Consider the following 263,888-nt stretch of genomic DNA (forward strand, 5'->3'; position numbering starts at 1 on the left):
TTATGCTTCCACATATGTAGCTAATGGTCTTTTCTCTAATGCAGTATAGTGTGTCTGATTTACTGGAAATCGTCAACTGCATGTTTGCTAATGTGAACAGTCCTAATTGAACAACTGGAAATCCTGAATTTGCACAAAATGGCAAATCTGTATTTTTCTCTGTATAATTCACTTATATCTTAGGTTTTAATGTGTATTTTTTTGCTTTTCTTGATATTGCATGCTATAATGTTTTTTTTTTCTATTCTTATGTCCGTTTTCATCACATTTTATTGCTGCTGTGACAAGTGAATATCCCCAAGAGGAATCAATTAAGTTCTTATTTTATCTTATCTGAGCCTGACCATGCAGAGCACTGAAAGTTCAAATACTGAGGCTAAAAACTGAGAGGGTCAAAAATGAAAAGTAAAGAATATTTGACTGTGCCTAAGGATATCAGAAGTGATAGACTGAGGTTGTGCCAAATATTTTAAAGTTAGGGTGATTTGTTAGAGAATGGTACTCATGGGTGCCGTCTGCAGGTTATAAAAGAGAGTTATGTTCTTACTTCCTTTTGAGATTCTTTTTAAAATTTGACTTTCACAACTCCCTGGATTGTGTGCAATCTGTGATGGGCTTGTTTGGAATAAATCCTCCTTTATTCAAATAACACTTTCTCAGGCTCTTCACAGAAGAAGAATCCTCACATTCAAAATGCACAGCATGTGCTACCATTTTAAACCCATGTACACATTTACCATCACTGACCCAACTAGGACCTACATTGGATACCCACCCATATGGCTTTCATGTGAGAAACCCAAGTGGGTCCCATATATACTAAACAATCTTGAGCCCATGTAAAATATATGCCCATATTAATTTAACATAACCCATTTGGGGCCCACATAGACATGTTTTCAGGGTCTGACTTGCATTTGCCCATGTGTGACACATATAGTTTGACCAGGTGGGCCCCACCTATGTCATCAGTACCAAAAATATATACTGATTACCTCACTTTGCCCCACCTGGGGCACACAGCAAATGCTTTTCTTTAAATGACTGTGTTTGCCCATGTCTAACCCAGGTGAAAAACCCAAGTGGGTCCTACGTGTGTTTCCCATTTTGAAACAAGTGAAGTGTTTCCCATGTTTGACCCAGCCAGGACCTACTATATGTTTCCACTTGGTTTTGCCCATATGGCTTTAATGTGATAAACCCAAGTGGGTCCCATATATACTAAACAATCTTGAGCCCACGTAAAATATATGCCCATATTAACTTAACATAACCCATATGGGGCCCACATAGACATGTTTTCAGGGTCTGACTTGCATTTGCCCATGTGCCACCCATATAGTTTGACCAGGTGGGCCCCACGTGTGTCATCAGTGCTAAAATATATATTTGACTACCTCACATTTGCCCCACCTGGGGCCCACATAGACATGTTTTCAGGGTCTGACTTGCATTTGCCCATGTGTGACCCATATAGTTTGACCAGGTGGGCCCCACCTGTGTTATCAGTGCTAAAAACATATATTGATTACCTCACTTTGCCCCACCTGGGGCACACAAAAACAGCTTTTCTTTAAAAGACTATGTTAGCACATATCTAACCCATGTGAAAAACCCAAGTGGGTCCTACATGTGTTTCCCATTTTGGACCAAGTGAAGTGTTTCCCATGTTTGACCCAGCCAGGACCTACTATATGTTTCCACTTGGTTTTGCCCAAATGGCTTTAATGTGAGAAACCTAAGTGGGTCCCATATATAATAAACAATCTTGAGCCCACATAAAATATATGCCCATATTAACTTAACATAACCCACCTGGGGCCCACATAGACATGTTTTCAGGGTCTGACTTGCATTTGCCCATGTGTGACCCATATAGTTTGACCAGGTGGGCCCCACCTATGTCATCAGTGCTAAAAATATATATTGATTACCTCACTTTGCCCCACCTGGGGCCCACATAGACATGTTTTCAGGGTCTGACTTGCATTTGCCCATGTGCCACCTATATAGTTTGACCAGGTGGGCCCCACCTATGTCATCAGTGCTAAAAAAAAATATTGATTACCCCACTTTGCCCCACCTGGGGCCCACATAGACATGTTTTCAGGGTCTGACTTGCATTTGCCCATGTGTGACCCATATAGTTTGACCTGGTGGGCCCCACCTATGTCATCAGTGCTAAAAACATATATTGATTACCTCACTTTGCCCCACCTGGGGCACACAAAAACAGCTTTTCTTTAAAAGACTATGTTAGCACATATCTAACCCATGTGAAAAACCCAAGTGGGTCCTACATGTGTTTCCCATTTTGGACCAAGTGAAGTGTTTCCCATGTTTGACCCAGCCAGGACCTACTATATGTTTCCACTTGGTTTTGCCCAAATGGCTTTAATGTGAGAAACCTAAGTGGGTCCCATATATAATAAACAATCTTGAGCCCACATAAAATATATGCCCATATTAACTTAACATAACCCACCTGGGGCCCACATAGACATGTTTTCAGGGTCTGACTTGCATTTGCCCATGTGTGACCCATATAGTTTGACCAGGTGGGCCCCACCTATGTCATCAGTGCTAAAAATATATATTGATTACCTCACTTTGCCCCACCTGGGGCCCACATAGACATGTTTTCAGGGTCTGACTTGCATTTGCCCATGTGCCACCTATATAGTTTGACCAGGTGGGCCCCACCTATGTCATCAGTGCTAAAAAAAAATATTGATTACCCCACTTTGCCCCACCTGGGGCCCACATAGACATGTTTTCAGGGTCTGACTTGCATTTGCCCATGTGTGACCCATATAGTTTGACCAGGTGGGCCCCACCTATGTCATCAGTGCTAAAAATATATATTGATTACCTCACTTTGCCCCACCTGGGGCCCACATAGACATGTTTTCAGGGTCTGACTTGCATTTGCCCATGTGCCACCTATATAGTTTGACCAGGTGGGCCCCACCTATGTCATCAGTGCTAAAAAAAAATATTGATTACCCCACTTTGCCCCACCTGGGGCCCACATAGACATGTTTTCAGGGTCTGACTTGCATTTGCCCATGTGTGACCCATATAGTTTGACCAGGTGGGCCCCACCTATGTCATCAGTGCTAAAAATATATATTGATTACCTCACTTTGCCCCACCTGGGGCCCACATAGACATGTTTTCAGGGTCTGACTTGCATTTGCCCATGTGCCACCTATATAGTTTGACCAGGTGGGCCCCACCTATGTCATCAGTGCTAAAAAAAAATATTGATTACCCCACTTTGCCCCACCTGGGGCCCACATAGACATGTTTTCAGGGTCTGACTTGCATTTGCCCATGTGTGACCCATATAGTTTGACCTGGTGGGCCCCACCTATGTCATCAGTGCTAAAAATATATATTGATTACCTCACTTTGCCCCACCTGGGGCACACAACAACAGCTTATCCTTAAATTACTGTGTTTGCCCATGTCTATCCCAGGTGGAAAACCCAAGTGGGTCCTACATGTGTTTCCCATTTTGGACCAAGTTAAGTGTTTCCCATGTTTGACCCAGCTAGGACCTACTAAAAGTGCCCACTTGGCATTGCCCATATGGGTTCAATGTGAAGAACCCAAGTAGGCCCCATACAAAAAGCCCAGTTTGAGCCCATGCCCATATGGTACCCATCCAGCCCGAGCAAAAACCAGGTGGGGCCCATATATACATGTTGGCTGGGAATGTGCATAATAACTTGGAACGCGATGTACAGCCAGGTAGCTGCACCTCTCACTCACCTCAAGTCCACCGAGATCCCCCTTCTACAGATCCCCTTCCGTTAAGTTAAAATATCTATTCACCGAATCCCAGAAAACATTGAAGATGTTTCCCAGATGTTGGTGTGGGCCATTACCTCACGACTAGAACGTTAGCTAGGTCTGTCTTCACCTGGCCTCCTGCTAGCATGTAGCCAAGAAGTGACTGAGGGTGAATGAAACTCACATATCTCTATTTTGACACATAACCGGCATTGAAGCATGCTCTGTCTTTCTAGTCCCTGTCAGTACTCTCAAGCAGTGTTGGTCAAGTTACTTGAAAAAAGTAATCAGTAACTAATTACTGATTACTTCCCCCCAAAAGTAATTAGTTACTTAGTTACTTATTAAAAAAATTATTTACAACCTGAATAGGTAAAAAAGCAATAGATCTTTCAGCCCAATTCTATTTTTTCTGTATAATCCATCATATAAAATGTAATCAAATGAAAAAGTTTCTTTTTGAAACTAGTTTTATTAGTTTTAATCTTTTAACTTTATGCGTGAAGCAAACATTAAATGATATGCAACATTCTCTGACTGGAAGAAATTTGTTTAACATTTAAACCTTTTTTCTGCATATTCCAGCATATAAAATAAAATGGTTTTTTCAATTCAATTCAATTCAATTTTATTTATATAGCGCCAAATCACAACAAAAGTTGCCTCAAGGCGCTTCATAGATACAGAGAAAACCCAACAATCATATGACCCCCTATGAGCAAGCACTTTGGCGACATTGGGAAGGAAAAACTCCCTTTTAACAGGAAGAAACCTCCGGCAGAACCAGGCTCAGGGAGGAGCGGCCATCTGCTGCGACCGGTTGGGGTGAGAGAAGGAAGACAGGATAAAGACATGCTGTGGAAGAGAGACAGAAGTTAATAACAGATATGATTCAATGCAGAGAGGTCTATTAACACATAGTGAGTGAGAAAGGTGACTGGAAAGGAAAAACTCAATGCATCATGGGAATCCCCCGGCAGCCTACGTCTATTGCAGCATAACTAAGGGAGGATTCAGGGTCACCTGGTCCAGCCCTAACTATATGCTTTAGCAAAAAGGAAAGTTTTAAGCCTAATCTTAAAAGTAGAGATAGTGTCTGTCTCCCGAATCCAAACTGGAAGCTGGTTCCACAGAAGAGGGGCCTGAAAACTGAAGGCTCTGCCTCCCATTCTACTTTTAAATACTCTAGGAACAACAAGTAGGCCTGCAGAGCAAGAGCGAAGTGCTCTAATAGGGTGATATGGTACTACAAGGTCATTAAGATAAGATGGGGCCTGATTATTTAAGACCTTGTATGTGAGGAGCAGGATTTTGAATTCAATTCTGGACTTAACAGGAAGCCAATGAAGGGAAGCCAAAACAGGAGAAATATGCTCTCTCTTTCTAGTCCCTGTCAGGACTCTTGCTGCAGCATTTTGGATTAACTGAAGGCTTTTCAGTGAGTTTTTTGGACATCCTGATAATAATGAATTACAGTAGTCCAGCCTGGAAGTAATAAATGCATGAACTAGTTTTTCAGCGTCACTCTGAGACAGGATATTTCTAATTTTAGAGATGTTGCGCAAATGGAAGAAAGCAGTCTTACATATTTGTTTAATATGTGCGTTGAAGGACATATCCTTGTCAAAAATGACTCCAAGGTTCCTCACAGCGTTACTGGAGGCCAAGGTAATGCCGTCCAGAGTAAGTATCTGGTTAGACACCATATTTCTAAGATTTTCAGGGCCGAGTACAATAACCTCAGTTTTATCTGAATTAAGAAGCAGAAAGTTAGCGGCCATCCAGGTCTTTATGTCTTTAAGACATTCCTGCAGTTTAACTAATTGGTGTGTGTTATCTGGCTTCATGGACAGATAGAGCTGGGTGTCATCAGCATAGCAGTGAAAATGTATGCTATGTCTTCTAATGATGCTGCCTAAGGGAAGCATGTATAATGTAAACAGAATTGGTCCTAGCACTGAACCCTGTGGAACTCCATAATTAACCTCAGTGTGTGAAGAGGACTCTCCATTTACATGCACAAATTGGAGTCTATTAGATAGATATGATACAATCCACTGCAGTGCAATACCTGTAATACCTACAGCATGTTCTAATCGCTCTAATAGGATATTATGGTCAACAGTATCGAATGCTGCACTAAGGTCTAGCAGGACAAGCACAGAGATGAGTCCACTGTCAGAGGCCATAAGAAGATCATTTGTAACTAGAGCTGGGCGATATATCGAGTTTTTAAAAAATATCGATATATTTTTATACGAGATATAAGATGTGACAATATCGTTTATATCGATATAGTCTATGTTACGTTATAATTATACTTGTGGAGCCGCAAGTTTCCCTCTCTTTCGTCCACTTTCGTCTTTTCGCAACGTTACTCGGACTCGCCTCTCCTTCACTGAACACAACTCCCCCTCCTCCCCCATCGCTTCACCTGCAGGAAGCGACAAGATGGACACGGCAAATCTCCGTTAACGAGTTACTGGACGGCGTCAACGTGTTAGCTAGCTAACCACGCTAACGAGCTAACCACGCTAATGCCATGCAGCCCAGAGGTGCTGCACGGACTAAAATCCTTTCATTTTCTCAAATGTTGACAGCGCGCCTTATGTATGAATTCGGGTTGTGCTTGATGGCCGCGAACCGATTTTATGTAGAACACGGCGCTCAGCAATCTGTCAAAAAATGTTTTAGTACGACTTTGGTAAGCTACGGAGCTGCACCGCTTGATGGTTTGTCGGAGCATTACGGCTGAGCCTTGCGGAGTGATACGTACTGTGCTTCAACGTAATATTACCTTACTGTGTATAAGGACCATAAATGGCACTTGTTAAGAGACATGGTTGCGAAGCAGATTTCAAACTCCAGGCTGCCAGTCACGCAGTACAAGTTGGGAACAGAGCAGCTGTGAAATCTGTCTTTGTTATTGTGCTCAGCGTCTTTTAGTTTACATTTTGACTGCACAATTGTGAGCTTTTTGTTATGCAGAAAAACAACATTGTTTTCTTTTATTTATGGAGCGTTATTATTTAATAAATGCTCATAATTTATTTTTGAGTAAATTTTATGTACATCTATGCTCTATGTTAATAAAAGTGCCTGTGTGACATCTGGGACACAGCTTTGACTAAGAACTCTCTTTTTGTTCTTACTTTATGGCTTTAAAAAATATATCGAGATATATATCTTATATCGCCATCCAGCTAAAAAATATCGAGATATAAATTTTGGGTCATATCGCCCAGCCCTATTTGTAACCTTCACTAAAGCTGTTTCTGTGCTGTGATGAGCTCTGAAACCTGACTGAAACTCTTCAAATAAACCATTCCTCTGCACAATGTGTTGGTCCTTTTGTGTTTACACACACTTTTTCAAATAGATGCACGTAAAACACAGCAAAAAATAAATAAAATCAAAGACTCAGCGGCCCTGTTGCTCTATTTTCACCTGTATAGTAAGAGTGGGGCAGGCGGAAATTTGCCCTGGTGCAGGTGTGTCGTAGCGGTCAGTGGAAGGATCAGGCAGTTTCTCTGTGAATTTCACATTCCCGTGGCAGCTGTCGGTGCTTGCTTGGAAGTTTAGGGGGTTTTTTGCTGTAAAAAGAAGTTTTCTTCCCATGCAGTGAACAGCGGACGCTAATGTTTTTGTCACCTTTTACTGAATCAAACTCAAAGTAAGGTCAGTACTTCCACTCTTTAAAAGCTGCACGGTCATACTCTCTCCCGCACTCGATATATTATCCATTGTTGATCTGCACACAGCTGTTGCCACGAAAGTCACATTCGCTTACGTCACTGTCATGGAACACTCTCGCAAAAAAATCACGGTTTTAGTAACGCAGTAATGCAGCGTGCTTACGGGAAAGTAACAGTAATCAAATTACCTTTTTTGCAATAGTAATCCCTTACTTTACACGTTACTTGAAAAAGTAATCAGATTACAGTAACACATTACTTGTAATGCTCTCAAGGCTTTTTAGGGAGTTTTTAGGGCATCCTGATAATAACGAATTACAGTACAGTGGTCCCTCGTTTATCGCGGCAGTTACGTTCTAAAAAATAACTTGCAATAGGTGAAGTCCGCGAAGTATCCAACTTTATTTTTTACAATTATTATATATGTTTTAAGGCTGTAAAACCCCTCACTGCACACTTTATACAGTTTTCTCAGACAGGCAAGAACATTTTCACACTTTTCTCTCTTGTTTAAACACTCTCAAAGTTCAAAACTTCGTAGAAAAATAAGTCCAGTATTATAGAATGAAACCAAAGGCGCCTGCGGTTGCCTTTGACGATGCAAAATGTTTCGTCGACATTGTTGTTGTTTGTTGGGGAGAAAAATTACAAACATACAGTACAGCACTTCAGAGTCGCACTGCTAACGATCTAAGATTTATGTAAATTTGAAAAGCTGAATGCATTCTGTACTGTACAGGAGACACGCCACGAGATTGATTCACAATGGTCTACAGCCAATCAGGACGCAGAACACAGTGCGATGTACAAAAAAAAAATAAAGCATGCAAAATTGCACAAAAAAATCCGTGAAACAGCGAGAAGGGAGACCGCGTTTTAGCGAGGGACCACTGTAGTCCAGCCTAGAAATAATAAACATACGAACTAGTTTTTCAGCATCACTGAAGGATGTTTCTAATGTTAGAGATATTGTGCATAGAAGAAATGCACAAGGGAAGAAAGTCCTACAAATTTATTTAATGTGCGCACTGAAGTACATATCCTGATCACAAATGACTCCAAGAAATCTCACAGTGTTACTGTAGGCCAAGGTAATGCCATCCTGGGTAAGACTGCTCACTCAAAGCTGCAGAGAAACACAACAGAAAGAAAGAAGTCAGAGAAGGAACTTGAGTGAAAGACCGGAAATGATGGGCTTATATAAGGGAACAAACAAGGGAACGAGTAAGAAAATATCATGCTGAAAAGAAACAACAAATTCAGCTTGAACAACCTTTAACCCTAAAGCCTGGTGTAAAAAATATAACCACAGAAAAATGAGGAACAGACCAAGTAAGACATGCAATCCTAAAAGCCCAGAAGGTAAAGGCTACAATCCTGAAATCTAATGTTGAGAGTGTGAGATCAATTAAAACGCCTTTGGAAGAAAAACCTTGAAAGCTCTAGCAACAAATTTATCCAAGGGTCTTGAATGGTTTGAATGAAAAGCGTGCAGCATGTATAGGAAATTTTATTCAAATGTCTAGAAATAATGATAAAAAAAAGTAAAGCAAAAATGTATACACACACACACACACACACACACACACATACATATATATATATATATATATATATATATATATATATATATATGTAATGATCATCTCCCCACCTCTCTCCAGAGACAGAGGTGTCAGTCACGCACTCAGTGTGAGTGTGGAAAATCAGCATGTATAAGTAATGCAGGTACAAACACATGTGCACACACACACACACACACACACACACACACACACACACACACACACTATATAAATTCACCCCACCTGTCCTCTTGCACATACTGGTGTGTTGTTTCACATTTAGGCTACTAACCAACAGCAGTCAAAAGACAGAAGGGCACAAGGTCACCCAATCAGGCGCTTATGAGTGCTACTAACTCCACACCCTCTACTTCCAGTAGTGCACACCACACTAAGTTTCCTTCACACTAACACCAAGTCAGAGGAGAAAACAAGAAAGGAAGGGAAAGAATCTCTTTTTATTTCCCATCTTTTCATTTAGATCCCAGCGTATGTGGATTAGACTGACAAATAAATAACCAGACAAACAGGGCAGCTGTTAACAGAAATCAGTGGAAGCAGTTACAATGTCTGTTTATGGCCAGAATCACTTTACTTGGAATGGTACTCTGAGAGATCTGCATGGCAGCTATACAGGCTTCTGCACAGGTAGGTAAGACTAAGTGTGTTTGTGTACATGTGTATCAGTCACATGTATTTTCATTTGAAATTAAGAATACCTTTAAAAAAAAAAAAGCCATAGACAGTAAAGTTATGAGGAATAGCTTTTATTTATCAATGGACTTCATGCAAACTGCAGTAAAGAGAAAGTCTTCTGTTACTCCTCTGAGGTTGAAATCAAAACTTGTGGGGTCCATACCATTTATTGGATGTTCTTGTGTCCTTCTGGTGATTCTCTGGGGCTCTTTAAAATGCAGTAAAATGAATCTAGGATTAAATGAAACTTTCTCATGCATATGCAAACATACAGATTGCATGTCTATGCTTACTCTCCTGATGAGAACACGGACAGGGGGTGGGGGCGGGGGTGGAGTTGACTTGGCAGCCTGTGTAAGGTTGGCATGAGTGCCTGTATGCTTGTACACATCAAGACCAAGCAGAATTCTGACTTGGCATTACTTGCAAGAGCATTCAGTTGCAGTTGACACATTTAATTGTGGTGTACTGTAAGGCTTGGAATTCATTACACATCCATTTATGCATAAAATACTTTTTTTCCACAGACAAATCTCAGTTTCCTCAGTTTCCTTACTTATAAACATTTGAACCAGACCACCAGTGCATTGATATGACTTCTGCTGTGATTGGGTACTCAATAAATAAATAATTTAAATCTAATCTCTTGTTTGTTACTATCACTTATTCTGAAAGAAGTAGTCATACTAACAAACTGCAGCTGTGAGTGTCAAAATGCAAAGAATGCCAGTTATGAAAAGCAACTTTTGCTTCTGTAGTCATGGAAAGGTTGCTTGAAAATATCTAGTGCCTCCAGTGCTAGTCAGACTGGAGTGCTATCTCTGCTATGTGGCTGTTATGTGCTCAATGTTACTGTGCATGCTGTGTCAACTCTCCACAGTAATAAGATGTCAGATCAGAGGCATAACAGAGAGGAGCAAAGTAGCATCCAGTGGGCTAATGACTGTTACGTTCCCCTGAGGGGTCTAGGCGGTGAGGGGGAAGTAACAAAAGGTGTCCAGGTCAGAAAAAGGAGGTCAAGGAGGCAAAAGGGTTAAATTAAAGAGTTTTATTAAAGTAGCTCAACTAAGCTCACCATTTAAGAAAAACAAACAAAACTCAGGCGTTGGTCAATAAAGCAAAGTCAAAAGGAAAGCGCAGCTCACTAGCTGGAAACCACAAACACAGCTCACTAGCTGCAATCACCACAAAACACAGACAGCTCACTAGCTGCAATCACCACAAAACACACAGCTCACTAGCTGCAAACACCACACAAAATGGCACTCTGGCCCAGAGCTCACCTTTCCCTGGGCTTAAATACTTTTAATTACTGATGTGAGTCAGCTGTGTTACAGGGAAAGGTGGCACCTCAGGCAGAAGAAGTGGTGGGACACGCCCACACAGGCACCTTCAGGAGGAGGCCCTGCTAGGGCCGTAACACCCCCTCCCATAAATACAAACCCGTGGTTTGTCAAATTATCTCGATAACCAAAATGATTAATCAAGTCCGTAACCATTGCATCACCAAATTGCAGGTTTTCCACCTACCAAACCCCATAGCAACGGTTAGGCATTGTCAGCGGAAGCTGCCAACCCCATCTCAATGGGTTCAAAATACTTACTGAAGGTGGCCCCAGACCCTCAAAACAATGTCTCATGTGATGGCTAGGGCTTTTTTGAGCCATCACATGTGGAGAACACAGGCAGTCAGAAGACCTTTCTGCAACACTTTGCAGACGATTCCTCAAGTCACCGGTACAGGCATGTTTGTTAGCCAGGGTTGCGGGTCTTACTGGTGGTTTTATACACAGCCTGTCCCCCTGCAGGTCATTTTGGGGACCTGGGAAATTGTCAACCAGCGGCCACTCAGGGTTAATTGATCCCTTACACTGACCACAGGAGCCCCTTAAACAACTATGCCCCAAGTGTGGTCCTTTGCTGGGCCTGACAACCTTGTTAGTTTGAGAACCATGAGTGACTGTTTTCAAATCAGGCCTTCTTCCCTTTCGATACGCTTTCCGCTTAAGTGCCAGTTTCACACAATCAGCAACCACATGGCCAGGCTTGTGGCAGAAGAAACACAGTTTTGCTTTGGAACTTGAAACCACCACTTTTTCAGCCTCATTAGCTGGCTCCCTCCTAGCTCTCCAAGATGTATTGTAGTGAGAAGGGATGTCACATTCTACAGCATTTGTTTTATGAGTTAGGGTAAACTCATCTGCCAGTATGGCAGCCTGCTGTAAAGTGGAAACCCTCTGTTCACTTAAATAAAGAGCAATACACTCAGGAACAGAGTTTTTAAAATCCTCCACAAGCATGAGCTCACGTAACGACCCCAAACTTTTAACCTGGCTTGCAGAGCACCACCTACCAAAAAGCTTTGCCTTCTCCCGAGCAAAGTCAAGGTAGCACTGACCCTGTGCCAACTCCAAACCTCGAAAGTTCTGCCTATAGGCCTCAGGCACAAGTTCATAGGCTTGGAGGACAGCACTTTTAATCTTTTCATAAACTAGGCTGTCCTGCATAGACAGACCAGAGCAAACTTCCTGAGCCTTACCTGTGAATTTACACAGCAACATCACCCCCCACACGTCTTCAGGCCACTGTAATGCAGTTGCTATGCTTTCAAATACACTGAAGAAGCTCTCAACACTGGATTCACAGAAAACGGGAACCAGGTGGATGTTATTGCCCACAAACGAGCTTCTAGACACCTGTTCACCAACAGATGTAGGCCCAGTGCTCGTCAGCTCCAGCTGATTCAACTGGAACGCCATTTCAGCCTGAAGAAAACCACCACACACCTGTGCCAGTTCTCACAGGCTAGCCAACAATTAATGTAACCAAACAACTTACTCTTCTTGACCAACTTACCTTTTGCTACACACACATTAACAAATACAACCTACCCAGTTCCTAAGCACAGCAAACTTTACCTACCTATCTTCTGGAGCATGCTGGGCTCGAGGCAACTTGAAAGGCAGAACTTCAGCGACCGGAGCCCTGAATTGCCTACCCCCAACAGGGAACTAATCCCCGCCCAGGATTACTCCGAAAATAAAAAAGGCAAAACAACAAAAGAGTGCCCGAAGGAAGAACTTAAAACAAAGCTCAGCTGGACACTCACCTAACTAAACTGGGAAGTTGAATCTCCAAAGGTAAAAAACAGCCAGATAATCAAAAACCAATTCCAACTCAAAACTCCCTTTTCAACGATCCCGGACGAGCCCCCACTTGTTACGTTCCCCTGAGGGGTCTAGGCGGTGAGGGGGAAGTAACAAAAGGTGTCCAGGTCAGAAAAAGGAGGTCAAGGAGGCAAAAGGGTTAAATTAAAGAGTTTTATTAAAGTAGCTCAACTAAGCTCACCATTTAAGAAAAACAAACAAAACTCAGGCGTTGGTCAATAAAGCAAAGTCAAAAGGAAAGCGCAGCTCACTAGCTGGAAACCACAAACACAGCTCACTAGCTGCAATCACCACAAAACACAGACAGCTCACTAGCTGCAATCACCACAAAACACACACAGCTCACTAGCTGCAAACACCACACAAAATGGCACTCTGGCCCAGAGCTCACCTTTCCCTGGGCTTAAATACTTTTAATTACTGATGTGAGTCAGCTGTGTTACAGGGAAAGGTGGCACCTCAGGCAGAAGAAGTGGTGGGACACGCCCACACAGGCACCTTCAGGAGGAGGCCCTGCTAGGGCCGTAACAATGACACATAAGTGATTTGAGTATGCTATAGGGTAGTCAAGGAAACTGTCACTCTTATTTATGGTTTAATGTCTTGGTAACGATAACATACTGTTTACTTGATAACAGTCTGAATTTACTGTTTGATATTTCTTTTTATGATCTCAGATCCCTGTGTACATTATAAGTTATCTAAAATCATATGAATTATGTCAGTGACTCATACACTTCTTTCTAGTTAGCAGTTAGTGAATGCAGTTCACCAGATTTTAGAAACCAACAGTGTCAATGAGAGTCTTGTAAAACTACAACTGAAGATGAATCCACTCAGCACACATCCTTAATTCTTATAGATGCAGAACATGAGTCAATAAACATGAGTAAATGTTAACTTGCAAAATAAGGGGCTTTGAGACAATTGTTGTTGTGTTTTAGTGCTGTAGAAATAAAGTTGAATTTAACTGAATGAGTCCATTCAACTGAGGGGAGGCCTTGCAATAGTTTTTGTTCGTTTTCTGTCATGGATCACTAGTAGACTTAACAGAAGATGAAAGAAAAGTCTGGAAAGGTTTAGGGCTGAACAACTACTAACTTGTTCGGCAATTTGAACTACAATAGCTCATTTGTTGAACTGGACCACATGGACTAGCCTTCGCTCGCTAAATGTGTTGGTGAGCCTTGGCCACCAATGATCTTATCACTGGTTTGCCACTTTTCCTTCCTTGGACTACTTTTGATGGATATTATACCACAACTGTAGTTCTGGAGATGCTCTGATACAATCATTTAGTCCAGCGGTCCCCAACCTTTTTTGCACCACGGACTGGTTTATGCCCGACAATATTTTCACGGACCGGCCTTTAAGGTGTCGTGGATACATACAACAAAATAAAACTAGTACCGGTACCGAAAAAAAGAAGATTTATTCATAACACACGTGAAAAGACCCAGGAAAACCGAGTAAACGATAAAAACGATAACAAAATAACGCTGAAAACCGATAAAAACCCTGAAAACCATACATTTCACACCTGAGCCTCAACTCTCGCGGCCCGGTACCAAACGACTCACGGACCGGTACCGGTCCGAGGCCCGGGGGTTGGGGACCGCTGATCTAGTCATCACAAGTTAGCCTACTCAAAATCACTCAAATCCTTAAGCTTGTCTATTTTTCCTGCTTCTAATACGTCAACTTTGAGGACAAATTGTTTACTTGCTCCCTAATGTATCCCATCCACTCAAAGGTGCTGAAATTTTATGCCTGTATATGTATATATATGTTTCCCACTCATCCTGCAAACGGTCTTTGTTGGTCCTTTTTTTTTTTTTTTTTTCTAAATGACATCAGAAACAGCAGTATGCGACATTACGTGATGGCAGAGCTTCAGTTCATCCTTTGTCATTTTTTTTTTTTTTTTTTTTTTTTTAATAAATAGGACAGGGGGAATGAATGAGAGAAAGAGGGGGAGAGAAAGAAAGAAAACCAAAGGGGAGAAGAGACGGTGAGAAGGGGGGGAAGAGAGAGAAAAAAAAAAGAACTCCTGGGTCACCTGTATGGAGAAAAAAAAAAACAAACAAAAAAAACAAACAGAGGAGACAGCAAACAACAAAGAGCAACATAATAATAGAGAAAACAAAGCACCATCACAATAAACTAGCTAGTCATAGATATCAATATTTACTAAATAATAAACGATATTGTGCAGCACGCAAGATAGACAGCGCACAGTGTGCTTTGAGGCAGCAGCCAAGAAAGCTTTAGTCCGCGTCTGTGAATACCCATGTGTGCATACCTGTGTGGATCAGCATGCTTGCATTCCAAAGGTTTCTCCATGTAATGATCTGCTAGGGAGTGTGGGGGGGCCACAGCCCCGTCCTCCAGGGTGTGAAGCGGGTATGGAGGAGATCAAAACTCCAGACATCCAGAGGCCCCCAGAACACAAGAGACCATGGAAGACCAACAGAGGGGCAGCCGCGCCACTGTTCCAGTAAGAGCTGAGGAGAGTCCCAGATGAGGGCTCGCCCAGCAGCCGCGGAGCAGAAGTCAGGGGGAGTTGCAGTGACACGCCCGTGAGCTCCGCTGGCCCCCAGCTGGGCCTGAGTGACCGAGCCCCAGGCCGAGAGGCCGGGGGCACCCCACCTCCAAAGGGGCCCGAGCGAGCCCCAGGCCCCAGGCCCCGACAAGCGGCCGCCAAGGAGTGAGCCGGTGTGTACCCGGACGCCCACCCCCAGACACAAAGAACCACCAACACACCGACACCTGAGGGAGTCCGCCACCGGCAGGGGAAGTGGTGGTGGGTGGAGATAGGCCTCCAAACCTTGGAGGGCCTGAGGTGTCCCCAGAGAGGTGGCGTCTGATACCCAACCTGACATATAGACACAGACATACAGGCACACACAGACACAAACATCCATTCCCACCCTCATGCTCTCATATGCACTCACTCCACACTCAACCAACGTAGAGACAGACATAAAGAGACGCTGTACACACAATCACACTCCCCAAGCGTACTCTACAAACCGGGTCTAGGTACCCTTGCCCCTGGAGGGGGGAATTGCACCCAGACCCAGGTGGTGTTACCCTTTTCCCTGCGGTGGGGAGAGGCAGACCACCTCCTCTGCACCCTGGTGACATACCCCCACTCCAAGGCCCTGCATGTGTGGGTGGTTGTGGAGGAGCGGGAAGAGGGAGGCAGCTGGAGATGGGGAGGGAAGGAAGGGAGGGGCAGGTAACCCCTCCCTGGGGCCAGCTCCCCCGCTGACCCCAGTAGGCACTCCCACCCTCCGCGACCCGCCAGGGAAGGGGGGCCCAGGCCCATCAGACCGGGGCCCAGTGCAGTAGCGCCCCCCGGCTCCACAGAGCCCTGGACAGTCCACCCAACCCCACCACAGAGAAAACTGCACCCACCCCACCATCCACACATCTTCCAGACTACATAAGACGGTAAACGCCCAGGCTGAGATCTTCCTCCACCTCTCCTGTATCTCCCCCTCCTGCAGAGAGTTCCTGAAGAGAAGAAAGCTCCTGCAAGATGTGACCATCCCCCCCACCAGTTGAAGAGCCCCCCAGGCGGCTCGACGCACCGGCGGCACCCTGCTCCAGGGCCGGGCCCCCATGCACCCACCCGCCCACAACCCCGGCAACACACCAACCAGGACCCAAGCCCCCGAGGCCCGGCCCGGGCCCCAGCCCAGAGACGGAGCGCCCCCAGAACCTCACGCCCATCCCGGACCCACCCAGGGGCAGCCAGGTTGCCAGGTCAGTAACCCACGTCCGTCAGCACAGACCCTCCCCTAGCCCCGCTGCACGCAGCCGCGAGGAAACAGTCACCTGAGAGCCAACAGAGCCCCCAACCGGACGTGACCGCTACCCCGGGTTGAGCCCCCCAAGGAAGATGTTGGTCCTTTAAAGACTTGAGGTCCTCTACCAGATGCCTGGGAGCTGAGAGCATAGTATCTTTGTTGTTCATAGGACAGAGATCGATCGATAGATGTCGTTCCTGAGATCTGCTGGAGCCACTTGCCCAGTTTGGGGGTCACTGCTCTGAGTGCCACAGAAACATTGTTGTCTTCACCCTCTACATCTTCTCGAGCTCCTCTCTCAGCCCTCCTCTTTAAAAAAATTCTTTCACTGTACAACTACACCTACCACTATGGCTGTCTTCATTTTACCATGAAATTTTGAGATACTGTCCAGTAATGGACAGTGTGAATAGAAAAGTGCTATGGTAATGCAGATACACTGAAGGAGAATATTGTTTTTAAATAACATTTCATTTACTATTATGTGAAATAAGGCTGTGTAAATGCATATCTGTCCTTTTGCTTCTCCCTTGCTCTGTCTGTCAGTCTGGATCATCTAGCCCGTGTGGATAAGGGTGGTGATTTATAGGTACATTCAATCGGAAAGGGCCTCCTTTGCTTCAAGTTTCCATTGCAGTGTGATTTACATCTGGGGGGAGGGGGCAGGGGCTTTAAAACTGGCATGCTTCAGATGCCGTGGGACTGTGGAACTGTTGAATCATGAGTAAATAAATAAGTCTGACAGTCCACTATCAGCCCCTAGAGGCTGAAGGGCTCAATGCCATGTGCCAATAATGTGCCAATACAGTGCAAAGCAGCTACCTGAACTGTACTCCCAGAGAGGCTGATTATCTTGTTGATAGTTTTACATCTTTTCTGCATACAACTCTGATACTGCAGCTCCTCTGAAAAGAAAGACACACATCAGAAGTATTTCAGTCCCTGGTGTAACTCTAAAATGCACATCTTACAAAATTGTTGCTATAGTTGTTACACCATAAAAAAGCCCTCTGTAAAGCTAGAACATCTTACGATTCATCACTAATTGAAGAAAAGAACAACCGCCCTAGGTTTTTCTTCAGAGAAAAATTCAGCACTCTGTCAAGAGTCTGTGAAGGTTCTCAGTGTTCCAGGTCATCGTAGTCAAAGGAGCTCGGAAAGAAAAGTGCCTGGACTTCTTTAAGTTGCTTGAAGACGTTTCACCTCTCATCCGAGAAGCTTCTTCAGTTCTAAGGTCAAATGGTGGAGAGTCCTAGATTTAAACCCAGTGGGAGTTTCCCCCCAAAGAGGGACAAAAGGACCCCCTGATGATCCTCTAATCGCCTGAGCCAAGGTGTGAAACTGGGTGTGGGTCACAATCAGCCAGGGTTTCGGGTGAGCTCATTGAGAAACCAGGCCCCACCCTATCATGTGATTTCCTGAGGTGAGATGGCACAGGATGTGAGTGGGCGTTAAGGCGTCTGGGGAGGGAACTCAAAACTGGATTATAGATGGCAGACAGTTGGTGTCGTAAACCACCGCCTCTGTTCAAAGATGGTCGCTCACAGTGGACATAGATGGCTTCTTTCACTCCTCTTTCAAACCATCTGTCCTCTCTGTCCAAAATGTGAACATTGGCATCCTTAAAAGAGTGACCTTTGTCCTTTAGATGCAGATGGACCGCCGAGTCTTGTCCCGTGGAGGTGGCTCTTCTATGTTGTGCCATGCGCTTGTGAAGTGGCTGTTTGGTCTCTCCAGTGTAGAGGTCTAGGCATTCCTTGCTGCACTGTACAGCATACACCACGTTGTTAAGTTTGTGTGTTAAAGTGAATTGTTAAGTGTTGTCATTTTTATGCTTACCTCCTCTACACTGTTTCAAACTCTGTGATCAAGGAATTCCTTTGTCCGCCTCCCCAGCCTCTTGAGGTTCTGGGGGGAGGCTGTAGTGTTTTATCACAAGCACATCCCTTGTGAAGGTTTGTTTGATGTTTGGTAAGCTTCCTGCCCTTTTTATGGCTTCACTGTGTTGTGTATGGTGAACCAATACAGGAATTGAGCCATATATTGAGTGTGGGGGAGATTACCTTTTTATGACCAAGGATGTTGTTAGAAACAAATGTGATCAGGAAGTCACGCACATAGACACAGACACACACACACACACACACACACACACACACACACACACACACACACACACACACACACACACAGTGCCTTGTCCTTGTAACCAAGGGGAGTTTTACGAGGGGAGGTGCTTGTGTAAACTATTGTTTATTGTAACAGTTTTTTCAATAAAAGGCAGCAAGCGGAGGCTGCAGTCGGGGTCATTTGTGATATTATTCGAAGTGCGTTCCTGAGATAGCGACCAATGCCTCCCTTGCGCAAGTAAATCGATTGATTGCTGTTACCTTGTTTTTTCCTTCACGGGAATAAGTCTCTGAGTCAGCGGGGTCTGAGTTTAGACTCCACATTGTGTTTAGGAATCTAAGGAGCTTGGAAAGAAAAGCATCTGGACTTCTTTAAGTTGCTTGAAGACATTTCACCTCTCATCCGAGAAGCTTCTTCAGTTCTAAGGTCAAATGGTGTTAAGTCCCCTCTTAGGGGCTGGGGATGCTTTCCCTAGCCTGGGATGCTAATTGGGGATGGGGCTTGTGGGGTGCGTCAGGTGACCTAGGTGCTGTGCGACTCACACCTGTGTGTCATGGTGGGATCTGGCCCTTTTGGGGCTTGGGGAGGGGATGGATTGGGCTGATCATGATTGCTTCTGCCAGACATGAGGTGACCTTGATGCAATTTGCGTTTATATGTCTGGCAGGCATTGTTCCATCCCCTCCACTGTCCCACCTCCCTCCAGTTGCTTGCTTTCGCCTCACCAATTTGACTGGACCAGTTGGCAGACATATCGGTGGGACTGGTTGTCCTGTGCCTCACCAATGTGGTTGTGCTGGCTGGTGTCTTTATTATCCTTTGGGTCTGTTCGCTGTCCCTCTGTGCTGTAGGCCTCAGTGGGGGCCTGGAAACTGGTGGAGACTTTCCTGCTTGTGTCTGGCAGAGCACACAGGTATTCAGGGTTTCTTGGTCTTGGTCTTTTGATTGGAGTAATGATATCTTTACAGTATAACTCACCACAATGCTTGTTTTTGTCTTTGTGTCATTGTGGTACATTTTGCTACTGAAGTGATGGTGATAATGTGGAAGATCATAGGCATAACTTAACAAATGGAGGGAACAAAATGATACATCACAAGTATATCAGTTCACTGATGTCTCAACCTGGCATGTTTGGACCCAAAATGCAGAACTGAAGCCAAACTTAATGAACAAACTAACCTTTATTCATGTGAAGTTGGGAACCAAATGTCCAATGAGCAGAAACCAAACATCCATGAATCCAAAAAAGAGAAAACACATGGCGGAGCGGAGACCTCTGGCAGAGACGAAGTAAAACCAGCAGACGAGGAAACTAGGGGTGCAACGATACACAAAATTCACGGTTCGGTTCGATACTTTGGTGTCACGGTTCGATATTTTTTAATTTGTCATTTATTAAAATTATAAATATATATTTTAACTCAAAAGTACAGTTTTTAAATTTAATGTTGCTGAAACAACAAAGTAATAAAAAAAATAAATCTATCTGATTGAGAAATCACTCATCTTTGGAAAAGAGAGTTTATTACAGAGAAATGGCTCTTTCCAAAATAAAAGCTATACTATACGCTTCTTCTGGGCTATATTCTCAGCAGCATATTAAACATATCAGGTCCCCATAAGGAGAATCATGTGCTAACGGCTGTCTAAATGACTCGGGTAAAGTTTGTACCATGCGTGCTTGTTGTTTTTGTCTTTGCACTAGGATGATGTCGGAGTAAATGTGCAGTCATATTCATTTTGTTCCCACTAGTGCTGTCAGCGTTAATCTCGTTGAAATGACGTTAACGCCATAACACGGCAAATCTCTGTTAACGACCTACCGCGGATCACCCCGTGCGTGGGGCTGGACGGCCAACACGTTAACGAGCTAACTGCGCTAACACACTAGTTCCCACCAATGTAAATGAGCATTGCGTGGCACATCCGACATACTGTTTTACTGTAGTCCATGACGCGCTTACCTTCAGGGTCATACGTCACATGAAAACCAAAATAGTTCCAAACGCCACATCTGAACTGGGGGGGGGGTCAATTTGCCATGTTGCAATAACCGTATGACTGTTCCCACCACTAACACATGACCCTACGCTGTGTTCACTGCATCATTCCATGTTTTGGCACTGATCACCACCTGCACTCATGTATATATCTATCTATCTACTTAGCACTTTTAATTCTTATTCCCATTTTTATTTTCATGTCTATTTAAGCTTAATTTATAACAGTATGTTTGCACTGAAGCACCGCAGCAATTTCCTAATGTTGTAAACCCGCTCAACATTTGGCAATAAAACCCTTTCTGATTCTGATTCTGCAACGAGAGCTTACCTTCTGTCTCGCTAGCTTGCCCTGCGCTCAGTGAATCTGCGTTTGACTACTCCGCCTAGGCTGCACTGTCGAGGGCAGATCCACTGAGCGTTCAACACAGACAGCAACGTAAGAGGGAAAGTTGATAAAATGAATTAAAAATTTTGTATTGTTCGATACATATGCGTACCGAACCAAAAGCACTGTATCGAACGATTCAATATCGATACGAGTATCGTTGCACCCCTAGTGGAAACCTCTGGCAAAGACGAGGCACGGCCAGCAGGTTTGGAAACCTCTGGCAGCTGCTGCTGGGGCATGGGAACCTGGGAGTGGATGCATTCAGCTAGCTCCAGAGCGTGAATCCCTTCCCTGACTTCATGCAGATGTTTAATAAAATCAATAAAGCCTTACTAATTTTGGTCCTGAAGCCAGTCATTTCATCAAGTTTGGGCTGCCGACACCGGCACCCACAGTTTCTGTGTTGCTGCAACATGTTTTGCGTTTAGATGGTACTGTAAGGTTGAAGTGCTTCGGTGGTATGCAAACTCCATTTTGCACAGTTTGCACAAAATCACGCTTTTATCAAGGCTTCCGTCGAGCAGTCTTTTGCAATGAAATTCGCCTCTGATCTATGGCAAGCCATTAAAATGCCGTTTAATTATTCCGAAAACAGAGTTTTTTCTGCCACTCAGATGGGGTGTTCAAGGTGCCAGTCTGTGGCGTAAAAAAATGGTGTTCTGTTGGGACAAACTGCGGGGTTTTTCAGCGTTTTGAATAATTAAACAGCGTTTTTTACGCCATTTCTTAACCAAACGGGTTAGAAAAGTGGCGATTTTTGGCTCTAATGGCTTGCCATACTGATCAGTCCTAGCGCTTTCTTCTGATTCTTCCATTTTTGAAGCCATGTGCATCAGTGGTATACCAGGAAATCATGCATTGACAAAAGTTCCCCATTGCTTGGAATGCAAAGTGTGATTAAATGCGTTGATCTTTTTATGCTTTTTTTTTTTTTCAAATTAATTAATCACAATTAACGTATTAAATTCCCACCCCTAATAATTATATAAATGAATCAGTTTGGCACCTGTCATTTAATAGTGATTTTATTCAATTGGAAATATGTAATTTTACTATGACATTTTATTAAGTGGGCAAATAGTGTTTCTTGTTTCTGACCTGTGTGTTATCAGTAATTTATACACTGATTATAATGAGAAAATGAAATAGACTACATACTCATGAGTGTTTTGTTGCATTTTGCTGAACAAGTTTGCAGTCTTGCAGCAGTAAACACATGTTTTTCTATAATTTTAATTGAAAACTAAATTAGTAAATAAAAAATTAAATGTAATGTTTCTAAATACCATGAAACAGGCTTACTGGGAGAAAATGGAAAAAAAAAAACACCACTGGTTTTACAACAGCAGTAGTGAGTTGTGAGCAGCGTCTATGTGTGCTGCTCTGCTCAAATGAGTTATACATGGAAAGCCAAGACGTGCATATCAGTGTACCAGCCTGCTGTCTGAAGGCATCAGTGAAACTAGACAGCTGGAGCAACACTCAGGGTTCTCCCCTCATTATTGTGGAAATGGAAATGTGCGTGGGTGTGCAACATATAGCTGTGTCAAGCCCGGGGAATCCTCTCTGGGAGAGCAGTATGTCTTTGATTTCACCTGTGGATTAGGAGTTCCTGATGGGAATGTTATGGCATTTTTCAGTTGTTGATGTGATTTTCTTTTATTACCTATGTGTGTGCGCGTGTTTGTGAAATAGAGAGAGAGAGAGAGAGAGAGAGAGAGAGAGAGAGAGAGAGAGAGAGAGAGAGAGAGAGAGAGAGCAAACGAGTGAGAGACAGTAACAGAGAGACAGAATGACACAAGCTGAAGGGCACAGTGGTTGAGAATGTTCATCCTTAATCCCAACTTTCAACCAGCCAGCTCAAAGCCAGCTCTCCAGCCCATATGAACTTTAAAGCATGTTGACTCTTCTCATGAAGTCATAATGCACATATGTTTGCACACACACAGACACACACTAACAAGATAAGAAAGTAGTGACTGAAACAGAGTAATACATAATATATAGATTCCTTCAGGGTAGACGAGGACAACAGAATGAAACCAATGAAAGCACAGGTGTGGATTTTTTGGGTGGGACACAACAACTCTGACCTGTGAAGCAGTTATGGGCTGTGCTACCTAATTAGTCAGTCAGACGTTTATTCTGGTCAGCGGCTCTTTCTCCACAGTTCTTGGTATCTTCAAATGTAGTGCTGCACCAATGGTACTGCAGCCTGCTCCTCCTGGAAACTGATGTGGTTGCCTAGAAACAATGGTTACAACCCGCCATCCTTTAAAAGCAGTAAATTACTTTCCACATTGTCTTAGAATTTTATTTTTCAGAAGAGCTGTCAAAAACCAAATTGTGAACCCAAAAACCGAAAAGTGCTCTGTGTCTGTCAGTCTCCCTTACTGGCTGCCTTTCTGATTTAATTGTGTGTTTAGCATCACTTTTTTGTAAGTAGAATAAATTTAAAGGTGAATAAATTATTATATGGATCAACAGATGAGTACTTTCATCCTGGGAGTTAGTAAGACTGAGTCAGATAAGCAGCATTGAATACACTGTAGTGTTTTTTCTGGGTTAGAGTACGGTGGTACTGAATATAGTCTGTGCCCTGCAGCTGCCCTGCTGGTCTTGTCAAAGCCTTTTTATAGTGGCAGTCTTCTCAGCACCACAGCACAAATGTTTTCTGGAGCTCTTTATCCTAGAGGGGTAGGATTACACATGCAAAGTCACGTGTGCGCACTTAAACACAATAACACACACATATAATCACTTTTCTATAAAAATACTTTTCTTGTATTTTATGGTAGGAGGAATGTGTTTATTGTTATGTTTTTTGCATGTGTTTTATGATCGTGTAAAACAGACTGAGCAGAAATGACACACACTCTCAGGATGACATTAACTTTACTAATACACATGTCCAGCAATGACACACACACCAGCACGCGTGCCCCCTCCCTGGCCCTGTGAGTGTCACTCCGCTGTGTTTAGACACAGTATCGTTACAGCCTGTGCAGAGAGAAAAGCACACTGATGCTATAAGTGTGTCTGTGTGTGTTTGTTTGAAGTACTGCTTGCATGTTGCTGAGGAGACACTTCGGCTCTCAGACTGTCCAAGTCCTCATTGATGATCCCGTTTCATTTTGTCGTTTGTCTGTTTAAAAGTTTGTTCACCTTTCCTTCACTCTTTTGATTCGTCCATCTGTTGACTGGAACAGGACGAGGTCGACCAAGTATGACGGCCACCTTAAGCTCCTCCAGCGGCTTAGAGGTCCTCCTTTCCACTCTGCAGGTATGTGCTCCTGTATGTGACGTGTTGGTATAAAACACTGAAATAACAAATCAAAACAATTACTTAACTTCCATATTAGCTTTAATGTATGCTGAGCCCCTAATAGTCTGTTAGGGATATAAAAAAAAGGAGAAAAATAAAATAAAAACTAAAATATGTTTTGCTTTGCCTCAGCTGATTTACTGAGAGGAATATCTGAGGTTTGCGTGTTTGGAATATTAACAAGATATGATTTTTGTACTTTGCGTGTGGTATATTTTGCAGGCTCGCATTGGGAAATTGCTGCATCAAACATGTATCAAATATACATCAAGCTCGATCCACATTCATATGCTGTATCATGTTCACATTATTTGGTTTGTGGTTGACACTGGATCCTTAAAAAGTTGAATGACGTAAAAAAAAATGTCAATAATATTGGACATAAACTTGGGTCCTGCATCAGCATTAAACTAGGATCTTTAAATAAAAGACATGTAACTGCAACACACTCATATGGAGCAGTGATGAAAACCTATCTATCTATCTATCTATCTATCTATCTATCTATCTGTCTGTCTGTCTGTCTGTCTGTCTGTCTATCTGCTTGTTAAGGTATTGGTGAAAGGGACCGTGATGGTATGATACAAAACATCCCTGGGGTGCTACAGTTGGATACTGGGGGGTATAGGGGTGGAGAGATTGAAACAGCAGGTGGCATTACTGGCTGAACATCATTCTTTAAAAAGTGGCGGACTAACCTCACATTTTTAATGACAACACATTCTGACTACTGAGTCTGGGCAGTTCTTTCAAATAGTGTTTCATACCCACAGTCCTGAATTTACAGTTCAGTCAGTCTAAACCTAATCCCAGCATCTGAGAATGAACAGATTTCCTGAGTGTGGATGGACTGCCAGAAACCATTCTAACTGCAGATGAACCCTGAGTTGCTGAATCGGACTTAATAATACAATTCAAAGTACAGTTTTTAGTGACTGATCTTTATTAAGTGTTCCTCTGAAGGAACCTCAAAAGCCACGAAAGGTGGTCATATAGGATATCTCCTCTACAGAGAAAGTTTCTTTCAGCACTCCCCTATTAGCACAAAACAAACGAGGAAAGGAATATATTGGCTTTACATTGAACATATTCATGCAGCTCTTATCGATTTTTTGTTACTGCTAAAGGACACAAAGACAGACAATGTGAAAAATGAAGCGCACTACATGATTCAAAAGCTTGTAGAACAACCTTCAGCAGCATTATCCAGAAGCTATCATTTTCTGTAGGACTTTATCAGTCTCTGTGATCACTGAGGAGGAATTTTGTTCCATTCTTCTTTACAGTGTTGCTTCGCTCATTCAGGCTTGCAAGCAGTCATTTATACGCAGCTCTCTGAAGGTCTCAACACAGCATTTCAGCCAGTTTCAGACAAAGTTTAGCTGTCTGACTGATGGCCTCTCCTTTGACTCTAGAATATTTTGGTACACAGAGGAGTTCATGTTAGACTCGGTGACTGCGCCGTTCTTGGGTCCTGTGGCTGTAAATCCAGCTTAAATCATCCCCCCTCCACCACCGTGCTGACAGCTGGTATGAGGTGTTTGTGCTGATATATCGTATTTGGTTTTCTCCAAACGTGGTGTTGTCCATGAACACCAAGCATCTCCAGTTTGGTTTGTCCAAAGGCATTGGCCTTCATACCTCAATTTGATTTTACTTTACAAATAGATTTAGAAGTCCATTTCACACTTACAACCAAATGAAGACCTAACTGTGCTGGGAAAGTAAAGACAAATCTTTAAAATGAATACTACTATTACTACCACTACTACTACTAATAATATTAACAGTACCATAGCACTTAATTTACAAAGCACTTTTAAAAACAACAACCGGGCTGACCGAAGTGAGCAGTTTTCTAAAACATCATAGGCCACAAAATGTACAGAATTACACAAAAAAATACAAGGCATGTAAGGAAAACAAAGTGATAAAAGTAAAGACGTAGGCTTTATCCTTTTAATTTAAATATATTTAATTAATCTCACTCGTCTTAACTTAAATGGTCTTATCTTTCTTTCTTTCTTTCTTTTAAAAAATTGCAGTAAGTTTCTCATCTCAGGCTAACAGGACACTTACTTGTTCTCTTTCTTTTAGGGGAAATGACATCGAGCTTTCCTTTTTTTTTTTATCAGGTGAAGCCTTTCTTTGTTATTTACTTAATTTTAAACGGTCATCACTCTCATAGAAACACTAAGAATGTTGTCCATTTTCTGGCTGAGTAGCTTTTCTACTCAGACTTTCTCCTTCTGTTTTGCCTTAGAGACGCACACTTCTCTCTTACATCGTCACCTCCAGATGAACCTGTTTCTTTGTATAGACAAATGGGGAGGGGTGGCTTTATGCAGATTATAGGCAGTATGTAGGATTTAAAATGACTGTGATTTATTAATATACGCAGTAAGAAAAAAAACTGTGGCATAAATCTAACATGACTTTAATTGCAAACTCTTTTTTTGTAAGAAATTTCTCGTGCATTTATCAGCAAATGAGGCCCATTGTTTCAGAAGTCTTGTGGTTTGTTCAGGTTTCAGCTTTGCAAACCTATGTTACCTTCTGCAACCCTTCCTAACCTCCTTGCTCAGGGTTAACATTTATCATTGCTAATTGAGGCCTGTAAAGTTTTTTGCAGGTTCTCTTAGTATTGCATGCGCTGACCTTTGGGTGAAAATTTGCTGGGATGTCCACCTTTGGGAAAATTGTCAGCTGTCTTAAATGTTTTCCAGTTGTGAATAATAATAATAGCACTGTGGACTTCAAGTTGTTTGCAAATGAGCTCATAAAGGTTCCCAGATTATTGGGAATATTTATATTTTTTGTTACTGCCTGTTAAAGCAGCTCTTGCGGAATCAAACCTGTAGACATGATTATTCAATTTTGTGTTAGGGCAGTTTCTAAAAACTGTCAGATGAGAATCACAGTCTGAGGAACAGACATATTTAATTACTGTCACAGAATTTCCTCCCTTCTAAACATGTGAAACTTCAGAAGGGTAGAAATATTTCATGGGTAGACAGTCTGAGATACTGGCTCATTCAGTTCTCTACATCAGTGTAATGGGTCAACTTTGCTGTGAGTGCTCTTTTTTCACTGAGAGGGTGAAAAAAAATAATTAAAGCTCATTTAAAATTATGTATCTCAGTGTTAACTGAAAAGTCACACGTTTTCATATATGTCTGGACTATAAGACCTGAGCCAAGAAGCCACTGTCAGAAGCCTCATCATGGTTAGAATAGAACAGAATAATCCTTTAATTGTCCCAGAAGGGGAAATTTGGTTGTAACAGCAGCCAGAAAGAAAGGTTGAGTGCAGCACAAGCACCATTTTTATATGCAGGGTTTAAGTTACAAAAAAGTAAAGACAGTGCAAAAACAAAGCTCCCTCATCAAACATAGGGCCTTTTTTTAAAAATAGCTTTCAGGCTGTCACCCACTTCAGACTGGAACATGTGGTTGCAGTGAAAAGTGGCAAGTTGCTTCAACTGGTTAAGTTGACATAACCTGTCTATCCTATTTAAGATGTTATTACCTTTGTGTAGCAATCTTTGCTCAACACAAGCCTGTACTATTTTATTACTTTTCACACTGAATAGCTAGAACTAAAGACCAATGCAATTTGAGAAAATTCCAGTCGAGTGGCGTGTAAAGAAACACAAAGTTACGTATTTACCGACTACTACACAAGAAAAATCTCGAGTCTTTCTTGTATAGCCCAGTCTGTTCCACTGGAATACCAGATGAGATCAGTGAGTTTGCAGGAAAATAGATGAGCAGAAGCAGCAAGGCAAGATCAGACTCAAGATTATGAATTTTACAGGGTAATGTGGAGGATTAAACATGAGATGGCCTCCCACAAGACCTCAAAATATTTTTACCTTAAATTTGACCATGAGCTAAGGTTGTTCCAATGGTTCCTAGTCCCTAGGGAAAGATCCTGTTGCGGAAACAAGACTATAGTTTCTATTTGAACAGGCAGATTGCTGGCCATCTAAACAGCCTGTCTGGATGCAACACATTAAGTTATTTATATCTGGCGTCAGATATTCATCAGCGGCCTCATTTGGACATTGGAGAAGGTTTCTTCATACAACGCACATTTTAACGAGGGAGATGTTTGGCCACCTTAAAAGATTTCTGTTGAAACGGCAGAATTTAATCAGCCAGATTGGGTAGTTGATAAGACCAGCAGACCTCTGCTCAGTCGGATCGTTTTGAAAATGTGGGATTAGAATCTCTGAGAAAATCCATCTGCATGTACATGTGGAGTAAATGTGACATAAGAAACATGTATATAAACTAATATCCTAGTGTCCATTAGTTTGGAAATATTGGACACATTTTATGTATATAAGGCCACGAGTCCGTCATGATTGGCTCCAGCTCCCCTGCAACGCTGATAAGGATAAAGGGAAGAGAGGTGTGTGTATAAAAGGTTTTTTTTAAATATGGTGTCATCCACTGGAACTGTTTGTGCTCCATTACATGAAATTTAACAGGAAGTAGGAAAAAATGGAAAAGCCTAAAAATATTGCCAGTGTAATTAATATGAAGACATTTCACAGCCAGGATTTCAACAGGCTATAGAAACATTTCTTCACAGTAACATGTCAAGGTCAGTGCCACTTTCTGCCCTGTCTGCATATAAAGTCCTGAAGCAAGCTATGCTCACACTGTGTTCCAGGACGTGTCAATGCAGGATGCAGAATTTCCATGAAACACATCTACTTGTTAGGTGTGGCTGTGTGCAGGCAGGAATAGGACCCAAGGTGCAGACTCCGGAGACAGACGTGAACTCAAAAAGGCTTTAATTTGGTACTCAAAAATATAACATAACTGAAAAAACTCAAAACAAACTTAAACCAGAGGAATGACAGAACACACAGCTAAGAAAACGGTAGATCGCGACACAGACACAGAGAAACACAGGGCTTAAATACACAGAGGGAGCAATCAGGAAATGAGTAACAGGAGGGAAACACAGCTGGGGCAAATCAGAACTGACGAGACCAAAGAAGCGTAAACTGAACACACTGAGAAAAGACGGAGACCTTCAAAGTAAAACAGGAAACACATAACACAGACTGAACAAAGACACAGACTCACATGCAGGCACTACAGAGGGAACAGAGACGTGGGAACAGGGCAGACACAAACACTGACTGAACACGGGGATATAGGAACTTAAGATACACATAGACGCGAACTAGACAAGGGGATGCAGGTGATAGGGGAGACAGGGCAACTAAAGAAGACAGAGACCTAAGCCATAAGACAGAACTCAAAGAAACCAAAAACTAGACAGTATAAATAATATCATAAACTCAAAAACCCTGGGTCGATGACCCAGGCATCCTAACACTACTACACTCACCGTGTTCCATCTGGTCATAATCAGCTGACTGTGCTCAACTTTGGGATTGCAGGCCTCAGTCCTGACAGCTGATGACATGAAGACAATTATAAGAGATTCACAAAACATGAGAATTTGCAAAACAAATTGCAATCATTCCACTTTCATATAAACACAAGCAAGAAAAATCAGCTTTGTTGAGTGATAAAATCATTCAACAAAAACAAGAATAACAATATGTAGTGACAGTCACTAAAAAAGTGCAAAAACCACAACCATTAGTAGCAGCTGGGTTGTTTGGATTGTATATGGAGTCCACATTCTGATTTAGATACTGTGTGTCATGCTTCTCTGAGGTTCATCACTAACTGTAAATTTCAGACACACCACAGTTATACTCTCAGGTGGGAGGGGCTGCTTTGGCCAGTCGGAGGAACTCTCATTTATACAGTTTTATATATAAGGCAATACTCAGATTGCTGCCTTTCTATATGTGTTCCCTGCTTGCAATGAAACATGCTGATCGTTATTCTCTTCGTCCGCAAGGTTACTTGTTGCTTTCTGTTCCATTTGCCTGAACTGAACTTGGCAAAAGAGCTTTTGTCCATTTAGCACCCTTTGCTTATAACGAGCTGCAGAACGACTGGAAAATGACTGAATTCATTTCATTAAGTGCTTTTGAATCTAAACTAAGAATCCTTGTGACCAATTCCATAACATGCAACTGTTTCAATAAGATTGTTTGTCATTTTAACTGAATTTTAGAATTTTTATTTAATTTTATCTTTATTTATTTATTTAATTAATTAATTAATTTTTCATTTATTTTAGAATGTCTGTTGTTGCTGCCTGTGTTTAATTGAGTAATTTTTGTAACTGTGACACACTTGCTGCTGCCTATCTTAGGCAGGTCTCCGTTCAAAAATAGGTTTTTAATCTCAATGGGATCTTCCTGGTTAAATTAAAAAAAAGTAGGTTAGATGCATTCTAACTTTTTTATTCTTTTATTTTGTGGGTTTAAATGTCTTATATTCTCTCTCTCTCCCTCTCTCTCTCTCTCTGTGTGTGTGTGTGTGTGTGTGTGTGTGTGTGTTGTCTCTGCAGAATGTAGGGGATGTGGAGAGCACCTTAAATATCCTCAGTGTCTTGGATGAACTTCTGTCAGCTGGTAAGATCATCTTCTCACCATTTGGTTTCCATCCTTACGTAAAAAGTTGTTGTGCTATGGAAAATGCCAATAAACACACAAAGCCTTTAAAGGCACAGTCTGTTTTTTTAATTAAATATACTAAAAACTAAGTTACTAAGAACTCATAACTGTACTTAAATTCATGTGTAATTACATCTTCCAACAAGCAGATGCAATCTTTTGAACTTAGAATTCATCCGTTCACTTTTTTCCTCCATAAAGATGACATTTGACGACCTCCCCTGTACCTTTAAGATGAGTTTTGACTCCTCATTATATATATATCAATAAAAACATGACTTGATGATCATTAATAAAGTTTCCAGGTTTTTCCAAGGGTAGCTGCATAGTCAGAAACCTAGAAGCAGGTCTGAAATATGACAGAAACCTCTCAATTCAGAAAAGTTCTTCAAGCATTATTCCTACTAGCCTTTCAGGGAGTAAAGAGTTGAAAATACACAGGAGCGGGCAATGGTTTGAAGTCATCGTGCTGCCTCATCATCCTGAATAAAATAGCCGGGATGAACGTCACTGTTCCAACTAATTGCAATTTATGTACGAGGCTAGAGACCAGCTACAAATATAGTATACCAAGGGGGAAAGGAGAGGAGAACTCGTAGGCATTTGTGCTGGAGAGGCAAATTTTAATATGTGTCTGCACCTTTATGTCACAGTGTGGCAGAAGCAGACTGTGTGGATTGACAAAACGGACCCAAAACACAGATTCACAAAGTTTTAGATGAGTAAAAAAACACAAACAACCAACATATTGACAGCTGAGGTAAATAGTGGAGCCGCAACCCACACTCAGAGTGACAGTCTATGCAGATAAATATCAGCCACAGTTGTTTGTCATACAGCGGCCACTGTAGCTAGGATCACACACTTTAATTGGGAGGTGGAAGAAAACAGAGCTCATTTGACTTCAGCTGGCATCTAGGGCTGGGTGTAGCATGTGCCAAATGAATGGATGACAGTAATCCTATTTTTAGTAATGCAGTTATGTAATGCGTTACTGTACTAAATTCTGTAAATACATTAAAATTAATATTATTTTGTTACTTGCGTTACTTGTTTTTTCAGATATATGCACCAGGAAGGATAGGAAGAAAACAGCATACACATGTATGCTGGGAAGACAAAAAATATAGAGTGGTTTATAGCTTTTGAGAAGTGGCAATATGGACATTAATTTTATTTGTATTGCATGAAAGGACATAAGTGCAATGGTGAAATCCAAACAACATCCAAGACAGAAACAACTGCAGTATACTGCTAACAGAACTGTGGCTCTTAGACAGATTGCTAAGAAGCTAATCAACAACAAGTGATGTCAAAGCTGAGTGTATTCAGACCCCAGCCCAGCAGCCAGAGGCTGAACTTCTGCAGGTAACAAAGGCAATGATGTGTCTATATATAGACATATAATAGGATCAAATGTGGAAACTGGTTACAGCTGAGTACATAGATAGAAAAACAAATAAAATAGGGGAATCGCAAAAAAGGTAAATAAATAAAAGAAGGAAAAAAAAAGAGATTTTATTATCAGATAAGTAATATTTTTCAGAATTAGAAGGTGAGGGCACTTGGAAGATATCTGTGGCTGTCACACCCCTCGTATTCTGAGGATGACTAAGGTTTAAGTCTTCATTTGGAGCAGTAATGTCCTTTGCAATAAATAGAAGTACTTGATGAATGCCCATTTGAATGCGGCTTGTAGCATCCTTTATATTTTTTCAAAATAGTAAAAAAAGGCACTATTTATATTTCAGTCCCTTTCAGCCAAGCACTAACCTCTGCTCTCTGTTCAGGTACAGATCGGCGCATCCACTATATGATCAAGAAAGGTGGTAGTGAGGCTCTGCTGACTGCACTGGTTAAATATGGCCACACTTTCAGTCCCAACTACACTATACTCATACCACTCCTGCACCTGCTAGCTAAAGTTGGACACAAAGGTGGGAATGAACAAAACAACATGTATTGTGATAACTCTTTCTAACTCTTAAAGTTTGTTTAGGAAAGGTGAGATGATCTACAAAAATAGCACAGTGGTTCCTGATTCACTGACAGCTATGTTTGTGTGTGAATAATGAAAGCTTCTCACAGAGATATATCTGTGCTTATTTGTCTGACCAACAATTTAAATCATACTGAGGGTCATTGTATGTTACAATGTACATGGTATGAAGGCATATTCATAACATACCTTCATACCGTGTACATTGTAATATACCCATAATAGACCCATTTTTGTACCTTCATACCTATAACAGACCCATTTCTGTAATATATCTATATACCTATATTATTGCTAATATGTATTTTGTAATATATTTATATCATGGCTAAAGCACTTCCGGATGGATGCAAACTGCATTTCGTTGCCTTGTACTGTGACATGTGCAATGACAATAAAGTTGAATTCTATTCTAGTCTAATTCTATGTTGCAATATTAAAAAAAAAGCAAAAGGTCTATAATGGAAATACAAAGCAAACTGCTAATACATTTAGGTAGCACTTAGTTATTATTAGCAAGTGCTTAATTCATCATTTACATGTCATTACTAGTCCTTAATATGTCATTTAGAAATGCAGATATGTTTCGCCATCTGCTAATGTTACACCATGTCAAGCGATCACTGCTTGGTGTAACTATGTAGAGCTATTAATGCTACTACATCACTGCTAGTAATAATCACAATTACACTCATGGTAATTTTCCAAAGATGGAAAAAAATCATATAACTTTAATATTTGAATGCTACTATTTTAAGTACTTTTTCATTGGGGTTGCTGTTATTTTTGGATGTTTTTGACTTCTTGCATTCTTAAAATTTTCATCACTTACTTTCACAATACTTACTGTCACCATGCGTATTCATTGCAATGTATATATATATAGACCGTCGTATTGGTATGAAAGCAGAAGAGGCAGGTGCAGTGCTGCTGACTCTGAATCTGCTGAAACACAATGGCCAGCATGCCAGGAGAACTGCTGCCTGCCTCTGGGTGATCCAAGTCTTCTGTTCATCAGGTAAACAATATAGTTGTTTTTGTCACCAGCTTGGAGTTAAATTCATATCCTGGAGGCTTACCCTAAAAATAATCATAGCTGCTATTTCTCTAAATTCTAATCCAAACTTTACCCTTATCCTAAACCCTACCTTATACATTGTCATCCAGAGTACTTTATTATTGAATTCTTCATTAACAAGTAAAGCCTCCACCTTAATTTTTAAGGGGAGAGTATTTCAGAAGCTTTACCTGTTGCTGTGTTTAAACTTATATGTTGATAATCTTAGTAACAGAGTTAAAGTCAGTTGTGTTGTCTTGACAGTTTCTACAGCAAACCTCATAGGAGAAAACCATGGACTGGATGTCATCTACCGCCTCATTCCTCAATACACAACCAAGCATCTGCATGCTATTAAGTAAGTATCCTAAGGGCTTTCTGCATTTTCCACTGATCAGTTTTACCATATAGATACAGTCAGGGCCATAGGCTTTTGAACAATTTTTCATCCAGAATCCAATAATGTTTTTGACACAATTTTTTTGTAATTTTGCTTTCTGCAGTACCGCAGTGGACTCTAAATTAAACAATCAAGGTGTGATTTAAGTGCAGACTTTCAGCATTAATTCAAGTGGTTTATAGAAATAGTTGATGAATTATAGCTAGCTGTTTATAATACCAGTTTTGGAAGCTAGGGATCGGAGTGCCAGGACCTCTCGATCCACTAACACTGAAGCCCTATGTCGACTCCTGCGGGTGGTGGGCCCACAGGCGGACGGACCCATGTTGCTTTTCTGGCCCGGCCACCAGATGCTCACCAGACATTCACTCGAGACACTACCCTGGGCCTGGTGCGCTGGACCCTTGAATTGTTCTGGATGAACATTTTTGCAGCACATGATTGGCTGAAGTTCAGAATTCATGGACTCCCTTGGAACGCTCAGCTAGACTTTAACTGTAGATGCTTTCAGTTGCAGCTTGTTTGGGGATCTCTCTGACTACAGTACTGTCTTCAATACTGAAAAGCATGACTGAGATGAGGTTGCTGACATGGAAGAATATCCTATTTTTTTGCCTTGAGAAACCTTTGGGTGAGAACTGCGATAATAAATAAAGCCAATGACAACTATGATAGGCTATATTTGGATAAATAGTTCAAGTAATGGTTTTATTAAATCCTTCGAATTAAAGTCTGAACTTCAATACAATGTGACGGCATCAAGAACCAAACTTATAAAATTGTGTCACTGTCTACTGACCACTCATAGTTCTTTAAACTACAAGCCACATTTAACCATATATGAGAATATTTAACTGCCCCCCATTGATCCATCCATTTTCTTAATCGCCTGTCCAGTTAAGGGTTGCAGTGGGACCAGTAGCCTGTCCCAGCTCTCACTGGGTGACAGGCAGGGTGGTGGTCACCCATATGGAAAAGAAATAGTAAAAACTTATATGTGATTTACTCATGAAAGTGGCCACTTTCGCATTACTTTCATACATTGTTTTAGTAAGTATCCAAAACATACACGTTTCATTATATAATTTTTCAAGGGATCTTATATCTGTTTTCACACTTATATGCTTTTCATACAAGTTTCACACAAGACAGATACAAACTTTATAAGATTTATATATATCTTTTCCATATGGGCAGAGAAACTGAGATTTTGTTATAGTCCAGGTATAGTACACTGTCACGGAGAAGTGTAGGCTTTAAAGATATTATCTCCCCCCTGCTTGTAATGCAACATCTGCATGCAGTAATACAACTTCTGCATGTGTGTCTATTTCCAGTTTTAAAGCAGCAAAGCATGAAATGGACATGGTGGACAGGCCTGTCTATTACATGTTTTCCTGTTTCCTGTAATACTGGGTTGGAGATTCCTGCTGGACCCACGTACTCGGTTTAAAAATTCATGGGGATATGACTTTTTGGGCAAGGTTGTGGATTTTTCTTCCACTGCCTTTACTCTGTAAACTCCACTGATTCATTTAAAAAACAGCTGAAGGCATACTGACAACCTTTAGGTAAATTGTTGTTTTATGTTTTTTTTTTTGTTCATTCTTATGATATATTTTATTTCTGGTTTTATTGTAAAGTATATTGTGATTTTTACCTGTAAAAAGTGTTTATAAATGCATTTTACTTACTTACTTGACCTCAGTGTAGCATTTGACACCACAGACCACAAAATGTTAACACAGTGATTACAAAATGTGTTAGCCATTAAAGTTACTGCCCTGCAGTGGTTTGAATCATAGCTCGCTAATATCATTAACTCTAATTTGTTCATGTAAATGGAGAGTCAAACACTAAGCACTGTTATAGAGTACCACAGGGTTCTGTTTTTGGACCAATTCTGTTTAAATTATACAGGCATAATACATTAGGCAGTATTGGTAGAAGCCATAACATACAGTGCATTCTCATTGCTATGCAGATGATACCTAGCTTTATCGATCCATGAAGCCAGATGACATACACCGATTAGTTAAACTGCATGAATGTCTTAAAGACATACAGACCTGGATGAACTCTAATGCCTTGTTTCTAAATTCAGATTAAATTGACTTTCTTGTACCATTTTACAAACACGATTCTTACTCTAGATGGCATTACCTTGACCTCCAGTAACACTTGGAGCCATTTTTGACTAAATGTCCTTCAATGTGTATATTAAAACAACCACATCTGTGTTATTAGCACAGTTATATTTAATATCTTAGTTACCGGTATATCTAAGGCAGTATTCAGGGTCAACTAATCCAGCCCTAACTATATGCTTTATCAAAAAGAAAAGTTTTCGGGTTAATCTTAAAGAATAGAAAGTGTCTTTTTCCCAGATCCAAACTCTACTTGGTTCCACAGGCTCAGTAAGCCAGCAGTTTGAGAGCAAAGTGCTCAATTGGGACAATATGGTACTCTGAAGCCTTTAAGAAAAGACAATTCAAGACCTTGTATGTAAGAAGAAAGATATTAAATTCAGTTCTGGAATTAACAGGTAGCTAAGACAAGGCAATACAGGAGAAAAATACTCACTTTCCAGTCCTTGTCAGTACTCTCACTGCAGCATTTTCGATCAACTGAAGGCTTTTCAGGGAGCTTTAGGACATCCTGACAAAAATGAACTACAGTAGTCCAGACTGGAAGTAATAATGAAGATGAATCAATTTTTCAGCGTCACCCTGAGTCAAGATGTTTCTAATTTCAGAAGTCAAATAATTTCATGTTCACTCATACATAAAGATTTACTTTGACAATTACAAATGCAATTCGTTTTTTATTTTAATTTGGTGTTGATTCAAATGAGTCAGACGTCACTTTTCTGTTTTTTTCCTAGGGCAGCCATTAATGCCTTTTCTGCTCTGCTGTGCACAAGTAAGTTTTTTTATTACCTTGAGCATTCCTCAGCTGATGTTTCCATTTTCATCATCACCATCTTCATTACCATCATGTCACAACTGTTTCTCCGGGGACACATTGGCAATGCTTGATTTGTGAGGTCATTTTGTTTTCTTATGATTTTTGTGTCTAATTTCAAGGACCATAAAGATACCTTACACGGCATTTAGTGCAATGAAAATAGATTTAAATAGATATTGCATTTTTTTATGTACTATAGAACTTAACAGGTGGGGATCAGGCTAATATAAACTACTGCTTTCACAAAATAAAAAATAGGGCACTAACAAGAGCTGCATGCTTACTTGAGTTTAAGCTGGTTGACAAAAATGTAAGGCTTATACATTGGGGCAGTTTAGAACACAGCTCTCATATCTGTGGCTTCAAGGTGGAAGAGCCTAAGAGGAAGAGCTTTCCACATGATTCCAAGATAGTGTTTAAGTTATAACTACAGAAGGAATAAGCTAATGCATGATACTGTGCACAAGAACAGAGTCTGCAGAGAGGGATCAAGACAGGCCCATGAATGAGGGTTTAAAATGTTTGGTTAATTGTCACAAATTGACAGAACTTCCAGGAACCATTAAGCAGTTCATTTAAATGCATAAATACAGATGAACAGAACTGCAATTCAACGTTATTACATTTCAGAAGTTATTGTCATTAAAATCTTCTAATCGACAGTTTTGACATATGATCTGTTACTGACATGATCTGAATTTGTTGTTGTTGGCTTTTGGAGGTGTAATAAAAGTATATGTGCATTGCGCAGTGTCATTTTAAAAACTGGAGGTGAAGACTGAATTTACTCTCTCAGCTGTCAAGCTTTTGCTACTATAGTCAAAATTACATTACAAAAAACATTGGAAGTGCAGCTTAAAATTGAAGAAACAGTTTAATGTTTTATTTAAATTGTTTTCAATAAAATGTAGACAAAATAGATTAAAATTTGACAAGGGGTGGACCTCATCGACCCCTTTCATAAAGATGGGAACCACCACCCTGGTCGGCCAATCCAGGGGTACTGCCCCTGATCTCTATGCAACATTGTAGAAGCGTGTCAACCAAGACAGCCCTACTAGGACTCCTTCTTCAGTTTGGTGGCTCCCCTCACCTCTCCAAACATTTTTTTTTACAAATAAATAACTGAAAAGTGGGGTGTGCGTAATTATTCAGCCCCCTGAGTCAATACTTTGTAGAACCACCTTTTGCTGCAATTACAGCTGCCAGTCTTTTAGGGTCTGTCTCTACCTTTCCATTGTTGCCCTGGCTTTATGTTTAGGGTCGTTGTCCTGCTGGAAGGTGAACCTCCGCCCCAGTCTCAAGTCTTTTGCAGACTCCAAGAGGTTTTCTTCCAAGATTGCCCTGTATTTGGTTCCATCCATCCGTTTGCTGTGTCCCCCACATGGCTTGTGGCAAACTGCAAATGGGACTTCTTATGGTTTTCTGTTAACAATGGCTTTCTTCTTGCCACTCTTCCATAAAGGCCAACTTTGTGCCGTACACGACTAGTAGTTGTCCTATGGACAGATTCCCCCACCTGAGCTGTAGATCTCTGCAGCTCGTTCAGAGTCACCATGGGCCTCTTGGCTGCATTTCTGATCAGCGCTCTCCTTGTTCGGCCTGTGAGTTTAGGTGGACGGCCTTGTCTTGGTAGGTTTACAGTTGTGCCATACTCCTTCCATTTCTGAATGATTGCTTGAACAGTGCTCCGTGGGATGTTCAAGGCTTGGGAAATCTTTTTGTAGCCTAAACCTGCTTTAAATTTCTCAATAACTTTATCCCTGACCTGTCTGGTGTGTTCTTTGGACTTCATGGTGTTGTTGCTCCCAATATTCTCTTAGACAACGGTCGTGTCCAAATTCATGGGCTGCATCCTCCTGAGGACCCAGCCTTCGCGGTCTACGTGGGCCGGGTCCTCAGAAGGTCGGGTAGGCCGGAAGTAAACGGCTGTGGAATTGGACGGTCTAGCCTTCTGATTAGCGTCACCGCTGTCTCGGTGGAGTTTAATAAACTCAGCCGTCTGCTCCTTTCTATCTAAAATATAACAGGACACTGGAGTAAATTCTCGACCATCTCACACTTCTGTTTAATCAGTTTTCTGTTTGACGTTTATTCAGCTGTGTGAAAACCAAGGAGGAGGGGGATTAATAAAGTTTTATTTTATCTAATCTAATCTAATAACTTTAATCTCAGCCAAACCGATTTACTCACAAAAACAAAAAAACAAAAACAAAAAAACACTGAAAAAAGCCCAACAATAAAATTTTTAGGTTGTCTAAGTGAATTATATATCACGTTTAACCTGAGTAGCGAAAGTCTGTGGTGATCTGAAAATGATGTGCTGGGAGTTGTGCCGTTCTCAGCGGCTTCAGTAACCCTCGAGCTCTCGGCTAGCTATCGAGCTGGTGGGTAACAGACGTCTCCGAAAACGTCGAACCACTTTTGCAAATATGCAATGTCTTGATAAACCGAGCAGATATTTGAAGTTTACATACCCACATTCTCGCCTGAAAATATGTTAAAAGTTTATTTTGTGACCCAGAACGATTAATAAGAGTAATTTTAAAACTTAGTAGCGGCCGCCATTGCTGGAAACTGGAATTTGGCTGGGCCGCGCTACGAATTCTGGGATATGATAGGCCACGAAGGACACACCCGACCCATCCTTCAAATTCGGAGAAAAGGAGGACCCATTTGTCGGCTGCATTCGGAGGAGTCTACGAATTTGGACAGCCTTCGGTGCGTCGCTGTGACGTAATCGGTCTACAAATCCGTCCTCAGGAGGATGCAGCCCATGAATTTGGACACGACCAACCTCTGAGGCCATCACAGAGCAGCTGTATTTGTACTGACATTAGATTACACACAGGTGCACTCTATTTAGTCATTAGCACTCATCAGGCAATGTCTATGGGCAACTGACTGCACTCAGACCAAAGGGAGCTGAATAATTACGCACACCCCACTTTTCAGTTATTTATATGTGAAACATGTTTGGAATCATGTATGATTTTCGTTCCACTTCTCACGCGTGCACCACTTTGTGTTGGTCTTTCACGTGGAATTCCAATAAAATTGATTCATGTTTCATTCATTAATGTTTCTTTTGGCTGCGTTTCAACTAGCCCCAGATTTATTAATAATATTTATGTGACAATGCAGTTCAAACTATACTACGGAATGACATGAAAGTAATGTGACAAGTAGTTACTTTCTCCAATGAGTAATTAAGTACTCTTTTTAAGTAATGCATTGCAAAATGTAATGCATGTTCTTCAGCAAATGAAAAACCAGACAAAAATATTCAAAATAATCAGCTCAGAATTCATCACTAATTTCCTTGCACAAAAAGGAGGTTTCATGGAAATTTTTGAAGCCTGTACAACCAGCTCCAATGGACCATCACCCATGAAACTCTAATTATGAAAGCCTTTTTAAAGCCTTGGAAAAAGAGAGCAGCAGACATATAGACACATTTTATGCTTGAGCTCAAAGAATACAAGATGCCCTACCATGTGTCGCAGGGGCGACATTTGCAGACAATTCACCTTAAAAGGTAAGTGTGTTGAAGCTAACATAATGTTATGAGCTACTGATGCACTTTTGCCAAGCTATGAAGGAAAAAGCGCTAGTGGTCATCTAAAGTAAACATAACCGATCTGAGAAGTAGCATTAACTTTACATGAGATATGAAAAACTGTAACGCAGTTTTTACAAAAAAAAACCAGAACTTTATTTTTATATCTCTTATTCACGTCACAGTTAAGAAAACCTCAAATGACAGCAGCTCTTCTAAGTGATTCTAAGTAGTAACAGGAAAAAGAGGAAGCTACTGTAAAAATTGATAGGATTATGCACAGGATTATCAGTCTGTACTATTAAAGACCAGGATCATGTTCATATGATGGAAACAGAAGTTAGTAAGATGACTGTTCCATAGAAAAGCAAAGAAACCTGATAGACAAACATTATGAAGATGAAATACAAAACTTCAGAAAGAAATAACAAAAAGGTATACAAGTATGTAAACAAGAGAATATACACATGAAGACAAAATAATCCCCAAATGGAATTGACAGATTTTGACAAAATTTTCCAAAATTGTGTCAAAAACAAAATAAATCAATTTAGATTAGGGAAAAGGACAAGTATGTATGTGCTTCACTAACTGCACATTTTGTCATATTACAGTCCTATTCCAAAATGGATTAAATTCCTTTTTCACCTCAAAATTCTACACACAATACCCCGAAATTGGAAAGAGAAAAATGTTTGCTTGACATTTCTGCACACACACACACACACACACACACACACACACACACACACACACACACACACACACACACACACACATATATGTGTGTGGTTTGTGTTTGTGTTTTGTAAAACCTCTCCTCCTCCATCAGGTTGGAAGGGAAACACTAGTGCACAGCCATTTTCAGATCTCTCCAGAGATTTTCAATTGGGCTCAATCTGGCTGGGTCACTCAAAGACATTCACAGAATGGTCCCAAAGCCACTCCTTTGTTACGGTTGTGTGTTTAGGGTCATTTTCCTGTTGGAAGATGAACCTATGCCCCAGTCCGAGCTCTCAGGAGCAGGTTATCATCAAGGATGTCTCTGTACATTCCTGCATAAATTTCCCTTGACCCTGACAAGTCTCCCAGTTCTGGTTGGTGAAAAAAGACATACGCACAGCATGATGCTTCACTGTAGGGATGGTATTGGCCAGGTGACAATTGATGTCTGGTGCAGACATAATGCATGCCATTCAGGCCAAAGATTTCAATTCTTGTTTCATCAGACCAGATAATTTTGTTTCTCATGAACTGAGAACCCTTCAGCTGCCTTTTGGCTAGGCTGTTATGTGTCTTATGGCTTCTGTCTGGCCACACCATCATGGCCTGATTGGCAGAGTGCTGCAGGACAACCATTTTTATAGAGCAATGCTGGATCACTGTCAAAGTGACGATTCGGTTTTTGGTCACCTCCTTGACTAAGGCTCTTCTACTCTGATGGCTCAGATTGTTTGGATAGCCAGATCTAGGAAAAATCCTAGTGGCTCCCAACTTCTTGCATTTATGGTTGATGGAGGCCACTGGGCTCATGGAACTGTCAAAGCTGCAGACATTTTTCTGCATCCTTCCCCAGATCTGTGCTTTGCTAAAATTATTTTTAGAGCTCTACAGACATTTCCTTAAAAGTTATGGCTTACTTTGCTGTAGCTTCAGTACCTGAACAGCGATATATGCAATTTTCTCTGTAAGTGCAGCTGCCAATCAAAAATGATGTTGCGCATCAATTTAACAAATTAAAATCAAACTTATGATAAAGGAGACCCCTCAACATGATGAGAACAACTAATAATAATTGCTGAAACCATCTTTTGGAAAAATTTATCTCAGGAGAACTTTTACTTTGTCCCCGTTCCATCTTCTAATGTCGAGGTTGTGGGGTTTTTGAACAATACTGCAGCCAGACACCAGGGGGCGATAGAGACACTTTTGTGGAGTTGTTGGGTTTTCCATATTTTCTACACCAGTGGTTCTCAAACTAATGATGTGCGATACCACTGATTTCTTTTCCAATCCGATACCAAGTAAAATTCATGGTGGTATCGACAATACTGATCCGATACCGATACTTTGGAGTCACACAAACCACCTGCAACTCAACACCTCAAAGACTAAGGAACTGGTTGTGGACTTCGGGAGGTCCAGAGAAGGTCCACTGCCGGTTCAGATAGAGGGGGAGGAGGTGGAGGTGGTCAACAAGTACAAGTACCTCGGGCTGTGGGTGGACAATAAACTGGACTGGTCATGCAACACAGAGCACCTGTATAAAAAAGCCCAAAGCCGACTGTACTTCCTCAGGAGGCTGAGGTCTTTTAACATCTGCAGGAAGCTCCTGAGGATGTTTTACCAGTCGGTGGTTGCTGGAGTACTTTTCTATGCTGTGGTGTGCTGGGGGAACAGCACAGCAAAGAAGGACTCATCCAGGCTGGAGAAACTGATCAGGAAGGCTAGCTCTGTGGTCGGCATGAAGCTGGACACTCTGGTGACAGTGGCAGAAAAAAGGACATTAAAGAAACTGCTGGACATTATGAACAATGCTGGGCATCCTCTGCACACGGCCATTAACAATCAGAAGAGTCTGTTCAGTGACAGGTTGCTTCTCCCAAAGACAAGAACTAACAGACTTAAAAACTCCTTTGTCCCACACGCCATCAGACTGTTTAACTCCTCTCTGGAGGGGAGAGGGAGGGGAAACAGGAGGACAAAGGAGGGGGGAACAACTAAGCTGTAGTGCCTCTTCACCTCACTGTACAATACCTTGTGCAATACTTTTTGTAAATAGTCAACAGTGCAATAGACTCAATACTTGAAATGTGCAATTCACTTGTATTTTTATTTATTTTTTATTCCTATTTATTCTATTTATCCCCTTCGTATATTTTATTTATATTTGTCTCTGTATTTATATATATATGTGTGTGTGTGTGTGTGTGTGTGTGTGTGTGTGTGTGTGTGTGTATATATATATATATATATATATATATATATATATATATATATATATATATATAACAATTCTGTAACTGTAACTTCGGTCGTTGCTGTGCTTTTTTTTGGAAGTCGAATTTCCCAGAGGAACCCACCCGAGGGATTAATAAAGTTCTATCTTATCTTATCTTATCTTATCTTTGTACAAAAATGGATTTTATTTATTGTATCTTTTATTGTATCTCAAATGATAGCGTCATCATGATTACAGGACATCAGATTACTTATTCTTATCACTTAATAATGCAGAATTCATCATATAGAAATAAAAAAAACTGAAGTCGTGCGCTATTTGGACTCCGCGAGAGATGTCTGTCTCCCCCTAGCAGCACCTGTCCCTGTCCACTCCTCCTCTTCAGTTCGCCTCAACATACGCTCGTCATAATCTGTGATATGATTTACTCTGAGGTGTTTGAGAAGGTTAGTGGTGTTGCCACAACACCTCACTGTCTTGCCACATGTATCGCAAACTACGTCTCAGCTGTTTGTGGAGGTAAAACACGTCCACACATGACTCCATTTACGCTCAGCCATTGTTGTGAATGCGCACGCCAAGGGGCTGCGACACATTTATACAGCCGTATTTTGCACATGACTATGGAAGGCAGAAGAGAAAGTAGTTCCTTCCAACGTAGACAATCCGAATGATATAGTTTCTTTCCACTCTGTTCCTGTTAATGATAAACTACAAATTTACCCTAAATTACTAAAATATCGATATTTTAATGTGAGAATCGATTCTAGAACATAAATGACTGGTATCGAAGGAATCGATATTTCAGTATTGATCCGCACATCACTATCTCAAACCTTTCACAATGAGTACCACCTCATAAAATATGTGGATCTTGAAGTACCACCCTTATGACCAACATTAAAGTACAGTAGTAGAGGCCTATTTAACACCACATACAGTTTACATGTGGTATCACTTATATGAATATTATTTATTTTAACTGTCATAAACAGGATGTGACAAGTGATAATAATAACAGCTGTACTGCATTAAAACATTCACAGCAGGTAGATTATCCAGTCTCCAAGTGATGATGTATGAATCCTGCTTCCGGGTCCAAACTACTCTGCATTTATCAAGGCTGTTGTGTTTTTAACATGTTTTAATGCTTTATATTTTGTTCTATTTAATCTGAACAAGACCCTAAAAAAGGCAGTGATTAGATTAGATTAGATTAGATAGAACTTTATTAATCCCTCGGGTGGGTTCCTCTGGGAAATTCGATTTCCAAAAAAGCACAGCACCGACAGAAGTTACAGAGTTAAAGAATATTATATATATATATATATATACACACACACACACACACACACACACACACACACACACACACACACACACACACACACACACACACACACATATATATATAAATACAGAGACAATATAAATAAAATATACGAAGGGGATAAATAGAATAAATAGGAATAAAAAATAAAAATACAAGTGAATTGCACATTTCAAGTATTGAGGTCTATTGCACTGTTGACTATTTACAAAAGTATTGCACAAGGTATTGTACAGTGAGGTGAAGAGGCACTACAGCTTAGTTGTTCCCCCCTCCTTTGTCCTCCTGTTTCCCCTCCCTCTCCCCTCCAGAGAGGAGTTAAACAGTTTGATGGCGTGCGGGACAAAGGAGTTTTTAAGTCTGTTAGTTCTTGTCTTTGGGAGAAGCAACCTGTCACTGAACAGACTCTTCTGGTTGTTAATGGCCGTGTGCAGAGGATGCCCAGCATTGTCCATAATGTCCATCAGTTTCTTTAATGTCCTTTTCTCTGCCACTGTCACCAGAGTGTCCAGCTTCATGCCGACCACAGAGCTAGCCCTCCTGATCAGTTTCTCCAGCCTGGATGAGTCCTTCTTTGCTGTGCTGCTCCCCCAGCACACCACAGCATAGAAAAGTACTCCAGCAACCACCGACTGGTAAAACATCCTCAGGAGCTTCCTGCAGATGTTAAAAGACCTCAGCCTCCTGAGGAAGTACAGTCGGCTTTGGGCTTTTTTATACAGGTGCTCTGTGTTGCATGACCAGTCCAGTTTATTGTCCACCCACAGCCCGAGGTACTTGTACTTGTTGACCACCTCCACCTCCTCCCCCTCTATCTGAACCGGCAGTGGACCTGCTCTAGACCTCCCGAAGTCCACAACCAGTTCCTTAGTCTTTGAGGTGTTGAGTTGCAGGTGGTTTGTGTGACTCCATGCGACAAAGTTCCTCACCAGACTTCTGTACTCCTCTTCCTGATCATCCCAGATACACCCCACGATGGCTGTGTCATCTGCAAACTTCTGAATGTGGCATAATTCAGAGTTGTAGCAGAAGTCAGAGGTGTACAGGGTGAAGAGAAGAGGGGACAGCACAGTTCCCTGTGGTGCTCCTGTGCTGCTGACCACAGTGTCAGACGTGATGTCCTTCAGCCTGACGTACTGTGGTCTGTCGGTGAGGTAGTCGGAGATCCAAGCCACCAGGCAGGGGTCCACCTCCATCCTGTTCAGTTTTTCCTGAAGCATACAGGGCCGGATGGTATTAAAGGCACTGGAAAAGTCAAGAAACAGGATCCTGACCGTGCCTTTTCCCCCATCCAGGTGTGAGTGGGCTCTGTGTAGGAGGTACAGGATGGCATCCTCCACTCCGACACCCGCCTTGTATGCAAACTGTAGTGGGTCCTGGGCATGTTGTACCTGTGGTCGGAGGAGGTTGAGGAAGAGCCGCTCTAGGGTCTTCATAAGATGTGACGTCAGTGCCACCGGTCGGAAGTCATTCAGCTCATTGGGCCGGTTCTTTTTGGTGACCGGGACGATGCAGGATGTCTTCCATAGGGCGGGCACTCTCCCCAGTCGCAGACTGAGGTTGAAGACTCGTTGTAGCGGCTCCCCAAGTTCAGCAGCACACGCCTTTAGCATCCTAGGACACACCTTGTCTGGGCCTGCTGCCTTTCTGGGGCGAAGCTTCCTCAGTTGTCTCCTGACCTGATCCACTGTGACACTGGGAGATGTTTGGGAGGAGGGGAGGGGGGGAGATGTCTTGCTGCTGAGAGAGGGATTGGAGGAGGGGGGTGTCATGGTGTCAGGAAGGGGGGAAGCGAGGGAGGTAGGAGAGTGGGGAGAGGACTCTGTAGTGAAGGTGAGGGTGAGGGTGGGGGGGTTGTGGGCTGGTCAAACCTGTTGAAGAAGTTGTTGAGTTCGTTTGCCTTCTCCACAGTCCCCCCCACTGTGCTTTTCTTGGTGTTGTGGCCTGTGATGGTTTTCACACCATTCCAGACCTCCCTCATATTGTTCCTCTCCAACTTCTGCTCCACCTTCCTCCTGTAGGTGTCCTTTGCTTCCCTCAGGCAGCGTTTCACCTCCCGCTGTGCTGCTTTCATCTCCTCCTTCACTTTGCTCCTGAAAGCCTTCTTCTTCATGTTGAGGACAGCTTTGACTTCCTGTGTTACCCACGGTTTGTTATTAGGATAACACCGTACCGTCTTAGCAGGGGCGACTGTGTCCACACAACAGTTGAGATAGTCTGTAAGACAGTGTGTCGCCCCCTCTATGTCCTCACCATGTGGGCTCAGGAGCACATCCCAGTCTGTGGTGTCATAACAGTCCCTCAGAGCATCCTCCTATTAATTTTTTCTGGGGTCCATCTCCGGATGGAGCGCGTTGTGACCGGCTGCCTTTGGACGAGGGCTGTGTATTGTGGCTGTAGGTAAACCAGGTTGTGGTCTGACTTCCCTAGTGGGGGGAGGGGGGTGGCTCTGTATGCATCTCTCACATTAGCATACAGTAGGTCAATTGTCCTGTTGCTCCTTGTGGGACAATTCACAAACTGGTGAAAAGCAGCCAGAGTAGAGTCCAGTGTGGCATGGTTAAAGTCTCCAGATATAATAATGAAAGCCTCGGGGTTTTGTGTCTGAAGTCTTGCTGTGACTGTGTGTATTTTCTCACAGGCAGCTGTTGCGTCGGCCCTCGGAGGGATGTAAACACACACACAGATCACATGACTGAACTCCCGAGGTAGATAATATGGCCGCAAGCTAACAGCTAGCAGCTGTTAAGGTTCAAAATTGAGGAAGGAGAGTACAAACCACCCATGGTCCAGAAGGTCTTGGTCAAACAATGATTTTAATGAACACACGTGTGGGAAGAACACTCTGTACGCCGACAGCAAGTGATCTCCAACTTAATCAAAGCATGAACAGATATTTTATAGCATCAGGGTTTGATTTACTGACGCCCCTTCATGCGTCACAGATACATTTTATACATAGATCAGATCAACACCACAATGGCTTTTAACCCAGAAGATCATCTTCTATTTTCATGGCTGGTACTTTCCGTTCTTATCTTAAAGTAAATTGTTCCTCTTTCTTGCCGAGACAACAAGGACGGTTCCTCTTTTACCGAGACACTTTTGCAGTTACAACCAGACATGACTAATCTCTCCTCTAAATAAATTTAACTCATGTGTGTGTGTCACGACCTCACATGCTCTTTCTCAATTCACCTGTTGCACTTCTGACCTTTCACTAGACCAGAAGCTCACTGAGACTATGTGTATGTCTTCTACTAAATAAATGTTTTAATCAAGAACCCCTACTAAAAGCTTAATACAAGAATATGAACATATAAAAGATATTAAAATGAACTGTTGTGTAAGCATGTACTGCAATTCCTTCTATGTTCTAGTTTTCCCTCAGCATGGATCATCTAGACACTCTCACTAGATGAAGCTTAAGACCATTAATGAACCTGAACATCAACTCAAATAAGCACAGATATGCATTGTGTACACAATAGTTATAACTGCACCTGAAATACAAGGTCAACATAATAACTGTATGCATAACATCTTAAGGCCTTCTTAAAGCTATCTGTTACATTGTTAAAGCCTCGTCTTAGCCTGCTGCTCAAAATAACTTTCACTTCTGCAAAACTCTCCAAGCCTGTTTCCTGTCAGCCTGTGACTTTTAGCCTTTCTGAAAGACACACACTGTTCAACCCCTGAATGCAATATAAACTCCAGATTATATTATTAATGCAATGGTAATGATGACAATTATTTAACAATAGCAGTAAAATAATTTCCCTGCTCCACACTCCCTCTCTCGACCTCTGGAACACCAGAGGTCGCAATACATTGTGTCCTCGCTCAGACCCTCTCTAGCCGTCCTCTGGCTCAACCAGCTCCCATTCGAGAACACTCCATGTGTAAGCTTAGGTTTTCTCGGTCCCTCTCTGGTGGTTCAGCAGGCCTCGAGATCTCCAGGATCCTCGCCCCTCCTGTGGTCGCTGAGATCTTCTGCAAAAGAAACAAAACACCTTTTCCTGCATCTCCCTAACTTATCCTTTTTGGGACTCTGTAATCAAAAGCCTGATCCTAATTATGTTCTTAACTTATTGACTTATATTTTATGTATATTCTTCAACGTTACTCATCACTTTAAAACTCTTTAAGCCCTGCTTTTAGGTCCGGTTGCTCGCTCTATTTTTCCCTTATCTGATCATCAACATCCTGTGCACAAATTGTCGCTGCTGCAAGTTCCTCTACTCTAAAAGATCCAAAAGAAAACAACCACTTTAATCAATTAAGTTTAAGCATATAAGCAATTACTCCTGTATACATTTCATCATAGCTAAATGCTGCCTTGAAACAACTCCTATGTGTTAACACTAACTTCATTTTAAAACCTCACATTTCCTATGCTATAACCCGTTTTTGGTATAGCCTTTTTATTTCATTTGCTCCCTTTAATGTAACAATACCTTCTAATTCTAGTTTATCAGACTTAACCAAAATATATGCTTTCCTTCCTCTTTGGTCCTTCTTTAAGTTCAGTTAAAAGCTAAATGAATTTGAGGCCTTTTGCCTGGAATCAATACTGTCATGTGTGTTTCTTAACTCTGTGTCTGTAAGCGTGTGCAATCCTTCAATAACTTCAATAACTCATATCAAAAAATGCAATATGTATAAAAATCATTTCTATTTATAAGCTCTCCCCTTTATCCTAAACATACCACCTATGTAATATCTGTATGTGTAAGCCTACATTATAACCACTACTTCTAGAAATCAAAAAGAAATCAAAGCTGTTCTACTCCTTCAACCCTCACTAATTTTCCCTCTAAGATTTATTCACAGCTTTGAACCCTGGTATTGTATCTTCTAAACAGGATTCAGTTCTTTAATCCTTTAACCTTAACATAAAAATAACAGTTTCAGTTTTACCATATCCAAATGATCAAAAACCCCAAAAGTCTTAAAATGATCCTAAATTATTAAACAATTAAATTAATAAACCCTAAACCCCCCTTTATCTTGATACATTTCATGTGTCAAGATACTATACAAAACTTAAAAATGCTCAGTTTTTCCCCACTCATGTTCCAATCTATGTCATAAAAATAAACTTAAAACAGAACAATTATCAGTCATGTGTTTCTACAATTAATGGTAACTGAGTTACATCAAAATGTTTCCCCTTTAGCATTTGGCATTCTCCCAACAATATACTATAATCCCATAATCTAACCCCAGTCAATAAAACAAAACAGAAATTTTCTCTGGTAAAAGCAAATTGTTTGTACACATTTATTCATCCTCACATTCACTCACACATTCACTCCATATTTTTGCTAATAGTGGAGCTTCCCGCGTCAGATTCTCCACCCTCAGCAAAATGAGCTCAGTCATTTTTTATTTTCCATAGGAAAATATTTCTTTATGCTTTTGGACTGGATTGACTCGCATAAAATCCTTTTTACAGGGACTTACGACCTGAATAGTCCCCAGGTAGCTTTCTCCTCAGCCAATTGTAATCTGGAAAGCCCCCTTATATTTGCTCCTCCCGAGAATTTTCAGCGCCGTTATTCACTGTTGCAGGCCTGCTTAAAACAGAAATGAAAAATAGAGCTGATTATTAGCTCATAAGAACACAAAACAAAATCACCTGACAGGCTTTCTTTAAGTGCACTGTTACAAAATAATGGGCCCCTCCCAGACATGTCCATGTTTCCTAAAACTCCCTCTATTAAAAACAAAAACAACAACCCAAACCTAACTGACAAAATCAACCCATCACCACAACAACCTCAACAACCTTAAACACACAAGTCTTGCCACCACATAATTTCACCTCCTCAATACACCGAAAGTCTCATTAAAACCACACAATTTGCACACAAAAATCACCCCCTTATGCTCTGTAACATACTTACATTCAGCATAAGACCCCCTTACAACAACATATCACTAAACTATAAATTTCCTACCCAAATCTGTACTTCTCTTGTGTCTGCTATGCTTCCTCGTCTAAAAGTCACTTCCTCAGTCACACACACACACACAGGAAGTTCCTTCGTCACCACTCACTCCAACTAATTTGCATACTGAGTCATCTCTCAATGAGTTGCTGTAACAACAGAAACATATGTTTAAACATTACCAACTCATTAAATCATTTTATTTCTTTCTACAGTGATCACTAGTGTTGATCACTCAGTACGAGAGCACTCCTAAGTCACTCTTTTAAAACTACTTTAATCACTTTTTGTTTACATAACTCACTCCCTTTGTCATATGGCTTCTTCTATTCCTCAATTACAAACTCAAATGTATTTTATTAAACATTCACACCATTGTATCATTCATACAAAATAGCAAGCTGTTCTTCATTGCATATGTTTGTGTTCTTAGCCAGGTTTAATCAGTGTCTATGCATTAAACTCCATGAGCTTGTCTTGTCTTTATAAGGTTAATGCATTTTCTGTTTGTGTATGTGAATTTGCATATGTTGCTTTTGCAGTGTGTCAGACTCCTGCACAATTCTCCACTCAAGCCGTCAGTTGTCTTTCCCAAATCTGCTAACCCAAATTCTAAGTTCCCACCTCATTAACACCATTCCTGCTCCTCAGTCAGAAGTTAGGGCCCACTTGTCAGGTTTATGGAGACATGGCGCTGTGAACAATTCAACCAGAAACTTGCCTTGGCATGTCCAGTCAAGTTAACCTACAGGTTTCTTCCGACCGCTGCATGGGGAGAATTGATCCAGGTCTCTTTCGCCCCTAAAGAAACACAACTGAGACATTTTCATTATTATCATAAGTACTTAAACTACCCGTTTCCCTCTCTCTGGTCAGAAATCCCAACTTATGTCATGTATATACGTGTAAGCAGGTCTTCATTGCTTTTCCTATGTATTTTGTTAATGTTCAGTGAGTGTAAGCTGCTTTCTTCATTGCCTCTATATGTTATAGTCAGGTTTAATTCATGCATCTTTTCCCTGATTTCTTAATTCAAAACTATCTCACTTCTGATTCTTTCCAGAAATAATTTCACATGTAACACTTTGTCTATGTGTGTTTTCTATTCTTGTTTACCTCTTTGTTTGTGACGGTGGATATCTCTAAACCATCATGAGTTCAGGCTTTCATTTCAATCCAATTACACCCTGTATACTCACAGTCGAACTCGTCCGGCTTCGCCTCTCACTGGTCACTGTCCTCTTCTCTCAGTGTCCTTTTGTTGTCTTGAATTCCAGCAAACACAGTCTGTTTCGTCTCTGTTTCTCTTCAGTATTTTCCTTTTGGATCAAGTCCCAGCCTGGCAAAATACCACATTCAGTGCCTTTAAACAGTCATGTCACACTGTTCTTACCAGCCTGCTGTCCACCGTGCATGTTTCATCACGTGGTTTCTTCTTTTCTGTTGATCCTCTCAGTCATCTCTTTCAAGATTACTCCAAGCATGGCAAATCTGACAATCAATGTCCAGTGCTTTCCACAGCTCATTATCCCACTGTTCAACTGCCCCGCCTGTAATTTACAGTACATGTTGCACCGTGTGCTTTTCCATGCTGCTGCTGGTCCCGTCAGTTTGGTTTCAGTGTTAACGAGTCAGTTGCACTGTCTTTTGGCTGCTGTTAATTCTTGAAGTCCACGATGTTCTGTCGGTCTTCATCAGGAGATTAACTGTCCTTTGAGCTTCTTCTCAGGATGGGGACAAGTGCGAGGTCAAGCTGTAAAATTTTAAGCCAAAATCTGGCCTGTTTTCTCCCAATTATGCTACTCTAGTGGTTTTGGCGCCGTACTCAAAATTCCAGGTTGAGAGAAGTCCACCTTTATTTATCTGTAATCTGTGTTGACACACTAAAACATACAATTAATATCCTTTTCATTTCTTTTCTCAAAACCTCCATTCGCTTTATCTGCCTAGAGTTTAACTCATCTGTTTCTCTCTCTGGGTGCTCACTCGTCACAGTCACTTCCTTTTATGCGCATGTAACTTCCTGTCACACACACACAGCTTCTCAGAGCAGCTCAAGCTGCTTTTCTGTTTCTACAGGCTAATCAAACTTATTTTGTATTTACAATCTACAAACCCTCTGTAATTCTACTAACTTTTGATCTAAAATGTAGCATCATTCACACAATGATTTCATAATCCTCTCACACACACACCTTTTAAATAAACTAAACTCTTATAACATCACTCATGCATCTCTTAAATTAAAAACACTTTCAAACTTTAAAACATCCTACTTTACATCACCAAAGAAATACCTCTCACACCTTTATTCATCATTCAAAACCTTCTAGTCACCGCATTCACACACTTAAAGTGTGACCAGAGTTGAGGAATATAACTCAAAACACACTTTCCTAAGAGTATTTTAGACATGGTTGCCATAATCAAAAAGAGCAAGTAAAAAACAAACAAACAAAAAATTGAAACCTCCATTAATTCTCACCGCACACACAAGAAATTAAAAATAAAACACACCAGCAACTATTGCTGGAGAGAAGTTACTACTGAAAGTAATATGTTAATCTTAAGTATACACAGTGCACTCAATATATTTATATATCTACATCCAACTTCAGTCAATTACTATACATCCCCTACGGCAACTCAAAACTTTATTTATAGTCCTCTATTGAAACCAACTGTGGTTTAAACAGTTCACTACTTACTCATTTGCATTTTCACACTCACACACACACCTCTAAAAATAGCAGCAGGCAGTCAGTGCATTACTGACTCGACACACAGAGATCTCTCACACCAAATTTTCTTATTCTATATTACAACGACGTCTTATATTTACAACCACTGTCAGATCTGTCAGCTTTAGCGCCTACCCAATTTCGACAAATTTAAAATAACCGCCCAGCGGATGAACTCCCTGAGTTTTTTGCGACCAATTAACCAGTATCTGTCCAACAGTTTCTGGCCTCATCTCTAAAGTTCCTAACACAATTTAAAAGCGTCAACCAACCCAAACTTTGCCTGAAGCTCTATTTTTGGCATTTCACAGCCAAAGCTTACCCCGAAGTTTTAAGTTAAAGTTACACGCCCAAAGTCCAACTTCTGCTGACCAAAAAAGCGCAGACTACCGTTCCAAACGGTAGAGTGGTCCAACCACTAGCTTATTCCAGGATGCCCTGTACCCCACAGTTAAGCCACACTGAACTAACCCTCTTCGCCGAGAGGTCAATGTCGCGCGTCCACGACAAGGAGGGAGCGTAACCTCCGGGCTCTGCGCTTCCTAGAACCCCCACGGTTCCGTTCTAAGATAATTTATAATACTTTGGAACAACAGTAAAACACCCAACAAAGTGTAAGACTGAAGCAGGTCCAACCTTATAACCAAAAAATAACCAAATTCCCTAACATACTAAAATCATTGAGCAGTCCAACTGCTTACCACGGTCCAACCGTATTAAATCCTTTTAGCGGTCCAACCGCATTCAATCATTACCAGCAGTCCAACTGCTTTTAAATCCTCAGTACTGTCATGAGATTCTCATCAAAATCAAAGCAGACATTTACCGGCAACTTTTACTGAATAGACATTTAATTTTATCATCCAATTCAGCACACTTCGGATAAAATCAACAGGCCTGTGCCTACCTCTTTTTAAAGGCGCCTGTCCCCTCAGTTTGGTTGCCGGGTCACGCCTGCCTGTCTGACCACAACGGACCATACATCACCGTCTACACCTCCAATCCTCCCTCCTCAACCACCGGACGAAGCCCCCAAATGTTAAGGTTCAAAATTGAGGAAGGAGAGTACAAACCACCCATGGTCCAGAAGGTCTTGGTCAAACAATGATTTTAATGAACACACGTGTGGGAAGAACACTCTGTACGCCGACAGCAAGTGATCTCCAACTTAATCAAAGCATGAACAGATATTTTATAGCATCAGGGTTTGATTTACTGACGCCCCTTCATGCGTCACAGATACATTTTATACATAGATCAGATCAACACCACAATGGCTTTTAACCCAGAAGATCATCTTCTATTTTCATGGCTGGTACTTTCCGTTCTTATCTTAAAGTAAATTGTTCCTCTTTCTTGCCGAGACAACAAGGACGGTTCCTCTTTTACCGAGACACTTTTGCAGTTACAACCAGACATGACTAATCTCTCCTCTAAATAAATTTAACTCGTGTGTGTGTCACGACCTCACATGCTCTTTCTCAATTCACCTGTTGCACTTCTGACCTTTCACTAGACCAGAAGCTCACTGAGACTATGTGTATGTCTTCTACTAAATAAATGTTTTAATCAAGAACCCCTACTAAAAGCTTAATACAAGAATATGAACATATAAAAGATATTAAAATGAACTGTTGTGTAAGCATGTACTGCAATTCCTTCTATGTTCTAGTTTTCCCTCAGCATGGATCATCTAGACACTCTCACTAGATGAAGCTTAAGACCATTAATGAACCTGAACATCAACTCAAATAAGCACAGATATGCATTGTGTACACAATAGTTATAACTGCACCTGAAATACAAGGTCAACATAATAACTGTATGCATAACATCTTAAGGCCTTCTTAAAGCTATCTGTTACATTGTTAAAGCCTCGTCTTAGCCTGCTGCTCAAAATAACTTTCACTTCTGCAAAACTCTCCAAGCCTGTTTCCTGTCAGCCTGTGACTTTTAGCCTTTCTGAAAGACACACACTGTTCAACCCCTGAATGCAATATAAACTCCAGATTATATTATTAATGCAATGGTAATGATGACAATTATTTAACAATAGCAGTAAAATAATTTCCCTGCTCCACACAGCTCCAGGTCTGGACGGCATACTGAAACTTTAACGGAGACGTGTCCAGGGTTCACTGTCGGCCTCTGACGGTTTTTATTAACACTGTTTATTTTAAAGCCCAGTTTTTAAAACCTTACAATGTAACTACAGCCCAGCCCATGCAGCAGTATATTAATGACTAACCTCGTATTGTGATGAATTATCTCAGTTGTTCTCCTGACTGAAGTTTGGTCCGTTTACATCATCCCGACATGCGATTGCATTTGTCCCTAACCATCGGGAACTGTTATCGAGTGGAAAATAGTTAGTGTTCATGCTCCAGCTTCACTGTGCTAATGTGCTTATATTAAGCTAACCATAGCTGTGTAGCTAGCCACCACGCAGGACATCGTTTTATACCAGCTAGCCCAACTTCAGTAACCCTACAAACGTCACTGCTGTTTAGTTTCCATTTATGAAGTGATAACAGAGCTGTACGTTTTAATTTGTCAGAAATCCCTCAAGCAGAAAATGGTATATTATTTAATCATAAAAATTTTATTGGAGACTTCCCACGTACCACTAGAGGGAGCCCGTGTACCACAGTTTGAGAACCACTGTTCTACACGATCACATTGACATGGATATAGAATAGATCACAAATAACATGGCATGAGACAACTTGCTCACTAGTGAACAGCAAGAGCTTCTGCTGCCTTTTGCAATGGATACAGAAACTCTTCAGAATGACATTATATCTCTGGCGGTTCATTATCCTCTTTGGTCTGCTCAGCCACTTTGCCAACTTTTAAGGTCTTTATGGCAAGAACACTAGCCATCACAATTTTTCCACTCTTGTGCATAAAATGAAGGCTCCCTCTTTTTTGAACTTGAATTTGTGCTAAACACTTGTTGACATGACTGATGACACTATACAGGAACTGCTGAAACAGGAGTAAGAGTATGTGGTTCAATCCATTCAGTCACATTCACAAAGTGAGGATCAGTCTGAAGATAATGGACAAAGAATAGGAAGGAACCCTGACCCTAACCCAGTTATTAACAATTCAGATTACTACTGTAAGAAAATCCAAAACTGGTTATCTGTTACTGATGTTAAATAAATCTAATGATGTAATCTTTTGATGCCCAGTTTAATTTATGATGATGTACAATTGAGTTTTGTTAAATGTCTTACATTTCAAAGTAAGTTATGGCAAAACTATTAGCAAACTTTCATGAACCATTGAGAAGCTCCATAATCTGCTGTTTGTGGGAGGAGGCGGGGGTGTCAGTTCAATCCATTACAGTCAAATGGTTGTTGATATGAAGAAAATTAAAATAACAAAAAGCATAAAAGTGGATATTTCGCTGATTGATTTACAATTTGTAAGTAAAAAGGGCTTTTTCACATTTTTATTTAAAAGATACACACTGAAATGTTTTACAGTGAGACCAGACCCATGGCTTGGGTGACATCCATAAAAAATTCAACCTGCAGTTGACAGAGAGGGAAGACGGTAAGATTTTTAGATTAGATTCAATACAATTTACTCAACTTCTTGTTCACTGATGAGATAAAAGCTGAACTTTTTGAAAGATTTGACTGTGTTACATTGACATTAAATTATCACAGTATTTCATGAAAAGAATATCGTACCAACAGTGAAACATGGTTGTGGTAGTGTGAGGGTCTGGAGCTGCTTTGCTGCTTCAGGACCTGGATGACTTTCTGTAATTGATAAACTATGAACTCTAATCCATCAGTCCATCAGTTCATGTCCTGAAGCAAGACGTTAATCTAAAACACACCAACTAGCCCACCTCTAAATGACTCAATAATAATAATAATAATAATAATAATAATAATTTTGGACAACAACAAGTCTTCCAATTCATGCTTGAAACCCCTCCACTGTGGCTGAATTAAGAAGAGTGGGCCCAAATTCCTTCTCAGTGATGTGAAAAATTAATTGGCAGTTATGACACTTGATGGCACCTCCTGCTTTAGATCCAGTTATCAACAGTATTATTCCCTTAATTTTTAAATCCGAATGAAAATTTAGAACAGTGTTCTGGCAAAACATCTTATTAAACTTATTAATTTATTTAACTTCAGCCAGGATAAGTCACTAGAAGCTAAAGACTGCCACTTCTACGACTAAAGTCATTTGACTACTGTTGCTGACAGAACAATCTGGTGGAGAGTTTGATGTGGATGTAGCTTTAAGTACTCCACGTACTGCTAAAGTAACAGTCAGGTGCCAGCCAGCGTTCAGTGGGAAAGCAGAGTAGAGCCATATTTGTTCTTGATGGTAATGTTATGTGGCCCTCTTAAAGCTTTGCAGAAGGTAAGGTTTTATTATCTGTGAATAAAAACAGAAACCAAGACAGACAATACCTGTAACCAGGTCATTGATTTATTTCTCTATCTAATGAGTCAAGATGAAAACTAGACAGAAGAATAGTAGCAGATTGCAGGTCTATGGCATTGTCATAACAGCACTGAAGGGTGATCTTTGCTAAATACCTCCCTGAGACAATGCATCAGGGGCTGATAAAAGGGTAGGAGGCTTTGCAGCTGGTGAGTCCCACTGATTGCTGAAATTCAGACTGGAAACAAGTATTATTCTCCTAAAACTAGAGTTAACTAGAGTTAATAAAGTAAGTGTGCACTTGCTTTTCTAAAGACGATAATGGCTCTACACAATCAAAGACCCTTCGCCTAATCAGAGAAATGAACCAGTGGAGTGATATATACAGTGCCCTTGATAATGTTTGGGACAGAAAAACATGTTTTGAAGTTTTGTCTTTGTAAACCACCACAGTAGATGTAAATCAACATGATTGAAGTGCAGACTTTCAGCTTTAATTGAAAGGGTTTTACAAAATCTTTGCATGAACTAACATCCACTCACATCCTGGGCCATTTGACCTCAGTAAATTACATGATAGGATTGGGCAAGGTTTCACAATGGGTCCACCTAAAACCTTGGCTGACTGTGACCCACACCTGTTTTCACACATTGGCTTGTGCGATTAGGTAGAGGGTGAATAGGGAGTCCATGACCCTCTTGTGGACACTTCCATAGGGCTTAAAATCTGGGACTTTCCACCAATTGCACTTAGAACTGAAGAAGCTTCTTGGATGAGAGGTGAAATGTCTTCAAGAAAACTTAAAGAAATCCAGACGCTTTTCTTTCCAAGCTCCTTAGACTACAATGACCTGGATGACTGAGAACCTTTACACACAACCCAGTGAGTTTTTTATGGGCAAATGCCCTGTATATGGGGTCAATGTCAGCTGAACCAGCTCAACCTAATGAAAAGTACATTTCAATAATGATTTCTATAATACTAGTTAACAGTAGTATTATGGACAGACATTACCATTACCATTACAGACATTACCATATCAAGTCCGTGTTCCTGTGTTCTGTTACTTTGTGTTTTATTTTGATAGTCTGTCGTCTCATGTGCATTATGCTCAGATTGGCTTCCCTTGTCCCTTGGGGCGATTGTGGCTCAAGAGTTGGGAGTTTGCCTTGTAATCGGAAGGTTGCCGGTTCGAGCCCCGGCTCGGACAGTCTCGGTCGTTGTGTCCTTGGGCAAGACACTTCACCCGTTGCCTACTGGTGGTGGTCAGAGGGCCCGGTGGCGCCAGTGTCCGGCAGCCTCGCCTCTGTCAGTGCGCCCCAGGGTGGCTGTGGCTACAATGTAGCTTGCCATCACCAGTGTGTGAATGTGTGTGTGAATGGGTGGATGACTGGATATGTAAAGCGCTTTGGGGTCCTTAGGGACTAGTAAAGCGCTATATAAATACAGGCCATTTACCATTTGTCTCATTCTTTAGATTCAGTTTAGCTGAGTGTATTTTCCCCGCGTGTTTCCACTTCCCAAATTACCCTCCTATGCATATCATATATTATGTCAGTGTTTCTTTGTCAAGGCATCTGTTTTCCTTCCCCAGTGTTTCTCAGCCCTAGTGAGGTTTTTAGTTTCTGCAGCTTTCAGTTCCTAGTCTAGCCTTTATCGATCTGCGGGATCGATAAAGGGACAAAAAAAAGGAAACAAAAAAAGTAAATGGCCACAATTTAGACTTTAATTACGTTATATTTTATAAGTGGTTTAGCAGCAACAGTAATGTGACGCAAAAGCAATTTGACAAACTTAAATGTTATTAAATATATGTATTGTTTTACAGTCAATGGCCACCTAATGTCTAGAACCCATGGAAACCAAATCTCTCTTGAGATGCTTTGCTCGTGGGCCTCTGTCTTCAGTTTTATATTCAGTAACTGAAACGTATGCTCTGTTCGGTTCAAGTGACTAAATTGGCAATTGGAGAATATTCTCTTTTCTTTCCTTGTCGTAAATGCCCTTCATTTGTATTCATGATGGCATTTTTGATTGAAGACTTTTTCAGTGATATACTGTACCTGTCTCCTGAAAACTGTTCTTGGTTTTCCAACATGATGTGAAAGGTGTTCTCTTAATCAATGAAAGATTTGTAATGATCTACTTTATTTTTCAGGCCATTTTAGGCCAAAAACTCACATTTGCCTAAGAAGCAAAGGAGCAGCTGAAGGTTGCTTTCACCTTGGTTGTCTTTCAGGGATTATGTTGGTGAGCTGTTTAGTCTGTTGGCAATTCACTCTATTTCAATTTCTTGTCTTGTCTTGTTAGACTCACATTGAAAATTCCAGCCTGCTAATTCCAAGTTCAACAGTAAACGATTCCAGATATTTAATCAAAATGTTTGCAGTTAATGGACTATCTGTTAAAAATCACAGAATTAAAACTGGAAGTGTGCAGTTCAATCGCATGTTGATCTTTTTTTCAAATCCACTGTAGTGTAAACACAATGAAGCACACAAAAGAAATGACACAGAAAAAGTATTTAAAATCTATTTAATATTTCGTGCAAAAATCCCAAGACATCTCTTGTGTAGATAAACTCGTAACAAGCATTTCTCATGTGTGATTTTGGCACATTTTTCCACACAAAACAACGAGTCTTCCAATCCTGAAAGTTCTGTGGGCTCCTTCTATGAACTCCAATTCTTAGCTTTAATCCTTTGCATAGATTTTCAACTGGATTCAGGTCAGATGATTGGCTGGGCCATTCTAGCAGCTTTCTTTCCCCTTTCCCTGAGACCAATGGAGAGTTTCCTTGTGTGTTTGGGATCATTATCTTGCTGGAACGTCCACACTCGTTTCATTTTAATCATCCTGGAAGATGGCAGCAGATTTCTAATCAAGAATGTCTCCCTACATTTTTCCTTTCATCCTTCATTCAATTGTACGAAGTAAACCAGTGCTGTATGTTGAAAAATGACCCCATGATTTTCCCACCTCCAAACGTCACTGTTGGTATGGTGTTTTTGGGGTGATGTGCAGTGCCTTTTGACCTTTGAGCTACAAACATGGCGCATTTTATGGCATCCAAACAGTTCAATTTTGGTCTCATCTGACCAGACTATATTCTTCCAGTATTTCACAGGCTTGTCTAAATGTTATTCGGTTGTTCGCAGCATCCTTTTTCTTCAGCTGTGGAGTCTTGCATGGTGAGTGTATATACAGGTCATGGTGGTTGAGTGCATTACTTATTTTTTTTCCTCTGAAACAATTGTACCTGCTGCATCCAGGTCTTGCTGTAGCTCTTGGACAAGTTTTCTGAAAAGTCTTTTCACTCCTCTGTCTGACATCCTGTGGTGAACACCTGGCTGTGGCCGGTTTATGTTGAAATGATCTTTCCACTTCTGGATTTTGGCCCCAACAGTTTCTCACTGGAACCTTCAGTAGTTCAGAAATTGTTCTGTAACCAATGCAATCAATAAGGTTTTAAAGACCTTAAGAGTATTCCTCTACTTGTATTCCTTTGTAATATTTCTTTTATCCTTAATTGAACTCTATTTTTCTGTAATTCAGATTTATGTATTTCCCTTTCCTGTCTATATTTCCCACATTCTAACATGTTCAAACCTTTCCTCTTGTCCACAAAATTCACAATTCCCTGTTGTGTGACACCTTGGTAATAGGTGGCAGGATTGCTTTTTAATTACTGATAGATTTCAGCTGGTGTCATGGCTTTTCATGCCTTTTTGCACCTTTGTTTCATCATGTGTTCAATACCTTTTCCCTGTGTCATTTCTCATTATTACACATTTGAATTTACGAAATTTATGGATTAATTTTATATCATTTGGAGCAATGCTTATTTATCTGCTGTGTGTGTGGATTTGGTTTGTCAAGATGTGCACTTCAGAAAGATGCAGAGAAGGACCGAGTGACATTCTGAATGGCATCTTAAATATTCTGGATTTTCTTGTAACCTGGAGAATGATGCACTTACTAGATGACTGACCCAAAAATATGCAAGTGTGCGGTTTGTGATGACACTGACAGATAAATATTTTTTAAAAGGCTTAAAGTTTGTGTAAGTTTATTTTCCTGATTTTCAAGCAGGTTCAGTAGTCAGATTTGGGGTTCAGATTGGGACCCACAGTGTGGAGACTGAAATCAGCCAATACCTCAGTTCAGCAAGTGTCATTGTTTGCATCTGTGTAAGTCGCTGTAACTAACTGAACTTGAGCAGTGACCTTTTAGACAGTCACTGCCCTGCCAGAGACCCTGATGGCTTGCAGTTTTTTTGTGTGATTTATTTTACATAAAGAAAAATGTCCATGTTTCCACCCAATTTTATCCGCTTATCCACTTCAGGGGTGCTGTAGCTTATTCCAGCTGTCACAGGGTGAAAGGAAGGTTTCGTCAGTCGGAATCCAAACAGTTTTCCTCCAAGTCTAAATTGTTCAGACAAACTATTTAGGCTAATGTTTACAGTATTTCAGTGCTTCAGCATTTAACAGAGTATAGAAGCATTCACACCAGCAGCATTTAATATATATATATTTGAAATAGTTAAAATTGTAAGATGAAATATTTTACTTAATATTGAATCATTTGGGTCTACATGTCTACTTCTGAGGAATGCAGTCGTCTTGTTAAACAATGTAAGAACTGCAAAAAACACAGCACTACGTGAAAAGTGGATTTTCTTGTTTGTTGGTTTGTTTTGATTGCTAAAAGTGAACAAAGTTACACACTAATGAGATTAGAAATAGTTCAGACTATTCAAAGGGCATTCTCACTTTTCTAGTTTATCTGGAATACATAGATGCATTTCTGCACTGCTTCCAGTCAGTTATTACTGAAGTAATATAGTATATATTAAGAAAAAATGATCCAAAATGTTAATGTACTTATGTCCTTTCCTGCTTTTTTTTTGTCTGTTTCTCCTTCACAGAGGCAAATGTTTGTTCTGCGGTATCTAAAGGATACATCTCTGGCTTCTTGTGGCTTTATGAGGACTGGCATAGCAAAGATAACCAACATGTTGCCATAGCAATCCGTCATGCGCTCCTGTGCTGCCTCCTTAAGGCCACTGACAGCACTGCAGGCAGGCAGGCTTTTCTATCCCAGGGAGGTATCAGACTCCTATATCAAACTGCACAGGTGAGTTCAAATTGTTTCTAGGTGAAGTTAATCTGACTTCATGAGGTAGAAACCAAATGCCTGTGTGCCAGTATAGTCCTTTTTCCATTAGTACCTACTTAAATCGACTCGACTCGGCTGTATTTGATCAACCTAATCTAATTTATCATGCTAAATTGCAAAGATTTTTAAGTTTTTGTTGAAGGGTGTGTCCATGGTGCCAAAGTGAATATCGATGATGTTTAGCATCAGGAGATACAACTTTATTGGCAATAAACACAACACTTTGATTGGATCAATATGTGATCCTCATATTTAATTTGTATGTTGACTAAGTTTTTTAACCCTTGGCTGTAAAAGGGTATTGTTGACACCCTGCTAGGTAGGCAGGCAGGTGGATAATGTGGACACCCAAGTTTGTGAATGCAAGAGCAAATTAATGGATTTCTTTTTAAATTTAGTTTCATATTGATACCATAGGTGTAGCTACTAAAAATCACGGACTAGTTTGAATCTCTGTGTCCTAGACATCAAGGTCAGGGGTCAGAGGTCACCTTTCCGAAAAAAGATTTTCTGAAAATCTTGCATCTGAGGGGTACCCCTGGCCACTGCCAGTAATTTTATATTTATTTTATATATCAGAACAGCAGGGCTGAACGTGCATTCAGCCAAGTCAATGACTACAATTAAAATGTTTTTTTTACCACTCAGTGTGCTAAATCAACAGATTAACAATTTCCTGCTGCATTAATACTGTCCTTTTAAAAACCAGGTTGCATTTTACTGCTACTTGTCTTATGTTCTCTACAGTTATTATTTGATTTGCCACTTTGTATTTATTTTTTTTTGTACTATCTACCATGACATTTATTTAAGCTCTTTTGCTATACAATGGCAGCAATGATTCACTAATGCCCTGAGGAATTTGCAAGCTTGCTCATTTACTAGGAAATGAATATGCTTAAATTTTATAGTACTTTCATTTTAATAAGATAAGATAAGATAAGATAAGATAGAACTTTATTAATCCCTCGGGTGGGTTCCTCTGGGAAATTCGACTTCCAAAAAAAGCACAGCAACAACCGAAGTTACAGTTACAGAATTGTTATATATATATATATATATATATACACACACACACACACACACACACACACACACACACACACACACACACACACACACACACATAAATACAGAGACAAATATAAATAAAATATACGAAGGGGATAAATAGAATAAATAGGAATAAAAAATAAATAAAAATACAAGTGAATTGCACATTTCAAGTATTGAGTCTATTGCACTGTTGACTATTTACAAAAAGTATTGCACAAGGTATTGTACAGTGAGGTGAAGAGGCACTACAGCTTAGTTGTTGCCCCCTCCTTTGTCCTCCTGTTTCCCCTCCCTCTCCCCTCCAGAGAGGAGTTAAACAGTTTGATGGCGTGTGGGACAAAGGAGTTTTTAAGTCTGTTAGTTCTTGTCTTGGGGAGAAGCAACCTGTCACTGAACAGACTCTTCTGATTGTTTATGGCCGTGTGCAGAGGATGCCCAGCATTGTTCATAATGTCCATCAGTTTCTTTAATGTCCTTTTCTCTGCCACTGTCACCAGAGTGTCCAGCTTCATGCCGACCACAGAGCTAGCCTTCCTGATCAGTTTCTCCAGCCTGGATGAGTCCTTCTTTGCTGTGCTGCTCCCCCAGCACACCACAGCATAGAAAAGTACTCCAGCAACCACCGACTGGTAAAACATCCTCAGGAGCTTCCTGCAGATGTTAAAAGACCTCAGCCTCCTGAGGAAGTACAGTCGGCTTTGGGCTTTTTTATACAGGTGCTCTGTGTTGCATGACCAGTCCAGTTTATTGTCCACCCACAGCCCGAGGTACTTGTACTTGTTGACCACCTCCACCTCCTCCCCCTCTATCTGAACCGGCAGTGGACCTTCTCTGGACCTCCCGAAGTCCACAACCAGTTCCTTAGTCTTTGAGGTGTTGAGTTGCAGGTGGTTTGTGTGACTCCATGCGACAAAGTTCCTCACCAGACTTCTGTACTCCTCTTCCTGATCATCCCAGATACACCCCACGATGGCCGTGTCATCTGCAAACTTCTGAATGTGGCATAATTCAGAGTTGTAGCAGAAGTCAGAGGTGTACAGGGTGAAGAGAAGAGGGGACAGCACAGTTCCCTGTGGTGCTCCTGTGCTGCTGACCACTGTGTCAGACGTGATGTCCTTCAGCCTGACGTACTGTGGTCTGTCGGTGAGGTAGTCGGAGATCCAAGCCACCAGGCAGGGGTCCACCTCCATCCTGTTCAGTTTTTCCTGAAGCATACAGGGCCGGATGGTATTAAAGGCACTGGAAAAGTCAAGAAACAGGATCCTGACCGTGCCTTTTCCCCCATCCAGGTGTGAGTGGGCTCTGTGTAGGAGGTACAGGATGGCATCCTCCACTCCGACACCCGCCTTGTATGCAAACTGTAGTGGGTCCTGGGCATGTTGTACCTGTGGTCGGAGGAGGTTGAGGAAGAGCCGCTCTAGAGTCTTCATAAGATGTGACGTCAGTGCCACCGGTCGGAAGTCATTCAGCTCATTGGGCCGGTTCTTTTTGGTGACCGGGACGATGCAGGATGTCTTCCATAGGGCGGGCACTCTCCCCAGTCGCAGACTGAGGTTGAAGACTCGTTGTAGCGGCTCCCCAAGTTCAGCAGCACACGCCTTTAGCATCCTAGGACACACCTTGTCTGGGCCTGCTGCCTTTCTGGGGCGAAGCTTCCTCAGTTGCCTCCTGACCTGATCCACTGTGACACTGGGAGATGTTTGGGAGGAGGGGAGGGGGGGAGATGTCTTGCTGCTGAGAGAGGGATTGGAGGAGGGGGGTGTCATGGTGTCAGGAAGGGGGGGAAGCGAGGGAGGCAGGAGAGTGGGGAGAGGACTCTGTAGTGAAGGTGAGGGTGAGGGTGGGGGGGTTGTGGGCTGGTCAAACCTGTTGAAGAAGTTGTTGAGTTCGTTTGCCTTCTCCACAGTCCCCCCCGCTGTGCTTTTCTTGGTGTTGTGGCCTGTGATGGTTTTCACACCATTCCAGACCTCCCTCATATTGTTCCTCTCCAACTTCTGCTCCACCTTCCTCCTGTAGGTGTCCTTTGCTTCCCTCAGGCAGCGTTTCACCTCCCGCTGTGCTGCTTTCATCTCCTCCTTCACTTTGCTCCTGAAAGCCTTCTTCTTCATGTTGAGGACAGCTTTGACTTCCTGTGTTACCCACGGTTTGCTATTAGGATAACACCGTACCGTCTTAGCAGGGGCGACTGTGTCCACACAAAAGTTGAGGTAGTCTGTAAGACAGTGTGTCGCCCCCTCTATGTCCTCACCATGTGGGCTCAGGAGCACATCCCAGTCTGTGGTGTCATAACAGTCCCTCAGAGCATCCTCCTTTTCTGGGGTCCATCTCCGGATGGAGCGCGTTGTGACAGGCTGCCTTTGGACGAGGGGTGTGTATTGTGGCTGTAGAGATAAAATAAATAGAGATAAAGGAGAATATCAACCAGAAAATCCAAAGAAAATGGAGAAAAGAAAATCACATAAAAATGATAAACTGTAATATACAAAAGACAAAATGAATGAAAGACAAATGTGAGTTTGGGAGGGTAGGTTTCGGCATTCTGTTGGTACAATATAGCTCATTCATTAACATTAAACTAATCTGTTAGCTCACATTTTTCTGGAGTTTTCATGTTGTTTCAATTTTCTTGTTTGTTTCTGTGCAGACATGTTTATTAAGCAAAAATCTGGAGTGTTTGGTGGAGCCATCCGTGCAGCTGATGAGGAAGTGTCTTCCTAGAATTCCTCTACCAGTCACATCAGATCAGTCTGCATATAGCTTTCTCCTGCCTGGTACACCTGCTTTCACGGATGTTAGTGAGACACCAGGTAAAGTCCCAGGATTCATAGACCTCCAAAAACTGTTTAGACCTCAGGAGCCCCAAACAGACTAATTAAATCTTTAGTTAATCTTAAGTAGTCTGAGACTGGCCATTTTTATTCCATTAAGGGTTAATGGGGTATTTTCGTCACCCACGTTTGTAGATTTAATAACTTGAGAATGAGGCAACGTAGCACTTTGATATTTATACCATAGGTGTATCTACTGAAAATGAACAAGACTGAATCCCGGTGACCTTGACCTCAAGGCCAACGTTTAATAAAATTAAATGTAATTAGGAAATGATGAGACATAAGAGGGTTTTCGGAATTCTGTTCCATAATCAGTTTCAGATCAAATTGTGCACATCCAACCTCGCTGCACATGGAGATTACTTCTGATTGGATCAATTAGAAGCTCACTCCACCTCTTTACACAACTTGATGTGTTCTGATTGGATCTTGTCTCTTCAGAACATTTTAATCTAATTTTTATTCATCAAAGTGTCAATACATTTCAACATAGTTTTTGTCCTTTGCATTTGTTTAAGTTTAAACCTAATTGAAGTTTAAGTATAATGAAATGTGCTAAATAAATTAAATGTCCATTATGATTGTAATTTTACTTTGGAGTCAACAGTCACTCTAACTTATCGGTTTTCTGTTGTGTATATATGTGTTGTAGATGAGAGCAGTGATGAGAGCGATGCTGAAGAAGCTGAAGATAACCATGAGGCCAACAACAGAGACTATGTGAGTCTATGCAGATGGAGTGTTTAGGATTGTCACCTCACTGCAAGAAAGTTTATGGTTTGAAATCTGGTTTTTGGCCTGTGCATACCTTCTGGGTACTGCAGCTACCTTCCACCGGTAGGTAGCTGCAGTACGGTGGATTTGATATATGCTGCTGTGAGTATATATTGAAGACTCATGAGTCATTATGCATTTGTGTGCATCTTTGTCCAGGATGATGACTTGGAGACTGACCTAAACAAACTTCGTCTTCCTCCTGACCCTGACAGACCTAAAGAGCTGCTTACACAGTACAGCTGCTTTTGTCCTGAGCTGTCACATGATTTCCAGGTATGCACCTCTCTCTCGCTCTCTGTCTTGTGTTTGTGTGTGTGCATTTGTTTGTTAGATGAATAAATTGTTAAATTCCGCAAATGTGTTGTTTCTTTGGACTTCAATCATCCGATTCAATAAAGAACACTAAACAAAGTAGTAGAATAAACTGTTTGGCATTGGCAACAACGATTCAGCAAGTTTCTCAAGCACCATTTAAGGTGAAATAAACAGACTTTCCACCAGTATAATATTCATTGCCAAGAAACATTGTTACAAAGAAATAACTGACCAAAGACAAACTTCCTTTTGTGCTAAGTTTATTTTTTTAAAGGCAAAAGATGTTGGCTTCATGTTTAATTCAATAAAAGTAATACGTGTGTTGTATTTTTTTTTGTCTCAAGACACTGCCGACATTTTTCTGTATGAAGCCAAACCCTTTGTCTAGATTAACTTTAAACACAACCATAAAACTGAAATGTTACTAAGTAATTAAGTAGAAAGTAAGAAAATGGTACAGATCGATGAAAAAGATTTGATATTTTCTTAACCACTTGTCCAATTCAGGAATGCAGGGATCCTGTGCCAGCTGTCTACAGATCACCAGTCCATTACAGGGCTGTGTTATGACCTGGTTCATAAACCACAACATAAAATGGAGACTGAAACCACAACTTTATTTAAGCTGAAAAATGACAGCAAAAAGGAATCAGTTAGGAGAGCATAACAAGGTCCACCCTTTGTCAAGTACAGACAATTAGCAATTAAACCCAGTCAATTGGCAGTGCCACTTTAAAGGCAGGTAGTGCTTGCAGAGGGGTGTAACACCTCCCCCAGGAACTCAAAATGAATTTAGAGAAATCCCCCTGGAGTCTTTTCTAGTTGTTGACCTAAAAGACAAAATGGGGAAAGATGGAAAACAAGTGTGGCTCACAGCAGCCACAAACGAAGTTACTCCAATCAGTGGACACCTACAGCCAAGACACAGAGGCAGAATATCACTCCTGCCTAAGACCAATTTAAAGTCACCAATGAACCTTCTATGCATGCCTTTTGGATTGTGGTTTGAACCTGGCATACTGGAGAGATCACACAGTAAGAATATGCCAAGTCCACACAGCAATGCTTCAGGTAGCTGGCAGATTGAGACCTAGAATCTTCTTGCTGTGAGGCAACAGGGCTGACCTCTACACGACAGCTTCAAGTTGTATTTAAATTTGTAGTTAATTTCAGACATTTCTATGATATAGTGAAAAACAAACAAAACACGTGTTCGTATTGGTCATGACTGTACTGTACCGCATGAAATGGAATATGTTGTCACCTAATTAAGATTTTTCCATCTTGTAATGATACACTAAAGAGCCAACAGTAAAATCACTTATGAACTGATAACCTTTATCATCTTGTTACAATGCAGGGGTGCACCTGCATTGAAAAACAAAATCAGACAAAATATTAAAGTGACGCTGAGGTTAGCACTGTCACTTCACAGCAGGAAGAGTTCTGATTCAAGTCTTTGAGATATCACGGCCTTTCTATATGGCATTTCCTGCACTTGTGCCTGTGTGAATTTCCTCACTTGGTGTTCCTCCCACTGTCCAAAGACTGCTCATGGATGTGAGGTAGATAGTGTGCTTAAATTATATAAAATAAAGCACTGTGTGGTTATGTGTGGCTTGTAGTCTGAAAGACTTTGAGTGGCCAGTTAGACTAGAAAAGCACAATATAGATGCTGTTACTGGCAGCTGATGTCACCGTGATGTCACCACGCAATGATTTTGTAGAGTGACAACAATATTGTCTGTAATATTTAACCACTACATGTATTTTCAGGTTTTAGAGTCAGTTTACCTGTATATATGTATAGTATGATCTATGTGGACCGGAAGCAAACAATGTGATGTCTAGAAATGTCATCTCATCACCCTCGGTGTGGAAGAAGGAGGCTAATAGGTAGACTCTTGTTTAACATGGCATACTTATTACGCTGGCAATCACAATTTCAACATAATTTTTTTCACTTTTGCACACATCATCCACATAATTTTCTATATAATCAAAACTTTGTAATGCCACATAGCCAGGTAACAGTTTTTTCAAAAGGCTCTCTATTATGTATTTGCTAGTTCCACACTCACCTCACCTTGGAAATAAATGATGCAGCATTGACTCTATAACTGAACATAGCTCATGTTTCAAAAGACCAAGGTATGTTTGTACATAGGCTACTGACTGGGTTAGCTCTCAACTGCCCACGTTTACACAAAGCCTCTTCAGAAAAAATCAAGCATCTTTTGTGAGGTCTTGCAATGTACAGTTGGTGTTTTGCCAGAGTAAGACGTGACTATATCTGTGTTTTTCAGGAGCTGGATCTGAGTTCAGAGACAGGGGATAGTTCAACAGCATCATCATCATCAGATGATGAGGTAGTGCTGCTTAACAAGGACAGGACAAAGACTACTGCAAGTCGAGATTCCTCTACCTCTGATGGTTCTTACTCAGAGATGGAAATATCCAGTAGAGACATGCCAGGTCAGAGCCAGCTTAAACACACAGCAACACTGGTCCAAAAGTAGGGTCTCTACTTTACGAAAAGTTGCATTGAGATTTCTGTTGTGTTTTTGTGCTACGTAAAAAAATTGAATTGAACTGAAAAATTATGATCAATTACAAAAAGATAGCTCTGGATAATGACATCAGCCTATAGAGAAAGTGATGCATATTTCCAGCTTATGCTTATCCCTCTCACAAACAGAAGCAGAATGAGTAGCACTCTTTACCATCTACTTTTAAGAGCAAAATCATTAATATATTTGAATGTTTATAACAATGTTTTTAAACACAGCTTTATAACGGCTAAAAATGTTAACCTTTATTTAACTAGGAAAAAACTCTTGAGATTTAAAATCTCTTTTACAAGAGTGTCCTGGCCAAGGACAGCATACGATAAGTTATATAAATTTATAGCACCTAAACATGCAAAGTTACCAGTTAAGTACAGTCAAAGAGTAAAAAACACAGCAAAGAAACCTTCTAATGAGGTTTTAACAACCTCATCAGAAATATTAAAGCAGCTTATTTACATTCATTCTTTATTATTGTTAGTTGTTGACAGATTTTTAAAATCAGTTTTTAATGATTAAATTATTCACTTTAATTAAAAGTTTAAAAGTTGACATTTATGAAATACTGAGCCAATTCTAAAACTAAAACAGACTAAAAATGTCTGCTTGAGTACCTCACAGCTAGTGAATTGAGTTAGTAACCTGATTACCGTTGATTACTGACCATGCCTTAAACTAATAAATTATAAGTTTACAATTCTGCCAGCAACTAATTGCTGGTCAAATATCTGCAAAATAACACATTATTGTCTTTTTCACTCAATCGTGAATCTATTTTGTTTCTTTTGCAAGAAATATTGCACATTTCTTTTCATTCTCATTAATTCCACTGATTTTTATTTGCTCTGCTAAGTAAACAATACTCGGGACCTCTTCTAAGAATTACAAGTTAATTTCACAAAAATTCTTTCACATCACTGCATTAGCTCCTTCATTTGTTTTGTGGGAATTTAAAAACTCAATGGATTATTTTCCCTTTCTCACTCTTCAGCTGCTGCCCATTTAGAAGCGTGTGATTTCCACAGTCACAGCAGCATCCTGGGCACAAGCCCTGGGTTCAGGACCATGGTTAGAGGGGCAATGTAAGCTCAAAGTCTTCATGCTAACTGCATGTACTGCATGGACTAAGGTTCTGTCGAGCTGTTTTAACTGAAATGTAAATTATCCTGACAATGCAAAACAAACTGTCAAAAACTTAAATCTACTGCTTGTTAAACTGACAAGCGGCATGAGGCAGATTCAAGGCCAGAACTGTGGCATTTATTTACATGATGCAGAAATCCAACTTGCCTGATTCATCCATTCACACCTTCATTTTGTCTACAGAAGTGCTTTCTATTTAACATTCACATACTCGAATGGAATTGCAACTTGAGCAGCTTGGGGTTAGTATCTTGCGCGAGGATATTTGGGGTGTAGACTGGAGCAGACAGGGACCAACCTTCCAATTAGTAGAGGACATGGTCTACATTGTTATTCTTCTTCCAGCAGTACTATCACCCTAGTCCCGTCAGCCTAACTTTTATTTGGTTTTGTTTTGTTTGGTTTCTGGTGTTCGGCGACTAACTCCGTGTGCATCACTGAAAGAATTTAAATCTTTCTGACTTTGCTGTTGCTTTTGAATTCTCATCTTAGGAGTCTGACCTCATTCCTTTTTAATTCTAGGGGAGAAGCCTCCCCATGTCAGAGAGAAGATGAGCAAGATAATGAAGAAGATGGAACAGAAGAATTTTATCATCATACAATAATAGACAGGTTACTGGAGCGGCACGGAGCCGGTATTCCCCACCATGATCCCAAGCTATATTGTGCTGTAGCTTCCAAAACCAAATCCATTCCAGATTTTAGCATCCTGGCCTTTCCTGATTTCTGGGGTCATCTTCCACCACCAGGACATCAACCCATGGCCCCACGCAAACCCAACATACAGAGGTATTAGTTCATGTAACAGGTACGTAGAAAGTTAGACCTCTAAGCATTTTTATAGTGAAAAGAATGGAGAGCGTTCACTCCAGAGGGCCACATGTTTACCACCAACCGTATTCCTAATATGGTAAGAAAAGCAACAGAGGTGATGACAGGGTTTTAGTACTGGACAATAGCAAACTATTAGCATGTAATATAATGAAACCTGGTGTAATGATGTGAAACACCTATGTCCAATCACAGCAAGAGGTGGCAGCAGGGGAAATGTTTAAACCTCCTGGATTGCTTTTGTATTTGATCAGCTTTATCCATTATACCATCACAGCTGGTGACACTAACAGACTGAATAAATTGACCAAAAACTTTTGTGAGCAGAAAAGAACAGATGACTGACTGATGTTACAGCCTAAAGAGGAAGTATAGCGATCACAGCAGGAGGTATATAAGTATTTGAGCAATAAGTATTTAATAATGACTCAGATATTTACTGCTGCTGTAAATATAAAGGATAGGTTTTTTAAACATATTTCAAGGACTGTGATTCGAGTATTCGACGCTTGACTATGCTTGTGTGTTTATCAGACAGAAAGTGTTTGAAGATATTCAGCGTTTTCTGAAAACTGATGACATCATTAACCATGTTGTCTTTGACCTCGAAGATAGCAAGTAAGTTACCCTCCCCTCACCCCCTGCTCCCCATCTCCATTATTTCTTTAATTGGTTGTTTTCCCGGGACGGACTTGGACTTGACGATTTGAGCTTGAAAGATTAAAACCTTAAACCTGAAACCAACATGTAGACTTGTGTTTCTGAGCTGATTAAAAGCTGTTGTGGTCCTCACAGCACAGCCTCTGCAAAACCTATGATTTTATTGAATATGAAGGTTTTTTCGAACCATAAACATCCTCAGCAGTAATACTGATCAATGTAATGCTGATGGGGAGCATTTTTCAGGAAAATAAATACTTCTATTTTTGATACTTGTAAATGTTAAATTTGACAGTAATACAGTTTTATGTGTTGTTTTATAGTATTTGTTGCTTTTGTTCCAAAATAATTCCTTCACCACTCATAAGAGAGTGTGAGTGATGTTTGAATCTAGTACAATTTGTCTTGGGAAAGACTAAAAGAAACTTTATTTTTATCTATGCATCAAGCCATTTTCTTCTGCTTATTCAATTCAGGGTCAGGGGAAGGAGGAAGGTGGGGTACAAGCTTGGACAGCTTACCAGTCTGTGGCGGGTCTAGAAAAGGCAACCATTCATTTTAACTTAATTACATTTTTTTGGAGGGGTTGCACCCAATGTTCCCACTAAGCTGCGCGTGCGCGCAGTTGCACACTGCTGGCACGGTCTCTTTGCACAGAAAATCTGCGTTGCGCACAAAAAAAATCTAACCTGAATTGAAATTAAAATTAATACTTTAACAATTCTGTTTGGCAGTGTTAGTCAGTAAGTGTCTGGCTGCTCCCGTATAGGATTAGAACGATGCCCAGTGTTGGGAAGGTTATTTTTAAAATGTATTCCACTACAGATTACAGAATACATTTTATTCTGTTACGTTACTCAATGAGAGTAACGTATTCTGAATACTTTGGATTGCTTAATATATTATCATGCTTTTTACAACTACATGAATGTCCTATTGCTGTGTGATTTATTACTATTACGGCTCCAAACCGTAGTAAAGGGACCTCTGGCTAATACGGTGGGTTCCGTGTCGGGCTCGTAGCCGAAAAATAGCTTTACTTTGTTGCCTGGGTCAACTTTGCTAGCGAGAGAGAGACAGAGAGAGGCATTGAAAGGCTGCTCCAACGGAACTTACTGTTTCGGAGGAAAACACGAACACGGTGTACAGTCGAGTCTTAATAACTTACTTACAACTGGGCTCGGCAGGCACTCTTTTTGTCTGCAGTGATTATTATATTTACATGCTTCCAGCTCTCGTTTCTGCTCGATGTCAACTCGTACTTTTCTACCATCCTTTTTCTCCCTCCTCGCGCTCACAAACACATAACGGGTATGGCAGTCCATTCTCCCTGCAGCACGGACTACACTGCCCATGAGGCTACATTCTTTAGTGCTATGCATTCTGCCTGTTAGCTTAGCACAACAACAACAAAAAGGTGCTTTCTCACCCAGGAAACACAGTCGCAGAGAGAGCGTCACCCTGTAACCATGGCAACCGTAACGCTGCTGCCTGGAACAACAGAACAAACAAAACCCAAACAGTCCTGACCCGCGACAAAATGAAACAGGGAAGTACCGCCGTGTAATCCATTTATTTCAACAAAGTAACTGTATTCTGAATACCACCTTTTTAAACGGTAACTGTAACGGAATACAGTTACTCATATTTTGTTTTTTAAATACGTAATGGCGGTACATGTATTCCGTTACTCCCCAACACTGACGATGCCACCTTATCCCACAGTCCAGCCAATGATGCGATTCACATTCGCATCATTGGCTAATCAACGCAGCTAATCAACGTCGTTGACAGGCTATGACAGCGTCCTTATGTGCCGACACCGGTGTTTTAGCTAGCAAAGCGACGTGGCTGATGTGGAGTGAAGCAACGTTAATGACAACGTACACAACCATTGGAGATGTGAGCAGGACAGACTGAACAATTGACGGAAAAAGTGTGGACTTTATACCAGTTTTTAAATTGTGTTGATAGGCCACGTAAAACCAGAGTTACGATAAAAATATATGCAATGTTTGGTTTTCTTCCTGAATACTATGGCGTTATTTTTGTGCCACTATTCTGAGCGCACGTAAAAAAAGTTTGCAGGTGCAAGTGTTGCATTTTGAGGAGAAATTTATTTTGAGTGAAGACAAGCTGAATTTGAGTGAAGAAAATTCATTGCTGCGTGAAAAAAATTTATTTCAGTGTTTGCTATTATCCACACACACACACAATAGCAGCCCCTCTCGCTCAGTTTTTGCATTTGCGCTCGCTCGCAATGTGTTGCTCGCGCTCTCAACATTTCTTTCTCTACACTGTTGTATCTGTTGCAACGGATGCAAAAATATCTGATTGGCTGTTCTGGTCTCCAATCAGCTCGAAATGACGAAATGCAATATCCCAGAATCCATTTCGTCCAAAGCTCAAACGAGGCAGTGGCGGAGGAACACAGAGTGTTTGAATACTACTCTTTCTGGATCACAAAATAAACTTTTAAGATATTTTCATGCGAGAATGGTGCTGTGTAAACTTAAAACATTTGCTCGATTTATCAAGACATCACATATTTGCATAAGTGCTCTAACGTTTTCGGAGATGCCTGTTACCCACCAGCTGACCGGGTGGTCACTCGGGTTAAACATAATATATAAGGCTGAACTGACAAAAACCAGGTAGGCTATTATAGGAAAAACCATAAAGCCTTTGAACTAAAACAAACGCTCTTGTGACACTGATGTACACTGTCGTGTTGGTATATATGCATGATTTGTATCACCTTCAAGTTTCCAAACCGATATCATGAGCAGCAGCTTTTACAGCTGTGGCTCCAGCAAACAGCTGATACTAGAAATTAATTTTAAATAACCTAACCCTAACCCTCTTGCTTACTTTTTTGCAAAAATCACAGCAAGAGACAGACAGATAGGTGTGTGTTCATGTAGGAATAGGGTGGTGTGTGTCCTAAAGACCGTCTGTGTCTCTCTTTGTTTCTCCGTCTTTCAGTCTTCAGTGTCACTCTGATTCTTTGAGGTTTTTTTCCAAGTTTGAATCTGGGAATCTGAGAAAGGCTGTTCAGGTCCGCAGGTATGTTGTGTTGAGACACACACACACACACACACACACACACACACACACACACACACACACACACACACACACACACACACACACACAGTTTAGGAGATCTAAGCTTACATTTCATTATTACTAATTACTGAGAAAATAAATCATATTTCATTTTAAATGCAGTACAAAGCAACAATGTCCTCTCTTCTCTTCTCTTCTAGATATGAATATGACCTCATATTGAATCCAGATGTTAACTCTTCTCAGCATACCCAGTGGTTTTACTTTGAAGTTAGTAACATGGCAGCCGATGTCCCATACCGTTTTAATGTCATCAACTGTGAGAAGAGCAACAGCCAGTTCAACTATGGTGAGGTGGTTTGTGTGTGTGTGTGTGTGTTCCCTCATTTATAAACTTAATTTGTCACTATTGTCATTATTGCTTTATACATAAATCAGTGATGTCACATGGTACTTATTTACTCTCCAAATAGGCGCGCAAGTGTTTGTGAAGAAAATAAGCACTCTGTGGCATCATTTCATTTCATGTGTGACGAGAAAAAAAACTTTGCATTTAAGCATGACTGCAACTTTCCACACTGCATGATTATACAACCATGAAGCTGAAAGAATAACATGCTGGAGAGAGAGCCATTCACAATCACAACTGATTTAGTATCACCATTTTACCCAGTATGTACAGTGGGGCAAAAAAGTATTTAGTCAGCCACCGATTGTGCAAGTTCCCCCACTTAAAATGATGACAGAGGTCAGTAATTTGCACCAGAGGTACACTTCAACTGTGAGAGACAGAATGTGAAAAAAAAATCCATGAATCCACATGGTAGGATTTGTAAAGAATTTATTCGTAAATTAGGGTGGAAAATAAGTATTTGGTCACCTCAAACATGGAAAATCTCTGGCTCTCACAGACCTGTAACGTCTTCTGTAAGAAGCTTTTCTGTCCCCCACTCGTTACCTGTATGAATGGCACCTGTTTGAACTCATCATCTGTATAAAAGACACCTGTCCACAGCCTCAAACAGTCAGACTCCAAACTCCACCATGGCCAAGACCAAAGAGCTTTCGAAGGACACCAGGAAAAGTATTGTAGACCTGCACCAGACTGGGAAGAGTGAATCTACAATAGGCAAGCAGCTTGGTGTGAAAAAATCAACTGTGGGAGCAATCATCAGAAAATTGAAGACATACAAGACCACTGATAATCTCCCTCGATCTGGGGCTCCACGCAAGATCTCATCCCGTGGGGTCAAAATGATCATGAGAACGGTGAGCAAAGATCCCAGAACCACACGGGGGGACCTGGTGAATGACCTGCAGAGAGCTGGGACCAAAGTAACAAAGGTCACCATCAGTAACACACTACAACGGCAGGGAATCAAATCCCGCAGTGCCAGACGTGTTCCGCTGCTGAAGCCAGTGCATGTCCAGGCCCGTCTGAAGTTTGCCAGAGAGCACATGGATGATACAGCAGAGGATTGGGAGAATGTCATGTGGTCAGATGAAACCAAAGTAGAACTTTTTGGTATAAACTCAACTCGTCGTGTTTGGAGGAAGAAGAATACTGAGTTGCATCCCAAGAACACCATACCTACTGTGAAGCATGGGGGTGGAAACATCATGCTATGGGGCTGTTTTTCTGCCAAGGGGACAGGACGACTGATCCGTGTTAAGGACAGAATGAATGGAGCCATGTATCGTGAGATTTTGAGCCAAAACCTCCTTCCATCAGTGAGAACTTTGAAGATGAAACGAGGCTGGGTCTTCCAACATGACAATGATCCAAAACACACCGCCCGGGCAACAAAGGAGTGGCTCCGTAAGAAGCATTTGAAAGTCCTGGAGTGGCCTAGCCAGTCTCCAGACCTCAACCCCATAGAAAATCTGTGGCGGGAGTTGAAAGTCCGTGTTGCTCGGCAACAGCCCCAAAACATCACTGCTCTCGAGAAGATCTGCATGGAGGAATGGGCCAAAATACCAGCTACTGTGTGTGCAAACCTGGTAAAGACCTATAGTAAACGTTTGACCTCTGTTATTACCAACAAAGGTTATGTTACAAAGTATTGAGTTGTATTTTTGTTATTGACCAAATACTTATTTTCCACCCTGATTTACGAATAAATTCTTTACAAATCCTACCATGTGGATTCATGGATTTTTTTTTCACATTCTGTCTCTCACAGTTGAAGTGTACCTCTGGTGCAAATTACTGACCTCTGTCATCATTTTAGGTGGGGGAACTTGCACAATCGGTGGCTGACTAAATACTTTTTTGCCCCACTGTATGTTCTTAAACAGGAAGCTGGAGCACTGAGGGAGAACCCATGGGGACATCATAAAACTATACACTAAAAGTCACCCACTGACCAGTGTATTTGAACCCAGGAACTTCTTGATGTGAGCAGGCAGTGCTAACCGCTGGACCACTGTGTCACACTAGAAAGAGCCCATTAGATAAAAAACACTAATCAGAATATTCCATACGCAGCAATAACAGAATGAAACAACAGGTTTTGTTTACTAGTCTGTCTCCACAGAGACTTTCAACCTAGCTGTGTTTTTGTTTTTGTTGTTGTTTTTTTGTTTTGTTTTTTGCAATAGCTGGCTTGATAAAACCTAAAACCCCAATCAGAGAGAGTTTTTTACAGCAGTTATCAGCTTTGTCTGTTACACTGGTCTTTGTGCATCAGGTTCAGTGTGTGCTCACCTACAGACATGGACTAATTTATCAGTACCCTTACACAATATGAAAAAATGTGTGTGTGTGTGTGTGTGTGTGTGTGTGTGTGTGTGTACTGCAGGAATGCAGCCGGTCCTGTACTCAGTAAAAGAAGCCCTGGAAGGTAGACCACACTGGATCAGTACTGGAACGGAAATTTGTTATTTCAGGTATGAAAACATTTTACATATTTTTCATTAATTAGAGACATGTTGGAAATCCAAGTGTTGGAGAGTAGCTTTAGCAGGCTGCTGAAGGCAGGTCAGACCTCGAAAAACATTTAATTAGGGGCAAAAAAAACACACGGGTTTGAAACTTGTGTAAATTAGTCATAGGTCAAGCACAGAACTATGTGTGATTCTCCAATAGATACTTCAAATGAAGAAGTTCATTCATTAAAACCCCCCACTGAGACTAACTGTAACTGACAGCTGATTTCAGCTGTTCAAAACAGATGTTAGCAGTAGCAATTACCAGAGGCCTATCCATCCAAAGAGACAACCATTCACTCTCAATCTAGAAGCAGCAATTAACCTACCATGCATGTCTTTGGGAGCAAGCCAGAGTGCCCAGAGCAAAGATGCAATCTCTGCACAGAAAGGCCCAAGACTGGATTCAAACCCAGGATATTTTTGCTTTGACACAGCAGTCCCAATCGCTGCACCATTGTACAGTTTAACTTGGAAGCAGCAGTATGTGCAAAATACATTCCTCACATTTATCTTGTCATGTTAAAAATCCAAAATAAGGCCACATGTTTTATTTAAACACAGAAGAATTTCTCTCATACCTCCATCTCTGTTTTACCAGCTTCAGGCACACTGACCTCACTAGAAAAACAGTCAATAGCACCATCTGATGGACTGGGGAAAAAACCTCCCAAAACATTGTATTTTTGTACGTGTGCTATAATATTACCTACTGTTCGACTATGTTGTATCAGTTCCCCTGATTTAGATAGTCTACATATAACAAAACATTTTTTTTTCTCAATTTTCTCCAACAGAAACAACTTTTGTCCAGCACAGGGCAGAAGGAGAACTACCTTTTACACCCTGACCTTTACCATCACCTTCAAACACAGTGAGGATGTCTGCTACCTGGCCTACCATTATCCCTACACATATTCTGCTCTGATGGTATTTTTTTTTCATATAATAATCCCGTTTATTTACTTTGGTCAGAGTTTAAACTTAATGTTTTTGTAGAATGTTTATAACCCTATCACAAATAAAGCTGTGAAGCTGTGTAAAAGTGTAAACAAACTATGATGAGTTTCAAATCATACAAGTCTCAGTTAAATAATACAGTATAATTCACACTTCTATATACTAGCATATGTAAAAGTGTGACATATATAGTGTAAAAAATCAAGAATCTAATTAAGTTCATGAACATTAAATCATAAAAGTGACATATTATAGTCATTACACAAAGAAATACCTTAACACCTTTTTTGTTTGTTTGATTTTGATGATTATAGCATATTACCCACATCACTCAAAGCCTGAATATCTATAAAGTCTGTCAGCTGATGGACTCTTGTAGTGCCTTAAGATCTCCTATAATGACTTAATAAAACAGAGGACCAAAACCAGCCGATGACATGGCACCTTATATCACCTTAAACTGCAGAAACTTCACACTGGACTTCAAACGTTTTGGATCCTGTGTCTGTCCGTGCTCCCTCCAGACTCTAGGACCTTGATTTTCTAAATGAAATGCAAGTTTTACTTTCATCTGAAAAGACAACAGTTGAGTTCTTTCTCTGGCTCAAGAGTTTCTTGATATTGTGACATCTGCTGTCCCTGTCCAGAACATTTCTGTTCATGGTGGCTCTTGATACTCTGACACCAGCTTCAGTCCACTTCTCGGGAAGCTTGTTAATAGACAGTTCAAGGCTGCAGTCATCCCTGTTGCTTGTGCATCCTTTCGCAGCACACTTTCCCCCTCCAGTCAACCTTTGGCCGATAAGCTGCCAGTCTTTTCAATAGTAGCTCACCTTTCTTGTGGAATTTGTTGATAATTGTTATCTGGACTGTATGTATCTCACTCTAATCTTTGTGTACAGATATCGATACACATGTTGGGAAAAGCTGCATCAAGCCACGCAGATGACACAGTTAAATAATTTCAAATGTGAATCCATCTCTGTTATTTTAACAGCGACCATAAGCCCCATAACTATAACCTGAACATATTTTATAATATTTTATATTACAAAGACAGATAAGATGGTTACTAAGAACTCTTTTATTACCAGAAAAATCGTTATTTTTTGTTTTCTTTATATTTTAGATCATGCGCTGCCATCTGAGATGTCACAAGCAGGCTAAGTCAATATAAAATCTCTTCTTTCAGCTGCTCCCTTTAGGGGTCACCACAGCAGATCATCTGCCCCCATCTCATCCTATCATAGTATCCTCCTCTGCCAGACCAACCCCCTGCATATTCTTCACTACATCCATGAATCTTTCAGTCTGGCAGCTCCATTTTCAGCATCTTTTATCCAGTATATATATTTACTAGTTCTCCTCTGCACATGTCCTGATCATCTCAGCCTTTACTCTCTAACTTTGTCTCCACCTGAGCTGTCCCTCTGATGTAATCATTTCAAATGCTATATCTTCTTGTCATTCCCAATGAAAGTCTTAACATCTTCAGCTCTGCCTCTCTGTACATCATAGCAGGTCTCACTACCTTCTTGTAAATCTTGCCTTTCTCTCTTGCTGCTGCTTCTTTCACAAATTACCTCCGATACTCATTTCCACTTACTCCACCCTGCCTTGACTCCCTTCTTCACCTCTCATGTACTGTCCGGTACTTTGGATGATTGACCTCATTTAAATTATTCGGCGTTCACTACCTCAGCTCAGCTCCCTCTTATTCACACACATGTATTCGGTCTTCTGGCTTCTAATGTCTTTCATTCGTTCTCTCTCCAGTACATACCTCCACCTCTCCAGGTTCTCCATATGCTCCTTATAGATCCCATGTCATCTGCAAACATCAGAGTCCACTCCTGCCTGATTTCACAAGTCAACCTGTCCATCATGACTGAAAACGAGAAGGGGCTCAGACCAGATCCCTGACCAAATCCCACCCCCAACAGCTTTATCCCCTGTAGTTACTACAGTTCTGCACCACACTCTTGTTCTGGAAAAACTGATCAATATGAAGCAGAAAATGTAATTTTATAGGTTCTATGTGAAGTTGGTTTATAAAGACTATTTTGTCTCAGACGACAAACATGAATTTTGAGTTTTTTAAGCTATGAGCAGTTCAGACGTGCAATCACTGTTTTTATGTGCACCCTTGTTCACCCTCATTTGCATCCCCTCCTATGTCATCTTGTTATTCAGGCTATGGTAAATCAGCTTTTTTATATTTAAACCTTTTTTTAAAAAACTTTGTCTGCATTTGGGTCTTCCCTACTACAACTGAATTACTATTTTAGCTCTATTCTCTAAACCTCTGGGGGAAAATGTAACTCAATAAATAAGTACAATGTCTAAGTCTAATGTAAAAACAATGCAGTATAGATTTTGTACATCTTTTTATACATCATTTTCTTAAATGGCTGGCTGTGGAGTGCTTACTCTTTCTGTTGCTTTTCAACATACTGCACAACTTGCTCTGTGTTTTTCCCTCCACAGCTGCTATATAGTGAGGAAGGTTAATCACCAGATGCATGTCAGGTGTGTCATCCTCCCTAGCTGGCACCACACCTTTCCCTCCTGGAGTCACACCCCACTGGCACATAACTCCCACAGCCTGACTTTGGCTGGGAACCATCAAACCACCATCACCAGCAAATCTTCACATACCCTACCGGAAGTGTGAAGTTTTTCTCTCAAGTCCATAAGATGCTGAATTGGATATTTACTAGGACTTGGCACTTTCTCCTAGTTTTCTTTAAGTAGGTCAAAAATCCTGAACTGTAGTTCAAAGGGAGAAAATCCTGTCAAGGACCGGGGCACCCAATACAGGATCAAACCACTGGTCGCAACTGGTTTTAATGTCACTAATGAAATTTGCAATACTGTATTTTTATCCTATTCAAACCCTCAACCTGATCATCAATCTGTGGAGGAAACAAACGTGAAACATTAAATACAGTTCTTTCACCAGGCATGATATGAATGACATGCCCTGAGCCATCAAAACTGATGCAGGATATGACCAACTTGAGCTGCTGTGTTTGGAGGGAACAAAATGCAGACCCAAAGAACACAATCCCCACAGTCAATCATGGTGGAAATATTATGCTTTGGAATAGTTTTTCTGCTAAGGGTCCAAGGTCATGTATCATAAAAGTGTAGACGAGAACCTCCTTTCCTTCAGCCAGAACACTGAAGAGGAGTTGTGGATGGGTCTTTCAGCATGACATGAACCAAAACATATCACCAATCAAATATCCAATAATTATTTTCCCCCACTGTACAAAATTAGCTGTAATTCTTAAGTAGTTAAGGTAATACTCTTGTTAAACCCCTTGAATTAAATTTGAAAGTCTGAATTTCAAAAACATCTTGATTGTTTGACTTCAGCTCCGCTCTGGTGGTGTACAGAGGCAGAATTACAAGAGAAATATATCTGTTTTATAAATAATTAGAGACCTAAGTATATATTTGTTATTTTTGTCAGGCTCACTTGAAAATACTGCAGAAATCAGTGGATCCGGCCAAGGTGTTTTTCAAGCAGCAGACTCTTTGTAGCACTTTGGCTGGAAACTCCTGTCCAATAGTTACCATCACTGCCTGTCCAGTCAGCAGAAGGTGGAAAGACCTGCACCAGATGCGTAAGTAGTGCTTTGTAGTCCAGGAACTACTCATGTCAGGGGTACTTACGTGTTTACACAGCCACATTGGAATGGTAGAGAGACTGGTACTTATGAAGGACCTTTCTATTCAATTTGAGCACTCAAATAACTTTCTATTACAAGTGTCATTCACCCAGTCACACATTCATAACAGATTCTTCAATTTCATGGTGAACACATGAAATTGTCAACCTCACTCACTAACCCTATATGCGTGGAGAAATGTTTACATTTTTTCACATATAATTATCACTGGAAAATATTGTTATTTTCAGTTGTTAGACTCAGACTCTAAGATGCATATGTATACTGTCATGTTTCTCTACATGAGAACATATTGGAGCAGCTTTGGGCCCTCTGTGCAGAGTTTGAACATTCTCCCTGTATCTGTCTGGGTTCTCTCCACGTACTCCGCCTTCCTCCCAAAAACATGCAGTTAGTGGATTAATTGGTGACTCTAAATTGCCCATAGATGTGCAGAGTAGGCATTCTAACTTTTTACAGCAGAGAGTCATTGCCTCAGACTTATAAGTGATAATTCTCATTACTACTGCTTCATACTTTGCTGCAAACTGCTCCAGTGGAGGTCACCTACTGATGAAGCCAGAAGAATCACCAAATGTCTTCTTCAAATAAATTTTATTTTATTAGCGCCAAACCACAACAGTCACTTCAAGGCACTTTATCTAGTAAAGATCCTAGAATAGTACAGAGAAAGCACAAACAGTCAGACTAACTCCTATGAAAAAGCACTATGGCAACAGTGTGAAAGGAAAAATCTGTTTAAACAGTGAGAAACCTCCAGCAGAACCAGGCTCAGGAAGGGGCAGTCATCTGTCACGACCAGTTGGGAGTGAAGGGAGATGGACAGGACAAATAAAAGAAAGAAAAAGCACTGTAAAAGAGAGCCAGAGATTAATTAATCATTAAATGCAGAGTTATGTATGAAGACATGGGGAGTAAAAAGAGGTGAGTAAAGAAGAAACACTCTTACTGCAGTGTAACTAAGGGAGAATTCACACTCACCTGATCTAGACTGAACTGTAACCAAAGGAAAGTTTTAAGCCTAGTCTTGAAAGTAGAGAGGGTGTCTGAATCTAAACTGGGAGCTGATTACATAAAAAGGGGGCCCGAAACCTCAAGGCTCTGCCTCCCATTCTGCTTTGAAAGACCTTAGAAATCACATATTCCTAGGGTATTGTATCATCCAGGTCTTTATGTCTTTAAGACATTTCTGCAGTTTAATTGATGTGTCTCATCTGGCTTCATGAATAGACAAAGCTACACTACTAGCCAAAAGTTTGGACACACATTCTCAATTAATGTTTTTTCTTTATTTTACTACTTTCTACATTGTAGATACAAACTGAAGGCATCAAATATATGAAGCAAGATATATGGAATTATGTAGCAAACAAAAAAGGATAAATAGCTCTAAATATGATATGTTAGATTCCTCAAAGTATCCACCCTTTGCCTTGTTGACAGAGCTGCACACCCTTCTCTTCTCTCAATGAGCTCCATGATGTAGTCACCTGAAATGGTTTTTAATTCACCAGGTGTGTCTTGTCAGGGTTCATTTGTGGAATTTTCTTGACTTCTTAATGGGGTTGGCTCCATCAGTTGTGCTGTGCAGAAGTCAGGTTGGTACACAGCTGACAGCCCTATTTGACAACTGCTAGAATTCATATTATGGCATGAACCAGTCAGCTAAGTAAAGAGAAACAACAGTCCATCATTACTTTAAGAACTGACGGTCAGTCAGTCTGGAAAACTGCTAAGAAACTGCTACTATGGAAAAGAAACAAGCAGAAGAGATTTGTTTGGGCCAAGAAACACAAGAAATGGGCATCAGACCAGTGGGAATCTGTGCTTTGGTCTGATGAGTCCACATTTGAGATCTTTTGGTTCCATTGGCAGTGTGATGCAAAAAAAGTGAACAGATGGTCTCTACATTCATGGTTCCCCACTGTGAATCATGGAAGAGGAGGATGTGTGATGGTGTGGCAGAACCACAGCATCCTGCAGCGACTCAGGACAGTGACCCCAACACGCACCTCCAGGCTGTGTAAGAGCCTTTTGAAGAAGAAGGAGAGTGATGGAGTGCTGCACCAGATCGCCTGGCTTCCACAGACCTAAACACAATTGTGATGGTTCAGCACAGTACTTCTAATTCCCCTGGCTTCTGACCTTCTTTTCACTCTAAAAGCAAACATTGCATCTGTAGTGCCATAATGCTCCTCACTAATTGTCACCTCTTTTTAGCTTAGCTTCAACAAGTCTTTGCCATATCTTTATGGCATAGCTCATTTTTTGTAGTCAATGCAGCTCACATCATCGTTGTTCTAGCATTCTTGGTGGTGCACAGGTTGGTCAGTCTGGTGTTGCAGTCTCAGACGACTGCTCTATCTGCTGGTAGCTGGTGTTTTGCCCCTATGGTATTCCTGCCGATTCCTTGGCACATACGACCCATATCCACAATGAGTGACAGGTTAACTTAAGAAAGCACCAGCAATAAGAAAAATGCTGCAAAAGCACACAAAACACAACGGAAATAGGAAAATTGAAAACGGAAATAGGAAAGAAAAGATGTGAGGTAAGAAAAGATGAGAGGTAAGTGTGTTAGCCTAACTATTAGCCTAAAAAATCCGTCATCAGTATTATATGAATCATGAGATTAAAACACACTTACCGAGCATGTTTTGGTTCCTGCAACTGGTCCGTAGGGTTATTGTCTCCCCAGTCACTTCCCTTGTGCTTTTGGAAATCTGTTTTTTCCTATTTCCATTTTCGTTTTTCCTATTTCTGTTGTGTTTTGTGTGCTTTTGCAGCATTTTTCTTATTGCTGGTGTTTTCTTAAGTTGCAGTCAGTTTGGCCCTGAGAGGCCAAACTGACTGCAGCCATATAAATTGGATGAAAACACTATACAGCTCTCCAAATGTGTCTGTCAGGACAAATGATCTTAAGATGATCTAAGATAAGCCTATATGCTGATGATACATTACTTTCCTTGGGAACACAAACCTCTCTTCTGAAGACAATCAGACTCACTGCTAAAATCCCTCCACCACTACACTACAGTTGGGTAACATTAATTATCTTCATGAATAAAAAAAACTGTTTGTATTACTCAATGTAGAAATGTACTTCTAGATCACATTAGTTTGTAGAAAATGCATGCCTCTTTAAAAATTTAATTGGATGAATTTATTTCTCTCTGATCTCTCTGATTAATTCCAGTGCTTAGTTGGCGTTGGTCGACTGTAGTCACATCTCCCTGTGTGTCTTGCACGTGGCTGGTGGTGGACACGGGGTCAGTGGAAGTCTAACAGTCTCCTGCGGGGGTCGGTTGGTGTTTTGGGGCATTGGTGTGTCTGCCTTGATTGCTGGTGAAGGTGGGTGGCTGGGGTGGGTGCAGGTGCTGTCTTGCAGTCTTGAGATGTGGAGCAGGTCCAGGTCTGGGGACTGGGGCCCTAGTTCCCAGGAATGCCCATTCTGGTTGGTTCCTGGTTGTTCCACCACATGGGGTGGGTTGGCCCACGTCTAGATGTCCAGTCCAGGTGGACTAGCCTTTGTGGTGGTGATGATGGGTGCTGGCTTATGGTGCGGCATTGCCCTGGGTTGCAGTTGACACAGGTCTGCTCTTCATCACCCTGTAGCATGATGTAGCATAGGCCACAGTTGGTAGGGCCATTGATGTGGCTTTGCTGGGTGTGCTGTGCTGCCATCCGCTGTCTCATGTCACATATCCTCCCTCAATTTTAATAACATCTGTGAGCTGTCAGCTTTCAGCCCTGATGGTGTGTCCGTGCCGTCGGGTGAGAAAGCTGACACCTCACTGATCCTGATGCGGCGGGTCAGCGCTTTGTGTTTATGTCTTTGTGCAGAATCCGTGTACCTGCTCTCATTTACTGTTTTAGCTGTTTGGTGGTTGTCGAAATTTTGTGAGGTTTAACCTGAGATTCTGGTATTTCGGGCAAAACACATTTATATTTAAAAAGCGATTCAGGATTTTAATGAATCGATATCGCGTAATTCAAGCTAGAATAGATTTTAATCGGAAAATCAATAATCAAAACCCACCCCTACCACTACTCCATTTCTCTTCCTGTCTTCCAACCAACAGTTGGACTCCACCTTCACTCCATCATATCAGCCACCTTTCTCACTTTACCAGTTATAGCCCGTACTCTCACCTCCAGACTCCAGCACCAGTTGTACTGTTTAGTTCACAGATCTGTTTGCTTGCTCTTTGTAGATCTTTCACATTAAAGTCACAGACACTCAGCTTGTTAACTGTATGTTAATTACGACTGTTCCACAGCCGTTGTAATCGGCTTCTGGGTCTCACCATCTTTGACTAAAGCTAAAGATTTTGTTAAACTAAAAATCTGATCTGGATAACTATGTTATCCTGATAGACATTATTAGTTGGTTTTAGATGTGAGCCATTAACATGCCTTGTTACATAGCATTTTTCTAATCTGCTTTAATACGTTGTACTTTATAAAAATGCTTGAAACGAGACCCAGTAAGTGGTTACAGAAAGAGGGTGATAGATTGCCAGAAGCAGAAAGAACAAGACAATGCTAGTGGCCAGACCTCATACAGGCTACACCCAGGGGAAGATGCTTGATGTCTAGAAACTAACTTCCTTGTTCAATATGTTATATCATTAGGCAAACTGATGATTGTGTAATAATAATTTTCCTAGGTAATCGCCCCTATATTGTACTGACCAGCCGTGTGCATCCTGGTGAGTCCAATGCCAGCTGGGTGATGAAGGGCACTTTGGAGTTTCTGTGCAGCAATGACCTGGTGGCCCAGAGTCTCAGGGAGGCCTTCGTCTTTAAGATCATCCCCATGCTCAACCCAGATGGAGTCATCAATGGCACGTGAGTGAGGAGCAGGAACATTGTTGGAATGGTTAAAAAAATGATATAATATACACTTTTACTTTACTTGAAACATGTAAGGAAACAATGCCCTTGGCTGCACTTACACTAGGCTTCTTAATAATGAAATGCTGCAGGTAGCATATGCTAATGTAACTACAATACAATATTACAATAACATTCACTGTTGATATAATTTTTGTCATTTTTGTGCTTTATGAGTTACTGACAGTTTGAACATTCTCATAATTTTACCTCTGAAATCCACTGTGGTGGTGTACAAACAGTTCTGATGCAATTGGAAAGCACACACTTTCAGCTTTAATTGAAAGGATTTAAGAAAAATATGGCATTAACTGTTCAAGAAATATATCAAGTTCTATACAAAAACTTTAATTTTCAGAGACGCAAAACACATTTCAAAATGAGGACCAAAGAAATGAAGCAAGGAGTGAAGGAGGTAAAAAAAAAAAAATCTATCAGAAATAATAACGTCTTTACTTAACCTTTACTTAACCAAATCACAGTCAGGCTACGAAGTCTGCAATCAAGGGATGCATTTATGAAAGTAAATACGAAAAAAACAAAACAAAACAGAACCCCAGATGAACTTGTGCCAGAAAGTAAGGAGGAGGAGAGAAACAGTTAATAATCTAAAACATCACATCATCTGTCAAACATGGTGGAAGCAATGTTATGGGATGGGTATGTATGGCCGCCAGTCAGCCTCGGCACTGGTGTTCATTGACTGCTGATAGAAGCAGCAGGATGAAGAGTCTACGGGACTGCACTCTGCTCACATTCAGACGAATGCTGCAACACTGATGGGACAAAGCTTCACAGTGCAGATGAATAATGATCCAAAGCAAACTGCAAAGTAACCCAACAGTTTCCTGAGTTTCCCAAGAAGCCTGGCAGAGCGTCTTGATCATACAGATATATGGTTTTGCTGAACCAGAAAGACTGTCATTAGAACATTTTGTCACGGTTCAGTGAAAAAAATACTTGAAACGAGACCCAGCAAGTGGTTACAGGAAGAGGGTGATAGATTGTCTGAAGCAGTCAGAACAAGAAAATACTACTGACGGAACCTCATACCACAGGCTATACCCAAGGGAAGATACGCCAAGTCTGTATGGTTTACTAAAGATACATAAACAGGGTGTACCTTTAAGACTAATTGTCTTAAAGGTACACCCTTTAAGTTTCAGACTTATTTCTGAATTCCAAAAAGACTTTTCCAGATATTGCAAACGCTTGATTGCAGTTGTTGCTTCCAAGGGCGGCCCAACCAGCTATTACGTTTAGGGGCAATCACTTTTTACATGGGGCCATGAAGATATCTCCCCCCCCTATCATAAACATCTTCATTTAGAAACTTCATTTTGTGTTTACTTGTGTTATCTTTGTCTAATATTTAAATGAGTTAAAAATAGGAAATCAGGAAAGGGGCAAACACTTTTTCAAACAACTCTAGATAAACTCAATTATAGCACTTCATAACATCCATGTCTCTCTGTCCCACCTCTCAACAACAAACAGTACTTTGCTACTGAAGGACACTATTATTCAGCCAAACAACAAGTAACGTTACAGTATTTGGTATATATCACAGATTTACCCCTCACAAATGAATTACAGTGCAAGTATTTGTTTTTGTTGTTGTCTGTCTCCTCAGAAATCGCTGTGACCTGAACAGCAAAGATCTGAATCGTCAGTGGAGTAAACCAGACCCTCTTCTGAGTCCAACCATCTACCACACCAAAGGCTTTCTCTACTACCTCAACATTATAGGACGGACTCCAGTGGTGAGATACACATGCTGTTATGTAATGTTTTCTTTTTGAAATGTTAAGCTCTTTGGTTTTGCTAAATATCTGTCCTGCATGTTTGACACACTTTCACACATTAGTTAATCTACATACATTAGATCCAAAAATTATTCACAGCTTTATTAAAAATTCTAATCAAAAATGCGTTGTAAAATGTACCATACAAAAAAAAGATGTGCGTAAGTATTCGCAGCCTTTCAGTTCTTGTCTTGGAAATTCTGAATTTGTCGTTTAAGTATTAGGCTGTAATATCTAAACAGTGAACACTTCAGTTGAACCTGTTAAATTAAAATGACAAGTCTGTACTTTAATCACACATTAATTGTTTGATTTAAAATGCACTGTTTGGTTTCATAGGCAAAATCACAAATCAAAATATTTTATTGTCCAAATGCACAAGCTCTTTCTTTCTTCATATTTACTAGGTTTTCTGTGACTACCATGGCCACTCTCGAAAAAAGAATGTGTTCCTGTATGGCTGCAGCATTAAGGAGACTCTCTGGCAGTCTGGCTCTGCAGTTGACACTGTAGGATTGAAAGAGGATCCTGGATATAGGGTAAGAAAAGCACACACACAAAGCCAAGCAGGCCATAGGGGTTTCTGTTTTTGTTCTACTCGTTCACCAGCAGCAGTATTTCAAATTCTGAAACCAGATAAAATGTTTTGTTCCTCTCCATCTCTCTCTCTCGCTGTCTTTATCATTCTCATCGCCTTTCTAGACCATTCCAAAGACCTTGGATCGTATCGCACCGACCTTTTCTTTCAACAGCTGCAACTTTTTGGTAAAAGTTACAATACTAATAATAATTCTCATTTTGAAAATCACTGCATATAATAAATCCACAGCGTAGTTGTCAGTACAACTAAATACAACTACTAATTAATTCATATTGTTATCCTTCTCAGTATTGTAAGCAAAGTTGTACTTGTTGTCACTGTTAACTTCTTTATTATTAACACTGTCAGTTGTATAAAATAAATATCTCTGCCTGGAACAGCAGGTTAAATAAAGCATTATCTCAGCCATCTTCATGTATCATACCTCATCAACACCACTATCACTGTTATTGTCAGTAGTGTTTATATTTGTTAATGTGTGAATAGTTACATTCATTATTTTTCTTATTATATGGGCCATATTCTCTTACCTACCCTTAATTCTGATTTTAACCTGTCAGGTAGAGAAGTCTCGCTCTGCTACAGCCAGAGTGGTTGTCTGGAGGGAAATGGGAGTTCTGAGAAGTTATACTTTGGAGAATACTTACAATGGCTGCAACCAGGGAATATACAAGGTGTGTGTGTGAGAGAGAAATTGGGTGAATTAGGGTACTCTAATAGAATTACTTAATGCTACTGTGCACTTTGTAACTTTTTACCATTCATTTTGTGCCATGTGTACAGGGAGTAACTATGTGACCAGTTTAAAGCAGTTTTATACCTGTAGCTCTGTAGAGCTCCAGAGTGGCAGGGTTGGTGTTGATAAGGAGATCCTGACCATGCTGTGCCAATAATACCTCAGTGGGTAAAGTGTTTCGCTGTCAGCCTGCACAGAATACTTTGTGTCTCTGCTCAACTTGCCTGATTTATTAGACCAGACATGGTCAGAACTGCCAGCCCCTCTTTTTTTATTGTCACACCACCAAACACCATCTTCTCTACATGACACATGTTGAACAAGGGTGGTTAGCAGAAGGAAAATCTGTTGCAATGCTGAATCACTGAATCTCATCTACTTGCTAATGCTATGTGTATTTCTCTATAAAGCCCAGGTCGTAACAGATCTCAGAGCAGCCAAAGATAACCCGTGGCACTTTCCTTCGCACGCTGCTTTCCTCTCAGTTTACCAACACAGACCAGGGGTTTATTCACAATGCGTCTGTGCAAACCACTAGAAACAAGCTGCTGATCTCTCAGCTTGCCCAGCTCCAGTAATTGTTAAGGGGTAATGGACACACCCTCAGAGAGAGAGAGAGAACTAGACTTTGTTATGAGATTGAAATATGTTTTCAGGGACAATAGCTGACTGCGGCCGCAAGATAGCAAAAATGTAAAGGCTGGATGCACATATTAATTGACAGGTCTTTATGGGAGCACTGTCATTGGTTCACACTTGTATGCAACTTTGTTTTGTTCTTGATGTTTTTGTTTTTTGGAGCACAAGTTCCTTTTGAGCTGGACCACTTAGCCTATGCACTTATAAATCTAAATCAAAACAGAATGTAATGATATGCAAATTTCATAAATATGGTCATTTCCCAAAGATTGAGATGTTTAGCACCGGGTAGCATGATGTCTTCTTTTAACAACAGGCCATAAAAGTCTATAAACTGAGGTGAGCAGCTGCTGGACTTTTGGATGCCTCATTCTTGTCTGAGAGATGATTTTTTATTTTTATTATACAGGGAGTGCAGAATTATTAGGCAAATGAGTATTTTGTCCACATCATCCTCTTCATGCATGTTGTCTTACTCCAAGCTGTATAGACTCGAAAGCCTACTACCAATTAAGCATATTAGCTGATGTGCATCTCTGTAATGAGAAGGGGTGTGGTCTAATGACATCAACACCCTATATCAGGTGTGCATAATTATTAGGCAACGTCCTTTCCTTTGGCAAAATGGGTCAAAAGAAGGACTTGACAGGCTCAGAAAAGTCAAAAATAGTGAGATATCTTGCAGAGGGATGCAGCAGTCTCAAAATTGCAAAGCTTCTGAAGCGTGATCATCGAACAATCAAGCGTTTCATTCAAAATAGTCAACAGGGTCGCAAGAAGCGTGTGGAAAAACCAAGGCGCCAAATAACTGCCCATGAAGTGAGAAAAGTCAAGCGTGCAGCTGCCAAGATGCCACTTGCCACCAGTTTGGCCATATTTCAGAGCTGCAACATCACTGGAGTGCCCAAAAGCACAAGGTGTGCAATACTCAGAGACATGGCCAAGGTAAGAAAGGCTGAAAGACGACCACCACTGAACAAGACACACAAGCTGAAACGTCAAGACTGGGCCAAGAAATATCTCAAGACTGGTTTTTCTAAGGTTTTATGGACTGATGAAATGAGAGTGAGTCTTGATGGGCCAGATGGATGGGCCCGTGGCTGGATTGGTAAAGGGCAGAGAGCTCCAGTCCGACTCAGACGCCAGCAAGGTGGAGGTGGAGTACTGGTTTGGGCTGGTATCATCAAAGATGAGCTTGTGGGGCCTTTTCGGGTTGAGGATGGAGTCAAGCTCAACTCCCAGTCCTACTGCCAGTTTCTGGAAGACACCTTCTTCAAGCAGTGGTACAGGAAGAAGTCTGCATCCTTCAAGAAAAACATGATCTTCATGCAGGACAATGCTCCATCACACGCGTCCAAGTACTCCACAGCGTGGCTGGCAAGAAAGGGTATAAAAGAAGAAAAACTAATGACATGGCCACCTTGTTCACCTGATCTGAACCCCATTGAGAACCTGTGGTCCATCATCAAATGTGAGATTTACAAGGAGGGAAAACAGTACACCTCTCTGAACAGTGTCTGGGAGGCTGTGGTTGCTGCTGCACGCAATGTTGATGGTGAACAGATCAAAACACTGACAGAATCCATGGATGGCAGGCTTTTGAGTGTCCTTGCAAAGAAAGGTGGCTATATTGGTCGCTGATTTGTTTTTGTTTTGTTTTTGAATGTCAGAAATGTATATTTATGAATGTGGAGATGTTATATTGGTTTTACTGGTAAAAATAAATAATTGAAATGGGTATATATTTGTTTTTTGCTAAGTTGCCTAATAATTATGCACAGTAATAGTCACCTGCACACACAGATATCCCCCTAAAACAGCTAAAACTAAAAACAAACTAAAAACTACTTCCAAAAACATTCAGCTTTGATATTAATGAGTTTTTTGGGTTCATTGAGAACATGGTTGTTGTTCAATAATAAAATTATTCCTCAAAAATACAACTTGCCTAATAATTCTGCACTCCCTGTATGATGCTTCAAATGTTTTCAAATGGATAAAGCCAGTCTGGACTGCAGGCAGGCTAGTCCAGGTCATCTGCTGTTAGTGAGCAATGCTGTTGTCACAGTATGAGGTTTAGCATTGTCTTGCTGAGTCATGCAAGGACTTCCCCGAAAAAGCATCTGTTGCTAATCTTCTGGAGCCTTTCCAGATATGCAAGTTGTACAATTCTCTTAAACTATTTGGTGATTAGACTCAAATGACCCATCATAGCAGAACAGAATCCCACCAGTGATGGGACAGCACCCACCCCACACATCCACAGAAGAGCACTGAGATATAAAAATGTGCATAGACGAAGCTGATTTTCTTGGAAAAGGTGGGCAAAACATGACTGGGCTAGAGCAGTGATGTAAGAATTGAGTTTGGCAGCATGATAAAACGAATGTAAAGTAAAGAATAGCTAGTAGCTGCAAACCCAGGATAGCAGGGAGATGAGTGATTACAGATCTTCCTTATTGAACTTTTGCATAAGCTTTGCTTCAGAGAATCTTTTCCTGACTAAGATGCTCTTTTCATGCCCTATTATGTTACTGACATCTTGTCAGTTGTTCCAATTTGATGTAAACTGTTCCTTCTGCTGTGCCTCAGAAGGGCACTTTTGAGTCATGTTGGTCCATCAAATTAAAAAAAAAGATTAGTATTTTTAATTAAATAGTAAAATGTCTCAGTTTAAGCATTTACGATATTCTCTATGCTCTATTGTGAATAAAATATGCTTTTATGAGATTTGCAGATCTCTTTTTGTTTTCATTTGACACAGCATCGTAGCTTTTATTTGGATTGGGTTTTTAAAAAATCCAGTAGCGTGTTCCTAACAAATGTCTCTCATTGGGCAGTGTGCACAAATTTTCAGGATGTATAATATACTTAACTTGGCTCAGGAGGGGAGCGTGTCTGTGTGTGTGCCTGTGTGTTGTTACAGGGGCTGCAGACAGGAACCCAGGAGCACCAGGAAATGGGGATGAAGTTCTGCCACAGTCTGTTGTCTGTAACCAAAGACACAAGGATTCTATACAGCAGGAAACTCATCAACCATATTGACCTGGACCACAACATGCTGGACCACAAGTCTCACAAGTAAGCTACCGTTCTAGGGCGGCTTATCACATGTGGGTTTTCCATGTGGCAGCAGGGAGGACAGTGCTTAAACCAGGGCAGTTCGAGTGGAATTCAGGTATTTATGGGAAGAGGTGATGAACTCTTTCCCAGTTAAATTTAACCTTCATTCTAATTTGTGTTGTACAGTTATTTCATTTTTAACTTTAATTTTTATATTTTATTTTATTCCTTCCTAGTTAAATTTACCCTTTTTAATTTTCATATTTATTTCCTATCTTATTCATAGCCTTTTCTTTTTTTCTTTAGGTCACGAGCAGTTGTCTAAGCATTTCACTGCATATCGTACTGTGTATGACTGTGTACGTGACAAATAAAAATTTGAATTTTGAATTTGAATTTGAACAGCTGCTGATGCAAAACACACCTGATGCCACTGCTGCAAGCAAGCAAGCTGTGTGTTTACACAGTGTGTTTTACATAAAACTTAGTTTGTTGTTTTTGGTGAACAAGACTTAACATGGCAATTCTTTCTTCTTTCATGCAGCTGTTTTGAAGACGATGAGCCTCCGTGTGCTGAGGAGATCGAGTACTCTGGTGGCTGTCCCACACTTAAAGGCAGTGATTTGGATTCAGACATTGACAGCAACATGGCCCATGTTGATGATGATGACAAAGAGCACAGTGCTCAAAAACATCAGCAAGACAGCATCAGTCAGTCTCAGCAGTCAAGCATAAAGAACCACCTGTTTCCTCCACAAACCCGGCAGCCATCCGTTGATACACCTAGTGAGAGAAGAGACTTGCGTAATGGTTTGAGGATTTCAAAATGATAACTCACAAGTTTAAAGGTTTTTTTTTAATAATTTACTTTCTTAACGATAGTAAGAGAGCATCAGCTAATATGAGCTGTAGTCCTTTAAACACAGCAGACTGTTCTGGATGAAAATAATAATACTTGGGTTTGTAATTCAAAACCAGCTTAACTAGAATGTATTACTAAAGACTGAAAATACCAGGCATGTGATCAATACTTCATAACAGACTTTAACATAAACATGTATAGCCAAGTACAGCCATGACTTAAAGACTGGCTGTTTTACTTAGACCTAAATTTTCAGGAAAGGAATCTCATAACTCCACCAGTTATGAGAGGAAATGACAATAGTTTCAATGAATGATGGATTAAAACCAGTTCTTATTGAATATTTATGTATGTAAAAGGTCATCAGCATAGTCTTAATGATACTGATAACATCACCAGTGAACAAAAATGCATGCTATAATGAATGAAAAATGCAACTATAACAGTGATCTGCATTTTGTCTGTCTTTGTCATTGGGTGAAAATAATTTCGTGTTAGCCTTTTTAGTTAATATCTACAACATCAGTTTAGTGTTCCAGCATCTTATTGTGACTGGCTTTTTTCTGTCTGTACTTCTGCAGGCACTACTTTGATTATTAGTAGGTAATTAGCAAACTGAAACAAACTTGATTGTTGCTGTGTAAAACTTTTAAATCAACTTAGTTGTATTAATTACATGAAATACTGGGGACTGGTACTTATCTTTCCTCTTCTGTATCTTTGCAGAAAGAACAAAAAAAAAAAACAGGTGAATAGGTTTAACCTGCTTGGAGGAAAGAATGTTTCCCAAAATGTTCTCACCAAAATGTCAAGTTCAAATGTTATGCTGTATGTTATAGACTTAAAATGTGTAAACTGTAAGGCAAGGGGTGGTATTTGGCTTCTGAGTAAATATCAGCGATTTACTTTACAATTAATATCCTGCCAAGAACACATCCTGTACACAACTCCATGTTTTATCTTTTCAAGTTTCATTACAAACAAATCTCATAAAAGGTCAAAGAAACTCTGATGACTGATGGTGCATTTATTCAGAAGAACATTAATATTGACTGTAATATTATCACAGAACTGCAACTACGCTGCCTTTACAGCAGTTGTAGTTTGTTTTGTAATCCACAAAGGCACAATGCTGCTCTCAAGCGTCATGTATGAAATTATAAATGTTAACATTTTCCAGAAAGAATTTTTTTCCCAACATTTTTTGCTTAAACAAGCCTATGCTGATGGAATCTAAAATTTCTGAAAGTACATGAGTTTTTTTTTACCCAGTAGGTTAGCCTTTTAGCCTAAATTTGTGCAAGTGTACGATAAATGATATAGTTTATACATTTATACAGTTTGGGGATTCCATGGATGGAGGATCCGAACACAGAGCACACAGGGAACACAATAAAGCCCCAAATCCAAATCTTAAATCCAAAAGTAGACATCCAAGTAAAAGCAAACAAGCAAATAAATTCAGCAAAGCTAGGGAAAGGCAAAATCTAAAAATACTCCAAAGATTATAGATGAGAAGCTTGGAAGTCAGAACAAGGTAAAATAGAAAGAACATACAAGGTCTCTTTGTTTACATTGTACTGTATATACTGCACATGTTGTACTGCTGTGAGTACTCCTGCTATTTTTAACTCTTTTAACTCCATTTTGACTGCCTCCAGTCATTTTGCACCTTTAAATCACACTGGATCTTTTCCACTTTGAAGAAACAATTTGAACTTTAGAATTTTATTGTGAAAAGAGGATCACCCGCAGGAAGTCAAATCAGTTGATATCCATCCATTTGAGCTCAAGTTTGAAATTGCTGATGCAAAATACAAGTGGTCAAAACTGCGCTTGCAGGAGATGAATAAGCAGCAATGCCAGAAGTGGTCAAAAAGTTTACAGGGAGATTTTTAATTTAATTATTGGTTATGGGCAAAGTTAGGTGGGAGAAGTAGAAGAAGCTTTTATCACACCTAAATCCCATTCCTCCTCCCAGCTGTGAATTCTTTTTCTGCCATGAGACAGGGCATCTCATTGCCCACTGTCCCTATCTCCAGTGCAAAGAGCAAAAGTTGCCAACTTTTTTTTCAAAAGGTTCTGTATTTTTGATGGGCAAAGAGGAGGCTTGTGTTCTGATTATGGTTTTGCATGATATTGGAGCCATCAGCCCGACTCTTCTGGATAGGGGAGAAGATGTTGAGCTAATAGTAATGTGGGCGGATGTCTCTCCACTCTGCAGTGGTTGGTTGCATCAGTGGAGGTGATGAGCCAGAGTAGTGGGCTGTGGTAGACTCCTTTGTCCTGAAGACGTTTTTTTGTTTTTGAAGCCCTTCAGTCTCAGATGCCGTCTGACGGTTATGGGACTGCAGTCAGCACCAGTAACAGCCTTAATTTGGGTTGAGGATCGTCCAGTGTCTTGACAGACGGCCAATTGGATCCTCCGGCTCAGTGCTGATGAATTTTTCTGGGGTCTTCCACTTGACGTTTTTGTTCCATAACCCTCAGGAACATTTAAGAAATTCCAAATGACTGTCACACTGCGTCCCACCTCAGCAGCGATGGCGTGCTGCAAGCTTATGCAGTTCAACAACCCGACCACGTTCAAAAAGGGAACGTTTTTGTGCCTTTGCCATCAAAACGTCATGACAGTGTGACAGAAATTGACAATGTGGTTCTAAATTTTTGATCAGCTGTAAAACAGCCTGTTTCAGTTTAAGCATTATTTTCAATAAATTACATGCTCAAAAGACTGTTTTGTCTCACTCCCAAAATAGGATTTTTTGCCATTGATCGGGACTGTAGGATGTACTGATTTTTCTGACATGCTCTTACACATGTTCAAGACTCCGGCATAGTCAAGATACATCCCTGTTTGAATATATCCATCATATCTACATCCCAAGACCCTCAAAACGACTACCAGATGTGTGTTAGCACAAGTACAAACATCTGCTATTTCAATGTGACAGGCTGCAATTGTGCTATGTCCAAAGCATGTTCCTTGATTTGCAAAATACCATCAGAAATAAAGGGATTTTAATGCCCCCAAACTGGCTGGGACACTTGATTTTGTTGAACTAACAAACATTTTAGGAAGGTTTATGACTTTTGCATTGGAGATTTAAGAGAGTCCAAGAATTTTATTTGATTGTCTCTAATATAGTTAGGTATTCTGAGTTTTACCATAAATTGGTGACTCAACCATTTGGTAGAGACCTCTATCTAAAAAAAAAAAGACGGGGTTGTTTGAACAAAAGAATAAAGATTATATTTACTGTGGCCCCAAATGAGGAAAAAATACAGTGAAAAAATGTTTTCATGTTTTTTTTCTTGCCGCTGCCTTTAAAGGCTCAAGGTCACTGAAATTTGATCTCGTTCAAGATTTTTAGTAGATACACATATGGTATGAATTTGAAAATCCTGTCACTTTGTTCTCGAACTATCACGTTCACGAGATTGTCAGAAAACTTGACCTCTGACCTTAAGGCTGAGCTGAAGGTTTTTATAAGCTTAAAATTCATATGAGTTCAATTCAATTTTATCTACCGGTATTTAGCGCCAAATCACAGTGGATTAATTTGCTGATTAATTTCCCAGGTAACAGACTGATTGAAAATAATGAGAAATTCTAATGTCTAAATCTAAAAGAGCAGAAGTGTGAGAGTACAACAACAGCATGAACAAAAAGGTCTGAGGAACCACTGGAGCATAAATAAAAAGCAAGTGAACTTGGTTATCTTTCACCTCACAATGTGAACATAGAAATTTATCTTGGTCCACTTTTAGATCCATTTTGAAGAGGACTGTATGTAAAAACAAGATTTCAGGCTGCAAACAAGGTTTACAGTGTGCAACTTAAATGACAAACCCATGGACCCTATTTCAGAAAGCAGATTTTGTGAAAATTTGTGTTATTATTGCCAACAATGTTCTAACAGTGATCAATCACTGTGACAAAAAAAGACACACAAACACTGAAAATACATTTACAGGCACAATGGAGGCATACAGATGAACATACACATGAGACTGTGGTTCAGGGAATCATCTTGCACCCACAGACATCAATAATGGTGGACAGACATTTTAATTATTAATGCTCTGAATTAAGTATCTTTCTATTGCTCTACACTATGTCTGTGTGTGTGTGTGTGCGCGCGCGCACAGGCAAGGACATGGAACTCTACAATGCAGCATGCATAGTATAATACACGTTTCTATCTATCTATACACACACACACACACACACACACACACACACACACACACACACACACACACACACACTTCTACGCTTTTTGACAGAGAGAGAGATAAAGCACTAAGGTGAGCCTAACTGTAAAATAAGGGGCTATTTTTCGTACAAGGCAACAACTGTCTAACTGTGCATATTAAGTACATAACAGTAACAGATGGATAAACATGTCGTAAATTACAAACTAAGGAGAGGTAATGCCATATAAATGATGTCTTAAGCACTTGCTAATACCTTGTTAAAGCTTAATAGCGTGACATTATTATGTGCTACTGTGTGGCTTGACTGTGTGGCTACAATTACAGGAGGAGATGTGTTATCACAGAGCGTGATACGACTGTCTCTGAAACACAATAAACAATACACAGGGCTATAATAGCTCTCTTGATACAATAACAGTTAATTAGGCTGGTGAAGTGGGAGCTGTATTGATTGGCTCAGTTAATTGGTCATTTAACTCTGCAATCCCACAGGCCCATTCAACACAGCTAGTGTTACAGGTAGTGTGTGAGAGAGTGTTTGGGAGTGTGTCTGTGTTTGTAAGAGTAAGCCTATACAACAAATAGTCTCATGCCTTTAAGCTACTAATGTTCTGCCTCACTGCTCTTATTTTTGCACAGAGTTGTTGTTGATGTCTAAGTTATAATTATGAATACATGGACTGGACTGGCGAATACGATTTACTCTAACTTTGCATTAAGCACTTTTTACTGCAAGCTTTATTCATCCAAGCAACCTAAATCCAGCCTAAACTAAACCTGTTTTAACCCATTTAAAGCCTTATGGACAATGGTAATGATTTAAAGCTGTATACATAATTTATGCACTGAATATTTAGATCTCAAATCACAGCATGCATTACTTCCACCGTCCTTCCAAGTTTTCAGTAAGGGACAAGATTTTTGTTTGCCATAAAAAAATGTTTGTATCAAGAAAAAGAACTTCAACTTTAAAGCCTAAAGATCCTTTCAGTTCACAAACCAGCTTCTGACAAAGGTACAGTGCTCTGAAAAAGTATTTGGGCCTCTTTATTTTTTACATAACCTGAGTAAATACTGAATGCTTTTTAAAATAATTTTTCACAGTGCTGTAAACACGGAGCAGATAAACTGTTAACAAAGGCCATGTTTTAGTTACTTTGGGTTAATACTTCTTGGATTTTTGGATTTTGCCATTGATCAGTAAGATGGTAGAAGACAGGTCTCACTCTTGGAAAAATAAATGGATTTCTGTTAACTTGCTGAAATTTTTTAAATTATTTACACATAAATAACAAATAACTGGTATGTTCGCTGGCATTGGAAACTGTTTTTTTTTAGGCTAAATTTTATTTTATTTCATTTCAGTCCTCTGAAGTCATCGTTTCTTAAATAATGGATTATTTTTTAAAAATATAGCTCAGCATGCAGAGCCAAAAAACTTAGTTGTCGCATGCATAAACAAAATAAAACATTGCAGTAATAAAGCTAAATTTAAACATTATCACAATAAATTAGCTGATCATTTGTCTTTTAAATCAGTTATTATATAATGTGTAAAATCAGAGGACTGTCCCACAACAGCTTCACTCACTGACACGTAAACATTATACGCTGTACTGCTATTCATATATTATTATTCAGTTAGAAAATACATCTAAAATGTGTGACTGCAGGGAAAACGTGTGAGGTGGAAAAAGCGAGTCAGAAGAACAAAAGAGAGTAAGGAAAGAGATATAGGAGGCTGCTCCTCAGAGGACCATCATCTACTATATCAGGTTTTTAACATATCAAAATATGAAACTGGAGCATGGGGAGTGAAATCTGTTCTATGCTTTCTGAGTAGTAAATTATTTATCAGTCTGAAAGCCCCTCTAACTACGGTAAGACCTATTGCCAAGGGGGGTTGTGAGTCATGTATATGTAATACTGCCTAATACCAGTGACAGAGACACTGACTGAGAATTACTCTACAGGTTTATATCTGCACTATGTTCCTCTGAAACTCATGGTGATGAGAAGACTCCAGGATGTTATTGCATACAGGCAAGAAACAGGAGGACATGTCACAGCTACCTTGGGTGATTTCCATTTCCTACACTGACAGTATACTTCCTATACACTTTATACTAGACCAATACAGTTAGTATAAAGGTGGAATTCGGTGAAATAATTAAGCGTCATCAGCTTAAAATGCAAATTATTCTGTAACACTTGATGTAACCAAACACTGACCATAAGCCTCACAGCCAGTGTTCAAATGTCCAACACAACTATAAATTCACTACAGTACGATAATCTAACATGTTTATCATGCACAAGACTACAAAGTATTTTCATGCAAGATTTGAATAACACAAACTTGATATGCTTTCTTTCACGTTTCATGATATGAAAAAACATAATTTGGCAAAACTCATTATATACAGATGCAATGTGTGTGTGCAATACTTCATACCATCCCTCAAAGCTTCTTAAATTTTATTTTTGCATTTAAATTAAACACAACATGCTTATACAAAATCAACCAAGAACAATTACTGTTTTTAACATTTGTGAACTTATAAGCATGAAAGGAAAAAAGAAGAAAAAGAAGAGGAAGAAAAAAACAAAAAAAACAAAACAAAATAATTCACGCGGAGTGTGAGGCATGAATTATGATCAGTTATTTTTTTAAGAATTCTAGAAATGGTTGCCAAATCATACAAAAACTCGCCAGTTTCCCCTCTCTATCAAATCTTATCTGCTCCACCCTGGCCACAGACACCATCTCATTAAGCCACCTGTTAAAACACGGGGCCGAAGAAGACCGCCACTGTAAAAGAATAAGTTTCTTTGCAGCCAGCATACCCATTGTAATTATCTGTTTTTGTGAAAAGGAAAAAGATTCGACTGATGCAAATGATCCAAGTATAGCCAACGTACCATCACGTGGTACTTTTTTCCTAAATTGGTTTGAAAACCACATAAAAATCCGGCTGCAAAAAGCATTCAAAACCGGGCAATGCCAAAATAAATGTGCAAGGGAACCTTCACCGACTTTACATCTGTCACATAAGGGGGATACAGAATTATAGATCCGGTAGTTTAGAAAAGTGTAGTCTATGAATGACTTTAAACTGGATTAGTTTATATCTGGCATTTATTGAGCCTTTCTGAATATTGGACAAACAATTTGACCATTGGTCTTCAGACAGAGGGACCCCGAGGTCTTCAGCCCATGTTTTCTTAATTCGGTCGGAATCAACTGGGATTGTAAAGCACTTAACAAACTGAGATATCAAATGTTTAAAATCTGCTTTCCGAATTATATCAAAGTAAGTATAACTTCGTGGCTTCAGTGGAAAGTCTGAAAAGTTTTGTTGAACAAAATTCCTTATTTGAAGATAACGAAAAAAATGTGATTGAGGTAATTGAAACTTTTCTTGAAGTTGAAGGAAGGACATAAATTTGTCATCTGTATATAAGTCCTCAATGTATTTCAATCCCTTTTCCCCCCATTCTAAAAACACCCTATCCATTTTACCTGGTTTAAACAAGTAGTTATGTATTATTGGCATTCCTACTGAAAAATCAGGTAGTTTGAGAGATTTCCTAATTTGACTTAATATCTTTAAGGAGTGTTTAACAACAAAATTACGACTGAGCGAATTGTTAAAAGAACCCGTGTTAGAAAACAATAAGACTGGTAATGAGGCTTCAGATACTGTTGCTGCCTCTACCTGGAGCCAGATCGGAAGCTTGTCATGACAATAATCAATAGGCGAACCCCACTGCCAGTGCAATAGAGCTCTTGAATTTGCTGCCCAATAATAATGTCTAAACACAGGGAGACCTAACCCCCCCGCAGGAAGTGTTTTTTTTGAAGATGAGCCATGGATATCCGAGGGGGTTTTCCTGCCCAAATGAATGAGTGAATCAATGAATCAAGCTGCTTAAAAAAGTTTAAGTGGCAAGTGAATAGGAAGGTTTTGAAAAAGATATAAAAATCGTGGCAAAGACACCATTCTAACCATCCCTCAAAGCTAACTGGTAAATGTGCTGGTACTTATATAATGCTTTTCTACTTAATTTGAGCATTCACAGGGCTGTCTTACTGGAAGCCTCATTCACCCATTTCCAACGCATTTTCTTTCTATGGCTAAGTGCTTTCAACCTAACATGCACCACACTCACACTTTGATAGATGCATCTGGTGCAACTTTGAGAACAGTATCATGCCCCAGGATACTTCAGCATGCTGTTTGAATGGTTAGAATTCAATTTATTTCAATTTTATTCATATAGTGCAAAAACACAACAACAGACGCCCCAAGGGACGTAATCTTGTTAGGCAAAGACCTTCCAATATTAGACAGAAACCCCAACAATCAGATGACCCCCTATGAGCAAGCAGAGTTTTATTTATTTCTGGTTAAATAAACATTAAATAAAAAAATAAAAAAATAAAAAAATAACGTGGCAGCTGTCGCACAAACCATATACTTCTGGACATCCTCGTCTCTCTCTCTTATTTTCTTCTTTCATGAGCTTCTCAGAGTAGTCCTATCTTCTTAGCACATTTCTATTTCTACCCTTAATCACCCTAACCTGCTGCACATCCTTTCAAAATCACTCAAACTCACTATAACCCTTTGCCACATCTCTCTTTGTTGTACATCTTAACTTCAATTACTAGTGTATATTTCCTGGGTATCCCACTTTTTCTTTTCTAACCTCTTCCTTTGAATACTTTCCTGTACTTCCTCATTCCATCACCACGTCTCCTTATCGTCTTTCCTCTGTCCAGAGGATACACCAAATACCTTCTTGGCACTTTCTCTCATCACTTCAGCAGTCCTTTCCCAGTCATCTGGTAACTCTTCCCCACCCTAGAGCCAATCTTAATCCCTTCCTCTTTCCTAAATGACACAAAGTTTTCAGAAACATTATTTGGCTATTGCAAGGTTCTAACCTGTTGCAATATTATATTATCATTTCAGTGATAAAGTTTTATTTTCATTTATTTTCATTCTTAAATGCACTGGTTGTAAACTACTTTTGGTTGCTCCCTTATTCACACAAGGGTTTACTACAACAGTAGCTCTGCATAGATTTAAGAGATTTTTACACTGGACACTATTCCTTATGCAAAGCCTCCTGCTGAACTTATTATAGACTCAAACAGCACTGCCCTCATCATAAATGGAGAATGGGTGGAATCTGTCTCCAGCTTTAGGTTTCTGGGCACCCACTCTCTGCCAGTCTCAACATTGGTGTTGTGGGTCACCAACAGAGATGGGCAGTGACGCGTTACTTGTAACGCGTTACTGTAATCTGATTGCTTTTTTCGAGTAATGAGTAAAGTAAGGGATTACTATTGCAAAAACGGTAATTAGATTACTGTTACTTTCCCGTAGGAACACTGCGTTACTAAAACCGTGATTTTTTGCAAGAATGTCTCATGACAGTGACGTAAGCGAGTGCGCCGTTAGTGACAACAGCTGTGTGCAGATCAACAATGGATCATATATCGATTGTGGGAGAGAGTATGAGCGTGCAGCGTTTAAAGCGTGGAAGTACTGACCTTACTTTGAGTTTGATTCCATAAAAAGTGACAAAAACATTAGTGTCCGTTAGGGCTGCCACGATTTGTCGACTAGTCACGATTACGTCGACTATCAAAATCGTCGTCGACTGATTTAATAGTCGACGCGTCGTTTGAAGCTTTGTAAGATCACAAAAGACGCAGGAATAAGTAGTAGGATTTAAGAGTGTAATAACGGACTGAAACAGAAGATGGCAGCACTGCATGTACAAGGATGCCAACTGCCGTTAAACCCCGAAGAAGAAGAAGCTGTGTCCCAGAATTCATAGCGCAGCCCAGCTCAGTTTCCAATAATGGCGGCAGCTAGTTAGTTTTGATATTACTCTTATTATTCTTTCTGGGTCACAAAATAAACGTTTAACATATTTTCAGGCGAGAATGAAGCTGTGTAAACCTCAAATATCTGCTCAGTTTATCAAGACACCACAAGCGCTCCGACGTTTTCGGAGACGTCTGTTACCCACTAGCTCGATAGCTAGCCGGGGGCTAGGCTCGCTAGAGCCGTGAGAACACCGGACTCCTGGCAAATCGTTTTCAAACCCACCGCTGTCTTTCGCTACTCAGGTTAAACATATATAAGTCACTTAGATAACTTAAAAATTTTATTGTTTGGCTTTTGTAGTATTTTATTAGTTCCTGAGTAAATCGGTTTGGCTGAGATTAAAGTTATAGTTTTTACACAGCTGAATAAACTTCAAGCAGACAGCTGATTATCAGAAGTGTGAGATGCTCGAGAGTTTACTCCGGTGTCCTGTTATATTTTAGATAGCAAGGAGTTTATTAAATTTTAATGAAATTTGCAGATTGTTTCGGTGAAGTTTAATAAACTATCATCTTGTCTTTATTTTTAGTTAGCACAGACCTTAAACACTTAAAGCTGTAAGCTAATGATAGTTATATAAGAGCAGATGCTGCTGGTGCAATAAGCTGTACGTTTTACGTCCAATGGATGATGATCTGATTAGTCGACTAATCGCAAAAATAATCGGTGACTAGTCGACTATCAAAATAATCGTTTGTGGCAGCCCTAGTGTCCGTTGTGCGTGGGAAGAAAACTTCTTTTTACAGCGAAAAAACCCCCTAAACTTCCAAGCAAGTACCGAGTGCGCAACAACATAATGGGAAACTCACAGAGAAACTCGCGGATTCTTCCACTGACCGCAGCACACCTGCACCAGGTTAAACCTCCGCCTACCGCAGTGCTGCTTAATAGGTGAAAATAGAGCAACAGGACCGCTGAGTCTTTGACTTTATTTATGTTCTGCTGTGTTTTACTTGCATCTATTTGAAAGAGTGAGTGTAAACACAAAAAATATTTTATTTTATGTGCTGGAATGTGCAGAAAATAGGTTTCAATGTTAAACTAATTTATTCAACTCAGAGAATGTTGCATATAATTAAATTTTTGCTTGATGCATAAAGTTAAAAGATTAAATCAGAATCAGAATCAGAATACTTTATTGAAACTAATAAAACAAGTTTTGAAAAGAGACTTTTCCATTTGATTACATTTTGTATGATGGATTATGCAGAAAAAGTAGAATTGGGCTGAAAGATCTATCGCATAGGTGTCAAACTCTGGCCCGCAGCCTAATTATATTTGGCCCGCGAAGCCATACCAAATTATTGTTAGAGCTGGCCTACTGGTATTATACAGCTAATATATATATTGTTTAGTATTAAGCTTTGCTTGTTCCATATTCAGTTTTTCAGCAAAACTTGTTTGAGTCCATAAGAAAAGATTCATTCTTATATCTAGAGGAAGATTTTTTTTTCAATAAATATTAACGTTAGCCCGCGACTTTGTTCCAGTTTTGAATTTTGGCCCACTGTGTATTTGAGTTTGACACCCCTGGTCTATCGCTTTATCACCTATTCAGGGTGTAAATCGTGTTTTTAAAAAGTAACTAAGTAACTAAGTAATTAATTACTTTTGAAAATAAGTAATCAGTAAAGTAATGGGATTACTTTTTTGGGGAAGTAATCAGTAATTAGTTACTGATTACTTTTTTCAAGTAACTTGACCAACACTGGTCACCAATGCCCTGGTAAAGATGAAGTGCAGCAGAGGCTGAACAGGAAGGCTGTGAAGAGGGTAATTAACACTGCCCAAAAATTCATTGGCTCTACCAGGGGTGGCCTCCATTGCCAGCTGCTCCTGTCTCAGGAAAACTAGGGCCAACAAAAGTTACCCCTTGCACCCTGCACACCGGTCCCACCCAACCCTGGACACACACACACACACACACACACACACACACACACACACACACACACACACACACTACCCCTGGGCCACCCACCCACCAATCTGAGACAACCTTCGTAACCCTCATCACTCACACCACTCACATATGGACGCTACTCAGACTGAGTCCCTTGCACTACTTCCAAGCACTCTGCAGCCTGTTCTTTAATGTGCCTTTTCTATTGTTTGTCTTTTTCTTATTTTGTATATATTTTTCATGTTTGTTATTTATACCTGCTGTCTTTCTATATATATTTCATTCCTGCACAGCTGATATGGAGCTCCCAAAATTTCGTTGTACATGTACAATGACAATAAAGGGCATTCTGTTCTATTTACTAAGTTTAATTAGCGTTTTTGCTATTACATCACTTTTATTTTTTTTGCTATTTTTAATCTATAATAATAACAATATAGGGCTGTTTACCACACGCCTGACCCAATTATGAAGAAGTTCTGGTTAATATCAGCTCAAATAACAAAATCAAATCTGACATCTTACCAGCACCCCTCTTAGATCACAGACCCACAGACGTTTCTTGAGATAAATGTCTCGGCACAGTACAAAACAAGAAAGGCAATATGTTGGAAAGCTGGATTTGTGCGTGTGTGTGTGTGTGTGTGTGTGTGTGTGTGTGTGCGTGTGTGTGTGTGTGTGTGTGTGTGTGTGTGTGTGTGTGTGTGTGTGTGTGCAGGAGAGGTGGTCTAAGTAATGGCAGATTGTGTGTCACTTAGGCAAAGAGACTCCCGTGGGATGATGTGATAAAAGAGAGAAAATTTGATTAAAATACTGACAAGGCACTCAGAAGCACAGACACACTTACACACATGTAGAGTAGAAAGACAGAGCAGGAGATGGAGCGATAAATGCAGTAAATGGAAGGAGCATACAAATATGGGGTGAGTGTGGGAAACAAAGACAAATACTTGACTTAAGTAGAGTGAAACTAATTGAAAAGAATTTCAGTTCATGCATAACAATAGATTGAATTTTCTGAACATTCAGATCCCAGTTTTAACATTGGTCCATGAGTTTGTGAATAACAATACCCCAATAGTTCTCGTTCAGGTCACTTACTCGTTTAAAGAATTTTATTTTTATTGCATGTTACATGCATTACAGTACAGTGGCATGGTGGTTAGCACTGCTGCCTCACAGCCAGAAGGTCCAGAGTTGGACTCCACCATCTGCTCAGAGCCTTTCTGTGTGGAGTTTGCATCTTCTCGTGTTTGTGTAGGTTCTCTGTGGGTATTCCAGCTTCTTCCCAAAACCTAAAGACATGTTTGCTTAGGTTAACTGGTGATTCTAAATTGCCCATAGATGTGACTGTGAATGGTTGTGTGTCTCTCTGTGTTATCACTATGTTAGACTGCCAACCTATCCAGGGTGTACCCTGCCTGGATAGTGTATATATACATATATATATATATATATATATGCAGCTGTTTGCCGGGGTTACTTGCGTAGTAGCATTCCAACAACGCCCTGTTTTCGTCTCTTGCCCACCGATGCCTTCTTGTTCCAGTAGCCCACTTTTCATCAGGGTGCCCTGGTTCCTCAACACCTGACGTGGACCTTGTTGATCCGGGCGACGTCCGAGCCGGCATGCCTTCTTATTTATTTGTCTCGCTCATGTCTGCGGTAGGCTCGCTTAGCATAGGGGGTCTAGCCTTAGGACCCTTACTGGATACAGACGCCCCAGGCAGGAATCGAACTTGCGATCCTCTGTTCCAAAGGCGTGTAGTCTAACCACTACGCTATCCAGCTGTTAAGGAACACGAGAAGCTGGAAAAATACCAAGGGCTCAGAGAAGAGCTCGAGAGGATGTGGAGGGTGAAGGTAATGGTGGTCCCCGTGGTAATCGGAGCACTAGGTGCGGTGACTCCCAAGCTAGGCGAGTGGCTCCAGCAGATCCCGGGAATAACATCGGAGATCTCTGTCCAGAAGAGCGCAGTCCTGGGAACAGCTAAGATACTGCGCAGGACCCTCAAGCTCCCAGGCCTCTGGTAGAGGACCCGAGCTTGAAGGATAAACCGCCCGCAGGGGCGTGCTGGGTGTTTTTATATATATATATATATATATATATATATATATATATATATATATATATTTTTTTTTTTTTTTTTTTTTTTTTTTTTTTTTGAGACATTTATCTCAAGAAACGTCTGTGGGTCTGTGATCTAAGAGGGGTGCTGGTAAGATGTCAGATTTGATTTTGTTATTTGAGCTGATATACATATATTGAACGAATTTAGCAGACAGAGTAGTAACGCTTAGTAAATCTTAATGGGAGCTGATTCTTTTAATGCTGCTGTTTATTCCTAATGTGATGGCTACAAATGATAGCTTTCAACTGGATCCAATTAAACATCAAAGCTTACTGCCCCATGGCCTTAAGGAGACATGGAAATCACTGTAGTTTGGAAGCTGATCAAACATGATTTGTAAAGGTGTATTCATGTGGGTCCATGAAGAGTGTCAATGAAATGTTTATTCTGTCAACAGACACAATGTATATGTTCAGTACACTGACTGACATCTCAAACCAAATTGTTTTTCCAAAATAGTCCAAAAGAATTTTTTAAAAAGTGTCCTTGTGCAAACATCCAACCGAGGTCCAACAGCATGATGTAGTTCTGCTTTCCTGTATTGTAAAAATTATATCTAAACACAAGAATTAATATAATTTGTGATTTCTTTTAATAAAATACACACACATACAATAGCACAACCTAACCCACTACTATTATAGTAGCAAGCTGCTTTCATGAGCTGCAGTAAATATGCCTCTAAAAAAACATTAAGAAGAGAGCAGCAGTCTGTAGTATGTGGTCAGTCAGTTGTATCATGTCTCCTTTAAAAATTCATTGGCACCAAAAGACTACTCCCTTATTATTGCTGATAAATTCACTCCAGACCATGTGGAGGCTGATAGGCAAGCATTTACCATGCAACTCTATACTTAAAGGTCACAAAGAGCAGTACAAGCCTGTGTGTGGTGTGTGCTATGCAGTAAGGATTCCAACTTCAGTTAACAAATGATATGGATTTGCTGTGTCTGTGTGTGACTTGGCTCATGTCCCTTCTGAGGATCAAATTTCATGGTTGACAATCTAGATAAAAAACCTAATGAAAATTAAAATGATAATATAATGTGTCCCCCTTGTAATACATAAATCCTATCACAGTTGGCACAGCTGTCAAAAAGACCAGTGCTGAATCACGCCAAATCACAGTAATGGTCACCTCAAAGTGCTTATTGTAATGTAAAGACCCTACAGTAATAAGGTGTAAAATGTAGCTGGCAACCTCTAGTTAGATACATATAGATAAAGTTGGGCTTGTCTAAATGCACAGGTTGAGCTCTGGAACCAGGTGGTGGAGAGGGGCTGGACCAATCTGGAGTTGCTGAGATGCAGATGACAAGGTTGGGTAGAGTTGTATCTGTACCTCAATTCAACAACTGAATCTGTTTTCCCTGGTGTATTAGAGATTTGCTTCTCCACGCCCTTGGCTTGGGGAAAAGGTCAAGACTGTTGTTTATGCTTATGTGACAAATAACAGTTCAGTGTACCCAAACTTCTTGGAGTCACTAGGCAAGGTGCTTGAAGATGTTTGAAAGTTCCCTGCTTGAGACTTACTGTGATATTGAAACCTTGATTCTATCTGTTCACACTGTTAGATATTTCAAGGTTTGGACACAAGTTTGATTTAGAGCCCTGCCTGTGTTTATGTAAAATAAAAATGAGTACGTCATCAAGGTGCATTGCCAGTCAAAAGTTTGGACATAACTTGTCATTTAATGGTTTTTCTTTATTTTGACTACTTTCTACACTGTAGACCAGGGGTGGGCAACTACTGGCCTTGAGGGCCAGTGTCCTGCAGGTTTTAGATGTTTCCTTGATCCAACACAGCTGATTCAAATGGTTAAATTCAGGTGTGTTGACCCAGGGTAATAGCAAAAACCTGCAGGACACCGGCCCTCGAGGCCTGGAGTTGCCCACCCCAGCTGTAGACACATACTGAAGACATCAGATATATGAAGCAAGATATATGGAATCTTGTAGCAAAGAAAAAATTGATAAATAACTCAATAACACATGCATTGCCTTATATTTTAGATTCCTCAAAGTAGCTACCCTTTGCTTTATTGACAGCGCTTTAAACCCTTGGCCTTCTCTCAATGTGCTTCATGATGTAGTCACCTGAAATGCTTTGCTGGTAACACTGTTGGGGATTTATTGAAAATTGAAGGCACGCTGAACCAACATGGTTACCACAGCATCCTGCAGCAACATGCCATCCTATCCGGTTTGCTTTTAGTTGGACCATCATTTATTTTTCAACAGGACAATGACCCCAAGCACACCTCAAAGCTGCGTAAGGGCTATTTGACCCGGAAGGAGGGTGATGGAGTGCTGCGCCAGATGGCCACAGTCACCTGACCTAAACCCAATTGAAATGGTTTGGGATGAGATGAAGGCAAAAGGGCCAACAAGTGCTCAACATCTCTGGAAACTCCTTCAAGACTTTTGGAAAACCTTTTCAGGTGACAACCTCATGAAGCTCATCAAGAGAATGCCAAGAGTGTGCAAAGCAGCAATCAAAGCAAAGGAGGGCTAATTTGAAGAATCTAAAATATAAAACATGTTTTGAGTTATTTTGCACTTTTGGTTTACTACATAATTCCACGTGTGTTAATTCATAGTTTTGATGCCTTCAGTGAGAATCTACAATGTAAATAAAGAAAAACCATTAAATTTGAAGGTGTGTTCAAACTTTTGACTGCTGGAGTGCTTGTTAGACTGAAGGGCATAACCAGATATTCAAAGTTACATAAATGTGTTTTCTTTCATCTCCTTCCTTTATCCTAACGAAATGGTAGGTATTATGGAGGTCCAGTTTTTGTGAACATAGTAGCACCTTGGAGGAATTAGAGTAGGGAAAGTGGATATTTTACCATGACTTTATTTAGGCCATGAAAGTCAAGGATGGAGCGATTTATCTTTCTTTTCTACAAAGAACAAGTCCCAACCAAAAGACCCATAGATGGACCCAGTGCTTGGCAGTTTGGCAGTGACTTACTCCAGTAATGATGTCAAGGAAATTAGTCTGAGTTATGGCCTGAGTTCTATGTGTTGTGTCCAGCAGACAGGGAGAAAGGTTCAGGAAGCGGAACGGGAGATAAATATGAATGAGCAGCAAGAGAGTGATCAATACTATTTGACTCCGGAATCAATTAAAGCTTTGAGGAAGTACGTTTGACCGCTGACTGAGATTTTAGCTAGAAGCATGAGTCTTGGCATGTTTCCAGCAAACATGAAACACTAGAGACTTTGCCCGCCAATAACCCCATTGTTATTGGTGGGCACAACTTTTGGTATGGAAAACCCCCATGTTTCTCTAACTCACCATCTTTCTCTAACTAACTCAGGCGTAGGTAAAGGCCTTTTCAGAAAATTGGGTGGCGGCGATGGCTGCAGAACAACAGGTGGTGCGGGGCTGTGACGAACAGGTAGGTTAACCAGAAATTCAGTTACATGTGTTTGCATCATACCTTTCACTTCACCCAAGTGAAGGGTGATTGTGTTCATTTCTCCTGAGATGTGCTGCAGCATTTCTTCGTGCCAGCCCAGCTGTTCTTGTTGGTTTGCAAGGGCGCAACTCACTTGACCCGAGCCGGCTGGGTCCATCGGATCATTCTGTCAAGGTATGGACACAAATTGGATTCACGTGGAGTTCCAAGTCAAAGTTTAGTGTGCTAATTCACTAGCTGGGCCCACGTCCTCATTTTAGGTTTGACAGCGTTTTAGTAGGTAAAAGTAAATGCTTTGACATGAATTGAGCTGCTGTTTGGGGAAGGCATCGAAGGGGACTGGCAATGGCTCCCGGGCCTGGCAGATCCCCGTGCACTAAACAGAAATGAAGAAGTTAAAGAACTGAGAACAAGGAGGGAGGAAGGGAGGGTGGGGCACGTAAACTAGAATGAACAGCTTGCAGAACTGGGGGAACCTATACAGATGACAACTGGAAGGAGCGTGTTTGGAGGCGTGGTTCCGCTCCTGAAATTCCGATACATAATCTCCAATAAAAATCAGAGACTCTAGTATGGCTGTCCACAGTTTTTAAACTATTTGGCGAATGTCTTTCAATCCAAACATAGCTGACCATTCTGTAGCAGGGAATTCTCCAGTTGGAAGGCAATAATGCTTGGAGGACTTTTAAGTTACGCCTGTGAAAAGTCTCTAGCTGAGGCCTGAGGTCCTTTGTCCCCATGGTTAAGATGCAGAAGAATTGGCCTTCCTTAGCCCGTAGAGCATCTGGACAGGTAGGAAGAAGGTACAAAGAGGTAATCAGAAGCAGGTGAGTGATTAGGCCAGGAACCCCGAAAGTCCCACTTCTGCACCAAAACCAGAACACACACACAACAGAGTAAAGAGAGAAAAGGAGAGAGAAAGAAGGAGAGAGAGAGAGAGAGAGAGAGACATAAAAAATGGTGAGTTGACCAATGAGGACCGAGGGACAGTTTTCCATATGTACAGGGTATGTTCATATGTACATGTATTTATTTATAATTCTTTAAGCTTGCCTGGCTACGCCCCAAAGCACAGACTAATCAGACCTCATAGTACTGTATCACCCCAATAGATTACTTCTCTCTCAGACTGCAGGCTTACTTGTGATTTTTAGGTTATTTAAAAGTAGAATGGGAGGCAGAGCCTTCAGCTTTCAGACCTCTCTTATGTGGAACCAGCTCTCAGTTTGACACACTTCTTATCTTCCTGGATTCCTCCAGATACACACAAAACTCTTAAGGTTGAAGCTCACACACACACACACACACACACACACACACACACAAACAAAACTCAGCCATCAGAACAGTCATTTTTACTACTCAAGCTATGCTATGGTTTTGAGTGCTGCATTTTCATTTCGCAAGATGGAGAGTTTTGATGAACCAATTAACAATTAAAACAAACCAATTAACACATTTTGTGTTCAGAGCTTTGAGAAACTGAGCCACAGTTTCCAGATATGTATATAAATGTCTGGGGAATAATATAATTTTGAAGTAGGGAATTGATGTTACATAATGAGTATGAGTCACTTATTTCCCCTTTTTTCTGGTTAAAAAATAAGTGAACGCAAAGATCATTGAAGTCAGTTTTAATGAGAATTGAGAGTCAGAATGATACACAGAGCCACCTTAAAAAATCACCACGTCTAAGCTTTTCAGAAAGATGTTATACAAGTTTTATAAGTCAAATGATTCACATACATATGTGTTGAGATGGATATACAACAATTAGAAAAGACATGGATTCTTAATAGAGTAATGATGTTTCTTACATATTCAGCTTAGAAACTTTGTATGGTGAAGTGACAGTGGGAAAGGGGAAGAGAATAAATGAGAACACAATAGACGAAAAAGAAGAATACAAAGAGCAAACAGAGAGAAAGATTTCATTTAACCCAAATATCATTAGAAACAACCAAGATTGTCAGTCTGTGAAAGCTTAAGGCTTGATCATACAGGAAACATTTATCTGGTGATTTCTGTTTTGTAATACAATTTGATGTATTTTGCTAGCCAATTGTGTCCTCCAGGAAGCTTGCATGTATCAAAATAGCATGCTTGCAGCATTTAGGAAAGTCTCTTGAGAAAACAGGATAAGGTTAACCACTCATAGCTGCCCCTCCCTGAGCCTGGTTCTGCTGGAGGTTTCTTCCTGTTAAAAGATAGTTTTTTCTTCCCAGTGTTACCAAGGATGTTGTTTGATTGTAAAGGTTTTCTCCATATTATTGTAGGGTCTTTACCTTACAGTATGAAGCACCCTGAGATGAGTGTTGTTCTGATTTGGAGCTATATAAATAAAATTGAACTGAACTGAATTGAATATGGTTCTGTTCTTCAGTTTCTTCTAACATGGCTTGTTGGGTCCCTAATTTTGGCTTGAGCATAAAAATAAAATTGAGATGAATGATCTTTTGCCCATTTCTTACAAACAAAAAGTGGAACTATGTACAAAATTGTAAAAATATAAAGTTTTTGTATCATCATCATAACTCCAAGCTGCTAGGAAGAGTTCCACTGCTCTCACTCAAATCTAAATCACAGTTTTGCAAATCTCTGAACACAAACACATTTTGTTCTAGAAACATGGCCTCAAAGTACACTCTGACTATTAATTCATCTCGCTCATGCTCCTCCTTTGAACCACTCAACCGGAAGAACGATCCTGTATCAGAGGATAGCATCAGCTTCAAGTGATAGGGAGAAGATGAAGCAACCAAAACACAAAGGAAGAGGAAAGGTAAGAAAAAAGCCTAGGAGGAAGAAGGCATTCTTTTATTTTTGTCAGTTCATCTGAAAACTTTGTATTGTGGTAACAAATAAATGTTTTGTTTGTTACGTTTTTTCTAAAAATCTGTGCACTGATTTGCTTTGTTTTGTTTCTCATTTATTTCCATTACAAAGGTTATAATGCACTAGATAACTGTAAATGGTATCTAAGGACAAAATAAAAATAAACATGTATACTTTTCCAAAACAAAAAAAAGTATGTACCATGGCCAAGCCAAGCCAAGACATAGTCAAACACCTCTGATGGTAGGTTTTGAATTGATCCAATCAGTGTTTTTTATTCTCTCTTAATCGTATAATAGCTGTTTGTGTTGTTTAGTTGGAAAGAATCAGTTTTGAGGGTGCTGTGTTTCATGTTGAAAGAGTTAACTTCTTTGATTTTATGTTTAGAGTTCTGTGCAACCGACTTTTTCTAGAAATGTGTTGAAATTTCTCTAAAATCTGGATTTTCTTTTGTGTGTAGAAAACAAATGAAACAAAATTTAATTCTGTAATTCACTAAGTAATACTGACTTCCTGGAGGACTTGGAGTAAGCAAACACTCATAGTGAGAGAAAGACACAATTTAAAGCACTGACACTAATGCAAATATAATCAATTTGCTCAAATGAAATGAATAGCTTAGAAACAAGAGTTCACATTATGGATGATACTTGGTAAGCAAGTCTACTGTAAGATAACTTTGATCATGTTTTATCCTAGCATTAGGATTGCAGTTTAGAAATGCACATATCTTTAATTACACAGCTCTAATCTAAATTTAGAAAAGATACAGAATCAGATTTCTTCATACTACCCAGGCAATGCAGGTGATGCACCTGCTTAATGTTTATACAATATACCTATATATCAATGCAAATCCCAGGTATATGTTCAGTTATTTTAGATGAACTGTTTTAGAATAAATACACTTTTGGGAAACAAAATCTTATAAAAACCAACACCAACTACGTGACACTCAAACATCACGCACAGAATAGGATGACAGTGACTCACAGTATTGTAAATCTGTCTCATTTAACAATAAGGGACGGAATAAATGAAGTCTGTCTTTCACTGTAGACTGACGATACATTCAAATATCAATAAATAATTAATTAAAGGCTTTTCATTTTGCTCTTCAGATGACTCTTCTAATGGCTTAGGAGGGGTTTCATGTATCAAGCTAATGGACAGCATGCTGCTGCCCTTTGTTGATTCAAGTAAAATAAAGAAAAATACCGATTCCTGCATCTCATGATGCTCGCTGAAAACTGAGGTATAGAGTCAGTAAGGCAATGCTAAACCCAGTACTCACTCATTGACCCAAGAGCATATGAAGTTAACAACTTTATGCACTGAATTCCTTGTGAGACTAGATTTTAAATTCTTTAGGCCAGTATGGACAAAACAGTTAAAATCTCAAATACAGTGTAGAGACTAGGTGCACGACACATCATTAGACACACTGATGAAAGTGTTGTCATTTTTTGACTGTGGTCGATGAATGACAAACTATTTCTTTTAAATTAAAGAATGCATTTGATCCTTGAACAGTTCTTGAAGAGGGCAATAAAACATTGACTTTTTAGCATTTGTAACTTTGTAGTTTTAATCGGTTTTCCTGACTTATTATTTTTTATTAATTTATTTCAATTATATGAAATGCCTCACAACCCTGAATTGGATAAGAGGAAGAATATGGATGAATCGATGGATGCATAGTATAAAATGACACAAAACAAATTGACATTTCTTAAATCTAGATTTTTTTTAGCCAGTCTCTAATGAGATAAATGCAACTCGTGACAGTAAATTACAACTGGAAAGCAAATCAAAAGATCTATTAGATTTAAATTAATCATATAATAACATATTGAGAAACAAGAAAATAATCCAACATAGGAAAACAAAATAAATATCTTAAGACAGACAGATTTACAGTATATACATCCTAGTGTCTCAAGTATTATCCTTTCAGTTCACACATATATCAGTTCATTCATTTTTTTTAGCTTTGGAAAATGGCAAAAGGTTATTTGTAAACGGTCTAGTAGCACACCTTGCTAATAGTGAGTTGGGCCAGTTTCTAATTTCAAAACTGCCATAATTCTTTGCGCCATAAAATCAACAAGGTACCCCAAACATTTCTCAGAGATTCTGATCCATGCTGACACAGTTAGTACAGTTTTTTTGGTTCTACATCCACAACGTGAAGCTGTGGTCTCACCACACCCCAAAAGATGGGTATGCTGTGATCATAGTTATGGTCAACAACAATGTCTAAATATGTCTAAATATACTGGGTTGCTGTCATGTGATTGGCTGATTTAATACTTATGCTAATGACCAGTTTAACAGGTATACCTAATAAATTGACTGGTTAGTGTATATGTAATGTAATTTCAATTTCACGTTGGGTAGTTTGGCTTTTAATTTTTTTTTTTTTTGCTTTAAATTTAATTTTTTTTAATACAGTAGATACTTATGAAACTAGGTAATAAGAAAAACAAGAGTTTACAGCTAGTGGCCATTAGGCAGGTAAACAAAATGTAAAAGTGCTATTATTTTGAAAGACTACTTTCCTGGTTCCTAGTGTTCAGAAAGAAGTAGGAGGCACTTAGGTCCATTTCTATAGTGGCAGACAGTCACTCAGGCCATGCTTCCAGGCTCAGGATTGGAAGGTATGGTCAGGGTCTTGTAAAGCTAAGCAGCTCAGTGAGCTATCATGAGCTCAGGACTTAAAAGTGTTGTAACAATGATGTTTCAGATAAAAACTGTGTTGCAAGCTGCCACTGAACTAGCACTTAAGAACAGCAGTCATGTGTAGCAGCTGCTGTACATGAAATATTTGATTTATGTGCATTGTTCTATTTTTTCACCTCCTTCCTTAATTTATACATGAACAGAAAGAAAAGTCAAGAAATATAATCTGCACATGGTCACACAAACTACACATTTCCTTGACATTAAGATACAACTATCTGGTCTTTGTAAATGCTCAATAACTGTGGTCTATTCCCCAAATACCTGCGTCAGAACAACTGTGTCACAAGTCACAAGACTGTTGGTGGTTTCAGGCAGAGGCAGAGCCAAATTGTGGCCACAGTGTAACATAAACAACCAACAGCAAAACGTTTTAGGGATCCATGTGCTGATCCACGAAACTGAATTACATCTAGTGAATACTGTTTCTCTGAAAAAGGGGGGATGGAAAGGGCTCTAAAAAGAAAGTGAATTTTCTGTGCTCAACCTCAGCCTTTCAGCCTGGCCACCCCTGAAAATATTTTGGCTCTGCCATTGGTTTCTGGGGTAGCCAAAAGTTAAAAACAGAAAACAGAAATGCTAGTACTTTGAAACTTTATAGTCACCATCATTACTTTAGATTAAAGATGGCTACCATTGCAACCCAAGGTATGAGAAAGATTTTGGGAAATTGACCAGCTTGGGCACAGATAAAAATGTAAATAATTAAAAAGAGAATAAATTAATCCTTCTGACTTTTCACATTTCACAAATGAAGACCTGGCGAAGATAAGCCAAAGGAAGACTAGAAGGTTACTTAAGGTTTGTGAAACCAACTGAGATCAATGTAATCCTGGGCAGGATTACTACCAGTAAACTACCAGTCCAGGTCAGGGTTTATTAACAGTTGATTAGAACTAGTGCTGCTATGATCAAAACAGGGTGAAACCCACATTATTATGATGTGACACCTTAACTATACCACATCAGAACAATCAGCATAATCACTCCACATCGTTGCAATATATACTGTATACTTAAGTCTTTTTAGTTACAATTCCATTTGAAAAAACAAAATGGGTATAGAATTTGCAGGTTCCAGATTATTAGGTACTGATGCAATTCAGATCATTTTGGTCCAGTTAAATAAACATAATATACAATGTGTTAGTTGCAGTCCTCAAATATCTGGCAGATGAAAACAGGGTATTTTCAGCCCCTAATCCACAGAGTATGCAGACAGATCACTTCTGTTCGGGGGCAATTCAGTGCTTTGAATATATTCCATTAGTGTCTCCTTGGGGCTATTATTATCCCAGTATGTCCAGATAGACTGGTGTGGCTTTCATCAAAGTAAACAGCATCTTCTGGATGTCCTTAATGTTGAGACGTTGTTGCGGTTCCCTCTGCCAGCAGCCAAGCATAATATCGTAGATTTCCTTAGGACAGAGTCTTGGGCGCTCCAGTACTCTGCCTTGAGTAATACACTCGATTACCTGTAAAGACACAGAGACCAGTAGTTGAGCAGAGATACTTTACTGTCTTGTTTAAGAAAGGACTGCTACGCAACCAGACTTGCATCAGTTGTGCAATGCACTGGCCGGGGCTATGGCTGTATTGTGGAGTGTCATTACACTGACAGGCAACAAGTGATGCACACAGTATATAATGACTACATCATACAAATAATCCAGGTACATATTATCCTGTAGAGTACAGTTTTAGAAAACAAAACAGCCTTTTAACAATAATGTTAAAATGTTTGAACCTTAGGAAGACTTCTTTTAAATACCCTTCTTACAAATGAAACCAAGCAGTACATCTACTGAGTTTTCCTGTTAATGCCAGGAGTATGAGGAAAATCTGAACATTGTTAAAGCCAGTGATTGTACTTGTTTGTGTCATCTGCATCATAAGAAAGAAATAAGGATATGTGAAGATTTTGAAGCAAAACTGGGTCTGGGTTATTGCTTCAAACTCTGACTTAAATTCCACTGGAAACCCACGGGGTGACCTGAAGACTAAGGTCCAACAAAAATAGCCTGGGATTGCTCAGAAAACATGTATGAAACCTTACAACAAGGATACACAACCTACTTTTAGCATGATTGGGGTAATAATTTTGACCTAATTTTTAATAGGGGGGCTAATAATTGTGTCGTCATCTGTAGATCATCAACAGACTCTTCCCTTGTTACGCCAGTAATGACCTCAATGGGCACTCAAGTGTCCACTGAGGATTGGATTCCACACCAGAAAGACCCTGCAGAAAGACCTCTGTTGTTACTGTGAAAGGACCAGATATTTTCTTACTGTACTGTCATTTTGTTTTCCTGATACCACAGGGTAGGTTTTCTATAGCTGTTGCAAGTCCTGTAGTGTCACCGGCCCTAAAGGCTGCCTTGGGGGGCCTATGAACCTGTCCTGTGAGCGATGGCTTCTGGTGAGCATGGACAGTAACAGTTTTGCAGTGAGTGACATTATCAGTGCATTTTGCAATGTATGCTGCAACAGCGTCAGCGTATTCCTTAATGTCTGTTTTAGGTGGGTGCTTGTTTGATGATCAAGGTTCAAGGTTTTTTATTTGTCACATGCATAGTTAGGGCCCGGATGGCTTGGGGATAGAAGCTCCTCTTGAGTCTCTCTGTCCTTGCCCGGAAGATGCGGAACCTTCTACCAGATTGCAGAAGTTGGAACAGTTTGTTGCCAGGATGGGACGGGTCCTTCAGTATCTGCGTTGCTCTAGTCCGGCATCTCCTGGTGTAGGTGTCCTGAAGCGGGGGGAGAGCAATCCTGCAGCAGCGTTCTGCTGTACGGATCACTCTCTGGAGAGCTTTTTGGTCCTTCACACAGCTGTTCCCAAACCACGATGTCATGTTCTGTGTGAGGATGCTCTCCACAGCGCCTGTATAGAAAATCCTGAGGATCTTTGGAGAGACCCTGAACTTCCTCAGTTGTCGTAGGTGATACAGGCGCTGCCTAGCCTTTTTGGTCTGGACTTGAATGTGGGCAGACATGTCAGGTCTGAGGAGATGTGGAGACTGAGATACTTGAAGGACTGCACCCTCTCCACTGGAGCTCCATTGATGATAATGGGCTTGTAGTCTCTGTGCTGACTCCTGAAGTCCACCACCAGCTCCTTGGTCTTGCCAACGTTCAGCTGGAGGTGGTTTTCCTGGCACCACGATGCCAGATTCTTCACTTCATCCATATAGGCCGTCTCATCGTTGTTGGAGATGGCGCCCAACACCACTGTGTCGTCAGCAAACTTCACAATGGTGTTGGAGCTGTGGGTGGACACATCCCTGTGGTGCTCCTGTGTTGATGGTGATGCTGTTAGAGACACATCTGCCCACCCTCACCACCTGAGTTCTGCCAGTGGGGAAGTCTAACACCCAAGCACACAGACGGCTATTGAGTCCCAGATCCCTGAGCTTTGTGAACAGTCTGCAGGGCACTATTGTGTTAAACGCTGAACTGTAATAAACAAACAGCATTCTCACATAGTTACCCTGTTTCTTGTCCTTGTGTTCACTCTCCTCAATGCCGTTCGGACGTCGTGCTCCGCGATGCTGATCACCGGTCAGATGTACCAGTTTGTAGTGCTGAAGCAATCCTTCAGAGCAGAAGAGGCCCCCTCTGGCTACACACATCTGATTTTGTGTTGGTCTGAAGGCCCTCACTCTGGGTCTGTATGCAGGTCTCAGAATGATGGTGATGTGATCAGAGAGCCTGACTTGGTGTACTCAGCATCCAGTAGTTATCTTCCACGGTCCTAGCTGTGGCGTTAGTGGTGGGAGGGATGCAAACAGCAATAAGGTCAATCGATGTAAATTCCCTTGCTAGGTAGACTGGTTGGCACTTAATGATAACAAACTCCGACAGTGGAGAACAGTGTTTGTGCACAGCAGTAGATTTCAGTACCAAACGCTGCTGATGTAAACATCAACACTGCCCTGCCACAAGTCCTTCCTCCTTCCATTAAGACTTGGTTGGCATGATAGATTGTTACCTGATCTAGCTGAATGGAAGAGTCCAGGATGTAGTCCAGGATTCCATGAAAATAAAAGCACATCTTGCACTGTGTGTAAGATATACTGGATCAATTTTGTTGTTTAATGAGTGAACATTGGCCAGAATGGCCTCTTTAGGCTAGTGGCTAGCCTAATCTAGATACCTTCATACTTGTCCCACTTGTGCTCTCTCTCACTGCCCCAGTGTCTCCTCTCTGGGTGAGATAGAGTCCGTTGATGTGGTAATAGGGGCAGGGATAGCCATAGGGGCAGGGATAGCTCAGTATAGGGGCAGGCATAGCTCAGTAGGTAAAGTGGTCGCCCCATGATCGGAAGGTCGGCGGTTCGAATCCACTTAACGGCTACCCTGAGGTACCCCTGAGCAAGGTACCGTCCCTACACACTGCTCCCCGGGCGCCTGCTTAGTGGGCTGCCCACTGCTTCACTGAGTGAATGGGTCAAATGCAGAGAAAAACAAGTAATTTCCCCATGGGGATCAATAAAGTATCCATTATTATTATTATTAATCCAGCAGAGAAGTCTCAGTCCCCTGGAGTATCTCTGTAACTTTCTGGTCTAAGTTGAGGGTGTTTGGTTTTATTTGTTATATCCAAAAGGGAGTGGTTACAGTATCTTGTAAACTACATCAAGCACTTGACATTGTAGTAATTAAACACAGCTTAGACTCTAAACAACAACAAACAGCTTATTGTCAATTGCTGTTGACAATTCTTTTGAGCTTCTGGTACCCAAGGTACTGACAATCAGTTATCTGATTAAGGATACCTGTGAGTTTGGACCCTGCTACAGTGGTCAGTTGGTGTCTGTTCTGAACTTGCCATGTTTGACTAAATTAGCTAGGACTCGTGCCATAGGGCAACCATAAGCTGATGTTCTGCAAAACCAAGTGGCAGAAGTATCTGGAGTGAGTCCTAGTAGCATCTCTAAATTGAAGGCCCAGTTCCATATAACAGGGGATGTCAGAGACAGGGCACCAACTGAGCATTCCAAGAAAATTACACCACCAAAAGACAGATTCAGTCCAACTGAAATTTATTTATATAGCACAAAAGCACAGCAAGAATTGCTTCAAGGTGCTTTACAATGTAAGTTAAAGACCCTACAACATTATTTTGTGGAAATTCATAAGTTTTTGGAGAAGTTAGGTAAAATGAGAGTGGCTATTAGTTCTGCTCATTAAGTTACAGTGATATATGCACCTCTATTTTTTTTCACAAAGCTGGACTAATAAATTGGGTCCCTAGGGGAAAAAGCTAATTTGAGTAAAATGTTCAAATGTTTTGTTCCTGGTAATTACATCATGTCCTCAGCAAATGACAGTGTTGAAATAATAGTTTACCTCATTATTGGCGAGCTGGAACCATGGCTGTTTTCCATAAGTGAAGATCTCCCACAGAATAACGCCAAAGCTCCACACATCACTTTCTGTGGTGAATTTTCTGTACATGATGCTCTCTGGGGGCATCCAGCGGATAGGCAGCATGGTGTGACCTCCCACCTGAACATACAGATACATACACACACATTGAAATGCTTTATGGGAAAGGTATAAGCAGTATGATAACTTCAAAACGTACACAAACAAGTCAGAATCAACATGGCAAATCTGACTTATACATTTGTGATAATCATTTGAATATAAAAGTAAATACATGAATTCATGCTGGACTGAATTTTGGGCACTCATAGTCTTTTTTGCAGATAACAAAGTAACACATTCCACTTAGTTACTCAAACAAGCAAAAGACATTTTCTTGGCTTTAACACGTTATAAAATAAATGCTGACTTCACAATGCAATGGCTGTAGAAGAATGACATCACACTTAGATTACCTGTCTTCAGAAAATGTAAAAGAAAATTATGCCATACACCAAATGTAAATGTACCAGAATAGCCCATCTAAAGTTTAAAAATGTTGTCTATATTTTTAGCCTTCATGTGTGCACTGTACAGGGTGGGCCATTTATATGGATACACCATAATAAAATGGGAATGGTTGGTGATATTAAAGTCCTGTTTGTGGCACATTAGTATATGTGAGGGGGCAAACTCCTCAAGATGGGTGGTGACCATGGTGGCCATTTAGACGTCGGCCATCTTGGATACAACTTTTGTTTTTTCAATAGGCAGAGGGCCATGTGACACATCAAACTTATTATTGTCACAAGTAATGTAATGTTAAGTAATGTCACAAGAAAAACAATGGTGTGCTTGGTTTCAACGTAACTTTATTCTTTCATGAGTTATTTACAATTTTCTGACCACTTATAAAATGTGTTCAATGTGCTGCCCATTGTGTTGGATTGTCAATGCAACCCTATTCTCCCACTCTTCACACACTGATAGCAACACCGCAGGAGAAATGCCAGCACAGGCATCCAGTATCTGTAGTTTCAGGTGCTGCACATCTCGTATCTTCACACCATAGACAATTGCCTTCAGATGACCCCAAAGAGCCCACTATCGTTGTACCCCATATACCACACCAAACCATCACTTTTGTTGTTCCAACAGTCTTGGAGGGATCCATCCAATGTGGGTTAGTGTCAGACCAATAGCGGTGGTTTTGTTTGTTAACTTCACCATTCACGTTCATGAGTTATTTACAGGTTTCTCTTTGTTCACAACCATTGACATGTCGAAGAGGATGACCCAGATTGACCCAGATTGATTGACCCAGATTGACCCAGAAGTTAACAAACAAAGTTTGTTAACTTCACCATTCACATAAAAGTTTGCCTCATCACTGAACAAAATCTTCTGCATGAACTGAGGGTCCTGTTCCAATTTTTGTTTTGCCCATTCTGCAAATTCTGTGCACCGATCTGGGTCATCCTCGTTGAGATGCTGCAGTAGCTGGAGTTTGTAAGGGTGCCATTTGTGAGTAGCTAATATCTGCCGAAGGGATGTTGGACTAATGCCACTCTCCAGTGACATGCGGCTAGTGCCACGCTGTGGGCTCTTGCTGAATGAAGCTAGGACAGCCACTGATGTTTCTTCATTAGTGACAGTTTTCTTGCATCCACATTTTGGCAAATCCAACACTGAACCAGTTTCACAAAACTTAGCAAGCAGTTTGCTAACTGTAGCATGGGAGATGGGTGGTCTCGTAGGGTGTCTTGCATTGAAATCTGCTGCAATGACCCGGTTACTGCGTTCACCAGATATCAACACAATTTCGATCCGCTCCTCACGTGTTAACCTCTTCGACATGTCAATGGTTGTGAACAAAGAGAAACCTGTAAATAACTCATGAACGTGAATGGTGAAGTTAACAAACAAAACCACCGCTATTGGTCTGACACTAACCCACATTGGATGGATCCCTCCAAGACTGTTGGAACAACAAAAGTGATGGTTTGGTGTGGTATATGGGGTACAACGATAGTGGGTCCATTCTTCATCAATGGAAACCTCAAGGCCACTGGATATTTGAAATTGCTACATGATGATGTGTTTCCCTCTTTATGCACTGAAGCTGGCACGTTCCCTGAGTTTTCCCAGCAAGATGGTGCACCACCACATTATGGGTGCCAGGTCCGAGCATTCCTAGATGAACAGTTTCCTGGAAAGTGGATTGGTCGTCGTGGGCCAGTTGAATGGCCCCCAAGGTCTCCCGAACTTAGACTTTTATCTTTGGGGTCATCTGAAGGCAATTGTCTATGGTGTGAAGATACGAGATGTGCAGCACCTGAAACAATGGATGCTGGATGCCTGTGCTGGCATTTCTCCTGCGGTGTTGCTATCAGTGTGTGAAGAGTGGGAGAAGAGGGTTGCATTGACAATCCAACACAATGGGCAGCACATTGAACACATTTTATAAGTGGTCAGAAACTTGTAAATAACTCATGAAAGAATAAAGTTACGGTGAAACCAAGCACACCATTGTTTTTCTTGTGACATTACTTAACATTACTGTCAAGTGTTCTCTGTCTGTGAGGTGCCCACACTTGAAAAAGACCAGACTTTGAATTTCACTCACTTTATTTTGACCAGCTAGTTAGATAGCTGATAGGTAGATAGATGGATAGGTAGATGGATAGGTAGGTAGGTAGGTAGGTAGATGGATAGGTGAAAAACCGATAACCCATCTAGCTCAAAGTCTTCCTCACAGTGGAAAGTGGATTGTGCTTTGTTTGCTGTCCTCTCAGTATGTTGCACCCAGGTCAAATGACTGCTGCATGCATTTTAAGGTCTACTAGGCACGCCAGCCCTTGATTGCTCTAATTCAGCTCACCTGGCGGAGCAGCTCGCACCAGGCCGCGCTTAGTTGTAGATTGCACAAGGTCTAATTAGCGGCCACGCGCAAGCAGCAGCACAGAGCAGGTAGTGAGCAGGAGGAGGAAGAGAGGAGTAACAGCCACACAGACCTACTAGGTCAGCGCGACAATTACATTACTTGCGACAATAATAAGTTTGATGTGTCACATGGCCCTCTTCCTATTGAAAATACAAAAGTTGTATCCAAGATCGCCGACGTCTAAATGGCCACCATGGTCACCACCCATCTTGAGGAGTTTGCCCCCTCGAATATACTAATGTGCCACAAACAGGAATTTAATATCACCAAGCATTCCCATTTTATTACGGTGTATCCATATAAATGGCCCACCCTGTATTCAGAAAATATATAGAACATATCATATTTTTGTTTTTAATAAATTTGCAGGAATTTCACACAAAAATTTTTCACTTCATCATTATGGGCTATTATGTGTAAAATTTTGAGGTGAAAAATAAATAAATAAATGTAATCTCTTTTGGAATAAGGGTGTAACATGACACAATGTGGAACAAAAGAAGTGCTGTCAACGCTTTCTGGATGCACTTGCAAAGGTCCCTGTCATAAAACAGATGTTACAGAACAATTCCTCTGCTTTTCCAGCTCTTGAAAATTTCAGAAAAGCTGTTTTTATAAACTGGCATTAAGCGTTTACCAATATGTCTTCAGAGTAAACACATCAGTGTAACTGTAATGAAACGTGTAGAAGATATGTCAAATGCAATGGTACTCACGAAGAAACACTTTGTGTATTTCTTGCCTTTTAAAAAGGCTTTTGATACTACAGGTCTTACATTAATGATGAACAATTCAGTAGAGTTGGATGTCTCGAGACCAAGACCGGTCTCGAGACATCCAACTCTACATCCGGTCACAAGGCCACTTTATGTGGTCTTTGTCTTGTCTTAGTTTGACGGACTTTGGTCTTGGTCTTGTCTTGGTCTCGCTGTCTCGGTCTTGCAGCTTCAGATCGACATAGTGGTCGGGAGATTTGGAGTCAACAGTATCCATGACACACAACGTTACGTTTGTTAATGTGTTGTGTGCAAAAGCATCAGCTCTAAGCGCCGTGCTTAGAGAGTGCTTTGTAGTGAGTAAGAAGAGTCGACTCCCATTGAGCGAGAGCCGGCTCCTCACTCAATTTCCTTTCACTGCTCAGCTCTCACACAGTGGCTCAGCTATGCTCCAATCCCTCCATATTGTGGCCAATCACATGCGAGGATATAGGATAATATCATTATGTGAAAAACAGAGAGGGTGAGAGACGCGACAGTCAAGTGGAGCGTGCGTCTGTCCTCTCAGTAAGTGAGTGAGACAGTAGACAGCGATGAGGAGGGCTGTGCGAGTGCAACGCAAAAACACATAAATATGCCTGACACCCGTAAACGAAGCAGCATCTGGCTGCAGTTTAAAGACTTTTTTGTCTCGGTCTCGTCTTGGTCTCGATACCCTCTGGTCTTGGTATTGTTTTGGTCTTGGTTTTGGCAATCTTGACTACAAGTCTACAATTTAGCAATGTTGCCCATCTGCAAATAAAACTAATTTAGATTGTTCTGGGCAAAGCGTGTTCGCCTCAGTAATAACCACCATTTTGACTGAGCAGCCTAAATTAGTGACTCAAAAATCCACAGACCAGAGAAGGGGGTGTGAGGGGAAGAGTGGTGGCCTTATTAACCAAACTGATGCAGTATAGGCACAATGTCCATGATTTTTTTTAAAGATTTGATTATTTGACTTGATTTATAACCATGCTTTACTAATATAACTTGAAGGTAAATGTAAACATTCCACAGATTACTGCTGTAACACCTCACAGTATAAGTGTACCATATGTGAAGAGCTGCACTTAATTAAACTTACCATTTCATTGCTCATCTTTGAAAACATTTCCAGTTTTGATAAAAAAGAGGAAGACAAAAATACAAGAAGAAAAATGTCCTTACCCTGTAATAATCTGTGCTGTAAATGTCTCTGGACATGCCAAAATCTCCTATTTTGACCAGAAGACCATTCCCCACCAAGCAGTTCCTGGTTGCCAGATCACGATGCACAAAGTGTTGAGATGCCAAGTAGATCATCCCAGCTGCAATTTGGCTGGCTATATGAAGCATCTGGGACAGACCGAGTTCACCACTCGTCTGCAAAGGCTGTCCATCCACTAGGATCATGGCATCTGGCCCATGGGCTCTGATGAGAAAATCATCAGAGGGTTGCACTGTTAGAATTGCAGGACATTCAGGACAATTTTAATGCAAGACGGTTCGACTTAAAAAACGTAATCTTCTGCACAGAAAACGGAATGAGGCCTACGAAGAAAAGAACACAACACCTACCACAGACAAACATGGTGGAGGTTCTAAGGTGTTTTGGGGATGTTTTGCTGCTTCTGGCAGTGGATGTCTTGACTGTGTGCAAGGCATCACTAAATCTGAAGACTACCAAAACATTTTGGAAGTCAATGTAGGGCCCAGTGCCAGAAAGCTGGGTCTGCATTAGAGGTCATAGGTGTTCCAGCAACACAGTGACCCCAAACATCTCTCAAAGCACTCAGAAATGGTTGAAGACAAAGTGCTGGAGAGTTCTGAAGTGGCCAGCAATGAGTCCGGATCTAGATCCAATTGAACACTTATGGAGAGATCTCAAAACTGCTGTTGGGAGAAGGTGCCCTTCAAATCTGAGGGGCCTTGAGCAGTTTGCAAATGCAGAATGGTCTAAAATTCCAGTTGAGAGGTGTAAAAAGCTTGTTGATGGTCATAGGAAGTGAATGATTGCAGTACCAAAAGAGAGTGCAACCAAATATTAAGTTGAAGGTGCCAATAATTTTGTCCAGCCCAGTTTTTGCATTTTGTGGGAAAAGCTGTCAAATTCAAGTTTGTTTATGTTGATCCACTGCACACAAAGGAAATAAAGATGTGTACACCAAAACAAATGTAATTGTAACAATTTTATGGGAGAAATTGTGCATTTTTTGGAAAACTTCCAGGGGTGCCGATCATTTTGGCCATAACTGTATTTATAGATGGAAGTGTAATGGCTGCAATTATCTCCGTGAGTCTTTATTATATGGCGTGCTACTGGGAAAAGCCAGTTCTAACCTTTGAGTCCATACTCTTTTATGAGTCTTGCTTAGGTTGTGGAAGAGGTTTGTTGTGTTAATGTCTGTAGAACATGTTTGCTGCGTAATTTGTTCAATACAGTTTCCTGCTTAGTGTCAGACTTTCCATAATAAACCATGTCCATGCTACAGAGGTAGCCCCTCGTTTAGGAAGTTCTTTGGTGACCATTACTGTTATCTAAAGCAATGAAAAATGTTGACAGTAAACAGTGTGTTTTGCAACATCACGAAATAAATAATAGAGTACAATATGAAACAATAGATGTTTTAATGTGTGAATGTGCGAGTGAATGTGAGTGCGAATGGTTGTCTGTCCCTGTGTGTTGGCCCTGCGACAGACTGGCGACCTGTCCAGGGTGTACCCCGCCTCTCGCCCTATGACAGCTGGGATAGGCTCCAGCGCCCCCCGCGACCCTGAAAAGGATAAGTGGAAGCGAATGGATGGATGGATGGATAGATGTTTTAATATTGTCATCATATCTCTCACAGACACACATTAGTGAATAGCACTGTTACAAGTAGAATCTACTGGTAAAACTGTCATCAAAACCCTGTAGAAGAAGAAAGACACACCTGCTGCTTCAATGCTTGACTTACCTGAGAAACTTATTGAGATCTCCGTGCTTCATGTACTCAAAGACCATGATGAGAGGGTCTCCATCCACACACACTCCGTAGAACTTCACTATATGCTCGTGTTGAAGGTTAGTGAGGAGCTCAGCCTCACGCTGGAAATCCTTTCTGGCTGCAAGTGTGGGATCCTTCAGCGTCTGGGAGATTCAGAGAGTATTCTGTTGTCATACAATGGTATCACAGCACAAATGTTACACTCGGATAGCTCGGATAGCTATGGTAACAGTCCTCCCTCATGTGTATATCCATAAGCTTTTCAAAGCAAGGGAGTTATATGCACTCGTGAACTTTTCAACAGAAACTTCATTAATTACTTACAGTAAATGATCCTTAAATTGGGCCAGATTCTGCCAGCATCTGACCACAAATGCCAGTTATTTTCTGTACTTAACACCGGTGAGTTGTCACACAGACTTCCATTTTTTGGCACCCTGTTAAGTGGCAGCCTGTTACAGCACTTCCCATTATTGTTGTTGCTGTGCTGTTTTAAATGACTTTATCACCCGATAAGGTTGACCTTCCTTGCACAACTAAGTTGAGATAACTCATTGTTTTGCATCTCATGTCCTACAGCCTGGAGTAAGACTTGTAATTCTGAAGGAGCCACAGGGGAGACAGACCATGAAGTAAGTGGACAGCTAAGAAGAAATATAAACAGGATGTACCAGCTGTAATTGATGTAAAGTCCTTGGAAAATAGGGTGGACGAGCTAGGTAAGCTTATTAACAGAATAAAGGAAAACTGTGAATGCAGTTTGTAGTGTTTCATGGAGATGTGTTCACACTCACACTGGCTTTTTGAGTGGACAGGGATGATAACCTCAATGTTAATGAGAAATGTGCAGAGACTGCACTGTTTGTGAAGGGTTATTGCCATTGCTCTTTGAACTCAGTTTGAATCAACACAGTGCTTAGATTCCTTCACTAATATATTTTAACTTCGACCAGATGCTTTTGGTAGTCATCACCAAGCTTCTGACATAATTCTGGCTGGATATTTGACCACAGTTCTTGGCAGAATTGGTAGAGTTGATTTAAATTGGTTGATTTCCTGCCACAGACCCAGCTTTTAAGAATGGGCCAGAAATATTTTAAAGAAGTCAGGGTTTTGGGTTGGGCAACATCAGAGGTCAAGTTAAAAGACACCGAAGAGAGTGTAGTAGTCTGACTCATCTGTGTAGGTTCTCAGTCATCCAGGTCATAGTAAATGGTAAATGGACTGGTTCTTATATAGCGCTTTTCTACAAGTACACAATGTACAAGTACACAACCTGTACATTCACCCATTCACACCAGCACATTTTTCTAAGTGCTTTCTAAGTACCGTAATTGTCGGGCTACAAGCCGCTACTTTTTGCACAAGTTTTGAACCCTGTGGCTTTTAGTCAGGTGCAGCTTTTCTATGGATTGTCCATGATTTTTGTCATATCCTAAGACGATTTGTTTTGTTTGTTCCGCTGTTGTACGGCACTACGTTGCCTGGCGGAAGGGCGTGTGATCAGACACACAGTATCGGGGTTCAAGAGTGGTATGTTGGTCACATGTCCATCCGCCAGGCAACATAGTGCGAAAAACAAACTTCAAAGTAGCGCTACGCATTCAGCGGGAGTCGTGGATGACGAGCGGCGATAAACTTGCGAAAAGCAAGTTATGCTCAACTCCACCGGTGGAATCTGACAGCGTGGAAAAGTGTGCAAACATCCACGATCACCAACGGATTTTGAAGGGCTGGACTGCTGCATGATGGAGAGGAGGACACCGCCACGGCCCTTCTGAGGGTGTTCGACTCCGACACTGACAACGAGGATTTGTTTGGTTTTGAAAGTGACAACGAAGGAAAGAAGCGGAGAGTGGATGACGTAGCCATCCTGAGCCTGTTCGTTTCCGACACTGGAGAAGAGGACTTTGGTGGTTTTAGTGCGCAGGAAGATGGTGGTGAATGACTGACTTTTCTTCTTGTTAAAGCCGTGTCACTGCACCTGAGCCTAAAAGGTAGTCCGGATCTATTTTTCTGGTGTGCTGTAGGTTATTGTTATGTACTACATTTGTTACTCATTTATGAAGCACAGTACATGTTTCGTACTTGTAATTACCACTACTTGTACATATACCTAAAAAGTTATGCAAATATGTACCCATAACTTGTTTTTCAAAATATTAATAAAAGTGATGTCTCCAAACAGCCATCTTTTTCCTGACAATTCCCTTTGTGCATATTCTCTTACATATGATAAGTCAAAATTGAAACACCTGCGGCTTTTAGTCACGTGCGGCTAATGTATGTACAAAACAGGATTTTCCCCTGATTTTAGCTTGTGCGGCTAATATTCAGGTGCGCTTTGTAGTCCGGGAAATACGGTAACATTCACACACACACACTCATACTCCGATGGATGCATCAGAGAGCAATTTGGGGTTAGTGTCTTGCCCAAGGATATTTGGCATGCAGACTGGGGAAGGCAGGGATCGAACCACCAACCTTCCGATCAGTAGATGACCCGCTCTACCACCTGAGCTAAAGCCTCTTTAGACAGTAGTCTGTTTCTATAATGCTCTGAGCGCACACACACACACACACACACACACACACACACACACACACACACACACACACACACACACACACACACACACACACACACACACACACACACACACTAGTTATATCTATGTAGCTTACCTTTACAGCCACCAGCATCTTGTCCTTAGTGGGACTCAGGTTGTAACACTCGGCCAGGAACACCTTACCGAAGGCTCCCTCACCAAGCTCTCTTTTCAGAATTATGTCCCGTCGCTTAATATGCTGAACATCTGAAAAAGACAGAGATAAGGAGGAAATGAGTTTTCAGCCATTATTATTACTACAAAACAGCCACTCAAATGAAACCTCCCAAGTATTCATTCCCGCTGCTTATGTTTGATTGCCACCTGTTGGCTACAATTTACATCATGAAGTTGAATAAAACTGCAAAACTTATCAATAGATCTACTTTAAACTAATCAAACAGAAGATTACTGAAACTGTTCTCTGTGGATGATCTAAAATAGTTTTGGGTTTGTTTTTTTTACATGTGTTTTGTGGATTAAAAAAAAGAAGATTTTTTTCATTTGAACACACTGTTTTGGGATTTAGCACAAGTGGATTTTATTTACAACAGATATTTTTCCTGCCTGTAGCAGTGAATGACACATTTTCAGAGACTAAAATGGGCTTCGATTACACCTTAATATTATATCTCAAATAGCGTATATTTATGCAAGGAATTATTTTAATATAAATTTATGTGATTATATGGCTGCTTGGTAATTAGTACAGTTACTGTCATTAAGGAGGAAGTTATCTAAGACACACACACACACACACACACTGAAAACTGTTCCACCACTGGGTCACAATTAATGCCACTGTAATATACCATGGGACTCATCATCATTGAGTTTCTTACACACAGCTGCTACCACAGCTGAGGAAGGTGATGGCAGCAGAGTAAGTGCATATCATAATAATCATCGGAATAAAATGATAATAAAGATAACATTGTTACATACACAATCAATGAGTTTCATGACTGAATAACACTTTGTGGAATTATTCAAAAACATCAGCATCAAGATTTTATTTAACAGTGAACCAGTTTATTGGCATTTGACCATTTAATGTCAGGGGTATAAGGCCTTTTGTGGCGTTTCTTGTCCCTGCCTCTAATGCTCAGAAATGTGTGAAGCTCTGCTCCACCAGAACCATATCAAGTGCAAAGCACAGTTTGCCTTAGTGAATCATTGTAAGATTCATTTAAATATTCTCCTCTCAAAATTTGTGTGTGTATGTGTGTGTGAGAGAGAGAATCTGAATACCTGCATCTGAACAGTTCCCTCATTTTCAAGGGGAAGCTATTCAGAGACAAATATATCAGACTAAATCCACCTCTATTTTAAGTCCATATTGATATTTTTTTAAGAGCACAGTAATCGAACTGTTAACAATGAGTACACAGTGGCTGCTGTGATTGCAGCCATTCCCCAACTCTCTGTGAGTGGTACTCATGGCGACTAATCAATGGTCTCCGATCAATGATCAGTGGTCTGATCAATGGTTGTTGATCAATGGTCATGACAATTTGGATATTAATGATCAAAGACCTGACCTCACAGCCCATTGTTCATTCAGTGGGCTGGTTTCAGTTATTGTGCAAATGTACTGTTTATAAGGTTGGGGGAAACTGCAGTCAGCTGAGACTGAAGAAGTCACTTGGATGACTGTCAAAGCGCACTTCTCTCACTGAAAACGTTTCGTCCAGATGAACAGAATCAAGCTTCTGGCATTTACTTACCTGGTTGATTGAGCATGCATCAAGACATTAGTTATTATTAATCTCTGGTTCTATTTCACAGCATGTCTTTGTCCTCCCCTCGTCCCCAAATGGTCGCGCCAGATGGACTCACTTCCCTGAGCCTTGTTCTGCAACCAGTTCTTCCTGTTAAAAGGGACTTTTTCTATCCCCAAGTGCTTACTCATAGGGGTCGTCTGATTGTTGGGTTTCCTCTGTCTTTACCTTACAATATAAAATACTCCAAGAGTGTTGTTGTGAATCGGTGCTATATAGGTAAAACTGAAGTGAATCGAACTGAAAACTGAATACATGTTTTCACTTACAGGTGGTAGGTTTGTTGCAGTTGTGGCCATGTCTGAAGTACTGTGGGTTCTCTATAACAGGAATTCTAGTCATTCCAATCACCACTGCAGCTGGTCCAGCATCCAGTGTACAGGGGCTAATGATCCCATGGTTAACATGATGAAGGGGACTGGCAGAGTCTTCCTCACCACTTATCACTGCCACCGGACCTACAAAGACACAGATGGAGTGTTTAGATTGGATGAATATCTCTATACTGTCAGTCACTAACTGTTTCTAAGTCTAGGACACTTCCTCAAATATTTCCTGTTATTATAAGAAGAGTCTCTGAAACAAAGGGATGTGATGCAAGGGTAAAAGCAGAGTTTCTTCACTGACTTATCCTCCTGAGAACCGAGGAAAAAAGTATCTTTCAGTTCAACGGTTTTTATGCGCTACAGAGGACATAATGAATAGGCTGTGTTTTAGGACGATATAGCTAACCTTAACAATCAGTCATAACAATCAATCAACAAACTAGAATCCAAACAGCTTGTACTTCAAAGCCAGTTCAAGATATACTTTATGTCACAAACATGACAAATATAAAAACAAGGCAAACATGAATTATATTGTTGTCTTAGTGACAGTAGTTGTTTAAAGTGCTTTAATTCTCTCTGTTGACAGTAGACTGTGGGATATTTAGTAGTGAGGACATTTCATAGTTGGACTTGCACAGGTGGCATCCTATCACAGTATCATGGAAATTACTGAGCTCCTGAGAGCGACCCATTCTTTCACAAATGTTTGCAAAAGCAGTCTGGATGCCAAGGTGCTTGGTTTTATACACCTGTGGCAGTGGAAGTTATTGGAACTTCTGAATTCAATGATTCAGATGGGTGAGTGAATAATTTTGTCAGTACTACAGCTTTGTCTTATCTGCCTTATTAGCAATCCTACTAAGTTGTCAACTGTTTACTCAGTAGGTCAGTCCAGAGTTTTTATGTATCTGTGCTGCCCAGAGGACTGTACTACGAAGCAGGATTTCACCTTATCTCTGTAACGTCAGGGTTAACCCTGGGTTTTCTGTACTATGAAGGTGGTTGATTATTTATCGAAGTACAATCTCCATAGTAACATGCACTGCAGATTCGAGATCAACTGATTTGAAATCACTACCTACTGACTAGGGGTGCAACGATATTCGTATCGATATTGAACCGTTCGATACAGTGCTTTCGGTTCGGTACGCATATGTATGAACAATACAACATTTGTAATTTATTTTATCAACTTTCCTTCTGACGATGCTGTCTGTGTTGAGCGCTCAGTGAATCTGCGTTCGACTACTCCGCCTAGGCTGCACTGTCGAGCGCAGATCCACTGAGCGCTCAACACAGACAGCATAGTCAGAAGGAAGAGCGCAGGGCAAGCTAGCAAGACAGAAGTTAAGCTCTCCTTGCAACATGGACCTCCCCCACCCTCATTCAGATCTGGCGTTTGGAATTATTTTGGTTTTCATGTGACGTATGACCCTGAAGGTAAGCGAGTCATGGACTAAAGTAAAACAGTATGTTGGATGTGCCATGCAATGCTCAATTACATGGGTGGGAACTAGTGTGTTAGCGCAGTTAGCTCGTTAACGTGTTGGCCGTCCAGCCCCATGCACGGGGCGATCGGCGGTAGCTCGTTAACGGAGATTTGCCGTGTTGTGGTGTTAAGGTCATTTCAACGAGATTAACCTGAAAGCACTAGTGGGAACACAACGAATATGACTGCACATTTACGCCGACATCATCCTAGTGCAAAGACAAAAACAACAAGCATGCTACTAACTTTAGCCGAGTCATTTAGACAGCTGTTAGCACATGATTCTCCTTATGCTGCTGAGAATAAAGCCCAGAAGAAGCGGATAGTATAGCTTTTATTTTGGAAAGAGACATTTCTCTGTAATAAACTCTCTTTTCCAAAGATGCATGATTCCTCAATCAGATACAGGGCTTGCAATATCGCTAGCCCGACGTCCTGGGGATAGCGATTTTTTTACCGCGGTAAAGTGAGCCGTCATTTGTGAGCCGCGGTCAAGCCAGCCGCCTCCTATCCGCCGCATAAATTTCCTTGCGCTTTTACACCAGTCTTTACGGTAGCGCCTTTTCGCTTTATATCCTGATTGAAAGCCTAGACTCGCGCACACGTGCGCGCGCGCGAACACACAAATTACAATGGAACAGCCCAATACAGCCATCGTGACAGTCTGGTTGCATATTCAAAAATTCATTAAAAATCATTCTTAAAAGTTGATGCCAAGCTTTCAACACAATCCTCTTCTCGGACACCTACTTTACCTCTGGGCCAGGTTTTACCCAGATTTACTGTAATATTACTCAGAAATCACAGTAAACTCATATTCAGTGCAATACAGTCAATACACTATAATTATGTTTATTTCAAAAATTCATTAAAAGTCATCCTGAGTAGTTGATGTCCATATATATATTGCTCATATAGTACGTGCGCGGGTATAGGCTTTCAATCGGCACATAAAGCGAAAAGGCGCTACCGTAAAGACTGGTGTAAAAGCGCAAAGAAATTTATGCGGCGGATAAGAGGCGGCTGGCTTGACCGCGGCTCACAAATGACGGCTCACTTTACCGCGGTATTTTTTTCAGTCGGGCTACCAAAATCTATCTCTTCCCTACCCGTCGGGCTATTGTAGGAAGGAAAAATATATGTCAATGCTTTTGCATTCTTTCAGAAATGTAGCTGGGTAATTATGTCATTGGCATCGGTGAGCCACTGTCAATATGTGACATATTGAAATCGCGTTTGAATTTGCGCTTGTTTTTTTGCTTTCACTTTGCAATCGTGCGAACTGTGTATAGAGAGCGACAGCACTGATCTGTGAGTGATGATAATTTGTGCACCAATTCCTCTGACATCGTCTTATTAATTGTTAGCTTACTATGCAAACATGACAAGTGAAATCTCCCGCAGCTTAAACATGTGAGAGGTTGATTGCGCAGAGAATCGCTGAGCTTATGTGAGTGTGTGTAAAAGCAGCAGGAGAAGTTATGACAAATCAGACTATAAGGCAAAAAGAAAGTGCAGCTTTATGGTTTCATGGACAAAAGAATTTCTGTGGCTGCAATATGACGAGCTAAATAACCAGGGCTGCACATAAGTGGTCCGCAGGTGCGCATTCGCTGTCAAAATAAAAAACACGCACAAGGGTTAGGGTTAAATTTAAAAACTGTACTTTTGAGTTAAAATATATATTTATAATTTTAATAAATGACAAATTAAAAAGGCATGAACATTTTTTTTGTATCGAAAAAATATCGAACCGTGACACCAAAGTATCGAACCGAACCGAACCGTGAATTTTGTGTATCGTTGCACCCCTACTACTGACTTCAAATAATTTCAACCTCATCTTCACTCAAATATTTGGATATCTATCGCAGATATCAGTGTAAACAATTACAATATAACAAATGACGCAGCTAGACTGCTGTATCATTTTTTGTTTTTTATGATTAAGGTGTATTAATAAGGCAGCACGGTGGCACGGTGGTTAGCACTGTTGCCGCACAGCAAGAAGGTCCTGAGTTCAATTCCAACATCAGGCCGGGGTCTTTCTGTGTGGAGTTTGCATGTTCTCCCCGTGTTTGCGTGGGTTCCCTCCGGGTACTCCGGCTTCCTCCCACCTCCCTCCAAAGACATGCAGCTTGTGGGGATAGGTTAATTGGATAAACCAAATTGCCACTAGGTGTGAATGTGCGAATGAATCTGAGTGTGAATGGTTGTCCCTGTCCCTGTGTGTTAGCCCTGTGACAGACTGGCGACCTGTCCAGGTTGTACCCCGCCTTTCGCCCTATGACAGCTGGGATAGGCTCCAGCGTCCCCCGCGACCTTGAAAAGGATAAGCGGAAGCGAATGGATGGATGGATGGATGATTATGGTTTGGCTGTGAGTTCACTTCCTGACCTTTAAGAACATTTGAGTTCGAAACTGTTTATCCTTTATTAGATAATTTAGTCATAGTTGCCAAAAAAGGCTGTACGCTCACGAAAAAGTGAGTGTACAGCCACAGACGGACTATATAAAGATGGCTAAAACACTCAGAGCCTTTTCACTGGCTTGGGTGGGAAACTCAGAGAAAACACTCAGTTGTCACAGCAACAAACTCATTGTGATGCTGGTTGCTGCTTTGTGCCTTGAATGTTACAGCAGTGTTGACAAACTGCAAACATGACATTCTTTGAAGAAATGAACTGAATAAAAAAAAGAATATGTGATTAATCCACAGATGAATATAGTTTTAACATGTGCAGCTTGTTAAAGGGGGGGGGGGCTAAAATTTAATCCCTCAGACACAATGAAAAAGAACCCTCTCAATACAATAAAGTTACAATTCAGATATTTTGTAAGTTAAGAATTGTCCACCAACATGTTAAACCTAAATCTACATTTTATTATCTAAACCCTGAATTACAAATGCACCGAACTAAATAAATATACAGTATGCCTAATAGTTTTTCATAATTAATTTTCATATAGATTTTCTGCATGTAGTACAGCCTCGATTGAATTTCACTCCCAGAAGACCTATATGACTATATGCATCAGACAGACAGATGTAGAAAGACAGACCGTAGCTCAATGGGGGGAGAGCATGGTATCATTCAAGGTTTACAGTAGAATAAAACAACTAAAAAAGGGTCATACTAAAGAATGGACTGGACTGACCAAGGACCATAACACATTCAATTACAGACATTTTTTATTCTCCTAAGAACACAACAATCCTATTGGAACCAAAAGGAGAGTACAGTGACATAAAGATGCCAATGTTCTTAGAAGAAACCAGAGAGTTTCTCCCCAAAGAGTCTCTGAGGAGCAGGATTTATGAAGCCCTAATGGAATCATCCCTTTTTTATTCTTTTACAAACCATGCATTTGGAGCAATGGAAGTGAACAGTGACACAATATCAGTACACTTCATCTCACTGTAAGCTAAATGTCTTCAAAATGTGAGCGTGCATGCACGTGAACAGCCAGATGGTTCATATTGGGTTTCTGTGTGTTCATGGCCATTAAAACACAGTTTCTCTAGGGCTTCACTCAGGCCACACTGATCACACTGAGGGCCAGACATAGGTCACTGATGTATTTTAATGTAAAGTAAAATTGGCATCTCATTTATCATCTCATTCATCTCATCATATCATCTCATTTATCATCTCATTCAACCAGGCTCATTCCATGAGCCTGGTTCTGCTGGAGGTTTCTTCCTGTTAAAAGGGAGTTTTTCCTTCCCACTGTCGCCAAAGTGCTTGCTCATAGGGGGTCATATGATTGTTGGGTTTTTCTCTGTATCTATGAAGCGCCTTGAGGCGACTTTTGTTGTGATTTGGCGCTATATAAATAAAATTGAATTGAATTTACTCTCCTAACAATCTCTTTTCATAATCTATATCAATTAGATACAATTAATTATGCTTTGTAACAATTAGTTACAAAATTATTAATGATGTTTGCCATTCGCTGGCTGTAATTTTTAGCAATATTTTTTTTGTCAAATGTTGAATAATTCTTCTTTTAAATCCTTTGAGATACAGATGATGACGATTGGTTGGATTCATCCTTTCTATGTCATTTTAATCTGTAGACCATCAGGATCAGCTGTGAGTTTCTTAGTGTATTTTGGTGATTTCTTATTGTCCTCCATTAAGTTGGAAAGAATCATTCTGTTGGGGAGTTTAAATTTTCATGTTGATTACAGCTTGTGCTCCATAGCTTCTGACTTTCATAATCTTCTAGAATCTTTTCATTTTATTCAACATGTGACTCGGTAAACACATAGCTGGCCCAGCCAACCAACTATGATTCTGTCACTTGGCCTGGACATTTTTATTAGTGATTATAATGTCTTTTATTTGATGGTTTGTTTGTTTTTTAGCCTTGACAGCTTCTCTATTGCACATACCAAGTACTCTTGACACATTACTGGTGGAGAAAATTTGGAGAACTTTTTGCTAGAAATATCTTTGTGATGATATGGAAGTGTGTGCTGCTTTCACTGTGTTTAAATATACTAGCAAAGTGCCACTTTAGTCAAGCCAGCACTCCTTGGATCTCTGAATCCATCCACAGTTTTAGGGGAGTTTGCCATAAAACGCATAAGCGCAGACAATAGTCAGGACCCGTTCCCCAACCTGAAGGTGCAGGAAACAAACCTGCTCATCTACTGGGAGAAACCCAAATGTACAGGCAGGAAACTGGGTTGATACTAGGATACCCACCCCGGCTCACCACCTCTCTCCATGGGCAACTCCAGACTGAGACAGAGTCCAGCCCCTCTCCAAGAGACTGGTTTGAGAGCCCAAGCCATGTGTTGAGGTGAGCCCCACTATATCTAGCCAGTACTTCTCAACCTCAGGCACTAACTCAGACTCCTTCTCCACCTGGGAGGTAACATTCCATGTCCCATTAGTTTTGGTAGTCAGTTATCAGTCTGCCAGGGCCCCTGCTCCTGGCTGCCTCCCGACACACATTGCACCCAAACCCTACGGCTTCTGCTGTGGGTGGTGGGCCTACAGGAGGATGAGCTCATGTCACTTTTTCAGGTTGTACCTGGCTGGGCCCAATGGACTAAGGCCTGGCCGCCAGACGTTTGCCCTCCCCGGGCCTGGCTCCATGGTTGGGAGCCCTGGTAATCCTATCCCAGGCTGGGTAAACTGTTCCCTCAATGTTCTACTCATAGGGGTCTTTTGAAGACCCCTATGAGGTCTTAAAATGACTTAGAAGATATATCTGAAATATTGACCAAAATGAAACCTCAGTCCTCTGTAGTCACTCTGATATATTGCTCTTTGCGTTCAGGTTGTGTCGCCAGATGCTTTAAACGGGTTTATCCAACCACCACTGAAAAACAAACATTGACACACCACTGAAGAAAACCTACAGGCCCATTTCCAAACTTCCTTTCATTGCCAAAATATGTGCCCAAAAGTTTGAGACACAATTAAGGAATGTTGGAGAAGCACAATATTCTTGAAATTTTCAATCTCTCTGTGGAGACTACGAAACAACTGTAATCTAACTACACTGCAGTACAGCAATGTGAAGATGAAGTGATACACTCAGTATTTCTCTGTTGATGAGAAATTGTCCCAATAAGTATCACAGTTAATGGTCACCCATCACTGAGCTCTGACCTGTGTGCATACTGTCAAAGCTAATAATTATCATAATAACTGCAACTATGGGGTTTCTCATTTGTGTAAGAACATCATCACCTTAAGTAGTTCAACTCATTTTACCTCAGAGAGCACAGGGTATCTTTGCAACTCCAATATTTAACAGCCTTTAGTTTTATTAAGAATGAACCTACACACAAGTCACAAAGTGATTGTGCCTTCTGCAAGGTGAAACACCATTTTTTTTGTCAGTTTCTCTTCAGAAAAAGCTGCCTGACAGCAGTTTCAGGATAGAAAACATTCATCTAATTGGGCTTTTGTTGCCTCTTTCTTTTACACCTTTGTGAAACCCTTTAAATTAAAAATGTAAAAGCTGCACTTCAATCACATCTCAATTGTTCGATTTATGGATTGTGTTGGTGCACAGAAGAAATAAAAATTGTCTAGTAACTTTAATTCTCATCAAGACACTAAAAAGAAAATTTGGTTTGAACTGAAGCACATAAACTCTCCAACCAAACAGAGTGACAATGTGAAGCTGAGAAAAATCCAAGCTTGACTCATCATGCCTGGACCTTTTCCCACTCTAATCCCTTTCGAATCCACTGATATGAGTCAGGCTGGTAAACATGAGCATTCTGTGGACAGTTTACTTTCACTATTTCTAGATTTGATGTGTGCAAACACCCACCTCTAGATACCACCTCATGATGGCAGTGTGTGAGTTGACATGCAGTAGCTTTAAACCTCTGTTCTGCTGCAGACACTCAGCTAGGAGTGTGTACTACTGCACGGCAAAGGCCACATGCTACTCAGTGTACCCGTTCCACCCATACTGCATGCCAGTAGCATGCTTCTCTTTGTTGATTTTTTTATAGTCAAGTTTTCACCACTAGTGTCTCCCCATTTATTTTCAATGTAACATTTTGATTTCAATTCAATTCAGTTTTATTTACATAGCGCCAAATCAGAGCAACAGTTGCTTGAAGGTACTTTACATTGTTAGGTATAGACCCTACAATAATACCGAGCATGTTTCTAATTGCTTCTCAGAATAACAATAGGGAGAATAAATTATGTATGGAAACATCTGTTTCCCAATATTTCCAAGGAATTGTACTGCTTTTGTACACACTTGTGACATTTAGCAAGCTAAAAATCCCAATATCTTTGCCATCAGCAGTATAGCTAATCAAATAACATACAACACAATGTATTGCTTAGTCTTGCAATATGTTATCATAATCAGTTCATATAGATTTCAACAGAATGCTGTGCTGGTTGTTCCTTACTAGTCAGTAAATAATATAAAATAAAAGTCTTATCCAACCAAAAAAATGATTTCATCCCAGCATGCATCAAGTGACAAAGGGGGAAAAGAAAGATGCTGTAGAGGTCAAAGGTGAAAAAACGCCCAGACTGGCCAAACAGTCAAACTGTTTTTTTGGCACTTTGTTGTCTCCTATGTGTTCTTCCATTGTTCCTCCATTTGGTCTTGACTGCACTTGTATTGCTTGCATAGTATAGTACCATGTTTGCATAGTATGTCACAAATATTATCTGCAATTTTCTGCAGCCCACCACACTATATACTCATATGAGTGTGTGCACACAATGAAAAAACGAGCAAAGCAGATTTCACACTTTTAATATTTCCTTCCAAGGATTCAGTTCAATTTTATTTCTATAGTGCAGATTTAGAACGACTACAATCAGCACTGTGAGCTCCTCTTTCTGCTGCCCACCTTCATACAAGTCACACATGTGATTTTTATTCCAGATCAAAGACAGAGTAGAAAGACTAAAAATACATTCGCTCTTACCTTTCATGCCAAACTTGGATCGTCCACCATACTTGTTGATGAGAAGAAAGAGAACCACCAGCATTAAACTTAGGGCAAACCCTGCCAGGCCCACTGCTATGGATACCTGTAAATCACATGAAGTCTAAACGTCACAGTCACACAGTTTCACGGCATTGAATTGAAAGTACCTGACTTCTAAAGTATTTTCAGGAGCGAGGACTCAGTATCTTTAGACCCACAAACATCACAAAATACTGTCTTCAGCAGGCAGTAATCTTTGAACTAGTAAGATTTTTAAGTTCTAAAACCAAATGGTGAAGAATCCCAAGTATTTAATCCCTAGATATGAGGGTCGTCAGCTCACTATCAATCATGGGCCTCACCACATGCCAAGGTGTGAAAAAAGCTGTGGGTCATTATCAGCAGAGGTTTCGGGTGAAACGATTGGGAGACCTTAGCTCACCCTATTATTTGACCCACTGAAATCACCTGATGCAAGATGTGAATGGCAGTTGAGATGCCTGGGAAGGGGTCTAAAAACTGCACTGTAGGCAGCAGACAGTTTCTCTTACCCCAAAAGTATCTTCCTCCGGTATGTGAGTCTCTGCAGTTGGAATTACTGTAAGAAAAACACAAAAAATGTTAGTTTGTTTTCCCAGGCAGAGGTAAAGTACAGGTGCATCTCTTAGTTGTTGGGTGTAGCTGGTTAGTGTTTGGGGCAACATAACTGACTCGTTTTAGGCGGTGGCATCTTATTCCACTCACCTTTTTCTGTGGGTCCTTTAAGAAAAAGAAAGAAATCACACATTATTAACAAATTCTTGCAGTTTTGCTTGATATGATTTCTGCTGCTGAACAGTTTCGTTTGTTGAATGTTTTTTTTCATAATGTTAGACAAAACAACAAAAAATAATACATGCAACAATTCAACTCAATTCAGTTTTATTTGTATACTGCTAAATCACAACAGTAATTTCCTCATGGGGCTTTTTATTGTAAGATAAGGGACCCTACAATAATACAGAGAAAACAGAGGAAAACCCTATGAACCCCTATGAACAAGCACTTTGGTGACATTGGGAAGGAAAACATCCCCTTTATCAGGAAGAAACCTCAAACAGAACCAGGCTCATTGGAGGAGCAACTATCTGCCACGGCCTGCATTACTCCATATTAAACCTTGGTGTGTGAAGAGGGGTCTGTAATTACATAAACAAGCACCACTTCATCTTCAGCATATGAGTTATTTGCTCTAAGGTGTGTGTTTAAGAGTTATACCAATGATTCAAGTACTGGTAGTGTTTCCCAGAGGAACCACAGTATGGAGTCTTACACAGTGAAGATGTAAAACTATTAGTAATATAATTTACCTCTGTGGGAGTCGAGTTCAGGAAGCTGTTCTGTATTGTGTTAGCACATGACACTCAAGTTGACAGTGAGGGAATTATATCCTTAAATTTAGTTAGACCACTTTCAGAAAGACATTTACTGCAATGAAATTTATTCCCAAATAATCTGTAATCTATTATTGTAAATGTTATTAGCGTTAGTAAGGAATTAGTTAGGGCTTGACCCTGAATCCTCAGCTGCAATAGCTCTAGGCTGATGATGCCTTGAGTGTTTCAGCTTTTTCACTCACTTTGTGTTTATGCACCTCTCTGAATTCAATGATTATTATTTATTAATAATCCCTGACTCTTTTCCACAGTGTGTCTTTGTCTTCCTCCCCTCACACGGCAGATGGCTGCCAGTTCTGTAAGCCTGATTCTGCTGAAGGTTTCTTCCTGTTACAAGGGAGTTTTTCTTTCCCACCATCACTAAAGTGCTTGCTCATAGTGGGGTCAAATGATTGTTGGGCTTTTCATTGTATTGTTTTTTTGTTTTTTTTTTAAAGGAAAACAAATGAAATGGAAAACTACATAATTTCCCCTAGTGATCAATAAAGTATTCTGATTCTGATAATGTATTGATGGATAATAAAACTCACCATAATCGTAATCATCTATAAAAGAAAGAGAAGAGAAAAAGTGACGATTGGAAAAGATCCTCTGTAAGGCATACTCTACAAAGGAATCTGATCAAACAACCTACGGCATCACTTCAAAGAAAGCAGGTGTAAATGACTGAAAATGACTTAAAACTGAAAATGTGAAAAATTTGGAAATAAATAACACTACTAAGAAGCTTATCATATCCTGTATGACTTTTCTAATTTCTCCGCATCTAATTTACACTTAGGCTAAATATAAGCATTATTTCACAACTATATCCAGTACTAACACAGGGCGATGATTAGAGCATGTTTTGTTTTATAAGAAAACTGTGACACTGAGTCAAACCGAATGCTAAGTCATGACAGTGTGCTTGATCGTAATCTCTGATTAAGCACAGGGAACTAAAATGTCCCTTTAGCAGAAACTTGTTGTTTTGTTTTTTTTTTACTTTTTCCTGCAAAGGTTCTAAACAAAACTGAAAACTGAGCTTGAAAGCAGCAGAATAATGCAGTGGTTCCTTGTGGTACAAGGCTAAATTAGACAGGGAACATTTCATGTTTTGTTTGTTTGAATATTACTTTTAATGTGGCAAAGCAGTTTTTGAGTTTCATTATTGCCATTGTTTAACATTCGATCACCATGCAGACTAATAATTCAGGGTCATGTTCAAGAGTAAAGATTTTTCCTTGATTCAGACAACTGATACATTTGAAACTTCCATGTTCACTTTAACAGGGGGCACTTGCAAGAGTGGGACCCTATGGTGCTGTAGCCCAAAAAGGTTGCGTAACTTTTACAGGATAAACATTCTTCTTGTTCTAGTTTGTGAAAGATTTTGATAAAATAGAAATGGCATGGAACACATCTGCAATGATACATGTAGATTTCTCTCTGGACTGGCAGAAATGGATGACATTTAAACCTTTTAAGAAAGGGACTGGAAAATGTGCTCCAGCTACAAGAGGATCCCATTCCTCAGCCTCCCTAGGTAGATCTATGCCAGGGTATTGGACTGGATGCAATTAGTTAAACCTCGGATTCAGAAGAAACAATGCAAACTATCGGATTCCCAGACGGAGAACCGTGGTTTGACTTCCAGCCAATACTAAGATGGTTTGCAGCTCATCTGAACTGGCAGGAAAAAGAATTAGGAACTCGACATTCAAAGCCACGGCTCTCAATCAGAAAAGGATGGAGTGCCCACTCAAAATGTACTGCCCTTTCTCTGAGTCTTGTTCAAAAGTAAGGGGAAACTGGAGCAGGTGAGTGACAGATTGATGTAGTGCCGACAGCGATGCAGGTGCTGTGGTGAAGACACAGCTGGGGTGAAGGCAAAGCTTTTGATTTACTTTAGTATAACTCTAAATGATTGAACTTACCAAAAGGCTTTTCCAGGAAGTGCCCATACACAGTACTGGTGGCTATGCCCAGGTAGTTTCTGGCCTCCAGAGTATAATTGCCATTATTGTGGTGTGTTGGGTTTTTAAAGGTTAGGCATCCCTCTATGTAGTCCAGGTAAATATCCATGTCAGGCCGCACATACTCAGTGTGGGAAATTTCCTACATTGTCAAAAAATGACAAGGATTGATGTGAAAGAGATCAGCTACAGCCCTGAAAACTTATGTGCATGATACAGTATACAGAGCTCTGTAACATTTCTTCTAAGACTTTGTAGAAACCTTTACTTTAAAAGTAAGTTTAATATTTTTTTCTAAAACCCTAGTAGTTATTGTTGGTAGTTAACAAAGCAGGTTTTTTCTTAAACCAAACAGCAAATAGTAGTCCCTCAGAAATGTAATGATAAAGCTAGATAGAAGTCTAAATAAAATATATTAATAAGCTGATAACAATGGATGATATTTGATATTAATTGAAATTCATCTTCCCCTATGTTCCAAACATTGCCCTTTTGGCTGTTTTGAGGTAATGATGTGAAGAAAATGACATGGAAACAGTTATGGTAGCTTCTGTGTAACATTTGGACTGTTAAACAAACCTTTTCTCCTGCATTTCATAAAATAGAACAACATATCTAGCATTTGCTAATTCATATTGCATTATGATTCAGTGGACCCAAATTGTATTTTTATGCTTAGTGTCAGTCACCTCCTGTTTTTAAATTCTAACTGCAATGCCACATACATACTAGCACGGTTGTTTCCAGGATCTTTCAAAGGACTTGTCACTTGGGGAAACAGCAACAAGTCTGAGGGGTGCCACAGGAAATATGAATATTTAATCAGAAATAACTTTTCTTCTTCTGTCAGCTGCTCCCTTTAGAAGTCACAGCAGATCAACTGCCTCCATCTCTTCTTATTTCTAGAATCCTCCTCTGTCACACCAACCCTCTGCTTGTCCTCCTCCACTTAATCCATGAAAGTTCCCTGTACCCCTCATCTGCACATATCCAAACTATTTCAGTCTTGCCTCAAAACCTGAACTGTCCCACTCATATGCTCAGTTCTAATCCTATCTCATCCCCATTTAGGATTACAAAAAACAAATTTAGCATTTCTATGGTACATGAAACAAACCAAAAAACTAAAATCTGAAAGGACTATTTTCAACTTTATATAATCCATAGTAAGGTTATTAGAATTACCAAAATAAACCTTGGATAACTACAATTGTAAGTGGAATTGAAGCTTTACAGACAATATGTTTCTAATAAATGGTTGCTGAGTTACTTTCAACCTAAACCAGTCACAACCTCGCAGTACTTGTATTAGAGTTGATGAGTATGTCTTTTTTTATTTTATTTACCTCTTCCCAGTGGCATTTACCCAACAATTTACTGTAATGTACTGAGTAAATACTAACCAAGGGGCTGTAAATGTAACCGCTTTTTTGATGAGCACAGAAATTCTGTTTTTTCATAAATGACATTTTCTTTTACAGAGAGTAACAAGTACACAACACATTTTTATCAAACAAAAAAAAAAGTGCACAATAGATTTACGAGCATGAAATTAAAAATATACCTTATCTTGATAGAACCATCGTAAGACTGGGTGAGGTGAACCACGAACGGTAAACTCAATGCACGTGTCATGGCGGCGTTCTGGCTCCTTCAGCCTAATAATGGTGGGAGGAACTTGAGAGACAAAGAGGACAAAGAATAAAGAAAAAAATGTAAACGATCTGCACTTGTATAGCACATGTTAACAGGTACTCACCTGCCTAAGTTAAAATTAAACCAAAGAAAGAAGTAAACTATTTTTGTGTTTCCCATATAAACTTGATCGTTTTTACTGTCAAAAAACCTTAAAACACTGAAATGTGCACTTCTGAAATTGCATTGGATTTCCTTTCAGGTTTAAGGTTTTTAAGGTTTTAAAGTAGCAGTTTTAAAAAAAAAGATTGAGAAAAACTGAATGATTTTGGCTGTCTTGTAAAAAGCAACAAAATGACAGAAGTATTTCTACCCTTTCTACCACCTGATCTGCTTGTGTCAGAAATTAAATCCCACTTCACCATCAGCCTCCAGAAAGTCTCATCAAAGCAAACTACACATCAGGACAAATTTAAAGGGTATTTGCATGTGGACAAAACTTCAAGTATGAAATTATTTTTATAGGTATTTTAAATAATTTTGCCTTTAACAACACCAAGATAGCGGATAGACAGTGCAGCAAGTTCCACAGCCAGACTCGGCTCATGTTCATTACATGTTCTTTTGGTCAGTTGGCCATAGCTGGTATAATTTTTTCAATAAACTAATACTGAGTAAATTACATAAACCAGTTTACCTTTGTAACATTTTCTGTTTTAGTACCAATAATAATCCTCTATGCTCCTCCTCATGGATCCCTTTGTGTGTAACTATGCTTGTGTATGGGATGAACTTGAACTTAAACATGCTTACATCTAGTGCTGAATTTATACATCATCAGGAACACAGTGGAGATGTCTCAAGAGGTGATAATATTAGATGATGTTTTTCTAGATGTACTGAGTTTATATAGCTGTTACCTTGGACAGGTCTCCATTAAAACGGGTTTTGATGTCAGTGGGACTTCCGAGTTAAACAAAGTTTATTATAATAATAACAATAATAATGATTAAAAATAACAACAAATATCATTATACATAAATGGATGATTGTATATAGATATTTAAAGCTGTAATGAACACATTAAAAAAAAGAAAAAGAAAAAAAAAGCTTGGGTGGTAATGGTAAATGGACTGGTCATGTCCCCGGGTTTCTACCAAGTATTTTGAGTTTTTGTTTTGGGCTCATAATTTGTTGCTTTTAAATTTAGTTCTGCATTATTTAGTCTTGAGTATAGCTCTTGCTAGTGCCTCTGTGTTTTGTTTCTAGTTCCTTGTTTAACTGTGTTAATTCCCCTTTGTGTCCAGTCTGTCCTGTCCTGAAGTCAGTCTCATTTCTGTATTCCTTTTCATCTCTAGGGCGTGTCCTTGTCCTAAAGCTTTTCTTCTCTACCTGAGTAATCGAAGTGTTTTATAGAAGGTACCCCATTCACCGATTCATACAAGCACTTCTTTTTATTCATTCACACAGATTAATACACATATTAACACATTAATGGATGCATTGGAGAGCAACTTGGGGTTAGTATCTTGCCCAAGGACACTTTTGCATGCAGACTAGACTAGATTATAGCTACCCCAGTAAATAGGTGAAATATAGTGGGTAATCCCTAAATACCTGAAAATACCTGGAAATTGGAGCAATACAATAATTAATTTAAAAAATGAATACATACAAAATAAAAACTATATGGTCAGAGGTCCCGGGCAGCTCAGCAGAGTGAGCCCAAGCAAGTCAGGAAATTTGATAAATATATAGATCTCTGTATAATGGAGACCTTCCTCACTTTTAATGGTTACTAAGAATAGCATTACACAGATGTTTAGACTGGAATCACACAGCTGTCTTAATCAAAGGGAGGATGACCCAGTGCATGACCCCTGCCAAAAAAGCCCCCACACTATGCTGGGAGACAGCTTATTGGTTTCTTTGCATTTGCTGCCCCCTCATGGGGTTATTCAGACTGGTCCAGATCAATATACTACAATAACCTGCTGTTGATACAGATGAGGGAAAAAATCTACTGCAGCTTAAAAAAATAATTATGCAGCTTATTTCCAGGTGACTCATCCCCCTGTATTACTGCATTGTTAACCCTGAACTCGGTTTCTCCACCTGCCAGATCCCACTTTAAACACTGCTAAATAATAATAGAAATAAAAAATAACCAAAATAGTTATAGTATACATCACAAAAACAAAGTGGTCTTTCGGCAGTTGAACACAGCCTCTACAACACTTAGTGTGAGACTAGGTACCAAGAATAGAATAGAATAGAATTCAACTTTATTGTCATTGCACATGTCACAAGTACAAGGCAACGAAATGCAGTTTGCATCCATCCAGAAGTGCCACTTCTGGACTGGCAGAAAACAAAACCACACTGTAAGAAAATGAAGTCAACATGTAGTGATCATGAGCTGGCCGTGATGTTTCCAAACAAGAAATGTAAGAAACTGAGATTCCGTTCCATCCAATTCTGAGGAGAAGCAGCAGCAGGGAGACTGGTTTGATCCAGGAGTTAAAGCTGTATAATGGCTTTTATACATATTTCAGGATGTCAGTGGGACAGTTTGAGCTCTTGCTGGCAGAGTTGGGACCACATCTAAGGAGGCAGTGAAATCCTTTTAGAGTGCCCACTGACCCAGAGCAGCATCTACTGTAGCTGTGGGTCTGAGATTAAATAGGATTACTCTACTATTTCCCAAATCTTTTTTTTTTTTATCAGTACTGGTTCTGAAAATTTAAAAAGAATCGAGCTTGGTTTGAAAACATAAATTCCGCCAGTTACATGGTTGGTGTAAACAGCTGCATTAAGAATAGTTGAGTCTGAAAACTAGTTTTAACACATAAAATATGTCCACTGATTTTACATGTCTGTTGTGCATAGGCCTTTATTGCTATAATATTCTTGCAGCCGCTTCAGTCCTTTACAATCCAAGGCCTACCCTACAATCTCAAACACAGCTGCAACATATTAGTCACTGTGTGACATTATTTAGCCCTCTGCATATACAGTACCCTTGGCTGCAATAAACCTTAAATACCACTAGTATGCACTCAAAGAAGACAACTGATACCACAGTAATTTCTCCCTGCAATATTCTAAGATTTGCACAAACATTAACCTAAGTACAAAGAAGCCGCTATCTAATAACGCTAATATATTATATACTACTATATACTAATACTTATAAATATTGATTCAAGACAATTACAAAATTTGGCAGCTAAAATAGAACTAAAACAAAAATAGATGTAAAGTCAAAATTTTAACAATGAATTTGTCAGCTCCCATCTTTAACTAGTTATTACTATTATTAATCTCTTCCACAGTATTTCAGTCACTTAACTGCCTCATAGAAATCTCAAAGACAATCTCGTAAAGTAAAGCTAGAGTTTTAATTTATGAGTGCATCTTACTAAGATTTATATATTTAAAAGAAGAGAGCTTAAAATGGATACAGTAGCCAACTCACATTTCCACAACTATTTATAATGCTACTTTTCACAGTTTTTATGGAGTGCAGTTTTGTGTATAACGTTGTGTCTGTGGTGTATCTACTTACAGTGAACAGTTAGCTGAACTGAAGCGTTGGTCATGCCCACTATGTTGGTGGCAGTGCATACTAATAGGAAGTTGTTGTCATCTCTGCTTACATTGACCAAGGTTATGTTGATGGAGTGAATAGTATTGTCGTAGACTCTAGCCTGGAGGGACAACAAGATAAAATAAACAAGCATAAGCAACAAAAATATGGTCCAATAGAAACATTGATTGTTTAGAGGATGTCATGGTCCTGGGCCATGTTGGCCCAGCATTCTCAGTTTTCATGCGTCTTGTATTTTTCTTTATTTATGCCTTGGTTCCCAGGTTGTCCTGTTAAAATGTTCCTTATTTGATTACCCCCTGTGTGCCCCTCTGTGTATCTGTGAGCCCTCATTTCCCCTCCTTGTGTTTCATTCAATGTTTTCCCCAGCCCGTTATGTCTGTTCTCTCTCTCCCCTCCTGTCTGCACCTCTGTGCACTTCCTGTTTCACTTTGTCAGTCTCCCATCAGTGTTGTTTACTCCTGCCGTGTCTTGTTATAATTATCAGTGTCACCTGTGTTCCCCGTGTGCTCCTACTTCCCTCGTTAACCCTCTGAGTATTTATGTCCGCGTCTCCCTCAGTTCAGTGTCGCGTTCTCCCTCATGACTGTGTGCCCCTCCGTGTGTTTCCTCGTGAGTCAGTTCCTTTATGACTCCCCAGTTTAGTTTCATATTATTTTGTATCGCCTTAACTTCCATCAGCAATAAAGCTGTACTTTGAGTTCAGTCCTGTTCTCCCGTGAGTTTGCGCTTGGGTCCTCATCCTGCCTGCACACAGCCTAAATATGACAGAGGAAACAATTAATGAACTATACTCAGCAAGACCAATCGAAGAGAAACAGTCTCAGCGGTTAGTTATACTTTTATTTATGAAGAAATTCATCGCTAGTTTAAAAACACACAGCTCAACAGAGTTCTTAATCTGAAGAAAGAAACTTGGTCTTGTTCCAGTTTTCCTCTATCAGTGACGAGTAGTAAGATGTCTTTTCTTTACTAAGGTTTTTTTTTTTTTTTTTTTTTTTTTTTTATTAAACTTAGAGTAACAAAACATTTTTAATAAATATCTACTAAATTACGGAAACACTTTCGAGCTACTGGGTTATCTGTTTTAAGGAGTGCGTTTGAGAATTATACTACAACTCAAACCAAGAGCACAAGTTTTGGAGTGTAGCTGCACTAAATAAATGGAAAAATTGCAATACTAAGCTGAGCACCAGATGCAATGTCCTGGAGACGCTGCTCCTACCTGAGATGCCACCTTTCCCTCCGGCGCAGCTGACTCCCATCAGCAATTAAGGGTATTTAAGCCCAGAGCAGGGTGAGCTCTGGGCCAGAGTGCCATTTTGTGTGGGTACAGCTAGTGAGCTGAGTGTTTGCGGTGGTTTCCAGCTAGTGAGCTGTGTAGTGTGTTGTCCAGCTAGTGAGCTGCGCAGGGACAGTCCTATCTTGACTTCGCCAGGGAGAAGGCGAGGCTCTTTGATAGGTGGTGTGCGGAAAGCCAGGTTAATGATGTGGGGTCCATACGTGAGCTTATGCTGGTGGAGGATTTTAAAAACTCTGTTCCTAAGTCTGTGGCCCTTTAAGTGAACAGAGGGTTACAACTCTACAGCAAGCTGCCACCCTGGCAGATGAGTTTAAGCTGATTCATACAGCAAGTGCGGTAGGACAGGATATCCCTCTGCACTATAGCGCAGCCTGGACAGGTAAAAGTGGGCCAGCTAAGAAGGAAAATGCAGTTATGGTGTTAAGACCTAGGCCCAAACTGTGTTTTTTCTGTCACAAGCCTGGCCATGTGGTTGCCAATTGTGTCAAACTGGCACTCAAACAGAAAGCCCACTCAACACAAAAGGGGCCTGTTTTGAGAAAAGTCAGTCGTGGCTCTCAAACTGACAAGCTTGCCAGGCCTACAGAAAGGCTAAACCTGGAGCACAATTGCTCGGTAGCACCCCGTAATCGGTGTACGAGGCCAACTAACCCTGAGCTGCCGCTGGTTGATCCTTTCTCCGGTTCATGTTCAAAACCACCCTTCAGATCTGCACCCCTTGCTAACATAAATTTGACAAACCATGGGTTTGCATTTATGGGAGGGGGTGTTACGGCCCTAGCAGGGCCTCTCTCTCTCCTGAGGGTGCCTGTGTGGGCGTGTCCCACTACCTCCTACCTGAGATGCCACCTTTCCCTCCGGCGCAGCTGACTCCCATCAGCAATTAAGGGTATTTAAGCCCAGAGCAGGGTGAGCTCTGGGCCAGAGTGCCATTTTGTGTGGGTACAGCTAGTGAGCTGAGTGTTTGCGGTGTTGTCCAGCTAGTGAGCTGTGTAGTGTGTTGTCCAGCTAGTGAGCTGCGCTTTCCTTTTGACTTTTTGCTTTATTTGACCAACGCCTGAGTTTTGTTTGTGTTTTGTTGGTGTTTTATGGTGATAACGGCTTGTCCGTCTCTTTTAGTTGACTGACTTCAATAAAACTGTTTAGTTTAAACTGTTTCGCCTCCTTGACTCCTTTTTCTGACCCGGTCACTTTTGTTACTTCCCCCTCACCGCCTAGACCCCCCCCCCCCCCGGGGAACGTAACAGTGGTCTACAAAAAATTTGTTCAGTGCCTTCTTGGAGAGACTGCACAGTAGGTCTGCTGCCATCGACCAGCGAGCCAACACACATGTATATTAAAATCTCTAACAATGAGAACACAATCATAGTTGGGCATAATCCCAGCTACAGTGGGGCAAAAAAGTATTTAGTCAGCCACCGATTGTGCAAGTTCCCCCACTTAAAATGATGACAGAGGTCAGTAATTTGCACCAGAGGTACACTTCAACTGTGAGAGACAGAATGTGAAAAGAAAATCCATGAATCCACATGGTAGGATTTGTAAAGAATTTATTCATAAATTAGGGTGGAAAATAAGTATTTGGTCACCCCAAACAAGGAAAATCTCTGGCTCTCACAGACCTGTAAAGTCTTCTGTAAGAAGCTTTTCTGTCCCCCACTCGTTACCTGTATGAATGGCACCTGTTTGAACTCATCATCTGTATAAAAGACACCTGTCCACAGCCTCAAACAGTCAGACTCCAAACTCCGCCATGGCCAAGACCAAAGAGCTTTCGAAGGACACCAGGAAAAGTATTGTAGACCTGCACCAGACTGGGAAGAGTGAATCTACAATAGGCAAGCAGCTTGGTGTGAAAAAATCAACTGTGGGAGCAATCATCAGAAAATGGAAGACATACAAGACCACTGATAATCTCCCTCGATCTGGGGCTCCACGCAAGATCTCATCCCGTGGGGTCTAAATGATCATGAGAACGGTGAGCAAAGATCCCAGAACCACACGGGGGGACCTGGTGAATGACCTGCAGAGAGCTGGGACCAAAGTAACAAAGGTCACCATCAGTAACACACTACAACGGCAGGGAATCAAATCCCGCAGTGCCAGACGTGTTCCGCTGCTGAAGCCAGTGCATGTCCAGGCCCGTCTGAAGTTTGCCAGAGAGCACATGGATGATACAGCAGAGGATTGGGAGAATGTCATGTGGTCAGATGAAACCAAAGTAGAACTTTTTGGTATAAACTCAACTCGTCGTGTTTGGAGGAAGAAGAATACTGAGTTGCATCCCAAGAACACCATACCTACTGTGAAGCATGGGGGTGGAAACATCATGCTATGGGGCTGTTTTTCTGCCAAGGGGACAGGACGACTGATCAGTGTTAAGGACAGAATGAATGGGGCCATGTATCGTGAGATTTTGAGCCAAAACCTCCTTCCATCAGTGAAAACTTTGAAGATGAAACGAGGCTGGGTCTTCCAACATGACAATGATCCAAAACACACCGCCCGGGCAACAAAGGAGTGGCTCCGTAAGAAGCATTTGAAAGTCCTGGAGTGGCCTAGACAGTCTCCAGACCTCAACCCCATAGAAAATCTGTGGCGGGAGTTGAAAGTCCGTGTTGCTCGGCGACAGCCCCAAAACATCACTGCTCTCGAGAAGATCTGCATGGAGGAATGGGCCAAAATACCAGCTACTGTGTGTGCAAACCTGGTAAAGACCTATAGTAAACGTTTGACCTCTGTTATTGCCAACAAAGGTTATGTTACAAAGTACTGAGTTGTATTTTATTGACCAAATACTTATTTTCCACCCTGATTTACGAATAAATTCTTTACAAATCCTACCATGTGGATTCATGGATTTTTTTTTTTCACATTCTGTCTCTCACAGTTGAAGTGTACCTCTGGTGCAAATTACTGACCTCTGTCATCATTTTAGGTGGGGGAACTTGCACAATCGGTGGCTGACTAAATACTTTTTTGCCCCACTGTACAAAAAAAAAAAAAATCAGGGAAGTTGTTTATGAAGTTCTTATTGTATTTCAGGCAGCTGCAGATGACAGCACAGAAAACTGGGTTAGTGCGACTTATTTGAAATGAGGTAAAGTCGAAGCTGGAGAATGAAGATTGTAGAAACCATTGCTTCCATTTGTAATCCTTTTTGTATTAATATACAGTATAGTCGCCAGAATTACTGAGCATAAAATCTGCTCGGACCAGGGTCTACCACCCTCGGCTGACAGGTTGGTAGAACAGCTGAAGACTAACAAAGAGGTGAGGCAGTTTTTGGGGGCTTGCTGGCTATGACGGCGGGTTCGTTCTCAACTTCACAGAGCTGACCAGCCCCCCAAAAGGGTGCCCCGAGTCTGGTTCGGTAGACGGGGCAGTGTTAGGTGGCATATGTGTTGGTGAAGAAGGCTCTCTGTGGGGAACCCTTGCTCTAAACCCCTGATTCTATTGATTATGGTAAATTTAAAAGTTGTCAAAAATGGTCATTAAAAAAGGAGGGTTTTTTTGGTATATGATCAGTTTTTATGTCCTATCCCAGGACAAGATCAGAATGCGATTAAACTCGTGAGTAAGCTTATTTTAATTTTGAGGACAGCCTGTTGACTCAAATATTAAATTAAAAGTAGTCTTGAGGCAGTTATTTCAAGCTTCTACGTGATTGTTAAAATCAACTCCCATAAAAAACAGGCAAGTGATTGAGCTACAACAATTAGTTGTTGCAGCTTTGTTAATTAACCCCTTCATATCAGTAGCTAAAGCTAACTTTTAAAATAAATCCAAAGAGTACAGTGGTCTCTTTCTAGTAATAATTATGTCAATAAATGATACCAAGAAGACATAGAAAAGCTATTTATGAAGGAACGTCCTGCTGCCATTTGGTATCAATTTACGGAATGCCGTCATTTCAAGCCTAGGATTAGTCCGTTCTCTGTGAAGTTGTGAATTTGTGCATGCCCTCCCTACCTCTTGTGCATTGATGGAGTGCAAGCCAGTGACAGGCCAATCCACTTCAGGTAATGGTGAACCAGAGCCATTACAGATTGCCGTTACTTGATCACCTTCGACAACTGTGAGGTTGCTGTGGCTGACGCTGATATCTGGTAGGTCTGAGAAGGGAATACAGAGAAGGAGAAAGAGAAAAATATGTTATCCTATGTTCCTCCTTCTTAAAGTATGTATTCACCAAAGTTGTTTCCATCCTTTTCACAAAACCCACCATCATCTGAACAATCTCTCCGTAACACCATACCTACCTAATACCTCCTCATCACCTCTGTTCCCTTCAGCTACAGGTCTATTAAAGTCTGCTCTAATCACTGCTCTCTCCACCCTGGGTATGCTCTACCACTGAGATTCAAACTGAAACTGATCTGATACCACCCCAAAGAGATTTTTTTTTTTTTTAAATGTTTGAAAATGGCTAAAATTTCCAACTGTGTTAGGTTTCAAGTTCACCAAGTTGTCACTGTGGATGTCCAGGTACTTGCCCCACCATATCAGCACCTTGTCCCAGCACAGACACAGGCCATGCAGCCATCCTCTTCCTGCTGAAATGACCACTAGATCACTAGGTTGTCTAGCGCTGTTCACATTCAGAAGCAGATGATTACTCCAAGAACACTTCACAAAATCGTTCACATGTGCTTGATCCACCTCCTACTGTACTGCTCATCACTAATACACTGTTCAAAAAACTTTGTAAAAACATCAGATATTAATGAGGAAAAAACCCTGCTGGATATCTACAGTAATATCGACTGATAATGTGTTAGGAACAAAAGGATGTCACATCATTGGTTGGAAATGAAAATGATCAACCTACATTGGGCTGAATTCAAGTACGCAACAAATTCCTTCTGACTCTCTCTCCTGACTTCGAGAAAGAAATTCATGCCTTAATTCCATCCAGGTTTGATTACTGCAACAGCCTTTATTTTGGAATCAGTCAGGTCTTCTTTTCTTTGCAACTAATTTTGAAGGGGGCTCCTCCTGACATGTGCATGCAAATAGAGTAAGACCATATTTCCGATTTTTTGACTTCTTTAGACTGACCTCCAGTACATTTTAGAATTTTTTGTCATTTTAAGTCTTTAAATAGATTAGCACGCCCTCACCTTTCCAAAATTTTAACAATGCACGTGGGCCTGATCTCTGATAACAACGAGACGGCCTACCTGAAGGAGATTAGGAATCTGGAGAACTGGTGCCAGAGGAACAACCTCCTTCTAAACGTCAGTAAGACAAAGGAGCTGATAGTGGACTTCAGCACTAAGCAGGAGAGGAACTACCAGACCCCCGTCATCAACGAGTGCCCAGTGGAGAGAGTGGACAGCTTCAAATACCTCGGAGTTCACATCACGCAGGACCTGTCATGGTCCTGTCACATCAACACTGTGGTGAAAAAGGCCCGACAGCGTCTCTACCACCTCAGACGCTTGAGAGACTTCCAACTGCCCTCCAAGGTGCTCAGGAACTTTTACTCGTGCACCATAGAGAGCATCCTGGCGGGAAACATCTTAACCTGGTTCGGGAACAGCACCATGCAGGACAGACGAGCTCTAGAGAGGGTTGTGCGGTCAGCTGAGCGCACCATCCGCTCCGAGCTCCCTGACCTGCACTCAATCTACAGCAGGCGGTGCTGGACCAAGGCCAGGAAGATCGTGAAGGACCTCAGCCATCCCAACAACAGACTGTTCTCTCTGTTGAGGTCAGGAAAGCGATTCCGCTCCCTGAAGACCAACACAGAGAGACTGAGGAGGAGCTTCTTCCCGCAGGCGATACGGTCTCTCAATCACACCACCACACAGTACTGACCCACACATACAGTTCTTACACACACACTGGACTTTCTGGACTTTGGTTTTGCACAACACTGGTCACTATATTCTTCATTTCCGGTTAATACTTGTACAGCTGCTGTTATTGTGTATATATTTATTTATATTTAGATTTCTTCATACATTCTTATATAGTTCTATATTGTGTATTTTGTTGTACAGTTATTTTATTTTCAACTTTAATTTATATATTTTATCTTATTCTTCCCAGTTAAATTTACCCTTCATTCTAATTTGTGTTGTACAGTTATTTCATTTTTAACCTTAATTTATATTTTATTCCTTCCTAGTTAAATTTACCCTTTTTAATTTTTCATATTTATTTCCTATCTTATTCATAGCCTTTTCCTTTTTTGTTTTCTTTAGGTCACGAGCAGTTGTCCAAGCATTTCACTACATATCGTACTGTGTATGACTGTGTACGTGACAAATAAAAATTTGAATTTGAATTTGAATTTAATAGAACTTTAGGGTCAGCTGATCAGATTCTTCTGGTTTTCCAAAAGCAGACTAAAGCATAGAAAAGATCAGGCCATTGCTGTAGCTGCACCTAAAATTTGCAACAGTCTGCTTCTTTAAATTAGGAACTCACCAACACTTAATACCTTTAAACACTTGAAGACCTATCTTTACACCCATATCTTTACGCCCTTGTGTTTAAATGTGACACTATGTTTTTTTTCTTGTCTGTCTTAAGTTTTTTTCTGCATTTTCCTGCTCTGTTTTATTCCTTTTATTTATACAACACTTTTGTTAACCCTTTTTGTTTTTAAATTTTGATTATAAATAAATTGACCTAGCTCAGTGTGGACCAGGGCATCACTAAGATCCAGGACAGATGGAACCTGGTGGGATTGGATGGACTGAAACATAATGTCCCAAAGGGGTTCTATTGGATTTATGTCAGGCAAGCGTGGGCCCAGTCAATGGTATCAATTCCTTCATCCTTGAGCAATTTCCAGCATATTCTCATCTCACACCTAATGGCAGTGAGGATGCCGTTGCCAAGCATGTAGAGGTCTGTGTGTCCCTCCTATTCCTACCATCACTGACCCACCATCAAACCAGTCATGCTGAACAACATTACCGTCAGCATAATGCTCTCCACAGCTTCTCCAGACCCTTTCACATCTGTCACATGTGCTCAGGGTTCAACTGCTCTCATCTGCACACAATGCCAGAGGTGAAGCTGCCAATTCTGGTACTGGGTGACTGTGGCTCAGGGGGTTGGGAATTGCATCTGTAACCGGAAGGTCGCCGGTTCGATCCCTGGGCTCTCTGTCCTGGTCGTTTTGTCCTTGGGCAAGACACTTTACCCTACCGCCTACTGATGTTGGCCAGAGGGGCCGATGGCGCGATATGGCAGCCTCGCTTCTGTCAGTCTGCCCCAGGGCAGCTGTGGCTACAACTGTAGCTGCCTCCACCAGTGTATGAATGTGAGAGTGAACATGGCGGCGCGTGCACACGCAGCGGCTTCTCTCTCTCCCGAACAAACTACTTTTTCGTGTTTTTCGTCCTGTAAGTTGCAGTGTTTTTGTAAGTCTTTGTCGCGTCTATCTGTGTGCAAGCGAGGATATGCCCGAACACTTCTTCTCGACATCGGCAGAAACAAACTTTTTAAGTTAAACTCTGTGGACACCGAGAAGCTGAAAGATCTGGGTCTGCTCCGAAGGCCTACTCAATCACCGACCCCCACTCCCGCACTTCGCCCACAATGGATGCGCCTCAAGCGGTGTGAGAGGAAGCAGAAGAGGGGTAAGCGCGGTGGCATCCGAGCTAGGCTAGCGGCTAGCCCACACAAACCCGCCATCCCCTCTATCGTTCTGGCCAACGTACGCTCGCTAGAAAATAAACTGGACGACATCCGACTGCTACGTTCATCTCAAAGGAATGTAAAGGACTGCTGTGCTTTTGTGTTCACGGAAACATGGCTCAGCGACAGTGTCCCGGACCGCGCCATTCAGCTCGACCAGCTAACATGCTACCGTGCTGACAGAGTCATCGTCGCGGGAGGTAAGACCCGCGGGGGAGGACTTTGTGTTTACATCAACGATGCCTGGTGTCGCGATGCTGTTGCGGTCTGCAAACACTGCTCACCAGTGCTGGAGTTAATGGTTATTAAGTGCCGGCCATTCTATCTACCGAGGGAATATACAGCCATACTCCTGTGCGCTGTGTACATCCCTCCCTCCTCCAATGTCAACAACAGGAATGAGGCACTGAATGAACTGTACCAGCACATCAGTGAGCAGCAGACAGCCCATCCTGATGCTTTTCTCATCCTGGCTGGGGATTTCAATCATGCAGACTTAAAGTGCGTGTTTCCAAAAATACAACAACACATAGACTTTCCAACAAGGGGAAATAACACACTGGACTTTGTTTACACCACCCAGAGAGGAGCTTACAAAGCTTTTCCCCTCCCCCACCTCGGCGCCTCAGACCATATCACTGTCATGCTAATGCCTGCTTACAGACCGCTCGTTAAAGTGACCAAACCGGTTCGTAAGCGGATACAAGTGTGGCCAGAGGGGTCTTCAGAGGCTCTACAGGACTGCTTCAATACTACAGACTGGAACATGTTTAAGCAGGCTGCCACCTATAACAACACCACTGACCTCCAGGAGTACGCAGAGACTGTTACTGCCTACATCAACAAGTGTATTGAGGATGTAACAGTCACGAAAACCATAACTGTCCGGGCCAATCAAAAACCATGGATGACAGGAGAGGTCTACAGGCTGCTGAAAGCTCGGAATGTTGCCTTCAGAGTTGGAGACGAGGCAAGCCTGAGGACAGCTAGGGCCAACCTTTCCCGTGGCATCAGAGAGGCTAAGAGACAGTACTCCAGGAAAATATCTCATCACTTCAAAGACAGCAGAGACTCACGGAGCCTGTGGCGGGGCATTCAGACCATCACAGATTACAAGCCCCCACCACAGACTTGTGACAGTACTATCCCCCTGCTGAACGAGCTGAACACTTTCTTTGCTCGCTTTGAAGTCCGTAACAGCACCACTGCACAGAAGACCCCACCCCCTCCTGGTGACCAGGTGATGACTCTGTCACCGGACAGCGTGAGGAGATCCCTCAGCAGGATCAATGCACATAAAGCTCCGGGTCCTGACAACATTCCTGGTTGTGCACTGAGAGACTGTGCAGTGGAACTCACTGATGTCTTCACAGACATCTTCAACATATCACTCATCCAGGCTGTCGTCCCCACATGTTTTAAAGCCACCACAATCATTCCGGTTCCAAAAAAGTCATCTCCCTCCTGCTTTAATGACTACCGTCCTGTTGCACTTACTCCCATCCTGATGAAGTGCTTCGAACGACTAGTCATGCAACACATCAAGACTGTCCTGCCCCCCTCCCTGGATCCCTTCCAGTTTGCCTATCGGCCCAACCGCTCAACCGATGATGCCATCTCCACTGCACTCCACTCGGCACTCACACACCTGGACAAAAATGACTCATATGTTCGAATGCTGTTCATAGATTTCAGTTCAGCATTCAACACCATAATCCCCCAACAGCTCATTCAAAAACTGGTCCAGCTGGGGCTCAACACCTCACTGTGCAACTGGCTGTTGGATTTCCTCACCGGAAGACCTCAAGCAGTACGGGTTGGCAGTAATACATCCAGCACCATCATTTTAAACACGGGGGCCCCGCAGGGATGTGTGCTGAGCCCCCTCCTCTTCACTCTGCTGACCCATGACTGCACCCCATCATACAGCTCCAACCTCTTCATCAAGTTTGCGGACGACACAACGGTGGTGGGTCTCATTAGCAACAGGGATGAGACCGACTACAGAAGTGAGGTGAGACGCCTGGCCACATGGTGTGCTGACAACAATCTCTCTCTGAATGTGGAGAAGACGAAGGAGATTGTTGTGGACTTCAGGAGAATGCACACCCAACATGCTCCTCTGACCATTGACGGAGCGTCTGTGGAGAGAGTGAGCAGCACCAAGTTCTTGGGTGTGCACATCACAGAGGATCTCTCCTGGACGTACAACACCACAGCACTGGCCAAGAAATCACAGCAGCGTCTCTTCTTTCTCCGCAAACTAAGAAGAGCAGGAACACCAGCCCCCATCATGTACACTTTCTACAGAGGCACCATCGAGAGCATCCTGTCGAGCTGCATCACTGTGTGGTTTGGAGCCTGCAATGCGTCCTGTCATAGAACCCTCCAACGCATAGTGAGAGCTGCAGAGAGGATCATTGGTGTCTCTCTCCCCTCCCTCCAGGACATTTACAGCACCCGTCTCACTAAAAAAGCCCTTTGCATAGCGGCTGATCCCACACACCCAATGCAAAGCTTCTTCAAGCTGCTGCCGTCGGGGAGGAGACTGCGGAGTCTCCAGGCCAGGACCAGCAGGCTGAAGGACAGCTTCATCCATCAGGCTGTCAGGAAGCTTAACTCCCTCCCGATTCTGCCCCCTCTCCCCTCTCTCCTCCACGGTCTCACTGAACTCTGTCACACACACACAAACACACACACTCTCTGACTCACTCACTGGCCTGCACCAGTTACCAGTCACTTTGTGGAGCATTGGACTGCCATTACCTCATAAGACTTTGTTGTTACACTTTCTCTTACCATACATTACCAAATCTCCATTTGCACTATTTGCCTATTTGCACTACTCTGCCTGGTTTACACTCAATGTCACTTACCCATTATATTGTATATTATATAGCTTTCTTGTTATATGTAAAATTGTATTTATTTAAATTTTTACTTTTTAATTATTTTACTTGCATTTTTTAATCACTTTTATATTTAAATATATTTAAATGTTCATTTGCTATTTATCTAGGGAGTGAAGAGTAACGCAATTTCTATTCTCCGTATGTCCTGTACATGTGGCAGAATCGACAAATAAAGTTGACTTTGACTTTGACTTTGACTTGATAGTGGTATTGTAAAGCGCTTTGGGTGCCTTGAAAAGCGCTATATAAATCCAATCCATTATTATTATTATTATTATTATTATTACTCAATGGCAAACGCTCATTGGGCTTCATGGTGCCAGGCAGTCAGGACAGGGCCCACTAGGGGATGTTGGGCCCTGAGGCCACCCTCCTAATTCTGTTTCTGATAGTTTGGTCAAAGATATTCACATCAGTTGCTTGATGGAGGTAATTTTGTAGCTCTGGCAGTGCTCATCCTGTTCCTCCTTGCACAAAGCAGCAGGTATTGGTCCTACTGATTGGTTAAGGGCCTTCTACGTCCTTGTCCAGCTCTCCTAGGGTCCTAGCATTTCCTTTGCCTCACCCTTTGGTCATGCTGCATTCTCCTCAGTTCTTCTCTGTGCCCGAACCTGAAGATGTTGGATTTAACCCTTTAATTAAGTAGTTCCTTTTGGTCACTAGCAATGCAAGGCTTATTGTTCATTTTGTTAGTCTGTGATGCAGCAAGGGAAACTGTTAATGTCTCCTCCATGCAGATTATAAAGTACTTTCCAGGCTCCAGACTCAAAGCAGACCTGCAGTGTCTTCACAGCCTCATGAACAACTCTTGTAGATACAATGTGTTGTTAAGCAAGAGGAACATACCTTGGTGTCAGCAGGACTACATTGTGGTCAGATGGTCAGAAGAGGGATTGCAGTGACAACAATAAAAACCCCAGAATTCAGGGCTGGCAGGCATTTTACCGAGGAAAGAGTGATGTTACATGCTGCATCTTCATCAGCTGATGGTTCAATGTAAACAACACCAACAATAACCGATAAGAAGTACTATGAATGCAGTCTAACACCGTCCAGATCAATATCTGGCCCACATAGTAACATGTCCAGGATTGTACCATTTTTCAGTCACTAATGCTGTCATCTGGGATGTGTGAGTTCAGCCATGTTTAGATGATGCACAACATACTAAACTCACAGTAGTCCCTCTGTGTCATAATCAGCCCTCTTTAATCTATCCTATGCTCAAGGAACTCACATTCCCCATGATGTTAGCTGGAATGGACAGGTTACATCTCTTATTTTCGAATCACTTAGCTTTACCCATGCAAGCCCATTGTCTCCTCCGGAAGAGACAGATTATTCTCCTTAGAATACCAGGTCTTGCTCACCAGTGTTAAAAAAAAACCTAAATTAAAGAAAAAAAGCCCAATGAGAAAAAAAATGTGTTTAAGTAGCAAAGTCATAAACACAAGGGCTACTGCAACAGCTTGCATCTCAACACAGCACCATGGTAATATGAATACAGAGAGACGGAACAAAGAAGAACAAAGAGATACACATTCTTAGACGATTGTGTTTTGCTTGATTACTTTAGTAAGAGTGTGCCTGTGTGTGTACAAAGGGGGGGGGGGAAAGAACAGCTATCTGCTGGAGCTGCAGGTCCAGTCAGTGGCAGGTGCCTTCTTCTTTGATCTTTGAACCAACAGGTAACTGATAACTGAACATATAAGAATAATTTAACCAACTAGCATTTCTAGTATACAGTATATGGTGTATGTTTGTGTGTGTGTAAAAAACATTTCTGCCAACATTTCTATTATTATTATTACTATTATTATTATTATTATTATTATTATTATCTTTTAATAACAATAAAAACAACAACAATCATCATCATCATCATCATCATCCTCAAGCTAGTGACTTTTATCCATTTTTGTTTAAAGGTGCTGTGTTCAGTTTTTCTCTCTGCTGATTTTATGAGGTTGACAGGGATACCTCAGTAGCATCGACAGACTTAAGCTGTGCAAACACTGTGCGATTTTTTCAGTCGCGTTATTCAGCTCCTGCTCAAACTGTATGATTGACTTGCAGGGGTTAGAAGTTCGTAGGTCACGATGCAGAGTCTCACACTATAAAGCCCGAGGCTCTGATGCGACCTGAGTGCTCACACTGTGCGTCCATAACATGAAGGTTATAGCAGAAAATCTGTCGCTCGCTCTCCCTCTCTCTTCCTCTCTGTCTTTCACTCACACAGACACGCACACCACCACCATCAACCTTGCTAAATTGCTAATAAAAAACTATGAACAGGCAGCTGTGATTGAGCAGCAATGTCCATCCAATTATTTTCACGGTTGTTGTAGTCGTGATAATTTTGTGAGGCCGACAAGATTTCAAACAGGTTTGATTTTCTTATGACCAAACGATTGATGATCGGGAGCTGGACGTGAGGTGTTAATCGCTTCTCGTTACTCATGTATACTACATGATGCACGACACACGATGAAGTCGGTCGCACGACTGAAAAATCGGCTCAAAATGGGCCAAAAATCACATAGCGTATGCCCAGCATTACTGAAAGAAAGACAAATGCTCTGACCATCATTTTACTGGCTGCATCTTGATGGATGCTCAATCATCCAGGTAAGTAAATCTCCAATAGCTGATTCTGTTCATATCACATCAAATTCACCAGGGAGGATATGAAAAGTGGCAGGTTAGCCTTCTTAGACTGTGAGATTTCCATCAGCAATGGGGGACATCTAAAAGCTGATGTGTACCGTAAACCTACGCATACGGATCTGTATTTAAGGTTTGACTCTCATCATCCACTGGAGCATAAACTGGGTGTCATCAGGACGCTACAACACAGAGCGAACACCATCACCACAGACACAGCGGCCAGGGAAGCAGAAGAACAGCACCTCAAGAAGGCCCTGAGTAAATGTGGTTATTCCAGCTGGACTTTTGTCAAAGCTGGGAAGGCGCCAAAAGCAAGCTCCAGCCGATCCAGGAGAAAAGGACAACCACTGCTTAAGCGAAAACCTGTAGTGATTCCGTACGTGTCAGAGCAGTTGAGACACATTTTTTTCTAAACACCAGGTCTCTGTGGCTTTTAAACACCAATACACGCTGCGCCAAAAATGGGTCCACCCCAAGGATCGGGTCCCCCGACACAAACAGAGTAACATAGTGTACGCTGTTAAATGCCAGGAGGATTGTCAGGATTTATACATCGGGGAAACAAAACAACCTCTGGCAAAGTGGATGGCACAACACAGAAGAGCCACCTCGTCAGGCCAGGACTCTGCAGTCTATTCACACCTACAGGCCCGTGGACACTCTTTCAATGATGAGGATGTACACAGCTTGGACAGGGAGGAACGCTGGTTTGAGTGCGGAGTCAAGGAGGCCATTTACATGAAAAGGGAAAGACCATCTCTGAATCGAGGAGAGCGCCTAAGGGTACATCTTTCGCCATCTTACAATGCTGTGATTGCAGCCATTCCCCAACTCTTGGTGAATGGTACTCATACCCATTGATCAATGGTCTTTGATCAGTGGGTTTTAGTCAGTGGTTGTTGATCAACGGTCATGAGAATTTGCATAATTAAGATTAAGGAACTGACCTCCCAGCCCATTGTTCCTTCAGTGGGCTGGTTTCAGTCATTGTGCAAATGTACTGTTTATAAGATGAAACCTGCAGTCAGCTGGGACTGAAGAAGTCACTTGGATGAGTGACGAAACATTTCTCCTACAAAACGCTACATCCAGATGAACAGAATCAACTACTGGAGATTTACTGGCTGCAATTAAATGGAATCAGCAGTCAGAATACCATGGTTAATGTGTATATTTAGAGTATAAATATAACCACACAAGCTTACCACAACTGCTGATGTTCATATCTTGAAGCAATATTCTCCTGTAGCTGTCAGCACAGTATAACTGCTGGCTGCTAAGACCTGCCTCTCCTCTCTGTTGCCATAGCTGCAGCCAGCGAATCTCACAGCCACAGGTGAACACCACATCCTCCAAATGCCTGAAAAGAGAAGAGCACTGACAGAATTAGCAATGCTCTAAATCTCATACTCACCTTTAGACTCACTGCCAGCGGAACAAGAACGTTTGTCATTTTCAAAACTTTTTAAGAAGGTTCTGATTAGATGTTAGTTCTATAGAACCAGCATCTAATCAAGAAGTGCAATGTTCCATGAGGTGACTTGCTCCCCAGCGGGCCTAAGCCGAACACACTCCAGTTTGGAAGTCCTGGAATCCATGGCAACAAAGACTGGTGTAACAGTGAACATTAATGGGTCTATTTGGGTCTATTTCCTTTGAACTGTGCATTTTCAGGCTGGTGAAATGAATCAGCCAAGTAATTATATTAAAATAAATTAATCAGCTCGTATTTAAGATATTTTTAGAAACTTCTGGCATAAATTTAGAGAAAGACAACCATACTGGAATCTTACCAACATCAGCACAAATCAGCTAGCTGGTATATAATGATGTGCTACGTGATCGCTAGCGACACAACTATGTTAGCACAACTTTTTTCTACTCGATGAAAGTTAATGTGAAGTAGGGCTGCACGATTTTGCATAAAATGAGAATCACGATTTTTTGGCTTAGAATTGAGATCACGATTCTCTCACGATTTTCTTTTCCAGTATAAATATTTATTGCACTTATTAACTGCACATCAACTTCGTAACAGTTGAGACTGAACATAAAAACAATAAATAAACATAAAAACAACAAATGTCTCACGTTTTGTTGTTGCCGCAAAATGTTGTACTGCTTGAAATTCCAGCTCTTTATCCTCTCCAGGATACTTGAGGGTGCATGGGAGTTTGCCCAACCAGTCTACATGTGTTTTGTGGACTTGGAGAAGGCATTCGACCGTGTCCCTAGGGGTGTCCTGTGGGAGGTGTTGCGGGAGTATGGGGTGTCTGGCCCATTGCTACGGGCCATTCGATCCCTATACAACCGTTGCAAGAGCTTGGTCCGCATTGCCGGCAATAAGTCGGACTCGTTCCCGGTGGGTTGATGGGCTCCGCCAGGGCTGCCCTTTGTCTCCGGTTCTGTTCATAATTTTTATGGACAGGATTTCTAGGCGCAGCCAAGTGGCGGACGGCTTTCGCTTTGGTGGCCTCAGAATCTCATCTCTGATTTTTGCAGATGATGTGGTTCTGTTGGCTTCATCGGGTGAGGGCCTCCAGCTCGCACTGGAACGGTTCGCAGCCGAGTGTGAAGCAGCGGGAATGAGGATCAGCACCTCCAAATCTGAGGCCATGGTTCTCAGCCGGAAAAGGGTGGAGTGCCCACTCCGGGTCGGGGATGAGTTCCTGCCCCAAGTGGAGGAGTTCAAGTATCTCGGGGTCTTGTTCGCGAGTAATGCGAGAAGGGAGCCGGAGATCGACAGACGGATTGGGGCTGCAGCTGCAGTAATGCAGACGCTGCACCGGTCCGTCGTGGTGAAGAGGGAGCTGAGTGTAAAAGCGAAGCTCTCAATTTACCGGTCGATCTACGTCCCTACCCTCACCTATGGCCACGAGCTGTGGGTAGTGACCGAAAGAACGAGATCGCGGATACAAGCGGCAGAAATGAGCTTCCTCCGAAGGGTGGCTGGCCTCTCCCTTAGAGATAGGGTGAGAAGTTCGGCCATCCGGGAGGGGCTCAGAGTAGAGCAGCTGCTGCTCCACATCGAAAGGAGCCAGCTGAGGTGGTTTGGGCATCTGACAAGGATGCCCCCTGGGCGCCTCCTGGGTGAGGTGTTCCAGGCATGTCCCACCGGAAGGAGGCCCCGGGGCAGACCCAGGACACGCTGGAGAGATTATATCTCTCGGCTGGCCTGGGAACGCCTTGGTATTCCCCCGGATAAGCTGGAGGAGGTGGCTGGGGAGAGGGAGGTCTGGGCCTCTTTGCTTAGGCTGCTGCCCCCGCGACCCGGCCCCGGATAAAGCGGATGAAGATGGATGGATGGATGAATCAATGGTACGGAAGTGGAGGAAGCAAGAAGAATGAGTTGAGTAAAGTTTGACTTATCTGATTGTTTTGTTTTGCTTAATGCGCCTTATAATCCTGTGTGCCTTATGGTCCGAAAAATACGGTATTTAAAAACCTTTTGTTACCCAATCTTTCCTCCATTCATTGGCATAGGACACAGGTGTCGAACTCCAGGCCTTGAGGGCCGGTGTCCTTCAGGTTTTAGATGTGTTCTTGATCCTACACAGCCGATTTAAATGGCTACATTGCCTCCTCAACATATCTTAAAGTTCTTGAGAGGCCTGGTAATGAACTCGTCATTTGATTCAGGTGTGTTGACCCAGGGGGATATCTAAAACCTGCAGGACACCGGCCCTCGAGGTCTGGAGTTCGACACCCCTGGCATAGGATACATTTTCATTGCTCTACAGATGATACCCAACTTTATTAGAAACCAGATACTTACTCTGGATGGCATTACCTTGGCCCAGTAACACTGTGAGGAATCTTGGAATACTTTTTGACCAGGATATGTCCTTCAATGCACATATTAAAGAAATTTGTAGGACTACTTTCTTCTATTTGCGTAATATCTCTAAAATTAGAAATATCATGTTTCAAAAGGATGCTGAAAAACTAGAATTAGAATTAGAATTCAACTTTATTGTCATTGCACATGTCACAGGTACAAGGCAACGAAATGCAGTTTGCATTCATCCAGAAGTGCTTTAGCCATGATATAGATATATTACAGTATATATTAGCAATAATATAGATATGTGAGTATATTACAGAAATGGGTCTATTATGGTATGTTATAATGTACACGGTATGAAGTATGTTATGAATATGCTATAACTATAAGTATGTACAGGCTGTATTGAGTACAAGCTATGTACCGGCTATAAACAGGATATAAATATGAAAAACTATACAGAAATATGAGCTATACAGCTATACAGAAATGTGAACTATGCAAGTTATAAACAGTTCTAGATTTAAAATTTATCGTATGTACAGAATGATTATTTACACAGAATTATACAGTAGTGCAGTTAAGATAAGTGAGATATGTGGATAATGTCTACAGAGGCTATATAAAGTGCAAGTGGTTGTGAGTGGTGGTTCAGTCCATGTTATTATTGTGTGTATGAGGGTACAGTTGTCCATTGTGTGTGTAGGTGGTTGTGGGTGTGTGTATGTCCAGTCCATGTGATAACATGGGTCAGATGTCAGGAGGCAAAGTTCAGGAGTCTGACAGCTGTGGGGAAAACTAGTTCATGCATTTATTACTTCTAGGCTGGGCTACTGTAATTCATTATTATCAGGTTTTTCTTGAAGCTCCTTCACTTGAAATCACTTGAAAAATTTGTATTCAAAATGCTTGGAAATATTTTGCCCTTCAGTTTTCAGGCTCTTCTTTTGTGGATCCAGCTCCCAGTTTAGACGTGGGAGGGAGACACATTCTCAACTTTTAAGATTAGGTTTAAATCGTTCCTTTTTCCTAAACCATATAGTTAGGGCTGGATCAGGTGACTCTGAATCCTCCCAGGCTTCTTGGGGTTTCTCATAATGCACTGGGCGCTTCTTCTTTACTTGCCTCTTTCTACTCTTAGTTATTATTAATTTCTGTCTTTTGCATCAGATGTCTGCACCTTCTGCCAGAGGTTTTTTTTTCATCTGACAGGGAATTTTTTCCTTCCCACTTTTGCCAAGTGCTTGATTGTTTTGGTTTTCTATTATTGTAGGGTTTTTATCTTAAAAAGCACCTTCAGGCAACGGTTGTTGTGGTTTTGCGCTATATAAAATTGAATTAAATGTGCTATTAAATAATAAATACACGGCTGCATTTTTTACAAGCACTACAAAACAGATGGGGAGATGTGTCCGGTTTGATGCTCAAAAGCTACTTATTTGGTGCCAGTTCTTTACAAAATGGTATATTTATATCAATAATTGTGCATCATTGTCAAATCTTTTGATCACTAGTTATCATTATTGTCTGAAAACATTTCTATATTACACTTAAAAGAAATGGAGAATGTTAAAAAGGAAACTATCAATACATTATTTGTTTATGGGAATAAACATTTAATACATTTGTATTAACCTCTGCTTTAAACCAACATCACCAATGATGATCCTCTACACTAGAGCAGGGCGATATGGCCAAAAATATTTATCACGATATATATATATATGAAAATTTGCGATAACGATATAACTGACGATATAATTGATGCGAGACAAAATACAACTCCACAACATTACTAGCGCAAAAAGACAACCTTCCATTTATTTTCACTTAAACAAGAAGCTGTTTTTTATGTACATTAAAGCTTTATAAAAACGTAACAGTGCAAATGCAAATTCCTTGCTGAAAGTTTAACCAAAAGGCATTTCCAGTAGAAATGGGCTGACATATCCTGAGCATAACCATGTATAATATCCACTGAAGTTAAAAAGAGGTGCTTTGCAACATTAAACTGCAGTGTGCAGTACGTATTTTTCGGACCATAAGGTGCGCGGGATTATAAGGCACATTAATCGAAACAAAGCAGTCAGATAAATCAAACTTTATTAAACTCATTCTTCTTGCTTCCTCCACTTCTGTACCTTTGATTCATTAATGTTGAATTCTCTGGCAGCGGCTCTATTCCCATGTTGTTGCAGTATATTAATGACTAACCTCGTATTGTGGATGGATTATCTCAGTTGTTCTCCTGACTGAAGTTTGGTCCGTTTACAGTATCCTGCCATGCGATTGCATTTGTCTCTAACCATGAGGAGCCTTCATGTTAACTTTTATAAGTGGAAAAGTGTTAGTGTTCGTCCTCCAGCTTCACTGTGTATGTTATGCTAACATAGCTGTGTCGCTAGCGATCACGTAGCACATCATTGTATACCAGCTAGCCCAACTTCAGTAACCCTACAAACGTCACTGCTGTTTAGTTTCCTGTCTTCATTTATGTTGGAAGTGATAGCAGAGCTGTACGTTTGAATTTTTTCAGAAATCTCTCAGTCAGAACATGCAATATCATGCTTAGGTAACTAGCGAAACTAGCGAGCTAACGTCCGCTAGCTTCCTGCTAACTTCTAACTCTGTTAAATGTAATAAATTTTGTTTTCATGGATGCCTGGAAGTTAAACTTCATAGATACACCTGGTAAAGCAGCAATTCTGATCGTTTTATTAAAGATGAAAGAATTTAGACAGTTTTTAAACTCTCAGTGATGCTGCAGTGTTCTTTTGACCTGAACGATACGGAGTTTAGGACCCAGATTACTCCCAGATTTAAGAGCATCTTAGTCCGACAAATACGACAATTGTTGTGTATCTGACGGACAAACACCAAACCAGTTCCACATCACTGAAGTTGCACCATTTTTACAAACCAAATCTGGTTCATCTGTTTCACTCAACAATCGGCCATGTGCATATGAAAACAAAGGCTCTGCGCATGCTCGTTTTACTCATATTCTATCGCGATATTTCATTTTCCTATCGTTGCCTAACATTATACCGGTATTACCGTGAACGGTATAATATGGCCCAGCCCTACTCTACACCATATTTGGGTCAGTTTCTTTTTTAAAATCTTTTGGGTTTTTTCAACATTGGGTTGTGCAGCATGACCTTATCCCCCAGAGTGAGAATGTCAGTGTTCTCTTCTAATGTCATGTTCTAAGGTGTCTGAGGGAGAACCTTCAGAGGAAATGATGTATGGCATCATCTCATGCCTATCTCAGAGCACACTGTAAAAAACACTGTACAAAAACTATTTTTTGTTCATCGCTTACCAAATTTGCCATGCTGAAACTTTATAGATAAGAATACAGATAAGAGAGAAGCAAATAGGGAGAGATAATATATTGGGTTATTCTCACAAAGCCTCAAACATAAGATTGGCCAAATCAGCAAAAGCTTGTAATCTGTTCTTTAAACTTTTTGATCTTCTATATTCCTATTATTATAATGTAATATTTATTTTACTGGATGCAGTCTTGCACCATCTAGAGATTTTTCTTTAGATGCACTTGTGGTATCAATTTGAAGCTCCTACATTGCATTCTCCAGTTATCATATTCAGAATTTAGGTGTCTACGCCACTGATGGGGTGATGACACCATCGGTCTTTTATGACGGAGGGGTAAAAAGTTGGCAGTATTGAAAATACTGCTTGCCATGGCTATCTGTGGTAAGCAGACAAAATGCATGATATGTATCAATTCTCTCCTAAACAAATAAACCTTCTGAAAATATTGCAGACAAGTTCTGGATACACTACTATAAACTTAAACGCAAAAAGAAAAACACAAAAAAACTTCAAAAACTGAAAATGATTTGGATAATAAAATGAGAGAGTCAAAAATCAAAAGGAGGATCAACCACTGAGAAGAGTGAAAATGTAATAAAACATGGCCTTTGTATCATCTGCAAACTTAAAGTCTAAGTTGCTGGTGTCTCAGGATCAGACAAAGGCTACGTTCACACTGCAGGCAAAAGCGCAACAAATCCGCCATTTTTGATCCTATGCGACCCATTTCCGGTCATGGTATGACAGTTTGAACAGCACAAATCCAATATTTTCAAATCCGACCTGGGTCACTTTCGTATGTGGTACTGAATAGGGCTGGGTATCGTCACTGATTTCTAGAATCGATTCAATTCCGATTCACAAGGTCCCGAATCGATTCGATCCACGATTCGATTTAATTCGATTTAATTCGATTTGATTCGATTCTGGGAAATTTTGACAGTCAGAAATATTATAATTCGACTGGTGCGTAACAAGCAAGCGAATAATACAGAAAGAGAGAGAGAGAGAGAGAGAGAGAGAGAGAGCTGTGCATGAAGTGTGATTTTTATCCTGAAAAGTCAGCAAAAGTCAGAGGGAATTCATGACGATGTTTATGTGAAGCGTGGTTTGGATCTTCTTTTGCTGCTGGTTCGGTCAATATTGTTTGGAGAGAGATGAAACTAACAGCCATATGATCAGCGCAAAAAGGCAAGGCAAGGCAAGGCAAATTTATTTGTATAGCACAATTCAACAACAAGGTGATTCAAAGTGCTTTACAGAGACATTAGAAATAAAAAAAAAATAAAAAGCATGATTTAAAATTGATTAAAACAAGCAAACAAACAAACTAAACACACACATTTCACATCTGTTCGCGCGATCTGAACCCTTATCGTAAGGGGAGCTACCAGTCCTTCTGTGGACGAGCTACTTTCTATTTTAAATTCCCTGAATTTAAAATACTCTCTAGACCCAGTCTAGACCCAGTTGGGGAGCTACCCAGAGCTCTAATCCCACACCTGTTCGCGCAATCTGAACCCTTATCGAAAGGGGAGCTACCAGTCCTTCTGTGGACGAGCTACTTTCTATTTTAAATTCCCTGAATTTAAAATACTCTCTAGACCAAGTTGGGGAGCTAAAAAAAGGGCGTAAACACACAGCGCGGACCCGCGGATCAGAATCAGCGAGCTGTCGGCTTTCAGCCCCGACTGTCAGCTGAGAAAGGCGACATCTCACTGATTCTGATCCGTCGGCGCTGTGTGTTTACGTCTTTGTGCAGAAGCCGTGTACCTGCTCTCATTTACTGTCTTAGCTGTTTGGTGGTTGTTGAACTTTTGTGATCTTTCACCTGAGATTCTGGCATTTCGGGCAAAATAAATTAATATTAAAAAATCGATTCAGGATTTTAATGAATCGATTTTACGTTATCCAAGCCAGAATAGATTTTAATCGATAAATCGATTATAAAAACCCACCCCTAGTACTGAATCCGATACATATCTGATGTTTTAGAAAGCAACTGCTGTTTGAATGGTCATGTCGCATTAAATCCGTCCTTTATGTTACTGACACAAGACAGAAGCCAATTATCAGCGCCGGAGAAGACAAATGAGAAAGCATGGCGGCGGAAACTGGAGACGGAGCAAGTCAATGGACAGAAACTGAGGTTTTGGACTTGATTAACATATGGGGGGAAAAAAAAACATATGGGGAGACAATTCTATTCAAGCTAAATGACTCCGTGTCCATATAAACCTCTGAGGTAGCAGCCACTGCTCCAAACAAGGCTATTGTTAAAGCACGGACTTTTTTCTCAGTGTCCTTCTTTCTCTAATTCATTTGTCAAAATTCTGTCGGTTACAACACCTACTAGCTCTGTAGCCACCATTTTTACTTCTGTAAACAGAGCGGGTTGTGTGTGACGTCTTCTTTTCCTCATGTGGGCCGCTTTGAGGGCCGTGAACCGCGTTTGCTGTCACATTTTATTTGTAGTGTGAACAACCAGACAAAAAAAAAATCGGATTTGATCAAAAAACCGAAATAGACCTTTTAGTGGGTCTTGGATGAGTTTTGAACCACTAATTTGTATTCTTTCTGCAGAATGCTGGTTTTACTGAAGTGAACTCCCTGCATCTTTGTATACACAGTAAATTATAGTGCATTGTTAGTATATCACCCTGTGATTGGGACATCACAACAATTTGCCTCATTAAGTAAATCTGACTATCATATAAAACTTAAATTCCTCTTATTTTCCTTTATTAATCTGCCGTGTAACTCATTTCCTTCTCTATGTTCAGCATTTCTATGACTGCAGAAAAATTTCCTCCATCCATCAGTTATCCCAGCTAACCTGAAGTAAAAATTATGGTTATCCTAAAGACTGCAATACAACAAAGTACATTACTAATGAAAACTGATTATACAGAAACTTAAGCACATTTTTATCAGTTAATATAGATCATAATCTCGAGGTCATATAGCATTCTGTCCTTCATCCAGCAACTACTCAAGAAGTAGTTTTTATTCCAGCATTACAATGTTCAGAGTTCAGCGGGTCATTTAACAAAAAACAAACAAACACAAAGAAAACCTCTAAATTTATCACCAGGTTATGGCATGAAATGGAAAATGCAGCTATAACGAACATGATCGACTCCACTTTGTTTATTATGCTGATGGTTTTAATGAATGTTTGGATAGCCAGTTAAAAGGAAGAATTCTTACTTTGAGTTATCGATTATGTCACTAGTTAGCGAACAAACTAATGTAAGTCTATTAGCCACAACCAACCAACCGCATGACGTCATGTTGTGGCGTTGTACTGACAGAAGATGGCGCTATGCATGTTTTTCAAACTTTATCTTCGGGCACTGATTTCTTAAATCCAGCGTCACAGACACTGTTCATTTTTGAGAGCAGAGCTTAAGGGTGTATATTAGCCTGTATGTGTGGAGCATTTCATGTTCCCTTTAAGGTTGGTAGTTCGATCTCTAGCTGCTCCAGTCTCCATTCTGCATGCCAAATATCCTTGGGCAATGTTTGAATGCATGAATGTTAGCTAGAAAGCACTTAGGTGTAGATAAAATTGCTTGTATGAATGTTTGTAAATGGGTGAATGAAGTGTGTTGTTTAAAGTGCTTTGAGTCTAGAGTAGAAAAGGTGCCACTGAGGTGCCATTTCAGGACATAACACAATTCACTGATCATATTAACTCGGTTGAAAAAGACATCAACCCATTTCCTTGCAGATGTATTCAGGTCTACTGTGTGTCAGCAGCAATGAACTAAGAAAAAGACATGGGTCTACTTACAGCTCCAAAAGCGGCAGATGTTCAAAGATCTGCCAGGACAACGTGGTCAACATGGGGTTCTTGGACAGGTTTCTAAGAAAGAGAACAAGAAAGTAACAGAGAGTGTCAGAAACCTCACTTCAACGTGACAATAAAAGCTCATGGATGTTAGGTTTTCTACATGATGTTTTGTAATGAGTGCAAAACACGAGGGAAAAGTGAAATTCATAAAAGAGCAGAATTCCACTTAGGGTGTTTAGTCAGTTTAAATCGACTCTGGTTCATTTTCCCACTTAATGAAAGTTGTTTGAGCAGATGTGAACAGTAATAGTGTTTCTGACCACTGGTATACCACAACTGTACCCTTTCAACAGCTACCAAACGTTAAAGGACCTAGCTTGTATGAGCCTTATGGGATATTTATATAAAGATCCTCCAGCCTCAAACGGTATTACCCTTCAAGGACCTGCAGTTCAGAAAAGCGCCCCTCAGACAGCCAAACCCATCTGTTCTCTGATTCGATAGTTAAATTTGTGATTGACATGACATTGACCAATCAGCTGAAAGGAAGAAAAATCGGGTCAAAATCCATACTTGTAAGTTGAAACCTGAGTGCAGCGTTTCACACGTATTTTTTGGCTATGTCCACACACAAATCTTTTTTACGCACACACAAATTCTTTTTACACATATAAATCCTGATTTACAAGTACAAAATATTTATGACCACAATTTGAGCCCATAGCACTCCCTCACAACTATAGGAATAAGCCCAGGTTTCTCTTCAGTGCTGCAAAGAGGCTGACAAGGAATCAGAGCTCTGTTTAGCCGAGTATTCCTTTAACTTGAAATAGGCAAGGCAAGGCAAGGCAAATTTATTTGTATAGCACAATTCAACAACAAGGTGATTCAAAGTGCTTTACAGAGACATTAGAAACAAAAACAAATAAAAAGCATGATTTAAAATTGATTAAAACAAGCAAACAAACAAACTAACTAAACACACACATTTCACACCTGTTCGCGCGATCTGAACCCTTATCGCAAGGGGAGCTACCAGTCCTTCTGTGGACGAGCTACTTTCTATTTTAAATTCCCTGAATTTAAAGTACTCTCTAGACCCAGTCTAGACCCAGTTGGGGAGCTACCCAGAGCAATAGTGAGGACTTCACAAATTTCTTCATAATTAACCATAAAGAACCAACCATTCCTCAGATACATCATTAGGTACAACCACTTTTAAAATAAAGAACTGCTGATATTTACTTGTATTGTCTTTCCTCAGTGATTTTTCAGTCACTTCAATTACTTCCTCCAAACCATTAACATATCTACTTGACTCCAGATCCTACCATTAATTCATTCTTTAATCTGAAATATGATCAATCTTTATAGAGATCTGTATCACATGCTTTTAAGGTTGCAATAATTACACCACTTTTTTAAAAAGCAAAGGCTTTTTAAATTAACTGATCATCTACAAAAGAGCAGTTTATTCAAAGAGTTACATTCAGCATTTAGAGTTTACCACAGCTGCATGTTCTCCTTAAATTGCTGGCTGCCTTCTTATGGCTTCTTATCTTCTTATGGCTCAGTGTGTGAAGAGGACTCTCCATGTACGTGAACAAACCAAGGATAATTATGGAGTTCCACAGGGTTCTGTGCTAGGACTAGTTCTGTTTACATTATACATGCTTCCCTTACGCAGTATCATTAAAAGTTATAGCATAACATTTTCACTGCTGTGCAGATGACACATAACTTTATCTATCCATGAAGCCAGATAACACACACCAATTAGTTAAACTGCAGGAATGTCTTCTTGAAGACATAAAGACACAGATGACCTCTAATTTTCTGCTTCTGGCTGTCCCTCCCCAACCCTGGTTCTACAGGAGGTTTTTTCTTGTTAAAATGTACTTTTTCCTTCCCTCTGTCACCAAAGCACTTGCTCAAAGGGGGTATATGACTTTTGGGGTTCTGTCTGTTTTCTTTGTATTATTGTAGTGTCTTAACCTTCAAATATAAAGTGCCTTGAAGCAACTGTTGTTGTGACTCGCTGCTATATAAATAAAATTGAACTCAGTTGAAAACAAATACTAGTGAGCTTATGGTCAATGTACTAATTGATTACTTGTCCTGACCTCCTTTGATAGAACACAGAACAGGTATTTAAATAATCACCCTGCAGTGGTTTGAATCTCATTTATCTGCTTCCATAAGAAAACTGTGAAAACAGCAACACACACACACACACACACACACACACACACACACACACACACACACACACACACACACACACACACACATCAGATGTTCTGCAGTATGTTCTTGCTTTCATCTGAACTTTTGTATAGTGATAGGATTAAAGCAGCTGATAGTGCTTTGTCCTTTTCAGCTGAGAAATTAGAGGGTGGAAGAAAACACAGAGAAGGAAAAAAACAGAAAGAGGAACAAAAAAATTTGGAGGAGAGGAAGAAAAATTTATTAGAAAAGCGAAGCTGACTGTTTGAAGAAGAGACTACCACTCACACCACAAGCAGTGATGAAGAATATGTAGCCCACTGAATGCACACTACTGGTCAAAAGTTTTAGAACACCCCAATTGTTCCAGTTTTTAATTGAAATTTAGACAGTTTAAGATTTCATTACACTCTGAAATGAAAGCATAGTACAAATAAGCAATTTGAGTTAAAAAGAGAAATTGTGGAATAAATTTATAGACCAAAATGTATTCTAAACCACCTTTGGCAGATTTAACAGCTGCACACACCCGTGGCATTCTTTCTACAATAGAAATAAATTTTCAATATTAACATTAATGAAACTATTAGTAATAACAAATATTATTAAGAAATTTCTTCCCATATCTTTTGCAGAAATTCCCATAATTGTGTGGCACTTGTAGGTTGCTTTGCTTTCACTCTTCTGTCCAGTTCATCCCAAACCAGTTTGATGGGGTTTAAGTCTGGAGACTGTGCTGGTCACTCCATGTTTTCAACTGACTGTCTTGTTCTTTTTTTCCCTAAGGTAGTTCTGGCATAGACTTATGTTTTGGGTCATTATCTTGCTGTAGGATGACCCCTGATCAATTAGGCGCATATCAGAGGGTATTGCATGGCGCTGCAGAATGCTGTGGTAGCTGTTTTGGTTCAGTGATCCTCTCACTCTGTACAAGTCAACGACCCTGGATCCAGCAAAACAGCCCCAGACCGTCACACTTCCTCCTCCATGTTGGACAGTTGATGCCACACACTGTGGAACCATCCTTTCGTCTACTCTACGGCGTACAAAGATCCTGAGTGATGAACCAAAGATTTCAGATTTTGATTCATCAGTCCGTAATACCTTCTTCCAGACTTGAGTAGTCCAATGATGGTGTTTAATGGCCCAGAAAAGCCTCTTTGTCTTATTCTGACATCTTAGCAATGGCTTTCTTGCTGCAACTCATCCTGTCAAACCTGCAGCTCAAAGTCTTCTCTTGACAGTTGACAATGAAACTTGCTCACTACGACCTCTATTAAGCTGTGCTTGAAGCTGTTGTGCTTTGAGCCACCTGTTAACTCTCAAAAACTCACCCTCTGATTCAGTTTCTTTTCCTTTTTATGGTGAAGGAAACTGGAATCACTGACACCTTGACTTTCTTTGCAATTTCTCTGTAGGAAAGACCTGCATTTATAAGTGTTATGATGGTCTGTCTCTCTTTCATTGTTAATTGCCTTTTTCTTGTCATTTTTGTAGCAACACAGAGAACTATTGTTCTGCAGTACAATAATGTTCCATTGATACTAATGAGGGTATGCTGCAACAGTGTGTTCCAACATAAACCCTTATGCAGACAGAGGGGGTGGTAAGTAATCCTGAAAAGTTGGAACACCTGTAGGAATTAGTAGCACCAGCTTTCAAGACTTGATAAACCTTCATAGCTGCAGAACAGCTTTACATTGTTGACCCATTTTGTGTTCGTTGAAAAAAGCTTTTTTGTATAATTCTGAAATGTAGATTATTTTTCAGTTTTAGGTAACCTTAGCTTATCTTTTTCAATCTCTGGCAGTTCACCACTTACATTTGTACCATTTCAAGCTATCCATTGGACAAACCTGCTGTTGAGGACTGCGCTTGAATATTCCCAGTACATTTATCTGACAGCTGTAGCTTTTAGCTAATTCTAATCACCAAAAGAAATATAATTCTCCATCTTCTCCAGCAAAGTTCTAGGTGCAGCAAAACTTTTCATTTCAGATTCTGTGAGAGTAAATGAAGTGCACATGACAATTAGCTTTCTTAAATGGGATTCAGTTTTAAGTGTCATCAACTTGTCCATTTCCTGCTACAACAAACCAAAATGCCCACTGCTCACAAACAATAAACTCTGTTTTTCTCTTCTGTGGTCACAAATTCTTTGATTTTGTTCTATTTGTTCCTCTCCTCTTCTTTCAGCTGGTGATGTAAGAGTGTTTATTATTCATAGCTGCTGAGATCCAATACCTCATCAGTATTCCACTCAGGATTGGGAGAGAAAAAGCATGCAAGAAATATAAAATACATATTTTTTTATGTAATTTCTGATGAGTCTTTAATGCTGTTTGACAAACACCATTAAAGAGTCGAAATGTGATCTTTGGATGTATTTTGCTGTACCCAGTGATTCACAATAGAGGTAAAAATAGAAAATATAGTGATGATAAAAATCCAGGTCTCATTTTATAAAACCCTCCTTATTCCTGTCAGCCTTTCTCTATACAAACCAGTAATCACAGATCTTACTGGCAGCATTTCCTGCTTTAAAATAATTTAGAGCATAAAAATTACATGAAATTAGAAAAAAAAAAGTATTTCACTCACAGTACTGCACACACTACCACAGTGTCATAATCACTACAACTGATCATATAAGACTAATATTCTACCATTCTCAAATTTCTGTTTGTACTAACGACCATTGTGTTGCATGTCATGCACTCTGAGGATGGTGGGACTACAGATTTATCTTCAACCTTCTTAACACACACACACACACACACACACACACACACACACACACACTAATTTATATTGCTCAAGAACATAAGTGTGTGATGGTAAAGTGCAAACTGCATCCAGCTAGCCAAGAACCCAGACTGATATTAAAGCCGAGTGAATGCTGACCTCAGCCCAGCAGTCTGACCCTGACCTTTAACAAATAACAAGGGGTTAAACAGTCTGTATTTCTAACTGTTCATGTTTCTAAAGTAGAATCGCTGTGGCTGTCAGCTTTGTGTTCATGCGTAAATACTAAGAGAAAGAGTATGTGTCTTCATAGTATAGGGATTTGTGTTGGTATGTGGGACGATAGTCTGTAGGTTTATATTATAAAATGGTAAATATGTTTCAGGTCATTTTACAAAGGAACAAGAAAGTAATGTAATATGTAACAAATTACTTTCTTTGGAGAGTAATAATTACTGTAACGAGTAATGTGCAATAGATTACTTTTTTGAGTAATGACCTTAACACTGATCACAACAAAAATGGGAAATGCCTCCGACATGCACAAACATTTGTCCACACAGCATGCAATTCCTTGGCGAAACCAAACAGCCACTCCTTAAACCATTTGATTTTAGAACTGAAGCAGCCTCTTGGATGAGAGGTGAAACATCTTCACAAAACTTTAAAAAGTCCAGTTGCTTTCTTTCCAAGCTCCTGAGACATAAATAAGGACAGCTGTAATATTAATGCATCTACATGTGATCTACATCTGAATCTGTGATGGGAGTTTATGGGTAGTGGAATCAGTGCAACACTCCCTATACTCATGGATCCATGGATGACTGCATATATTACAGTAATGCATATCTGTAGTGACTGTAGTGAAATCTTATCTGAGTACAATACTAAACACAAGCACTGGTGATTAGTATGTGCTATTTTCAGAAGTGACAGATGTGAAATGACAGGTGTTGTTGCGGTCAGTCATTCACTCTGTCTGTGACACAATACTGAGTGTGTGGTTGTTTCATGTGTCAGTCTAAGTTCTGTCTGTTCTGCTCACCAAACCACTAATTGTGCTTCAGTTTTAATAGAGTTCCCTGCTTGTAAACACTAAAAAAACTTTAAAGGGACACAATGTTTATTTCCATTAATACACTCTGCTACTAGTTTATTAGGTTTTTTTATCAGTCCAATTCAAAAGTGTCCTGTGTTACTGTGTTAAAGAGACAGTCGATATGTGCAGGGTGCAGCATGGACAGGACAAAGGGTTTGTATGTGCCCAAAAACGGTAAGTGTTTCAGTATCAGTATTATCAATCAAGTTTTTGTGTGTGTGTGTGTGTGTGTGTGTGTGTGTGTGTGTGTGTGTGTGTGTGTGTGTATACTCACATGTAGCGCAGGTGTGGGTTCTTGGAGAAAACGCGAGCCTGGATCGTATGTAGGTTGCTCCTCATAATGGTTCTACCACACACACACACAGACAAAGAAGAGAGAAAGCACTTTGAATAACTTTCAGCTCTGTTACTCTGACAAACAGACAATTAAAAATGAATGAACGAATGAGCAGATAACAACTTAACAACTCGAGACGATTTATAGTTGGATCAAAATCAGGTCAACTACACAACAAATGTGAAAATCAGTGAAAGTATATTATTATTAGAACTTATTATCCCACTTCTGACAGTGAGTTTCTTGCTTGAAACAGCGCCAATGAATGGATTATTTTCCATTTTTGCTCGTAGTACATCTGTATATTTGCTCTCTGCTTAACTTATATACAGTGGCTTGCAAAAGTATTCGGCCCCCTTGAACTTTTCTGCATTTTGTCACATTACAGCCACAAACATGAATCAATTTTATTGGAATTACATGTGAAAGACCAACACAAAGTGGTGTACAAGTGAGAAGTGGAATGAAAATCATACATGATTCCAAACATTTTTTACAAATAAATAACTGAAAAGTGGGGTGTGCGTAATTCCAATAACATTGATTCATGTTTGTGGCTGTAATGTGACAAAATATGGGAAAGTTCAAGGGGGCCAAATACTTTTGCAAGCCACTGTATATGTCATGTGAAAGTGTATGAAGAGAGCTGCACAACAACCAACATTTAGCATATACCTGTAGAAGCAAAAGATTTCAGCCAATTCTGGTCCACTTTAAATCCGGAGGGGAAAGTAGGCTGTGCGAGTTAATAAGCAGCACTGCCCAACCGTTGAGGCAGCAGTAAATCTGACAATTTTTAAAGGTCAATGGCCAACAACTAGCACATTTTGCTACTCACTCTTTCACCTGTACTGTAACAAATGTTATTTACAACATTTAAAGAAATAAGTTTGGTCTCAAGAAAAGTGAGGCCAAAATTAAGAAAGGTGTTGTTGCTGGTTCTAAAAATCCATGATCTGATATTTAATGATGAGTTAAAAAGGAAACTCAAGTCAACTGAATGAGTGGCATGGGAAGGATTCATACAGGTTGTCAATCAGAGCACACAATTACAAAGAGCTTTGGATAACATGAAAGCACATCAGCTAATGAGTGACAGAATGTCAGTGAAGATGCACTTTTTGAAATCACACTTTGACTTTCTTCCACCAAATCTGGGCGATGTCAGTGATGAGCTAAGGCAAAGATTTCATCAAGATACGAAGGTGATCGAAAGTAAGTGATTTTGGTTTTTTTGGAGATCTTTGCTATTCCACAGTGTTAAGCGCACTAATTAATAAACTAAACAGATTTACAACAATTTGCTCACCTAGAACATGCTGAAAATCATTTAATAGGAAATTATATATCAGCACAGTATTATGTATGTCTGTGAAATAAAGCTATAATAGAGGCTATTTAGTGTTTTCTATGAGAAACATTAATGGAAATGGTTGTAGAGTAATAGCCTCCAGAGAACCAGCCTATTCATTGATGTCCTCTGTGATGGACATTTGTTTTCGTTCTCTATCGTTTGACTTATTTGAGCTACTCTACTAAGTCTTGATGTACTAAAAAGAGTACAACCTGGGCTTTCCATTGATTTCTCATGTGTTTGTGTGGCCTCTATTAGATCCAAAGAGAAAGGAAATCACAACAAAAGTTCAATGGAAAGATTCTTTTTTCCACGGTTCTGAGGAGGAAAGTCCAAACGATAGTGAGCCTTTCTAATATTTCCCTAGAAGTGCCTCTTAGTCCTTAACCAAACTCTTAATACATGTTAAGATACACACTGATTTTAGACAGCAGTATGTCATTTTGAACTCAAAAGCATACAGGAGTTATGGCAGCTGGGATGAAACAAATCTCATCTATAACTTGCATCTTGTTGTGGAGACAACAAATGTTTAGCATAACAAGAAGAGAAAAGAAAGAAATGGAGGATGATAAAAGAAAAAAATTGACTGGTCAGAGATGCACAGAAAGAACAGAGCAGCTGTGTCTCTTGTTTGGAAGTTTTATGGTTCATTAAAAAACAAGTATGATTTGAGTACCAGTATACCCCAGTGGGTTGAGCAGCCGACCCAAATGCTGAACGGCTACTGCAGATCTGATTCCCCATGCCAGGACATTCCCTGCGGATCATTTCACTTGCTCCCTGTCCATCCTTTCCTGTCTGCACTATTGTCCTGCCAAAAAAATAAATGAAAATTTAAGGCCAAAATTGAATCTTAAAAAAAGCTGTAACTATAGTAACCTATTGCTAGTAAATCATAATGATTTAACAAAGTGAAGAAAAATTCGATGTGGAGGCCAGTGAAAAGCTGCTCTGTTGTTTGTTTTAAGGCACAGTAAAGCCACATTTTAGGTGTGGCCAAGTGACAAAGGGTTTTTGGTTTGGTGGCCTCAGGATCACCTCTATTTTGGGCGGATGATGTAGCTCTTCCGGCTTCATCAGGTGCTTGCAATGGTATTGGTTGAAACCAAAAGTGAAGCAAAATGACTGTACAAAAGATGGACGACCTGGCTCCACTTCCTCCCACTATGCAAAATTGAAGCCAATATGTATTGCTCCAGGGGACTGTCATCTTATATAAGCTCAAAGATATAAAATGATCACTTTTTAATCCTAGTACAGCATCGAGTCAGTCAAACTTCTGGGATGTTGATCTGGTAAGTTAATTGGCAGAGGGGGGTGTTGATTGGTTTCAGCTTCGTTGGTATAAATTAAATTAAAGATGCACTAGAGAAGAAACAATAAGAGAACCGTGGAGCCTGACTGGCATTTGCCATAGAGTACCAGAATTGGCGGGTCCACTACTGGCACCCTGTGCTTTTCACAGATGAGAACAGGTTCACCCTGAGCACATCTGCGGTTAACATTATGCTGCCTGTAACATTGTTCAGCATGACCGGTTTGGTGGTGGGTCAGCAACGGTCTGGGAAGACATGTCCATGGAGGGACACACAGACCTCTACAGGCACCCTGACTGCCATTAGGTATGAGGATGAAATCCCTGGACCCTCTGTCAGAACCGACACTGCTGCAGCGTCGCAGTGCAGTGAGTCAAAATCACTCAAATGCTCATGCTTTCCCATTTTTTTCTGTTCTTAACACATCAACTTTGAGCACAAAATCTTCATTTGCTCTCTCATAGGATGTCAACAGTTCTACAAAAATTTGGATTTGGTTCATTCTTCATGTATTGGATCAAAACACTAAGCAGTTCTCAAAATGCACGTGTTAGGACAAATGACCTTACTTTCCAAAGCTTCAATCTAAAGAGGGACACCAGACAGCGCTGTCTGCTTTCAACCTCAGTTTTAGTCATTTTCATCAAACTACTGTTATGGAAAAATTCTAGTTTATCCTCACATTTAGATTTATATGTTTAGAATCTTACTGTATGATTTTTGTATAAACCTTTGCCTGCTTAAGATGAAGCAAGTGTGTGTCAGTATGACCTCACAAAGAACTGCTTAGCTACGCCTAACGATATTGTGGAAGGACGAAACTCCCAAGATGACCGATGTCAGGAGCTTCCTGGGAAAAGATAGTGGCAGTTGCTCTCTGCCCAGCAACAGCCCGTGGGACAGAAACCTGTTGTAACTAAAAAGATGCAGAGAGTTGTGTGTGGAGGGGTATAAAAGAGGAGCTGAGACATCCCAAGGGCAGAGCTGGCATGACTGTGAACTGTGATGGTTGATGTGTGTGTTGGCTCTCCTGCGCAGTAATAAATAGCTTGATCACAGCTCTTTCCATGTTGCAGACTTTATTTACAAAATTCCATGACACTACTAGCAGCAGCAATCCGACAAAATGTAGATATAAATAGATACAGACCACAAGATAAGCCTGTATGCTGATGATGCATTACTGTTCCTTGGGAACTCACAAACCTCTCTTCTGAAGACAATCACACTCATAGATAAGTTCTCATCCATGTCAGACTACTCCATTAACTCAACAGTTCTGCCTCTGAACTGTAAATTTCAGAATACCTCCATCACTACACTACAGTCGGGCAACATTAGGTATTTAGGTATAATTTTTTCCACCAGCCTCTCGGTATGATTGAACCATATCCCTCTAGTAGAAATGGTAGAAGATAATCTCACGTTTTGGAAAACTTTACCTATAGCACTCAATGATCAGTCGTCACAATTAAAATCTGCCTAAAATAAACTACTTGTTCTCACTGATCCCTAACAAACCATTTACTGCCTGGTTTAAGACACTGGACTCAAACATCTCAAGTTTGAAAACTCTACAAAAGCCAAAACACAATGGTGGTTTAAAACTACCAAATTCTTATTATTATTTCTTATCCAATAGATTGCTTATATGCTTCAAAATGCATCAAATCAAGCTCGCTAGGTAGCCCATGGCTGGACCTAGGACAAGCACTCTGTGGAAAAGTAAAAATCTCTAATCTGCTTTTCATAAGGCATAAACCTTTCACCATGGAACGAGAAAGGGATAAAACACGTAGGAAATGTTATTCAAGGGGAAAACTTTAATGCCATTTCATTTAATTTCAGGAACTCTCATCAAGACATGGAATCAGCAACACTAAGTTTCTTGATTATCAGCAACTGAAATGTATCACACAGGAAAGATTTAATCCCGATCAACTGAACTTAGAAATACCTACTTTGGTAACAGAATTTTTACATTTCTGTATATCAAAATTTGTAATAAAAGCTTACTGTATATAGTAAGTTTTTATTAAAAAATGATGATTCAATCTTCCGACTACAAAGTGAGAGTGATATCTTTCCGTCAATCCAAATCACAACTTCTGAACACAAATACGCTTAAATACATTCAAAATGACTAAAAGCCCTTCTTACAACTTATACAATGTACTTGTACAAATATGCAATATACAAAGATGACCACTGCTGGGACTGGTGTCACACCTGTCTCCTCTATTTTAATAGCATTCTAGTTTTTCACACAGTCATGCTCACTATTTACAACTCATACACTCACTCAGTATAGAGCGAATGAGCTAAACAATTTCTTTAGCAGGCTTAGTTCACAGAGATGGTCCTGTACCACAATGCTGTAAAATACTCAGTTTAGCATCAACTACCAGGCTGCAGTCCATGAAAAATTCTCACTTCACATTACCCTATTTTGTAGTCAACTGCCTATCAGATGTAATTACTCAGTTGAATTTAACCAATGACTACACCCTGTAATACAATAACTTGTGGAGCTGGTGGACTTTCAGCATGTCACATCGCAAAGGAATTTTGCTCACTCTTTTTTTAATATGTAGCTCCTTGTTGTTTTCCTTTCTATTTTAAAAATTAAGGATTTTGCTTTAATTTATTTTGAAAAACTTTAGCTATTTCTGATACCAACAGAACAATTGCACGTAGAGGAAACACATCTATTACCTATTGTTGGAAGAAAAATAACTATAAAGCTATGCAGGTTACTTTAAGTTTGTTTTCCTATTGAAATTCTAATACCATGATAGTGAAAGAATGTTTATGTCATTAGTCTACCTGTATTTATGGAAGTAAATCTAATTACAATTAAATATCTAATTGAATGGAATCAGTGAAATAAAGTCCTAATAGCTTTGACAATAGTAAAAGTAAAAAACAAAGAAAAGCTGGTTTAAGTAAGTCACCAGCAATTGGGGTGAAAGCAAACCAACCTATTCATGCACTGTTAAATGCTGTTTTCCTCGACGCCCTCTCTTACCTAGATTTGAAATAAATGACAAAGGCAACTCCAGACTAGCCATTTGTGTGCATGCATGCATTGAATTCTGCACGTAATCTGCACCACAAATTATTTTGCTACCACAATAAAACAGGAAGTGAGGGAAACAGACATAGAACTAAACATGGGGGAATTAACACAGAAGGGAAAGGCTGGAAAACACTAAGGGACTCCATAAAGATTAAAACAAACTGAAGATATTTAATAAGAAACAGGATTTGAAATTCAACACACAACTATGTATCAAAGCACTGCTAACAGCCTTACTGGACAATATTGTTTACTTCCCAAGTGGTCCAGCTCCAAAGTATGCTGAGGTGCTTCCTTTCATCTGCTGTAGACTAAACTGTGAATTGTGAACAGATTCTTTCCTGAGATTGGGATATCTCTGGGTCTAAATATTATTAGAACCCCATGCTTGGGTCAGTGGGTCTTTGAAGTGTGCAGGGCTGCTTGAACCTCTTTAGAGGAAACATTTGCTTTTGCGCATGTGTTTTTAAAGCACTGGTCTGATCCCCAAGAATAAAGTTAAATTTCACTGGCCAGACATTTCAGTGATAACATGTTGTAGAAAATGCCTTACTACTTACAGCCTCTGTAAGCCGGTGTAGAGCTCCATATCGAAATCCCTCAAGGTCTGCAGACCAGTCCAATTCTCGATGTGTCTGTAAAGGAATACAGGCAAGACACTGTAGTAGGGTGTATAATGTATCAAGTTACAAGTAACAAATTAATAATCTAACAATTTATTTCATGGATCAGATTTGTTGGGCTGTTTATTCTAGGGTGACCAACCGTCTCTTTTCCTATATTCTGACAGAGGACCCGTGTGTGTGACATCACCCCCAAACTGCTGCTTGTTCTGCGCTCACAGACAGGACAGACAGCGCGTAGCAACGCACCTAATGATGTTTAAAAGATCCCAAAGCGCAAGTCCATCTTTCAGACGAACTGCAAAAGAAATTTCCCTCGTACCGACCATAGCTGGATGGTGATTTTTCGTTTTTATGGGCCGATGGGGTTTTTTTTGTAACGGTATAAACAATGAAAGGTGGTGGATTGGCCAGATGCTGGCCGATGTGTAAAAATAACTCAGTTGTTTGGTGGTGGCTGTGGCGGAGCTTCCACAGAGGTCAGCAGGTGGATGAGGGAAAGGGGAGGCAGGAGGAGGAGAGACCCGAGGCGGTTGCAGGTGAAATGAACTTCAGGTAAGAAGTTATGACCTGCAGTCTGAGTCAGATATAAACCAAATTTAGGTGGAGTTTATTTTCATTATTGTTAGGTATTTTAGTACCATGGGAGCATTTACTGGATATTGTTTTATAGTGACATTATACAGGAAAACTCTGTCATTCAATAAGGCCCCATTGTTTTAGTTATTTTTCTCTTTGACCCAAGAATTGATGTGTGAGAATCACAGGCTGGTACAAGGTTGAAATACCACAGAGATCACTCCCTCAGCTACATTAGTTTCTTAATCTTTTAGACGCCTGTTGAAGGCCAAATGGTTTGTTTCAGATTTCACTAATGAAAGAACTCTTCGTTTTGTGCCTTGAAAATATGTCGCTGAGATAATCACAATTGTAGCTGAACTGATACACTACACAAAGGATGCTTCTTCACCCAAGGGCAGGAAGACGCTGCCTTATCTTGGTCTGTACTGGTTTAAACTGATAAATCTGCTGTCTCATGAATTTTACCCTCTATATAAACTGTTGTACTTGTGAATAAAGTTGAGTCACTTTGGGAAGACAATCTGAAGCAGTCTCTGTTTTCTTGTTCTCCCAAGCTGCTCCCGAGCTCGTACTAACACGCTGAATGGCATGCTTGAATATTACTTGAGAATATATTTGACTGTGTTACAGACTAAGGGACATTCTCTGCTGATAGGTGAAGGTACATTCTCTGCTGATAGACGTCCACGCCTCGAAGGAAGTCGATCCACGGATTAGGCCCTGGAAACCGTTTCCTTCAATTTTGGTGTCAGAAGTGGGATCCTGACGAAGGTAGGCACTCGTCTTTTATTTTATAAGACTGTGTTATGCCTTTCTCAGTGATCCACATAGAAACGGGATACGCTGACGAGGCCTTCTTCAGTGGCCCACATAGTAACAAGTGGGATACGCTGAGGAGCCTTCGTTAGTGGCCCACATAGAAACACAGGAAGTTGCCTGTTGTTTTGTAAATAAAAGCAGAAAGGACACAGGAAGTTGCCTGCTGTCATAAACTAAGAAGTTGCTCACCAGCAGAAAGGACACAGGAAGTTGCCTGGGGTCATAAAACGAGAAGTTGCTCGTTAAAAAGTGAGAAGTTGCTCACTAAAAAGATAAAATTGCTAGCAAAAAATCAAGTAACCTCAGGTGTGCCACAGCAAAAATAAAAACTAACTTAAATCCTTCAAAGCGTCCAAACCCCTCTGGAAATCACTGACCATGGGTCAGAATAATTCAAAGACCTTAGACGGGTCCGATAAAAAATCAAAATTAACTGTAAAACCGAAAAAAAATAAAATATAAAATCACAAATAGCGGCTCAGTACGACTCCCACTTCCGGTTACGTTTAACCCACGCTCGTGAATCAATGAAGACTTCCATGATTACGTATCCAGAACATGCGGAAGTGCTTACGTGACTGATTTCGTCTCGAACTTAAGAACTGTAAGTTTAATGCATCCTAATGTATTTCCGGAGCCCTATCCCAAACGATTATCGCCAGAAAACAGGTCAGTAGAAATGTTAAATACTATTTGTGATAAGGAAAGTAGGCTGATTAAAAAGTCCTGTAAAAAATATATGATAGAATGTCGTGATGTGACCAATCGCATGCTACCACTATGGAAAAAAGGACCCGAGCCAGATGTAAATGCTTTAAATCAAGCCAGTGTAGGCTCTAGTAAATCCACTGCAGAAAAAACTAGCCTTATATGCCCATCCGTTCAACCTACGGCTCCGCCGCCTTATGATGAAAAAACAGAATTAATAGCCGCTGCGGCGGCTGCACGTCATCAGCGCGTATATCCTGATATAACAGCGGAATCACAAAAGAGTGAGGAAGGCACTGAAATTACACCTAAATCAGAAGAAGATGACTGGTTTAACCTAGATCGAAGACAGGAACGAGAATACACTGAACGAGAAAGAGAGTTACAGGAACATAAAAAGCAAACAAAACAGTTAATGGCAGAGTGTGAGGAAATCATGAAAGATCCTTTAACTGAACGTACGGAAGCTGAACTGCAGCAAGCCGTTTCCGTCATAGATAATCATGTTCAGCGCCACACTAGAGTAGCGAATGGTTTAACTGTGCCAAAAGCAATAACTAACACCAGAAATTTAATAAGGAACTACTTAAAGCAGAAAAAAGAGGAAAAAACTCAAGAGGGCCCCCACAAAAACACCCGTTATAAAGAAAAGCAGGGATCACAATTTAATGACGTCAGCACCTCCCTTCCGTTCATGATAATAGGGGACATGTGTTGCATTCAACCCCCTAAAATTTCAGAGTTAGCAGCAACCATTAAAGAACTTCCCGATCCTCTACAAAATCCTACAGCCTTTGTTTCTGCATTACAGAGAAGTACCAGATACCACCACTTGGGTGGGCCTGACTATAGATATATATTATGTCAACGAATTCCAGGTGTGACTGAATCTCAGCTTATTGAAGAAGTAGAGGAACTAGACCCTAAAAATGACCAAGCAGCCAACACCACCTCGTTTTTGTGGATAAACGATGACAAAATCACAGCCTTTTTTCAAAATCTAAAGAAATTTCTGCTCACAATGTCTAGAGATAAAATTGATTTAAATGCAGTAACCATGTGTAAGCAAAAGCCAGATGAATCCATTCTAGTTTTTATGAAACGTTTCACGCACTGCTGGACTAATGAGGCATGCATGCCTGAAGGAGGAAATGATCAGATTTTCATAACAACATTCTTAAACAATATTCATCCAGAATGTTCACAACTATTGAAGCTGACTGCCACTGATAATCTCTATGACATGAAAATAAAGAACTTTATCACACTTGTCAAAACAAAAGCTGGTGCAGATCTTTTCCCCAACAGCACGAAGGCTAAAAGTGTTAAGATGATGTTGAATTTTGATGTTGAAGGCTCAGAGGAAAGTGAAAAAATGATGTATGCAGGGGCCCCGCCCCCTCAACAAGCGCAGCAGGGAGATTTCAGAAGGAGAGATAGGAGTGGAGACGTATGTTTTTTACTGTGGAAAAATAGGACACTGGAGGAGGGAATGCAAATCAGCAGCACGTAGGTCTCAACCACAAAACACAGGACCAGCTCCTGCCACTAGGCGTCAGCAGAGCTCTTACAGACAAGGTAACTGGCAACGCAGACAGGAATCACATCAAAGAAACGGCCCCTTTGCACTTAGGCAGCAACCTTATAATCCACATTTTAATCCCCATCCATATGATAACGAAAGACTGGACCAACCATAGGGAGGCCCAGGTGATGATGAGGGACAGTGTGAAGCACTACACACGATGCTGCATTTGCAATTGTCCCGTAACACAGAAAGCTTGCCCAGGTTAGATATAGAGATAGGTGAAAAGACTTATTCTTTTTTAGTTGACAGTGGAGCCACTAAAAGTTCACTGTCTGGAAAATTCTATAGTGGGCCTGTTTCCTCTGTGTGCATCAACACCATGGGAATAAACGGAACTCTAGTGCAATGCCCCAAAACTCATTCTCTAAAAACACGCTGGGGCCCAAAACCAGACGAAATTACATATCATCCATTCATAATTATTCCAAACTCGCCTGTGAATTTATTAGGCAGAGATTTAATGGCAAAAATGAACTTGTGTATTTCATTTAACACAAAGGGTGAAATGTTTGCAGATACTGATAACAGCTATGTTTTCTAATGCTCTTGCAGACGTAACCGCGAAAGCAGCTGCTGCCTCACAGCAACCACCCAGAAAGGAAGTATTATCTTTGCCTTTACAGCTGCCACTTGTCACACTCCCAGACTATTTAGAAACAAATGTTGACCTAAAATTCATACAAGAGCAAGCCTCTGCCTTAGATTACACTTACTGGGAAAATAATGATTGTACCTTAGATAACAGAGACGGCTTATACAAAAACCTTGAGGGTTTGATTGCCCTCCCATCTTCACTACTGCCAATCCTTGTCCGCCATTTTCACGGTGTGAGTCATGTCGGACAAAGAGGGGTAATAGGAGCAATAAAATCAAGATTTGTAATCGAGAAAACATCACACGCAGTAAAACGCATATTAGCAACCTGTCTAACATGTGCACGAACTAATGTAGGAAAACCAAAAGCAAAACATCAGCATTTACCACAACCAGATTTCCCATTTCATACATTACAAATTGATTTTACACACATGCCAGCACAAGGAAGCATCAAGTACTTACTGGTAATAGTGGACCAATTTAGTAAATGGGTAGAAGCTTACCCAACATCAAAAGAAACTGCAGAAGTAGTCTGTCAAAAGTTGTGCAATGAAATAATACCCAGATTTGGAATACCTCACCAAATTAACAGTGATAGAGGACCTTCATTCACATCAGAAGTAATTCAAAAGTGTGCTAAAACTCTAGCAATAGACTGGAAATATCATGTGCCATACCACCCTCAGAGTTCAGGAGTTGTAGAAAGAATGAATAGGACCATAAAAAATCGCCTGACTAAAGCAATGATAGAAACAGGAATGACCTGGATCAAACTACTTCCTCAAATCCTCTGCGAGATTAGAATGACTCCATCCGCAGCAACCAAATTATCTCCATTTGAAATAATCATGGGAAGACCGTTTCCAACACCATGGTCAGCCTCCAGAGGGGCACCGCTATTGGAAGGGGACATAGACACTGCATTGTCTGACTATGTTCATAACCTGGTAGAAACACTGAATAATAACTATCAGAAAGTTTGTCTCTCTCAGCCTCTCCCTTCCATAGATCCAACCCATCCGTGGAAACCAGGAGATGCGGTGTTGGTAAAGTCGCTAAAACCAAGGGCACTCAGGGAGGCCGCGTGTTCCAGCCCCCAGACTGTACTTGCAGTGACGAGAACCAGCATCCTAACAGACGGACAACCTCAGTGGATTCATGCCAGCAGGGTTAAGACCAGCCCCACCAAACCACCTAAGGCGTCGGATCAAGTAGATGACGACTCAGGCGAGCCAGCGCCCGGATCCAATCCACCTACATACACACAATCACTGATTAACACACAACGCCTGAAAGAGCCAAGACTCAGAAAGCCCTTTGATCCCCCGCCTGAACAACAACAAGGTACTCGAACATCCAGCAGGAACAGAAAGCCTAGAGTACCACACAATGTCTAACCTGATAAAGATAGACTCGTTTCATCCTGATAATGGAGAAAATGAAATGCCCATTGTCATCACACGACGCTTATACGGTGTCTCTCGAACCTGGGACCAGGCCAGGAGACGACTAAAGAACTGTCTTTTTTATATATTTAGGTTATTAATCATATCTACTGCATTAACCTCAGATGTTACCAATGATGTTCCTGATGTGTATATTGAACATTAGGTTGTGAACTATTACATTTTATGATTTGCTTTTTATATTATGTTATTACATTTGTGATTTTTCCTTTCTATTTGAGTTATTATTTTAAAAAATAATAAAAGAGGGGAACTGTTAGGTATTTTAGTACCATGGGAGCATTTACTGGATATTGTTTTATAGTGACATTATACAGGAAAACTCTGTCATTCAATAAGGCCCCTTTGTTTTAGTTATTTTTCTCTTTGACCCAAGAATTGATGTGTGAGAATCACAGGCTGGTACAAGGTTGAAATACCACAGAGATCACTCCCTCAGCTACATTAGTTTCTTAATCTTTTAGACGCCTGTTGAAGGCCAAATGGTTTGTTTCAGATTTCACTAATGAAAGAACTCTTCGTTTTGTGCCTTGAAAATATGTCGCTGAGATAATCACAATTGTAGCTGAACTGATAAACTACACAAAGGATGCTTCTTCACCCAAGGGCAGGAAGACGCTGCCTTATCTTGGTCTGTACTGGTTTAAACTGATAAATCTGCTGTCTCATGAATTTTTCCCTCTATATAAACTGTTGTACTTGTGAATAAAGTTGAGTCACTTTGGGAAGACAATCTGAAGCAGTCTCTGTTTTCTTGTTCTCCCAAGCTGCTCCCGAGCTCGTACTAACACGCTGAATGGCATGCTTGAATATTACTTGAGAATATATTTGACTGTGTTACAGACTAAGGGACATTCTCTGCTGATAGGTGAAGGTACATTCTCTGCTGATAGACGTCCACGCCTCGAAGGAAGTCGATCCACGGATTAGGCCCTGGAAACCGTTTCCTTCAATTATGCTGACCTTTTACAGTCAGTTACAATAACTCGCACTGCGTACTAGCTAGCATGACAGAGTTTCTACAGCTGGGTGGGTGCTATGATGCTACTGATGTTGAACTTTATTCACAAGGTTAGTTATTAGAGTTGCCAACCGTCCTGTAAAAAGCGGAATCGTCCTGTATTCAGAGGAAATATTAAGCATTTCGTATTCAGGTGAAAAGAAACAGTTTGTCCTGGACTTCAGCTAGAATGGAAAAAGACACAAAGCTGGAGTTATTCTGCATCGTTACGCTGCACAGCTGCTTCTTCTTCTCTCATTCTCTCCCCCTCTCTCTCCTGTTGCTCCTTCAATCATGACACTGATCAGTGATAAGTGAAAGAAGAACAGAAAGAAGATACCGCCAGATGTCGCGCTAAACAACAGCAGCACGTTTAAGCTTGATCAGCTGTTGTTAGAATTTATTTAATATTAATTTCTAGTATCAGCTGATGTTTGCTGGAGCCACAGCTGTAAAAGCTGCTGGTCATGATACCGGTTTGGTTATCTGGTGAGAGGGAAACATGAAGATGAAACCAGGAGATGTCCTTACTGAATCATCAGAGCTGTGATGGAGAAACAGGTTTACCTTTTAGGTGACATGAATGAGTTGAAGGGAAGTTATGAACTGTTTCTGAGAGACAAATAACACCAGGATCCTTTTTTATGTAGCTGACAGCTGGTAACTGTGCAGGGGCGGGTCTAGCAAAGCTTTGCCAGGGGGGCAGGTAGGGCATTAACAGGGAGAGGGGGACACAAAGAAATACTTTTCTTTCTTATTCTCATTTAAAATCTCTCACTTTTATTAAACTATTATCTGAATCTTACAACCAAAGTTTTTACCTGATGTAAAATGTATAGAAATCATACATATACCAACAAGACAGTGTATATCACTGTCACAACAGCGTTTGTTTTCATTCAAAGGCTTTATGGTTTTTCCTATAATACCTGGTGGGCCGGTCTGTAATCAAAATGCCGGGGACGATTTTATGTTTCTTTAAGCAAGTTCTTCATGACTGAGCCAAGTGTCCTCTTTGTTGGAAATCTAAATATGGTCACCCTAGTTTATTCTATAACATGTCAGATAGTTAGCCCTGTAGCCCAGTTGGTTTCCTCCAGTTATGCTGGCCTCCTGCCACAGTCCAAGGACACTGAAGTGTGACATGTTAGGTTGACTGATTATTCTAACGTTGCTGTAGCAAAATAAATATTTGATAACTTTGAGCAGAGTGGTTGAACTGATGATTGCCATATGACATGGTATAAATACATTAGAGCAGGGATATCAAACTCATTTTACATGGTAGGTCACATACAGCCCACTTTGATATTAAATAGTCGGTTAGATCCCAGTTACCCCTGTACAGGAGGTCTGGACCAGCTCTCCATCTAACGGGTCAGAGTCTCTATATCCCTATGGGTATCACCATATTAGATGAACTGAGACTGATTTAAGCCGGTGTTGATGAGACTCACCATGGTAGACTGACTGGACCAGTGAAACTCTTCTTTGTGTCATTTTAAAGTTTACTTATACATTTAATTTCAATTGGTTGTCTCAGTTTTTCCAAAAGATTAGAAAATACTGCTTTAGTTAATGAAAAGTGTCCGTTTGACGTTTTTGGCTTTAATTTTAAGAAATAAAGGTGTAAAACTGCAGAAGAAGTTTTGGTAGCTCATTGCCCAAACTGTCCTGTAATTACAAAGCTATAGCACATAGAAAGAGAAAATGCTGAACACAGACTTAATTAAAGAGATGAATATTTGGTGGAGATCAGTGAATACTGCACTCTAGAAATTGATCAGCTAGACACAACACCAGTCCAGATATCTCTGAGTATTTCTCTCCATATTGCATATTTACAGCAGACAGTTAAAAAAGTGGTCAACCACATTTTGAGCAGTAGTGCTATTACGTAACCCCCAGGTAAAGCATGCACATACTGTAGTCTTGAGGTTACTAAATATAACAGAAAATGTTCAAACCAACTATTTTTGTGCCCAACAGTACTACTACTGCCTGTCCTTACTCCTCCTCCTCTCTCTAGTCCTCCTTTCTATTTCTACCCCTCTCCTCTTTCCTTCCTTAACTTGGCACTGTTTGAAAAGTCACAAACAAACCATCAATGTTTGCTTGCCAGAAGGAACTGCAATGTTACAGCAGCCTCCTACACACTCTGCCTCCAAAGTGTGAGAAACACAGCCGTAGAGAGAGGGAAAGCAAATTTGGAAAGAAATTCACAGACCGAATGTCATCTGTTTGGTCGTAGGGATGATGACTGCCAAGTGTGGAGCTGAAAGAGCAGTTTATTGCTAAAGTCTTTATTCGTTTCCCTTCTTATTTGATGTAATTACAACAAATATATATCAATATATTGTTTTAAAAAGCACATTTTATTGCACATACAGTGTTGTGCAAAAGTCTTGAGCAATCCCCATTGCTTTGTATTTTACTTACATGGAGCCAGACTCTTAATTAAATAATTCAAGTGATCTTGAGTAACAGTCCAGGTCTGTCAAAGTTTTTCTTTGGACTTTTTCACTTAGTTTATTATTGTGTAATTCATTTATCATTGACCTGAATCACCCAAGCATAAAAAAACACCTAACTCAAGTAATGAACCAATGTGGTGTATGCACAGAACAGTCAACTTGGGATGTCTGTAAATGGACCGATTATTTTACAGTGCTTACTCTACTTGAGCATGCAGAGTGCTTTATATAACATGCCTCATTCACCCATTCATAGAAGCATTTGTTTTATATGTCTTAGTGTTTTTTTTTTAATGTTTTGTTAAACTGTTAAAACATGGGTGATGTCAGCTTAAAAAAAAACTAAAAGCTTTCCACCTTTAAAGTGACCTTGAAATTTTTGGATGGAAAATTTCTAGTTTATTCTCATATTTATATTTAGGTGCTTAGAATTTCACTGTAGGATTTTGTATTTTCTTTTATCTCTTAGGTGAAGGACATATGTGTCAATATGATCTGCTGTAGGCTGCTTAACTATGTTATCTGCCGACTGTTAGGGTGTAGAAGGATGAAACTCCTAGAAAGACCAGTGCCAGGTGCTTCCTGGGACATAGATAGTGTGAGCTCGCTCCCTGTCCAGGAATTGCACAGCAAAAGCTTTGGGGGGGTGGACTGAAAAACCAGTCCCCATGGGACTGAAAAACCATGACTATTAGGCTACAACAGTCATTTTGGGCGATTGTGGCTCAAGAGTTGGCAGTTCGTCTTGTAATCGGAAGGTTGCTGGTTCGAGCCCCGGCTCGGACAGTCTCGGTCGTTGTGTCCTTGGGCAAGACACTTCACCTACCGCCTACTGGTGATGGCCAGAGGGGCCGATGGCGCGATATGGCAGCCTTGCTTCTGTCAGTCTGCCCCAGGGCAGCTGTGGCTACAACTGCAGCTTGCCTCCACCAGTGTGTGGATGTGAGAGTGAATGAATAGTGGAATTGTAAAGCGCTTTGAGGGTCTCGAAAAGCGCTAAATAGATGCAATCCATTATTATTATTATTGTTATTTTAGTATTAGCTAATAAACAATAATTGTATTATATACTACATTAGCTAATATAATATGGTCAACATTACATTTATTGTATTATAATATGAAATATTTTTAATTCTAAATTTACAGTAGTGAAATTGAATTCAAATAGCGAGCTTCAGTAAAAACTCAAGAAAATTCTTGACTTTAAAAAGAACACAAGCTGTGATCAATTGTATGTTTGTGATAAAATAAAGTGTACACTGATACATTAAATATACCTTTATTTCCTGTTAGAAAGCTGAATCATGCCATATCATAACCATGATTTTTGCTGAATGGGTCAAACAGAGATTTTTTAAAATTGTGGAATTGTTATTTATTCACACGTATCAGCATAAATAAAGTGCAAAATATACAAATAAGCATATACATCTCAAAAACACTTCTCAATTTTTGGTTCAAAAATTTAATTTGTTATTTAGTACGGAGGTGTTCAAAAGAAAGGTAGAACAATGAGTCTGTAGCCATCTGTAAAACACGATGGAGGCGCTGACATGTTTTTGGGCTGAATTTCAGCCAGCGTTGTGAAAATTGATGTAATTATATACACAGACAGGTACCGTCAGTTTCTGATCATCCATACAGTGCCAACTGGGAAAGATCTGAAACTTCCCTGTCTGTCATTTTAAACTTCAATTACACATTTAATCCCCGTGATATCTCAGAATAAGAAATAACTGCACGAGTATGTCTATTTTTTTCTAAATCATAAAAAGGATGCTGCTGTAGTCGGTGAATTAAAGCTGTCAGCATGACTCTCTGTGCTTAAACTGTAAGAAATAAATGATTAAGCCATATTCTTAAAAATTAAAACACTCAGTGCTCATCAGTGAACTTCAGGAAAAAGTAATGAAGGTTAGAATTCAGCAAGTCATCTACTATCGATCCCTGGCTACTCCATCGCTATGACAAATATCCTAGGGCAAGATACTAACCCCAATGTCTCAAATTAAAAGTTTGGTGGAGGTGGAATTATGGTGTGAGGGATGTTTTTCAGGAATCCACCTCCCTACTAGCAGTGTATGGAACTCTTAATGCTTTAGCATACCAGGACATTTTGGACAATGTCAGGCTCCCAACTTTGTGGGAACAGTTTGGGAATGGCTCATTCATGTTCCAACATGACTGCACACCAGTGTATAAAGCAAGGCCCATAAACATCTGAGTCAGTTTGGTGTGCAAGAACTTGACTGACCTGCACGGAGTCCTGATCTCAACCCTATAGAACAACTTTGTGATGAATTCGAGTGGATACTGTGAGCCAGGCCTTCTCGTCTAACATCACTGTCTGATCTCACGAATATGTTTATGAAAGAAAGGTCAAAAATTCCCATAAACACACTCCTAAACCATTGTGGAAAGCCTTCCCAGAAGAATTAAACCTGTTATAGCTGCAGGGTGGGCTGACATCCTTTTAAACCCAATGGATTAAGAATAAGATGCCAACTCATGTTAAGATAAATGCAATATAGTGTACATATTATAGATGTTCATATCATGTATGAATTTTAAGGTAAGTTAATCTATCTCTATATCATGTTTCACAAGGATGTTATATGCTTGCATTACCTCTGTCCTGTTAGAGCTAATTTAGCAAAAAATCAGTCTGTTTACATAATATGTAATACATCAGTGTGTCTTTAGCATTAGCATTTAGCATTAGATATCAATTACCAATGAAACATCTCAGAGTATATCACCCACCATCGCTGTAGTCCTGACTCACAAAGTTAAAAAACTTTATCCCGACTGACACCAAAATATTATGGTTCATCCACTGCTCATTGTTTTACTTTCATTTTTGACATGAGTGTCAATTATCTTACCTGTTGACAGGTAGTGATCACATAACAGAGTAAGAAAAACAAAAAAGCAGAAGAGGGGATTAATGACTTAAATCAATAATTTCCATTAATAATTAAAAAGCTCTAAATTTTGGGTTGAAGAGAAGAAGAAGACAAATGTTCAAAACACAGTAAATGGTAAATGTAAATGGTCATCAGTATGCTAAAGAAAGATACATTTTCTTTGAGTATTAATTTAAAGATTTTGTTTAGACTTCATCTGACTTCACCAGCTTAACAAGACTCTAAAGGTCTTTTCACACATGACTATTAGAGGAAACTAGGCTAGAACATTATCTGAAGTTTCCTTTTTTTGCACTTAGCTCACAATAGTCATGTTCCTACTCCTGGAAATACTTTGTCTATTTTAGGCAAAAGTGCTGCCTGGATAGACTGGGCAAGACATAAGACAGGAGCTACAAATAACATGCATGAATTCTCTGGACTGTAACTTGCACTTATTTTATCTTTATTTATACTATTCTCTTATCTGAAGAATGTGAATGTAAAAACCTACAAGCTGCCAATGGAGAGATGCCAAACTGTGTTCATTGTTCTGGTAACAGTGACAATAAAGATCTATCTTATCTTATCTATTATCACACTGCTGCAAATTGAATATCATAGTGATTTTGAAGACCATTTAATACCCATTTGCATTCTCAGATACATCTCCATCACATAATCTCGAGAAAAGTTATAGGCCACGGTATATGTTTTTAGTTGTGGCATTCAATTGTATGAGCCATGATAACATGGTCATCAAGATCACTTAACATAGTGTTTTCACTAAAAAGTCTTAAGATTCAAGAATCCACCCATACAACTGAACACAAATCCCCAAACAAGGCAAATTTGTTTATTTCACTACTTTTGAAATATTTTCACAAGATTACATACAGCATTGTGGTGTGACTTAAAATTTAATTTAAAAGGCTTGTGGTCCAAACAAATTCCAAACGCTGAAGCCAAAGTAGCCACGGCAACCACGACACACCCACAAAGCCTGGGATCAGCTGTTCTCTAAAATTACTTTGCATTCAGCAGGAGGAAACACTGTCAGCAGAGCTGTCCAGTGCTGGTTTTCAGCAACCCTCGAAACCTGCTTCTAAGAGCTGCTGGTGAGGAAATTCTTGGCTATTATTACCACATGATTCCAAATTTAGTACTAATCAAGTCACTATATCCATACCAGAACCTATTGACACAAGCTCGGGCAAAATGTCACTTGACTGCATTGATGACATTGGACCTGCCACATATATCAGTAAACTTGACATGTTGAAAGGATATTGGCAAGCTTGTAAACAAAGCACTGTGTGATGTGCCAAACTGCAGAGTATATCTTTATGAGGTCATCGTGCACTCCAATCATTGGGCTGACCACCTTGCTACTTTCATATGCAGAGGATGCCCGGCTTTCTCCATAATGTCCTGCAGTTTCTTTAATGTCCTCTGCTCTGCCACTGTCACCAGAGTGTCCAGCTTCATGCCAACCACAGAGCCAGCCTTCCTGATTAGTTTTTCCAGCCTGGATGAGTCCTTCTTTGCTGTGCTGCTCCCCCAGTAAACCACAACATAGAATAGTACTCCGGCAACCACTAACTGGTAAAACATCCTCAGGAGCTTCCTGCAGTAGTTCAGTCTCCTGAGGGAGTACAGTCTGCTTTGGGCTTTTTTAATACAGGTGCAGTGTGTTGCATGACCAGTTCAGTTTTTTGTCCAAACATAGCCCGAGGAACTTGTACAGGGTGAGTCTTGGCTGATGCACTGTCATGTGCCCTATGATCTTGATCTCATCTTGCTTGGACTTGTAAGGGCATGTGTCTTGCAGACTGTTTGTTTTTTCCCTGCCTTTGTTTTCCGTTTCTCCATAGGTACACAGAATGCAGGCTGGTGCCGATTTGGAATCCCCAGCTAACTGGAGGGAGGAGAATTTGAAAGGACCAACCTGGATTGAGGACTCCATGGTGTCCTGGGACAGCCTCAGGACAGCTGAGATATTACATATCTCGGCTGTCCTGGGAAAGCCTAGGTGTTACCCCAGATAAGTTGGAGGAGATGGCTGGGGAGAGGGAGATTTGGGCATCACAAACTGCTTCTGGATAAGCAAAAGAAAATAGATGGATGGCATTTACCTTTTTTTACATAATATATTTGAATCACCTCCTTCCATCTCACTTTGAGACTGCAGTGGTTACTGCAGCCATTATATATAGACTTAGACTTGACTTTTTTAGACATTAATCCCACAATGGGGATATTGGGGATATTCACATTACAGCAGCACAAGGGTCAGCAACAAAATGTGAATTAGAACTATAAAGGACTGCAACCGTTTATCGAGTAATTGGAATAACTCAATTATAAAGAATCCTCAACACAATGTTTTTGCTTTGATGTTTTGTTAAACGGACAGCTCTATATCATCATGTGAATGCAATCATTTCATTTTCCATTGCAACTAAAAAGAGATGTGCATTAGACATGCATCAAGGAGCAGTGTGTGAATAAAAAGTCTGACAACATTAGGCCCATGCAGCCCCCAGTTTTTAAACAAAAAGATGGATAACACAGATAAACGGCAGCAGTGACAATCATGCCGTCATAGTTGAACATGGAGCCAGAGTGCATCTGCACACACCCCGTAAAGAGCAAAGACGCGGAGCTGTTACTGAGACAGTCACTTCAGGTGGAGTGAAAGAAAAGTTTTTTCCAGCATCCCAATGAGCAGCACAGCTATCACCATCAAGATGTTTACTTGGAAAAAGCTAGCTTCATCAAACCACCTGTTTAATAAGCTCTGATGTGAAGGAAAGTGAACTTCATTTCTTATACACAGCAAAAATCTACAGTAAAGCTACAGAAGTTACATTAAAATATACAGAACTGTTAATTTTAGTCAAATAAAATATTACATTTTACATGGCAGCGATACCTGCAAGCAGAACAAGGAGGAGTGAGTATAAACGGCGGCATTGGGTGTACTAGACCATATTTATTTCAAAGCTTTTGAAACATTTTTCAGATATAAAGTAAAATAATGTAAATATCACATTTATTAAATTGTTTTAATATTTTAAAAATTCAAAAATAAAAGCTTTTTTTTCCCCACAGGCCAATAAAATTCTACATGGATCAGTAAAACTCTGGGCCACTGACTCAGGGCTGTTGGGTTGGACACTTAGCTATTATTAACATTAATTATTAACATCTACACCAACATAATGTCTGTTTTCAGCACAAAAATGTTGCATTAAAACACCGGGCAGACTTGAGAATGCTGAGATGCTGCCTTTGTTTATTGCAGCCGCCACATACTCCTTTAAAGGCGTACAGACACAAACTCATTCACTTACACACTTAAATATGCAGAAACACACACACTAAATCCACATCATCCAGGAGATACAACACTGTCAGAACTCTTTTTGCTCCTATTAATGTAAGACCGTTTTCCAAGAAGAACAAATTCAGGTAATTTTTATGGCTTAGTTTATTTTACTTGACTTAACCTTAAAACTTGAAATATAATAAAAATTAAATAAATAAATAAATAAATAAATAAGAAAACATGGTGTACAATAGTAAAACTATTTGGTAGTGATCAGAACTATCTATGCATAACAGTTTGTTCAGTGACCTCCTTTACACCACAACTTCAGAAGTCTCCAGTTTGCAGCCAATCACAGAAAAATCTGTCCTGATCAGTTTATTAGTCTGTTGGTGAGTATACTGTGTACACACCACAACTGACTGACAGGAAATAGCCATGTTTTTACATTAAAGGAGCTCAGTGTACTTAGGAAACAGAGTCTGCTAATCCACTTCTTTTTTTAACTTTATTTAATCAGGAAGTGAATATCTGGAGACAGAGAATATCCTTTGTGAGTGTGTACTGGGTTGGCATGGGAAGCATTAATCTAGCCTAATTTTTTTAATACCCCTGAAGGCAATGAATGTGTGTAAGGGCCATAGTGTGTAGAGTGTGTTGTGGGGAAAAGCAGCAGAGGGCTGTGAACCAAAAGTGTTTTAAAAATCGTTCAGCTTTTCTGCTCCCTTCAGGTTTCCTTGCTGGTGCCGGTTATTGTCCGTCACCTTAAAACCAGTGATTTTCTTCATTTCACTCCACACATCCCTCACACTGTTCTGCTCATACTGTCCAGCTTCCTCTTGCAGGAGTCCTCAGTTTCACCCTTAGGTCGTACTATGCTCTCCTCAGTTTGTCCCCATCTTCAGAAATTCAGGTTTTCTTCTTAAAATAATAATATCTTAAATTATAGTTTGTTTGTTTTTAAATTGTTTTAAATTGTCTTACAGCCATGGTTGGTAAGATGGTATGTTCACAGAATTTGATACATTTAAACTGTACTCCCTATGTGGGTCACATTGTACATTCCAGTCTGTAGTCCTCAAAGCCTAACCCATCCTACTCATGCCAAGATATTACTGTTATTATCATTATTATTATTAAATCACAATTCAATTACAAAAAAACTGTTTTCCAGATAACAGATACTTTATTTACTCTCTGACTTACTGTGACATATCAGACATCTCTTTGTTCTCTGCATAATCTGTAATTTCAGTTAGTGCATTAGTGAAGAACTTATTGACTTTATCTTCATGGTCATAAATGACAGCATTTTAATATTGATGTCAGCACAGTATTGATGTTGTGTCATAATGTCTTTCAAAAACAGCTCAGTTAAATACATAAAGGCATGAAAAAGAGGACACAGTCACATGTTTATTGTCAGTATGACTGTTTAATGAATACAGCTCTTAAAGTCAGCATGTTGGTTTGTTCACAGCAAATAATTAATGATTTTAAATTAGTCGTTGGTTGATTTTCCTGGCACTTTTCCATCATCATAAATTTCAGAAATCTACTATATATATCCACTGAATTTATTTTAACTTTAAACAATGGCTGCTAAAGGGGGAAAAGTGCCAGAAACCATGATAATTTAGTGGCAATGAATTATATTAAACCTTAAATACTTTTCTCTGAAATTAAACTTAAAATGAAATAGACAAAAATCCAAAGTAAAAATTATCCCCCCAAAAATTTAAATTCAAAGCCAAATATATTAAATCGTGAATTTACTTCAAATTAAAGATAACCCAAACCTACTAAAAAGTACATTCTTACACAATAAATACAATTATTCATGATGATTTGTGCCAATTTGACCATTTTATTAATCAAGTTACCGTAACCACCCAGGATATGCTGGTGGTCTCGTAGTTAAACGAAGCTCCTTTCAGAAATGAAAAGATGCTTTTATTCACGTTAATATCCTGACATGACTTCAAATAAACTTTATTTCCTGTACTTACACACACTTTATCTCATATTATTACATGTTAAAACTCAACCCCTCACTTAACTGTGTGGGATATGCAACTGAAACCAATCCTGTGTTTTTCAACCAGTTTTCCACTATTGTGCTGATGAGCACACGGAACAATGGAGCTGACATCTGACACTACACATGCTTCACTTATTCTGCTTAGGCTTCCTGGCTATTATTATTATTATTATTATTATTATTATTATTATTATTGCAAGTAAAACTGCTTTTTTACACGGTTCCCTTATTTTTCCGGGTGTAGCGATCAGTGTTGGAGAAGCAGGAGGGAATTCGATGTTCAGCAGCTCCTTTGATCAGTAATAATTTTTCAGAAAACCAGGTTAATAATGAAGTGAGGTTTTGTGCTCACAAAATAATCTGTGCGTGTAGCAATGTGTTCTGCCATCTTGTTGTAGACTGGCCACAGTTTACAAACTCTTCCCGTTCTTATTAATTACTGTGTGTTTTACTGTAGTGTGTGTACAAGATGTGTGTTTTGTTGGCTACATAAGAGATAAAAACAAAGAACCTACAGATGCTGTGACAGTCAGGTCCACTTCAGTCCACAACAACAACATGATGGACCACAGCCTGTGCGCACGCGTGTATGTGTATGTGCATTATCCCTGAGCCCTTGAGCACATGTGTATGTGTGTGAATGTGAGGTGAGGTTTTGTAGTTTAAAATCACTTTGACTGGTCACTGAGATTAGGACTGTCCACGTAAACTTTACCTAATACTAGAGTGGACTTTATATTAAAAGGAAAGGGTTTATAGCAAAGCTCTAATATAAACTGTCAGTGCTGCAGCAGGTGCACTCCTGACAACTAGAGGAGACAAGAGGCAGTAATGATCTGGATCTTCTGATCAAAGTGACTGCAGTGCCACTCCCAAAGCAGGATGTCCACTCAGCATGACCTACGTTCTCAAAGAGGCTCTGGAAGAATATGACAAGGAGAGAAGACACCACATCTTCTCAGATAAAACCAATCTGTAGTTAATGAGGAAGAGTTATCAGAGCATCAGGAAAATTTATATATTTATATACTAACCCCGACACTACAACCACACTCACCCTTAGAGGACTTTGACCACACCATTTTGGGGTTCAGTATGTCACCCATGGACATTTCAACATATATTTGATTTAATGAATTAGGATTTAAAGCATCACCCTTCCAGCTAATGGATGAGCTGGTCTACCTCCTGGGCAAAGTGACTGATTGAATTCACAGTAAGGAAACATACTGTACAGCGAAAGTCAGTGTGATTTGACAAATGCAGCCATGGCATATGCTGAACTAAGCAGGCCACCAAAAAGAGCACGAGCAATGCTGAGCAAGAGACTAAAGGCTCAGAAGAAGACTGGACTTTGGTTTAGTCACAGACCAGTAACTAAACACTATCCCTAAACTTAGACAGAGTGCTACATTTATTTATTTATACAAAAAGCCACATTAACCCACTCACACACACATCTCAGTCGTTGTGTCCTTGGGCAAGACACTTCACCTACCGCCTACTGGTGTTGGCCAGAGGGGCCGATGGTGCGATATGGCAGCCTCGCTTCTGTCAGTCTGCCCCGGGGCAGCTGTGGCTACAACTGTAGCTGCCTCCACCAGTGTGTGGATGTGAGAGTGAATGAATAGTGGCATTGTAAAATGCTTTGAGGGTCTCGAAAAGCGCTATATAAATGTAATCCATTATTATTATTATTATTATTATTATTACAACATTTCCTCACCAAAGAAATGAATATAAATTTAGTTATATTAAAACCTTATGATATACTGAGGACTGTTTGCCACTCTCTTCCAAAGCAAGAAGAAAGTTTTTGAGAAAAATTCACTTGTGGTCTGATGTGGTCAGTTTTCAGTATCTGCCCAGATAACATTTTTCATGGATATCTGGATGGCTGGTTGGCTCTTCATCTTAAAGAAACAGACTTCTGCACTAAAATTTGCTTAATATTATCTGAGTCATGACTGTTCTTATAATGCAATAAAAAAGCTATTTGGAAACATCTGGACCTATTACCTCTCACGCTGGACTGTTTCCTATAAAACCATGGCATTTAGCAATGTTATGCAGGAACAGCTAAGGGAGAGGCACACTTTCCATCAACAGATGGCTATGTTTAAAAGTATCAAATATATTCATGCATTTCAGATTTCCATTTCCTATATAAATTGATTCATTCACATCTTTTAGATCAGTTCGGAATTCGGAATTTGAACACTTGAATTTGAACACTTGAACACTTGTGGCATACCAAAGACCTGTTTAATACCCTAAACACAGACAAAGATCAAGCCTCCTCATGTGAGATAAACCATATTCATCATCATTCTAATCTTTTTAGACCTGCTCAATTCTTTTACATTTAGATTACTCATTTATTTTACAAGAAATTAATAACAGAATGTAATTTTTATAAAGTAACTCCAGACCTGCCAGCTCTGCTTGTTCTGATGGGGTTTTACCATCACCATTAATCACAGTGTACGGTTCCCGAAAGTGAGGAACCACTGCACATGTGCACAGATGAAGGGAAGTTTTGGAGAAGACTGAAGTTTCTCAAAAAATGTTTAAGAGGATGTTTAAGATGGTTCATTATAAAGTCCTGAATAAAGCAGGTACATTTATTATTTGAGTCAAGTGGAACATTTATTTGCATAATCATTCTTCGGTATTCTGAGCCTGGATCCCTGAGTCATCTGGATCATTATTGATGTTGCTGTTATTCATAGTAATATTTATTAATAGTATCATTAACAAGAAGAAGAATCATTTTATTTTATTTCATTTTATTTTTTTTATTTTTTTATATATTTTAAGTATTATATTTAAAATTTGCCAGATTTTCAAAAAGTTTACATTTTTTGAACAATTCTGTGATTTCAATTTTATTCTATGAAAAGAAAAACACCAGAACTGTTTGAACCAGGAATCTCGCCTTTTTGCCCCAACCGATGAACCATCACTCATTTCTGTAGCTGGATCTTATCGTGGGTTTTTAGTCCACTTGTTAAAAAAAAAAAAACTATAATAAATTCACCAATTAAAAGGACAAAACTTCTCTTAAATATCCTTAAAGCTTTGATCTAGAGAAGCAGCACTCACATGGAGGTGATGTTCTGGAAAAGATCCTCGATGCTCCCGGTATTATTCCCAGCATTCCCGGTCCCCTGGAAGGACAGCAGCGGGAAGAACTGGCTGTTGTCGGACTTACTGCAGAAGATTTCAGTGGGAGAGCAGGTGCAGGTGGGGGGACAGTCCAACAAGGAGCTCGGGCAGCTGTGAAAGAAAACGCTGAGCAGAACGGAAACCTTCCAGCAGCACCGGATCCCGAGAAGGCGACGCGCGCCGAACAAATCCATGCTGTCACGATTCAGTCCCAGATTCCAACTTTGAAGCTGAACGAGAATGAAAATGACTAAAAATGAAAATGACTCAGTCCGTCAGAGTCTGAAGCCGTGTGAACGCTGCGCTCGCCTTATTCCGCTCAGTGGAGTCCAAACGGTCAAAGCTGTAAACATCTCCCTCCGTGTGTTCACGCGTGTCTGAGTGTGCGCGTGCTTGTGGGGGTATCAGAGGTTTTAATGATGCCAGTCACGCCCCCCTCCCTGCTCGTCACACCAACAACGTTTGGATGGAACAAAGAGGACAAAATAAGAAAAATCCAGAATATTCTCCCGCTGTTTGATGTGTACGGTCGCAGTGAGCATTTCTCTCATTTTCATCTCCTTTTTGAGTCATCTGTCCATCTCTCAGTCTCTCCCACACACTCTCTCTCTTTCTCTCTCGCTCCCCGTGGCGTTTCTTCCACCAGGGGTCGAGTGAGAGAGAGAGAGGCCCCATCCTCTGAGTCCACCTGCTGGGCAGAGGAGCGCAGTGGACACGCGTCAGCTTTGCTTTTGTGCGCACGCACACACACGAGCGAGAGAAAGAGAGAGAGATTCACACTGCTCTGATCAGGCTGAGTTACAGTAAAGAACAGTTTAAATAGCAATTGGGATAAATATGACGCCGAGTTCGTGATTATCAGACACATATGTGTGTTATATTATCTCCATCAAGCTCTCGAACTGTTGTAAAATGAGCAGCTACTCTTTCTCAGGTGACGGTGCAAGAGTAAAGGTTTGGTTAGGTGGATGAAAGCTGGCCTTTGAGGCAGCTGCGCTGTGACCGCTGAGCCACAGCGCTCCCTGTTTGGCCTGACTGAAACTATAGCATTATGTGACCACTAGAGGTCCCTGAATGACAGAGTGTAGCTGTGGGATCATACAGGCTTAGTTTTCCTTTCTAACATAATGTATAGCTCCAGTTTTGGAGCATACTGTGATCTACGTGTAAGTATATGTGTCTGCATACGTGTTGGATCCCAAGGAGATGTTACACAGATTCTCCTCCCCTGCAGATCATGTCCTGTGGAAATCACAGTTCACCTGGAAATGTGTCCACACATATTACCCCCATATTCTGTTCTCCACACACTCTCACTCAACAATAAACGGTCTATACAAAGCATCTCGTGAATGTTAATGTAGAGCAATGAGCCTGCTGACCATTATTCTTCCATTCATGTTTTCCTCTGTCTCCGTTTAATCACAGCTTATCAAACTGATCGTCAGGCAGTTTTCCTCCATCCAGGGATATCAGTTGAAAATGTGACTTTCATCTCATAGTCACTTGGCCTGTAATATTAAAAGGACTCATAAGGAGGATATCCACTTTAATGACTGTTTGAGACCTATCACTAGTTTTATGTACAGATGGCAAATTTACACCGAGGGGGAAGAGTTTGTGTGGGAGCCACCACAGTGTCTCTAGTGGGCTCTTTCTACCCGATGGCACAGTCATGTTCACTGGTATGTGTATAAAATTTGAAAAAATTACCAACACTAGGAGTGGTGTATATTTGTATATCAATATATTCCACGTATACTCGCAATTGATATCAGGGGCAGACAAAACAGAATGATGATGCATCCTGTATCATCCTGGAGGTCAAAGGAGGTCAAAAAGATATTTAAAAAAAACAACCTGGTTGGAATAAATCTTTATCAAATCTCAGTATCATTTATGAAATTAATTTTCTCTCTCTTTTATAGAGTATCAATGATATAAATTCTGATCAAAATATCTCAACAACAACTATAGGCAGGGCAGTGCGTGTGAGTGTTGGGGGAGCCTGACCTCCATAGGCAGTATCTTTCATTGCAGCTATGAAGCAAATTTCCAGACATGAAGTGAATGCAAAAGAATTGAAAGCATACTTATTGCCCAATTTACTCGCATTTTAAAACAAGTCGAGTCAGTTTGACTTGTATTCCATTACAATCGAGTACCATCTAATGTGTATTGGCTCGTTACAGCAATGCGGCGAAATATTTGTATGCGACATGAATGCCGCAACAAAGGTGGATCTTGAGGCAACGGTATACCTGCTGCTTGGTCTGTTGTTTTTGGTCAGGCTCGATGACCACAGTGTTGTTTTTGTGCAGCTGTTTCCTTCATTGCCGAGTTTCAAAAATGGTGGTTTGATTTTTCTCAAAGACACGCTCTCATGACTCATCGAGTGACGCCACTGACTAGCCAATCGGCACGTAGGCTGTGAATGTCACATTTTTTGGATCGTTCAAACCACTTCAAGTAGCTACTAAAAAAGTAGCTGGTATGAGGGACTATCATCAAATGGAAAACCCTAAAAACTGTATCAAGCCATTAGGTAGTAATGGAAAAAAAGTTATAAGTGACAATTCAGGGTCACCTGATCCAGCCCTAATTATATACTTTATTAAAAAGGAAGTTTTTAACCGTATTCTTTGAGTAGAGTAGTAGAGAGGGTTTTTGTCCTGTGAATTCAAACTGGAAGCTGGTTTCACAGAAGGAAGCCTGGAAGCTGAAGGCTCTGCCCGCCATTCTCCTTTTAATACCCAAAGCACCACAAGTAAGCTTGCAGTCTGAGAGAAAAGTGCTTTATTGGGGTGATACCATGAGGTCTTTTAGATTAGATTAAGCTTGATTATTCAAGGCCTTGTATGCAAGAAGTAGGATTTTAATTTCTATTCTGGATTTACCAGGGAGCCAATGAAGAGAAGCCCGTATAGAAATATACTCTTCTGTTTCTAGTCTATTTCAGTTCTCTTAGTGCAACATTTTGGATCAAGGGAAGGCTTTTAGTGAGTTTTAAGGCAACCCAATAATAATCAATTATAATAGTTCAGCCTAGAAATAATAAAATTAACTACTTTTGTTACCATCACTCTGTTTTACTAATAGGAAGCTCTATAGTAGGGTACAGGAAAGGAGAGCTAATTAGTCAAACTTCAGATTAAGGAGGAACGATGTCATTTTCATCTTAGTTGAGGAATGTAAACCAGTTCTTTATCCTCTTCAGGATATTCAAATATGCATGGGAGTTCGCCCATCCAGTCCACATGTGTTTTGTGGACTTGGAGAAGACACTGAACTGCATCTCTTGGGGGACCCTGTGGGGGGTCCACTGCTATGAGCCTTTCAGTCACTGTATAACCATTGCAAGACTAGGCCCACATTGCTGCAAATAGTTGGATCTTGTTGGATCTCTTGCTTACGAGTGAGGGGGAGGAGAGCAGAAGATTGAGAGATAGATTGGAGCCAAGTCTGATGTGGATGTTGCACCAGTCTTTCCTGTTGAAGAAAGACATGAGCATAAAATAAAGCTGTTGGTTTACTGGTCAATCTATATCTTCACCCTCACCTATGGTCATTAGCTCTGAGTAGCAACTGAAAGAATGAGATTGCTGATACAAGTGGCAGATATGAGCTTAGTCAGGATTGCTGGTTTCTCTCTTAGAGATATGATGAAGAGTGCAGTCATTCAATAGAGGGTCAGATTAGAGCTACTGCACTTCCACATCGAAAGGAGCCAGTTGAAGAGGTTCGGACATCTGACTAGGATGGCTTCTGGGCAACTCCTGATTGAGGTGCTCTGGGAATATCCTACTGGAAGGTGGCCCCAGGGCAGAACCAGGACCGGCTTGAGATATTAGATCTCTCAGCTGGCCTGGGAAAGCCTTGGTGTTTCCCCCCGATAAGCTGGAATAGTTCGCTGGGGAGAGGAAGGTCTGGGCGTCCTTGGTTAGGCTGCTACCTCCGCGACCCAACCCTGGGTGAGCATAAAAAAAATGGATGTATGGATCGATAGATGGATGGAGTTTTTAAAACCTTATTGTTGTCATTGTCCCTCAGTCCTCCAGGTTTGTCTTCTTTATATTTCTCCCCCTTGATTTTTTTCCTCTTTGTGCTCGTTTGTTTGTGTCTGTGTTTGTGGGCGAGACTCAATGCAACAATCAACCACCCATTTCTGAAGGTCGCATCAGGGAGCCACTACTTAAGGTAGTAGCTGATAGTCATGCTTTGCATCATTGAACTACTCAGTTAAACACTGGCTCTTACTTCTATGTGTGTGTCTGCCTCTCGTGTCTCACGAATTCTTACCCTGTGTTTTACTCTGTACAAATCCCCGGATTCCCTTCTCTGGTGTGCTGAGCTTGACGTTTGAGAGCGAGTGTTACCTGTAAATATTGAATGTGTAGATTCCCTACCTCCCTGGACCCGCCTGGAGCACTATTCCCCTGTTGCATTGTTCACGGTGTAAATATCTATTCACTGGAAATAAAAGCCCTGAACTGTGGTCTTCTAAACCCTGCATCTGAGTCCTACCTGCCCATTAGCCTTGATAATTTTAGTGTATTATGAGTCTTAGGTATTTGTATTATTGGCTTTTTGGTGTTGTCTCACCTTTATTATTTTTCTAAAGAGGAGTTTTTAAAATTTGAATTAAGTTAAATTTAAATCACACGTTAGTAGAATTTCCTGTTTCTGTTTCTTTTGCTAGGCTTCTGGCTTTTGAAAAATTAAGAGGAAGAAAAGAAAAATTGTCTTTGCTAATGTCATACTATAAGCTGTGCACCTGTTTTTTGTTTTAATTAAATTTAATTTTAGTTTGTTCTTACTGTAAATCACTATATATCTATATTTATTCCACTTAGGTTTTGGGCTAAAAGGGTTTGGTGCCACCCATTCTGATGAAATCAATCAGATGTTAATGTCATGACTTCTTAATGTACCTATGACCATAATGCATTATGGATGAGCCATTGATTCCTAATGGCTGGTTAATGTAGAGCATGTGACCAGGCTGTGGTTTCATGATAGATGGATAGAAACAAACCTCTCTGTTTTTAGGTCTTTCAGCGCCTCTGTCATGTTCTTATACACACACACACACACACACACACACACACACACACACACACACACACACACACACACACACACACACAACACAGGCCTGCAATATGTTTTGCAATAACAGGGGTGTTGCTAGACTCTTGAAACACTGAGGGCATCACTTGATAGCTGCACATTTTAATTGTTATTTATTATATTTTATAGTAAAATTCATATAACTATAAATAGAAAACATCAAACATTATGTGCTTCCTAAAGGTTGAAGACACAGAATACTGAGTACTGAAATCAAACACCTGTGCAACTGGAATTCTTCTTCTTATCATTTTTTTTTTAAGCAGCAGGAATAAAACCTTAAAGGTGATGAAATGATGATGACAGTACTTAGTTCAGTTTTTAAACTTTACCAGCTCTGGCCTCATAGCATCTGCTTTTGTTGTGCCATACTGGCTCCTTTAAACTGTGTGCTTTTGGTGTATTGTTTGTCACCTTGTCCATAAAAAGAATGGGCCAATCAAACTCCATCCAAACCTATCAACTTATTTAATACACGCTGACTCAACCAACTATTCAATTATTATGTTTTCTTGTCTTTGTCTCATCCCCGTGTCTCCTGTGACAGTCTGTCATGTCCTCTGTGTATGTTTCCTCAGTCATGTATTGATTTATTCCCTCTCTGTCCCATGTTTGTTTTCCCATTTGTGTCTTACTCTGTGTCTCTTGCTCACTCGCCCTCCTTGTCTCTGGGTTTGTTCCCATGTTCTTCTCCTTGTGTTTCATCCTTTGTCTCCCCAGTCTGTCATATGCTTTCATGTTTGTTTATCATAAATCTTCACATCTCACTCTGTTGCAGACACTCAAAATCTATTCCAAAAAGTTATACCTAATAAAGACAGTGCAGATGAAGGTGGTACATTATCCATAGCTTCAGCCCATAACAACTGAGCAGTATTACCTCTGGTGGGCCACTAGACTGGGAGTGTCACAGTGCAGCTATAAACGGATGAGTGAGATAAAGCTACAAATTCTCCTTTCAGTCTGGTTAGCTTTCTTAATATTCATTTTAGCCCTAACAAATATATTTATGTCCCCCCTATTGAATTATTTCACCCTCTATCTGTGGACTCACAGAGCTGAAGGACAGATGAGTCCATTTAGGAAAGTAATGTCCCTATTTGTTCTATGAAAAACAAAACATACAAGCACACACACACACACACACACACACACACACACACACACACACACACACACACACACACACACACTATTACACCATTACAGTCTGTGCTGTGCCCCTGGCAGTATAACCCATTAGCCTTTAGCCATTAAGAAGGTTTTTAAGGACCAGACCACAAACAAATCTTTAAAAATCAAAACACAGACACATGTACTCATGGACCACTTCCTTTTTTCTTCATACAGATGTTACACAGATGATACGTAACTGTGCATCCTAATGAAACCTGGTAACCCAAGCCTATCTACCCGATGTAGTACACTATAAAAAATGCTAACTTAACCATAAAATACCTAAAATAGTGATGCTCATGTCTGGCTGCTGGCATGAGTGCTTTTCAAAAGTGTGTGAATTTGAGAGCGAGAGCATGGGAGAGCACTTGGAAATGGCTTTGAAGGACAGAACAAACACCAGAAAAAGTATTAGCAGGTCAAAAATGAGAAGAAAGTGTTAGGTAATCAGGTGTCAGCTGTTAATGTTTTAACTACAACAATGAGATTCCACACTGGTATCAAGACTGAAATACACACTGATTTCAAGTGGAAATGCACAGTTCAACCCATGGTTGTCAATAAGTCCGTCCTTTTTCTTTTGTTTTTGTAATAATGGAGAGCTTTCACGATGTTGTGTCTTTGATTCAGATATTAGTTTATACACATTCTTCCATTAAATGTATCTTGTGATATTATTGTTGTAATATCTGTAATATTATCTAATAATCATGTTATCTCTGCAAAGGAGTTTCACCAGCAATCTTTGTGCTCCATAAAAGCGTTTATGTGACTTGACATCTTTCCTTTTTATATCCGCTTCTTTCCTTTTTTTAGCTTTTCCCCTTCCCCCTCTATCTACCAATTAACATCAGCATCTCCGTCATCCAGAGCTCTTACTGCCTATCTCTTCCTCTTCTCACAGACTACATCATCTAATGTTCTTAATGCCCACCAGGATCATCTTCATTTATTTCATATTTGACTGTATATCCCAACCTCAGCCTCCTATACTCATGTCTTCCTGCATCCTCTTCCTCTTTGTGCACTATTCCCTCGGGCTGTTTCCAGTTATAACTTCAAAACATATGTTTCAGTCCCACAACAATTTCTGACAACACAAAAAACCCCATGGTGGTTTGTTGTGCTGTGGTCAAAGGCCACACAGAACAGCAGCACATATAGATAGGGCAATATGATTTAATGATCAAGGCACATATTCACGTAACAAGCCTGTAACCATTTGCTACAGTCAAATCTTATACTGTGAAATCTCACACACGTCAAACTGAAGGCAATTCACCACATCACTGAATGTGTGTGCACACATTATAGTTCGGGGACATGTACCTGTTTATATATGTGTGTGTTTGTGGGTATGTTTGGGGCAGAGGGGGTGTTAAAAAAACTGCCACCAATCAGAAACAGCCTGCATTTAACTGGTGGTTTCAAAAAAAAATTCAGTGCTTCATTTTCATGCACTTTAGCTCCAGGTCTAGCTTTTTTCCCTATGTTTTTGAAAATGCAATTTCAGATTGCTTTAGATGTTTTAGCTAAATGCTTGTTCTCTCATCTCCTCTCTCATTTTTCAAGTATTCAGTTGAGGGCCAGCACAGTGGCAGTAGTTACCACAGTTTCCTCACAGCAAGAAGATCCTGAGTTCAGCTCCACCACCTCACCAGGGCCTTACTGTGTGGAGTTTACATGTTTGGATGGGTTCTCTTCAGGTACTGTGGCTTTCTCCCACAGTCCAAAGACACTTTGTTAGTGTTAACTGGTGATTCTAAAAGTTAGTGTGTGTAAGGTCCTACTGCTCAAGAAGGCTCAAGTACAGGACTAATCTAAATTTGCCTGTGAACATCTAAATGATTCAGAGAAGCCTTAGGGGGAAATGCTGTGGAGTAGATGAGGCCAAAATTAAGTTTTTGGCGTTAACTAAACCAGTCGTGTTTAAAGAGACATGCTGTGTAAGAAATGCTGTTCATGACCTGGGGTAATTTATTTATTACAGAAAATCAAGATCTTTCATGTAAAATACTGGTGACCACAGCAAACTGCTAGAGCACAGATCAACCAGAAGGAGGTTTCAGCTGCTGCACTCTCTTTACAACTGAGTTGCCACAAGTGTTACAAAATTTATCACCCCATTCAACCTGATGGAGCTTGAGGAGAGAGAATGACAGAAACTGCACACAAAGGGGGGTCCCAAGTTTGTAGCATGTGTGATACAAAAGAAACTGAAGCATAGGCTGCGTTATGGAACAGTACACATTTTATGTAGCTTTGCCATGTTACTCTTCTCAGCCCACCCCTTTGGCTGCTCCGACATGGCTGAAATAATGAGCACTAGTTCTAGTTGTCCTAGCTCTAGTCGGCCAGCCTCCCCTCGAACGAGTGCAGAATTATTAGGCAAATGAGTATTTTGTCCACATCATCCTCTTCATGCATGTTGTCTTACTCCAAGCTGTATAGGCTCGAAAGCCTACTACCAATTAAGCATATTAGGTGATGTGCATCTCTGTAATGAGAAGGGGTGTGGTCTAATGACATCAACACCCTATATCAGGTGTGCATAATTATTAGGCAACGTCCTTTCCTTTGGCAAAATGGGTCAAAAGAAGGACTTGACAGGCTCAGAAAAGTCAAAAATAGTGAGATATCTTGCAGAGGGATGCAGCAGTTTCAAAATTGCAAAGCTTCTGAAGCGTGATCATCGAACAATCAAGCGTTTCATTCAAAATAGTCAACAGGGTCGCAAGAAGCGTGTGGAAAAACCAAGGCGCAAAATAACTGCCCATGAACTGAGAAAAGTCAAGCGTGCAGCTGCCAAGATGCCACTTGCCACCAGTTTGGCCATATTTCAGAGCTGCAACATCACTGGAGTGCCCAAAAGCACAAGGTGTGCAATACTCAGAGAAAGTATTGGTAAGAAAGGCTGAAAGACGACCACCACTGAACAAGACACACAAGCTGAAACGTCAAGACTGGGCCAAGAAATATCTCAAGACTGGTTTTTCTAAGGTTTTATGGACTGATGAAATGAGAGTGAGTCTTGATGGGCCAGATGGATGGGCCCGTGGCTGGATTGGTAAAGGGCAGAGAGCTCCAGTCCGACTCAGACGCCAGCAAGGTGGAGGTGGAGTACTGGTTTGGGCTGGTATCATCAAAGATGAGCTTGTGGGGCCTTTTCGGGTTGAGGATGGAGTCAAGCTCAACTTCCAGTCCTACTGCCAGTTTCTGGAAGACACCTTCTTCAAGCAGTGGTACAGGAAGAAGTCTGCATCCTTCAAGAAAAACATGATTTTCATGCAGGACAATGCTCCATCACACGCGTCCAAGTACTCCACAGCGTGGCTGACAAGAAAGGGTATAAAAGAAGAAAAACTAATGACATGGCCTCCTTGTTCACCTGATCTGAACCCCATTGAGAACCTGTGGTCCATCATCAAATGTGAGATTTACAAGGAGGGAAAACAGTACACCTCTCTGAACAGTGTCTGGGAGGCTGTGGTTGCTGCTGCACGCAATGTTGATGGTGAACAGATCAAAACACTGACAGAATCCATGGATGGCAGGCTTTGGGTGTCCTTGCAAAGAAAGGTGGCTATATTGGTCGCTGATTTGTTTTTGTTTTGTTTTTGAATGTCAGAAATGTATATTTGTGAATGTGGAGATGTTATATTGGTTTCACTGGTAAAAAAATAAATGATTGAAATGGGTATATATTTGTTTTTTGTTAAGTTGCCTAATAATTATGCACAGTAATAGTCAGCTGCACACACAGATATCCCCCTAAAATAGCTAAAACTAAAAACAAACTAAAAACTACTTCCACAAACATTCAGCTTTGATATTAATGAGTTTTTTGGGTTCATTGAGAACATGGTTGTTGTTCAATAATAACATTATTCCTCAAAAATACAACTTGCCTAATAATTCTGCACTCCCTGTACATAACTAATATCAAGCAATGTCCACGTGCACTCTTGTAAAATGGCCTGAGGTCCATGCGCTCAAACTGACTCTCCATCAGCAGTAACTTGTGGCACTCCCGGGATGGCCAGCTGGTTCACCTGCTGACACACCTGACAGGATGGGCACCACCAGCAACCCAGACAAACACCTGTACCTTCACTGATGGAGGTGTTGGCCCAATAGTGGTGGAGCATAGGCAGCGTGATGGAACAGTGCACCTCTGGAAAATATTTGCAAGAATTTCAAGCAAACACTTAACTTAGTTGTTATTGGGTATTGTGTGTAGAATTTTGAGGAAAAAACGAATTTAACCTATCTTTTTTTTTTTTTTTAATAAGGCTGCAACATGACAAAAAAGAACAAGTGAAGTGCTGTGAATACATCTCAGATGCACTGTAAGATTCACTAGAGAAGTTTGCAGCCAAGTGTGAAGCAGCAGGAATACAAATTTTTCTGAGGCCATAGTTCCCAGCCAAAAAATGTAAAGTTTGCATCGGGGAGAAGTTGAAATAATGTGAGGAATTCACCTTTCTACCAGGTGAAGAGTTTCAAGGGCTTGGATGAGGCCTTGAGACAGAGCCACATGAGAGAGAAAACGTCTTGGCTTGCTTCAGAATGCCCCAGTGTTTCCCTGGAAGTGCTGGAGGAGGTGGCAGTAAAGATGAAGTACTGAGAATCTCTGCTTAGACTGCTGTCCATCGTATGGACCTGAATAAATAGCACAAACTGTATGGATGCCAGAAGATTTATATTTTACCCCATTTCCATGTGTTGTCTGATGTTTTGCCTCAGTGACTTCACTCACTGCAGACTATGATTGTTCATTTTAAGTTGAGAAACAAGCATTTTAGCACACCCAATGCCAGTTGGCTTTGAAATAAATACAACTTAATCTTTTCTAATGGCTTTTCCTCTTATCTCAGCACATTACGGGACAATATTTCCTCATTTGTATCCATTAATGTATTTGGTTTCTTGCTGATTTTCAGATAAGATGGCAAACAATCTGCCTCGTTTAAATTGATCTTGTTTTGTTTGTTTTTTTACTAAACTGCTCAAAGTGCAGATGAAGGTGTAAACCAATCCTGGACAACCCAATTACCTGTGGTCACTTTATCTTTTAAGTCATCGATAAGAGGCATTTTATCCCTGCTGTTTATGATTTTATGTTGTTATATTGATGTCAGCAGTCCTCCTATACCTCCACACACACCCACACACACACACACTTTCATAACCCTGTTTCATAGCACATACACACATGCACTCCCAAACCAACTTTATGACTTGATCTCTACCCATTCAGCCACGTTAATGGAAGCAGACCACACATCCAGTGCTGTTTTAAATCCCATTGCGAAGTTCTTATGATTCACAAATGCTTCCTCTCCTTTTTACTAATGCTCCTTCACCACAAAAGCCCACGAGTCAGCAGACCTCAACAACCTATTCCCCACACACACATACACACACTCACACACACAAACCACGATTGCCCATTAAGTGGCATTAGAGCCTCTTTCTGGTGGCTTATTCTGGCTTCATGGCACCAAAGTAGCATTCCACAGTTACCCTGTAAGACTCTAAGTCTCACCACACATTTCACATCAAAAACTACTGCTAATGCACTAGTTCACAATATTACAGCATATTGCAGACCGTTACCTGGAAACATCTATACTTGTCACTCTGTCTGCTTCATCTGCATTCTCTTTTTCTCTGTCTTTGACTATGTAATACTATGTGGATATGGTTTTATGTCCTAACAATGTAGGCAACAGTCCTGCTAGGACATACATTGTCCCTTGAAAAGATTGTTTCACTGTATTTTCCTTCACTCAAGAAAAAAAAATGCTGTTGCTGACTTTAATTGCTTTAATTACAGCTACATTTTTCTTGTAATTTTGTGATTTAAGTATAGTAACCTCAGTTTCGATAATCACATCAACAATGTTACCAGAACTGTTTTCTATCACTTAAAAATCTGAAACTGACTCATTATAGAATTGCCTTTAAAAATAGTTTTACATTTGTGCTGTTTTACCCTTTTACTACTTTAAACCTGTACAGTTCTTTGCAATGTTTCTTCATTTCCTGTGTTAAGCATCTTGAGTTTTCATGTATTGGAAGGTGCAATATAAATGAAATTTTCACTGTCATTTTTATTGCGAGAAAGGACAAGAGCAAGCATAGTAAGTAAGCATAGTAAGCATAAACTGTGCCTGGAACAGAAACACCTGCATTAAACTGTTGGCACAAGAATCTGCACCAAAAACACGGTAACACAAAGCCAGTGTCCAGAGTGATGTAAAAACCCAGCCCATTAGCCAGAGCCTGATCTTCAACATGGTCCAAGGCATAGCAATGATGAGCAGTGAGGTTTGTAGCCTCTGTTTCTATGTATGTAAGTATTATTGTAGGGTCTACTTTACATTATAAAGCGCCTTGAGGCGACTGTTGCTGTGATTTGGCACTGTATAAATAAAATTGAATTGAAATGAATTACCTGTACATGTTTTTACAGAAGACACAATGTGGTATTTGCCCTAGGCTGGGTGTCTTTGGGTTCTGTGACTGAAGCTTGAATTCAGTGGGAAACAAAATTATTACATAAGCTGTTTAGGATTTTTTTTTTTATACATAGTCCCCCTTTTTCAGGGGTTCAAAAGAATTTGGGCACCACACAGGGTCTAGCTGCTGGACTGGGGTCACATACGGGCAGCTTTATCATTACCCTGTGTTCTTGGATAGCTCTGCATTAGCTTCCTGTCTGTACATCTACTTGCAAAGAGCAGCAGTTATGTTAGCAATATATTACAGTTGTTTCTGTCCTGGACACACGTTCCCTTGCTCTGGTCCTTTTGTAGAATAAAAATAAATGTAATGTCCATATACACACTCCTCAAAAGTTGCATCACAGTACTGCTTTACTATTTTCCTCCTCCTGCACATGAACTGAAAGCAGCAGATTGTACCACAAGCATGAACATGAACAGAACAGAATCATGAAACACTTGAAACCTGACGGGGAGGGAGGAAAACAGACGCACAGACACTGAACAGAGGAAGACAGAGGACTTAAATACACAGAAGGGTAAAGAGGGAAGTGGAAACACCTGGAGAAACACAGCTGACATAAATGAACATGATGCTACAAGGGAAGTGAAACTAAACACAGCGAACATGGAAACACTAGACCTTTCAAAATAACACAGGAAACATCGATAGATGAAGACACGGGCATAACTTACACGATTAACACAGGGGACAAGACAGACTACACAGAAGACAGGAAAAGACTCGGAGAACACGGAGAACTAGAAGAAACATAGACCAGACTCAACTAAGACACACTAAATAATAATACTAAAAACGAAAATAATACTCATAAGTAGGGATGGGTACCGGTATCCGGTGCCATCATGGCACCGGTTCTGTCATAAATGGTAGTAACCAGACCGAAAAGCAGCGCACATTTCGGTGCTTTATTTCGGTGCTTTAATGTTGTTCGTGTGTAATTTACGTTGAGTAGGCTAACCACGTTATTACATTAATGCATGTAAGGTGAACTAGCAAACATCATCATAGCTACATGCGGCTGTCTTCTTGTTTGATGGCAGATACTCCCTTCACCCCGGCCAAAAAGGCTAAAATGACCAAAGAAAAAGTGGAAAACAGTTAAACATGAGAGGTTTTTGGACAAAGTTTGTGTTTTTTCCATTGTTTAAGCACTGCTTCCAGCCAAGAGTGATACCATATATGCCCCATAGCTGCAGAAAGGCTAACATTGTTATCTTTTTACAAAAAAACAGCTGAACATGAGAGGTTTTAGGACCAATTTTGTTTTCTCCATTCTTCAAGCACCGGTTTGAGCACCGTTTAAGCACCGGCACCGTTTCAAAAGTACCGGTTTGGCACCGGTATCGGATAAAACCTAAACGATACCCATCCCTACTCATAAGTAATCAAACATACAAAATTCTCAACTCAACCTCAACTAAGAACAACACACGAACTAAACAATACTTTACCAAAAGACATCAACAATTCTAAATAGCTCAAAGAGCTGGGTCACAGACCATGCCCCCGACAGCTGTAGGAGGAAGGCCCAGAGAAGCCTCTCTGATCCCAGTAATGATGTACCATTGTATATGACAAATAAACTTGATAAAGTGCACTGTGAATGGGTAATAGGCCTGTAAGTGTAAGGGCACTTTGAGTGATCAATAATGACTGACATTCAATTTTCCCAGTACGGCCTTAATGAAACTGAGTTTGACACTTTAAAACTTAATAAATTTTTAATTCCAAAACAAAAAACAAGCTGATTTCTTTCTCTAGCAGAGAACAAAAACAAGAAAACAACTCATAGCTGTGGCAATTTTTTAGATAAACTTACAGTGCATCTGGAAAGTGTTCACAGTGCTTCACTTGTCCCACAGTTTGCCATGTTACAAAATTCCAAAATTAATTAAATTCCCTTTTTTTCTTTTTCTTTTTTTTCTTTTTTTTACCTCAAAATTCTACACACTATATCCCATAATGAGAAAAAGACGTCAGTAGTCCAATCATCCGCCCCTGGAGCCAATCAGCCTCCACTCTACAAGGTTTTAATCTGTGCTATCTGTCATTTTCCCTTTCAGACTCTTGTTTGTGCAGCCCACCTCTTTCCCATCTCCAGCTCACAGACACCTCAGTCAGAGTTCCATCCAAGCCTCAGCCTGTTACTGCAATCTGAAGACTGCTGAAGATTCTAAGAAACATTCTGTTCTTCGACAAAGTCTACAGCCTGTTCGAATGTTCTTCATCAGTGTTAATGCTGTACAAATATATCAGAAGCTGTGTATAAACCTCTTTGTGCATAGAATGTGCCCATATGGAAAAGAAATAGTAAAAACATATATGATTTACTTATGAAAGTGGCCACTTTCTCATTACTTTCATATATTTTTTTAGTAAGTATACAAAACATACAAGTTTCATTATATAATTTTTCAAGGGATCTTATATCTGTTTTCACTTTTGTATGCTTTTCATACAAGTTTCACACAAGACAGATAAAAACTTTATAAGATTTATATATATCTTTTCCATATGGGTGAGCTTAGAGAATGAGTTATATATCATGTCTATGTTAGACTTAAATGTTGCAATCATTTTTCCAATAAAAAGAACCTTGACAAATGTCCTGACAAATTATGTTGTAGGTTACTTTGGAAACACTCTGGCAACCAAATACAATATGCTCAGACGCTTAATAAACAATACTAAACTGAACAAAGAAGCTGGATTATGAAGGAAAGGAGAGCTAGTGAAGTAAAACAGTAGGAGTCATGTGAAAGAGACATCAAGGACAGAATCCATGAGGACCCAGAGCCAAAAAACGAGAAAGAGATTTCAGAAATTATAACAGTAAAGGCCTCCTTCTATACAGAAATCACATCTGGTGTGTGCTGTGTGTGCGCTAAATGGATATGCCACAGGGCCTTTGTCTTATTAAAGTTATTACAGGGACATATCCAGATCACCACTGCTTCTTGTTTATTGAAGATAAATTACAACCACTGTAACAGGAGCAGGTTTCATAAAAAAAAACACCACTGTTCTCTTAGAGTCTAGGCAGTGTTTGGCGAATTCTGTCATTTTTCTTCAAGATACTGACATTTCATTTGATAAATCATGAACGTAATTGATTTTATTTCAAGAGGCTCACATTGTGGCAATACAAGGTGTTCTCAGTTATTGAGCTGTTTGAATATAATTTAGCACCTTTGGAGAAACAGTCGGATGTCCCACAATACACTGTGCCGACCGTTTGCTGACTGTCGGTCAGCTTTTTTTCTTCTTCTCTGAAGCTGTGCACATCTTTCATTTCTCTGCCGCAGCTGACAGCCGACATCCAGCTGAACAACAGAGTCCGGAATCCTCTGTAATGGATTATGGGAATTTTCAGTGATTTTATGTGCACACACACACACACACACACACACACACACACACACACACACACACACACACACACACACATATAATGCCTTTATTTTCACTGTGATGACACCATATGAAGGTGACAAATGGTGATTGATTGTTTAAAAAGTTGGCTTTAAAGGGAAAGTGAGATGCAGTGAAGTTCAACATGAGGAGAGAAATGCAGACAGAAGCACAAAACAGAATCAAAAGAAGAACAGCTGAGATGCAAACAATGGATGCAGCAACCAACCTCCTCTGAACAAACAAGAGCAGCATATATTTACAGTCAGCTGACAGCACCATCTAGTGGTAATAATATAAAGCAAAGAGGAAGTTAGTGAGGCTGTGATGAAGACACAAGACATATTGGTACAAGCTATCACAGTACAATGCTGGAATTCACTGAGCCTCTGAGAGCAACCCATTTTTCACTAACATTTGTAGAAACTGTCTGTGTGCTGCTTGAGTTTATCTATATATTTTATTCTAGTCTAGAATGACACATTATGTCATTAACTGCCAGAACTCTGCTGCCCGTGTCATCACCAGGACCCCTTCTGCCCACCACATCACTCCTGTCCTGCAGCAGCTTCATTGACTCCCGGTCAAATATCGCATCAATTTCAAAATACTCTTGTACACATTTAAGGCTATTCATCATCTCTCTCCTCGATATCTCTCTGACCTGGTTAAGATCACCGCCCCATCTCGTTATCTCAGATCTTCTTCTTCCCTTTCACTCTCCGTCCCTTCCCCCCGTCTTGCAACCATGGGGAGCAGGGCTTTCAGCTGCTCTGCTCCATGACTCTGGAATTCCCTACCTCCTGATTTAAGAAACATCTCTTCCTTCTCTCTCTTTAAGTCCAAACTCAAAACCCACTTGTACAAAATAGCTTATCCCACATAACCTTTCCACTCTCCTATTTTATTTGTTTATGTCTTATGCTTTTATGATTCTGTAAACTTCTTGCTTTTATGTTGCTTTTATTCTACTGTGTACAGCGACCTTGAGTGTTTTGAAAGGCGCTTTCAAATAAAATGTATTATTATTATTATTATTATTATTATTATTATTATTATTATTATTATTATTATTATTATTAACTTCTTTCTCCCTTCAGACTTTCTGTGCATGCCCAATTGGATTTTTTTAAACAACACTAATTACAAACACTGATTTATGTATGCCAACATTTATTATCAAGTTTTTCTAAAAACTCCCTGAAAGTCCTTATTTAGGTGTGTCTGAAAGGTGAGAATAGTAACAGGGAATACAAACTTCACTTTTACATCTAGATTTGAATTTGAAATCCTTTCACTGACTGGCAGAGTCCTGAATGACCAGATCCCATCTCATTAAAAATTCAATTTGATTTTATTTACATAGTGCCAAATCACAACAACAGTTGCTTTTATATCATAATGTAAAGACCCTACAATAATACAGATTCAGACAAAGACTCCATGGTATCGTTTTATGCCAATATTGCACTTTTCTCTCAGACTGCTGGTGCATTTGTGGTTATTAGAGTTTGGGAGGAAGAGCCTTTAGCTTTCAGGCCCCTCCTGTTAAAACCAGCTCACAGTTTTATTCAGGACACAGACATCCTCCAGATTCTTAATTATATTGCATAAAGACAGCTTTTGTTGTGAATTAGTGCCATGTCAATAAAATGATTTAAACTGAATAATGTAATAAAAAATCAGAAATGATGTTTGCATTCTTTTTGTTTTAAACTTATTTACCAATAAGAGTGCTCTTTGCACTGCAATCCACATGCAGACAGTCACAGTTATTAATTCAATGTACTGTGTGGTTCAACACTCAAAGACAAAATGCAGTCTAGAGAAGCCTGAGTGCAGATTAAATTTATCAAGACAATGTCCTGAAAGCCATGAGACCACGACCCCCAGCATCTGTCAGGACTGCTGCTCACACTCTGTCAGATCACCAAAAAGACGATAAGCTAACTATAAAAGTATCACTGAGCTTTTTTCACATGAGAACCCTCGGCCCTTGACCTTCACCATCTGTTACAGAGTGATTTGTTTCAGCTATCCAGTTCCAAAAGTAAGAATCAATGCTAAGAACAGACTGGATTGCACTGAAGGCATATCTAGGGAATTGATTGCATGAATTCACTATCAGTGTAGGCTGAAGGAAAAAAGGACTCAGGACTGATTATGATACTTAGGATTTGACAGAATACATCTTTATTTACTTATAGGATGTGTTAATATCTGATTATATCTTACCTAATATTTATGCATAAATGTAGAAAAACATGAAAAACCTTGTTCATCTCAAAATATTTCATTTCAGTCAGTGCTCTGTATGCTACTATGATCTTGTAGTAGAATGACCCAACTGCACACCTGCAATCAATGCTTATTTACAGTCCCTTCAACTTTATTTTGCTTAACTCAGAGTCGTAACTTTTTTAGCTGCATTCTGCTTCTGGATATTGAGTTGCATAATCCACCAAAACTAATACAATGTGATAACCTTGTGCACTCCAGTGAAACAGCTCAATGAGGTCCATGCCAATGTGCTCAAACAGGACCTCTATTGAAGGTAGTGCACAGACACAGAACAGACTTCCTTGGAACCTTAGTTCCTGGGCCAGAGAGACATACAAATCTTAAATACATCTCAAAGCAGGATGAGTTTTTTTAAAATACAGGAACACAGGCAGGCAGATATGCTGGAGAGAGACAGAAGTGCTGTACATGGAGAAAAACCATGGTGTACAATCTGGACTCATAACCAACAAAACAAGCAAAACAAGCAAACAAATACATGACCACTTCAAAGTCCACCTCTGTTGTTTAGTTGAGGTGTTGGTGCCCTCCAGAGGCCAGGAAATGTATCACTTGTACAGGTTTGATTTCAAACTGCATATCTGGTTTGTATATGTGCATGAGGAAAGAGGAAAAACGGCGTTATTTTGACACAAAAATCTTGTCACACTGTTGATAATAATGTAATTTCAAGGCCTTATACACTGACATTAGTTTAAATAGAGCAAAACTGTATTTTCATCAAAGTTAGGGTCTCCACTTATTCTGTTTTTGATTACTTTATTATTCTTTAGAAATGTCAAAACACAGTTGGATTAGCATATAAGTAAAGACTGTGACAAATATTGCTACAGAATGGATAAATTATGCAAACCTTAAGCAATCACTGTCTAACAAAATGAATCTGTGATGACTTTTTGTGGTCTGGACTTCTTCTTTGACTGGGTGCGTGGAGTTTAAATTAAGTGGATGAGAAAAACACAGACACTTCATAATCTAGGAAAAGTTGTTTCAAATGCCATCATAGCTGTCAAGAAAAAATGGACAAAGTATTGAAATGAGTATAAACTATATGGGTGACTGCCAACTAACTGCACTTTGAAGTTAACCAAAGTCTAAACAGTTATCATACCTCAGGAACCTGCCTGACTCTCACTCCTTTAGCTCCTCCCCTTGATGAAACTGCATCCATCAGTTTTTGGGTCCAATGGTCAAGTTTAGCCATGAAGGTAGATTCAAAGCTTACAGTGGTTATTCTCTTGAACTCTTCTTTTATCTGTAGACAACACATACAGAAAAATTGCTGTAAGAAACGTTAACCCTTATTACAAACAAATGTCAGGCTTCACAATTTAAACTTGCTTAAAACTGCAGACAGATAATCCACCACAGTTATAATTTAATATATTTTTAAAAATATTAAATAATGTTTATCTATGCGCAAATTGCTTACGTAAAGTCTTAATGTCGATGCTACTGCCAAAATCATATCAACAATATTTCACGAAACTTGATGTGTTAAAAAAGTAATAATGATACATACAGCTCTTAAGATCAAGAACAATACGTAGCTGTTTCGCAACAGTAACCAAAATCATTTACAATGTAATATCATGTAGCAGGTATCCTTCTCACAGAAGTATTCACAGTTTGAAGGCGTCTAACTTTTAAACACACAAACAACAAAAAAGAGTCTGTGACTGAAATTAGATATAATTAAAAAGCAACGTTTTAATCGTGCTTTGCTCTCATAAGTATTATCCACTTCTATGCTAAAGTTCAGAATGACTATATACAGTGTTAAATATTAGCATTACTTACATGTGGTATGGTACATTTGTAACATGAGCGTAACATCATAAACAAATCCACTACTGCTCATAACATTGCTTTAGTAGAACTGCTATTTGTAAAACAAATGTTACTTACCTTAAACATGCAACACATTATCTACCTGATTTAATTAACTGCACCTTGAATTTCACTTTAAACCCATTAAAATTGGGATTTAATTTCAAATTACAGTTTTTTCTGATTGCTTAAGCACATTTTTTGTAACTATTGGCTAATTTTGCAAAACTCTTCACACAAATAAGAAAACCTGTCACCCAATAATCAAAACATTGTAGTTCTCTTGCAAAAGCAAACACAGCTAGACTAACTCTTCACACCTTCGTAAAAATGGTGTTTCCGTATCAAACAGTACACACAAGCCATCATCTACTAAGCACACAATGCGCCAACTGCACACTGATGGTATGAATACAAAACACATCTGGCTTTTGCTTTCTCTGTGCACAAGGTAGGCTATGTCAGTTTGAGCTCATACTTCTGTCATAGATCCATAAGCATAGAGGGATCCAAACTTCAAGTACTGGTGTTTATTTAAACACATCAAAACAAACACAAGTGTTTATTTCCAAGTATAGGATTATTTGCAATCGCCATAATGACTATATGGGTTACTTGGTCTGCAGTGAACATGCTTCCTCTGCCCCCAGCATCTGGTCATCTAGCAATTCTGTAAAGTAACAATTTCAGTATTTTTACATCAATGGTATTGGTGTGTTTCTCATTGGCATATGGCAGTGCTACAAATCTTTGTGCGAAGTGACTGTACTAACCGATTCTCATTTCAAAATGTCCTTATGGTGCTTGCTACAGTGTAGCGGCTCGAGTTAGGCTGGACCCGTTGGCCAGCTACCCTCAGGGTCATTCCACGGTTGATGACATGGTCCACTATTGTAGCTCTGATGTCATCAGCAATTCTATTTCTTACTCTTCCTACCCTTCCTCTCCCCCCTCCTCATCTTCCTCTCCCTCCTCCTCATCTTCCTCTTGCTCCTCCTTGTCCTTGTCGTCCTCTTCATCCTACTTCTTCACCTCCACGTCCTCTTCCTCGGCCTCCTCTACTTCTCACTCTTTCTGCTCCCTCCATTGTACTCCGCACACACAGCTTACCTGTATTATAGTGCTTAGGCTGATTGCAAAGTGAACTAATTATCTAAAAAAGTTTTCACATGTGAAAGTGTGCCAGACAGTTGGCAAATTAGTGTTAATGATAGCCATACATGTGTATACTTTTGCTAGGAGTGTGTTGGAAATTTGGTAATTGAGTGTTGTGCAGTGAATTGTGCCTACAGTTGTGCAAAGTGTGTGTTACAAAATTGCAAACTGAGTGCAAAGCAGTTTTTGTGCTTTTAGTTTTGCAAACTCAGTGAGTGGTTTTGCTATAAGTCTGAATAGTTTTAGAGATTGTGCTACAGGAATCACAGTTAGGGTTTAAGCATTCAGAAAAAACTGTAAATAAAAAATTAAGTTGATGGAGTTTCTCAAAATTATTCAGTCAACACAACCTAACAAAATAAAGTTTGCAATTTAGAAGATGTATCTTAATAAATTTTTCTCTTGCAGTAATGCATTTAATCAAGTGGTGGTAACAGGTGTGGTGAGTGTAGAGACCAGATGGAGGATTCTCACAAGGAGGATTTTGCTGCAGCACCCTCTTTCCAACTGAGTTCTGCTAGCTCCTGTGAGGAACTAATCACCAGCCACTTACACATTTTCCCCTAAAGTCCTTCTTTGTCATCTTCAGGGATTCCATGTTGTTACTGAAATGACAATATAAAAGTGACTGTGCCACAGATGGACCAGTCTATGACATTTTGGTATGTTGTGCTAAGATTAGCTGAGGTTGTAGCAGTATAAAAGGTTTTTCACTACTATGTTCAAATATAATGGAACTTTTGTTGAATTCACACCTCACGTGTGGAAAACAGAAAGGAGGCGGGCTTGCTATTCTTGTTAACAACTGGTGGTGTAACCCTGTTCACATAACAATGAAAGAGCGGAGTTGTTGCCCTGACATTGAACTGTGCGCTCTCGAACTCAGGCCGTGTTATTTGCCCAGGGAATTTACCCATGGTGGCTGTTTATGCTGCTCCCTCTGCTAGCCCCACAGCTGCATGTGACACTGTTCACTCTGCCATGGCCCAGTAACAGACTGCGCACCCGAGTGCCTTCATTCTATTTTGGGTGACTTCAACCAAGTCAGCTTGGACAATAAATTGCCAGCTTTTTGCATTATTTCCTCAGGCATTAATAAAGTTTTCTGATTCTGATTCCAAAAAGATAAGTTTGCACATGCAGGGAAATTACTGTTACTACTATTTTAACACTGCTGTGTTAATGTTAATGGCCCTTCCGGGTCTCCTCTCTGCTCTCTCCTATCTTGTCCCTTTTGTCTTACTTCTCTCTATCACCTTTTCTATCCCTTTGAAGAAGTGAGACTCCATAAATGCTAAAGAGGTAAGTATTATTGCTCAGTTGTAGTGAATAGATAGAATAAACTGTAGAAAACTAAACAGAAGAAAGAAGAAGAAATAACAATTTAACATAAACCAGTGACACACTCCAGGGCCTGATCAACCCTGGCAGGGCCTCCTTGGATGAGGGTGTCTAGTGATAATGGCCGAAACACCCGATGAATCCAAGGTCCACTACTGACGATGTGTCCCAAATCTTAATATCTAATCTAGATCAGATCTCTAATCCCTAAACCTAACCAAGGAAAATTAGCCTGGGGAAAAGACCGAAAGTTGATGCACACAACGATGTGTGCTGCTGGTAAAGTTTCTGGGCTGCTTTTCCTCATAACAGCCATCCCTCAAGAGTCTCTCCATCTAAAGCAAAGCATTATCAGGGACTGTAACATCTAGTCCTTTTTACTGAATTATAATACAAAGATGAAGAACTTTCACTAGGCTACTGCTTACATAGTAAAAGTAAATCACATCTTGTGAAGTTGCAGTTTCATTTTACAATGAAAATTTCTGCTTCATTCAGAGTCGTAACATAAATCTACTTATTAAAAATAGAAAAATTTGCAAAATAAACAAAAAACAAAAACAATACAAAAACTAAAGCTCATTCTCATTTTCATTTGCATCAGTGATTTTTGAAGTATGGGCTGAAAGTCATCCATATTTTTCCTTTTTTGAACAAACAGTAGGGTAAAGTAAAAGCAATCATAAAATCATCTGACGTAGGACAAGACACTGGTATGCAGATCCTATTGTGACTAGCAGTCAAGAGGCCTGAGTGACATCCCATTGTATGCTGGAATGTGTGCGCGTATGACCTCCACCCTGTATTGTTACACTGGAAACCAACCAGAAAAACACGTGACACAGATAAAAACCTGTTCTACAGCATCACCACCTGTCACACCTCAACACACAAAACTAACTTACCTTTGAAGCTGGGACATACCACACATATCAGACATACAAGAGCAGGACCTGCAGAAAAATGTGTGTGAGGTGTTGCTAAAAGCATGTCTTACTTCACTAAAGTATGCCAGATGTTATCTTTGGGGGAAAAAAGTGGTCTCCATAGTAAAGACGAGTGTGAAGAAGAAAAAGGAAAAGCACTAACCATTAAACAGAAGAACACATTAAACTGAAACCCCTGAGGCTGAAGCACGAGAAGGAAAGAGTGGAGTAAAAAAGAGTTGTGTAATTGAGCGGAAAAAAAGCAATAAAATCAGAAGTGTTTGCAGGTCAGATAAGATGTGTGTATTAGTAATCAGACAGGTTTCATGAGAGAAACATGGAAATGTAAAACTTAAAAGGAAAGAATAAAAATGAGCCACAAAGGAGAATACTTGTTACGTGGAATTGGGAAGAAAATGAAAAGCAGAGAGACATGAAATATGAAGGCATAAAGAAGAGCTTTGGATTAAGAGCAGTTGCAGGTCAGCTCACATAGCTGACATTCCTGATCACATGCACACTTTTATCTGGTTCAGTCTCACTCTGTCTCTCACTGAGCTCAGATTCATTAAACCTGACTCATCTGGTTTCCTGGGTGTGGCTGCAGGTTAATAGATGAAACACGTGGCACACTATAAAGACCTTTCTTCTTTATTTCCATTAGGGTCTAATGGGAATAAAGAATAAAAGTTTGTGTTCTGCGTCCTGATCAGCTGTAGACCTTTGTGAATCAATCTCGTCTTCTGTACAGCACAGAATGTGTCCAGCTTGTCAAATTGACATAAATCTTCGATCACTAGCAGTGTGACTCTGAAGTGCTGTACTGTATGTTGGTAAGTTTTCTCCCCAACAAATAACAACAATGTTGATTCAGCGTTTTGCACCGCCAAAAGCACCTGCAGGTGCCTTTGGTTTCATTTTATAATACTGGACTTATTTTTCTACAAAGCTTTGAACTTTGAGAGTGTTTAAACAATAGAGAAAAGTGTGAAAATGTTCCTGCCTGTCTGAGAAAAGTGTATAAAGTGTGTAGTGAGGGGTTTTACAGCTTTAAAACATCTATAATAATTGTAAAAAGTAAAGTTGGCTACTTCACGGATTTCACCTATTGCAGGTTATTTTTGGAACGCAGCTCCCGCGATAAACGAGGGACCACTGTCTCCCAGAGCTTTTCAAGCTTTTGTACACAGACTACAGCATGAACCTTCTTGATACTTTCTTGTTTCCAATTTATTACCCCTCTATTACCAACCACTCTATAATAGCAACTTCTACTTATATTTTTTGTCTGACTCAAACCTGGGACAAAAATCATGATCTTTTGGTGTTCACAGTTTTAGTTTTTAATACTCATGCTATCTCCTGTGGGGCATATATATTTATATGAACTACATAATCATGATATCCTGCTTCAACAATCCTTCTGATCAACATGTTCCAACCATGACCCTTATTTGAATGACCCTAACTCATAGGCTAACATTAAAGCAAACCATAATGCTAAAGAAGTGGCAAGTTGGTGATGCACAGAAAACAAGAGAGGATTAGACATGTCTGTCCATCTCTCTGTCCATCTCTCTGTCCTTCTGAGCATTTCTGAGGTGTGGGTTGTCTACTAAATGCACATGCCAAAGTGTCCATGAGCAAGACACCGAACCAAATTAAAGGCTAAAGGGCAAACAGTCTCTTATATAAGCAGGGGCCCTGCCATGATACACACACACAAACACACTGGCCTAACTGGCTGGAGGCTTCCCATGATGCACTGTGTTTATATACGGCTCTGAATCTCATCATTGGTTATTATTAATGGTTATTAACATATATAATTATTAATTAGTTACTCTCACCAAAGCAGATGAATAATTGCTATGCTGATTCATGTAATGAATTTTTCCATTGCATTTTGTTTAAGACTTTACTGATTAGACAAAGCTTTACATTAATACTCACCAGAATCCCACCAGGTCACCCGTTGCTTCAATTCACACTAGGGAGACATCGGCGAAGTGTCCTTACTGTAGCCTTTGCTGTCAAATAGCATTCTCATCTGGTCCTACTTGGCAATCTGGAGAGATGCAGTGATGTCAAAAGCAGAACTTTTTTTCTCCGCTAGGTTACCAAACACAGTGTACAAGATCTCACTAATGGCTTCAGCCTTAATTGAGCTAGTTTTGGTGATTTACATATATTGTAGTTACAGTCTTCTTCACTCACTATAATTCTTTATCCTGTCTTCACAGGTAGCCCTATCTGTTAAAAGAGAGCTTTTCCTTCCCACTGTTGCCAAAGTGCTTGCTCGTAGAGGGTTATCTGATTGTTGGGATCTCTTTGTTTTCTCTGTATTATTGCAGGGTCTTTACCTTACAGTATAAAGGGCACTGAGGCAACTGCTGTTGTGATTTGCTTCTCTATAATCAAAATTGGATTGAATCCTTATTGAATCACAAATCAACTGTGATTGACCACATTTTTTTTTGGAAAGATGAGTTCAGTTTCACTGCGACAGACTGGCGACCTGTCCAGGCTGTACCCCGCCTCTCGCCCTATGACAGCTGGGATAGGCTCCAGAAAAAGGATAAGCAGAAGCGAATGGATGGATGGATGGAGTTCAGTTTCATTAGCCACAGCCAGGCCTGATTATTGACAGAATTTTTGACAGACAAAATCACTTAAATAGAACCTATCCAACAAAGTAAAATAGTCTAAAATTCTGCTTTAATCCAAGGAAACAGCTGAGAAACAAAGTCACTGACATCTATTAGTCTGAACAGGGGGGATGAAGCCATTGCTAAGGCGTGGGTAACTATGGTTACAGCTGTTATCCACAAATGGAGAAAACTTGAACAATGGAGACATGCTGGACTTTTTGGAAAGTTTGAGTCCTGTTAAATCTGATATAAAACTAACATAGCTTTTCATGAAAAGAACATCATACTAACAGATAAACATGGTGGTGTGGTAGTGTGATGGTCTGGGGCTGCTCTGCTGCTTCAGGGCCTGGATGACTTGATGTAATTGATGAAGCATGAATTCTGCTCTCTACCAGCAAATCCTGAAGGAGAATGTTCATCCACCAGTTCATGAACTGAAGCACAAGCACATTTGGGTTATGCAGCAGGACAATGATCCACACACATATAGTAGGTCCACCTCTGAATGGCTCAAAAAACCAATGATCAAATGAATTAAATCAGACTGAGATGCTTTTTAACATGACCTCATGCTAGAAAACCATCCAACGTGGTTGAATTAAAACAATTCAACAAAAAAGAGGCCAAAACTCCTCCACAGCTATGTGAAAGACTCACTGCCAGTTACCACAAACACTTGATTGCAGTTCAGCTGCCAAGTGCAGCACACTCATGTTTATGGGGGAGTTACTGTTTTGCATAGGGTCAGGTAGGTCTGGATAGCCTTCTTTGATTGAAAATCATGAAATCACAATTTAAACATTGCATTTTGAATGTTCTCATCTTTGTCTGATAGTAAAATGTGTTTGGTGATCTGAAACATGTACCCAATATGCATAAAACTATGCATATTTATAAAGGATGCAAATGCTTTGTCACAGCACTATTGTGCTCTAACATTATATGGTTGGAACATAACTTATGGTTGTTACAGCTGGTTGTCTAATACACTCTTTGTTTCTGTCTTGGTGTTTCCACACTGGTTAAAAGTGCGTTGTTTGCACTAGTTGAGTTTTTCTCTGAAATATAACATTTTATATTCACCAGGCTATCAGTATGATATAAGTAAAAGTGATTTGACATTAGAACACAGTATTATCCTTTCTGTCCTTGTGCCAGCAAAAGCAAAGGAGGAGTAATATGAATCTGTCCACTGGAGTATGGAGCAGCACACACGCGCGCACGCACACACGGAAAGAGAGAGAGAGAGAGAGAGAGAGAGTAATAGACAGGTCATGTTGTGTTTTCTTCTTCCAGTATCACGTCCCGCCCCCTGTGTTCATCAGGAGGAGGGGTGGGGAGCAGAAGGGCGGGTTTCGCTGGTACCTCAGATCGCATACTGGATTTACCGGACTGCACCTGTGAGGAGCCGGGTTTGTTTCTGCGCGTCGGGAGGAACGAAAGGCGGGCCCGCAGCAGCACGGCAGCCAGGAGCCTGTCCGAGGACAACACCAATACCGCTGCAGCCCCTCAGCAGCTTTACGCTCGAGAGTAGAGGAGGGAGCTGCCAGGCTGTCAGACCTCCAGCGGATATTTTTACCCGCAGTGCCTCAGACAAGCAGCCGACCGAGGAGCACAATGTCCAGGCAACAGCAGCAGCAGCAGCAGCGGACTTCGTTCAGACTGTCGGACAACCTGGTGGAGGTCAAGAGCAAAGTAAGTGATGGGCTGCTGACTGATGCTGTTAGCGACGCAGGGTGTGCGTTATCAGGACCCCAGCCCTCCGCTCTTCTCATCCAGATCGTGATGTAACAAACACAAATATCTGGCCGCTGCAAATTCACGCGATATTTAGAAGAAACGAAATCCGACCGGGTTCAGCTGACAGCGGCCTGGCTGCTGCCGCCCGCAGCCCCCCCCACCAACACCACCAACACCATCAACATCGTGTCAGCCTGCTCAGCCTCGATAATCCCAGTCCTGTGTTTAACTCGATCTCTCTCTCTCTCTCTCTCTGTGTGTGTGTGTGTGTGTGGTGCCAAGCTGTGTTGGCTTATTCTTTGGTGTTCACATTTTAGTTGTTTGTGAGGTTTAGCTTTTGTAATAAGAGAAATAATGAGAAATAAGCATACCGAACACATAAAATTACAGTGCGATTATTCTGTAATAGTAAGTGCTTTCATGAAGATGAAAACCAAAATATTTTTTAGGTGAAGCTGTGTCCGTAAACTCAAATATTGGCAGCATTTTCAATGTACTTTTTATTGCTAATGTTTGAAGAGCCTGAAAAATAGTTTAAAGATAAAACCTTCCACAGGCCCTTCAGCCGCCTCGCACAGACTGTAGACTGGTTTCACATGAAGAATGTGGACCAGTCCACGTATAGAAATATGTAGACTGAGTCAGTGCTCAAACCCACGCAGTTTTTTGTAGGTAGGAGGGGGTGTGTCAGAAACACCTGTGGTTCTGTAGAAGTCTGTGTCCTGTGACGTGCTTAAAGTCAAACAACATGAAGGGCAGTTTAGTAAATGAAGCTCCTGTTAGAGAATTCTGTGATTTCCTCTGCTTCACAGTCAGGTTTGTGCCGTGCTCATGACATCCGCCTGCAAACTGATCGCGTAGGGAACATTTTTAGCTTTACAATGGGATTTACTAACCAGTGGGTCATGTCACAGTGGCAACGTTCATCCTTTATAAGCAAGTTGTGTTTCCCATGATTATCCAAAGAAATTGACACTAGAATGGGCAACATAGCCTCAAAATGATATCCATTTTTTAAGGAAATCCAATAATATGAATTTGATGATGTTCTAAATGAACATTGTATCAGAGAGTGCAGCTTGCAGACAGCAGCACTGATTAGTGCAAAAAAAGAGGGAGATTTTCCTTTTATTCCAGTGTGCTACTGTCAGTGATGACACATTATAGTGCAGTAAGAGTGACAGCATTATATACAGTGACAAAGAGTGAGTCGAATGCTTAACTCTTTAGCAGTAACTGAAGTAACTCAACAGTTCAGTAACGCGGGACGGTGTTATCACCTATTAGAATCAGTACATGGTTTGGTTCTTATACAACACCTTTCTCCTCAGTTTCATCATTTACAACAGTTTCTACTGCTTGTCTCATTCACGCAGTCACACACACACACATTCACCTAGTGCTTTTGTCTATCAGTCACACACTTACCCTCTGAAGAATGGATCAGTATCTTACCCACTGTCCAATCTCTGCTCTTCCTGTCATTCAGTTCAGTTCAGTTGTATTTATATAGCACCAACTCACAACAACTGTCAGCTCAAGATGACAGTTGTGATATGTCATTTGGTTGTATGGAGTATAACTAGCTGGTGGTCCAGTGATGATGGCTGAGTCATTTGTTTACTTTTGGGTCACACGTCACCAGCTGATCATATTTCCTGCTCAAATGCCTTCATGGCCTTGCTGTACTGGCTGCTGTGTTTTTAACTCAACCGGTTTGTTGTTTACATTTTTAGTGGGAACAGTTTCGTGAATATTTTGCACAGTCTTTCAGCTTTACTCTGTGCTTTGCCATACAACCAGAACTTTTTACACCAGAGATGAGCTAATGAGCATCAGGGCTACAACTCCTGAGGACTTATTTCCATCATTCATTGCCTGATCTGGCCATTCAGGTTCATGAAGTGAGACGCTGTAGGAGAGGAAAGCAAGCCGGTACACTCCTGCATCTCCACCGCCTCCATACTCCACTACAGGGAACATAAGCTCATTGGGCAGTAAAATAGATGAACTCCAGCTATTGATGGGGAAAAACAGAGACTGCTCTAAATTGGCTGTTTTGTGTTTTATGGAAACTTGAGTGGATCTATACTGGACTCTGTGGTGCAGTTGGTAGAACTCCAACTCTTCAGAGCAGATTGCCACATGAAGTTCTTCGGCAAGACAAAGAATAGAATAGAATAGAATTCAACTTTATTGTCATTGCACATGCACAGGTACAGGGCAACGAAATGCAGTTTGCATCCATCCAGAAGTGCTTTAGTGATATAGATATATTACAATATATATTAGCAATAATATAGATATGTGAGTATATTACAGAAATGGGTCTATTATGGTATGTTATAATGTACACGGTATGAAGTATGTTGTGAATATTCTATAACTATAAGTATGTACAGGCTGTAGTGAGTACAAGCTATGTACAGGATATGAACAGGATATAAATATGAAAAACTATACAGAATATGAAATAAATAACTTTACAGAATCTGGGATATACAGCTATACAGAAATGGGAACTATGCAAGTTGTAAACAGTTGTAGGATTAAAGATTATCGAATGTACAGAATGATTATTTACACAGAGCTATACAGTAGTGCAGTTAAGATAAGTGAGGGTGTAGATAGTTTCTACAGAGGCTATATAAAGTGCTAGTGGTTGTGAGTGGTGGTTCAGTCCATGTTATTATTGTGTTTGAGGGTACAGTTGTCCATTGTGTGTGTGTATGTTCAGTCCATGAGTTTAACGTGGGTCAGATGTCAGGAGGCAGAGTTCAGGAGTCTGACAGCTGTGGGGAAGAAGCTGTTCCGGTACCTGGTGGTCTTAGTCCGGAGGCTCCTGTGGCGCCTCCCAGAGGGCAGGAGGGTGAAGAGTCCATGTGATGGGTGACTGGGGTCTTTGATGATTTTCCCAGCCCTTTTCAGACACCGCTTCCTGTAGATGTCTTTTATGGCAGGAAGTGGTGCTCCGGCGATGCGCTGGGCAGTTTTCACGACCCTCTGCAACGCCTTCCGGTCCGAGGCAGAGCAGTTTCCGTACCAGACTGTTATACAGTTGGTCAGGATGCTCTCGATGGTGCAACGATAGAAGTTCACCAGGATGTCTGAGGACAGGTGGTTCTTCCTCAGGGTCCTCAAGAAGAAGAGGCGCTGGTGAGCCTTCTTGACCAGCTTGGAGCAGTTGGTAGAGGAAAGGGCTCATCACACAGCCTTGTGGTACACCGGTGTTCATTGTGATTGTAGATGAGCAGTGGTTATCCAGCCGGACATGTTGGGGGCGGTTGGTCAGGAAGTCCAGTAACCATTTGCAGATGAGGGAACTGATGCCCAGGTCTGTCAGTTTCCTGATGAGTTGTGAGGGGTGGATTGTATTGAATGCTGAACTGAAGTCTATAAACAGCATTCTGGCATAGGTGTTGTTGTTGTCCAGGTGTGAGAGGACAGAGTGCATTGCGATGGAGACTGCATCCTCTGTGCTCCTGTTCCGGCGGTATGCGAATTGGTGGGGGTCCAGGGTGGGGGGGAGACAGGATTTGAAGTGTGCTAGGACCAGTCGCTCTAAGCACTTAGTGATGATGGGGGTGAGTGCTACTGGGCGGTAATCATTGAGGCAAGATGGGTTGGAGTTTTTGGGTATCGGGACGATGGAGGTGGATTTGAAGCAGGCCGGTACCACAGCGTGGGCCAAGGACAGATTGAATATGTCTGTGAGCACTCCTGCAAGCTCCCCAGAATACGCTCTGAGAACACGCCCGGGGATGCCATCAGGGCCTGCAGCCTTGTGGACATTGATCCTGCTCAGCACCGCTCCTACATCAGTGGGGGAGAGAGTCATAGGTTGGTGGTCTGGCGTCATGTCTGCTTTGGTTGTGGGGTTCCCTTGCTCAAAACGAGCATAAAAGTTGTTGAGCTCGTTGAGGAAGGAGACATCAGAGGATGCGGGGGAGGGTTTGGTGGTCCTGTAGTCTGTGATGGTCTGGAGTCCTTGCCACATGCGTCGACCCTGGAGAAGTGTTGGAGAAGTGTTCTTCTACCTTCTTTTTGTAATGGTGTTTGGCTTTTTTGATGCCCTTCTTTAGATTAGCCCTGGCTGTACTGTAGGCGTGTGCATCTCCTGACCTAAAGGCAGTGTTGCGGGCCTTCAGGAGGAGACGAACATCCCGGTTCATCCAAGGCTTCTGGTTGGGGTACATGGTGATCTGTTTCTGGGTGGTGATACTGTCTGTGGTTTTGGAGATGTAATCCAGTACAGATGAGGCGTACTGGTCCAGGTCTGTGTGGGTGAACATATTCCAGTCTGTGTTTTTAAATCTGTCCTGGAGCACTGCGTCTGTCCCCTCTGGCCACACTTTAATTGTCCTCACAGCAGGTTTCACACGTTGGATGAGTGGTGAATACCGAGGTGTGAGGAACAGGGAGAGATGGTCCGATTGTCCAATGTGGGGGAGGGGTGTGGCTTTGTAGGCTCCAGCCAGGTTGGAATACACATGGTCTAAAGTCTTGTCTCCTCTGGTGTGGCAGGAGACATGTTGGTGGAATCTGGGGAGGACTGTCTTTAAATTGGTGTGGTTGAAGTCGCCAGCAACAATAAAAGCAGCCTCGGGGTGTTTATTCTGGTGTTTGTTAATGGCTGCAGAAAGTTCTTTCATGGCCAACCTAGCATTAGCGTCGGGGGGTATATACACGGCAGTGAGTATGATCGAAGTGAGTTCTCTGGGGAGATAATAAGGTCTGCATTTGACCATTAAAAACTCCGCATTAGGTGAGCAGTGACTCTCAGTAGTAGTGGAGTTCATGCACCAAGCATTGTTAATATAAATGCACAAACCTCCACCTCTGGTCTTGCCGGAGTCATCTGCTAGCCTGTCGGCTCGGTGTGTGTGGCGTCCTGCTAACTCGATAGCATTGTCCGGGCAGCTGTTGTTCAGCCATGTTTCGGTGAAAAACATGACATTTGAGTCCATAATCCGTCTGTTGTTAGTGATGGAGAGCCGTATCTCATCCATTTTGTTTGCCAGAGAACGGACATTGGCGAGAAAAATACTGGGTAAAGGCAGCCGGTGTGGTGTTAGCTTTAGCTTAGCCCGTAGCCCTCCGCGCCTACCTCGCCTTTGTTTACGATCTCGGCGCCGTCTGCGTGCACTTCCGCCCAGCCGGGGTGGAGGTATCTGGTTTTCTGCTTACAGTGGCTGGTGTAATGATGTGACTGTTATTCAGCAATACTGCTCCCCTCATCTGGACTCAAATGCTCATCCCTTCAGTAATTTCTCCATCTCCCTAGAAACCTCTCTCCCTACTTGAAAGAGATGTAAACAAACTCAAAACAGAACACCCAGAAAGCAGCAGGACCAGGCTCAGTGTCTCCATCCACCCTGAAGCCCTGTGCTGATCAGAGACATGTCATGTGCCAGCCTGCTTCCACAGGACTTATCTTGTTCCATTTTTTAAAAAAAGGGATCACAAACCGACCTGTTGCTCTGACCTCTGTAGTCATGAAGAGTTTGACCGTCTGGTACTATCACATCTAAACTCTATCACTGTCCCCCTCCTGGATCCCCTGCAGTTCGCCTACAGAGCCAACAGGTCAGTAGGTGATGCTGTTAACATGGCACTGCACCTGGACTCTGCAGGAATTTATGCTAGGCTACTTTTGTGGACTTTGGTTGTGCTTTTAATATATTCATCCGTACTCTGCTGCAGGAAAAGCTCTCCCAGCTGAATGTGTCTGCTCCCACCTGCAGGTGGATCATTGACTTCCTGTCTTTCATTGCATCAGCACTGGTTCCCCTCAGGGCTCTGTCTTTACTTTTCTAATCTTCTTCTTGTATACCAACAGCTGCACCTCCAGACACCAGTCTGTAAACTCCCGAAGTTTGCAGATGACACCACCCTGTTGGGCTTATCTCATGTGGAGATGAGTCCGTCTATATGAGCGAGATTGACTGGTGACTTTGTGCAGTGACAACAACCTGGAGCTTAAATGTTGTGAAAACAGTGGAGATGACAGTGGAAACCAGACATCCCTCCCAAACATCAGCCTCCTCATCAAGAAGACACAACAGAGAAAATACAACCTGCAACGTCAGTGATGGTGCAGTTTTTCTCCATCAATGAATCTATTCTCACCTCCTCCATCACCGTGCTGCTGCCAAGGACAAATGCAGACTGCAGCATGTCATTCCCTCCACTGAGAAGGTGATTGGCAGCAATCTGCCTCCCTACAAGACTTGTAGACCTCCAGGACCTCTAGGACACCTCCAGGACTCTATGAAGTGGGGGGTCGGCATGGATCTTGCTTGCCTGTCTCAAACTGTTTGTGACACTGCCCTTTGGCAGGAGGCTGTGGTCCTTTAGAAACAACATGTCATGGCATGAGAACAGTTTTACACAATGACACAGCAACAAATTCCTCTTTTGTACAAAGTTGCCAATAAAAAGGAACAGATATAAATACATTATATTGCCAAAAGTATTCACCCATCCAAATTATTGAATTCAGGTGTTCTAATCACTTTCATGGCCACAGGTGTATAAACTAGAGAGATTTCTATGCTGAGCCTGGGACAGAATGGATGGAGAGCCAGTGCATAACATATTGTATTTTTCATTTGCACCTGTGTAAGAAAAAAAATGAAGAAAATTTTTGCTATTGTCATCAGAAAAAACAGAAAGAGCAGGTTAAGCAGGTGATATGATCATGGTAATGGTATCAAATAATAATGTTGGATTGTGCTGACTATTAAAAGCCAGCCTTGTAAAATAGACAGCTCTGTTTTCTTTGACCAGGGCTGATAGAACCAGGTGGTTGGTAGATTAGTTTTTACCTCCAACTCTAACAAGCTGAAGTTCAAAGATATAAAATTGTCCTGCATCCACTGCGATGCTAACTGGTGAAACACTCCAAACACTAATATTAGTTCTCCTCCTCCTCTGCCAGGGTCCCAGTACCCATCTGAACCAACCCCAGTGAGGCCTCTGTAGTCTGTCCTGCGCTACCAGGATTCAGTTCAGAATAAAAAAGTCAAACTTCATGAAACCAACAAAATCATTCAATGCAAATGATTTATTGGCTCCAGAATGACAGAGTGCCATCTGTAAAGTTGCACAATTATCAACAGCAGCAGCCAGCAGAGAAAGCGCAGGTTGACTCTAAGTCGTCAGTGAATGCTGAGGACTGCAGGATCAGAGACCAGCTGACAAGGAGAGACAGGGTGAAGCAGCCTGAGGTAGTACGACCCGGAGAATCAGTCTATAGATGAGAAGTTCCAGTCAGTGGGGCACGCAAGGGAACAAGTGGTCAGATGCATTGTCACTGAGCACAGCCTCAGTTTTCCTTGGATCCCAGCTTTTTTTCTGCTCAATCCCATCCAGGAAATAAGATAAGAGATAAGATAAGATAGAACTTTATTAATCCCTCGGGTGGGTTCCTCTGGGAAATTCGACTTCCAAAAAAAGCACAGCAACGACCGAAGTTACAGTTACAGAATTGTTATATATATATATACACACACACACACACACACACACACACACACACACACACACACACACACACACACACACACACACACATATATATAAATACAGAGACAAATATAAATAAAATATACAAAGGGGATAAATAGAATAAATAGGAATAAAAAATAAAAATACAAGTGAAATCATCTCCTTCTCATTTTCAAGCAATACAAAATGCTTCCACCAGAATACTTATGTTTTCTCCTAAGTCAGCTCATATTACTCCTGCTTTATACTCAACACCGGCTACTTATATACAGAGCACTAAATGGAAATGCAGCAATCTTTTATCTCAGAATGTGTTACTCGTGTGAGATTGGGGTGGGGATGGAGCCTTTCAGCCGGTGGCAAAAGAAATTTTGGATTTCTGAAGTCCCACTTTGACTTCATTTATCCAACTCTGTGGACTCATTCTTATTGTTTAATAACTTTCTTTATAATATTTTCTTTCATGCTGTGTTTGAACTTGGCTTTATATTCCTGTTAACTGTGCTTCCATTTTCCATTCAATCGTATTGTTATTATTCATAAGAACATGTGAGCACTTTATGCCAACACATATGTGAAAAGCACTTTAAAAATAACCTTATTGTTTTACTTAAACAAAGAGCACCAGTGTGACTCTTCTGTACCCCACTAATCCCTAAAACCTGATTACGGCCCTGAATGCAGCAACGTCAACATTTCCATATATCATATGACAGTACTGGTAAAGTAGCATGCCACCCTAGAGTCCAAGATACAGATGAATGCTCTGATAAAGCACACATTCTTCACACTGAGTACGCCCAGTATAGCTTTCAAGGCAAACATGCCAGTGAGAGGTCTAATACTCTGTGCTGTTAATTATAGAGCTAAAGGGAGGCACAGTATTTGTGTTAATATCCACCGGAAGAAGCATAATGTTGGGAGACAAAACAAAGTCAGCGTGAATCTCATTGTGTAATTACTGTTTGAAAGTTTCTGTTATAATATACAGTTGGGACAAAAATTTAACTCCAGAGTTTGAGTTTTAGGTCATGTCTCAGTTTTAATTAAACAATTTTTAAACATTTCTGCTTTCGCCAGGCATCACTAGTTCCAAACAGCACACAAACAGTACGTGCCTTGTCAGTACATCATGCAAGTTGGAGATGTCACGATACAGGAAGAGTGATAGAATGACATAATTTTTAAGATTTGTTACTACAGTACATAAAAATAACAAATATTCCATAATATTTGAAATATGTTTAAACTCCTGTACCAGTACTGTCCCTACAGTTCCCTGTGATTTTTCCTTGTTTGTGTTTCCATTCATGAAATGGGCACTGTACCTTTACATCCATATCAAAGGTGGTTACTGAGGATGGCCTTTATGAGGGGCTTGGATTTTAGCACTGAAATGAAACAAAATCTCAAATTTTACTGTCGGTGTTCACGTTAGCCTTATCTATGTAGATTAATTTACTTCTATACTATACTAATATAAAGCACTTTGAGGCGATTGTTGTGTGGTTTGGTGCTATATAAATAAAATGGAATTGAATCGATAATTAGGAATGCATTAAGAGGATCCCCTTTTTGATTTAACGCAATGCAGTCGCTGCTACTGAGAGAGAAGCTACAGGAAATGGCGGTAAACAGGTCCAGATAAATAGAGAGGGTTGTGTCAGGAAGGGCATCCGGCATAATATCTTTGGAAAATAAAACATGCAGATGATCAAGAATGAGCTTTCCATGTCAGATCAGTCGAACCCACAGCCTCCAGTGCTGTTGGCCATGAGGGTGCTGGTGGAAACTGTGCTTCTGCTGGCTGAAAACAAGGAGAAACAAAGGCAGGGTTGTGGAGGTGAATGCAGGGACTCTAAATGTAGGGACTATGACTGCTGAAGTGAGAGAGATGCTGATATGATGGTGAGAAGAAAGTTAGATATAGTGTGCATGCAGGAGACCAGGTGAAAGGAACCCAGGCCAGGGGCATTGGAGGTGGATGCAAGCTGTTCTCTCATAGTACAGATAGGAAGAGAATAGAGTGGGGGTCATGTTGAAGGAAGAGTTTGTGAACAGTGATCTGAAGTTGAAGAGTGTCAGACAGAATCATGACTCTGAAGCTGGAAATGAAACAGCCGATGTTGACTGTTGTCAGTGTGTATGCCCCACAGGTTGGATGTGAGGGAAGTGTCTAAAACTTTTCTAGATAGGTTTTAGTGACATCGCACTTTTTCTATGCTTAGAGGTGACATCGTATCAAAACTCTTAAGGACTACGGTCTTCAAGAATGAATCCCAAAGTATGTTAAATAGGCTCAACAGGTTTTGTTATCCATTCCTAGCTAGTGGCTGTAGCGGTTAGCCACACTTAAAATGCTTAGTATTACATTTAGCTAAAATTGTAAACACAGATTGAGCCTCACTATTAAAAATCATTTGATGTGTGTTTGTTGCCTTCTACAGTTTGATGCAGAATATCGTCGTTTTGCTCTGAAGAGAAATGGTCCAGGGGGCTTCAAGGAGTTCTACCGCCTCCTCCAAACGATTCATCACATCCCTGGTGTTGATGTGCTACTAGGATATGCAGATGTCCACGGGGACCTCCTTCCAATCAACAATGATGAAAATTACCACAAAGCCATTGCATCAGCCAATCCGCTGCTCCGCATTATTATAACCAAGAGAGGTAAGAGAAAAAATGAGGTAAAAATACATTTTTAGTTAATTAGGCTTGAAAAATTACTTTGCAAAGCAGTCTAAATGACAGATCTCAACATGTTATATGTCTTTCTACACATTGATCCTACAGTTATTTTAATGGCTTCCAAAGTATATTTCATGTCTTTTTAAAATGTTTTCGTCCCTCCAAGAGAATAACATCAATGATTCATTTACTAGTGGACGATCACATCCACCTGTCTATCCATTTTCTTCCGCTTATCTGGGGCCACGTTGTTGGGTCAGCAGCCTAAGCAGAGAAGCCCAGACCTCCCTGTCCGTAGCCATTTCCTCCAGCTTTTAATGGAGAACACCGAGGCGTTTCCAGGCCTGCCGTTACCCATCAGCTGCCTCTGAAGTCCCGTAAGCTAACCAAGCCCAACAGGACTCCTTCTGTAGCGTGTTGGCTCCCTTCACCTCGGTTATCCACTATCAAGTTCGGAGGTTACCACCATGACAGGCACCGGCCACCTTGCAGCTGCAGCTCAGTGCAGTAGCCTGTAGCCTCATGTGCAGCAATGGAGGTGTTGCACATGGTCCATTCGGACTCAATGTCCTTAGCCTCCTTCGGAATGCTGTTGAAGCTCCACCTGAAGTGGGAGTTTAAGATCTCGTGGACCGGGGGCCTTTGCCAGGCATTCCCAGCACACCCTCGCTATACATGAACAATCCCGTTGCTCTAATCAATCACTGCTTACCAGTTTTAAAGAATTTACAGAATCTGATAATTCTTGTCCGACAATTTAGGTCATGCACGCATTTTTCCTGAGCTTTTCCCGAGCTCACTTCACTGACTCCAGCTGGTTCTAAACAATTTATTCCAGTGCTGGCATTTAATCTGACTGCTTGTTAAATTTCATGTTAATTTTGAAATCATTTAATTGCTCAAAAGTACACTGAGGACTTATTTGTTACCCTTATGTGTCTGGATTTTACTTCACTGAATCGGCAGAGGTCAGCAAGCTCAGTATTCCCACTGAGAATGGCAGCTTCTTCCAATTTTAAATCTCTTTTTAAAGCATACAAATCAAGAATTAGTGAAAAATTGGCACTTCCAAAGCTCTGAACATAATCCACAGTAATGTATCCAAGTTTAAAAAGAGAACCACCCTTGTGACACTGACAACTATGACGTCACTAACCAGTTAAACTGGCTTCGTAGCACACACCTCTGGTAGCACATACTTTGTGCCCAAGACATAGCAAGAGTGAATAATTCAAGAAAGACAAAAATGTATCCTGTAATTTTACAGGTAGACTGTAATGTTAGTGAGCTTTATTGTTTACCCCTGAGACACTACATATGAAGCAGAAACACTTATTACACCTGCTGACAGTGGTGATGTTTATCCATCCATCATTATGGATTATGTGAGTGTTTTCTAATACACTGTACCATTGTTGTCTCCCAGTACACCTTTTCATGCTATGTCATAGCTCAGGATGTGATGACATTAATGTGCTGCTTAGCAGGCTGCTAGAGATCGGAGTCACAGACAGCTGCCAGCAAATCAGATCAGCTCTATGGTCTGGGGAACTAAAAAGGAAGCGAGCTCAGGAAAACAAGGCCCTGGAAACACAGAGAGAGCAAACATGTGCACGTGCAATACGTTTGTTGAAATCTTATTGAGGAGGCTTGTATTCGCTTTGTTTACTCTTTTAAACTCTGCAGTCCAGAAATGATAAAATCCTGTAAATCCTACTGGAAAATCTTAAACCCATGCATTGCATTAGGAGTAGTGGCGTCACTAGAAAGGATTAGGACTTGAGTAAGGCAGCTAAAATCTATTCCACAATCACTTATCTTTCATTCCTGAAGTGTAATCCCATTTATTCACTGCATCCACATGATTGGCAAAATTTGCACAGCTGAAGGATAGAGCAACAGGAAGATTAAGTGGTGACGATAGTTTGTTTTTAACTAACCAGGTCTGTCTCAAATAAGGATCTCACATTTTTATTAGTAGTCTTTGTAGCAGCTCTGTTGCTCACTAGTGTCACTTGTAAGTATTCAGTGAAATGTGAAAGACTTCTAAATGACTGAAGACATCATCAAACCCTTTATGAAGGCAACAAGAAGTTCATTTTACACTGAAAACAGCAGATATGTGTTTCCTTTCCTACACGCTTCTCTCTCCACTTCAATTCCTCTTACTTGGCTACATTCATTTTGACCTTTACTACAGCTTGTCTTTGTGTGTTAGCACTGGTGTGCATTTGTGAGTATGTGTTTGTGAGTGAGGGATAGACAGGGAGCTACCACAGGATAGAAACCCATCTGCTGCTTTAAGCCATTAGCCATGAGTGAGTTTATTTAACTTTTTGGAGCAAGATAATCTCACTCAGTTTATATGACTGATGTCTTTTGAGACTTCATCAGTCATATCAGATCCATGCAATGCCACTACTGTGTGTGTGTGTGTGTGTGTGTGTGTGCGTGCGTGCGTGCGTGCGCGCGCGCGTGTGTGTGTGTGTGTGTGAGAAAGAGAATTGTTGACTTGCACTTGTTGATTACTTTAACACATTAACACTGCAACAAAGTCTACATCGAGTAGACTTTGACACAACAAAGCAGTTATATGTATTTTAATCAGTAAGGTTCCATGTGAAGAATCAAAGTGACTACGGTCTTAGTAATACTGACAGAAGAGCAGTGTGTACCTTTGTGCTGCTCCACCCTGAGTATGTTGCTGAGGTGATTTATGATAACTAAGAGACAAAATACCTTTTTTCACATCACAATTTTGCATCTGATAAACTAAAATGATTCAAACTGGAAACTACTGAGACAGTACAACTTGTAACACATGGCACAGAAATGTCATGTTCCACTGAGAGAAACACTAAGAAATGGAGCGGCGGTAAACAGACTAAGTAATCATGGTTGATGGGTTCAAAACACAAGAGCTTTGAAAAAAGTGTGTTTTAACAAATACAATTTAAACAAAATAACACAATAGATGCACCAGTTGTCTGATGCATTGTTTTAAATGTAAAACAGCGTCACAGTGATTACAGGAGCTTTTATCACAATTGAAAAAAAATGATACAGTTTCAGACCTAATAGTCTGCTTTTAAATAGGAGGTGAAGTAACAAAGCCCTTACAGAATGACGCTCCCCCTTTGTCTGCACTGTGCACAGGCCTGTTGTTGTCCTGCACTGCATATGGCCATATGGCACCCCCTTGGGCTCCAGATGGTGGGCCACTACAGAGTGAGGTCACACTAGAAAGAAACATACAAATGCTCATGACAGCTGCAGATAACAGGAACATGGTACATTAGGGACAGATATATGGGGCACTAAGACACAGACACAGATTTACTCTTTACGGCCATCCTGAATACCATTTCTGAGCTCTAAAGCTTATGGTAGTAGTAAGCAGCAAGTATTTAAAGCTTTAGCCAGCAGAGAGGGGGAGGTTCATGTCTGATCTTATAGCTTTGATGTTGTCTGTCAATGTCACTCCACATACATGTTAGAGATCGTGGGTTCACTGTAATTTCGGCTATAGTGCGTGTTTTGTTGATTTAATTATGAGGTCATAGAGTGTTTTATAAAATGTGAAAAGATGAGCGAAGGCCCTGCAGCCAGAATGCCAAGACTACTGATTAATAAGCCTGGCTGGGCTAAAATTTTGGCAGAAAACAGTCACACAGGTCGTTTATGCCTGCTGTTACCATCATTAGCGGTCACGCTAGAACTGGACTGAAAATCAGTATCAGTACCAACAGGTCGGATGAATCCAAATATGAAATTTTTGGTTCGAATTGTCACCAGTTTTTACTGTATGGGGCAGGTCAAAAAATAAACAAAGATGAGATTCAGTAAAAAATGTGCAAAGTAAAGCTAGCATGTCACAGGTCTGCCATAAATATTTACAGTTATTTGAGACTGTGGTGGGGCAGTGATCATTCCTCACTGTTTCCTGTAGGAGCTGGTCTAACTGGGACACACTGGAATTTAACAACTTTGTATGAGGTTTAGCACATGTTTAACTTTTCTGAAAAAGACTATATTTTGTGTCCTTGTATATAACATACAAGAACACAAAATAATGATCAATACAGGTTGATCTATAGTGGTCCAAAAATAGCTTTTGCAAAATTAGAGGGATCTGATTGCATTATTTGTGCATTTAGAGAAGGCTTAACCATGTTTGTGTCTTCATGCTTTAGTCTGGCTCTGTATGCCTTGATAGGAAACATTATTTTTGTGCATTAACCATTAATGCTGCTTAATGCTGCTTCCCAATGACCTAATGTGTGCGTGCATGTGTACACACACACACACACACACACTGGCAGCCATACATTCCCATTAACCCTGTTTGACAGCTAATGTGCATCAGATGATGAGTTGTTTCTCCCTCTTCTCCATGCTTTTCTCTTTCCGTCATTCCGGTATAAGTTCAAAGATTTTATAGAACTGGGTAGAAGTTTTGAAAAATGTGAAAATTGTGAAAGTTTACATTTTTTGACATTTTAGTAGTTATTCTGCGTGTTACAACTGCTATCTGTATCTGTAGTTCAGTTAGCTAAAATGGCTGGTTTTATTCCTGACAAAATATGGATACAGACAGAATGGAACTGTGGGAAAAAATGATCTGAAGCTAGTAGTAATATTGTGTTCATATCTGAGACTGACAGTACACACAAGAAAGCTCTGATCTTTTGAATGTAGAAATTTTGGAATGAAAAGTTCAACTATCCAGTATCAAAGACTTGTGGAAATGAGCTTCTTCCGAAGGGTGGCTGGCCTCCCTTAGAGATCGGGTAAGTTCGGCCATCTGGGAGGGACTCAGAGTAGAGCAGCTGCTCCTCCACATTGAAAGGAGGTAGTTGAGGTGGTTCGGGCATCTAACAAAGATGCCTCCTGGGTGAGGTGTTCTGGGCATGTCCTACTGGGAAGAGGCCGCGGGGCAGACCCAGGACATGCTGGAGAGGTTATATCTCTCGGCCTCGGAGCACCCTGGTGTTCCCCTGGACAAGCTGGAGGAGGTGGCCAGGAAGAGGGAGGTCTGGGCTTCTCTTTTTAGGCTGCTGCCCCCGCGACCCAGCCCGAATAAGCAGAACAAGATGGATGGACTTTATTTTTTCCAATTATGGTGTAAATAATACACCGTAACTGTAAAGTTTAACACTTTAAAAGAATCACAAATCAGCAAGTAGCCATTAACAGTCTCCATTCTTTTGTGTCTTCTTAAAGAGGATGAACCTATCATTTTTGGCACCAACTCCCTTCAGAGGCGTAGAAAGGGGCTGGGCTTAACGAGCCTGCGTGCCACTGGCTCAGGCTCCACCCACTCAAAGGGCAGATCTGGCCTCATGATTGGACCGCCAAAGAACTTCAGACAGATTTCTTCAATCATCGATGTGGACATTTTGCCTGAGACACATCGACGGGTACGACTTCACAAGCATGGCACTCAAAAACCACTTGGGTTCTACATACGTGACGGCGTGAGCGTGCGGGTGACACCGCAGGGCGTAGAGAAGGTAAGGTTTGTTACTTTGCTTTTACCCTGCTTACAAGACAGTATTCTGCCTTTAATGCTGACAAAATTGATGAATTATTTCCCTGTAATTCACCAATGATGTACCAATTGTGCAGTTATGATTGGGCCGGTAAGATACCCCCATCTCAAAATTTCTCTAAAAATATCAGCAAGTAGCACCTTCACGCAGACATAAAGACAAAAGTTATGAATATATGAATATCAGCTATAATAGCTAAAAGCTGTTGTCTCATATTTGTATCTTTCTTCTTGCTCCTGAAGGTTCCAGGGGTGTTCATATCTCGTCTTGTGCGTGGTGGGTTAGCAGAAAGCACTGGGCTGTTGGGTGTTAACGACGAGATCCTCGAGGTCAATGGCATCGATGTAGCAGGAAAATCTTTGGATCAGGTAAATGCCCTTCCAGGCTCAAAGAAAATTCAATATATACAGAAGATTCAGAATTAACTTGATCAAGATTCAAGTGTGCTTCTTTTTCATGAACAGTAAATGTACTTTGCCCATAAATTACAACACAGTCGCACTTGTGTGTGTCGTTTTTTTTTTTCTTTATCCGTAGTGGATACAAGCTTACAAAGTAACAGTTCAAAAACAGCTTAGGAAGTAAAAGTAGTAGTAATGATTAGACCAGCGTTTGTATGTATCAAAGTAACGGGGTGTTAAGTCACTCTATATGCACTCATTAGAGCATTTTAATGATAATCAATCAGGGCTGGACTGGTAATCTGGCATACTGGTAGGCCAACACATTTTTGGGCCAATGGGTCAATTGAAGCGCTGCTGCGCACTGGCTTTACAAGCGCTGACAGCAGCCCATTCGGTCATTTTAATTACTGACAATGTATTGCCCAATCAAGTCTCTAAAAGCTACCGGGCCCTCCCATACTTACGCACACGCACCTTGTAGAATACAGTTTGGTAAAACAAATGGCTAATTTCACCATGGGCCGCTCTTAATGGCTAAAGTTTAGCTTTTAACTGTCACATGTTTCAGTGGAGTGCAAAAAAGAAACTTTTGTGTTACAGCAACATGATAAAGAGTAAAAATAGTAAAGTCTACAATAAATAACAAATAAACTAACAAATAAAGTAAGACTGGCATTGTGTGGAGAAGAGTGGAGTGCAAATTGCACAATATTATATTCATTAAAAAATAATATTATATGTTATATATAACATGTACACTTTAAATCTAAGAAAAACAGCTGCATTTTTCATCGCATCATTTAAGCCCTATTTGACTATCTCATCTGTCATTTTAGGTCACAGACATGATGGTGGCAAATAGTCACAACCTTATTGTGACCGTAAAGCCAGCTAACCAGAGGAACAATGTTACGCATCGTAGGAGTAAAACCTCCGTAGGTAACTCGGGTTCTCTGGGCTCAGTTGGATCTACAGGCTCTGCCGTGTCACATGACTCACAAAGCCCCGCCTCTCTGAGCAATCCCATCACTGCAAGGTTTGTCATGCATACTATCTTTTTTTGGGCCTGCTAATGAACAGAAAGAATGGGGACTGTGGCAGCACTGGCATACATCATATCTGTTAAAGGAGAAAAAGAAAAAGAAGTTTGTGCTTAAACGTTTAATGAAATGAAACTTCATTGAAACTGTTGTTTTGAAATGATAATGAGAATCATGAATTTTAGAAAAATGCAGTCAAAGCTAGCTGAATTCTCAACTTTATTCACAAGTTGCCAATAGGAACGGACACGTGCAGTTTATATTGCATTCACTTTTTTCTTAATCATTTGGCATGTCTTTTGTTACCATAGCAACAGCATTGCTGAGGGTGACAGTGATGATGGTGGTGATGATGATGATGAAGGTGACCTCATTCTGGAGAATGACTGCCTGACACCCTACGACTCCCACCGGGTCACTAACAGCACCACTATGCCCGACAGAGACTCACTTAGCAATGGGCCACATAGCTACACCGTGGGTAGGCCCCTCCCACAGAGTGTCTCATTGCCCAGTAATGTCGGAGCATCCCTGAGAGACAGCGCCATGATGATCTCCAGCCACAACGGAAACTCCACCCACACAACTAGTAGTAGTGAGGAGAGCATGAGAGAAGATAGCAACGTAACAGCACTGTAACCACGACAGCACTGTTCCATTGAGGACTATGAATGTTAGCGCAACAGTGCTGAAACCACGGCAAATACAGGTGGCTGTGGTCCTGTTAGATAACAGACTTCTAAAAGAGGAGGGAGTTGACGTATGAAGCACTGACAGGACCTCCGGAGGGACCATTCAGTCTTCTGCTAGTTTACACTTTACCTCTTTCCCGCCTTGGTGGATTGTTGGCTTTTACTGTATGAAGGCATAGGAACACTGTATACGATGCAACGTATGGCTGAAGTTTTCAGCTTTGTCAGGTTCTATAAACAACAGTAATTATATCATTTTTTAAAAAATGTTATATTATGGAAATGTTTAAATACCATAATGTATTAACAGATTAATATTGACCATTTAATTAAAAAAATTAAATAGTTATAAATCCTCTTGTAAAAGCCATAAGTCACTTTGATGTCAATGTATTTTAAAAAATGTCTTCAAACCTATAGTTGACTTTCATGTTTTATTTTTGCGGCACCACAAAAACCAGTGCAAGTAGCACTACGTCACTTTGGCATCTCTAACTGTGAAACTTTGTGTCTGTGTAGTAAACTTAATGCTTAGTGTGGCAAACATGGCGGATACACATGGAAGCTTCATGAAATGAAGCAAAGTGATTAAAGTTGTTTTAGCATTTGGGTAACTGGGTCTTAGACTGCCGACATCTCAGAATTACAGGTAGTTCTGGCTCCGCTTCTCTCCCTGCTGTAACTTTGTCAAAAGCTTTTAATACTTCAGGAAAAGCACAGCAGTAAATGAACAAAGGTAACATGTATTTTAACCCAATACTACTTACTTTACATTGATTACATTTAAATAAAAGTTTACTGTGATTTAAAGCAGAAGCATCAGTAAGTCAGTCTGTTTTATGAGTGGTTCTGACAGTACCCATTGTTCACAGCTGAAAGTCTTCAAACCCCTGCAGCATTTGAAGAACACAAATAAAATCCTGTTTCCTCACAATGGGAGTTGAGAAGTGATTTGCTAAAAGTATATTTATTACTCACCTCACCATTTACCGTTTGTGTCAATCTTTCCGAACTTCAAATTCCTACACAGCAAACTACAGGGAGTGCAGAATTATTAGGCAAGTTGTATTTTTGAGGAATAATGTTATTATTGAACAACAACCATGTGCTCAATGAACCCAAAAAACTCATTAATATCAAAGCTGAATGTTTTTGGAAGTAGTTTTTAGTTTGTTTTTAGTTTTAGCTGTTTTAGGGGAATATCTGTGTGTGCAGGTGACTATTACTGTGCATAATTATTAGGCAACTTAACAAAAAACAAATATATACCCATTTCAATTATTTATTTTTACCAGTGAAACCAATATAACATCTCCACATTCACAAATATACATTTCTGACATTCAAAAACAAAACAAAAACAAATCAGCGACCAATATAGCCACCTTTCTTTGCAAGGACACTCAAAAGCCTGCCATCCATGGATTCTGTCAGTGTTTTGATCTGTTCACCATCAACATTGCGTGCAGCAGCAACCACAGCCTCCCAGACACTGTTCAGAGAGGTGTACTGTTTTCCCTCCTTGTAAATCTCACATTTGATGATGGACCACAGGTTCTCAATGGGGTTCAGATCAGGTGAACAAGGTGGCCATGTCATTAGTTTTTCTTCTTTTATACCCTTTCTTGCCAGCCACGCTGTGGAGTACTTGGACGCGTGTGATGGAGCATTGTCCTGCATGAAAATCATGTTTTTCTTGAAGGATGCAGACTTCTTCCTGTACCACTGCTTGAAGAAGGTGTCTTCCAGAAACTGGCAGTAGGACTGGGAGTTGAGCTTGACTCCATCCTCAACCCGAAAAGGCCCCACAAGCTCATCTTTGATGATACCAGCCCAAACCAGTACTCCACCTCCACCTTGCTGGCGTCTGAGTCGGACTGGAGCTCTGCCCTTTACCAATCCAGCCACGGGCCCATCCATCTGGCCCATCAAGACTCACTCTCATTTCATCAGTCCATAAAACCTTAGAAAAATCAGTCTCGAGATATTTCTTGGCCCAGTCTTGACGTTTCAGCTTGTGTGTCTTGTTCAGTGGTGGTCGTCTTTCAGCCTTTCTTACCTTGGCCATGTCTCTGAGTATTGCACAGCTTGTGCTTTTGGGCACTCCAGTGATGTTGCAGCTCTGAAATATGGCCAAACTGGTGGCAAGTGGCATCTTGGCAGCTGCACGCTTGACTTTTCTCACTTCATGGGCAGTTATTTGGCGCCTTGGTTTTTCCACACGCTTCTTGCGACCCTGTTGACTATTTTGAATGAAACGCTTGATTGTTCGATGATCACGCTTCAGAAGCTTTGCAATTTTGAGACTGCTGCATCCCTCTGCAAGATATCTCACTATTTTTGACTTTTCTGAGCCTGTCAAGTCCTTCTTTTGACCCATTTTGCCAAAGGAAAGGACGTTGCCTAATAATTATGCACACCTGATATAGGGTGTTGATGTCATTAGACCACACCCCTTCTCATTACAGAGATGCACATCAGCTAATATGCTTAATTGGTAGTAGGCTTTCGAGCCTATACAGCTTGGAGTAAGACAACATGCATGAAGAGGATGATGTGGACAGAATACTCATTTGCCTAATAATTCTGCACTCCCTGTAGCAGGAGGAGACACCTCCAAGACACAAGACAAATTATTTAGCACTTGTTGTTGTACTCATCAAATAGTGACCCAATTGTACTATAAAGCACCAAATTTTACCAAATGTAAATTTTATTGGTGAACAATTGGTTTAAAAAAAAAGTAACACCGAGGGGAATGTCATAATAATTTCTTGCAATTATTCTCATCACATGTGCACAACTGGCTGATTTAAAGTTTCACGTTTAATTGTTTGTTGTTGTTGTTTTTTACTTTAAACTAAAACCAAAAGAAATGAAAACTTTTGTTCCCAATCATGTGTTTCTGAAAAATGTGTGGCCGGTTGGTTGTCACATTGCTTGTTACTGGCACATTAGTGAGAACTGTAGAGTTGTGTTAATATCACACATTTGACCTGACAAACTTGTTCTTTTTTTTTTTTTACTGGTGAATTTGTGGACCCAACATAAAACTTTGAGAGGAAGAAGTTTTATGTAATTGTCATGGGTCAGAGTAATTTTTCATATGGTTTTCCTTATTATATTACATGAGGCATTAAATTTCAAAGGGACTACCTACATAAATAAATCTGAAATAAATGATAGATCACAAAACATTAGCCATTATATAAATATGGACACTTATTAAAAAGGTGAAGTCAGTTTTTCACTAGCAAATTAAAGCTAGTGGTAGCTAGGTTTATAAAGAGGTGTGTAACAACCAACCCTGCTATGGGGTTGGTTGCTACACAGTGACAGAGTGCTAATTACTTTTTTTTGGTTAGGGTTAGAGACCCATTTTGAACCAGCATCTTAAGCTTTGATTTAATAAAAGAATGATTATTGAACAATGTTTCAATGATCAACAATTCATGCAAGATTGAAAAGTGTGACAACCAACGCCAGTCTTATAGGGTAATGACAATAAAAAAGGAAAGGAGAAACCAAATAAACAAAAAAAACAACTATCATATGAGCCCATATAAGCTGTGCTCAGTGGTGAGGCTGTCCGACACCACTGTCCGAGGGGAGGAAGAAATGGCAGGGCCTTCACAGGAGACCCCATTGATTCTGGCAATTCGCTCCACGGATGATTTTCCAGGAGGAGTCTGGAATGACACTCCACGGTCCACCTGGGACCAAGTGATGAAAATTTATGTTTAAATTGTGCACCCTGATGTTTCGCTGACATTTCTGAATTTTGGAATGATTAGGACCTGACGTGACATTAAGCAAGGCAAACAGACAAACTGACTACTGAACAAAGGAAGACAGAGGACTTAAACATGGAAAGGTAACGGGGTAGTGGAAAGTGGAAACACCTGGTGAAAACACAACTGTCACCAATTAACCTGACGCCACAGGGGAAGCAGAACTAAACACACTAAACATGGAAACACAAGACTTTCGAAATAAAACAGAAAACATGGAGAGATGTAGACGTGACAACACAAGCTTGGCAAGAGGATGTGGAACACGCAGACATGAAATACATGACAGACTGGGGGAACGGAAAGGAACACAAGGAGAGGAACATGGGAACAGATAAGGGGGATGAGGCTAAACTAAAAGTTATACATAGAGGACAAGGCAGACCTAAACAGGAAAATGACACATAAACCAGAGAGCATGAATGACAATATTAACTAGACTAAACCC

General features: G+C 40.5%; 3 protein-coding genes and 1 long non-coding RNA gene across 11 annotated transcripts; 2 read left to right on the forward strand and 2 right to left on the reverse strand.

Annotated features, from left to right (window-relative positions):
- Positions 1-24,401: 24,401 nt before the first annotated feature.
- Positions 24,402-100,186, forward strand: agbl1 (AGBL carboxypeptidase 1). Of its 2 annotated transcripts, XM_082541284.1 has the most exons (26): positions 24,402-24,543; positions 31,039-31,102; positions 32,935-33,081; positions 34,030-34,161; positions 34,465-34,558; positions 37,485-37,522; positions 63,464-63,672; positions 67,415-67,577; positions 68,254-68,321; positions 68,535-68,651; positions 71,000-71,168; positions 72,252-72,342; positions 72,926-73,192; positions 73,769-73,852; positions 76,880-76,960; positions 77,164-77,312; positions 79,765-79,852; positions 80,689-80,821; positions 84,330-84,483; positions 89,220-89,400; positions 91,079-91,208; positions 91,658-91,789; positions 91,953-92,015; positions 92,412-92,525; positions 96,153-96,307; positions 96,834-100,186. In XM_082541284.1, the coding sequence occupies exons 1-26, from the start codon at positions 24,487-24,489 to the stop codon at positions 97,117-97,119; spliced, it is 3,366 nt and encodes a 1,121-aa protein (XP_082397410.1). In that variant the 5' UTR covers positions 24,402-24,486; the 3' UTR covers positions 97,120-100,186. The 2 variants fall into 2 exon arrangements, with proteins under 2 accessions (XP_082397410.1, XP_082397411.1); XM_082541285.1 differs by lacking the exon at positions 73,769-73,852.
- An 18,986-nt stretch (positions 100,187-119,172) lies between these two features.
- Positions 119,173-214,859, reverse strand: ntrk3a (neurotrophic tyrosine kinase, receptor, type 3a). 6 transcript variants are annotated; one of them, XR_014277896.1, is made up of 20 exons: positions 213,504-214,859; positions 192,821-192,895; positions 186,446-186,517; positions 180,102-180,173; positions 170,385-170,539; positions 159,914-160,056; positions 154,597-154,738; positions 150,958-151,070; positions 149,355-149,535; positions 147,969-147,983; positions 146,747-146,761; positions 146,554-146,600; positions 146,000-146,105; positions 137,016-137,204; positions 135,042-135,172; positions 132,327-132,499; positions 130,558-130,801; positions 125,671-125,829; positions 123,809-124,076; positions 121,710-121,793 (listed from the first exon to the last, which is right to left on the reverse strand). XR_014277896.1 is itself a non-coding variant. In XM_082541295.1 (19 exons), the coding sequence occupies exons 1-19, from the start codon at positions 206,638-206,640 to the stop codon at positions 121,608-121,610; spliced, it is 2,448 nt and encodes an 815-aa protein (XP_082397421.1). In that variant the 5' UTR covers positions 206,641-206,934; the 3' UTR covers positions 119,173-121,607. The 6 variants fall into 6 exon arrangements, 5 of the variants coding, with proteins under 5 accessions (XP_082397421.1, XP_082397423.1, XP_082397420.1 ...); XM_082541295.1 differs by lacking the exons at positions 123,809-124,076; positions 213,504-214,859 and adding an exon at positions 206,411-206,934 and having other exon boundaries at positions 119,173-121,793; XM_082541294.1 differs by lacking the exon at positions 123,809-124,076 and having other exon boundaries at positions 119,177-121,793.
- Positions 214,860-232,083: 17,224 nt separating this feature from the next.
- LOC309709787 lies at positions 232,084-240,692 on the reverse strand. Of its 2 annotated transcripts, none has more exons than XR_014277601.1 (4): positions 240,313-240,692; positions 239,324-239,438; positions 233,230-233,373; positions 232,084-232,699 (listed from the first exon to the last, which is right to left on the reverse strand). It is a non-coding gene; the product is annotated as an uncharacterized lncRNA (long non-coding RNA). The 2 variants fall into 2 exon arrangements; XR_014277602.1 differs by lacking the exon at positions 232,084-232,699 and adding an exon at positions 232,709-233,124.
- Positions 240,693-241,290: 598 nt separating this feature from the next.
- pard6a (par-6 family cell polarity regulator alpha) lies at positions 241,291-260,459 on the forward strand. Its single transcript, XM_082538118.1, has 6 exons — positions 241,291-241,719; positions 251,721-251,943; positions 257,185-257,474; positions 257,756-257,881; positions 258,754-258,953; positions 259,269-260,459. The coding sequence occupies exons 1-6, from the start codon at positions 241,642-241,644 to the stop codon at positions 259,594-259,596; spliced, it is 1,245 nt and encodes a 414-aa protein (XP_082394244.1). The 5' UTR covers positions 241,291-241,641; the 3' UTR covers positions 259,597-260,459.
- The last annotated feature ends 3,429 nt before the right edge of the window (positions 260,460-263,888 follow it).

Source organism: Aulonocara stuartgranti, assembly GCF_965226115.1.
Source record: "Aulonocara stuartgranti genome assembly, chromosome: 7".
In the NCBI taxonomy this organism is placed as follows: domain Eukaryota; kingdom Metazoa; phylum Chordata; class Actinopteri; order Cichliformes; family Cichlidae; genus Aulonocara; species Aulonocara stuartgranti.

Excerpts from the sequence above, each read along its gene's own strand:
- ntrk3a (XM_082541294.1), bottom strand. The coding sequence starts at position 213,760 with ATGGATTTGTTCGGCGCGCGTCGCCTTCTCGGGATCCGGTGCTGCTGG. Across the intron at positions 146,106-146,553 it reads CGGAGGAAGATACTTTTGGG|GTATCCATAGCAGTGGGCCT; the intron begins GTAAGAGAAACT and ends TGTGATTTACAG. Across the intron at positions 121,794-125,670 it reads TCCAGCTCGCCAATAATGAG|GTAATCGAGTGTATTACTCA; the intron begins GTAAACTATTAT and ends GTGTCTTTACAG.
- agbl1 (XM_082541284.1), top strand. The coding sequence starts at position 24,487 with ATGACGGCCACCTTAAGCTCCTCCAGCGGCTTAGAGGTCCTCCTTTCC. Across the intron at positions 24,544-31,038 it reads TCCTCCTTTCCACTCTGCAG|AATGTAGGGGATGTGGAGAG; the intron begins GTATGTGCTCCT and ends TTGTCTCTGCAG. Across the intron at positions 68,652-70,999 it reads AGCTGTCACATGATTTCCAG|GAGCTGGATCTGAGTTCAGA; the intron begins GTATGCACCTCT and ends TGTGTTTTTCAG.
- pard6a (XM_082538118.1), top strand. The coding sequence starts at position 241,642 with ATGTCCAGGCAACAGCAGCAGCAGCAGCAGCGGACTTCGTTCAGACTG. Across the intron at positions 251,944-257,184 it reads CATTATTATAACCAAGAGAG|AGGATGAACCTATCATTTTT; the intron begins GTAAGAGAAAAA and ends GTCTTCTTAAAG. Across the intron at positions 257,882-258,753 it reads CAGGAAAATCTTTGGATCAG|GTCACAGACATGATGGTGGC; the intron begins GTAAATGCCCTT and ends CTGTCATTTTAG.